Source organism: Molothrus ater, chromosome 21 (assembly GCF_012460135.2).
Source record: "Molothrus ater isolate BHLD 08-10-18 breed brown headed cowbird chromosome 21, BPBGC_Mater_1.1, whole genome shotgun sequence".
Lineage (NCBI taxonomy): Eukaryota > Metazoa > Chordata > Aves > Passeriformes > Icteridae > Molothrus > Molothrus ater.
The window spans coordinates 32,683-274,080 of NC_050498.2; the positions used below are offsets into that span (position 1 = coordinate 32,683).

A 241,398-nucleotide genomic window follows, 5' to 3' on the forward strand; every position below is an offset into this window, starting at 1 on the left:
CAGGCTTGTTTGCCTTTGAATCTGAGCACATGGACTGTAGTGGATGGTCTACAGGTTGAAAACAGTGTAGATACGTCTCCTTTTTTTCATTAGTGGCTCAGAAACTGAAAAGGCAGCTACAAAAATGGTGAATACATGCCTACAGATTCAAAAATGGTTGTTCTTAATTTGCATCTCCACCATAACAACAAATTGTTAGAACTAAAATACAGATGGGAATTTTATAGCTTCTCAGAAATGAAGCAGGAATTGGCCAATGGGCCCTAGCAGCAGCTACAAGTTTTTCAGCATGAGGCATCTCAAAAGTGTTTTAACCGTACAGAACTTTTCTGTACTTTTGGCCTTTTATCTCAAGGATGCATCAAAAATAAAAAAAAAAAGAAAAAGAAAACAAGGAAACGAAAAAAGAAAAAACCCTACCAAATATATATATTACATGACTAAGATAATAAGCACAATCAGTAACATATATAGAAACAGAACCCATGGTTTTTAACTTTCAACCTTGTCTTCTTAACACACTCTCGAAAATGGAATTGATTCCCTATCTGCCTTGAAACATTTTGGAGCAAAAAACACTCTAAGGTCCTGATAGGTGTTTTGGTCAAAAATCCCTTCTTCTGGTTTTCTGTCCATAAGCGGAGTAATGTGTCTGCGCTGGTAGCTGGCCAAAGGAGGTAGGAAGAGTAATCATCATCCACAACACTAGGGCTAAAGAAATTTCCACAGAAAATTACCTGCCTTATTACTTGTTCACGTATTGGGTTGAAAGCTCAGAATCTGTTTCCATGTTTCCCATCCCTCGAATGTTCTATTTCACAGAATTCGAGCCCCTCAAACATCAGTCCTGCCAGAACAGCCCGCCACGTGCTGTCATAGGGGATCTGCTGATGCCCACTGACTCTTACCAGCCTAGTGCTTGTCACTGTTGCAGATCAAGAACTTCTGAATAGATTTGATTAATGCTCTTAGAGTGGTTGAAAACAAGAAAAGAATGACTAACCTCTGTTTGAGGCCATTCGCTTTGGCCAACAGGGTGGCACCACATTAGAAATTGGCAACCTTTACTGAATTTCTCCAAAACTAAAGCTGCCAGCAAAGTAGAACCCTGCAAATACTTAGACCCCCAAACGTCACCTTTCAAATGATTCCCAGACCCTGGGGAAAGGATTTCTTTTTCCCACAGAAAATGGCCTCCGTTTGCAGCATCTTGCCCTGACAGACCAGGCGGAGACCAGGCTAGAAATTGGCAAATTTTACTGAATTTCTCCAAAACTAAAGCTGCCAGCATCTAGGACCCTGCAAGTCCTTAGAGCCCCAAACATCACCTTACAACTGATACCCAGACCCTGGGGAAAGGACTTCTGTTTCCATGGAGAATATGCTCCGTTTGAGGCCACTCGTCCTGGCCGACAGGGCGGCAACTGTTTAAAATTTGGCAAACTTTGCTGTATTTCTCCAAAAGTAAAACTGCCAGCAACTAGGACCCTGCAAGCCCTCTGAGCTGCAGTCATCAACCTTCATCTCATGCCAAGACTCTGGGGAAAAGACTTCATTTTCCCATGGAAAATGTGGTCTGTTTGAGGCCACTCGTCCTGACCGACATGGCGGCGACAGTTTAGAAATTGACAAACAGTTCTGTATTTCTCCAAACCTAAAGCTGCCAGCAACTAGGATCCCGCAAGGCCGAAGAGCCCCAAAGGCCACTTTTCATCTGATACACAGATTGTGTGGAAAGGACTTCGTTTTCACATGGGAAATAGCATCGATTTGCAGGCCACTCATCCTGGCTGACAGGGCAGCACCAGGTTAGAAACTGGCAAACTTGACCGGATTTCTCCTAAGCTAAAGCTGCTAGCAACTAAGACCGTGCAAGTTCTTAGAGCCCCAGTCGCCAACCTTCATCTGATGCCCTGACCCCGGGGAAAAGACTTTTTCTTTTCCATGGATTATGGGCTCTGTTTGAGGCCACTCGTCCTGACCGACAGGGAAACGCCTGGTTTGAAATCTGCAAATTTGCTGTATTTCTCCAAAACTACAGCTTCCAGCAACTAGGACCTTGCAAGTCCTCTGAGCCACAAACGGCACCTTTAAACTTATTCCCAGACCCTGGGGAAATGACTTCTTTTGTCCATGGAGAATAGGCTCTGTTTGAGGCCATTCATCCTGGCTGAAAGGGTGGAGACTGTTTAGAAATTGGTCAACTTTGCTAGATTTCTCCTAAGCTAAAGCTGCCAGCAACTAGGACCCTGCAAGTCCTCTGAGCCCCAAATGAAACTTTTCAAGTGATACCCAAACCCTGTGGAAATGACTTCTTTTAGCCCCAGAAAATGGCCTCTGTGTGCAGCATCTCACCCTGACTGACAGGGTGGTGCCGGGTTAGAAATTGGAAAACTTTGCTGGATTTCTCCAAAACTAAATCTGCCAACAACTAGGACCTGGCAAGTCCTTAGAGACTCAAAGGCCACTTTTCAACTGATACCCAGACCCTGGCGAAAAGACTTCTTATTTCCATGGATAATAGGCTCAGTTTGAAGCCATTCGTCCATGCCAACAGGGCGGTACCAAGGAAAAAATTATCAAATTTTTCTGTATTTCTCCAAAAGTAAAGCTGCCAGCAACTGAGACCGTGCAAGACTGAAGAGCCCCAAAGGCCACTTTTCATCTGATACACAAATCCTGGTGAATGGACTTCTTTTATCCATGGAAAATGGACTCGGTTTGCGGATTCACGTCCTGACTGACAGGGCAGCACTGGATTAGAAATATCAAACTTTGCTGGATTTTTCCAAAACTAAAGCTGCCAGCAATGAGGACCCATCAAGGCCGAAGACCCTCATAGGCCACCTTTCATCTGATACCCAGACAGTGGTAAATGACTACTTATTCCTATGGAAACAGGGCTCGGTTTGCAGCCACAGGCCCTTCCTGAAAGGGCAGTGCCAAGCTAGAAAGGGCACACTCTTCTGGATTTCTCCAAAACTAAAGCTGCCGCCAAGTAGGACCCTGCACGTACTTAGAGCCCCAACGCCACCTTTCATCTGATACCAGGTCCCTGGGGAGAGGACTCCTTTTCCCCCTGGAAAATGGACTCTGTTTGCAGAGACTCAATCCTTGCCAACAGGGCGCTACCGAGGTATAAATGAGGATATGCTTCCAGATTTCCCCAAAACAAAACCTGTCAGTAACTTAGGACCCTGCATGTCCATAGAGCCCCAAAGGCCACCTTTCATCTGACACCCAGACCCTGGGGAAAGGACTTCTTTTTCCCATGGGAAATGGCCTCCATTTGCAGCCACTCACCCTGGCACAAAGTGGGGAGCCAAGCTAGAATTATGCAATCTTTGCTGGATTTTTCCAAAAGTAAAGCTGGCAGCAACTAGGACCCTGTAAGTACTGAGAGCCTCAAACGCCACCTTGAACATATTACTGAGACCCTGGGTAAAGGACATTTTTCCCACGGAAATTGGCCTTCATTTGTGGCCACTTGGCCTGGCAGGCAGGGCAGTGCCAAACGAGAAATTTGCAAACTGTGCTGGATTCTTCCAAAACAAAAGCTGCCAGCAACTAGGACCCTGCAAGTCCTTAGAGCCCCAGAGGCTATCTTTCATCTGATACCCAGACCCTGGGCCAATGACTTCATTTTCCCTCCATTTGTGGCCTCTCGCCCTGACCAATGGGGAGGTGCCAGCAAGAAATTTGCAAACTTTGCTGGATTTCTCCAAATCTAAAGCTGCCAGTAAGAAGTACCCTGCAAGTCATTAGAGCCCCAAAGGCCACTTTTCATCTGACACCAGACCCTGGGGAAAGGACGTCTTTTTCCCATGGGAAATGGCCTCTCTTTGCAGCCATTTGCCCTGGCCAACAGGGCAGTGCCCAGTGAGAAATTTGCAAACTTTGCTGGATTCCTCCACAACTAAAGCTGCCGGCAGCCAAGAGCTTCCAAGTCCTTAGAGCCTCAAAGGCCACCTTTCATGATACCCAGACCCTGGGGACATGACTTCTTTTCCCCATGGAAAATGGGGTCAGTTTGAGGCCACTCGCCCTGGCCATCTGCATTGTTCCTGGTGTGAAATTTGCAAACTTTGCTGATTTTCTCCAAAAATAAAGCTGCTGGCAACGAGGAGCCTGCAACTCCTTAGGACCCCAAACATCACCTCTCTGTTGATACCCAGATCATGGGCAAATTACTTCTTTTTCCCATAGAAATGGTATCCCTGTGCAGCCACTTGCCCTGGCAGAAAGTGGGGTGCCAAGCAGGAAATTTGAAAATTCTGCTGGATTTCCCTAAAAGTAAAGCTGCCAGCAACTAGGACCCTGCAAGTCCTTAGAGCCCCAAAGGCCACCTTTCATCTGACACCCAGACCCTGGGGAAAGGACTTCTTTTTCCCATGGAAAATAGCCTCCTTTTTTGGCCTCTCGACCTGGCCAATAGGGTGGTGCCCAGAAAGACATTTGCAATCTTTGCTGGATTTCTCCAAATCTAAAGCTGCCAGTTGTTGTTGTCCTCTTTGTCTAGAGTCCCATAATGCTGTTATCAGATTTCTAAAGTCCATACATCCTCGGTGTGTTCTTATGGCTGCAGATCTTCACAGCACAGACGCTTTCTTCTGCATGCTGTTCTTTCCCAGTTCAGGGCTCCTTCAAGGCTCTCCCTGAATGGCTAACCCACCCCCTTTTATCCCAGTTCTCTTCAATGGTCACAGCTGCAGCCCATCAAGGACAACCGGGACCTCTGGGGCAAAGCCTCTGTACAGATATTCAAATACAATACATTTCCTCTACTATAGCCAGTAAGTAGTACCCTGCAAGTCCTTCGAACCCCAAAGGCCACCTTTCATCTGACACCCAGACCCTGGGGAAAGGACTTCTTTTTCCCATGGGAAATGGCCTCTCTTTGCAGCCATTTGCCCTGGCCAACAGGGCAGTGCTCAGTGAGAAATTTGCAGACTTTGCTGGATTCCTCCACAACTAAAGCTGCCGGCAACCAAGAGCTTGCAAGTCCTTAGAGCCCCAAAGGCCACCTTTCATGATACCCAGACCCTGGGGAAAGGACTTCTTTTTCCCATGGGAAATGGCCTCCGTTTGCAGCCACTCACCCTGGCAAAAGTGGGAAGCCAAGCTAGAATTACGCAATCTTTGCTGGATTTTTCCAAAAGAAAAGCTGGCAGCCCATCAAGGACCCTGGAAGTACTTAGAGCCTCAAACCCCACCGTTCATCTGACACCCAGACCCTGGGGAAAGGACTTCTTTTTCCCATGGAAAATAGCCTCCTTTTTTGGCCTCTCGACCTGGCCAATAGGGTGGTGCCCAGAAAGACATTTGCAATCTTTGCTGGATTTCTCCAAATCTAAAGCTGCCAGTAAGTAGTACCCTGCAAGTCCTTAGAGCCCCAAAGGCTATCTTTCATTGATACCCAGACCCTGGGGAAAGGACTTCTTTTTCCCATGGGAAATGGCCTCTCTTTGCAGCCATTTGCCCTGGCCAACAGGGCAGTGCCCAGTGAGAAATTTGCAAACTTTGCTGGATTCCTCCACAACTAAAGCTGCCGGCAACTAGGAGCTTGCAAGTCCTTAGAGCCCCAAAGGCCACCTTTCATCTAAAACCCAGACCCTGGGGACATGACTTCTTGTTCCCATGGAAAATGGCCTCTCTTTGCAGCCATTTGCCCTGGCCATCAGGGCAGTGCCCAATGAGAAATTTTTAAACTTTGCTGGATTCCTCCACAACTAAAGCTGCCGGCAACTAGGAGCCTGCATGTCCTTAGAGCCCCAACGGCCACCTTTCATCTGACACCCAGTCCGTGGGGAATGGACTTGCTCTAGATGAGCTTCTTGTGTTAGGTGTTCTCTTTTCAGGTCACATACCCAGGCTGCTAAGGAGGTGGTGGGTCTTCCATCCCACTTCCGCATGTCTTCTTCATGCTCCTGAAGGAAAAACCAGAGGTCATCTCGTGGAGTGTATCCTCTCTCCTTGGCTGGGTGACGCCAGCCCCTAATGGCAGAGACTCTTGTTGGTTCTGGCCAGATGTGGTAGACTTCTTCCTTAAGTTCCATTTTTAGTTTCTGATGGCCCTCTTCGATCAAGCTCTGGACTTGCTCAGCCAGCCTTGTTTCCACGGACAAGACATGGGTACGATATGAGGCGGTGACAGTGTCCTCGTAAATTCTTAGCTTATTGGCCAAGGTGCCCACCCTGTCCTCGCCTTCCCTCCATTGTAGTGGTGCCAGGTAGCGGGAGTGCATCTCTGGTCCTAGCCATGCAAATCTCAATCACATTTGCCATGTGCACTGGATACAATCTGGGCTTTTATGAAATCTCTCGTTCTGAGAAAATTATCTCTAGCACAGCCGGTACCCTCAGGCATCAGATACCTTGTTCCATTGTGCTCCATTTTCCTTGGTGTACCTGGAAGTTTTCTTTACAAAGGTATCTGTCCCTCACACTCATCAGCAGTCGCCACCAGAGGCTGAGAGTTTCTTGGGTTCTCTCGATCCCTTGGTCAATAACCACATCCCAGGACAGCGATCCCAGTTGCCTTGTCTCACTTCCATCCAGAATGGTGTCATTGGCTGCAGCATCCCAGATGGGAGCAGCCAGGTCAGGACGGACTCATTTGTCTGGCGGGTGAATTCCCTCCGCAGGTCACGCAGCTCACCCAGGGATAGAAAGTGAGTGATGTTTTCTGGCTCTGTCTCTTCCACTGGGTGCGAGGGTCCTGCCACATCCTCATAAGTCACTATGCAGACTAATTTGCTCTTTGATTTCTTCTTCTCAACAGGGGCAACTGCTACTGGTTCAGGCTGTTCTGGTTCGATGACGGTGTGTGTGAAGATGCTGACAACACTTTTGGTTCCTTCCTCCTCTGTGACAATCTGCGTAGACATGGGTGCTGTTGTTTCATGTTTGGTTCCTTCCCCCACTGTGACAGCCTGCGTAGAAACAGACGCTGTTTTGCTTTTGGTTTCTTCCTCCTCTTTGGCATTCTGTGCGGACATGGACGCTGTTGCTTTGCTTCTCCTTTCCTCTTCCTCAAGAAAACACTGCACCACACCATGTAGTGCTTTGTTTCTAAGCATGTTGCAGGCTGTGCAGAGAAGACAAAGCAGAACTAACAACACCACTATGTCGTCCTTGGCATCTAGAGAGAACTCAATATTTTCAAAAACTGCTATGTCAAGCCTGAAAGGCTGGAAAAAGTAATCCTTTACCCCTCCCCCTGGGTGGAGCACCTCGCAATGTGCTGAAATCGCTCTGAGTCATGCGGTGGGTCCTTGATTACCCGTTAAACAGAAATGGCTCCCAGAGGGAGTTATATCTGAGTCATGTGGCAAGACATTGATGGGCCCATTAACAGGAGATACGGAAAAAATGATGCCTCTCCTTGTTTCAGCAGCTCTTGAGGATGGGAACAGGATACGTTTTTATATTGTAACCTAGGACAATACAGGATGAATGTTTTTGCATTTGCAGGAAGTTTGTACAGGTTTGAAAAGTATCTCTTTAGCAGAGTAACAAAAATATTCTCATACCCTTTTTAATCATCTTCAAACCAAGCAATTCTCACAATAACCTAACGCATGAATGACTTGCAAGTGAGTTGAAGAAACACGGCAAAGATAAGTAGTGTTCAACTGTAGAGAATCTTTTAGGGACACCATACCTTTATATTTTAAATCAGGAAGCATGGATGGACTGTTTTTCCCCTTAGTTGACTACAGAACCAGCGGTCCCCTGCAGGAGGGTGTTTGGATTCAAGATGACACTGGCAACTAAGAGCATGGCTACATAGAAGGTGCTACTTTTAGACCAGAACATTCAACTACTTAAAGGCAGATAGGAGAATAGCTGACTAGTGACAGCTCCGACCAGAAGAGTCTGTGGTTTAGCTGGTGAGAACAATAGTGACACATTTCAATTTTAAAAACTCATTCATTTCCGAGGACCAAGCATCAGTAAAAATAAGCATGTTCCTTCATATGAGTGTATTTAGGAAAGGACAGTCCATTCATAAAGAAAGGTGTGCCAGTTAGAGAACCTGTGGAACAACACAAGACAAACTTACACAATATACATCCTCAAATGCAAATTGGAGAAATAATCATTCCAATCTTCCATGGAATTAATTGCATTTTATTTGTTCTTTTCATTTCAGCTGCTAAAAAGTTATTTTTAAAGACTGAATTTTATTAATTCAGCAAAGCTCTCTTTTTGAATGTCTGCATAGCCCTATTAAACACTGAGGTGACAAAGAGAACTGCAGTGGAAGGAAACCATCTCCCCCTCCTTGAAGCTTTAGGCCAGCGAGTGATTAGAATTTAGTCACTTCATTTGCTTTACCAAGAGAGAATATTATCCAGCCTTTATCTTTCCTTTTGGAGCTGATCCACTTTGTAGTCATAAATTCTTGACTCAGTTGGTGAGAAACAATGGCATTACAGCCGTGGATGTTAAAGTGCGCTGATGGGAAATGAAGTTTTCATCTTCAGGTCCTTGCTTCAGTAAATATTCCAAATTCATCAGAAAGATAGTTCTAAGACCAGTAATCCCCACTCAAATGACCTAATTCGAATAGTCTGTAGGCATAAGAGGCATCAAGCAGGTGCTCTCATCTGTTAGGGGAATACCCAGCGAGTACATGATTGTCTAGTTAGGTGGCAACAATTTTGGAAATAATTTAATTTTTTTGTATTACAAGTGAATGGTCAATACATTTTATTAGTGGATACGGGTAAAAGAATGTCTTCTGCATCCTTTCAGAGGGGAAGCTTCCCTAGATCTAAAGCTGCTCAGCTCCATGATAGGATGCTTTGTCTGAAAAGGGAACTCTAGTCTTTGTCCTTTTGGATTGCTTCCATAGCTTTTCACTCACTCTTCAGATACCTGTTAATATGTCCTGTTAATATGTCCCATGCAAACTTTTATGGGCATAATCACTGAATTGGTACGTATTCCATGAAGTCCGCAGGCCCTGTTGAGATGCAGCCACAGGTCTCAAGGGTGTTAGCAGATGTTATTCTGAGGCCACTCCTAATGATGTTTGATGGATCATAGTGACTGAGGAAAGTGCCCAAAGACTGGATGAAAGCAAATGTCACCCATCTTGAAAAAAGGCAACTAGGAGGACTTGGAAAAGTACAAGCCAGCCAGCCAGCGTCATTTTTATCCCCAGGAAGTTGATGGAGCAGCTATTGCTGGAAAGCATTGCCAGGCACAATGAGGGAGGAGGGTTATTTTGTCCTATGAAGGAGGACAAAATAACATAGTCAGCATGGATTTACCAGGGGAACTTCATGCTGAACAACTTTTTAAACTCCTCTGATGAATCAACTTGCCCAGTAGATGAAGGGAATATTGTCTGCCTGGGCTTCAGGAAGGTTTTTGACAATAATCTACATGGCAGCACACATACATACCGGAAGGAATAGTGCCAAGAGGAGGGAACCTGTGTCTTTTCAAGGATGCACAGTGAAAAGACAAGAGGCAGTGGGCACACACTGAAATACAGGAGATTGCCTCTGAACATCACAAAATGACTTTTTACTGTGAGGGTGACTGAACCACGGCACAGACTGCCCAGAAAGATTGTGGAGCCTGGATCTTTGAAGACATGAAAAGTACACCCAGATATAATCCTGGGCAAGAGGCTCTAGGTAGCCTGGTTTAAGCAGGGGGGTTGGACCTGGTGAGCCCCACTGACGCCTTCCACTCTCATTCATTCTGTGCTAGCGAATTCTCTTAGAGATGCATTTCAAGCACTGGCATGACAAAGATCTGTGCAGAGAGAGATCCAAATGGACATGGGATCTAAGTTCCTTCAGTAGTGTTCAAGAAGAATGCAAAACTCTGGGATAAGTGTCTCTTCCATAACTGAATCCCTTTCATGGGAAAATTCCCCAGCTATAGAAAGATCTTCTGATAGGCATGCTTAAGACTGACACTGGCTGAGCAAATTTCTCCCTATGTGTGTTTAAGACCAGTTAGGATCTTCACCAAAAGTGTTGTCAACATAGTCCCAGAAGGTATATTGTTAAGAAATGACAACTTACATCAGAATGGCAAATATTGGTCCACAAAATGTATTAATGTATGGGAATTATCTACTTGGGTTGAAAATAAAAAGAAAGAGTTAGTCTTTATTTATCAATTTCATCGCAATATTGATAAGGTAAGAAAAAGACCTTAGTCCTTAACCTTCTTAACTCAAACAAAGATTTTTAAAAATTCCTTGTAAAAAATGTATCCTAATTATCAGACTATGAAACAATTTTAGTTGGGAAAAAAGTTCCAAAATTGTGTAGATAATGGTAAAGAAGCCAAGAAAATAGGTAAGAAACAAAAAGAGAGCAAAAGAGTCAGCTTCAGTCTGCAAGCTCGTTCTAGAAGTAATCTGCTAGAAAAAGGAACCCCCAGTTGAATTTCCAATGTATTCATGCACTTGATTCAGTAACTAGTCAATGTAAAAACCAATCCTTTTGTACAACTTCTCCCAGCAACAAAAACTCCAACAGGTTGAAACCACCATCGTGCCTGTGCCAGACGTATTTAAAAGAGAAATGATGATTTTCTTGAAAATCTATTTGCATAAAAGTTGCAAGACATTGGAGCGATTCTCCACATTCTCATTTCTCCTTGTGGCTGGAAAGTACATTTGATAAAATATGCAACAAAGCATATGATTTATAAGGTAAAGTAAAATGGATGTTTTGGGAATTGATCTCTTGTTGATATTAAACTTCATATCCACTCTCTGTGAAGTTTCTAAAACAAATGATGGAGCTGAGGCATGAATCTGCCACAACAAGAGTTAAGCAAACACACACACTCCCCTTCGCATGCCCCCCTTCCACACACACCTAGGCACACACAGAGGTCAGCATAGCAGATGATGAACACCTTGGAAAAGACTGAAATGCTAAATACCTCTCTTTGTGGGCAAAATAGCTGGTGCAACAATTCAAATATCTGGTGTAAAAATTCTGTTTAATATCTACCTCCTACTTAAAACATGGCTTTTCATTTAATTATATTTACCGAATATTTTAATTTAATTTGTTTCTTTTAAATTACTTCGTTCTCATGTGTTGTATGTCTAGGAATAATTTCTTCTAAAGATAGAAAAAAATAGATGATATCTTTTCAGAAGAAAACATTGGTTTATACAATTTTAGACCATCATGATATGGAAGAATATTTTTGTCCCTCACTAAGGTGGAAGAAGTATTTGGATCACAGATCATTTACAATTAAATACTTTACATTTTTAAGATGCTTTCAATCAATTTTGATCCTTATTGCTTATTCATTGTAAACAGTAATTTTTCAGTGAAGGGAAAGTGTGTGTGGTATATCTACATTATGTTCAAACCCAATTCCTACTAAAGGCCAGGCTGAACTCCAGTAAATAATGTCCTGAATGATATTTTGCTGCCTTCTTTGGCACTTCATGAAATCCTAATGTGATGAAATATTGAAATACAGAGATTTTCTCTTAGACAGTGTTCCATGTAGAAACCCATCCCATGTATTTTATGCTGTAATTCTTCTCTCTTTTAAAATTTGCTATCTTCTGCCTAGTTTTCATTAACCTGTTACAGTAGTGAAAATCACAGATAAATGCAATTTTGTACAACTTTGAAATTACCCCAAGAGCTGAGAGAAAACTTGCTCTTACACTTCAAACCGAGTTTCTTCTGTATTCAAACTTTGTTTCTCTACCATCAAGAGTCTCCTTTGCTGCTGCTCAAAGCCCCATCCAACCTGACCTTGAATACCTTCAGGGATGGGACACCCACAACTTCTCTGGGCAACCTGTTCCAGGGTTCCAGCACCCCACAGTAAAAAATGTCTTCCTTTCATCTAATATGTGTCAGAAATATTAAATCTAGGCATATAAACTTTGAGGAAAGGTTTGAAATTCTTTTGATTTGATGCACATTTTATATGAATACTGACTTACAGATGACTAAAATATGTTGATGGGCATTTGAGCTGACACTTTTTGAAAAAGTGCATGGAATTTAAAATTAAAACCAGTAACATTAAAAACTTCTTGCCATTTTCTTTTTCCTCTGATATGCAAAATTGCATCTGTCAAATATCTGTGCTTCATACAAACCTCTCAGACACTCTCAGAAAAAAGCTTTTCTTTCAGACTAAGTTGCAGTTTACGTAGAACACTAGTACTAGTGAAGGTTTTTCTGGGCATAGGGGGAACACCTTCTCATTGGATTTGTGTGCAGAATGCGTTTTATGGAAACTGGAAAATTGATCATCTGATCCCCAGACCCTGTGGAAATGATTTCTTTTTCCCACAAAAAATGGCCTGCATTTGAAGCCACTTGCCCTGGCAGAACAGGGCGGTGCCGAGCGAGAAAATTGCAGGCTTTCTAGATTTCTCCAAAACTAAAGCTGCTACCAACGGAGACCCTGCAAGTCCTTAGGGCCCCGCCACTCTGTTCATACCCAGACCCTGGGGTAAAGACTTCTTTTTTCCATGCAAAATAGCACCTGTTTGTGGCCACTCGCCCTGGCCGACATTGCTGTGTCAAGCTAGAAATTTGCAAACTTTTCTGGATTTCTCCAAAACTAAAGCCTCCATCAAGGGGTCCCTGCAAGTCCTTAGGGCTACACAGGCCACCTTTCATCTGATACACAGACACTGGGGAAAGGACTTCTTTTTCTCATGGAAAATGGCCTCCGTTTGTGGCCACTCACCCTGGCCAATACAGCAGTGCCAACCTTGAAATTGTCCAACTTTGCTGTATCTCTCCAAAACTAAAGCTGACAGCAACTACAACCCTGCAAGTCCTATAAGCCTGCAAGGCCACCTTTCAATTGATACCCTGACCCTGGGGAAATTTATTCTTTTTCCCATTGAAAATGGGTTTTGTTTGCCACCAGTTACCCCGGTCCCCAGGGCAGGGCCAAGCTCAGAACTATGCTGGATTTCTCCAAAACTAAAGCTGCCAGCAAATAGGGCCATACAAGTCCTTAGACTCCAAACGTCACCTTACAACTGATCCCCAGACCCTGGGGAAAGGACTTCTTTTTCCCACAGAACATGGCCTCTGTTTGCAGCATGTTGCCCTGACAGACAGGGCAGCGCCAGGTTAGGAATCTGCAAACTTTGCTGGATTTCTCCAAAACTAAAGCTGCCAGCAACTAGGAGCCTGCAAATCCTTAGAGCCCCACACGTCACCTTTCAACTGATTCCCAGACCTTGGGGAAATGACTGCTTTTTCCCACGGAAAAATGCCTCCCTTTGCAGGAACTCACCCTTGCCGACAGGGCAGTGCCAAGGTAGAAAAGGGCAAACCTTGTTGGATTTCTCCAAAACTACATCTGCCAGAAACTAGGACCCTGGAAGGCTATAGAGTCCCAAAAGTCACCTTTCAACTGCTACCCAGACCCTGAGGAAAGACTTCTTTTCAGCATGGAAAATGGCTTCCTTTTATGGCCACTCATCCTGGCCGACAGGGCAGTGCCAGGATAGAAATCTGCAAACTTTGCTGGATTTCTCCAAAATTAAAGCTGCCAGCAACTAGGACCCTGCAAGGCCGCAGAGCCCCTAAGGCCACTGTTCATCTGATACCCAGACAGTGGGAAATGACTTCTTATTCCCACAGAAAGTAAGCTCCGTTTGCGGCCACACGCCCAGGCCAAACAGGTCAGTGCAAAGCTAGAAATAGGCAAAATTTGCTGGATTTCTCCAAAAATAAAGCTTCCAGCAACTAGGACCCTGCAAGGTTTTAGAGCCCTAAAGGTCACCTTTTAACTGATACCCAGACGCTGAGGAAATTTCTTCTTTTCCACACGGAAAATAGCCTTCGTTTAAGGCCACTCGCCCTGGCCGATACAGCAGTGCCAAGTTCGAAATCAGCAAACTTTGCTGGATTTCTCCAAAACTAATGCTGCCAGTAATTACGACCCTGCAAGTCCTTAGAGCCCCAAAGGCCACCTTTCATCTAATCCCCAGACCCTGTGGAAATTACTTCTTTTTCTCATGGAAAATGGCCTGCATTTGCGGCCACTCGTCCTGGGTCACAGGGTGGCGCTTAGTGAGAAATTTTTAAACTTTGCTGGATTTCTCCAAAATTAAAGCTGCCACCAACTAGGACTTTGACAGGATTTTGAGCCCCAAACCTCACCTTTAAACTGATCCCCAGATCCTGAGGAAAGGACTTCTCCACACGGAATATGGCCTCCGTTTGAGGACACTCGTCTTGGCCAACAGAGGGGCGCCAGATTAGAAATTGGAAAAGTTTGCTGGATTTCTCCAAAACTAAAGCTGCCAGCAACTAGGACTCTTCAAGTCCTAAGAGCCCCAAAGGCCACCTTTCATCTGATACCTAGACCCTGGGGAAAGGACTTCTTTTTCCCATGGAAAATGGCCTCGATTTGCATACATTCACACTGGTAGTCCTTGGTGTGGCAATTTTGAATTTTGCAAACGTTGCTGGATTTCTCCAAAACTAAAGCGTCCGGCAACTGGGACTCTGCAAGTCCTTAGAGCCCCAAAGGCCACCTTTCATCTGATCCCCAGACCCTGGGGAAAGGACTTCTTTTTCCCACAGAAAATTGCTCTGTTTACGGCCACTTGCGCTGGGTCACTGGGAGGCGCTTACTGAGAAATTTGCAAACTTTGTGGATTTCTCTAAAACTAAAGCTGCGAGCAACTAGGAGCCTGCAAGTCCTTAGAGCTACAAAGGCCACCTTTCATCTGATCCCCAGACCCTGGCCAGAGGACTTCTTTTTCCCATTGAAAATTGCCTGCATTTGAAGCCACTCGCCATGGCCAAACAGGGTGGTGCCAAGCGAGAAATTGGCAAGCTTTCTAGATTTCTCCAAAACTAAAGCGGCCAGCAAATAGGATTTTGACAGGCTTTTGAGCCCCAGACCTCTCCTTTAAACTCGATCCCCAGACCCCAGGGAAATTACTTCTTTTTCCCATGGAAAATGGCCTCAGTTTGGGGCCACTCACCTGGGCTGACAGGGCAGTACCAAGCTAGAAATTGGCAAACTTTGCTGGATTTCTCCAAAACTAAAGCTGCCAGCAACTAGGAGCCTGCAAGTCCTTAGAGTCCTAAGCGACACCTTTAATCTGAGCCCCAGACTCTGGGGAAATGACTCCTTTTTCCCAGGGAATATGGCCTGCATTTGCGGCCACTCGCCCTGGCCAAACAGGGCAGGGCCAAGCTCGAAATTGGCAAACTTTGCTGGATTTCTCCAAAATTGAAGCTGCCAGCAACTAGGAGCTTGCAAGTCCTTAGAGCCCCAAACGCCACCTTTCATCTGATACCCAGACCCTGGGGGATGACTTCTTTCTGTCTTGGAAAATTGCCTCCTTTGCGGCCACTTGCCCTGGCCGACAGGGCGGTACCAAGCTAGAAATTGTCCCACTTTTCTGGATCTCCCCAAAACTAAAGCTGACAGCAACTACAACCCTGCAAGTCCTACAAGCCCGCAAGGCCACCTTTCATCTCATCCCCAGACCCCAGGGAAATTACTTCTTTTTCCCATGTAAATTGCCTCCGTTTGTGGCCACTCACCTGGGGTGACAGGGTAGTGCCAAGCTCGAAATTGGCAAACTTTGCTGGATTTCTCCAAAACAAAAGCTGCCAGCAACAAGGACCAGGCAAGTCCTTATAGCCCCAAAGGTCACCTTTCATCTGATACCCTAACCCTGGGGAAATTATTTCTTTTTCCCACGGAATATGGCCTGCGTTTGCGGCCACTCGCCCTGGCCCACAGGGATCTGCCAAGAGCGAAATTGTCAAACTTTGTTGTATTTCTCCAAAACTAAAGCTGCGAGCAACTAGGACCCTGCAAGGCCACAGAGCTCCAAAGGCCACCTTTCATCTGCTACCCAGACGGTGGGAAATAACTTCTTACTCCCATGGAAAGTGGGCTCTATTTGCAGCCACTCACACTGGGTTACTGGGAGGGACTTACCGAGAAATTTGCAAACTTTTCTGGATTTGTCCAAAACTAAATCCTCCGTCAGGGGGGGCCCTGCAAGTCCTTCGGGCCACAAAGGCCACCTTTCACCTTTCACAGACCCTGGGGAAAGGACTTCTTTTTCCCATGGAAAATGGCTTCCGTGTGTGGCCACTCACCTGGGCTGACAGGGCAATGCCAAGCTAGAAATTAGCAATCTATGCTGGATTTCTCCAAAAGTAAAGCTGCCAGCAACTAGGAGCCTGCAACTCCTTAGAACCCCAAAGGCCACCTTTCATCTGACACCCAAATCTTGTGGAGAGGACTTCTTTCTCTCTTGGAAAATGGCCTCCATTTGCAGCCAGTCACCCTGGCCAAACAGGGCGCTGCCAAGCTGTCACTTGTAACACAGCACAGCCTCATGGAACACAGGTGCCCCTGGGACATTGCCACTGCTCATGAATGAATGTGTCCATTGTGAAGCAGTCGAGTCTAATGAAACACAGGAGAACATTGTTATAAAATGGACTTTCATGGAAGCAAGTGTCAACTCTTTTACAGCAGGCCCTCGTGGAACCTAGGAGACCACTGATGCAAAGGAATCATGGGGAAAAAAGTTTCAATTTTGAACAATGTGGGGTTTCGTGGAACACAGATGCCACTTGGATAATGCCAAGGCATGTGGAAGTCAGCGTCCACTGTGACAAAGTACAGCCTCAAGGAACTCAGAAGACCATTGTGACACAATGGAATCTCATGGATCCAAGGCTCTACTTTGATTGGGCTTCATGGGCCACAGGAGCCACTGGGACATTGTCAGGCTTAGTAGAAACAAGGCTCCATTATTGCACAGCAAGGCCTTATGGCACCTGGGAGGCCACTGTGATTCAAAGGAATCTGATGGAAGCAAGTGTCAATTGTGACATAGCAGGGCCTCATGGCACCCAATAGACAATTGTGACACAATGCAATCTCTGGGAACCGAGTGCCAACTGCAAACAGAGCGGGGCCTCATGGGACACAGCTGCAAGTTGGATACTGTCAGGGCAGGTGGAACTCAGTGTCCATTGTGACACAACACAGGCTCATTAATAATAGCAGAGCACAGTGACACCATGGAATCTTTGGGAACCATGGGTCACTTGTAAACACAGCCGAGCTCCATGGAACCAAGGAGACCACTGTGGTGCAATAAAATCCCAAGGAAACAAGGGTTTTATACGGTTATAAACACATCAGGCTCTCATGAAACTAAAGGGAACATTGTGATGCAGTGGAATCTCATGGATTCAAGGCTCTACTTTGAGCAAGACAGGCCTCATGGAACACAGGTGCTACTGGGACATTGCAAGGCCTAGTAGAAACAAGGTTCCATTATTGCACAAAAAGGCCTCATGGCATCTGGGTGGCTACTGTGTCACAATGGCATCTGATAGAAGTAAGTTTTCATGGAGACACCAAAGGACCTCATGGCACCCAGGAGACCACTGTGACATCATGTGATCTTGGGGAATGCAGTGTCAATTGCAAACATGGCAGGGCCTCATGGAACACAGGTGCCACTGGGATTTCCCCATTGCTCATGGAAGCAAGTGTCCATTATGACATAGACAGGTCTAATGGAACATAGGAGACCACTGTGACACAAGAAAATTTCAAGATACTAAGACTCCATTGCGACACAGAGGGCCATCATGGAACCAAGATAACCACTGTGAGGCAATAGCCTTATGGAACAAAGAGTAAGTTGTCAACACAGCAGGGCTTCATGGATCCCTAGTGCCAATGAGACATTTCCAAGACTTGTGCAAGCAAGTGTCCATTGTGACACAGCCAGGCCTAATGGAACACAGAAAAACATTGTTAGACCATGAAATCTCATAGAAGCAAGTGCCAACTCTTTCACAGCAGGGCCTCATGGAACCCAGGAGATCACTGTGATGCAATCGAGTCTTGGGGAAAAAAGTTTCAATTTTGAACAACACAGGGATTCATGGAACACAGGTTCCACTTGTGTACTGCCAGGGAAGGTGGAACTAGGCGTCCATTGGAACACAGTAGAGACTCATGGATGTCAGAAGACTATTGTGATGCAATGGAATCTCAAGGATTTACTTTGATTAAGTGGGACATCATGAGTAACAGGTGTCCCTGGGACATTGCCAGGCCTAGTAGGAACAAGGCTCCATTTTTCAAAGCATGCCCTCAGGGCATCTAGAAGGCCACTCTGTTGTAAAGGAGTATGATGGAAGCAAGTGTCCATTGCAACATAGGAACACCTCATGGCACCCAGGAGACCATGGAGACACAATGCAATCTCTGGGAACCAAGTGGCAACTGCAAACTCTAACCCCTAACCTTAACCCCTTACCCGAATCCTCTGCCCTTCTCCATCCCCACTGCCCCTCTGTTGTATTGCACTAAATAGTTATTTAGTTGTTTGCACTGGGTGTTTGGTAATTTGCACTGTTCACATGATTTGTATCCTATGACCACATGGTCTGCCCTCCCCCCCCCCTCCCCGCCAAGTGTCAGCATTGGTGGTCTCTTCCTGGGTTACCCCTCCCCTTGCCCCTCCTCACAGATATCCCATTGGCTGTGGTCCTCTTCCTCTGCCCCCACTTCCCCGGGTATAAAAACCCCCTAGAGGCAGCTGGCTGGCCTCTTTTTTCCATGTGGGGTTTTCCATCTGATGGTTCTTCTGGGAATAAAGAGAGGACATTAATTCCCACATGGAGAAGAGTGCTTCTTGTCTTTTGCCTTTGTCCACGTAAGATTGTGTGGGCTGGGGTCCATAGCTAGTCGGATTGGACCTGTACAGCCTGTCCAGACATGGATTCGTACACCCCACCACCCCTGTCCTCACACGAGGAAGCACTGCAAGCCATACTGCACTGCAAGCTGGAAGCTGAGGTCTAGGTTGTGCTCAAGAATGCTGGAAAACACCTTTCTGAGAAGAGCTGTCTTCCCAAAATGCAATTTTGCATTCTTTCCCAAAGTTCATTTTTAGCCTGCCACCATCTTGGGAAGGATATCTTGACTCACATGCCTGTGCCACCATCTTGAGTGTACCTGTAGTGACTTCTGACCATTACTGCCATCTTGAGTGTGGTGTGATGCAATTTCTGGTAAATCCCCACCATCTTGAGAGTAGCACTAGAAGTTTGTTCTGGATCCACCATGTTGACTGCTATGGCACATGACTTCCTGTCATGCTCGCCATCTTGAGAGTGGACTGATGCCAATTCCTGACTCCTCTACCATCTTGAGCACATTATCATCACAGAATCACAGAATCACTAGGTTGGAAGAGACCTTTAAGATCATCTAGTCCAACCCATGCCCTAACACCAGCTCAACTAAACCACGGCACTGAGTGCCACATCCAATCTTTTTTTAAACACATCCAGGGATGGTGACTCCACCACCTCCCTGGGCAGACGATTTCAGTTCTTTATCATTCTTTCAGTAAAAAACTTTTTCCTAACATCCCACCTAAGTTTCCCTTGGCACAGCTTAAGAATGTGTCCTCTCGTTCTGTCGGTTGTTGCCTGGAAAAATAGACTACCCCCCACCTGACGACAACCACCTTTCAAGTAGTTGTAGAGAGTGATAAAGTCACCTCTGAGTCTCCTTTCCTCCAGCCTAAACAACCCCAGCTCCCTCAGTGTTTCCTCGCAGGGCTTGTGCTCCAAGCCCTTCAAGTCATGTGACTTCCTGCAGCCAAAGCCTAACAGCACATGGCAAGAGCCCTCCTTCCTCATTTGGCTCACTACAACCCTCCTCAGCCACTGCCGAGGCAGGTGGGTCCCGCACCTGGTGCTCCCAGGCACCACATGTGCGCCAGGGCCAGCAGGAGGCAGCGGCAGGCAGGGAAAGCGCCTCAGTGACACTTCGACGAGTCACTCACTGTCCGTGTGAGGATTTCTTAGTTGCAGCACCGCTTTTTAGCTGCAGGTGGCCGCAGTGAGTCGTTTAAGTCATGGCACATATGCCCATTTCTTAGTTGCAGTACCACTTTTAGTCTGCAGGTGCCACTACTGAGTCACTAAATAGCATATATACGCAGTACCTCGTACTTATCACCAGGTGGCAGCAGCGATTTAAGTCCCAACCAAGATATCAGACTGTTTTGGAGTGACACACAAAACGCTTTTTGTTTGAATAGACAGAGCTATTTCTATTGCCTTCATAGAGATCATATTTTCTCCCATTTTCAAGCTCTTTCTTGTTTAAATTATATATACAAAAGGTACATTTTTATTTTCAAACGCTGTATATGTGTATTAAGAATTATACTCTTAAGATCCCGCATATAAAAGGGTCGCATTTGGAAATCAATTTTTATAAAAATTATATATATATATATATATATATGTATAAAACATAAGAAAAGTTACCATTTTAACTACCCTAACCATTACCCCTTACAACTGCACCTAACCCAGCAACTCAGTATCTCAGGAGCAGTTCAGAGGTAGCTCCCAGGAGCCAAAGCTAGCCAGAGCCATAACTCCTGGCAGCTTTCATCTTGCAACAATCCTCCAACGTTCACAATTTTAGGAGGCAGAATCCCACTTTTAGCCCCAGGAATGTGACTGTGAATGTTAGCTCTTTTCCATAGGAAGGAAAGCCTCACAACCCACTGTCTCAGGGATAGTGGAGACACAGCCCCCAGGAGTCCAAGGCCAGCCAAAGCCTGGCAGATTTCATCTGGAAGGAATCCTCTGATATTCACAAGTTTAGGAGGCAGAATCCCATTTTTGGATTACAGTGCCTGACCACAAACTGATGACCCTTTTCCATATGAAGGAAAGCCTGGCAACCCAGTGTCTTGTGGGCAGTTGTGTTCCAACCCAAACCACTCCATGACTCTATGATTGGGAGTGCTTCAAGAAGTCCTGCTGAATGAGTTCAGGGATAGGGGTGCCACTGCAGGCCAATAACTGCACCATCATCCCAGTGCCTGTGGCTGGGCATGGGTCAAATGGCCCTTTCTAGGTGTGGTGAGAACATCCTGAAAAGAAGTTGATCTTTCCTCCTGAATGTTTGCAGCAGAACACGGAAATGAAGTTGATGCTAACATAAATGCAGGTTTTATTTATCTGGGTCTGCAGCTGTCATGAGCTCCATCCATTTCCTGCTGCTCAGTCTTTTAGTCAGTGCCCAGTTCCCCACACTCTCCTCCCTGACAGTGCCCAGCACCATCCAGGATTCAGGGTCACCATCGAACACAGGACAGCCGGATGGCTCAATGTGCATGGCACAGGCATAGCCCTGTGAACAGCCTGCTTGGTCATAAACACCCAGGATGTGCATCTGGATCTGCACGCCAGCCCCAGAGCCACAGAAGTGACAGGCACACATTGAGCTGATGGCATCAGCTACTCTTTGTTCTAAAGCTACTTTCTCCACATTACTGTGGGTCCCAGTGACTTTACCGTTGTCATCCACACCAAAAAATAAATATCCACCCTCAGTGTTTGCAAAGGCAGAGACGTATTTAGGAAAGTTTTTTTCTGATGTATTACAAGCTACTCTTTGTACTGCATTCCTTAAATTCAATATGGGTTGCCTGTGTGAAACCCAGGACCTCCCCAACCAGCACTTCATCTTTCTTTATAAACCTGGCCACAGTATCTTGGATGTTGTGCTCTTGGATGTTCAGAGGAGTCTCTTTTGCTCCTTTGCTCCCCCATCAAAACTCAGCTGAGCTCTCTTGGCAGTCAGTCCATTCTCTTTGTGGCACTTGACACAGTTTTTCTTCCTCAGGAATTCAGGAGCTTCGCTGGAAGTCACAGGATAAACCAATATGCCAGACCTATAAAACAAACCAGTGGTTAAGCTGCAGAGGTGCAACTTTGTGGCTGCACCTCCCAGCTCCGGCCCTCCACAGCTCCATGTTTTAACAAAAAGCAGCAGGTTACTCCCCTGCTGCATCCATGCAAAGTATGGATGAGCCTTGCTTCTGCCAGTGCAATCCCTGAGGCTCGTCTCTATGTCTCCACAAATGCCATGCTCCCAGAAGAAGTAATTCTTGTCCTCACTCTCCATTCTCAAAATTCCCCCTCCTGAATTCAGCAATGCACACACTGCTATGGAAAAGACTTTTTCTGTTTTCTAATTGCTAGACTTCTTCTTTCTGGAACTCTTTCCTAAAAGTGTTTTCCCAATAACTACCAACACATCAGGATAGTTTGTGGTCAAATCAATCAGCAGCTGCCTCTCCTGGCTGGCAATCGTGATCCTGAAATGATATATTATTAAAACCACTTCATGATTATCATAGAATTGTTAGGGTTAGGAAACCTTTCTGAGACCATGGAGTCCAATTGGTCCCATAGCACTGCCAAGACTACCACTAACCCATGTCCCTCCCTTCGCACCACATTTACACATCTGTTAAATCCCTCCACAGGTGGTGATTCTACCACTGGCCTGGGCAGCCTGTGCCAGAGCTGGAGAACCCTTTCACCGAAGAAACTTTTCCCTGATGTTCAACCTAAATCTCTCCTGAGAAAACTCAAGAGTGTTTCCCCTCAAGCCTCTCCTTGTTCTGTGGGAGCAGAACCCAACCTCACCTTGCTTGCACCCTCCTGTCAGGGAGTTGTGCAGAGCAAGAAGGTCCCCCTTGAGCCTCCTTTTCTCCAGACTGAGTCTCCCAGATTCTTCAGCTGCTCCTTATCAAACGTGCTCCAGACCATTCCCCAGCTCCACTACCCTTCACTGGACATGCAGAGAAGGGCATACACGCAATATCGGGACCAAGAAAACTTGGGAAAAAGGAAACATTGGAAAATGAAAGTGAAAATTAAAATAATTTATTACAAGGGCAGTCAGGTCTGAGCGGGCTTGGTGCGGAGGCCGCGGGTTAACGATGGGAATTGCTTGGGCGCTCTGGCACTGCTCTGAAGTCACGTCGAAAGCACATCCCCGCCGCCCGAAGCCGCGGCCGATTTTTCCCGGCCCCCGCGGTCCCTGACGGCGAAGAGCCCCGCCCCGCGGCAGAGTCCCTTGGGTGGCGGGGCGGCTGCGGAGCGGCAAAGCCCCGGGCCGGGGCTGCGGTAGGAGCGGCTGCGCAGGGCTGAGGGGCCGTCCCGGGCTCGTCTTCTCTCCCCCCCGCCCCCAGCCGGCCCCTCCGGGCGCTGCTGCCGCCTCGTCTCCGGCTCGGGCCCGTCCCCCGCCGCTCCAGACAGCGTCGGCGACCGGCAGGGAGGAAAGTGTGGAGAACGGGGACCGGGCGCTGACCCAACTTCCCGAGGAATCGGGCTCCGGGCCGGCTCCGTGGGCGCCGCAGGCGGCGAGTGCCAGCACAGGGCTCCGTTTGGCAGAAACTTCCCTTCCCTTCTCTTCCCACACGGTCCCTCCCCACCCGGCCGACATCGTGCTCTGCATCTGTATTTCAAACAGTTTAATTTTAAAAATATTCTATTCAGTGCTAAAATAACTTTCCACTTCCACGCGCGGCCGCGCCTCCAGCTTCACCAGGCTCGATCACGGACTCGGCGGGACATGCAGTGGCAGCGGGGGGAGAGTGGGGCTAGGGGGGCAGCGGGTATTGGGGGGCGGCAGAGCCCCAGGGCGGGAGCGCTTCCCGGGAGCTCCAGCACCCTGCTGCTTCCTTTCCCACCTCGGAGATAGCGGGTACCTAGGCCGGGGCAAGACCCTCCAGCATAGGGCAGCGGCTCCTCCTGCTCTGCAGGCTGCCGGGGGACTGCAAATTCCACTCGGCTGGAGCTGTGCCCCGAGGCAGAGCCGAGGCCGGTCAGTACCTGCCCTCTGGGAGGGGAAAGCGCTCCCCTCTCTCCCAGCATGAATGGCTTAAACTAGCAGCTTATTGCACAGCGTCCCAGTGGGTCCCTGCCGGCCGCTCCCTCACTGCCCCCCACACCCATCATCACCTGCTCCCACAACCGAGTGAAGACATCACCCAGAGCAGGTGGAAGGTGCCTCTCCTGTTCCCAGCACCCAGGGGAAGGGCAGGCAGGGGAGCCACAAGCAGGCAAACAGCATCTGCCAGTGTCCTGGGGACCATGGAGAGCAGGGAGCCCCATGGAGAACCCCCCCACACATGCAGCCCACCCAGCAGAGAGCCCCAGCTCTAGGGCAGGGAGCAGGGAGAGAGGGAGCCAATAAATAGAGGCAATTTTGCAGGTACTGGCAGCAGCCCCATCCATTGGGCAGGGCAGGATGGGGCAGGGCAGGGCGCACTTGATGTGAGTGGTGGGAGCCCCGACACTGGGGAAGGGGCAGGCTGGAGGGAAGCGCTGGTCCTGGGGGGCCAGGTGGCTCTGCAAGGGGCTGGCAAAGGTGCCGGGCCAGGCAGGTTAGCTCTCCGAGACTGTGTGGCACACAGAGTTCTGGTCAGCACAAAATCTCTTCAGAGGTGGCGCACCAGAGTCCTCATCCTCTTCAGTTACCTGCAAGAGCCAGAGGTCACAGGCAGTGACACTGAGCTACGCACACCTAGACAAGGCTGTGTCACACTATGGGGACAGCCCAGGCTGTCACCCATGCACAGGCTCCAGGGTACCAGGAATGCGAACCCACTCCAGCCCTGCAGCCTGCCAGAATTGTCATTTTCCCACATTCCCATATCCTTCCCTCACACTCCAACACTTGATCTGAACCAAGGAATAAAGACTAAAGCTCAGGAAACCATGAGGTTCTGGGAGCTCCCGGGGGCACTTCGGGACTGCAGAGCAAGTTCATCCACCAAGATGCTTCTGCTACAAGAAGCAGCAACAATGGTCTAAGGGCCAATCTAGGTCCATGCACATTTAGAGATGGTTTGAATCCCCCTTCCCTTACCTGAGTCTCAAGGGGTACTGGCTCTTCCTTTGTGAGAGTGGGAGGCTCATCTGCCACTTCTGAGGAAGGCAGGGAGGGCTCTGGGGAGAACAGGTGGGTCAACAAAAATGCAGACCCCGCACCCAGGTCAGTGCTGACCGAGGACAGAACACCTAGCTAAAGAAGTCCCCGATGCCCTGTCAGCTTCCAGCAGTGCCATGGCCACCCACTGAACCACCATGTTCCCTGATAACACCCATCTGCCTCCTCCCTTCTTGGCCCAGCACCCACCTTCCAGGGTCTCCTGCCCCAGGGTAGGAGGCTGTGAGTCGTCTGTGCGGAAGTCAGACGTGTGGGCAGGACTCATGGACTCACTCTGCTGAGGACTGGGGCTGGAGTTGGGACTGCTGTCCACCTTGAGCTGGTATACATCAGACAGGGAGCTCTGGTTGCTGTTCTCATCTGCAGAAACAGCACCTGGTGAAAAAGAGCACCTTGACGCAGGGGCACAGGCAGCTCAGGGCGGCACTGGAAGCTGGCGTCTTGCTGAGAAGGCAGAGCACGGTCAGAGAGTTAAAGAGGGGATTCACTGTTCCACATCAGCCTAAGGGCTGTCAGGCACAGGACTGAGTCTTCCAGAACACAGTGGGAATCATATACACAACTAGCCATGGGAGAGGGAATGTTCCTGCCCTGGGAATGAGAATGAGCACTGCCAAATCCCAGTTCTGCAGCTTGGGAGGGCCCTGGGCATCCAAGAGCAGGAATCTCCTGCTGTGTACCATGGTTTTGTTCCTCCTCTGTGAAGCAATACAAGGAATAATGCTCAGCACCAGTGAAGAAGCAGACCTGGCACACACCTTGCCAAAGTGCAGACCTTGCAACATAACCCCACCACATCTCCTGGGAGCGCCAGCAAATTTTCCTTAGCCACACACAGAACAGGTGCTGGGCAGATGTGTACATTACCTCAGCAGTGAAACCTCTCCTGGCTGCACCACAGTGCCTAGACCAAGAGCAAGGCCAGGGACAGCCTTTGCCCCTTCACCCTAAGGTCCATGGAAGTAACTTTTGGAAAAGCAAGCTTGGCCGCAGGTGGCTATTGGCCTCTCCCCAGCAGAGCATGGAAAGGGGGGATCAGGAAACCCCACTTCTCCAGTTGGCTGTGAAGCTTCCCACAGAAGATACCAGAAACAGCCCATTAAGACTCTCTAACAGCAAAAATGAACAGTTTGGACAGGGACAATCCAGGAGTGGATCAGCCCAACTCCACAGCTCAACTTCATTGTTCTCCACTCCATGCCAGTGCTCAGGGGCAAGCACTGCTCTTCCCCATACTGGCAGCACACAGAACCAACAATGTCCCAGCTGCTGTACAGCCTTGGAGTCTTTCCCCACGTTGAAGGGAGCTCAGCCCAGACCCACCTTGGAACTCCAGAAGGAGGGAGGAGTTGGCAGAGGTGTCAGCTGGGAAGCCATTGGGTTCTCGGGCCGTGCTGCTACTCGATTTGGATTTCTCTTTCTTGAGGAGAGAAGGAAAAGCACAAACACAATGTCAGAGAAACACATGCTGCTCCAGAGGAGCCATTCCCCTTTCTGTCTCCAGAAGCCCAGAGGGATGTGCTCAAGCTGGCCTCTTCCCTTGGCTTTGGGGGCACATTCCTAAGTGAGAGACAAAACTCCGTCTATGAAGGGCCTGGGAATCAGGAAAGAGAGGAGGAGCTGATGCCCATCTAGGAATGACACCAAGTAAAGCAAATCCTCGGAGAAGTCAAGCAGAAGCAGGAGGGGTCTCAAGAGAGCTCAGGGGGCTCGATAGTTCAGAGGAGGCTCAGGTTTGCTGAAGGGGCTTTTTGGGGCTGGGGGGTGCCCAGGAGCTCATGGGGCTTCAGTAGGGTGGGGTTCAGGGGTCGGCTTGGGGAGGGATCAGGAGCTTGGAGGTACTCGGGGGATCTCGATAGGGCAGAAGGGGCTCGGTGGGGCCTCAAAGGTGCTCAGCAGGGCTGGGAGGGCTCAGGTGCTGGCTTGGGGAGGGCTCAGGGGTCTACCTGGACGGGACACAAGGGGGGTTTGGTGGCATCCGGAAGAACTGGGAGGCTCGGAGGTGGCTCGGGGGGCTTCGGTGGTCTGTAGGGCTGGGGGAGGCTCAGAGCTCAGCTTAAGGGGGGTTGTTAATGAGCTAGGCTGGCTGTGGGCGGTGGCTCCCGGCTCATCCCCACAAGCGGTACCCACCTCCTTACTGTCCGCCACTGGCACCCACTTGAATATCCGCAGAGACGTGTCGCCCACCGTCACCCACTTCTTCTCCCTGCGGGACACAACGCTGACGGACCGGACCGGACCGGGCCTGGGGCACCATGGCAACAAAACCCGCCATCCCGCCACGCTCTGGTTGGCCCAGAGGAGCGTCAGTTCAGCACCGCGCAGCACTCCCCCCCGTCCCCCGCACTGTGATTGGCTGGGCTAACCGCCTTTCACAGTCGCTTCCCTCCCCGCCACGCTCCCATTGGCCGCCGCCCCTCCGCCCGCACCCGCTGGTTGGGCGCGCACTCCCAAGTCGCACCTCGCGTGCGGTGATTGGCTGCGCGCGAGTGGCAAAGCCCTCCCCCCCGCGGGCCCGCCCTCACCATCTGCGGACGCGCTCGATGGCTGCCATCACCTTCTTGATGTCATCTTTGGCGCGGCTGCGGGTTTCGGCCCGCACCGAGCGCCCCGACATGGCGCGCGCAGCCCCGCAGCACCGGCCCCGCCGCACCCGCCGGCGCACCCGGCCCCGCGCACGCGCCCTGCGTGGCCCGCCCGCGCGCTGCGCTTCCTGCGTCACCACGCCCGACACGCCCCAGCTGCTGCGCCTGCGCAGGCATACACGCCCTACAGTGGGCACGGAAACGACGCGCAGGCGAGGCGACGGTGCACCGCCATCTTTTGGGGCAGGTCCCGCTGCACACTACCGTGAGATGACCCTGAGATCCCGGGCCGGGGGAATGCTGCACCGTTACCACACTGCCCCGTTCCCTGCAGCAGAGTCCCCACCATTTAGCATCAACATTGAGCTTTGGCAGCTCTCTTGAAAAAAAAAACAAAAAAAAACCAACCAACCAAAAAACCTACCCCAAATCCACACAACTCCCGTTTCTAAGCTCAGGATAACTCGGAGGCATTGGCTTAGCAATCGATTTCATGGGATACTGATGATCTAAGCCCGGGGGGAAAACAACACAAGAGTGTGGAGTATGACACTGGGAGACGCCACTGTCCCCAGCCCTGTCCCGCCCATCAAACAGCACGCAAGGAAGGACCCGGGCACTCTTTTATTACTGCTGTTCACAGTTACTAAAAAAGAAAAACAAAACATCCCCCAAGGCAGAGCACAGTTGCCTCCTGCTGTACAGGTAGCTTAGTGCTTCTTGCCATAGATGGCAGCCAACGCTTTGCGAGCACTGGAGATCTGCTGCTCCAGCCTCTCTTGCGTGGCTTTGTTCCCAGTTTTTTTCAGCATGGCCTCCATCTCCTCCACCACGGCACGGTACCCGGCAGTGTTGTGGAGGACACGGATAGCGCGGTCCCCACAGGACACGACATAGCGGCCGGTGGTGTCAAACGCAAGGTCTGTGATACAGTGGCTGTGCACGCCAAGAAAACGCTCCTCCTCCTCGCCGCGCCGTGTGTTGTACACCACAATGTCTGTGCCGCTCGCCACAGCGACCGTGCGGCCATCAGGGGACAGAGCAATGCGGCATGGCTCCAGCACTGCACACTGCCCTGTCAGAAGCAGGTGTGGGTCCTGCTGCTTCTTGTACTCCACATCTGTGTCCCAGAACTTCCATGTGCCATCCTTTGACACGGTAGCCATCCTGCAGGCAAGAGAGCACAGTGAGTGCATGGAAAAAGGGTGGCACCTCTTACCCTGCCCTGTCCATGAACCAGGAATCCTCTGTGGAGAGTGATCTCTTGGGAAGCGTGAGTCTATACACAGATACAGTCTCTGTTCTTTTTCCAAAGCAAAAAAGCCTACCACTAGACCAGGCTGCTCCAAGCCCCTTCCAACACAGCCTTGAACACTTCCTAGGATGAGGCAGCCACATCTTCTCTGGGCAACCTGTGGCAGGGCCTCACCACCCTCACAACCAAGCCTTTCTTCCTAATATCCCACCTAACCCACTCTCTATCAGTCTGAAACCATTCCCCCTTATCTTGTCACTCCAGGCCCCTGTAAATAATCTCCCTCCCATCTTTCTTGTCAGTTCCCTTCAGGTCCTAGAAAGCCACAATTACATAACCTGAAGCCTTCTGTTTTCCAGGCTGAGCAATTCCAATTCTCTCAGCCTTTCCTCACACCAGAGCTGCTCCATCCCTCTGATCATGTTGGTATCTCCACTAGACTCACTCCAGCAGCTCCAAGTCCTTTGTGTGCTGGAGAACTGGAGGCAGCTCTGCAAGTGGGGTCTCACCTGAGTGGAGCAGAGGGGCAGAATTCCATACTCCCTTGTTACCCACGCGCTGTGGGATCAACCCAGAGAAGTTTCTGGGCTGGGTCATGTCAACTTCTCACTCACAAGCACCCCCAGGCTGCTCTCAGTCTGTTCATCCCCAGCTTGGATACTGGGGGTTGCCCTGCTCTGTTTGGGCGGCCAGTCAGGAGTCTAATGGCTCAGCCTGGATGCCACAACCTTCCCAGAGAGAGATGCCGCAAGAGACAATTTTCTAGGAGTTTCAGGCAGTCCTTCAACTGCTGCGTAACCTCAGCAAGGGGCAGGCAATTCAGCTCTGAGCAGTGATTTCAGCTCTGCCTTGCTAGGTGTACCCTGGCCAACACAGGGACAAAGAGACAGGAGCATCATGTAGTTATTCTGCAGGGGTAGCCTTTATTCCAGCACCCTGCCAAGGAGGCCAGGGACAGCAACTCCCCTCTGAATGGGGCAGAAGCAGGGGTTTTTATGGGGAAAAGCGGGGGTGGTACAAAGGGGAAAAACCAATCAGTCCCAACAAATGTACATGGGCTTCCAAAGCATGCAGGGAACTCACTATGACCAAGGAGGATTTCTCAATCCAGGAAGGTTTGAGAAGATCTTATCATAACCTATTCAAGGGATACCTCTCCAAGGGAGAGGGTTGGCATGCTTATCTGTCTCCACACTGATCCAGGTACAGCATCAGCACTTGGTCTTGTTAAACCACATGAGATTCCAATGAGGAGGGTGGCACAAGCCAGATTTGGCTCCCCAGAGCAGTGTTTTACCCCTGTAGGTCAGTGGTGCAGCTGGTGAACACTGAAAGAGATGAGCTTACATGTCCTTAGAGTAACTAAGAGCAGGTAACACACACATACCTCCTTGAGTCATTGGAGAAGGAAAAGGATTGTACACCAGCAGTGTGGCCCTTCAACTCAAAAGCCCTGGTCACCTCCCTGAAGTCTCCGTTCTTGCTAAAATACACCTCCCATACCTTCACATCAGGGGTAAAGCCACAGGATGCCACAAACCTGTGTGAAGGAATAAGCAGACACACAGATTGCCTCTTAGAGAGAACCTGAGTGAGGCAGGGCCACAGCTCTGCAAACCTGTCCTGACTCCTGCATTCAAGTCTGGTCAGCTGAATTTCCATTTTTCCCTGAAACCTGGCTGGTAAAGGGAACAGTAAGGAAGGGCGCCAGAACAGCTCAGGAATGAGAAACTCTCCGGTCAAAGTAGAAGAGCTAAATGCGTTTTATCCCCAACCTCCTCATGCCAGGAGCAAGGCAAATCAAACTACAGCAGCAAGTAATTTTCCCAAAAAACATATCTCCCAGAAATAAAACCTTTATTTTTATAATTAACCTTTAAGAGATCACAGACAAGCTCAAAATGCTGTTTTCTTTGCATAAGGCATTTGCTCTGTCCCACCCCCGCTATCTGAGGCCAAAGCTGTTGTCAGGTTACCAGAACAGCAGCGCTGAGGCAGGATGGCAGAACAAGAGTGCCTGACCCCATATCAGCTCCATCTCCTGGGAGGTCAAAATACCTTTTTAAACTGTGGAACCCTGATAAAGTTGCATTACAATAGCAACTAACTGCCAATGGTCTGAACTGATGCTATGCCTGTTCGAAGGAGCAGCCTGAAATCTTGCCTGTCACTCACCTCCCACAGGGTGACACTGTGGCATAGGCATTGTTCATCTGGTTGGTGTTAATGCTGGCCAGGACTTCGCCCTTTGGGCTCCAGATCAGGATAGTGGTGTCACTGGAAGCTGTCATGATAAACTTCCCTGGGGAAAAGGCAAAGATCAGGAGAGCCCCCAGACCTAACACTACCACAGACTGAATGAAGCCCCAGGATGAACCTCTCCCTGCAGCTGGAGAAAACCAGCAGCAGCACCAAAATCCAGGGACTATCAGTCTCCTAGGACAAGGTAAAGAGCGGTGTCACAAGACTCAGCTCCTGGTTATGCCTCAGTACTCCCCTGGCTCCTGAGCAGGCAGGAGGCACTGAGTCCGTGTGTGCCCTGTACTCAGAACCCTGAGCCCCACAAGCAGAGCTGGGACCCCCACATGCAGCCCCACTGGGCTGTGCCACAAACAAGAACAAACACTCCATCTGACCTGCATGCCCAAAATCAGCTTGAGGATAAGCACCTTTCAAGCTGTGGATTGCAGGCAGGCAACTGAATCCCAGTCACAACACCATGATCCATGATTGCTGGTTGTGCCCATGCTGGACTGCTGCTTGTTCCCACTTCCCCTTTGCCACCTCAGCCCAGGCAGGGAGTTGCCTGTTTACCTTCCAGGTACTTGGTTTCAGTTTTTGCTTTCACAGCTCCAGTCTCAGTTAACATTTTCCCTGCTCTCCTATTACAGAGGTGAGCTCACATCCACCTGCTTCCAATTGCCACTGGCACATACCTGACACATTAATCCATCAAGCCCTCACCACTAAAATGTAATTTCCACCCATCCACCCCCACCTCTGTTCTAGATGATCCCAGAAGTTCAAGATAGACCATATTAACTCACTAGAGAGAGATTTCTGACTGGTTAAAGAGAGACCGGCAGCCCAGAGAACAGCAATCCTCTCAATATTGAGACCAGACCTCTTTGCAACAGCATCCCTGAAAATGTAAATTAAGAAACTATGCACATCGGGGAGCTGGTTACAGGGATATTATTGGTGTGAAAACAACACCATTTGGTTCAGTTGACAGCAAATTAAGTTAAAAAAAACGAATGAACTACAAAGTTCAGTACTGGTGCTGTCCACAGCCCTGAGAATGCCAAAAACTCTAACACTTTGAATCCAGCAGCTTCACAAGGAAATCAAAGCTGAACTGGAGAGGTGAGCAGCTCATTTCCATACCTGTCTCTGCAATCCCTATGTTAATGACAGGAGCCTTGTGCTTCTTTGGGAAGTCCCCAGAAGTCGCAGTGAAGGTGAAGCTGCCATCATCCTTTTTGGTCATCTTGTAGACACGAATGGTCTCAGCATTGGCCAGCCAGACAATAAAAGCCCTGTGGAGGGAGAGGCTCTGAGCCCCAGCTCAGCCCAGGTCACTCAGGGGCACCTGGGAAGAGGGATATGCTGCCACGTAAAAATATTTACAAGGGCACCAAGTTCTCTCCCTATGCTGGCTCAACTGCAACACTGAATGAAAAAGAACGAAATTTATTATCCACACCAGGAAACAAGATCCCTTCTTCTCTTTCTAGAAGAGACCAAAAAGCCAAAAGACATTCTTCCACCAGATTTCCCACCCAGCAAGAGCTCCCCTGACCATTGGAAAGACTCAGCAGCACATTCCAGCTGCACTGTCAGCTGGCAGTGACGTCAACAGGTACCTTCGATGGGGGCAGCAAGCTGTGCACAGGGATATTTGCCCTGAAAACCACATTAACCCACCAGGAGCTGGACTAGATGAACTCCAGAGGTCCCCTCCAACTCAAACTACTGTGATTGTGTGCCAGCTGCTCTCAGAAAAGGCCATAAGTCAATGATATCGTGATGATCCAGCGAGAGATGCTGCCTCCACCCATCCCAGAGCAACACCACTGATCCCACCGCAGCTTGGCCATGAGACTGGCGGCTCTGCAGGACATCCCGGTGCCAGTACAAGGTCCGGCCGTACCGTGAGTCGGGGCTGAGGCGGACGAGCTCGGCGTGGTCCAGCCCCATGTTGGCGCGCAGGCAGCGGTGCTCCCGCCCTGCCAGGTCCCGGGTGCTCCACAGCCGCACCGTGCGGTCCTCAGAGCATGATGCCAGGTACTTGCCGTTGCTGCTGAAATCCAGGCAGGTGACTGGGCTGCTGTGGCCCTGCAGACAGAGAGTGGTCACGAAGGACGCGGGAGGGGATGGGGAGGAGCAGTAGGACACCAGCACCGGGGGGGGAAGAGGGACACCGGCACAGGCAGGACACCAGCATCGAGAGGGACACCTGCACCGCCCCCGGCAGGACAACGGCACCGGGGGGGGGGGGGGGGGGGGGGGCGGGACACCAATATCGAGGGGGACACCGATACCAAGGAGCACACTGGCATCAGCACGGGGAAGGCACCGGCCCTGTGCACACGCGGTACCTTAAGGGTAGCCACCAGCAGCCGGTGTGCGAAGCTGTGCTGGTGCGGCTTCTCCCTGCGAGCCCTCGCCGCCGGCTTCGCCTTCCGCGGCTCCTCCGGCCTGGCGTGCCCGTTCGCCCTGGTTTCTGCGGGAACGGAGGGGTCGGTGGGTACGCTCCGCTCCGCGCTGCCCGGTGCCCCACTGTCCGCACGGTACTTACCGTCCTGCGGGGCGGTGGGGGTCTCCCGCGGAGCAGAGCGGTGCAGCGCGACCGCCAGCAGCAGGACAAGCATGAGGACGATGAGGGCGCCTGGCAGCATCGACCCGCCCAGCCCTGCCACCGCCTCCATATTCCCGCCGCCGCGTCAGCGGCCCGTACCAGGAGGGGGGGAAATTTCCGTGTGCGCATACGTGGCCCTGGTAACACGCGCAGGGCGGCCCCTGGCGGTGGTACTGCACCCCCCGCCCCGGCCGTCCCCCATTCAGCAGCGGACACCCCTCACCCCCCCTCCTAGTCCCTGTTCTCAGCCCTTGCCTCCCACAAAGCCCCGTAAACCCCCCCAGACCCTCTTCTAACACACTCCCCCAGCACCTGAGCACCCTAGCCCGTGCCTTCCACGAAGCCCGGGCTCCTCTCATCCCAGCTTCTACGTCCCCGCCCCCGGTCCCTGCCCTCGTGCTCCCCAACCCCGGCTCCCCTCCAGTCCCTGCTCCCCCAAGCCCCGGCCCTCACCCCCCGCCCGCTCTTGCCCCTGCCCGCACCTCCCTTCACCCCCCTCCCCCCAGCCCCGGACCACCCCTCTCCCCCCCCCCCCCCCCCCCCCAGCCTCTTCCTTCACTTGCCCCCAACCTCGGTTTCCCTCATTCCCCCCAGCCCCTGGCCCCACTCCCAGTCCCGGCTTTCACGGCTTCCGGTGTCACCCCCCCTCAGTCCCAGCCCTTCCCGGCCGTGCCCAAAGCGGCGCCGGGGCTGAAGAACCACGCGGACTCCGTGGCACATCAAGTCCTTTATTGCAGGGAGACAGGGCGGGACCGCCCTCGTGCAGTCCCGGCTCCCCACGCCGGTGCCCGTGGGACACCCCGGAGCCCCCGGAGCAGTCAGATGGAGGGCGTCCCAGCGCCGCCGGGGCATCCCAGCGCCGCCACTGCCCGCGCCGCCTGCTCGGGGACACGGGCCGGGTCGCTGAGGATGGAGGTGGAGATGCTCAGCTGCCGCAGGGAGCTCAAGACGGCTGCGGGGATAGGGGACAGGGTGCTAGAAGGCGTGACCCATCCTGGGGAAGACGGCGCTGCCCGGCCCTGTTCCAGCCCCCGGAATGGTGGGACTGGTCGCTTCCACAACCCCAGCAGACGCGGTGGAAGGAAACCCTCCCTGAGGGTGGGTTTGGGGAGGGCTGAGGGGCTTTGGGGAGGGCTGAGCCTGCCCTACCAGGACATGGGGTTGGGACACTTACGGCTCAGCTGGGGCTTGGGTGTGACAGGAGCACGGGAAATCACTGAGCAGGAGCCCCAGGACATCCCAGAGATCAGCCCTGCCATCCCCCAGGACACCCCTGTCCTTTTCCAGTTTGCCTTTCGAGGATGCCTTTCATAGACTCAGCAGTCCATGCCAACCCAACTTGCTCAGGGTGCCACTGCCAGGCACAGGGCCACCTACTTGGCCGAAGCGCTGGGAGGGAGCAGTGCTGGTCCAGCCAAGTGAGGGATGTTTGGGTGAGGCTCTCCATGCTGGCTGTGGACACCATGCCATTGAAAGACTCGAAGAGGGGCCGGATGATGATACTGAACTGGTGGGATCAGAGGAGTTAAGGACCACCTCTGCTATGACAAGGGTCTCACTCCTCCCAGGTGTGGGCATCACCCTCCTATGGCAGTAGGACAGACTTTCTTGTCTGGACATGGAGCAGAACTGATGGGACAGCAGGACAGGCCATGGAACAGACCTGCTGACTGCCTTCCCAGCACAGCACCACACCTGGCACTAGCCCAAACTGCTAGGGTGATGGCATAAGTGTCACCGGGTAGGCAGTGGGAGAGATGCAAAACCCCTGTCATGGCTGGGGCTACCAGAAAAGGTTGCTGAGACAGAAGACATGTCCTCCAGAGCAGGTCAGGGAACAAGCTAGCAAAGTGCTCAGGGGCAAGGCAGGACATCAGTATGTCCCATAAGCTCCCCTATGGCTTCCAGCCTGCAGGGACCAGCCTGCAGATTTTGTGCAGGCAGTAATCCACAGAGGTACCTCTACCACAAGCATATCCTAGAGCCCACGTTGGCTTTACGATACTCCGTGTCCTGAGGAAGGAGCTCCCCAGCCCTGCATCAGAAGTCACCTCTGCCTGGTCCAGATGCCGTGTGCTGGATGGGACCATGGGCAGCAGTGCCTTTCATTACTCTGCCACTTGGGATTTCACACACCTCAAAGGCTGCCAGTGAGTCCCAGTGTGCCTAAATTGTGCTCAGAGAGAAACAGATCCAGCTCTTTGCCCACAGGTTCCTTGGCCCTTGATCCTCTCCTTCCCTGTGCTTCCAGGGTATGGCATGCAACCACGAAGACCAAGCCATCACGTCCACAGCTTTGTGTCTGGACCTTTCCTAATCCATGGCTGCTGCCTCTCAGAGCCAGTTCCCATGTCATTGAGAGCAATTCCCTCCATAAGCTTAGCTCCACTTCCCTTCTCCCTGAGGACCATTTACCAACTGGTTTTGATCCTTTGGAGCAGAATATCCCTCCTAACCACAGAATATCAGCATGTTCCCACCATGCAACTTTGGCTGGGAATCATCTCCCTGTGGTCCCCAAAGCCTCCCATGCTGAGGGACCCCAAAGACCCAGTAGCAGCAGATGAACCAGAGCACCTGGTGCCTCCGAGTGCTCTGGTTTATCTGCTGGAGCAGCAGACACTGGCCCCGAAGGATACGATCCAGAACTTCCAGTTCTGCAGCGTGGAGGAGCGAACATACTCGTCAAACATTCTGCGCATGTGGTCAAAGCGCTGCCGTGTGATGGGCACCCCTGTGGCCGGCAGCTGCTCCTGGCACAGGCTGTGGGGCACAACCAGTATTGTGGGGCCATGTTCAGGAGGCTGGGAGCTATGGAAGCTCAGCAGGAGTTGCCAGCCACTGTCCCCCTCCCAGGGCAGGTGTGGGGCCTGGCCCTGCCTCTGTCCGGCCTCTTGAGCATCAGCCCTCCCACAGAGAGGGTTTGAGGAGGGACAGTTAGCTGGGAGGTGCTCCAGGGTGACCTGCCATGTCCTGCTGCTATCCTGCCATATCCTGCTGCTTGCCCTGCCTGGCTACCCCGAAGCAGGCAGTGCTCCACCATCTCCCCCAGCCACGCCCCCCTTACTTGATGGAGCCATTGAGCTCCTCGATCTGCTCCCGCAGACGCTGTGCCTCATCCTGCAGAGCTGCTCGCTCCTGCTGCAGCTTGCAGATATACTCGGCTGTCTTCTGCAGGGTGGTGGCCTTGCTGACCTGGGGGGGTGTGGGGTGAGAGGGGAAGGGGGCCCAGACCACCCTCACACAGCCGCACTGTGTGCCTGCTGTGTGCTCCAGCCTCCTGCACCACAGGCTGGGGTGTAGGAGAGGAGCTCTGTGCTATGGGTCACAGCAGGGATGCAGTGTCTCTGGGTGATGTGCCACGTCCCTCCATGCCCAGGGCTGGCCCTGGGTTCTCACCTTGATGCTGGGCTGAGCACTCAGTGTGCTCACCAAGCTGTGCAGTGTGGTGAAGCCAAGCTTGATGTTGAAGCGTCTCTTCTGCTCAGCGGAGATGTGTGTGATGCGGCGGCTCTCCAGCTGCAGGTCAGCGCCGTCAGGCACCTCCCCACAGCAGGGACAGCCATGGGCCACCAGCCCCACTGGGAACAGGCTAGCCCAAAGCTTGAAGTGAGGGTGGATGGTGTCTTGGGGGGAGGAGGAAAGGGGGGTGCATATGAAGTTGGCAGCTTCTGCCATACCTTGGTGGACTCAGGCCTTCCCGGACGGGACATGGGCTGGTGCAGGGAGATGCTAGTGCCCTGCCTTGCAGTGGGTCCTGGGGAAGCCTGGCTGGACTTGGGCCAGTCACTTCCTGAAAAAGGGAAGGTGCTGCTATGAAGAGAGGGATAGCAACAGCACTCATGACAAGGTCACATCTCAGCACCTGGGGCAGGCAGAGAGGGGCATCCCACAGTGCTGCCCCCACCTCAGGACAAGCCACCCCACTCAGCTGATGGGGATGCTCCACGTCAGCCTCCAAGCACACATTGTCACAAGTCCCTCTCATTTTACAGCTGTTCAGAAATGGGAACATCTGGGATTTGAGGTTTTAAATTCCCAGTATTTCTTGGGGTGGAAATTGCATGGAAAGAGGTGCAAGAGCAGCAAAGTTGTGGTGAGCAGCACCAAACTGAACTGGGAACAACACCAGAGCCTGGTTTCCAGCAGCCGCACTGGTTACTGTTGGTGAAAGCGGATGCTTCTTGCTCCAAAACCAAGCTCCGGGGTTTCAAAACCACAGTCCGACATTTTGCTCCATTTTTGTCTTTCCCTATTTCTGCTTTTGCTGCTGGAGAAAGAAGCAGGTGAAGGGGCACAAAAGGAAATCTCCATGCTCATCAGATTAAATAGAAATAGCCAGGATTGCAGCCAAAATGAAAATTCCCACAGTGCTTGGTCTGAGCTCTCTGCAGGAGCCCCAGTGCCCTGTGAAGCTCCTTGGGGTGCTCCAGACTCACCACAAGCTGAAGTGGGGGACAGCTGCTCTGCCTTGGGGACTTGCAGGGGGGCCAGCTGTGTGCCCACTGTGTGCAGCAACACTTGAGAAGGGCTGGAGCCAGGACCCAGTCCTGGGCTCATCTGGGCCATTCTGGAGAGGAAGGTGGCAGGGACTTTGGAGACAGTGCTCTGCTGCTGGGAGAAAACAGAGGAAGGGGAGTTGAGGGATCAGCACCTCATGCACACCAGGTTGCACTAGGATGTGCAGCCCCTGCCACTATCTGCAGGGGCAGACACAATGCCCCAGAAAAGGGGCCCTGCAAGTGGGATGTCTCTTACCTCTGCCTTGGTTGTTTTACAGAAGAAGAAACTCAGGCAACTCCTGCCATCCCCAGCCACCCAGCCACGTGCCCCCTCCTTCCCTCCATTTCTGTCCAGCCCACACCAAAATGTGGCCCCCAGAACCCATCTCCACCCCTTCCCCAGCAGTCAGGAGAAGGCAATTCCCAACCTGGGGGGTTGTTGAGTGCTTACCTCGGGGACAGGGGTCATGGGCATGAGTCCTGCACCTATCGGGCAAGGGATATCCAGCGCCAGGTCCTGCTTGGCTGAGGGGGCACGAAGCAGATGGGCGTTGCTGTGTGGGGCTCTTGGGGCTGGGGTGGTCTTTCCTGCCCCAAGAGACAGCTAGCCCCTCCCTGCACCAGAACTGCTGCAGCCCCTTCCCTGCTGGATTGCCCCAGAGAATAGGGATGCACCTCTGGAGAAGGAGTCTGTTCTCACAGGAGAGTTCTCAGGAGCTTCAGGTAGGCAGGGGGCTCCAGCCCCTCCTTAAGCAAGCAGAGGGCCATAACTGTGCCCAAGGGACCGTCCCATCACACCCACAGGCAGCAAATCAGGCAGGACAGCAGTGACCCCCCCCCCCCCCCCCAGCCTGTTGTGCCAACAGGGCCATAAAGACCAGACCAGGGACTCTAGGAACTGCTAGGAACTTCCTAGCAGTGCCTGTTGCCAAGTCCTGGGGCTGGGCCACATTTCCCTCTGAGGCCACTGAAGCCAGGGCTGATCCCTCAGGCATGGCTTCACCCCTGGGTTTGGAACTACCCCACTATGGGGACTGCCTTGTGCCCTACCCAGTATTCCCAGTGTCCCAACCCCAGGGAGAAATGGGGTTCCCACTCTGATCCCCACAACAGCATGCCCCCCGCCTCACTCCTGTGTTCCCCCACAGCCCCCCAGCCCTGTTACCTGTGGTCAGGAGCTGGCTCGGGCAGGGGTTGGGCTCAGGCAGGTGGGACAGGGGGTGTCCTGGCAGCCTCCTTGCCTTGGTGCCACTGGGCTTCACTTTGGGCCGCCCACCCTCACCCTGGGGTGGCCCCTTGGTGGGAGTAAACCTGGGGTTCCCCAGCAGGGCAGGGGGCAGGAGCTGGGAGACAGCAGGGCTGGAGTACCCCTGGGGCCCCATGCCTGTGGTATAGCCCAGCCCTGGGACGTAGGGGGCAAAGCAAGGGCTCGAGAGAGGGGAGGCAGGGTGGGTGGCAAGCGAGGGGTCAGGTGAACTGCTGTAGGGGAACTTAGAGCGGGGGGCCAAGGTGGGGGAGAAGGGGGGTTCCAGGCCCAGCAGTGGTGCCCGGGAGGATGGGATGGGGGGGACACAGTGGGGTGCTGGTGGCTCCAGGCTGAGGCACTTGCCAGGGAAGTCGTACTGGAGTGTGGGCTTGTGTCGGAGCTGGGGGCTGAGGCTGCTGGGTGCCACGTCGGGGGGTTCGGGGGGCAGGGGGGCCAGGGGCAGCTCAGAGCCCAGGAAGGCGCTGTGGAGGCTGAGCTGGGAGGCACCACTGGGCTGCAGAAGACATGGCAGGGTCAGGGTGGGTGACTGGTACACCACCAGTAAGCCAAAGGCTGCAGGCTGGGATTTCACTCACCTGGAGGAGGGTGCCAGGTACGAGTGGGGCCTCGGGGCTCACAGGCAGACCCCGAGCACCCATCAGGGACCCCCCACTGCTGAACAGGGGCTCAGCCATGGGCGAGAAGCAGGTTGGATCCTGGTAGCCCGGTTGTGTCTGAGATGGGGGTGGCCGGTGGCTGGTGAAGATTTCTGCAGAGCCAAGTAGAAACACAGTGACCGGCATAAATGGACCTGCCCGGAGAGGATGGGGATGCCCTGGGGCATGACGGGTGGAACCATACCCTGCTACTGGCACTCTGCACTTTTTGGGGCCAGGGCAGCTCCAGCACATTTTCACCCATGGCCAACAAGTTCTGCGCTCCAGTGCTGCTGTGCGTGCAGCCTGTGGCTAACCACATCCCATGGCCTTCCTGAAGCCAAGCCGCGTGACCCTGCCACGACTCCCGCTCCCTTCCTCTCTCCTTCCCACAGCCCTGGTCCTTCCGCGGGCCCAGACACCACAGCACAAAGGGTGGGCCCCACACTTTCGGCAGTTGTCTCCCTGGGCACATCAGCCCCATGAATGCCTTGGCTCAGTGCCTGTGTCAGTGCTGGCTCTGGCATCGCCACAGGGAGGGTTTATCATGGAGAGGATGACCGTGGGACACAGATGGCACTGCTGGATGCTTCCCTCTAGGATGGAGTAGGAGGGTTCACTAGGTTTGCTGCCCAGCAGCCCCTGGCACAAGTGCAGTGCCTGAGCAGCCACTGGGGACAGGCACTTGCACCTCCTCTGGGAAGCACCCAGCTATGCTCTCCAGCCCTTGGCTATCACTGGCAGTGCCAGGTCCAGGCCCTGCTGCTAGTTCTGCCCACTTGGTGTACACAACCATGCTCAGAGCTGTGGTCCAGGCTCCAGCAGCTGGGGTGCCCTGGCTGGGACCCACAAAGGCCTAAGACCCTGCTGAATCTACACCAGAGGAACAAACACGCCAGCACTGTGGGATGGCAGGAGACTGGGCATGGTGATATTTCCAGCACACCATGCGCTACCATCTGAGGGGAACACTGATGTGAGACAGGACAGAGCCACTGCTGAGATGTCCCAGTCAGCTCTCAGAGTGCCCCTTACCCCTGCAATAGCCATGGTGAATCCCTGACAGCATGTCAGGGCCATCCCTGCCTCTCCAAAGGCCAGCACTTTGTGTGTGCTGCAGTGCTGCCAGGCAGGAACTTGGTGTTCCTGGGATGCAGTCCAGCCCCACATTGTCCCCACCTCAGCCATGTTCACACCAGGATGTCCCTGCCACCAGCGCGGAAGCTCTGCAGGTATTTATAGGAATTTGTGATGCCCAGCCTGCAGATCCTTTTGTGCCTCTCACCATGCCTGTCAGACCCTCTTGTGCCTCTCACTGTGCTACAGGGATGGAAGATGCCTGGCAGTCCCTGGGAGCCTTGTCCTCCCTTTCTCCTGCTCCTTCCTCACCCCATAGCTCTTGCCCATGCTCCTCCTCACTGTTTTATCACCCTGTTACACTTGAAGCAGTGTGGCATGGCCAGGGCACAGCCTGCTCAAGGGAGAAGAGCCTGCATGGTCAGCAAACCACACCTTTGGTATCCTGCTCAAACCTGGGGATGCTCTCCAATGTGATTGGGCCTTTCCAACCCAAAGACCCTTCAGCCCTTGTCCCAGGCTTTGGGGAGAGCCCTGCAGTGCAGCAGGGCATTGCCACCCCATGGGAGGGACAGCCCAGCCCCAGTGCCCAGCACCAATCCTACCTGAAGCACAGTGCCAGCAGGGCGCAGGGCTGGACTGCTCCCTCGCCTCTGCCATCAGGACTTGTCCATCTGCCTCATACCGCACTCCAGCACCCACCGCAGACACAAGATGCTTCCTCATTTGGGGATTGGTTTGCAGGCACTGACTGACAGGCACTGAGCTCTGCCACACCACCCCACACAATGACAGCCCTGTGACCCCATCGTGCCTACCCCACATGCCTGCCCTGTGTAGCTCTGCACGAGGCTGCTGGGTGATCCTTGCTCCAAAGCTGCCTGCCCTGCTGAAAAAGTGATGTTTTGGGACATAATTGGGTTGGCTGGCACCCAGCACCCCAACCTCCTCTCCCCACTCTCCCCACAGTCCCAGGGGTGCATGGCATACACAGTGCTCAGATGTAACACCTTATCACCCAGGGAGCTGCTCCATCCAGGACAAAACTCCCATCAAAAGATCTCCAAGCACCCCAGGGGATGCTGCTCTGTCCCAGGACACACTAAGCCTGGCAGACGAGGAGCCACAGATAGACTGGGGACCCTCCCCAGCCCCAGCAGTGTCCCTGGGCTGAGGCACTGGACATGGTCAGAGCAGGAAGGGATGTTTCCTTGTAATGTTGTGGTCTGCAGTAAGACCCATCCCATTGCCAAGAAGCACCCTAAAGCAAAAGGCCTTTTCCCTGGAAAAAAGCTAACCTAACTGATATATTGGTTCAGAAAGGAACCACCGTGCTCCTGCCATCTCCTGTTGAGCTTGAGACCATGCTGGGCCCTCAGAGAGGTGCTGGAGCTGCTGTTGTGACACCATACAGGCCCTCTCAGGATAAGGAACACTTACCAAGTGTCAATTTAACCCACTTGGAGATGTCACACCTTCTTGGAACTGATGACCACTTGGGGCACCAGGAGCAGAAGGTGAAGCACCAACCATGGCAACAGACCCTCTTCCCAGCATGCCTGACTCTGATGGGATCTCTGGTTGAAATGAGTTTGAGAGGGTGGTGGCAGGAGTCTTCCCACCTCATCCATCCCAAGAGTATCCATCCCAAGGGCACCCATGCCACCACATGCCCTGGCACATGGAGTGCCTAGCCTGCTCCCTGCCAGCATCTGGTCTTGCAACACCCCAGAGCCATATGGTGCAAGTACCCTTTTTATTTCCTCCTCCAGGAAGTGGAGACGGGCCATGGAGCTCCAGGCTGCTCACACAGGGGTCTGGAGATGCTGGTGCTGCCCAAGGCCACTAGCTATAGCTGGGTAGCCAGCAGGCTCCCACCCTGCACAATGTGCATAGGCTACCAGCTCTGACATGTTAGAGGGCAAAGCTGGTCCCCAACAGTGCCTTGCCCTGGCATTTGGGGACACTGCTGCGACCAGGACATGTCCCAGCTGACTGCATGGATATTCACAGCTCAGAGCCTGCATGGCAGCATGGGGCAGTTTGCCACTGCCCACTTGGTCGTGTTCCCACAGCTGGAAACCAGGGCCAGACTTGTCTTTGGTCAGCCTGGCAGGGACAGTGACTTGTCCCCAGGGGATGTAGCACAGCCCTGTGCAGGGTCCTGGCTCCAATCCAACCACCCAGGCTGGCTGGGCAGTGGGGTGAGAAGGGGACTCAGCAGAACCTACTCTCTAGAGGTCTCCTCTTCCTCTGGGGGACAATTGTCCTTCCTCTATTTGCAGTCAAAATGAGGGCCTTTAGCACTCCTGGAAATAACCTCTTTTTGTAGAAATCCCCTCCCACACCTCATGGCCAAGCCCCTCCTGATCTTCTGTGCCTCTTTCCAGGGGCAGGCAGGCACAACAAGGCTCTGCCTTCAGCCCCTGCCCATCCATGCTGCTTTTCCCATGCCATTAGATGTCCAGTGCTTTCTGCCTGTCTCAACAATTCCCACTACCGCCAGGCCAAACCTGTGTCCCTCCATTTTAAGCAGTCAAGGTGCGCAGGACTGGGTGGGATGTAGTACTGCATCCAGGCTGCCTCTTACCTGATATGTCCATGTCATCCAGGCTGGGCTGCAGGGGTGCCAAATCCGGCTGTATCATGTCAGCATTCCCAACATAAGCTGGAAGAGGGCAGAGCTGGAACATCAAAGCCCAGATATGCACCCCCGAGACCCACCTTGAGGGCTGCTCCCACCACTGCCCTGATATCTACCTGGCTTCCACACCTCTGTGTCACCCCAGAATCACCCTGTATCACTGCGCCCTGCCCTGGGCAGGGATATAAGTGCCTACTCTGAGGAGAGCCAGGGCCATCCCATCCCATCTCACCACTGTCCATCATCCCCTCTAGGGCCTCATCCAGTTCCCAGGAACCCCAGTGAAAGGCTGATTCTTGGCACAGGACCTGGCTGGAGCTGCAGATGCCCAAGAGACATGGCCAGGTAGGGACAGCAAAGAATGGCCATGGAAGCAGGACCTGCCCTGGGGGCTGGGGCAAAGTCCTTCATGGTGCTGGTGGTCCCTGGGGAGCTCAGCCCTCAGCATGCTGGTGCATAGGGAACCACAGGAGAAGGGGATGATCCCACCCTGCCCAAACACTCCTCAAGCATCCTCTCCCCTGGTGGCTCCTGTTTGGGAAGAACAGGAACATCCCTTCCCTCTGCCCCATCAGGGCAGATGCCTGGGAACCCTGCCTGCCCAAAAGGACATGGCTGGCAGCTCTCAGGCGCTAAGCCAAGACACAACATCTGGATTCCTCCTCCACATCCTGCTGAAGCATGGTCTAGAGCACCTACCATCTTCAGGGAGTGCCTGGTGGGTGCTGGGCATCTGTGTCATGGTGAAGAGTGTGTCAGATATGTCCGAGAGGAAGGTGTCCAAATCGAAATGCTGCCTGCTCCCACGCTCTTCCTCCTCATCCCCGAGCAGCATGGGCACTACGTTGCAGAAGAGCTGGTTGCACCATTTCTCCGTTGGTCGCCAGACATCCTCGTCCTACATGAGGTAGAGCAAAGGAGCCGAGTGGACACCTTTCATGGGTGGGGTCCATGTCTGGCTCCCTGGCTGCTCCCCCGGCAGCTCCCATCCTCCCTGCAGTGTTTGCTCCTGCCAAACCTTAACTCCTGGCTACTTCCAGAGGGTCAATCCAGCATCCCACATGCTTAGCATCTCATTCCAATGGGCTTATCATGCCCTGCTTTTCTTTGCCCTTCTGCCCAGTGCAGAGGTCCAAACTGTCCTCCTCTTTCTCCCTCTTCCCATCCTTTCTCAGCAGACTCACCTGCTTTGGACTGGAGATCCCTCCCTCCCGTGTGGATTTTCGGAGCTGGAAGGAGAAGAGAGCCTAGGTCATCCCCCAGGCAGGGAGAGCTCAGGGGGTCAGCCAGCATCCCCCTCCCATGCTGGCAAAAGCCTGTCATGTTCTGCTCTGTCAAGCCATGGCTCCAGGGAGCCATGTTCCGTCCATCACACTATTTCATCCCACTGCTGGCACTGCCACAGGATGGGGAGCAGCATGGGTAGAGCCACTCACCCGCTTCTTATAGTAGATCCTCCATTTGTGATACTCCCTCATCACCACCTCAATGCGGCGTTTCCAGTAGTTGCCCTCCAGCACAACAGCCTGGGGGGCAGGACAGGGGGTTAAGGCTGAGCTCTCTGGCCCTGCACCCCATAGCCAGGGCTGCTTTCCTTGTGCCATATCAGAAACACCTTTTCCAGCAAATCTATGAAATGCAACATGTCCCCAGATCCCCGCTGTGCCACACAGACCTTGGTGCTGCCCAAGAGAGCTGCAAGGGATCCTGCCCTACCTCTGGTTTTCGGTGCTCATCAGCCTCCATGCCCTCCAGAGGGGTGATGAAGCCGCACACAGGGTTTTTCCTCCGTTCCACGTCTGCACAGGGGAGAATACAGCTGGCTGTATCCATGCCCCATCCCTATCTCTGCACCTGTACACAGTGATTCCAGTGCCAGCCCCATCCCACTGGCACAGCCTGGCATCTGGCAGACAGAGTGGGATCTGGCACCCATACTCACATTGGATGTACCATGCTCTCCAGATCACATTGTTGAGTCGAATTTTATCCCAGCAAAGCAGCCGCAGACCCTTGAAATTCTTCCACTTCGGAGATACTAGCTTCCCACTGAAACACCAAGCAAAGGGGAGGCTGAGGGGCACCACCTTGAAAGATGTACAGGGGCCACCAACCTGGTGGCAGGTCAGGAGCAGGTACAGCCACATGACTCTGCTGCAGGTACTTGCTAGGCACCTGTGGGAGCACCCACTGGAGCATTCCAAGCTCCTGCACACCCTGGGAGCAGCACCAACCTAAACCCTGAGCTTCACACCCACAGAAGGCTTCTCAAACCCCTGGATTAAAGCACTGCCCACTGAGGCATTGATTCCTTGATATTTGAACCCCAGCTTTGAGGTGGGATCCTGCTGCCCCTGACCAAGCCAACTGTGTCCTGGCCCTGGGGGACGGGGGACAGGAAGGTAAGTTTCCTGCCCAGGTGAGGTGTGTGGTAACATGACCTGTAGTGCCTCTTGCATAATCACAGTGTTTGGACAGGTAATTCTGACCCTTCCTTTAACACCAGGCGAGGCTTGAAAATGCTGCCTTCAGCTGAGGCAATCAAGGGCAGCCCTTATGGAGGGTCTGGGAAGGCAGGACAACACTGGAAGATGTTCAGGATGTTAAGGGACACTTGCCTGTGCTACAAGACAGACACATAGTGATACCAGCCAGTCAGAGCTGCCCTGGCCTCTTCTCCATACCAATTCCTGCAAACCTGCCCCCCCAGCCCGAGCTGAGCTCCCCAATTCCCGTTTCCTGGTTCCCAGAGGCAGCTGTGTTTGGTCTGCAGCTCATCGTTGCGGTGGTGGTGGTGGTGGTGATGTCCCTGATGGGACCTGCAGTGCAGGAAGCCTCATTTCACTCCTCGTCTTGTTTCCATCCAGCCAAGGAACACAACCCCTCATGTGCAGCCACCGAAAAGGTCCTGAGGGTCCTGCTGCCCCAGGAACTCTGTGGGGGAGGCCAGGGTCCCTCTGCCTTACTTTGGGATCCATTTCACATCTCCAGCTCTCCCAAGAACATGGCGTGGGCCTCGGGGCAATGCCAGGTGCTCCAGGGGTCACTTTGCGAGCTAGCTGCAGGCTGCATGGCCTTCCTGCCTGGGAAGCCATGTCCCTCTTCAGCAGACTCTTTGTACCCTAAATATCTTGGTGCTGCTTTGACTCCCACTTTTCCTTGGTACATGCTTGGAGCAGGAAAGGTGGAAGCTGAGTTGGTGTCAGGGTGCTGTATCCCCTCTTTCCAGCCCCTCCAGGCGCCACACGGCCATGTCCCCAGGGAGGTGCTGGGAATGAGAGTGGTGCATGAAGCCTCTGACTTGTTCATTAAAGCTGGTGAAACCTCTAAATGTTCTCAAATAATGATTTTGGTGGGTTCTGTTTTGACCTTCCTTGAAATCTCTCTCTGGGAGAGGGAGAAGACTGGGGACCCCTACAATTCCAGAGCCTGATGCAGGGATGTGTCTAGGAGCAGGTGCAGGAGTGGATGGGGATGGTCTCACAAGGGAGACCCAGCCTGACACATGGCCCCAGGGGCTGGAGAAGGACCTGTGACTCCAGCCTACAGAGAGTTAAGGCTGACACTGACCACTCTGCTATCACCAGGATTTTGAACTTTCCCCAGGCGCGCATGGCAAACAGCAAGATGGTGCCAAGTGGAGGAGCCAATGGAAGGGACAGGATTCCTGGGCACATGGCCAGATCATGCTGGTCAAGGCCATGTTCCTCACTCACAGCCAGCTGAAAAGAGCAGCCTGAGCCTGTGGGACACACCTTGGCCTCGTGTAAGGCCAGTGGGCCATGGCTAGGAGTTGCTGTGGGGCCTGGAGGCAGCAGATTCCTTTGAGCTTTATCACCAAATGCCTTTTTTCCCCCTTCATGATCCTTTCAGTTTTGGGGCTTAACAAGCTGATCTTTGCTCCCTGCTATGCCTTGAAAAGGACTCCACCCTTCCCTGCAATTAATCTCCCCTGGGGAGATGGATGCAAACTTCACATTGAATCTGGGAAGGTTACAGGGTGCCCCAAACAGGTTGGGGGTCCTGCTGCCCTACACTATTAGAAGGAGGGGGACACAGATCCTGCCACTGGCTACAGGGTGTTTGTGGGATAGGGTGAGGTGGCAAGAGGGCTCAGCCTGGGTCCAACACTGGCATGGATCCAGCAGTACCTTGTTTGGTCTGTGACTCATTTACCCATCCAGCAGTTTCAGGGAATGGGGAAAGGGGAAACCTTGGGGAATGACAGAAGAAAGAAGTGCAACTCCCTGCCACGAATGACAGCAGAGCCACAATGCAGTGTGGGTGTGTTTAGCCCAAGCACAAGCCTTTCCCACTCATTAGACCCCCTAGAATGGAGGTCTTATGCAAGAAAAAATAGGGTTGAATGATGAAGTCCAGTGAGTGCATTCCTGGAGTCTCTGCCTGGTGTTCGCTACCCCTGTGTGAGCATTTAAGGCACTGTGAATTAAAGAATCAACAGCAGCAGTTCCACTTCTCCCAGGGGAGACACATGCTGACAAGAGGATGAATTAGTAAGGGATTGGCCCCCCCAAAGACCTTGTTTTAAATCACAAGAAAGGCTGAGTGTATACTCCAAGAAACTTCCCAGCCTGATGTTTCTTGCTTGTCAAATCTCTCTGGAGCACAAGACAGATGTTGCCAGGTAAGACCACAAGTGACCGCAGTTCACATCTCCCAATCTGCCCCCAGTTTTCCTTCCTTCAGGAGGATGTTCCCCAGGTCAGTGATTCCCAACAGTAAGGTGCAAGAGGGGGTGTGAGCCCAGCCATGACACTGTGCAGGCCACACTGTGGTGATGGAGAGGATAAGCCTTCTCGTGCTAAGGCCAAAATGTCAGAAGTTCCTGAAGGAGCTCAGCTCCACCCTCAGCTTTTTGGGTAACGAGATGCAGCCAGGTAGGCTGTAGGGAGAAACAACATTCTAGGGAAGGATTCAAGGAATGTAGGATGTTGCAGGAGAATGAGTGGGAAAGGATCATTACACAGGAAACTGCTCTAAATGTCCTGGAATACAGGTAAAAAGGAACTGCTTCATCCTAGCCTTAGGAGGAAGACCTCAGAGAGGGGAGTTGCCTCCCTTTGGGGGATCTGGGGAAACAAATTACTGTGAGAAGCAAACTTGATGTGGAGAGAGCATTTCTTTACCAGTGAGGGGTGATGCACAGTCTTGCCTGTGGAAGGAAGATTAAGTCATATCCCCAGAATGATTGCTTAGGCTGAGACAGGACTGCTATAATGTCTGTGAAATGCAGAGGAGGGATGCTGGAGAGGGGAAGAATTTCAGCTGTAACCATTGAAAAATATTTAGGGAAAGTTTAGTGAGTTACCTTTACCTGGTGTGAGCCCAGACAGCAAAGGATGAGTGGCTGCAGCAGTCACAGTTCATGAGGAGACAGGATAGTTTTCCCCTCTGCTCCACACTGCTATGGCAAAGTCTGGACATTGTGTCCAAATGGACAAGAGAAGGAGGTTTACAAACTGGAGTGGTCCTGGAGGAGGATATCAAGGTCGTTGGGGACTAATATATGTGACAGAAGAGGACTGTCAGGGATGGGTTTGTTCAGCCTAAAGAAAGTGAAGAGAGAATTACTGCCATCAGCTGCCCTAAGGAGGAGACAGAGCCAGACAGTTCTCAAACATGCACTGAGAAAGGCCAAGGGGAAACAGACATAAGAATTGGAACAGGTAAACCCCAAACTAGAGCCATGGACAGCAATTCCTTGTGGGAGAGGGGCAATCCTGAGTAGGCTGGACAGGTGGTGGGGTCACATCGTAGGGCTCCATCTGTCAAAGTGATGGCCCTGAGCAACCTGACCTGGCTTTGGATCTAGCCCTGCCCTGCATGAGGGTTGTATGAGGAACTCCACAGGAGCCTTCCAGGTGACAGCTTACAGTGGTTTCTCCTTGATTAGGAATTTAGTCTGAGCTTAACTGTGGGTGCTCTCCTGAGGGCTGGAGGATATTGGGCTGGTGACCCCAACTGAGGCTGTGCTGCCTCTGGGAGCCTGGCTGGGAGGGGAGGTGTGAAATGGCAGATGATGCAGAGAAGTATCAAATCAGACAACACTAAATGTAGAAACACACCAGAAACACTTAACTCAATTTTCTCACCCTGATACCTTTCTCCAGCTGCTGCCTACAAGTGTATCAAAAATGTATTAGCAAAAGAAAGGCAAAGTGAGCTGAGGTTGTCCAGCCTGGAGAAGAGACGGCCCCGGGGAGACCTTAGAGCCCCTCCAGTGCTTAAAGAGGATCCAAGAGAGCTGGAGAGGGATTTTGATCAAGGGCCTAGAGTGACAAGACAAGGGGGAATGATTTCACAGTGTCAGAGGACAGGGCTAGATGGGATATTGGGAAGAAATTCTTCCCTGTGAGGGTGGTGAGGTACCCGGACGGGCTGCCCAGAGAAGCTGTGGTTGTCCCATCCCTGGACAAGGCTTAGGTGAGTGTCCCATTACATAGGAGCCGGTATCTGCACTGCCATGCTCACTGCAGGAAGGAAAGGAGCCACTGAGAGTCCAGGGAGTAAGGAGAATTGGAGCAATGGAACACTGACTGTAGTGGAATGGCCAGCTCCCAGTCACACACAGTACTCCAAGTGTCCAAGCCCTTGTACCCTGTCCATTTCCACTCTGCCTGGGAGCTCCAGAGCCCAGGGGCACACTGAAGCTGCCTTGCATCTCATGAGTCTACAGTTTGAGCACCCTGGTGTGACAGTATCTGTTTCTCCAGCCTCAAAGCTGCAGGGCTCAGGTATGGAAAGAATGGGGCTGGGAGAGGAAAAGACAGCAAGGCCACCAGTGTCTCTATGACCCCTGTTTGTGGCACTCAGGGTGGCCTGCCCAACCAGGAAGCATGATCCTTACCTGGGTCACCCCATGCTGAGGCTCCCTGTGCTCCCAGAGAGCACTGCCTTCCCCAGCCCCTTGGAGCAGAGCTGTGCTGTGCTGGCTGCTGGCAAACTGGGATGATCCCATCCACCACCTAGGATATGGTGATGGGTCAGAGGTACACAGCTATGTGGGAACTGGTACCTTTGGAGTGCTATCTCTGTGCCCAGCATCCCCAAGGATGTCCTGGCAGTGACCACATTCCCTATTGCATTGAGCATTCAAGGACTCCAAGACAAATCTGAGAGCTCAGCCATCCTGGATGAGGTAATGGACACCTCTTCAAGGCTGCTTTGCTGAAGTTTTGTTTTCACATGGTAGAACATCATCATCAAGATTTTCACATTTGGACATTTTGGGAGAGCTATACACGCAGTTTGGCACTGACTCCAGCAGAGCAAGTCACACTGATGCCATGCTGGAGAGAACTCAAAACCTTGGGGCTTGGCAAAGGAAGGGAGCTGCCTCCAAGAATGTGGACCATGGCCATAGAAGGCACATTGCAGTCTGTCCTGTTGTCACCAAAGAGCTGTTACTGGGCCTTGGCAATTTGTCAGGCAGGGGAACAATGCAGGCACCCATTTGATTTTTCAGGAGAGAAGGAGGAAAGCTTTCAGGAGACCTTGGACAAAACCCATGCAGCCATCCAGTCCCAAGTGCTACAGCATGTCATGGAATAACCTCAGGACATGGGGACAGAGTAAAGGACGGAAGGCAGGACTCCTGATCTGGGCTGGGTTGCCAAAGAACTGAGTGTTAGCTGTCCACAGGGTGACTGCTGCTCTACAGAGTGTGCTAGGTCTGGCCACAGAGGAAATACAGCTGGGCACAGTGACACCAGATCTCATGGGAAAATGGAGGAGAGTCAAGCTACACGTGGAACAGAGAAGCTTCTCACCTGGCTCCACAGCCAACAACCTGGCATCAGCTGTTTCTCCCTGAAACTTCCTAGGATGGCAATTTCTGCGCATATGACACATCACAGCCCATGAAGAAGAGGAGGTCAGATGGAAACAAATTCCTGGCTGGGGAACAGGGCTCATCTAGCCTCCTACCTTCAGCTAGCTGGGGGTCCGTAAGACACACACAAGGGCTCTGGGACTCACCTGTACTCCAGGCTCATGCACTCAAAGAGCCGGGTGAGGGTCGGGTCAATACTCCGGGGATCAGCCAGCTCAGGCTCAGCACGGTGGTGCCGTCGCCGGGGCAGTGAGTCGCTGTGCGGGCACGACACCATGAAGTGGCCACTGTGGATGACCTGGGAGTAGTTCTGTGTCGCAGCACTGGGTCCTGTGCCACCCACAGCTGCGTCCTCTGAGTCAGAGTCAGAGTCGGAGACAGGGCAAGGCCCAACCGGAGGCTCCAGGAAAGGTCCCGGCAGTCCCACCTGAGTTCCTGCCATTCCTGCTGCCTACTGGGGAACCCTTATGGATCTGACCCAGCACTGTGATCTGTGCCCCAGTTGAGCTGAAGCCCTACAGACACTGCATTGGCATCGAGCACATGCTGGACTCCCCAGTACAGAACACTGGCACCACGCCTCCTCCTAGGCACCTCCTCCAGCCAGCCCACGCCACCGTCTGTTCCTTGCTCCAGGGTTCAGTGGTTGGTTCCCCAGGGCAGATTCACTGCCAGCGCTATTTATAGTGCTGGTGGCTGATCCCGCCCATGGCAGACCATCAGCAGGACACGTCCAATGGCCACCAAGCACCAGAGCTTCAGCTCCATGCCACCATCCTGCTCTAGCAGTGTCCTGACAACCCCAGCTTTTACATCCCCCACACACCTGGGGAGGAGCACTGTGGGTCCCCTGTCCCCCCTTGCTGTGGCCAAGGGTTGGCTGGCAGTCGGCTCTGTTTACCTGGAGTTAATCACTGATCCCGGGTGCTGGTGGAGTGAACTGCAGGCGGTATTTACCCAGTGCCTCTGCTTTAATGGATCTCCCTGCACTTTCAAGGGAACAAATACAGATTAAGGGACACAAACAAGTAAAATTATAGCAACGGGCACTCAGCTCAGCACAATGCCAAGGCACTGAGCCAAGTGCCAAGCTAAGAAACAGTCCAGGAAAGCCTGCTCAAAGCTGCAATCCAGCAGGAGAGGGGATATAAACAACAAATGTGAGAGAGAACAGATATGAGTTTGGGTATGGTGGGATTTACACACCTTGTTGTCATGTAGTCCTTAAAATCAAAGAATCATCAAATCCTAGAATGATTTGTGTTGGAAGGGACCTTAAAACTCATCTCATTCCACTCCCCTTCTACTAGACCAGGGGCACCTTCCACAAGAACAAGTTGCTTAAAGCCCGTCCAACCTGGCCCAGAGTACTTCCAGGGATGAGGCAGCCACAGCTTTTCTGAGCAGCTTGTGCTCGGACCTCACCACCTCACAGGAAAATTTTTTTTCCTAATATCCACTCTAAATCCACCCTGGGTTGCCTTCACCTCTGAGGTTTCCTGAGAGATGTGGGCAGGCAGGGCTTGATGCACCAACCCCTGCTCCATGACAGTGGATCTTGGATAAATACAGGATGTGGAATGTGCCATCCCAGCCAGACTTGTGTCGCAAGCATCTGCTCACTGACCTGAGCCACAGAAGGACACAGCACATATAATTTCAGACTTAAAACATTTCTTTTCTCTCTAATTTCTGGCAACTTCTTTCCCAGCCCCACAGCCTGGAAGGAGCACACATGCCTGGAAAGCACTCAGGCAGAGATCTTAGGTACCTCTGATGGAGATACAGTATAAACTCAGAATAGACGGCTGCAGGCATTGGAACCCTAATCCAGTTTGTAGATGGAGCTGAATACTTTTCAGCTCCATCTACATATCACCCAGGTGAGACCAAGAAGGGTCAGCAGCTCTCCAGGGTATTTTCCAGATCTGGAAGAAGAATATGCACAAAAAGGTGGTTTGGACAGCTTCTACACTGGTTGGTGCAAACCTCCCTTTCACACCATTTCTTCACTTAAGAACCATGTCTTCATTTTCTATCCGGATTTCTGTGGGTCTGCAGCTTTGTTTCCCCCTCTGTGATCCATTACAACCACCTCAGCCTGTCCCAAGCTGCCTGTCAAGATGTTGAAGAGAGAAGTAATTTTAAAACTACTGTCTGTATATATTTTAAAGTAGTAATGGGCATGTGAGTGACCTGGGAAACTAAGAATTGGGCAAAGCACAAAGAAACAAACATGTCAAAGATACAGAGACTTTCTGGGCACATTCTACTCATGCTGTGCAAAAGAGACTTCCCAGGATTTTGATCAAAACCATTTGCCATCTGTTCAGCAGTCCCAGACAGACTTCAGTCCTCTGAGATAACATCTGTTTGAGGGAAACAGAGAAGTGCATCAGTGAGGCTTTTATGAACATCACAACTCCCTCATTCGTGGTCCAGCAGATCTCATGCTGCAGAGAAGGGAAATCCCACAGGCGAAGGGCATCCAGCCTGGGGGAGGAGGTGACAGATCCTTAGTCAATCAGGGAGCAGAGCAGGAGTCCTACACAGGGACAGGTAGGTTGCAGAGCTGAGGAATTTTGTAAAAGACTGTTTGGGTCCTAAAATGTGTGATGCCATTGGAAATGAGAGTCAATGTTGATAAAGTGAAGCACATCCCTCACTGTACACTAGGGGACTCTAGATTAACGCTAGTCAAGAGCTAAAGGCAACTGTAAGCAGTTCCCTAAAAACATCAGTTGAAGGTTCATGAATAATTAAAAAGAAAAAAAGGCTCCAGATATTGCAAGGAAAATATTGCTCACCCCCGTATACAGCAAGCTCACAAGTGTGTGTGGCTCTGGTGCCTGGCTCAGAAAAGATGGAGAAACACTGGAAAAGGTCACAGAGGTGAAGAAAATGGGTGGTCAGAAGTGGGAATGGCATCCTTGCAAGAAAAGGGATCAGGACTGTTAGGAAAAAGGTGAATGAGGTGACAGGCACTGACAGTGTAGACACGGATGCAGTAGGAACAGGGAATGGTTGGAGGTGGTTATTCAGCACATTTCAGAGCTGGAGGTTGGAGTGGATGATCTCCAGAGGTCCCTTTGAACTCTGACTATTCTGTGATTCTGTTTTTCTAGGGGCACCAGGCAAAGGAAGGACTGGCATGTTCATCTCAGTCTGTTGTGAAACCAAAAGTCCAATCAGGAACTGGGTAAACTGATGGAGGACTGGAACCATTAAAATTCTTTGTGTGCCCAAAGCAAAGCTGACTGATGGGAACTCAGAGCTTGTAGCAGCCTGGTCTAGTGGAGGGTGTCCCTGCCCATGGCAGAGAGATGGAACCAGATGAGCTTTAAGATCCCAAACCATTCTGTGAGTCCATGATTCGATATCTATGCAATGAAGTCCTTGGTGATTTTTTCCTTGGATGGCCTCTCTCACATTCCCTGTGTGAACAGCTGGTGCTGACAGGATCTTAACACTCGATGCAGTGGCAGGACAGAGTAAGCAACATAGAAAAGAAAATTGCAGTCTGCAGCTAGACTCCTCGTAGAATATTTCTGGGCTCTCCTTGTCTGCCAGACTTCCTTCCCTCAGGAAGCTGCCTGGCAAACCCTGGGCAAGAGCACCTTCTGGGGACCAGCAGAAATGTAAGGGTGATATTACACTTCTCAAATCCCTTCTTTTCACATTGACGTTGCATTTTAATTGGGTTTCATGATGGTGATGCATGTCAGGTTGTTTGCCCAGAATGTGGAGCCTGCTGGAGAGGGCTGGCTCACTACACCCCATCTCTGTTACTGTGGGACAAGCTGAACCTCCCTGGAGAGAGCAAGAGAGGCCTGAGGATGCACAGCAACCTTGGAGTTTCTAGGAAAAGTGAGGTATCACCTCAAAAAATCATGGAATGTTTTGGGTTGGAAGGGACTTAAACATATTTCATTCCAACCTTACTGCCATGGCCAGGAACAGCTTCCACTAGACCATGTTGCTGCAAGCCCAGTCCAAACTGGCCTGGAACACTTCCAGGGAGGGGCAATTTCTCTGGGCACCCTGTGCCAGGGCCTCACCATGCTCACAGGAAAGAATTTCTTCTCAATATTCCATCTAACCCTGCCCTCTGGCAGTGGGAAGCCATTCCCCCTTGTCCTGTTACTCCAGGGTCTTTGTTCCAAAGTTCCTCTCCATCTCTCCTGGAGCCCCTTCAGGCACTGGAAGTTCTCTTTCCCAGGCTGGACACCCCTGGCTCCCCCAGCCTATCTCCACAGTAGAGGGGCTCCAGCCCTTAGAGCATTTCAGTGGCCACCTCTGGACTGGCTTCAACAGCTTCACATCTTTCCTGTGCTAAGGACCCCAGAGGTGGAGGCAGCTCTGCAGATGGGGTCTCACAAGGGCAGATGGGGACAATATCTTCCAGACAAATGTCACACCAGTTAAAGATAACGAGGGGACATGGTGCAAAAGAGACTTTTCTGCATCTTGCTAAGGAGACTCACCAAGAGGATGGAATATCCAATGGAATTGTCTTTCCTGTCATGGAAGGGAATGTGATGCTGGGAACCCAACACAGGTGGGGAGCACTGCCCCTGAGCTGCCTCTCACCCTACCTGCATGTATAGTGAGTGTCCAGCCTGGGGGGGGAAGGCATTAGCAGAAAGTTCCTTTAATCATATATCTCCATGTGTATCTCAAAGCAAGAGAGTTAGCCAAGAAAAAAAACAAAAATATTTCTAAATGCAACAAGAAATTCCCAAGTTTGACAGCCAAGAACATTCTATGTAAGTTATTGTCTCCTGGGTTTAGTCTCCTTTCTGAGCTGGCAGATGCCTACTCCCACCTCATGACTCACTGCAGAGGAGCAGGAGGCAGTAGGAGGCAGGGAGAGAAATCCCACGTTTCAAGGCAGACACGCAGTAAAATGACAGTGTAAAAAATCACACACAAGCATGACAAAGTAATAGAAGATTTGTTATTGATGATTTTTATTTTCTAGCTCATGTCTCTATATTGATTAGGAAACAGCTCTCATCTCCCTGAGCCAAAGGCACTCCAGGACTCACATGCCACTGGAGGCAACTTTAGTACATAAATACCATGGAGGCTGGAAGCTGGAAAGGGTGGCATCTGCTGAAGGGCTCTGCCCGCAAAGATGAGGATGTATCATAGAATCATGGGGGTTGGAAAAGCCCTCTACATCAAGTCCAACTGTTCTACCAGCACTGACTCTGGGAAGTCATCATAGCCCTGGCTCAGGGAAAAGCTGAACTGCAGCAGTAGAAACCCTCTAATGCATTAACCTCTTTGAGAACTTCAAAGGTCTCACAATTCAGACAGTTCTTTGAATAAAATTTATTTGACTAATTAACATCTATTAAGCCTTACATGCAGGAGGTTTGGAGTGGGAAGTTGTCTGTGCACTTTAGTATCTTGAGCAAGATCTTCAGTAGAAATTAGGTCGTTTTCCTGAAGCTAAGGATGTAAATTAACTGACAAAGCCACAGAAGTCTACTGGGTTGAGCATTTCACATGTTGTATAAAGTGCACTACCAATCTGGAAACTTCTGAGTTTCCAAGAGACTGTTTCTATTATTAATGTAATTAAAATGGTCTGACTCTGAACTAGATGACACAGGCACAGCTGAGAAGTAGAGAAAATCTACAGGAGGAAGAAAAAATTGAAAATGTCTTATTTTATTCAGTAGCTACATATGACCAACCTCTGCAAAGACCCTGTGGCACACCCAGTTTGGTTTTGCTTTTTTCCAATTCTTTGGAGAGCCACAATTAGCCCCAGGTTGGGCAGAAAGGAAATGAAAATGCAACTAGCAGTAGGTGGTGGGTTTGATGAGGATGGCCGAGGCTCTGCAGTTCCCTGGGCACAGGTTGCTCCATGTCATGGCCCCTTTGAAGTTCAGATGTACAGAGTGACATGCCGAGTACCACCACCCACCCCCAGAGCTGGCGGCACAGTTCCCATTAGACGTGTCCTGATCTCGATCTTTAGCAGAGAACTTCATGTTGTCATGTGGTCATGCCCTTGGAGGCCATGGCATCCTCCACTCCCCAAGTGCACTCCCAGCCTCAGCTGGTAGCTCTAGAACTCATCATCCAGGCTGAACAGTTTGTAGTCTGCAACCTTCATGATATTTGAAGCATCCCAGATGACAAACCTGACCTGGTAGACCTTCTGCCTGGTGATCTGGTGGATGTATTCAGTGCCCAGCCACTCGGTGTGCACATTCCCAAAGCCATGCTTGGAGGTGCTCCAGGACTCGTCCCAGGAGATCATTGAGCTGCCAGTTCCTCTGGATGACAGTCTAGCCCCTGTCTGCCACACTCATCTCACGGTACACCACGATGTTTGCAGTCCTGTGGGTTGGATGATGTAGATGCCACTGGGGCTGCCAGCAGGGACCTTGCTGCAGTCCATGAGCCAGCCTGGGGCAGGACACAGGAGGATTGAACAAGCCCAAGGCACAGACCTGTGGCTGGTTCTGCAAGACCAAGACATTACCAGCCCTACCTGCCCAAAGAGTACAGATGAGGCAAATCCCATTGTCACGTGAGCACATTAATTCCCTTCTGGAATTAATGCCTGCCTCCTTGTCGTGCCCACAGTTGTGCTCTCCCCACCTGCGATGAGCACTCACTGAGGAGCCTCTCCATCCCGTTGCAGGTAATGTTGTCCAGACAGATAGTCCATCCCAGATCGTCTCCCAGAATAAATGCTACTCAGGCCTGCGACTGCATTCCCCCAGCCACACTGCCTACACACGACAGAGGCATTGTCGTTGTGTCTCAGGAGTCATCAGACACCATCCCCTACACACTGCGGTACCAAACCTCTATCCGTCCCAAGCACTGGTTGGAGCCATTCACCAATCCTGCAAGTCCTTGGAGAAAAAGGGCTCAAGGAGCTGTCAGTGTGCGGACAGAGACATCATGAACAGGCTTGAGCAGAGGCAGGTCTGAATATGGCTTTAGAAAGGCAGAGTCAACACCAGATTGAGTGTGACAAGAGTAGTTCAAGGAGGGTTTTAACAGGAGTTAAAAACATTAGCAGAGTTCTCTAACTCTATCCTTTTTTCTCTCTTATATCCATATTTATTGTGATGAGCTTTGTAACTTATCTTCCTGGTGTTGTCAACATCTGCACATCATTGTTCTCTACCTGCACCTGACCATGTTTGTGATGTCACCCCTTGCCACAGAAAGCACAAGGTCACTGCAGAGACACAGGGATGAAACACAAGGACATTGGAGTTTGCCACTGTTAGCAGTAAAATCAAGTTCTCCAGATGAATCCTTGTTATTCCAAACTCAAGGATGGAAAAAACAAGATGATAGAGATGTGCTCCCATCATCCTGGAGACATCTTCCAAATAGACACTTGTACCTTTTTACTGTCGGGCCAGTGAGTTTTTCATATGCACTCATGGTGAGTGCAGCCCCACAACACAGATGCCAGGACTCATCAGCTCAGCAGAATAGCATTTGCTTTGCAGTGCTACAACACTCGAAAAGAGCATCCTCTTCCCTGTGCCAATAGCTTGGAAATATTTTGAGGTCAAGGCTACTTGTCTCATGTCCCAGGTGACTTTTCTTCCTACCCCATTCTAATAATTTGTCTGTGGCTACAGGCTTGGCAGGTCACAGACAGCCATAATAGCAGCAATTACTGCCCTTTCCAGCCTCCCACACGACAGGGAAGAGCCTGCAGGTCCTCTCTAAACTTTCCTCAGGAGGAATTCAACAGTGCTGTGGTCCAGCCCTGTGGTCCTGCAGTGACAAGAAGTGATGGGTGGCCTAGGAGAGGCTCTGGTTCCTGGAGAATCTGAAGCAATTCTTCAGCAGCAGCACGGACACCACATCAGGAGGAGTGTAGTGGTTTTGGTTCACCAATTTGAGATTTCGGCAGTTTTGAGATTTCCCAGCCAATGCACCAATGCATGTGGTAGGTTCAGTGCTGGCCAATCACCATACACTCACTTCCTGCTGTGAGGTAGGATTAGGAGAAAGGCAAAGCAGGCACAAAACTTTAAAAGGGTATAAAGAAAAGTTTATTAACAGTGAATAAAAGAAAGAGTAATAAGAATCAGAACAAACCTTCAGGACGCTTCTCCTCCCCCCACAACTTTTTCTTTCCCACTGACAATGTAAAGAAACAAAACCTAAAATTTCAGTCAGTTTACCACCTCTAAAATAGTCTTTTTTCAGTTCACTTAGGGAGAGAAGTCCCTCTTGTTAATGTTATGGAGGTTTCTCCACAAGAAAACAGTTGTCTCATGGCTTTTAATTTCCATGAATAGCAGTCACTGGGGGAAATCTGCAATCATGAAATCCCTCCCATTTTCCACAAGCTTTTCCCACAGCTGTGTTTATGGGCCATGTCAACTTATGGGTTTTAAAGATGAGCTGTTCAAAGGCAAAGTTTCTCATTATCCATCTCTAAAATCATCTTCATCTTTGGGAACACAGGTCTTCTTCTCTCCCTGGGGGCACAGGGTCTTCACTCTTCTCTCTCTTTCTGTTCAAACTTCTCATAGATTACAACTACTTTATCATCTGCTTACTTTGGCATAGAGGCCTTTGCTCAATATCAATCTGAATTCTTCATATCCCCATGATTTCATGTCCTACAGGGAAACAGAGTCTTTTCTCCATAGCTTTACAAGGGAATTTCAGCCCTAAGATTAAGACATCTCCTCATCCCTCCCATTTGGGACTTAACTTCTTCACTGACCTCGATGTCTTCATATTGCTCCTTTATATTGCCTGCATTTTGTTCTTTTCTCTCACTCAAGGGAGGATTGAAGCACTAAAAATTAACGTCTAGCCCAGGGCCTGCAGATTGTCACCTGACCCTGGCCGGGCTGGGTGCTACAGATGGAGGGAACTGCGGCTGGGGGGGATGGAAGGTTGGGACCTAATCAGCCAGGCCAGAACTCAGCAGCAGCACGATGGGGATGGGGGAGGGGGAGGGGGGGGGGGTGGCTTCTCCTTCCCCCTGCCCGGTGGCTGCGGGCGAACTTCCACGGTAGTAAAATCTTGGCCGAGCCCGGCCCGGGCTGCTTCTGGGGGCTGGTGGACTCAGCTTGGCCCTGGACTAGCGGCAAGATGTTAGAAATTGGAGCCATGGCCCGGCTCACGGCACTCCCTCCCCTGCCCAGCAGCCGATGGGAGGGGACTGGCAGGTGCCCTGGGGGAAGGGGCCCAGCCCGTGGCAGGGGCCGCCCGGCCTGGCCGAAACAGAGGGCCAGGGCGTGTTACCTCTTTGCCGGCTGGAAGAGAAAGAGGAAGTTCCCAGGTTTCTTTCATCTTTAACATATTGTTCACAGAGGTGTGTACAAGTTTCGAGTGGCTAAAAGTTTTGCATCGCTTCCGTAAATGTCTCCCATGCAAAACCAGGACATTGAGGCACCATGTACCTCAGCAGGAGTCACCAAACTTCCACAAAAAGAGAAAACTGATGGAATAGCATCTTGACATTGCCTCCCCTTGGCCAGTACTGAGTGCTGCAGGGAGAGCTGTGGGATTGGGCCCTTAGATGGGTGTCTCTTGTTTCTCTCAAATTCCCCAGTCACAGAAACACAGCACATGAGAAGGAGCTTCCCTGACCATTCCCCAGCCTGAAAAAAAATGCTGGTTTTAGGCCAGAGCAATTTCTTACTATGTGGAGGACAGCAAAGAGAGGGGAGAGGTCCCTTTCCCAAAGGGATCCTTGGGTACCAAAGGGAAGGTGGTCTGGTCAGATGCAAAGGCCACCTCTAGGCTCAGAAGCCTACAGCACCCTACTTTTTGCCCATATGGGTACAAAGGAGCTCCCAGCACGTGCAAGAAGCCCCATGGCTGTGACTGACCCAAGGCAGGATTTTCCCCTTGAAGACATGCAACTGTGAGCAGGTGTTTCCTACCAGGAATTTGGAAGGATTGGAGCTGAGCTGTTGAGTAGGGTTTGGCTGTTGCACACTTTTGGTGCAACTGCCTGTGCTGCAGTGCCAGTCCAGAGCCCTCAGGAGCTACCAAAATGTGCTAACATTACTGGCTTGTCCTAGGATGACTTTATGATACTTGTATCCCCAGTCATCTGTTCTGTTTATGCTGGATATTAAGTTCTGCACCTTTAAGACTGGTTCCGAGAGAGCGAAGTCGGGGGAAAAGAAGCACAGTTTGTTTTCAGAAACTGCACTCACTTCCCTGCATTCCTTCTCATGGACTGCATTGTCTGCAGCATGGACAGACAGTGGGAGAGAGGTCTCCTTTTACTTTTTTTTTTTTAGCTAGCTAAGGCAGAGAAGTTCCCCAGACTGTGGCTTTTCTTTTTCTTGGAACTCATCAGCACTTCTCTAGACTAAAACCCCAGAAAAACACTAGGAGCTCACACCTGTGGCCCGGCCCACTAGGGCCGGGGCGTGGCATCTTCCAGTGCAGGAGGGACTGATAAGAGACTGAGTGAACGCAGCTACGCCCGAGAAGGACTTTCTGAATTTGCCATGTCTTCAGAACAGTGAGGAGTTTTAATGTTTAATCTTTTTTTATGCTTGTGAATACTTTGCTTGTTAAAGAAACAAAGAAAGTTTTTTTCCGCTTTTCTCCAAGGAAATCTTTTACCAAACCAGTAGGGGGAGGGGCCACTTGAATATGCTTTCTAGAGGGACTTCTTTGGAAGTTTCCTCCCAAATTTGCCCTAACCAGGACAGGCTCTGATAGTGAAAGATTTTGTGATCAAAAATATATAAGGATGTGTATTTGCACCTAGGACGGTCATGTACTGCATGAGCAACACCACCAGCTTGAAAACATGCTTCAGGCTCACAGGTATGGAGTAAAGCCAGAGCCTTTTGGTCCAATTCAAATGTTCACTGATGTTAGAAAGGAACAAGATTACATCCAGCATCTGGATTAACTCCAGGCTGGAGCAGGAGAGCTCAGACTCAGACACACCTGGGATGTCATCACCAGCAGCAAAGAGAAAGAACATCTGCAGGTGTCCCATGGAATCTGCATCTGTTGTGTGTTCTATGAGCCAGGAGCTGGGCAGTGTTCACTGCCTCACTGGGAGAATGTCAGTGATGCTGGGGATGTTTGGCGACATTCCCTAGAAGCCTGTTGTTTTCCCACCCCTGGGAGCCCTCAGGTGCTGCTGTGCCCACTCCACCAGGAACCTGCCTGCCTGTCAGGGACACAATGCCACCTCAGCATCAGGCAGGCAGCCAGTTCCATTGGAAGTGATTTACTGGAATCAGTCGAGGAAAATAGTGTCAGAAATTTTATCACAGTCTCCTGGGAATGTATCAAAGCAGCACTAGGCTCTTAATAGAATAAGTACTGTAAGCTGTCCCGCACATAGAAGCAGTAATGGGGTATGGCTTCATGCAGGAGATAGTTTGATGTATCTGGACCATTTCTAACAAAATCCTCCCTGAAATCCCCCCTTTGTGGCTCTTCCAGCTCCTCCAGGATTAAACAGCTCTCTCATTTTTCTCTGAAAGACACAAGGCTACTTGCAGCTCCAAATGCAAAGCCCTGTGGGAGCTCCCCTCTGGGGAGCATCAGTGGTGACAGCAGGGTGGCACCTTGGCCACCCACTCAGAGCTGTGTCCTGCTCCCAAATCCTGTGTTATTTATGGAGGCCCTTGCCAGCACAATGTCCAGACAGCTGGGACTGAGTAGTCCAGGACTATGTAGTCCAGCAGGCACTGGGGTGAGGGCAATCCCTGATTTTGGATCCTGGCAGCTACCTGGGGTGAGGGGAGAGGCATGTTATGATCCACATGGCCAAAATCACATTTAGGATCAAACTGACCTTGGAGCACTTGGGGCAGAGTTGGCTTCTGCTGGTTCACCAGCCCAGAGGAGCAGTAACTGGGAAGTCTGGATTGCCATGGGAAGGATGGGGAAATTGAGAAATTGCTTGAAGGTGTAGGAACGTAAGAGGAAACAGTTTTCAAGCAGAGATCACAAGAACAGCTGACAGATCAGCAGGACGCTGTGCCCAGAGATTAGGCACATTGACTCCTTCCTGTGTCAGTACAGAGCAAGTCCATGACCCAGAGAAGGGCTTTGCAAACCACCAGGTCAAACACCGAGTGTGCTTGGAAGCTGCTAGGAACAGCATCAATGCAGTACCTCCTCAGGTGCCCTCAGGCCAGGCAAGAGTCAGACCAGCAGCATGGCCAGTCTGGACAGACCCCTGTGTCACCTCTCCCACCACTCACCAGCTCCTTGCTCCTCTGGGTCACAAACTGTCTTGCTCTCTAAACACGCATGTACCAGACTTGCAAATCTGCTTTTGTTTCTGAAGAGGGAAAATCTGAGAACCTCCCCAGGGTCACAGCTTCACCTCCTACCTACATTCAACTCATTCAGATAAATCCACTTAGTTCCACCAGCGTTTAACAGGAGTGGAAGGTTATTTCAAGTGAGTCCAAATGCTTTTATTTCCTCCATGGCCAGTGCTCATGAAGGCGAGGGAAGATGGGGACTGAGGGGAGGGACAAGAGCAGTTAAAGGCTGTGAGGAGCAGGGGGTCCAATGGTGATTTCCATCATGTGCTCCCTGCTGGAATGCTAAAGGTACCAGCCATGGCTGAGAAGAGGCAGCCAGTGGTAAGGCTTCATGACAGCAGGCTCCATCCCCATAAGGATGCTTTCATTTGACAGTGACACCAACCCATTGCTGGAGTTTCTGCCATCAATACACACCCAGGAATGCCTGCCTGCTCAGCAGAGATTGTTCTTACAGCTCACCACTCCAGCTTTGGTATCTCCCAGAACAGGACATATCACCAGACCATGCAAATGTGGCCACTTCCCTCCCTAGCAGAACCAAACCAGTTGGGATGATGATGGAATTTTCCTCTTCAGACAACCTCTGGTGTGTCTGGAGAACAGCTGCACACACTGTCCAAATGCAGGAGTGCCACCTCCTGGGCACTGGCAGACAGTATACAACAGCCTTGGAAAACCATCCTAGAGTAACTCAGAGCTCTTGAGGCTAAGAAGCTGCTGCTACAGGCAGGTACCACCCATGAAGAGAAACCCAACCTTTGTGTGCCTCAGCAAGCAGCTGCAGGGTCAATGAACAGCTCTCAGGTCAGTGCATGTTTAACCTGTGCCAGGAACTACATACAATTTCCCAGCTTGAAAAATGACTGGGGGACACCAGACCTTGACCAGTCCTGTATCAGCACTGGAAGGTTGCCATGCCTCAGATCCCAGTGGTTTGCTATGGAGGAACAGGCACATGGCTCCACGGTGGATGTGCAGGGACAGGCACCTCACCCTCCCATCCCTCCCTGCGGTTCTGCCTCCCTCAGCTCCTTGCCCTTGCCTCCAGCTCCTCTGAGGCTGCTCCCTGTCCAAGAACTAGTCCTGTGCCTGCTGCCCCCCTCCCTACATGCTGCCATTCCCCAGGGTCAGACCTCTGATGTGTCCCCACAGTGTCAGAGCTACAGAGAGGCCATATTCACTCAACATCGCCTTTCAGCTAAGCATGTTCTTCCCACATTATACTGCTCCACAGGTCTGTATCTGCTCCCCATTCTCCCTCAGTTCATTACACTTGTTTTCCTTCTCCTCCCCACTTTGCCCTGCAGCCCAGAGAGGCAGACATATACCACGTAGAATTTCAGCTCTCTTGGGGTCTCTAGCTGGTCAGAAAGTCTCTTTTCCCAGCCCAGGGTTGAAGAAGGAGTCAGAACTCTTAATTTCTCGGTCTCAAGGTTGTTTATTGTATCTTATCTATAAAATTCTTTCTCCTGACCTGCTGAGATCTGCTCAGCAAGACAGTCAGAGGCACTCTGTCTGCCCCCGGGCGGTGTTATCTTTTTATACTAAAAACTATGTATACAATATTTACAATTACTTTCCAATACCTATCACCTATGTTAGACAGTGAACTTCTACTCTAAACCAATCTAAAAGTGCCAACATCACAGCAGAAGATGGAAGCCAAGAAGAAAGAGAAAGGCTGGATGTGCCCAGATTCCTCCATCTTGCTCCCTGAACCCCTATTCTAAAAACTCCAAAAAAATCTATTTTTTCACCCTGTGATAAATTCACTATAATTCGACTTAAACTGTCGTGGCTTGTAATTCTTCATATAAGGTTGGGAATTGTTTTTTCCAAGGGCTAAATCAAAGGCACAGGGGTCTTGGGCTCTGTGCCAAGGTCTCTAAGCCCCAGACAGGGGCTTGAGTCCTCCAGGGCAGCCAGAGGAATTTCCTGGGTTCCGACAAGCTCTAATTTCTGACAAAATAACATGGAATGAAGCCAAGCTCCATGTGAAGTCCCACAAGAACCTGTTTCACTGGCTGTGAGCTGACTGTGCTTTCAAGCAACTCTTAGAGCCCCTTACAGTGGTAATGGAAATTCTCAACAACCATTCTTACACTCACTGATGGATTTATGGCAATACATATCTGTTCTGGTACTAAATAGAATCATAGAATCATGTGAGGGGATAGGCTAGAAGGGACCTTGAAGACCATCTTGTTCCATCCAAATAATGGACAGGGACCTTTCACTAGACCAGGTTGCTCCAAGCCCTGTCCAGCCCAGCCTTGGACACTTCTAGGGATGGGGCATAACTTCACTGGGAACCTGTTCCATTGCAGAATACTACTATTAGTACCAACAACAATAAAGAAAGAGTGAACACTTATGTTACAGCATTACCCTTCTTTCCTGCCTGTTTACAATGCTGTGGAAAATACACTGGACTTCTGATCCTAGCAGACACTGTACTCTGTGTTCCATTATGCAACTGCTGTGTTCCAGGGATACTTACAGCCCAAACTTCTCCCCAGAATTACACAACACATCAAATGAGTGTGCACCCAGGGAAGTTAAATGATTTAAATACTTCACCAGCAGAAATTACAGGATCCTCATTCCTATAAAGCAATCTAGTAAACTAATAATAATCTGATTATTACATCTACAATCTGGAGAATACTGCGTGAGATCCAGTTACTCTCCTGTCTTCTAGGGAAATGAACGATACCATTAATTCTTTTGCTCCAGAGCAGAACTGGTCCCAGTTCATACACTCCCTTGGGCCAAATCACTCAGCATAAACAGCCCTTTACAGGCAGGGGGTAATCTGAGTGTCCATCTGCCTGACATAGTGCATGGTTAGATTGGGTATTGGGAAAAAATTCTTCCCTCTGAGAATGGTGAGGCCCTGGCACAAGTTGCCCAGAGAAGCTGTGGCTGCTCTATCTTTGGGAGTGTCCAAGGCAAGGTTGAACAGGACTTGGAGCAGCTCGGTCTAGTGGAAGGGATCCCTGCCCATGGCAGGAGTTGGAACAAGATGATCTTTAAGGTCCCTTCCAACACAAGCCATTGTGGGATTCTATGATTCTAAGCAGTTTTCCAGGGCTGCTGCTTCTCATCCTGAAGCAGCCACGATAGGGCTGTAAAAAGCAGACCTAGTCTTCAGTGCCATGAACAGCACAAACCCAGGATCTCTAGAATGTATTTGCACAGTAAACACAAATCTCCTTTCCAATCCCTTGGAAAGAGCTATAAGATCACAGCTTCTGCTTTGACTGCTTTAGGCAGGCAATGCTCGAGCTACTGCCCCTCCAATCCCCAGTAAATGTTCATGCCACAAAATCTCTCCACACATTTCCTATCAAGAAAAATAAAACCATAAACCCACAAAACCCAACCCACAACTCTCGAATTTTTGTCTTTCCTCCGTTCCCAGGAGCAGCATCCAAGGGGTGGCCCAGCCTCCCTCCCCACTGTCCCAACAGGCCGCAGCTCCTGCCTCTTCTTCAACCTCATCCGCTCCGGAGGCCACTGCTCCGCCTCCCCGAGGAGCGGAGGGACCCGGCGCTAAGGGGCCGCTGAGAGTCCGCACCGGCGGGCCCAGCCCGGGGCCTCCTACGAGAGCGGCTGCGCCCGCCACACAAGCCCCCACAATGCCCCGCGCCAGACGCGGAGGACAAAGCCCGGCGCGCGTCCTCGCAGGAGTACCCGGATGGGCGCGAGGCGGGGCGGTGGCCGGAACGCGCTCTGATTGGTGGTCACGGGGCTAGAGGGGGCGGAGTGCCCTGTGATTGGTCGTCGCGCGGCAGGGGGGGAGGGCGGATAACGGGGGGCTACAAAATGGAGCCGTGCGCTGCGCTGCCACTTACATAACGCGACCTCTCACCCCGCCCCGCCGGCGGGGCGGGGCGAGGCGAGGCAGCACGATCGACCGGCCGTGAGACCAATCCGCAGCTGGCGGAGCGGGAGCCTAGCCAATAGACTGTCGGCACCGCGGCGCGGGGGGTGGGTGCTGCGGGGCGGGGCGGCAGGGTCGGGGCGCGCGCGCGGGGCCGGTCCCGCCGCCCGCCGTGAGGGGGAGCGGAATCTCCCGCCATTTTTCAACCGTCCCGCCCGGGCCCCGTCGGGTCTCACCATGGCGCCGCTACTCGGCCGCAAGCCGTTCCCGCTGGCTAAGCCATTGCCGCCGGGAGAGCCGGGCGAACTGTTCGTCATCCCCCACACGCAGGAGGCCTTCCGCACCCGCGAGTATCCGCCACACCGGGGCGCGGGGGGGCCGGGGCGGGTCCCGGGGCCGTGGAACCGAACAAAGCGGTGGTGGGGTCGGGCGGGTAGCGGGACCGTGAGGAGAGCGTGGCGGGCGCTGCCCTGGGCTCGGCGGGGTCGTTGTTCCCTGAGGAGTTCAGAGCCTGTTCCAGGCGGGCGGGGGAAGTGGGACAGCAGCTCCGCGGGGCTGGAGCGGAGCTAACGGGGACCCGGGACCGTCAGAGCGGGCTATCAGAGCAATTCACGCACTCCCGCGGGCCAGGAGCACACTGGCACCGGAGGCTTCCGCACTCCTTAATTTCTAGGGAATTAAACAGCGGCAGGAGCTCTCGCTGTGTACATCCCAGGCTTTCGTTCCGAGCGTATCTCTTCCTGGGGTGCTTTTGCATAAAAACCAAATTTTTAATTATTTTTTTTCTCTGCGTGTGACAGCCTTTGATCGCAGGAAGTGGCCGTAGGCCAGACTGGTGACTGACAGAGCTGCGCGGCAGCAGAGTTACTAAGTCCGCAGCAGGGCTGAAGGGGCAGGACCTCGGCGCTCTAACGTGCAGACTTGCAGCTTCAGAAGGCTGGGTTGGTGTTTGTGTAATAAAAATCAGGATCTGAGTTGAGAACTAAGGAAGGGCTCTAAGTGAGAGGGAATGCATGGATATGGGAAGGAGGTGTTGGCAGTGTGGAAGACAAAGGGGCTCCAGAACTTCCATATCCCCTGTATGGAAGAGTGTCTTGTTTCTGCAGTGAGCAGAACAGGCAGAGGATGCCCCTAGGAAGGATTAGGTGGTCTTTGAAGAGGAAATGCATCTCTTGAGTGCAGGTAGGCATTGTTATAGTGTACTCAGTAAAATATTATAAAAAATTATAATGTAGCCCAGTAAAAGAAGTTAGGTGGAGTGTTGGAGACATGCTTTTTAACTGTGTTTCAAATTAAAACATGCAGTCTGTGATGCCAACCTGCTCTTTTGCTGTGTGCAAAGTGAAAGTAGCTCAGTCATCCACCTGACCAGGCAGTTCTATCTTTTTACCTGTGAGGAGTGATCAGTGATCAAAAAGACGACTTTAAGGTTAAATACTACTTTTATAAAAGAAGACGTGGCTTTAAGGGCCATCTGCCTTGTCGAAACAGCACAGGGGAGCTCTGGGGCTCCTTTTGAAAGCACCATTTTGTTGGGTGGCTCTTGTGGATCGAGCGAGTAGGTGGAGGACACGTTTCTGCAAACACTTGGGTGGTATTAAAATTAAGGGGGGAAAAAAGATAGTTTCTCATCCTGAGAGGGGAGGATGTTAGCTGTAGGAATAGAAGGAAAGAAGAAACCAAGGCAAGCACTGAGGTTCTGGAGAGGTGCTCTTTTCCTGGAGGAAGTATTTCATGGGGTGCTGTGGGAGGCAGCCTAGCATGTTCTAGAAAGTTCATCTTGGCAGACAGACATCATGAGGCTAAAAAGAGAAACCAAGCAATGTTGGGTTTCTGCTTTGCCTTGTTGACGGTGTATAATATATGCTAGGCCAAAAGTGGAACAGAAAATTGCAAATGAGCCAGTGAGCTGGAGGGAGATGTTACCCAAGGAAGACTTGGAGGGCTTTTTTGGTCACTTTCATTTATCCTAGATAGTGTTGAGGAGGAGTGGCTCTGGTAGATGGGAGAGCCTACTAAGAGTGTGCCAGGAGGTACCTGAGTTTTCACCCAGTGTTATTTATGCCAAGACCTGACAGAATATATTCTCCTGAATTGTTTTCTATCTTGGAAAATTATTGATCAGCTCTTCCCCTAAAGACTGTGCAAGGTCTTGTACTGCACAGCTACAAGTGAGGCGTTTGAAGGACACCAAAATTTCTTAAAGCTTTTTTTTTTGTTGTTGTTAAGATTTGCAGCTGCAGCAGATTAGGTCACACAAAAAATGGAGGCTGTGGTGGCGTGCATGAGGAGACACATCTTCCCCTTGGGTGTGTGTTATGGAAGTGTTTGGTAGCAGTGGGAGTGGAATAAGCAGGTCAGCGGAGTTGAGGTGTTTGTTTGGCCTTATTTGTAGCTTTATGTGGTTTCCTTTGACTGCCAAATGCTGCAAAAACCTTATAAGAGCAGTCCTGCTGTGTAGAGCCCTTTGCATCCTGGCAAAGCCTTGGGTCCTGCTAATTGTGTGGGTGTGGGGATGGCAGATCGTGGGGCAGCCAGGAATAAACTCATCCCTGCAGGAGCTCAGTGGGGTCTGCTCTGAGCTACCTGAAGTGTCAGGACAATGCTTTGGATGTGTACAGCGCTGTTGCCAGTGCAGTGGGTGCTGAGTATTTGCAGACTCCCAAATACCCAGTGTGTACCCTGGTGAACAGTCAGCTCAGCTGTGGGCATGTGGGTCTGCTGCAACATGGTTTGGAAAACTGCTGCCGGATCAGGAGATAAGCTGGGTTCAGAGAGCTCAGCTGGCCTGGCCTGTTCCAGCCAAAGCTTTGCCCCAGCTTCCAGTGCATGGTTTTGGGATGCTGTGTTGTCTCCTCTCTGGATAAAAGCCTGCTGTCTTTCTTTAGTTCATACTTTCATATGGTATCAGCGCAGGGAAGAAGAAGGGTTTGGCAGGTTAAAGGCTGCTGCTCTCATCTTCACATGTGATACTGGCCTGACAAACTCTACCTGGATGGTGGCAGCACAAAGACACTGTTGTGTCACGCTCTTCAATTGCAAGAAGAACTTTGCCACACATCCAGGGAGTAGCATCTTATAAATGTACCCCCATTTCTAGGAAGTTTACCTTCTTGGCTAATATAAGTGCAAACAATTCAGATGGAGTAAAACTTTTTTGAAGTTGATATTCATGCTGTCCCAGTAACTGAGGAAAAAGTAAACGTTTTATTCCTTCAGCAGTTGTTTTGTGCAGTGGTTAGCTTGGTTACTTTTAAACATCTTTCTTTAAAAAGGTCCCTTTTTTCTACTGTAATTTTGTTTGTACTTTAATTTTGACATCTTTCAGCATTGGGTGATCTGCAGTGGGATGCAAACAGATGTGATGTATTAACAGCTGCACAGTGGATAGTCAGCTGTTTAATTTAATATACATGTTATTCATAGCTTTTTGGGCAGTGTTCACAAGTAGCTTGTGTCCAGGATTTTATTTATTCCTGTGTTGGAAATTTTTGGCAGTGGAGGCTCCAGTTGTGTAGAGAGGTGGGTTGATTATGGCATACCAGGGGCAATGGTGACTTGCAGTCCTAGATCAGACCTGCTGAACAATCTGAAATTTCTTGGGTTTGTTTCCAGTCTGAGTGGAAAAGACAAATAGCATATATGTAGTGGAAAGTTTGAGCTATAGTAAACTTTGCAGAAACATCCTCCTGCATTTTGGCTTTGTGCTGGCGCCAGGAATTCAAAGCAGGACCTGACCTGGAGCTCTTGGCAGAGCACAAAGGCAGGGTCGGTACTGTGGGACAAGTCTGGAGCCCCGGATAAGGAGTGTGTCCAGCGTCAGTGTTAGATGAGCTGACCAGCTGGAGGTGGAATTAAGTTTCATGGAAGAGGCAGATCTGAGCTGAACAGGGAATGACCCTATCTGTCACTTTTAAATTCCAGGCTTGTCTGGGATATGTGAGTCCTGATATGGTGAGGTTAAGCCTTTTCTCATAGGTGTGTATAAGGAGTGGAACATTCATATGGAAAAGTCTCTTGGATCTCCCTACTGATATGGGAAATGATGTTAGGGGAAAAAATGTGTCATTCAGTTATTCCACAGATACACAGAAGGAAACCAAGGGAAGAATGCAGAGGCATTGCAGCAGGATGAAGCTGAAGATGGCTGCTGGTCCTGCATTTAAGCTCCTGTCTGCTGTGATGATTGGATTTGGTTTTAAGACTGTTCTTAGTGGGAAAGGCACAGGAATAAATAGTATTATGGTTGCAACTTAGTCATTATTAAAGTGATTATTGAATCATAGACTCTTAGAATGGTTTGGGTTGGAAGGGATCTTAAAGCTCATCTTGTTCCACTCCCTGCCGTGGGCAGGGACACCTTTCACTAGACCAGGGTGCTCCAAGACCTGTCCAACCTGGCCCCAGGGATGGGGCAGCCATAGCTGGGCAGCCTGTTCCAGTCTCAAGTTGCTGTAAATTCAAAGAGAATTCCTGGTTTCTTGTTTGATTTAATTTTTTTAATATTTTTTCTCTCCTAGCTCAGTATCACTACAACAGGCATCACAGTGGCACTCCTGGGCTGGTCAGTGGGGCTTTGCAGATGAGCTGTGATTTTTCCTTGCTCCACCACAATGATCACACTTCCTGCCCCTGAAGCACAGAATCTCTTGTTTCTGTGAAAAATTTAGCATCTTTTAAACCCCAAGGAGGGTAAGAATGGACCAGAGGGCTCGAACCATAGTAGGGTGATGAATTGTCAGGTCCTTTCTTCTGCTGAGGAGCAGGAGACTCCACAAGCAGGAGAAGCTGAGAGACCGCAGGGTTTCTGCCAGAGTTTGCAGTGTGCTTCAGGAAAAGGGAGTACTGTGGCAGACTTCTGGAGTTGACTCTCTTCCTGGTTAATATCCTTGCATAGTGCCTGGTTAATATCCTTGCATTGATCACGGGGCAAGATTGCTATGTCTGCAAGTTACCTGTACATCGACACCCATAATGCAGCTGCTGTATCTTATTATGCTTTACCTTGGGGCTGTGAGGAAACATTTAAGGAAATTTGCTTTGATGGAGTTGTAATTCCTAATAGGAATCTTAAAAAAGAAAAAGAAATAGGTTGGTCACACTACAATGTTCTTGAATGGCAAAAGGTGTGAGACACACTGAGTGCTTTTCTGTGGCTGGTGGCTCTGCCTGTGCAAGAGTGTACAGCAATCTGCTGTTCCCATAAGACTCTGCAAATCAGTGCTGGAGTGGCAGTGGGCTGAGCTGTGGCTGTACCCAGTGTGCCTTATGCTTCATGCTGGCTTTGCCACTGGAGGGCATATGCAGTAGAAGCAAAAGGTGTTTTTCTTACCTCTCTTAGAACTTCTCCTCGTAACTTCCCATTAGAAGGCATGTGGCATTGATCATGGGGCAATTGGTGTGGGTTTACACCACACTGATAATTGTGCCTGTGCATCCTCTGTCCATAGTGAGCGTGAAGTAGCTGCTCTCTGTTTACCCTGACCATTAATTACCACTCAGGCGGAGCAGGGAGAGCAGCCAAAGATGCTCACAGCAGAGTAGCTATTGCTCTCTGCACCCCAATGGCTTGCCCGGGCACCCTTTAATCATCTCATTCCACCTGGAATAACATAACTTTGAGGGAGGTTGTGACACAGGAGTGTCAGCACCTGAAACGAGCAAACAAGAAAGACAGAGAGGGACTTTTTACAAGAGCATAAAGTGACAGGACAAGTGGGAATGGTTTCAAATTAAAAGACAGTAGGTTTGGATTAGATATTAGGAAGAAGTTCTTTGCTGTGCGGATGGTGAGCTCCATAGATTGTCTAGAGAAGCTTTGGAAGTGTTCACGGCGAGATTGGACAGGGCTTGAAGCAACCTAGTCTAGTCCCTGCCCATGACAGGGGGATGGAGCAAGATCGATTTTACTGTCCCTTCTGACCCAAACCATTCTGGGATTCTGTGATTCCATGAAGGAAGTGATGTAGTTGGTGAGAGAGCTCCTCATTTTGGAATGCAGAAGGCTGATATTTTTGGAAACCAAAGGAAAAAAATGGCCTTTCTAGGGGTTTCAGTTTCAAATAGTTTCGGTTGTTTTTTTCTTTTGTCGAAAGATTGGGGGTGATGGGTAGCCTGGTACTTTGCATCTGGATTTTGTAACACCACCATAAGGCATTAGTAGTAGCAGTGCCACAACAGTTATTGCCAGGAATTTAGCAGCAATCCATGCTGTACCTCCTGCATGTGCCTGTGACATTGGTTGTGCTGTTTTCTAGTGTATCAGCCCGGAAAAGCTGAAAAGTAAGTTAGCAATGCTGTGAAACCTTCAGCCATCTGTGTTCCCCTTGTGCAGTGCAGCTGAGCTATTGGTGGTGTGGAACCTTTTGTGCCAGGATGAGCAGGACAGGCATTTTGGCCTCAGAAAGCACCAGCAGATTTGATTTAGCGCAGCATCCTCATGGTAGTCACAGGGTCAGACTGTGTTGAGGCTCTCCTTAGCCTTTGTACACTCCAGTCATAAGAATTAATTAGATTTTAGTGTTTTGTGCTATGGTGATTGTGGTTTCCAGTGCATAAATCCTGTTTTCCTGAGCTGCCCCTCGTACAGAGAGTACGAAGCACGTTTAGAGCGATACAGCGAGCGGATCTGGACGTGCAAGAGCACAGGAAGCAGCCAGCTGACACACAAAGAGGCTTGGGAAGAGGAGCAGGAGGTTGCTGAGCTGTAAGTACTGGTGGAGATGTGGGTTTGTGCCTATCTTTAGGTGTTGGGGTGTAAGAGTGAGCTTGGGAATGTGTGGCTAGTCTGTGAGGTGAGGTAAGGAGCTGTAAGGAGATCTGGGGATTCTGGAGTTAAAAGCAAATGAAGTCCAAATTTTAAACCATCACTAATACAATTTGGTAATTTACTTATTTGGTGTTGTATCTTGGTATTACTTGAACCAAAATAGTTCAGCATGGGGCACTTGGCATATTTTAAAGTCCCTGGAGTGTTGGGAATATTTTAGAGGGAAAAATAACAGATCTTGAACAATGTACAGTCAAAATAGAATAAAAGGAGTCAGTTGAAGTGTATCAGCCAGGTCTGCACCTGTAATTGCTTTCTCCAGATCTGCATTAGAGTTGCTGCACTAATTTAAAAAAAAAGTTGTAGTGAGATTTTGGGGAATCTACTCTACTTGAAGCAACGAGAGTCCTTGTTCTGTGCAAATTGTGTTCCTCTGGGCTGCTGTGGCCCTGACCTTCTCTAGCCCACAGGAATCCTTGGATGAGATCCAGCATGGCCCTTGTCATAGAAATCAATTTTCTGTAAAGGTGCAAGTCCTTGTCTCAACCAACACATATAATTTATTGTATGATTACCAAATCATAGGAATTATGCTAAACAAGTGATGTATTTCTCCATTCTGTCAACTTATGACTTGGACTTCTGTGACTTTTTTTTCCCCAGGATAAAAACTGTGGACAATGTCAGTGGTACCACCTAAGAGGTGGAATTTTCTGTTGCTTCTCTTCATGTTTCTGATCCATTGGCAGAGTTCACAGTCTTCTCCTAAGGAAAAATTCACCATCATTTGTGGGTTAATCACAATCTTAAAGCCAACAAATAAGAAGCCCATTTGCTAATAGTCCTAATTTCTTTGAAGGGTGATACACTACTGCCTTCAGGCTTTACTCCCTGGTGTTCTTGTTTGAGAGGGCAGGGAAGGTGTGAAGGCAGCTCCATAAACTTAAAATCCTGAGTCAAAACTCAATGGTCTGCTGCTACTTTCCTTTGGTTGTCCATGTTGGATTGATTGACCACTTCTGGAAACATTAAGAAATGTCAGTGAAATAGAAACAGGAGATTTCTCAAATTTCTCAATAAAATTTAGCTGTAGTCTCTCTAATATGGAGTGGGGGGGGTGGGGTGTGAGAAGATTCTGTAAAATGAGATTTTGGTCTTGTCTCTTTGAAAGTGGAAGAAAAGCTTCCCAGGTAGTTTATCTGCTTTAATACCTGACACTAAGCTGGATAAAAAAGTTCATTTAGACAGGTTGCTAAAGGGATACATTTGCTTATGGCAGTTGTAACACAGCACATACAGCTGAAGGTTCTCAGCTACGGATCCTGGAGTCTGGGAAAATGAAAGTGCTTTGGAAAAATGGAGTATTTTTTTCCTCCTTATGGTAACTTGAAACGGACTTTACTTTTTAGCCAGAAGGCTTTGTGCAACATATGCCTTAGTCCCCCTGTCAACTTCCTGAGGTCAACTTTTAGAAGGGAAAGAAGGGAAGTTAGTGTCACAGTCCTTTCATTTCTTTGAATGAAAAAGTTTAAAGGTCATGACCTGTGAAACATGCAAGATAATATGATTGTGTGAACCTGCCCCTCTCTTTACTGCACTTGCAGCCTGTTGGGGGAGAAGGAAATACTAAATCTTTATCAGAATCATGGTGTTACTGGAAACAAGCATTTTAAAGTAACAAGCCCCAGGATAATTGCGTCATCTGGATCTGTATTTAATATCTAATAGAGGAACAGTAATAACCATCATGAAAGGGTTCACACTCAGCGCTGTTCTTCCTGAGTGTTTACAGTATTCTTTCTGGGAAGAACCAGGACATTTGGGATTTTCATGCCAGATGCCAGCTAATACCTGGGGAAAGGAGGGGACCAAAAAACCCTTGAATGTTTGCATGCTAATGGAGCATCTGCCTCATTGTGGCTGTTAACATGAATTCCTGGAATTGGGAAATAGGAGGATACTTTGCATTTGGGCTTTTATTCCCCTGAATAAGGAAAACTTCTATGCTTGCTCAGCTTAAAGGAGGAGTTTCCTATCTGGTATGAGAAACTGGTCCTGGAAATAGTCCACCACAACACTGTGTCATTGGAAAAGTTGGTGGATGCAGCTTGGTTGGAGATCATGACCAAATTCGCAGTGGGTGAAGAGTGTGACTTTGAGGTAAGGATATGTTTTCTGTTTTACCTTGTGCTTCTGCATAGGGCTAATTCCAGATAGCTAAAGGTAGGAGACAGGAAGAATATGTTAGCCACTCAAGTTATTAGAAGGATGTAAGAATTTATTCTCTATAGAATCCCAGTGACAGCACCTGCTTTTGGATGGAAAATGGTTCTGTAAGCCATACTTCTGGTGGAAGGTGTCTCTGTCCATGTCAGGGACTTGGAACTGGATGATTTTTAGGGGCCCTCCAACTCAAACCATTCCAGGATCCTGGAATAATAGCAAGCAAAAAATGACTGATTATATGTGTGTGCATGGGAAACTGATAAAATTGTTATACTGCTTAAATATGTGATGATCTGTTTATATATAAATACATTATTTAATTAGAAGAAATTAAAGATTATCATCTGTCATAATCTTTTCACTTGACACATTGCCAGAAGGAGCAGTAGTCTGAAACAAATGGAGCCTGAAGTCAAAGCTTAAAAATCTCTAAAAAGACCCTAAAGATTTGAAAATTCCTCCAAAACTGGGAATGTTGATGAAAACTCCAACTTATTGAAAATGGGGAGGAGTTAATGTTGTGTGTGGGCAACGTTTAAGACATAGTCTCTAAACTGGGGCTACCCTGTACACATGCTGTGTCCTTAGGCTGAGGAAGCAGCATTGGAAAATGCTGTGAGTTGGGAGTTTTGCTTTTAGGTCTCTTAGCTGGTATTTTTCCCTTCCTCATAGTGTTAAAGCCCGTTAGCTCACCTGTCTTGTTCAAGCTCAGTCTTCACCAATATTTCTGTGCAGGTTGGTAAGGAGAAAATGTTGCCTGTAAAAGTTGTGAAAATGCATCCCCTGGAGAAAGTTGATGAAGAGGCCTCAGAAAAAAAATCTGACGGAGCTTGTGATTCTCCATCCAGTGACAAGGAGAACTCCAGCCAGACCACCCAGGACAACCAGAAGGAAGTGATGCTGAAGGAGGATGACAGCAGGAGGGATAGTATGAGTAAGTAGAGAGACAGCATGGCAGGGCAGTAGGTAGCACCTGGCAGTGAGTGTTGGAGTTTTCTCAGTGATTAAATTTACATCTCGGTGCTGGGCTGTGAATGTCCAAACAGTGTTATAGGGTGAAAATCCAGAAGTTGTACTTGTTAGTGGTGAATTTTTGGGGCATCAGTGCTGCTGGCTTTCAGCTGCTCTTGCCTGATTTAAAGCAGAAAATGTGCTGTCATTCTAAGGTGTAATATCAAAAGCAATGCATGAAATGTATAAACGTCTAAAGTATAACAAGTGTTATTTAAAAAATAAAAGAGGTGAACAGCAAAGGTTAGAATTATGAAGTTCTTCTGCAGTGTTCATCCTCAGAGGAAACCTCCCTGGTAAAGTGTGTTATTTTGGAGTCAGAGACAAGTGCTAGTTCTCTTTGTCCCTGGTTAATATAAAAAATAAGTGAGTTATATTCATTTTTAGTTTATTCTCTTTCCAATTTTCATATCTTGAGACAAAATCTTTTTTTTTTTCCTAACAGTTGGAAATGAAGCATCCTTTAAAACATTGTTCCTCTTTCATATGCTCTTCCTTGGTGCAGAGATAGCTAGTGCTGTCCAAGGCTTTCGTTGACTCTGAGGAAATATTGTTTGGGGAAAAAAAAACCATAACACCCCCCCCCACAAAAGAAAAAACCAACCAAACCCCAAACAAACAAACAAAAGAAAAAAAAACCACACAAAAAAAACCTCCCACCCAAACAAAACCACTTGAGTTTGTCCTTTGTCCTGTGCAACTTCTTAAAATGGAATTATAAGATTCTTTAAAAGAGATTACAAAAAGTGTTTTCAAACAAACCAACCCCAATCCCACAACACAGTTCTAACCTGGAGAGCTTTATTTTCAAGTCACATAAATGAATAAACTGTTGGCATTTGTAAATAGTGACTCCAGCATTCAGGAAGTTGTGTAATGTGGGGAAGAGAAAACTTTGAAAATAGCCCAGTGAGAAAATAGCAAAGTCAAGAGTGGAAAAGAAGTTCTATCAAGGTCTAGTCCTGAGTTTAAAAATTGTCAGCTCTTTTTGATGGGTATTGTTATGAGCTGTTTTGATTTCATTGCGATGTTCTGTATAATCAGGAAGCAAAAAAAGGCGCTTCAGAAACAATCTGGCCTTATACACATCATTGGAAACAAGGGTTGTACTTGGAGAGGGGCTAATTACGCTTTATTTATTTATATATGTATTTTTTTATTGAGTCATAATTCTCTCGAGATGCCACAGAAGAGGCATGGGAAGTACCTTTTACTTCAAAAATGCTCAGTGATCAAATTTACAGCAGCAATTTTGGATCTGGATGTTTAAAAAAGATTTACCATGATCCTTTGGGCATTGGGGTGTGGTATTGCAGCAGCTGTGGGCATTGCCAGTGCAGCACTCCAAGGTCAGATACTGCAGGAATGGGGTTTCCTGCTCTCGTTTCAGTCCCTGACTCAGTTGGTTCTGGCCTTTATGTAGTCACCTCTGGAAGCTGGGACTGTCCTCCCCTTTCTGGAAAAGATGAACCTCAGCATTTTCCAGCTCAAGATGCTGGCAGAGTCATAACCGAAACAGTAAACATGTATTCTTTTCTTTCTTTTCCTTGTATATATGCTGTTACTAAAAGGCTATTTTGTTGCTTTTGTAATCTGGGCTATAACAGAATATAGGCTCATAGTAACGTCATTGAGACAAATTCATCCAGAGTGTGTTAATATCATTATGTAGCAATTCTTACAGTTACACAGCAGACTACAGAAGTACAAAATGTTGAGTTGCATCCCCAGAGGCTGGGGGGGGGTTCCCAAGTGACACTGACCTGGACTTTTCCTCTCTAATAATGTTCACATGTGGCCACTTGATGTGGGTTGAAGTCACTACACTAGAGTGAGTAACTGGAAGCAGAAACAAGCTCTGTATAACTGTCATGTAGGAGCTGTGTGTGCACAAGAGGGGTCAGAGCAAACCTTGACAGTTCTATTAATACTTGTGTCAGACTTGCTGGTTTTGTAGGAGGAGAAATGGGGCAGAGAAAGATAGTTTCAGCCTCTCTGCTTAGGAGTCTACTGTCCTTCAGAAGCTAAAAATAAGGCATTATACCATGATATTTTACTTTATATTTTTAGTTGGTTAGGGAATGAACTGTGGAAAATCTGCAGGAGCAAGGAAAGGCTAGATTGTCCTGGAAATTGATGGGGAACTGCTGGAGGCTGGTTCTGTAGCTTGAGTTGGACTTGGAACCTGTACTGCTCTGGACAATCTGAAATAAAGTGAATACAGGAGACAACACAGTATAGATGCTTTAGAAACACAGAATCAGCTGTGTTGGAAGGGACCTTAAAGAAGCTCTCATTCCAACCCCCCCTGCTATGGACAGGAACATCTTCCATAGACCATTTCCCTAAAAGCATCATCTATGTGGCTTTGAACTCTTTGAGGGATACATGTATGTTTTATTTCAATAGAATGCAACAACAGATGAAGCTGGCTTTTTAAAATTAACTTCAGGATGGAATGGATAGTAATTTCTTCTTCCTCACCCAAATATCCAGGTGCTGTTTGATGGAATTCCATATAGCCATCCCTGTTTGTGGAATCTAGACAGTAAATCACAAAGGAGGAGGTCACTTGGGTTTATACTGTGTTAGGTATAATGGTGCTGGAGCTTCAGTGCTCTATTATGTGATTCTGAGGTCTATATTCTTAAGCTTTATTTAGGTTTAACATCTACTTTTATTCTCTGTATATTTAGTAGATTATTACTCTCATCCTTCATGCTTGCTTTATTGTTTTCTTTGAATCCTAGGAAGAAATTCTTCCCTTTGAGAGTGGTGAGCCCTTGGCACATGTTGCCCAGAGTAGCTGTGGCTTCCCGATTCCTAGAAGTGTCCAAGACCGGGTTGGATGGGGCTTGTAGCATGGAGGTCTAGTGGAAGGTGTCTCTGGTCTAGTGAAGGGGGCATGGAATGAGATGAGCTTTAAGGTCCCGTCCATCTCAGACTATTCCATGATTCTGTGGTAGCCACAGACATAAAAACATTTGGAGATTGCTTTCTTTTCTTAAGACAAAACCAAGTCAGTGATTCCTACCATGGAACTATTTCAAAGAAGGCATGGCGTAGGTAGTCAGGGCTGTTGGAGGAGTTCCCTTAGCAGGTTTACTGGTGGGGTTATATCTCCCTTTCATAAATCTTGCATTTTCCCCTTTTGGGTAGGTGGTTGCAGCTTACTGCAGAGAGATGGGTTTAAATGAAGATGGTCCTTTGTACTCCGTGAAGATAGGTTTTACCTCCTTAGTTCAGAGCTGGTCTGGGCCTCCATTCCTGGCCTGTATCTTCTGGCTATTTCTAAAATCCAGTTTGGGTTATATTCCTAATGTTCTAGTTTAACCAAACACTGTACAGATAGCAAGAAGTCAGATGCCCTGTCCAGTAGTGGTCTGGATTTTTTAACCTTTTTCTTTCCTTCTTTTGTTTTTTTCTTCTTTTTTTTTTTTTAATCTTTTTAACTGTAATAATAAGACCATGTCTCACCTTCTTTTATCAGATGATCGAGCACGTAGGTCTCCTCGAAAGCTTCCCACTTCGTTAAAGAAGGAAGAAAGGAAGTGGGTCCCACCTAAGTTCCTGCCGCACAAATATGATGTCAAACTGAAAAATGAAGATAAGGTGAGTTGTCTGCTTGAGTCCTTGATATTATAACATGAATATGCAAGTTTAATTAATCACTGTTGATGATTATACAGCACAATATAGTACTTTCTGCCAGAGTCATGGCATTGGAAGCAGGATAGTTGTCTGTGAGGCTGACCAGCCTGTCTGTTTCTTTCTGTAATTAGGTTTTGTGAATGGAAACACTTGGTACCACACACACTGAGTCACAGAGCTTTATTGTGGTTGCTGTTAAGTGCCTCATCTCTGGTCTTGCAGTTCATGAGACCAGTGAAATCATGAGTGGTGGTTGTTGCTGTTGTCCTGACCAAGGTGCTCTGAGTTGGAGGTGGCAGTGCTTCGGGAAGCTCTGGATAGCTGCAGCACTGCTCTGTGCTTTTTGTCTGTTTTTTGGTAATTTGACAAATGAGGAAGTGCTGACCTCAAAGAGTACCGTGTACAGAGGTGCTCCTTTGGTCTCAGGAAAAAAAATCAAACATGTATATGTAAAAGCTTAAAAGTCAGTAGCAAGCACAAGCTGCAGGAAGGCCAGAGATTAAACAGTGGGCTTTGGCAAAAAATCTGCATCATAAACTCATGGTCTCTACTATTCTAGCTATCTGATTCTCCTACCAATCTCTGTATGTCTCAGTTCTGCAAATTCTGTTTGGTTTGAGTCTTTCCAAGACAGCTTTGAATGAGCGAGGAGTTTTCGGACATGAAGCAGTACAATGATCATTGTTCCTTATAGGCATATGATCTGTATTTATAATGTGGTTAGAAGTTAATCATTAACAGTGTGTCTCTTATCTCCAAGATCATCAGCAACGTTCCAGCAGATAGCTTAGTCCGTACAGAGCGTCCTCCCAACAAGGAGATCCTGAGGTACTTCATCCGTCACAATGCGCTACGTGCTGGCACGTGTGAGAACGCTCCCTGGGTTGTGGAGGATGAGTTAGTGAAGAAGTACTCTCTCCCCAGTAAATTCAGTGACTTCTTGCTTGACCCACATAAGGTAAGAATTCCTAAAAGTACCTGCTTTGCTTTGCCACCCATTCCTTGAGTCTTGGCAGAGACCTCAGTGTGCTGGTTGGGTTTTAGAATCACAAAATCATTAGGGTTGAAAGCCCCTTAAGATCATCAAACCTCACTGTTACTCAGCATCACCGAGGCCACCACTAAACCATATCCCCAAGTGCCAATTCCACATATCTGTTAAATCCAGAGAGAAGCAGAGCAGGAAAACCTACTCTTTTGAAGGTTGACCTTTTGAGAGGTGACATGACTTGAACATCTGGAACAGTGGTCTGCTTTAAAAATGTGAGATGCAACTGCCTTTTAATTTTTCCAATGGTTTGCATTACTTGTCTACAAGTAAAGTAAATTTCCTGGTGTAAGAGAAATGGGAGAGCTGCAGTCTTTATGTGGTAGTGTCAGGTATTGGGCCCAAGACCTGGATGCATGTGACTTCATGAGGCCTGGTTCATGTACAGGGTTGCCTTGAGCGATGGCAGATAATACAAATTACTGAATACGTACATAGCATGAATGGGTTCTTCCAGCCCATAGTGCTAACCAGCCAAATATAATATTAACCAACTAAATGCCATACCATGAAATGTGCTGTTTTAAAATCCATCTTCTGGTGTAGAAAGCACTATTTTGTTCATTCAGTAAACTCACTTTTTCATAGACTGTCAAGTGTTGTTGTAAAACTAGAAGATAAATATTTGTTCGGGGCAAGGGGAAATGGCTTCAAACTCACATGGAGTAGGTTTAAATTGAATATTGGGAAAAAATTCTTCCTTGTGGGGGTGGTGAGGTCCTGGCACAGGTTGCCCAGAGAAGCTGTGGCTGCCTCATCCCTGGAAGTGTCCAAGTCCAGGTTGAACAGAGCTTGAAGCAACCTGGTCTAGTAGTAGGTGTCCGTGCCTGTGGCAGGGGTTGGAACAAGATGATCTTTATGGTCCCTCTGAACCTAGGCCATTCTCTGACTGATTATGATTGCAGAAGCCTGTTACCCTTAGAGCAATGAGCAATTTCATTAGGAAAAAAAAAAAATTAAAATGGGCAAAAATAATTGACAGAAAGAGATCTAGATAACTTTATTTACCTTTCAATATTAATACAAAATAATTCTTCCTTTAATTTTAGTATATGGCTCTCAATCCCTCAGCCAAGAGGAAGAGCTCTCGGTCACCTGAAAGAAGGCTTCCTAAGAAATCCAAAGCAGATGGATCTTCACTGGGACAGCCACTGAGTCCAACCCTGTGGTGTCACGTGCATTTGGAAAAATCTATAATTGGCTCTCCGCTGAAGGTGAAAAACTCTAAGAACTCAAATTGTCCTAAAGAGGAGCTGGAAGAGGTGATGAAAATTGTGTCACCTGCTAAACTTGGTTCTAACTTTCACATTCCAAAGAGGAGCCGACTAGGAAAGGGGAACAACAAATCCTTGGACAAAAAGCAAAGAGGCAAAAGGGTTCTGAATGGGCAGAAGTCGTCGGGGAAGGCAAAGTCTCCCAGGAAAGGTTTGAAGACCCCCAAGATGAAAATGAAGCAAATGACACTGCTGGACATGGCTAAAGGTACCACTAAAGTGTCCAGGGCTTCCAGGAACTCTGGAGGCACCCCTGGATCTTCCAGGAAACCCCAGAAACATCTGCCTCCTGCAGCACTCCATCTCATTGCCTATTACAAAGAAAACAAAGACCGGGAAGACAAAAAAAGTGCTCTGTCCTGCATCATCTCCAAAACAGCTCGGCTGCTTTCCAATGAGGACCGTGCCCGTCTCCCCGAGGATTTACGAGGGTTGGTACAGAAACGCTATGAGCTCCTGGAACACAGGAAGAGATGGGCCACCATGACTGAGGAACAGCGGAAGGAGTACATGAAGAAGAAAAGGGAAAAGCTGAAAGAGAAACTGAAGGAAAGAGCAAAGGAGCGGAAGGAGAAGGAGATGAAGGAAAAACTGGAAAAACAGAGGAGATTTGAGGACCAAGATCTGAAAGGGAAGACATTGCCTACTTTTAAGCTGGTTGATACTCCAGAGGGACTTCCTAACACACTTTTTGGGGATGTGGCCATGGTGGTGGAGTTCCTGAGCTGTTACTCAGGGTTATTGATGCCAGATGCTCAGTATCCCATCACAGCAGTGTCCCTGATGGAAGCCCTTTGTGCAGAAAAGGGAGGCTTCCTGTACTTGAACAGAGTACTGGTCATTCTCTTGCAGACCCTGCTGCAGGATGAAATTGCTGAGGATTATGCTGAGCTGGGAATGAAACTTTCTGAAATCCCACTTACTCTGCATTCCGCTTCCGAGTTGGTTCGCCTGTGCCTGCGTAAGTCAGATGTGCAAGAGGAAAGCGAGGTCTCAGATAATGTAGATGAAAGTAAGGATTCAGCAGCTTTCGAGGATAATGAGGTACAGGATGAGTTTTTGGAGAAACTGGAGACATCAGAGTTCTTTGAGCTGACTCCTGAAGAGAAATTGCGGATCCTTGGAGCGCTGTGTCACCGAATCCTAATGACATACTCAGTGCAGGACCATGTGGAGGCCAAGCAGCAGGCCTCGGCTGAGCTGTGGAAAGAGCGCCTGGCTGTCCTGAAGGAGGAGAATGACAAGAAGAGGGCAGAGAAACAGAAGCGAAAAGAAATGGTGGCTAAAACCAAGGAGAATGGGAAAGAAGAGCATGTGATGGGAAGAAATGAAAAGAAAAAACACGAAATTATGAAAATAGAGCACCGGGTGGAAATTGAAGCTGATGATATGATCAGTGCTGTGAAGAGCAGGCGCCTTCTTGCCATCCAAGCCAAGAAAGAGAGGGAGCAACAAGAAATACAAATGAGAGGTAAGAAAAATTACCTAGCGAGTAGACCGTTTGTGTGTTGTGGAATAACTTCATGGCAAAAATGAAAGCCTGTTTCTGGAAGCATTTTCTGAATTAAACCTAAATAAAACGTAGGAATATAGATCTCAGAATCACATAATAGAGCACTGAAGCTCCAGCACCATTATACCTAACACAGTATAAACCCAGGTGACCTCTTCTTTTGTGATTTACTGTCTAAATTCCACAAATAGAGATGGCTATATGGAATTTATGGGATTTGCTCACTGGAGATTTATAATTCATCTCCTGTGGTTCCTGTGGCAGCTTAAACTTTGTAAATTTAAGAAAAACCAATATCTGCTTGTAGTTTTTTATTTGTGTCTGTCTTTTGTTCAGTACCTTTCTAATTATGGCAGGCCCAGAGAAGTTGGACAGGACAGTATCTGTTTTGGGAACAGCAAATAACCAAAAATTTGTCTTATGTCCAAATATCATCTGGTTCTTGGGTACAGAGGAGAAACTTCCTGCCTAAAATCAGTTCCTACTGCTGGCCCTGCTGCTGTTCCCATGGTCAGGTTGTTGCCAGCAGCCCTTCTCTCATATCAGGATTTGGGCAATAAATCTCAGTTTAGTGTTTCTCGCTTTAATGATTTAGTTATGGAGCTGTGTAAATATAAACTGTCCACTCAAACCTCTCTAAATCATGAGTTGCAACACCAGACCTTGTCTCTGTGTAAGTAGTGCTGCTTGAGGAGTATAGGTGTAAAGAGAGAACACTTTGGAATTACAGTTTAGGGGTTTTATTGGTTGTAAATGTGGATGCTGGGTGGATGGAAGTGGACAGTGTAGCTCATCTAGGTTGTTATTTTCCTTCTGAAACAAGTGAGGGATAAGCATCCCTCATGGAGCCTGGCTTTTGCTCCTTAGCTGGAATGTGGGAGTATCTGTTCTGGGAGACCAAGAATCACAGAATGGTTTGGATTGGAAGGGACCTAAAAGTTGATCATGGTTCCCCCCCCTTCATGGGCAAAGACACCTTCTACTAGACCAGCCTGCCCCAAGTCCCATCCATCCTAGCCTGGCACAGGTTGCCCAGAGAAGCTGTGGCTGCCCTATCCTTGGAAGTGTCCAAGGCCAGGCTGGACAGGGTTTAGAGCAACCTGGTCTAGTGGAAGGTGTCCCTGACCATGGCAGGGTTGGAACAAGATGATCTTCAAGGTGTCTTCCAACCCAAACCATTCCATGATTCTGTGATATTGACTACTTCTATATATATCTATATGGGATTTTTTTTTTTTTTTTTTTTTTTTTTGTAGAATGGTGGGCAGAAAGTAAACAGAAGAGTGTATGGTTGTAAAGAATGTTTATTAAAATCCCCAATAAAACTGCTTGGTTTTACTCCCACAGTATAGTAAAATAAAAGACAATATTGATGTCCGGATACAATAAAGGAAAACTAATGCTGCTCTTTACTGATTCTAACAGTGAGGATGGAGAAAGAAGCAGAGGAAGAAAGAATCCGGAGGCATAAAGCTGCTGCTGAGAAAACTTTCCAGGATGGAATTGCCAAAGCCAAGCTGGTGATGCGCAGGACCCCAATTGGCACTGACAGGAATCACAACAGGTGGGAAAGGAGATGACCATGAACTTCCATCTCTGCCCTGAGAAGAAGGGCTGTGTCAGATACCATCCCCCAGGAAGGGATAGACAGGGAAGGTGTATGGAATTGCAGAGGAGAGAGAAGGGGAAAATATTTGTGTATATGAAGTGGCTGGTTACGTCCTCAACTTTTTGAAGCCTTCCCATGGAGGTCAGGACTAGTGGAGGTTCAAATGCTGGCATTGGCTGCTCAGGAACCTCGTTACCATCTTTTCTTTTTTTTTCATGGTTGTTGCGCAGGCATGCTCTTGGAATGGATTCTAAGCTAAGCTTTCTGTGTTTCTCAGCGGGGCTAACATAAAGATATGCATGCATTCAGCTTTTAGTGAGTTGAGCACACAGATGCTTCTTGACTCAATGCAAATAAAAGTGTGTGTGTGTGTTTAACTAGCCAGTAAAGGAGACTGGTACCTAATAACACATATTTCTTACAGGTATTGGCTGTTTTCAGATGAAGTTCCTGGCTTGTTTATTGAGAAAGGCTGGGTACATGACAGTATAAACTACAGATTTACCCTTCCCCATCAGAAAAAGGAAGATTCAAAGAAGGACTACAGCCCTGGAGGTATGGTCTCTTGAGGGTATTTCCTCTGCTCTGACTATTCAAATGGAGTCATGAGTGTGAAAGAACTGTCGAGTCCGAGTGTTTTCATGGGCATACTCTGATTTAAGCCTCCTTTAAACTCTGGAAGCCTGCATAGAGGAGGTGCTGGTGATACTTCCATTCTGCTGCTGCAGGTCTGGAGACTTGCCTGCAGTGTTCCACCTAAGGACAGTCTCCTCTCCTTCAAGTAGCAAGGTTGATGTCAGTTGGTATCATCCCTCTGGTTCACTCTGACTCTGCTGAGTTGCAGCATGCCAGACCCCTTGCACAATTAGCTAGTTGTGCTGCAGAGTGAGGATGTCTGTCACAGTGCTGATATTCCGCTGGTGCCAAGACTCCTAGATCAGCCTGTGGAATAGTAACAAGCAGGGCAGTCTGTTAGATATGCACAGCTTTGCTGATTGAGATTGTTTTGATGAACATCCCTCATGCACTTCCTCTCAACCTTCTCTTCACCTTTGCTGAATGTGCAGGTGAGGTGGAAGGGACTTGCTGAACTTCTAGTGCTTCCTCTGTGATTTTGCCTGGCTGACTTGGAGCCTGGGTCCTGGAGCCTTGCAAGCTTGAACAGGCACAGAAATCTATCTGTACAGAAGGAAACTTAACATTTCTGTGTGGAAGTAGTTCTTGAGACAGAAGATACTGCAATAATCTGACTCAACTGAGTTTCAGTCGTGATCATTTCTTGCTTTTGGAACATCACGTTCTGGCACTGAGTCCATCTAAGCAATCCTGCATGGGAGAGCTTATGGAGTTAGATCCAAGCCCTCACCTGGTAGGATTGTCTTAGACAAGGGGCAAACTAGACACCTGTAGAGGAATAGAACAGGGCAAACATACAGTGAGATCCTTCATCCAGGTGTAATTTTACAGACACCTGTGTCTTCGAGACTGACTGAGCTGGAGGTGTATCATTCCAAGCTCCTCCATGTTACAAGAGCTGTTTCAAATACTGACCAGCTGTGTTCCTGATCAACTCTTTGCTTCCAGCTGTTTTCATCTCTCAGCCGCTGCTGCAGCCAGTGGGCAGGATTTCAGCACATTCCTTTGGAAACTTAACAACCGAAGGCCTGAACGAGCAAAGATTTAAATTCATGTCGGAGTGTTACCTGAGATGCTCAGAAATAAAAATTCATGCTGCTTATACCTCCTTTGGTTTTCAAAGTGCTTCGTCACTATACAGCTAAAAAGTGAAACTAGTTTTATGTATTTGGAATAGTAGGAATGCTGCTCAGGAATCTACCTGAGCCTGTGCTTTTCTTTTGCAGAGAAGCGGAAGAGCACAGGCAGTGACAGCCGAGGGAACAAGCTGCACCGCTCCATGCCCACCACAGACCTGCCTGCTGAGACCACCACTCCCAAGCAGGGCCAGAACTTATGGTAACACACACTTCCATAGCTGCAAAGTACTCAAAATGTAAAGGTCAAGGAATCTAGACAGATTTCTTTTACTAAACCTGCTACAAACCTGTTCCTCTTTCAGTGCTGAGCAGTTGGGTTGGTTCAGCAGCTCTGCAGGCCTCTGTTGCTGATATTATTACTGCCCTGCTAACAGGGTAGCCAGTCCAAGAGCCAGTGGAGCCATGATTCAACCTAATCAATCATACAAAGGCAGTATAAATTAAGCTTTTAAAATGCTTCTTTGATGTATTGCTTTTTAAATATTTTATTCTTCCATGTTGACAGCCTCTTTTATCCCTTTAATGCTTCCCAATGCCAAGCAGTGTCTTCTAAGTGAATCAAATCTACCTTTGAGCATGGTTGATTGTAACCTGCAGCAGTAATTGGCCTTATCAGTGTCGTTAAAGAAATTCTCCTTGGTTGAATGTTGCTCTGTGTGGTAAGGAGTGCTCATCAGTTGTCCCCGTGCCAGAAAACCCTGGCTAAGCTTCATCTGTTAACTGCTGTGGAGCACTGTGTATTTTTTTAGATAACCCTGAGCATAACTGTCACAAAGTATGTGCTCCTGCAGCTCCCCTCTTAGCAGTGTCTGTCCCACACAGTTCCACTGCTGACACACAGAGTGGGGTTGCTTTGGTCTTTGATAAATAGAGCTGAACTCATCTCCAAAGAATAGTTGCCAGTCAGAGCTACTTTTTTACTAAACGTGTACCTGCTTCCCCACCAGGAACTGTAAAAGAGACTGAAATTGTGGGTGTTTTGATTTATCTGAATCACCAGCATTGGGTGCTGACTCTTGGTATTGCCCTGCTGCTTATCTGTCATGGCATCAGGTCATAGGATATCATAGAGTTCCTGTGCTTTCCTTCACTGGCCCATCCTCCCATGACAAATCCCCACCCTGTTACCCCTGGGCCTTTGCACATCTTGCCAAAATTCAGGCAGCTGGGCTTTCCAGGGAATGGGTCCTGCACAGGCAGTGTGATCCACAGGGAAGTCCTCTGCTCTTCCTGACTGCCTCCTCTAACACTTGATCTTTATTGAGCAGAGATGGCAAGGTGTGTTCCAGGAGAAGGACCAATTCCATAAGGAAAACAGTAGCTTAAACTTACAGAGCACATTGCTAACACTGAGGGCACCATAGAGCCAAATTGGGTGAGTTAATTAACACAAAATTCCTTCAGCTTTTGTGACTCCAGGCTGAACTTGAAAAAGCACAGTATTTGATCTGCTCATTCAGGTTGGCAACTCCCAACAACATTCTGAGGGAGATCAGTGTGGTGACAGAGGCAGGAGTGCTGTGTGGAGTAACCAGTCACAGCCTGGGAGGAGTAGCTCTTGGAACCAGATCCTGGACACACTCAGTGCTAAATTATATTCTGTCACTAAGAGCTGCTTTGTATGGAGTGACCATAATAGATGGTATTCTCCTTTTAGAAAAGAAAGCAACAAAAAGAATTAAGAAGCTTCTTTAAAAAAAAAAGCTTAAAGTGACAGCCAGAAGCCCAAAACACTTTCAGAAATATTTGCCTTAGAGTTTCCTACTAAATGGTCCGAGCAAGTGCTGTCTCTTACCTTTGGAAAAAAGAAAGGGTTGAGGAAGTTGGAAACAAAACTGTAGCAGCAATAACAAAACATTTTGAGTTCACATCAGGATAAGGAAGCTGTTAAAAGTAAGAAAGCCTACTTAAAACCTGTGGTGAATCTCAGTGAAAGAAATAAAAAGAATGATAAAGTGTAGTACAGACTAAGGGCAAAACAATTATTTTCCCCCTTCTGCTTCACAAAATCTATCGTTACAGGGTCTGCCTTCGGAGAAGAGGGAAGCTCTTTGCATGAGAGAATAATTGGCTAAGAAATACTAAATAAATAACAGAAACACTCTAAACTTGTATGTTCAGCAGGGAGATGGAGAGTAATGCTAGAGGAAACTGGGGAAGTCTCCTAAAGAGGTTTTCTTTGATAGAGAAAAGAGGGATCAGGAAATAAAAGTAGCAAATGGCTGTTTTGAAATGGAGAGGAAAGTGCTGCAGCTGAGGTACACAACTGGCTGCTACCAGCTGCTGTGGATCTGTGAATTGCACCTGTTCAAAGCACCAGTGGACAAACTGCTGAGAGAAGAGTTCATTGAGGAGTAGGAAGCGCAAAGGTAATTGTCCTGGCACACAGAGGAGTCCTCAAACCAGCAGATGCTGCAGTCTGGAGGAGTAGGTTGAAGAACTGTCACTGCATACCTGCTCTGCCTTTTGGCCACTCAGACATCAGACACTGATCTGGAGGTTGGCCTGGCTGTTATGCCACAGTGTCCTTAATTTCTGTTCTTTCTTGTCCCTGCTAGGAAGGACTTTTAAGTGCTGACAGTCACAGCACTTGCTGGTTTTTTACAAGGGTCTCGTGCCTCTATGCACTGTTCTGCCAGGCAGGGGCAACAGTGCAGCTGGAAATCTGAGCCAGGCATGGGCCTTGAGCAGGGGCACAGAGGCAGCTTCTCAAAGGACACATAACCCCTTCTAATTGAGTGCTGTGGTGACTGCCTCTCCCTGAGAGATAGGGCATCCAAAGCCATGCCTGCAGCTAAGCAATAAGGTCTCTGAGCTGAAAGGCTTTTCCTTAAAGATCTGGAGCTCCTTATGGTTTGTTTGCTAAGTACCTGTCTGACACCTGCCACCACTTACATGTAAGCATCCACAGAAAGCCAAGAGACAGGCTGGGAGCTGTTACTTCAGGGGATAGCCAGGAACTAGAACTTACCTCTGAGGATATCCTAGGAAATATAGGAAAATCCTAGGAAAAATAGGAAATATTCCTATTCCTGTATTTTCCTTTGGGGCCATTGCCATTGATCTCAAGGACTGCTTTGAGCATAAATGGTTATGGAAGAGTCTTTTACTTGGCTGCTTTTTGCACATTATCCTTGGACGCCATGAGGAGCCCTGAGCCCACACTGAAGTCCATGGATATCTCTGTTGTTTGGATACAAGGACTTGTCCAGCTATAACCTGTAATTTTCACATGTGCATAGGAAGTTTCATTTCTTTGTGTTCTGCTTTAGGTCATGCTATTTGTCTCTTTTCCTAGTGGTATGTGGGATGTGGGATTGAGTAGCCTCAGAGTGCATATAAAGGATCTTTAGCTTTACCCTTTTATCCTTTAGAGTGATGGGACTGTGAAATTAAACACTAAATTAACTCTGATTAGTTGTATTTTCACAGTCCCTGCCCCTTTTCCCTTTGAGGATGGGAGCTGGTAGGGCACTAATAAAGGGAGAAATAGATTTATACTTCTATCAAGAGTTACATAAATAATATCTCGTGGAAGTAGTTCTGCTGTCAGTACTTTGTCGCAGAAAAGAAAAGGGTCCAGTGTTCAAGTATTAGTTCAGTGCTGCTAAAAGTGCAGCATCATAAACACTTGGTTACTTCTGTCTTCTTCAGACAGATGGACCACTCTCTCTGTTCAACTTGTGCTCCACTTTCACAGATGTTGATCCTTATTAAAAAATCTCCTTGTTCTGGGCACATAGGCTCTGAAGAAGTCTCTGTCCATACCGTAGTGCTTGTGAGCTGTGTACTTTCCTGCAAGAACCATGGGGGAATCACAGCCTTGGCAGGATATTAGCATGCAGGAGACTTCTTGCTCATCCTGGTCAGAAAGGGGTTGAATTTGGAAACATTGGCATCTCTGCAGAGTAACTGCCGTTGTTCTTCATCTGTTAGGAATTCAGCATGGTATGGTGGGTTTCCTCAGAAGACAATTTGAGTTAACTGTGAATGGGTGCTGACAGACTCCCTTTTCTTGCCTATATTCTACAAATGGAGTTCCCCTGTTTCCAGCAACCCTCCAAAGCAGGTAGTGGTCCTGGGCTCCTCTAGTTGTTGTTCTCTCAATTTTGTTGTTCCTTAGGCCAGGTTTTAGATCTTTCTGTGGTCCCTTGCATCCTGTAGCCTGAAAACAGGTAGGAATATTCAGCCTGAGTGAATACTGAAAGCTCCTTTTGACTTGATGCTTGTGCTATTTGTGCCTTCTGTTCTGGTTGCTGACCAGTCTGTTGGCTTGTGCTGCCAGAAATGTCAGGAGAGAATCTAGGCTGTTCTTTGTGAATGCAGGAAGCCCTGATACCAGTCAGGATTTCCCCCTTGTATATAAATTTGAAGACCCCAACCTGGTCTTGACTTTCCCAAAGGGATCTTTCCCATCCCTCTGGAGTGTGTGATTAATCTGTGTCAGGCAACATGAAGGGAACCAACTGTTTTACCATCCCTTTTTGCAAGACTCACTTTTCTTCCCCATTTAAAATGCCAGCCCTGTCTTACCATGTCAATGCTCCCAGCCTGGAAGTGGTTGAGCTGCAGCTGGACGTGCAGGTAGTTCCTACAGGTAGGGCATGCCTGGAGCTAGTTTGGGAAGCAGGAGCTGTGGCTGCACAGAGCAGAAAGGGGTCACTAATAAACTAACATGCTGTCTCCAATATGTTTGTATTTTGCAGATCAGGCTTAGGTTCAGGCTTGAGTTCAGGCTTAATTAGATCAGTTCCCTGTCCCAGAAAGCCCAGTTCTTACTCTCAGGGTGAACTGGGAAGATTAAAGTACCTGTTGCAGATGTTCTTCCTTCCCTGTCCTATGTCCTTTTCATTAGGAACAAAGTTGTACCAGGGCTTAACTCTGGCTTTCTTAGAAGGGTGGGAGCTGTTTTCTGCACCTGCCCAGCAGCCTGTGTTATCTTCCCCCAAAATACTGGAGAATAGAAACCCTACATGATGACTGTTTCCAGAGCCCTTTCCTTTTTAGTGTGACAGAACAGTGCAGTAAATGCCCCCCTTTAATTTGTCTCCATGGGAGAAAACAGGGAAAGCTCAGGCATTGTCATCTTGAATATTTGTCTAGCTGGATTCCATGGTGTATCACCAGCAATGTCTGATGTTGTTTTATCATGACCTGGGTGACCCATCTCAAGGTGTCTGGGAAATACTTCTGTGCTGAGTATCTGTAGAGCAGATGGTTTGGCGTATGGATTATGCCATTCCCCAGTGGTGACAGATTCTAGTAGGTGAAGGATATCTGAAGCTGCTCTGTCCTATTCTTCAGGGAGAGGTGCAGAGAGTATGGTGCCCAAAGGTTAATCTCAGGGTATGGAGTGAGGATGCTCCATGGGGTCAGATGTACTGAAGATAACTGGTTTGAAGACATCCTGCTTCCATTGTTGAGCAATCAATCCTATGTTCTATTAGAGTAATGAATTTCCTAGCTGAATGCAAATTGTGAGGCTCTTACCCTAGTAGGACCATAGATAGAATTATGAAATACTTTCTGATATGGTATTTAGTAAGTATTTCTGCCAGAAAAATAAGCATTTTGGAGACTGGTATTCCAAGAAGAGCCACAGTGATATCTTTCTCTAGTTGTTGCTTGACTCATCTGAGCTCATGCCCAAGAAGAAAGATTAGATCTGGAATCTTCTGGTGAGGATCACAGAGTGGTCCTTTGCAGTTGTTTCCAAATGAGGTTGATTATCCTATTTCCTGTCTTCCCTCTTCTGATGAGCAATCCTCTAATAGAAGATAGGGAATTAGTCATATTTTCTGTAAAGGACCTCTGAAGCTTGAGTTGAGTCCACATCCCATCACATGAAGAGTCTCCACGGTTTCCTAGAATAGAATTAGAAAGAAAAGAAGGAAAGTGCGGAATCTCATTTAAATGTACAACCCAGCATGCAAACATGATTGTACTTTGGAATTGAAGAATATCTTGATTTAGAGAACTCTGTAAAAGTAGTTCTCCTTTTAGATTAGACTAACTGCTGATGGCCATTGCTGTCTTCAAGGATTCCTGAGCAAGAAGGTTTCAAGCTGATCAATATGCTTTTCAGATTCTGCACTTGGGCTTTCAAGTTTTGGCAAGCTTAGCAGAGGAGGACTTATGCACTTGCAGAGACAGAGCCTGCACAGGCACACATCTCCAGCAGCAGAAGTTGTGGGATCAGCCAGGACATCTCCTTTTTAATCTGGGGATTTCTGTTTAATGAAAGAAAATAATATTAAATTGCCATGCTGTCAGTGCATAGTATGTTAGTCTTTTCTAGTATATCTAACACAACATTCAGATCACTTAACTGCAGAGTAGGAATGGAATCCCTGGGACAGACAACTAAATTCAAATGTCAATGTTTTAATAAACTTAATGGGGAAAATACATCTATAAACCAGTTTAGTGTTTATTTTGATTCTGTTTTTCTTACTCTGGCATTGGCTACATTTGGGGACCTTGAAACGAAGCCAACCTGAGTCAGAATTCTTCTACGAGCATTCCTGGAATGTTTCACCTTGCTCTATGGCGTCAGGATATAGGTTACCTCTTATCCCTACCTGCTGATCCTTGGGAACTATTTAGAAGAGGAAATTGTATCGTCACAGAGATACCCTAGGTGTTCTAGGGTAGTGGTCTAGGTGCATTTTTTTATCTTTCAGGTTTCTCTGTGACAGTCAGAAGGATTTGGATGAACTGCTGGATTGCCTGCACCCCCAAGGAGTAAGGGAGAGCCAGCTCAAGGAGCGCTTGGAGAAAAAGTGAGCCTACTCTTTGTTTTTCTTATGTGAGCCTTCTCCAAGTCAGAGCAAGTCCTTGGCACAGCAATCCTTGCCCCATTCCTGGGGCAGCATCCCAGGCTGGGCTTTGATTATTCCTGTGCTGAAGAGGGGAGAACATTCAGGTTGAGCAATTGCTGGTTTTCTTGGGCAGATTCTTGATAAATAACACTCTGAGCAGTGAGGAAGTTCTGCCAGTCTTTAAATTCCTCCTTGAAACCAGGAACAAAGGCAGGGCTGGTTGCTCTGAGCCAGATTTGCCACGTGCTTTCATGTGTCTTTCAAAGAATGTTCTGCACTAGTGGAGCTCATAGCTCTCACTGAAGACCATTGTCCCAGAGCCTGCTCTGCTCCCAGGGCAGTGCTCTGCCTGTACTCAAAGGTTGTGTTTGATTTTCCAGGTATCAGGACATCACACATTCCATCCATTTGGCTCGGAAACAGAACTTGGGCCTCAAATCTTGTGATGGCAACCAGGAACTGCTGAACTACCTCCGGAGTGATCTGATTGAGGTTGCAACGCGGCTGCAGAAGGGAGGCTTGGGATATGTTGATGTGACACCAGAATATGAAGCAAAAGTGAGTGAACAGGCAAAGTACTGAACAAGACAAGTGTGAGATGATACTTTCTGTGGAAGGTCTTTGGTCTTTTGTTCTCCTCAGACAAGAGGAGCAGGAAATCAGTTTTCTCATTTGTCCTTTAAACAGTTCTTTCAAGATTACACAGCTGATGGCTTGAGGCGTAGGCAGGTCATAATGTTGGAGCTGAGTGTCCTGTTCAATTGTCCTGTTTCCATATTCTCATGACAGGTTTCTTTATGGAGCAGAACTCCATAGCTGATTTTTATCTTCTATATCAAAGCCAGCATGTCTTGTTGAGACAGCAGCAATATGCTGGTTCCATAACCAGGTGTGGCAGGTAACCACACTGCATTAGGTACCACGGGTGTCCATTTGCAGACGCACTTCAAGCAGCAGAGAGAGTAATATCCAGCTGTTATGGGGTCCTGTGCTCTTCCAACAGGTGTACTCGCTGGAGAGCCTAAAGGATTTTGGAGAGTGTGTGATTGCGCTCCAGGCTGGTGTTGTTAAGAAGTTTCTGCAAGGTTTCATGGCCCCTAAGCAGAAGAGAAGGAAACACCAAGGAGAGGATTACATTGCCAGGGCGGATGAGATAGATGAAGACAAGAAAATGGCAGAAGAAGCCAAGGTATTGTTCACCTCAGGGCTCTGTTTCAGTCTTGCAGTAGAACTCTTTGAGTAGTAGCAGTCCATTTCATGAGGTACTAAATCTTGAGCAACTTCCTCCCATTTCAGATTTGAAGTTGAGTGTATTTGGTGTTTATGGGGCCAGGTGTTGCCTGTTTATTATGGGAAAGTAAAAATAATAGTGAGGAGATGCCTATTTTTCTCTCTGTGAATAGGAAATGGGTCAAGTTCCTTCCATACAATTCTGCTTAAATAAAAGTATATTATAGAATATTTTCACAGAACTTAATAGGAGTTGTATCTGCAAGAGAGGACTGATGGTGCTTTGGTCCACAAAGAGAAGGAGAGACATGTTTGGGTTCTGGTGACTTCAGGGGGAAGAGATTCAGGTAAATACCACATTAGGCAAAGGGAGATACAAGTTGTTGGATGTGTGGGAGCACGTGGGGAGATGTCTGGGCAGGCAAGCCTCCAGGAGAAAAGTAGTATTGTGGGTCTAAATATGTATCTCTCCTAATAAAAGGGATGGAGAGGAGCTACAGAGGGTTGGGAAGGGTACTGCAGGCACTTATGCTGCACCAGTGTTTCACACTGGTGCAGCAGAGGTACTATAGGTACTAGAGTTCAGGGGTGGTTTCTGTATACTTAGTTGAACAGGACATTAATGCCCCGTGACAAGACTTTCCCCACTCAGCTCTGCCCTGACTGATCACTGACTTCAGCAGAGGCAACAATATCAGGATTGGATCAGCAGAAGTACTTGAAAGTCCCAACTTAAAACCAAATTATATTTCTTCACCTGTGTTTATCTGCAGGGAGCAGGCAAGAAAGGTGGAGAGAAACTAATTTACAAGAGCATGTAGTGACAGGACAAGGGGAAATGACTTCACACTGATAGAGAATGGGGTGAGAGTGGATATTGGAAAGAAATTATTTCCTGTAAGAGTGGTGAGGCCCTGGTACAGGTTGCCCAGAGAAGCTGTGGCTGCCCCATCCCTGGAAGTGTTCCAGGCCAGGTTGGATGGGGCTTGAAGCAACCTAATCTAGTGGTAGGTATCTTTGCCTATGGCAGGGGAGGTTGAAACGAGACGAGCTTTAAAGTCCCTTCCAACACAAACCTTTTTGGGAATCTGTGACTGAGGCTAGAGGTAGGTTTTTTGCTGTGGATCTGTGGGGCTTTTTTTAAAGCTCCTGTCACTGTATGCTGAATGCTTGTTTGAACATCAGATCTTTGCTAAGCTGTGCTATTGCTGTGTTAGCAGGATAATTGGGATAGGTGCTAGAAATTTTCACATTCCTCAGTTGTCCTGAAGTATTTAAACTTTGCTAATTTTAAATCTTCCATCCTAAGTGCAAGGGTAATGGGAGGATGCTGTCTCCTGAAAGCTCACAGCAAAATGGAGTGCTGTAAAATCGGTGAGGTGTGAGGCGCAGAAAGGACTTGGATCAGCACATTTCCTGTTTCTACAGCAGCACCATATTGTGCTTTACTCAAATTTGCCTTAGGGCTGTAACCCTGAGGGCTATACCTGTAGGGTGTACTCAGGGTAGCATCAGATTTACTACAACACAGTCCCAATATGTGATTGTGCAGGTCTCCCCCCTTGCAAGCACTGGCTTTAGTGTCATGCCAATCTCTCTGGAGCATTTATTTATGCAGTGCAGTGCTTACTATCTCGTTCAGGCTTTTCTAGACCTTTGTGGTGGTACAAGCAATGTTCAACTTTTTTTGGGGTGTTTGTTGCTTTGTTTGGTTTGGCAATTCTTTTTAACCTCAGTTTATCTGGAATAAGCTTTCTTTTCGCCAAAGCAGAAAACCTTTACAGATGACCTTGAAAGAGCAGCCTACTTCTTAGATACAGTTATCTGAGGAAAGTCCCTGACTGCCAGGCCGACTGTTCTGAAGAAAAATCTCCTGCATAGGCTAGGAATTATGAAGCCTTTTGTGCACTGAGAGCACACAGGTAAAATACAGCATAGCCACACTGGAAAACACACTCAATGTACTTCCAGACTTAGAGGAAGAATTGCAACCCTGTGGTATGGGTATGTCTCATTTTCCCTGTGAGAAACAAGTTATGGCTTAACAGGCACCTGTTTGCTGACATAATTGTCTGTATTAAGGGTTCCTGCTGGCTCAGCTGCATTGCTGGAGCTCACACTACTGAGTGGCAAAGGATTGCAGTGAGACTTGGCTTTTGTGGCTGCTCCTAAAAATCAGGCTGGTGTCACTGTTGATGAAAATATTCCCATTTCTAGTGGCAGTAGCATGCTGGACTGTCCCAGAACAGGACTTCTTTGCAGCATGACATTGCATCACTACAGCACGAGCAGAGTGAAGAACATGGATGGGTTACCCCTCCTGTGACCCACGTTCAGTAGTCTGTGCAAGGGGAGAGTCAGTCTGCACCTGCAGACAATCCCTCAAAGAGCAGCTTCACAACCAAGCAATTCCAGTTTCAGCTGTTCCAAGGGGTTTCAGCTCAGGGTGCCATGTGAGAGCCTTCGTATCTGGAGGCTTGTCTACCTTTACCAAAGAAGGTGTTTTCTGTCACTCTGAGGTTGACATGTGACTGAGGACTCGTTCTTTTATTCTGGGAGTTGCTTTTTGTTTTTTTCCTCTGCTCAGTTGCTCCTATCCAGTAAGGAGGGGATTTAAGTAACTTCCTCCAGTCTCCCACTTTGCCTTGCTGGCAGCTGGAACTCCCTTGGTACTGGTGCTGCTCAAATGCCACAGTCTCCTGATGCTTGGGAGGCAAGGCTAGAAATTTGTTAAATTCCACAGACCTGGAGAGAAACATCTCAGCAAAGCTTGCCAACAGCTTTTGCAGATTTCTCTTGGCCCAGCATGTGAACAGCAAATCCATGGAACAGTTCCGTGGAAAATGAATTATACCGTATGCAAAGCACCTCAACAATGTTCTGCAAAGAAGGAGCGCGGAGCTGTGTAGCCTCCACAGTGGGCTGAGCAGCTTTACATTTGTCTCCGGTGATTCTTCAGGATCCGCACCAGCAACGGCAGTAGGGATGTTGGCATTTCAGAACAGTTTGTGTGTTTTTCCAAGCATCTAATATGTGCTGTGCTTCCTCAGATTCAGTCAGAGGAGAATGTGCAACTCTGCAAAACTCCAAGGTTTTGTTTGGCTCCCAAATTGCTGTCAGCTGCAGAGTTTAGATTTCCCTATCTGACACTTCGCTGTTTGTTTTTTTGTTCTCCTGGGGTAGAAGAACATAAACTAAAGGCCTGTTATGTCCCTGTCATGTCTGGGCCATCACGTCACTGTTGTAGAGCACAAGATTGGATTACCATTGGAGAGGGACATGGCTCTGGATAACTTCTGTCCTGCTGCATTTTGGATTTATCAAAATGGTATTTCCAAACCTCCTGAGCTGGGTGTATGGTTCCCATTGGCCTTGCTCTGTGCTGACCCTGGCAGCTGCCGTGGTGTGAAGCTCGGTTTTGATGCTGTCATCCTCATCACCAGTTTCTGGGATTTCAGATGAACTGAGGCCAGAGTGTCTCAGGGAAGCAGCTGATTTCATATTTGGCTGTCCAAATGCCTGTGCAGTGTGATTGTAGCTGGTGGCACTGGGTTCCCTCTGCCACCTAAGCAGCTCAGGGACCGCACGGGTGTTGCTGCGGTCCAGGTGCCTGCGCGGTACCCACTGGAGGGCAGCACAGGTCACTTCAGCCCTCCTTCCACTGTGATTACCAGCTGTTCCACAATTTTCCTCCCACATTTTACAGTGCTAGATTTCTGCCTTTTATTTTCTTAGCCTGCTGATTATTTGGGTTAGACCTTCAGAGCAAGAATTTAGTGGAGTTCTCATAGATTGATTCAACCTGACTGTGAAATGCAAAGCAGTTGACTGTTAGGAACAAACTGTCTGATCCTGGGAGACTGGATATGGATAAACCACAACCAGAACTGCTGAGGTAACACAGAAGGAAAGAAATATCAGAGTTGAGCTTTGTTTATGAAGGTTCCCAGCTAAGGGATATAAAAACATCTTTAGACTGAAGGGATCTATGTCTGTGCATTGTTGTAAGATGTTAGGTCTGTCTGCAGGTTGCTTCAGCCATGGAGAAATGGAAGACAGCAATCCGTGAGGCCCAGACCTTCTCCCGTATGCATGTACTGCTGGGGATGCTGGATGCCTGTATCAAGTGGGATATGTCAGCAGAGAATGCCAGATGCAAAGTGTGTCGCAAGAAAGGTACGCATTCCTGCCCACAGAATTCCTGCCCGTGCAGCAATTGGATGCTGTCACCTCTGCTGTGCTTAGGTGATGTGTCCTTGTAGTCCGTCACTCTGACTATGGCTGTATTTTAAGTTCTGAATGTCAGGATTTACAGTCAGCAGCATTGATCTCTCAAAAACCTTTGACCCTGACTCCAGTAAACCATTCTTATGTAGCCAGTATTGCAGAGCTGCTATCCCCTGGATATTTAGGGTACTTGGACAAAAGTAATCTACAAATCCTTCTGGGAATATTTGCGCAACTGTCCATTCCCTAGTTTCCTTTTTGGAATGCTCTTTGGATCTCTGAGCCTTGTCAGTTAATCCTGTCTTTTAGAGAAGGAGCAAGCAAGGACGGGTTGGGAAGGTTATTATGGGGAAAGCGAGGTGGGATATTGCTGCTCTGATGCCAGAGTGGGAGCAGAACTACTCAATGAGCTGGGGAGGTCACCAAACAGGTGATGAGGGGATACTTTCTCTGTGTGCACTGTAGAATGAAGGACATTAGAGTCTTCCAGGTGGAGGGCGAAATAGAAGGGGTGTCAGCAGAGATTGGTTGCTGGTATTTGTTCTGCCATAACCTCTCCTGTTGGACGGGAGCCTGGAGGAAAGAGCTTGGTGGTACATTCTGCCTCTTCACTCTTATATTTGCTGAAACTGTAGTGGAAAATGAGGGCAGGCAGAGCTCGGGGGACTGCTGGGCAACTTTTGTTTACCAAAAGGCTAGCCATCCATCCCTTTAGAGAAGTAAGGGCTGAACTGGTGCAAAATCTGCCTTCACTGCAGAACCTCAAGAGTTTGCCAAACCAGTGCCAAAGCTACCCTACCTGCTATTAGAGGAGTTTCTAGGCAAAAGTAAGGGGGGGCTCACTTGAGACTAACACAGTAGTTTCACAGAAGCTAAGAACTGAGATGTTAGAGAAAGACAAGCTGGCAAGCCCTCTGCACTTTCTTTTTCCACTTCAGTAAAGGAGAGCTGGCTCAGGATTATTTCCCTGTTTCCCCTCATCAGTGGGAGGCACAAAGAGACTAGTCCTGCTGCATACTGATTTTCAGTGTAGCCTTGTCACCCCAAGTGGAAGAAGATACCATGTAGGTCAACCAGACTGAACGTAGAACAAGAATAGCTCCATTTTTAGCTTACAGCTCTGGGGCCCTGTTTGCCGCACACTTTCCCCATGTTTGCCTGAGTGGAACCTCTTCGGCAGATTTCTATCTTTGCCTTGAGTGAAATCTTTGCAGGGCGAGGGACTTTGCATTTGTTTGTTTTTAAATGGTGCTGTTCATAAATACAGTGGTGGGACAGAAAGAAGGATCCCCAAGGAAGGTCATCAGAGAAAGGGTCCCTGCCCTCAGAGGGGGACTCTGCATCTTTCTCTTGCTTAATCCTGCCCTCCAGCACTGCAGCAGCTTCTACCTCTCAGGTTGACTGAGGCTGTGGCCTTGTTACAAGTGAGCTGCACTTTCCTAGGTGAGGATGACAAGCTGATCCTGTGTGATGAGTGTAACAAGGCCTTCCACCTGTTCTGCCTGCGGCCGGCACTCTATGAGATCCCAGACGGGGAGTGGCAGTGCCCAGCGTGCCAGCCTTCGACAGCCCGGCGCAGCTCACGAAGCAGGTGAGTGACCCTTCCTGCCCATAGCCTTGTCACAGCACAGTCTTGAGCCTCTTTTCACAAGACCCAAACCAGCCTGGAGCAAAGCCCCTTTAGAAAGTTTGAAATCACCCAGTTAAAGCAGCACGGAAACAGAAAGAAAAGCAGTTTCAGGATGTAAGTTTAGCACACGTGTGTTGTACTGATGCATTACAAGTTCATGAGTTTTAATAAATAACTTGGGTTTGGAAATGAAAACATAGGCAAAACACCCACCAAAATTAGTTACACTAAGAGTTGTTGTTTCCTTTGAGCATGTGGTTGGGTTATTTCTTCATGTAGCTGGTGGCTGCAATTCTGTGGGTCCCTGGGCTGGGTTACTGCAGTGTTCTTTTAAGCTAGAGCAGACATTACTCCAGGCTGCATCTCAGTCCCCACTCTGCTACGACAAGTCAAAGTGCCGTGCTAATGGTTTTCTGTACCTGATGACCTTAGCAAAACAGGACCATCTTATAATGTGACAAAGGGAATGTGATTTGAGGAGGCGTGGCAAATACGAGTTGCTGCCTCCTGACGGCACGGGGTTAGATTGGTTTTTTGAGTTGCAAACTGGAACTTAAACATTTTACAGTGAGTGTCATTTGCTGGTGGTAACTGTGCTACATCTCCCCGTATATCAGTGAGGTGAGGCTGTCAAGTGGCACCTGATGCAGAAGCAGAGAGCAGATCCTCCCTGACAGAGGAGCAGCACAATAGAGGTGTGCCAGCCAGTACCGTGCAGGTGGTGGTATATGGCCTTAAAAGTATTACTTACTCTCTGGACAGCATTTTAAGAGTTCATCAGGCTTGTACACAAATGACAGGGCTTAAAAGCAACTCTTGTAGCCTGAGTTCATAGTTACTTGGATGTGGCAGAGTCACCTGCAAGCTGCTCAGCTCCTGGCCCAGAGCCATCAGGTGGAGAACACCTGTTTTCTGCTTTCTGCTCTTGTTGTCTTGGCTGAGATAGGAAAAGAATGTCAGCCTGGCATATTCTTCGCCCTCTGTGCTTTGGAAGTTTTATTCCTTTTATTGCTCGAGATCCTCTTTCTCCAGGGGATTTAGACTCCCATAGCAGCTTTGCCTGTGTCCCCTTTTGCTTGGGTATGTTGGTTTTTAATGGTCCAAATGAGACCCCACCAGCAGTGCTCCCTCTAGTTCTGGGATCCCCAGCTCAGGAAGGACTTCAACCTGTTGGAGCAAGTCCAGAGGAGGCCACCTAGTTGATATGAGGGATAGAGCATCTCTGCAATTAGGGAAGGCTGAGAAAGTTTGGATTGTTCAGCCTGGAAAAGCAAAGGCTTTGGGGTGACCTAATTGCAGTCTTTTAATTCCTGAAGGGAGCCTGCAAAAATGATGGAGAGAGACCGTTTACAGGGGGGAATGGCTTCCTTGACATTGTCCCTTGACAGAAGGCAGGGTTAAATTGGATATTGATTGGGAAGATATTCTTCCCTTTGAGGGTGATGAAGCCCTGGCACAGATTGCCCAAAGAAGCTGTGACTGCCCCATCTCTGGAAGTGATGGAGCTTTGAGTAACCTGCTCCAAGTGTCTGAAGTGCTGAAGTGTCCTCTGCAGGGGGACTGAAGCAAGTTGAGCTTTAAGGGCCCTTCTAACCCAAACCTTTCTATGATTCTATGAATGATTGAACAGACACAGATGAGAAGCCAGAATGTGCTGGGCAGGGAGTCTGCATGGCTTCTGACTTTTTAGCACTTGAGGAGCCTGACATTCTGTTCACCAATTTGTTTCCCATAGTGTAAAGAAACCAATCTATTTCCTTAAGTATATGGAAAATATTCCAGCAGGAAAAAGAGCCCCTCTTGAAACTCTTTAGGCCTGGTCTACAGACCTGGGCAAATAGCAAATCTTCCTCTCAGGGAAGAGTAATTACACAGCAATCACAGTCTTATAATCCCCTGCCCCATGGTCATGGTGCCTAGAATACCAAGAAATACCATGATTCAGCTCTTGGGAATTTTCAGTCCTGATTTTTAGTTGAGGAAGTGAGTCCTTTGAGCTGTAGCTATAACTTGATATTCTAGAATACAGCAAGCTGCTTTTGGCTGAGCCTGGTGTTAGTAGTACAGTCCAAACAGTACCAGGCCCCTGGGGCCACTGATGCTCTGTTGCTCAGGCTCTTGTACCACAAACACATACACCTGCCTTGTTCTAGGAACTATGCAGAGGATTCTGCTGAAGATGAAGGTGAAGAAGGTGAGGAAGCTTCTGATGAACCAGATGCTGAGGAGGAAGAAGAGGAGGAAGAAGACTATGAAGTTGCTGGACTAAAATGTAAGGCTTTGACCAAATAGGGAAGTAACAGAAAATAGTAATCCTCTCTCCTGCCTTCAGTATCTGAAATACTGATCCTCTTTGGGACTTTTCCTCATGCAGACCAGGTATAGGCCTGGGAGATGTCACAGGGAAAGGCTGTGGCTGTGCTGTGGTTACTTGGGGAGCTGGAGTAAACCCTTGGCCATTTGTGATGGGGTCAGCACTAGCAAAGATTGAAACTGCTCACTGCCCAGTCACTCCCTGGGGACACCGCTGTTCTGAGGGCTGAGAGGGGTCAGTAGAGACTGCAGTGGGCTGGGGGGTCATCAGGGCCTGCAGAGCGGTGGGATTGTCAGTCTCTGCGCCTGCCGGATTTGTTGTACACTGGAAGCTGTTTAATTGCTTATGGGAGCTCTCACCAGAGCCCCCTCTCCTTTCTTTTCTTTTTCCCACCAGTTCATAACCCCTTGAGTGCAGGACTTCTAGTGATTTGGCAAGGTGGCATTTTGAAATAGGAGGACTAGCACTTCCTCTCTTTATTCCAGTTAGAAGGCACAGTGCTCCAGGTGTAGTGTGGCCTGGACCACCAGCACCCTTTGATTGCCTACAGACACCAGTTGGGATGCTCCTGGGGCAGCTGGGAGGAATAAAAGACTGTTTTCTAGATACCTCAATGTCTGCTTCTTCACCTAAACATATTTAGTATGTGTATCCACTTTGGTTTTAGGGGAGTTTGATTCAGTCTCACTTGCTGCACTGAAAAGTTCAGTCTGGGAATGACACACTGCCTTCATTTGCTTTCTGCCAAACTGTCCTTGACTGACATAACATTAAATACAGGTTGTCTTAAACAAGGCAGATGGAATCCAGAGGCTGGGACTCAGAGGATTAGCCCATGTTCTTTTGAGGGTTTCCATCCAGGCCTGAGTCTTGATTCCCTTACTTTATTCTGGTTTCAGGGAGGCTCACTGATACCACGGCTGTGCGCACTGCTTGTTGTCCTGTGGTGTATCCATGTCCACACTTGGAGTGTGTTTAGCCTGTGTTGCACGGCCAAGGCAGGAGCTGAGCCAAGCTTTCCAAACAATGGCAAAAGAGAGTTACAGTCACTAAAAATAAAGTGCTAAATGCAACCCCTGGCTTTAGAGAGCATTAACATGGAAAGGTCACCATGGAAAACTTTTGTTTGAATAGAAAAATCACATTGATCCTTATGGCGTTTATCCTGAGGGATCTAACCTAGAATGTTGGATTGTCAGACATTTAGCACGTGCTGCACGCTTGATACACAAGCAGAGTGACAGCAGGTGGACGTCCTGCAGCCTCGCCACATGCCCAGCATGATGATTTATGGGACAGGGCTGGATCAGAGGCTGCAGCTGAGGTATCCAGTGTGCTGGATACAGCTCAAGGACTTGGGATCAGGGGGAAGGGCTTGGACTTGGGAAGGCAAACACATTCTCCTCATACAGAGGGTCATGGGAGAAATATAAGACAAGGGAGTGCGTCAACATGCTTACATTGCCACCAGTGGGGAGCTCTGAGAGGCAGACTCACACAGGCAACTGCATTTCTCTAGGAGGTAATGTGGCAACCCCAAGTCTTGGGGAATAAAATCCCATTGTTTCCCACTTGCAGCACATGGAGCAGCTCCCAGCTGCAGTAATTTGACACTTCCTCTGCACACAGTTCCCTTCTCAGGGGGCTTATCCCACTATGTGGGCCACTTGGAAAAGCACCCGTCCCCAAAACTGTGAGGAGCAAAGGGGCAGTAGGAAACTGAGGAAACTCCCGATTTCTGCTCCCAGTGCTTTCAGAGAGTATGTTGCTGTTTTGAGACAGCTGTCTGTCCTTGCATTGCTTTCCTGTCTTTCCCTCAAACCTTGATGTGTTGGGGTCTCTTGGTGCTGCAGGCAGAGAGGTTTGCTTGACCTGCAGTGGATGATCCAGGAGCTCCCAGGTTTCCCTTGGAGCTTGAGGATCTGCTGTGTGTGAGTACCCTTTTAGCAGCAGGCTGTTGCCAGCCATGGCCTCTTCAGGCAGGTGGTGATGACCCACAGATGCCCTCTGTAGAAGGTGTGAGAGTGTAGCTGAGATGAGGCTGGGTGGTCCCTGGGGTCACCAGCCTGAGTGAGGCTCAGCCTAGTGTGGGAAGCACAGGGTGGTGTCTGCTCCCAGATGCACCCAGGCCTCTAAGCCCGTGGCTTATCTGTTTCAGTGAGGCCCAGAAAGGCAGCCCGGGGCAAGCAGGGCTCCATGTACTCCTCGAGGCAGGGAAGGCACCAGAGGAAGAAGCAGACACTGCACTCTGTGCGGGGACCCCGGCAGCGCACGGCGCCTGTCAACGGTGCAGACATCGATGAGCTGGTAAGTGCCAAATTTCTCCCTGGAGACCACTCACATTGTGAGTTATAAACCAAACAGGTGGCATGCTTCCTCCTATCCCTTCACAGAGAAGTACCCTGAAGCCCGGGTTGGGCTGGGTTAACAAAGGAGACATATCCTTAAGGGCCTGCTGCAGACAGAGCACAGATATGTCAGGCATCCCTCCCCAGTCGCTTTCACACATTGTCCCCTGGAGCAGCAGGCAGCCTGCAGCTTGTTAAAGGTTTTTAAATAGTATCCATATGTCTCTGCAGAGAGGTGGGGGAACTGAGGGGGTCCCGGATGGCCAGAGAATGCCAGCAATGCTGGACCCTTGCTCCCTAGCCTTGGCCATTTTATGACAGTTGTTGTCTGTATGGTCACTCCCCAACTTCCAGGACATAATTTGGCCGGTTTAGGTTTCACTTGATATTTAAAGAATAAAACCATAGGCTCCTGCACAGAGCAGTCTGTGCGTGCTGGGTGGGGGGAGCTGCAGCGACTGTCTCTGGGGAGCTACATGCCATAGGGGATACGTGAGGATACTCCAGCCCCACAGCCACGTCACAATGCCCTGCAGATCTGCCATCTGTCCCGTGACCAGCACTAGTGGTGCTGGTGAGTCCTGTCATTCTCCTTGCTCATGGACTGTGGGCTCACTGCTGCCTATGCTAGGTCTGGGGGACTGTGCTTGTCTCTGTTATATACTGGAGGGCAAGCAAGCCCAGCATAGACAGCCACAGCCAGCACAGAGGGATATTCCAGTGGGGAAAATCTTACTGGAACAGCACAGTGGCTCAGAGAAGAGGACTTTGTCATGATTTATCACTTGTCCTGGGAAGAGACCGGAGCTGGGTCAGAATAGTGAGTACCCTCTGCTGTGAAGCCTTCCTGTCATTCAGTGTTTTCCTCAGCAGTGACATACCACAAGCTGAGCTCTGGAAGCTATGGGGATGTCCCCATGCTGGGTGTGACCTGTTCTGGGTCCCTGGGCACATGAGTGACCTTGTGCTGAGCCTGCACAGGGATGATAGTGCTCAGGGCACCAGCTGCTCCTGGGATTTGAAATGGCACAGTCAACTCTGCCAGGGCAGAACAGCAGCACAAGTGCTTCTCCATCTGCCTCGGGTTCTTCCTGCTGCAAGCTCAAGAGAAGGCAGGGAGAGGGAATTCACATTCTTCATTTGCTGGCATTTATTTTTTGGCTGCTTGTTGTGGCCATATTGTCTTTGAACTTATTTTGAAAAAGCCACCTGCTACCAGAAGAGAGCTGGGCAGTTTGTGAGCTGTTCCCACCAAGCTCCTGAATGAAGCTGCTGTCCTGAACCCAAGCGGCTGACACATGTCATAATCACAGAATGGCCTGGCTTGGAAGGGGTCCTAAATGCATCGCATTCTAACCCCTCTGCCATGCACTGGGACACTTTCCGCTAGACCAGGTTGCTCCAAGCCCTGTCCAACCTGTCATTGAACACTTGCAGGGATGGGGCAGCCACAGCTCCTCTGGGGAGCCAGTGCCAGCCCCTCGCCATGTTCAGAGGGAAGAAGTGTCCTGGCTGTGCTAAGAACTAGCTCCTTTGGCCTCAGGGCTGTTAGCTGAACTCTGAAGCCTGTAGCAGTTCCCTCTTTTTACCAACATACTTTGTGTGGGCAGGTCCTTCAGACAAAGAGGACAGCGCGTCGCCAGAACCTTGAGCTGCAGAAGTGTGAGGAAATCCTCAGCAAGCTGATCAAGTACCGCTTCAGCTGGCCCTTCAGGTGAGGGCAAATGGCATCTTCCTCCTCTGTGGGCAGGACTGGCCACAGGCTGTGTGGGGATGTGGGCTGGCTGTGGTGCAGTCCTGCCAGATCCACTTGAGAAGCTTAGGACTGGCTCCAAAAGCAAGACATATCTGGGAAGAAGCTGCTCCAGAAGAAACCACCATGTTCTCAGTCTTCTGCTGGACTGAAGACATGGTGCCCTTCTGAGGTGGTAGGCAAGAGGCTAATGCAGGAGGTAGGTGTTCTCTACTGCCCCCAGGATTTTTGGAGCACTGAGGTGCTGTGACTGAGGGAAGCTTCCCTCATGGACCTTCCCCATGCCTGAACCAGCTCCCTGGGCTCCTGTGCTTCCCATTCCCGTGCCATAGGGCTGATGTATCTGTAACATTGTAGTGGTATTGCTTGGGCTTGTTGCACCACTGTGGGGCTGCAGGTCACAGGTGCCACAGGGGCAAAGAGGTGGCAGGACCCCACTTCTCTGCAGTGGTGCCAGGGTTGGCATTCCCTTCCTATCGCTGTGGCCCTTCTTTTGGCAGGGAGCCAGTGACCACGGAGGAAGCTGAAGACTACTTTGAGGTCATCAGCAACCCCATGGACTTCCAGACTATGCAGAGCAAGTGCTCTTGTGGCAATTACCGCTCTGTGCAGGAGTTCCTCTCCGACATGAAGCAGGTGTTCTCCAATGCTGAGCGCTACAACCAGAATGGGAGTCACGTACTGTCCTGCCTGGAGAAGACAGAGCAGTGTTTGATTGACATGGTGCACAAACACCTGCCAGGCCACACGTATGCACGCAGGAAACGCAAGAAGCTCTCTGCCAGGTGCCAGGGACTGGAGGAGCAGGAAGGGGACAGTGAGTCAGAGCCCCTTGAACATTCCCGGGGGCGGAAAAGGAAGAAATGAGGGATGGGGAGGCTAGGGGGAGAGCCAGAACTGGAGCAGGCCTTCTGGTGCTGCCAGGCAGTCGGATGGGTTGTCTGGAGGGAGTTGAGAAGCAGCGGGCACTTCTCTATTAATCCAGCCTTCCCTTGGGCCCATCCTAGTTTTAATTTTTCTGCAATTTCCTCAAGTCATCCATTGAGTGGTAATGACTTAATGCTTCCTCAAAATCTACAAAGCTCTTCTTGAGTCTGTCCTGCCAGGAGGGGAAGGTGGGAGGGCAAGGGGAGGGCCTGGCCAAGCTTGGCTGGGCAGAAGAACACCAGCATGCTCCAGTTCAGGCACTGTCAGTTTCCTGGAACGATTTGCTTCCTTGCCTTTGCAAGCAGCTAGAGCGCGGTGGGGCAGTCTGCTGCCAGTCATGTGAGCACACCAGCCTCCAACTGGTGCAGGGGAGGATCGTGTTGCTCCACAGAAGGACTGGGGGCCATCAGGCCAATGGGCTACTCAGGCTTGCATGTATATATTTATATGGTGTTAATTCTGAGCCTCAGTTCCGGGCTGTGTGGGGCGAGCAAGCACTTAGGTGTACCGCGGTCTGGCTTTCACCAGCATCCCAACACCACTGCTCCAAGGTGCTCCTGCTTTCCCCTCTCCTTGGGGAGCAATCCTTGGAGGTCTCAGTCCAAGGAGGGCTCTAAGCTCAACTCCCCACCTGTACATGCCAAGAGGAGGCTCCTTGCTCCCCTGGACATGCATGTCATCATGCCAGCCCTATGGAGTGCCAGCAGTAAACTGGAGAGTGTGCGTGTCTATGCAGCCCAAGGAGAGCTCCAAGGCCAGGGGAGAAGCAGAAATGTGCTGTGTAACTTTTTAAATTAATTTTTTAGTTGAAAGTGGCTTTGTTTCTAGCTGTGATCTTGTACAAAGAACACCTGTAAGATACCCTTGTCTTGCTTTGGCACATGTACAGTTTATATAAAATCGTGTTTGCTTTATATTTCCCCCTTCTTTAAAACTCATTTTCCTACCAGTAGCAGGAGTTAGATCAGGGGACTTTGGGGGGGAGAGGGAGATCCTAGTCTCTCAGCCACACTTTCATGACATTTCATAGTAACACCCTTGTTCCTGTGCTATGGCCCAGCACCAGCTCCTGCTGCCCCAGATGCTGACTTTTCCTTAAGAAAAGGGTTTGTTTTCTCATTCTCTCTTCCTCTCCATCATGACAGGTTTGGATCATACAATCAGGGCTTGAACTTCTTATCCCAGAATGGTTTGATGTGGAATAAATGGGCCATGGGGCTGTTCGGTGCTGGTTTTGCAACAGAAAAGCAGAAGCAGCTGTTGTAGCTCCTGGGATTTGAGAAGAAAAGAATAATCAATTACAAATTTCAGCCTAGTTTTGCGAATGTTTTAGGTTTGGGGTTTTTTTTAACAGGTACTTGTTTTAAGTTCTGGACTGTCAATGACTGCACATGAGGCAAGTTTCCAGCCCCTTCCCTCTCCTCAGCCTCACTTCCCTGCCCCACAGAATAGCACTGACATTTGTATCTCGCACATCCCTTCAGAGGCTGTTTTGTCTTGTTTCCTAGAGATCATTTCCTGCAGGTCCTACATGGTAGAACCTTTGGAACTGCACGTTTTCTTAAAAATCAGTGTCATTTGGGGGGAGGGGGTTTCTGCAAAGGGCTGTACTTGTAATAAATTGGAAACTTAAGAATAAACATTATGTACTTGTGTTTGTAAACATGGCTTCTGTGAGTTCTTTGTTGGTCCCTGTGTTGATGTGGGATTGTCTGATATGGCTCTCCTCTGCCTTCCTAGAGCTACCACCGAACATCTCTGGAGCACAAATGGAGCTATGGCATAAAGGAACGGTGAGTCAGGATCAGATCAGCTTCCAGTGTGGTGCTGGTGTGTTGTCACCCTCCCCAAGGACAAGGAACAGAGCTATGCTCTCCCTGCCCCTGGAGTGGGGAGCAGTCCTTGTTCCTTGTCCCCTGCAGGGTGCCAGTGTGACACTTGTCCTCCTGTTCCATTCGGGGTGGCACTGGGCACCCCTGAAGGGACTTCCTCCAGGTGATGGGGGAGCTGGGATGTCTCTGCTCTTTTGCACTAGCATGGCCTGGCTACCAAAGCCTCTTCCCTTGTGTTGGAGTGTGTTATGCAACCTGAGCCATGCTTGCAGTAAGAATTATTGCTGCTGTGTCCCAGGCCCCCATCCTGATCTCCAGCAGGGACACTTGGAGCTCCAAGGGCAGCTGGAGCAGTGACATGCCAATGCTCATGACTACAGCTGTGACACAAAGGGTTTGGCCGAAGCTTTGCTTGTTTCTGCAGGGACAGCGAGGGTTCCTGGGTGTCTTCATCCTGCTCCTCACTCCAGATCTGTGCTGGGAGTGTTCCAGCCAGGCCCCATACTGCTGGGCAGGGAAATCCTGATGGGTTTGAGGGCTTGAAGGCTCTCGGCAGTGGGCTGATGCTGTTTTCCCTGGAGAACCCTCCTCTCTCCACAGTGGATGGTTTGGCTTGCTGGCCATGCAACAGGACCTGGGTGAATCTGAGTGACTCCAGCTGGGATATTTCGAGGCCTCAGTGTGGAGATCTTGCAGCAGTATCTGCTCCAAGACCTTTCTGGAGACTTGTTTTTTATAGCAGCCCCTCCATGGCATCACTGTCTTGTGCAGGGCTATAAATAGCTGTCCTCACACCTGGCAGGGCAATGTGGGGGCTTGGCAGGCAGCCGGAGCCCTGCTATCACCATCATCAGCCCTGCTGCACCTGCTGCCTGCAACAAACCCCCGGGGGCTCCTATGATTGCTAGAGTTCCAACGTGGCCTTGGGAAAATGAGACCCAACTTTGGCCCCCATGGGTTTTCTCATGGCTTAATTCTCAATCATTAATTAATATTCTGGGTAATGGGGGTTTTAGCAAAAAAAAGCAAGAGAACAGTGGCTTTTCTTTTGCTACTCAAACTTGGAGGGAGTGTCCATCCATGTGAGGGTGGATAAACTCCATAGCTCAGCAAATGCCAGGAGTGACAAGACTCCACTTCTCCATGCTGAGCTGGACCAAGACCTCGGGGACGTCAGGATGTCCTGGCCCCGTTCTCACCCAGCTGGCATCCCCAACTCGCCCTCCGCAGCCATCCTAGGCCAGGCACTGCCCTGTGGGGCCTTAGGCACTGCTGACCCCTACTTGTTGCTTGCTGGGGGTTTATTGGAGCAGATGTTTGGTGTCCTTGGGGCTGCTCTGAGGAGGATGGAGATGGGATGCAGGGATGAGTTTGGGTGGGGGTGTACAGAGAGAGCCTGAGCCCCACAGCACAGGGTTGAAAGAAGCTGTGACTAGGAGCCAGCAGTGTCCCTGGGCCAGTCCTTCCATGTGACAGCTCTGCTTTGCAACAGGCTCTGTGGAGCTGTGTCCTGGCCATACTCAGCTCTTGGGACTGGCAACCTCCAGTGGAGCCAGCTGGGCTGCTGGGGCTCATAGTGTGTAGTGGTGGGTGCCGACAGCCCCTCTGGGGCCCGATAGCAAGGACCCATTGGGACGGCTTATCTGGATGAGCACTCCAGAGGCAGCCGCTCCTTGGCAAGCACCGGGTGCTCAAGGGCAGCCTGTCCCCAGGGGTGCCGCCAGCCAGGCACCAGCACTGGGCTGCATGCCTGGCACACAAGGTGAACCCAACTGTCTCTGGGCGTAGCACCCAGGGCAGAACACAGGGAGAACACATGGCTCTGTGTCCCCTTCCCAGGCAGCCCCTGTCTAGAGCCATGCCCAGCTCCCCAGCTGGACTTTGGAGCCTGTCCCGCAGCCAATATTGACTCTCCTGCCCCAGGTCATGGCCCTTTGCCCAAAACAAACTTTCCTGTGGCAACCAAGGGAGCTCCAGAGGCTGCAGACCACCAGTGCTCCTTGGCAAGCACCAGGTGCTCAAGGGCAGCCTGTCCCCAGGGGTGCCGCCAGCCGGGCACCAGCACTGGGCTGCATGCCTGGCGCACAAGGTGAACCCAACTGGCTCCTTGCCCTAACACCATCATCACCACCAGCCTGGATGCCCACCAGCACAGCCAGGGGTACCCAAATCTGTTGAGAGAGCCTCAGTGTCCCCCCAGCGACACCGCATGGGCACTGGGGGCTCCTTCACACCTTGTCCACCACACCAGCTCCTGGGGGAGGAAAAAGCTTTTCTCAGCTCAGTGACCCAACTTCTCCTGCCTTCCTGGCATCCCAGGGGTGGCAGGGAACAGATTAAAGGTGCTTCACCGATCCCAGCATCACAGCAGCACAGAGCCCTGGCAAAACTCGATGGTGAGTGAGGGATCCTGACCCCAGCCCTTGCCCCCACACCAGCCATAGTGGGGAGTCTTGCCCCTGTCCTCCAGCCACAGTTTGATAATCTGAACCAGGAAGGCTTCATCAAATGGGGACCAATGGCTGCTGGGGTGAGCAGTGGATGCCAGGTTGAGTGCTGGAGAGAAGGTCCATTGCGGGATTGTTGCTCCCTGGACAAGGGTTGACCCTCCCTGGAGTCCAGATCTGCCCAGCCTGCAGGCTGGCTAATTAGATGATGGACAAGTCTAAGCATCACTAGAGCTGTGTTGCCCCTACAGATCCTGCTTGCCCCAGGTGCTGTGCTGCCTATGCCCCTGCCACAGCCCCCTGCCCACTTCTCTTCCCTAGCACTGGGAACCCCTGGCACATCCCTGGGGACAGCCAGGCAAAACAGCTCCACCAAACCCCTAGAGAGATGAGCTGGCCCCTGCCAGCCCCTCAGGATGTCTCAGGGGGGTAGGCACTTCCCCCGCTCTGAGCCCCTGCAGAGCCACACTCCTGCCCACTCTGTGCCCAACAGCCCTGGCTCCTCCTGCCAGCTTCACCAGCACCAGCTGAAGCTTGAATTTCCCTGCAGACAATGGGGAAGGCAAGCTGGGATTGTAACCAGAGCGGGAGATAAATAAAGCTGCCCAGAAGTTTCCATTACCCGCACCTCAGGCTTCTGTGGGGGGACATCAAAGCTGAGCCCTCTCTGCCCCAAGTTCCTGTGTCCCCAGCCCATCTCCCTGGCTCCCGGCCTGCCCCCTCAAAGCTCCTCAGCCTAGCACCGAGGCTCCAGCAGCCGATGGCACCGACACTAATCACCTTCAGAGCATGGAGTGGAAAAGATGATTCGTGTCATAGCATAGGAAAACCCTCCTCCTCTTCCTTCTCCTGCTTGCCAGGGGGCAGACACGGTCCCAGGGAAGCCACGGAGGGGAACTGGATGGTGTTACCTGCTGGTACCACACTCTTGCCAGCGACAGAGGCACCCCTGTGGTGGCATGGCCTGGCCTGACATGAAAGCCCCCAAACTGGGGTGGGGTCCCATGGGGGAGCTCTTGATCCCCTGGAATCCCTGCAAACAGCACCAAGCTTGGATCAAATAACACATCCAGGGTTTATTGTTTTTTCCATTCCTTGCAGCTAACGATCAAAAAAAATTTAAAATAAATTACAGAATTAAATAAACACGAATGGATTATTCCTCTCCCTGTCCCTTCCCCACCATCCCCCAAAGAAAGCGTTAGAAGGAGTCACTGGATTTGGCAACAGCAAAAACAAAACATCCTCTAGGAAAAAGCGGCTACTTGTCAGTGAGTGGTGCTGGGGGATCCTACAACCTTGCCCCCCTAAACCTGGGAGTGTCCCTCCTGCTGCACACAGCCCTTGCCCTTGCCCCTTACCCGTGAGGCCACTTCTTCCAGTGTGGGGGGCAGCCCCCGTCTCTAGACGTGAGTCGGGTTGTCCAGGTACGGGTCCGTCTTGGTCATGTGCAGCATGACTGTGGGGCCTTTGTAGTGGCAGTGTCCCCCGCCACAGCTGACCCCACTGCAGGGTTTGCTCCGCGTCCTCATGCCCAGCCGCCTGTTGCACAGGCTCTGCCAGGTCTGCAGCGTTTTAGAGCTCCACACCCACACCCCGCTGGTGATGCCCACCACCAGTGACATGAAAATCTTTAGCATGAAGACAGCCACAGTGGGCACCGAGGCCTCAAGGGAGCAGTCGGTGGCACGGCGGCCAGGCAGGTGTAGGCAGCCATGCTCCAGTGCCCGCAGCATCCAGTAATCCACATTCAGCCGCTCGTAGAAGTAGCAGACAATGACACAGGTGGCCGGGACGGTGTAGAGGATGGAGAAGACCCCAATCTTCACCATCAGCTTCTCCAGCTTCTCTGTGTTGGTGCCACCCGTCTTCATGATCTTCCGGATGTGGAAGAGGGCAACGAAGCCAGTGAGGATGAAGGAGGTGCCAATGACCAGGTAGCAGGAGAGGGGGATGAGGATAAAGCCAGTCAGGGCACTGACGTCCATGCTCCCCACATAGCACAGCCCCGTGAGCTCATCCCCTGCCACCTTCCGCATGGTGAGGATGACAATGGTCTTCATGGCTGGGATGCCCCAGGCAGCCATGTGGAAGTAGCTGCTGTGGGCCTCGATGGCCTCATGTCCCCACTTCTTCCCAGCAGCCAGGAACCAGGTGAGGGTGAGGACAACCCACCAGAGAGAGCTAGCCATGCCAAAATAGTAGAGGATGAGGAAGACAATGGTGCAGCCTGTGCTCTCCAGCCCCTCCTGTATGATGTAGAGCTCACCGTTCTCCCGGTCACAGGCAATGTTCTCAGCCCCGGCCACAGAGCGGATGATGAAGGCCACAGAGTAGACGTTGTAGCACATGGAGAGGAAAATGATGGGCCTCTCAGGATACTGGAAGCGGTGGGGGTCAAGCAGAAAAGTAAGGACGGTGAAGGCAGTGGAGACGAAGCAGAGGGTGGACCAGACAGCCATCCAAATGAAGGCAAAGTCCTTGTCCTCCCGGGACCAGTACACGTCCACCCCGGGGGAGCACCTGGGTGCACACGAGAGGCTCTTCTCCACGTACTGGAACTTCTCAGGATTGTTGCAAGCTCCCAGCCCATTGGGTCCCCGTCCCTCGGTAGCGGTACCAGGTGGCCAAGGCCGGGGGGCCACAGGCAGCATCCCCTGTCCCTTGTGCGGCTCAGCGGCTGAGGCATTTTCAGGGGCCTCCATGCAGAGGGCATTGGGGTCATTCTTGGTGGGCAACCTGCCACAGTCAAGTGACTCAGGCCAGCCGAAATTGAACTGTTCCATGATGGGTACACACTTGTGGCGGGCCTGCTCACACATGGGGCGGCAGGCAGGGATGCTGGCGCTCACCTGATCGGTGCACATGGGTGCGTAGAGGGAGCAGAGGAAGAAGCGCAGGTGAACGTGGCAGCCGTACTCCACCAGTGGGGCGAACTCGTGCAGCTTCAGGGCGGCCTCACGCTGGCTTTCGTGCCCCAGCAGGTTGGGCATGCGGGTCAGGTTGTACCCGATCCCCCGGCACATCGGGATGTCCACAGGCTGGCACCGCGCCGCGCGCCCCCGCGGGCCCTCCAGTCCCGCCAGCTCCAACCCGCGACCGCCCACTCCAAAATGCCACAGCACCCACAGGGCCACCCGCAGCCGAGCCGCCGCCATCGCCCGCCGCCCGCACCGGCCCCGCGGCTGCTACAGCTCCGCCATCGCCCGGCCACGCTGCCCCCGCCGCCACGGGGCCGATCGCTGCGGTGCTGGAGGCGCCGCGCCGGGGCAGCTCCCGGCCCCGGCCCCGGCCCGCGCCATGCGGCGGCGGCCCCGCCGAGCGCCCCGCGCCGCCCCGCGCCCGCCGACACCGGCAGCACCCGCCAAGCGCTCCCGCCCCTCCCCGCCCCGCCGGGCGTGTCTGGGAGGGGGCCGGACGGGACGGGGAGGGGCGGGGGGCGGGACCCACGCCGGGAACTGGCAGCGAGGTCCGCGCACAGTCCTGGAGCTCCCCGGCGCTGGGGACACGCGGGAGGGGGAAGCGCAGTCACACAGCGCACTTACAGACACGCAAACGTGCACAAACAGAACATTTACACAGGTATAGATACACAGATACACACGTGCGCGCTCTCGCACACACTAATGAGCACGTGTCCCTGTGCACACACACAGGTAACATGCACACTGACAGACACGCACACCCTTTCACGCATCTTCCACACGCATGTGCACACCCTAACGTGCACAGGCCCACACACACTACCACACATTATCACACGCTAAAACACACACACATGCACATGTTAACATGCACTAACACACACAGACATAGCTGCACACTAATGTGCACACGCACACACGCATTAACAAACGTGCCCATACCGTGTGCATGTCCATGTGTACACACACATACACTCACATGCACATGCCCACGCACACGTAGACAAGCACAAACAGGCTAACACATGCACACACACACGCACACACACATGCACACCTAAAAGCATACACATACACTAACATACACGTGCACATATACTCACAGACAGACACACATGCACATCCACACACTACCAGCCAGGCCCCGCACAGGGGTGTGCACTGGCACATGTATGCACACATACACCTGGGCACAGGATCACACATGACCTCATGGCTGCCCAGACCCGCCGAGTGCTGCCAGGCCCCCCGTGTGCCAGCAGGGTGTGCGTGCGCGGCTGAGCACACCCGGGCACACCCCACGGCTTGTGTCCTTGGGGGAGGGATCCTCTCCCCGCAGGGTGACATCCCTCAGTTTGGGAACACAGACTGCTGCTTTGGTGCTGCTGCTGAGAACAGAGGAACTCACAGTGCGTGGCACATGGTGCCTATGCCCCTGGGGCTGAGCACGGGGTAAGACAGTGGAGACTCGGGAAATGTCTCAGCTCCAGTGCCCACAGCACAGGCCAGGAAAGCCGTGTCCCTGGCTGAACAACAATTCAGGGCAGGCACAGGGCAGAGGACAGCAATATCACTATAAGGCCAGGGCAGCTCCTGGGAGGTGACATAAGTCAGGGTGGTCAAGCCGGGGCTGCCAGACCCCAAAGTCCAATGTCACACTCATAGGGTGACCAATTACATCCAAGGCACAGGGAGGTGTTACACTCTGGGGGTGGCAGCACCCCTGTGGACAGGCTGTGCTGCCCAGGCCACCATCACAAGGTGCAATCAGCAGCCCCCGCTCCTACGAGCTGCTGATCCCAGGTCAGCCTGGGTTGCTCTGTGCCATCTCCAGCACCCCTTTTGGAGCAGCTTGTCCACCCTGGGGTGATTCCAGCAGGGTCCCTGCAGTGTCCTGCAGGACATCTGGCATCCAGTGCCTGGCTGGCGCCAGGGGGTCCGGGCATCCAGCCATTCCTAGGCATTCCCACAGCCCTGCGATTTCTTTAGTAACAGCGTAACAACCTGTCAGCGCAGCTCCTAATCACTGACACCCACTGTGCAGGATCCAAACATCCTGGATCCGGCACTATAGGGAAATTCCATGGGAGCTGCTTATCAACCATGTAACGGAGCACGAGATAAGGCGTCACCCCGGAATTTCCCTCTAACATGGGGTGTCTGCACAATTGGCTCCGGGGCCCTGTGAAAAGGATTATTGGGGGATATTTGGGATTATTTGGGATTTTGGGATGTTTTTCACCTTGGCCACCAGCTCTGGGGTGTTTCAGAAATCACTGTCCCGTGTGCCTAGCGACACAAAGCTTCAGGGGGGCTTCATACTCTAACTGTTTGGGGGTAGTTTGTGCTGTGGTGCAGCTCTGGGGACAAATTGTCACACATGGCTGAGCAGCAAAGTGATGGGGATGGAGGTGGTACCTGCAGTGTGCTGGGACCTTTCCCTGGGTCCTTCATCTCTCCAACCCCCAGACCCAGGGCATGTGTCCTGTGTGAGGTGAGGGACGCAAGGCAATCACTGCCATCACTCCAGGACACCCCAAATATAACTGTGGCCACTAAGGCTTTCCTTCAAGAAATTGATTGCGAAGGAAAGCTGGGAAGCATCACCTGGAAAACCTGAAATGTCTCTGACCCAGCCCTGGCTGCCCAGTGAGGGTTCTGGATGGGCGGTGGGCACAGGCAGGGGCTGGATGAGACCCGGGATCCTAGCCCCAACTTCCTGGCTACCCCCCATGGGTGCCCTCCACCTGGACTATGAAAGGTTGCGGGGGGAGAGGGCACAAATAAATATATTTTAATTTCATTTTCCTTTAATATGTAAAACTGTTGCTCTTGGCTCCTGTTACGGCAGCCTGGCCAAGAGCAACACATGGATTTTTGGAATCAAGGGGCTCGTTGTAGAGGTGTGGCTGCCCCTAACCTCTGCCCTGCACCTTGAGGTGCTCCTCCCTCTTCGGTGCACCAACCCCCAGGTACTCCTCGGGGTGCCCAAGCCCTGCCTGAGCCCCAAGGACCTTCCTGGAGCTTCATCTCACCCCTCAGGTATGCAGGGGATATCAGGAGGTACCACCAGCACCCCAAGCCTTGCCCTTGCACTGCCCCACTACCTGTGCCTGATTAGAAGTGACTTGTCCCTGCCTGCTCGCACGCCTGGGTAGCGCACGGACAGCGGGGAGGGGACAGTGCAGGAGTGGGGACATCCCGGCCACGAACAGAAGCCGAGATCTCCAGCAGGTCTGGGAGCCCCACAGTGAAAATAAGTACCCCAGGTAGAGCAACACAGAGATTTACGGTCTTGGAAGTGACCCTGCGCTGTGGATCCAAGATCAATAGCAGAAAGAAAGGGCTCTCAGAACTGCTCAGGAATTCTGCCCGGGAAGCGGCCAGGCAGGCCAGCGGGACGGATCGCCGGAGCCCGGGAGCCTGTGGTTCCTGGCAGAGCTTTGCCCCATTTCCTTTCTTCCCGTCAACAGCGCCTGAAACCTGTGCGAGAGCCTCGGAAGGGGAGGGGATGAACGGAAAAAACCCACTGGCTGCCCCCCTCCCGGGTACAGGAGGCTGCAGCAGTGCCCCTCTGTCCAGCCATGGCAGCGGGGAGGGCGTCTTTCTTGGAGGAAGGGCTTGGGGGAAGCTCTTAGCACCAGAGATGGGGACAGCCCTGGTCGGAGTCAGGGAGGGGGCAGTGGAGGTGGGGTGGTAGTGCAAGGGAAGGGATGGTGGAGCTGCGGAAAGGGTGATGGAGCAAGAGAGGAGGCAATGGATGTGAGGAGAGGGAGGGGAGAAAAGTTGGGGAAATGGAACTGGGTGAGTGATGGATTAGGGAAGAGAGTTATGGAGGTGGGGAAGGAGCAGTAGAGTACAGGAGGGGGTGATGAAGCTGGAGAGGGAGGCAACAGAGCCTGGGAGAGGGTGATGGATCAGAGAAGGGAGTGGGCAAGGGAGGAGGTGATTGATCCAAGGAGGAGGTAATCAACTTGGGGAAGGGGTCAGTGGGGCAGGGGAGGGGGCAATAGGGCAGGGAGGATGTATAACGGCAGGGCATCGGAAGATGGAGTTGGGCAATGGATTTGGGAAGGGGGTGGTGTAACTGTGGCAGGACTGTGGGTGCTGCTCTGCCTAGCCTTGGCCAGGGCAGCAGGACTTGTTGCAAGGAGGTGGGGGGCTCCATGCCATCACCGCCCTTGCCTCTGACCTGACGATGCCCCAGATCCCGAGTGGTCCCAGTTCCCACCAGTGCCTGGCTCGTAGAGAGAGGCATGGGCTGGGGGCAGGGAGAGGAATCCACAAGGACAGGCCATGTCCATGTGAGCCAGGGCTCTGGGCATCCTGTGCCCTACCTGCCAGCTTGGAAGCAGGAAATGGCACAGTCCTGCAGGGATCTGGGAGGGATAATTTTCCCTTCCTGAAGAATTTCACAGGAATTGCTGTGCAAAAGGCCAGTGGCTTCAGTTTCAAAAGGATGCCAGTGCCAGGCCGGATGGGCTGGTGAGCAGGTGGAGGGGTCCATTCTGGGAGCAACCCATGGGGCTGTGGACTGGCACCCACCCAGCCAGAGAGGCAGATTACCCCTGCCCCAGCCACCATCTCCTTGGGGACACCAGGATCACCACGAGTGATCCTCAAGCCCAAGCTCCTCCTGCCCCAGGCACAATCCTGTGTGATACCAAGGCACACACATCTGCAACAGACTGTGCCCACCATAGACAACTGTTCTCTGTGCCCCTGGGCAGGTTCCATGTCATGGGCAGGTGGAGTAGTGGAGAAAGATGGGGATTTTGGGGTCTGGCCCCCAAACAAGCAGGTGGAGCACAAACAGTGTCCCCAGGCAGTGTCCCAGTCACCTCCTGGCCTCTGGTTCTCTGCAGGTATTTGTGGTTACAACTCAGCCCATGGTGCAAGGACACTGTGGCCAGGAGTCAGGGATGCAGGCTGACATGTGTGACATTACCAGGGATGCTCTCTGCAGCCTTGTCACCCCATCACCCCCCAGCTGGGGACTAGTGGGTCATGGTGCCAGCCAGCCCCCCACCTCCCCAGCCCTGGCCACAGTATCCCTGGGCCATGACATCCCCATTCACATAGCAGTGACACAAATCAGGGAGGAGACACAGGGCTCAGGGCATGACCTTAACCCCAGGATCCCTGGGAGCCTGAGGGACCGGCACAGGGATGGTGACCACATGCAGCTGTGGGATTCAGCCGATGGGGCAGGAGGACAGTGGTGTGTCCCATGGGAGCCATGGCTGGGAGAACTAGGGAGGAGAAAGACAATGTCTCTACCTCACCCACATTATTTTATCTGGTGAGTGTGGTGGCAGCACATGGAGCTGCTTTCAGCTCCTGGCAGCACTGAGAAAATTGTCCCCCGCAATGGGATCTCTCCCATCAATGGGAAATCTGGACTGAGCCACATCCCACCCTCAGCCACCTCATTTACCCCTGCAGACCCCTTCTAGGGGGACAGGAGCCAGGTGAGCCCTAGCAGCAGCCATTCACTCTGAACCCTACTGGTGGCAGCAGCTGAAGATTGGAGCAGCTGCCTGAGAGAGGCAGGTGAATGGTTGGAGCTCCCTCCCAGCTGCCTCAGCCCCGGGAAGAGCTACTCATATACCCCCCCCATGCTGGCCCATGGGGCCACCACGTGTCCCCTCAGGTGATCTTCAGTGCCCACCCCTGTTTCCCGGCAGCCCAAGGATGGGCCGAGGAGGTTCCTTGTGCTGGGAGCAGGCTCTGTGGTGCTCCCAGACAACATCCCAAGCCAGCACAGAAGCCTTTTACCCCCAGCCCTGCTTGCCCTGCAAAGTGAAGTTTCTTCCCCAGGATCCTCCATCCTGGGGGGGGTGCTGGCACCAGGTCCCACTGCTCACATACACACTCAGTCCTTTCTTCAGCCTCAGCCACAGGCTTGGTGCTGGCAGGAGGCTCCACGCTGCACAATGCGCCTCCTTGTTCACCGGCCCAGGGCTGGCTTGTGGGGAATGGCAGGGAATCGCCTCCATTTCCTGCTGGAGTTTTATTACATTCACTGTATAAATAAATAAATACAATCCAGAGAAGAAGGGGAGAAGCACGGGGCAGTCTGGAGCCAAGCAGAACATGGGCTGGGACTCAGCCCCACCGCACCAGGGCTGGGGGCACCCTGTGAGGGGGTAGGAGATGCACCATAGCAGCTGTGTCCTGGGCTGTTCATGCTCTCTGCCCCTCAATGCCTTTTCAAAGAGCAGCAAAATCCAGGAGGCAACTGCCTGGTCAGAGACTGTGGTCACCAGTCTGGACTGGAAGAGAAACCTTCTTCCAAGCAATTTGGGTAGAGTCGGAGCCCCCTCAAGCCCTGCCACCTCCTGATGAATTGCTGTGTCACACTGAATGATGCCGTGGGCCAGGAACTTCTGCACAGGTTCAGCCTTTTACAGAAAAATAGGCTGGACACAGTCAAAGCATCCCCTGGGAAGAAGGAACATTCTCAGAGAGCTGAGCCCCAGTCCCAGTATGCTGCAGGAGCAGGGAGGGCTCTTGGAACATGCTAGAAATGGTTTTATCACACCACTGACTTGGCCAAGCTGCCGACTTGGTTGCCAAGACCAACCACATGTCTCCAAGTGCAGCCTCAAGGCTCTGTCACCTGGCACTTCCTCTGGGTGTCCCACAGCCATGGAAGGCTTTCTCCAGGTCCTCACCTACTGGCAATGCCATTGGTGCTGTGGTTCTCCAGCTGCATGGACCAGGAGGAAGAATCCTGGCTTTTCCAGGGCTCTTGGGTTGAGTTGTCAGCTCCCCCACACAGCTGGGCCCAGGTGCAGGGAGAAGGCAGGAGCAGCCCCAACTGATGGTCTCCTGTCCCTGATACCTTTGGGTGAGCATATCTCCTCCCAGTTACTGGACAGAGTTATCAGTGCTGGGAAGCTCCATACTGCATTTCTCCCTTATTTCCAGGGTCACAAACACCTTCTAATAGGTGGCATCCCAGCCTATGGCAGGAAGTTGGAACAAGAGGATCTTTAAGGTCCCTTCCAATACAAACTACTCTCTGATTCCATGGAAGCAGCCCATGTTCAGGCATCATTCTGATGGTTCCTACCCAAGGTTGGGTCACTCTTTGCTCTGGACAAACCATCTGGCCCCAGCATCCTCCTCCCTGAGCTGGTTCCTCCTTGAGTACTACCTCTTCTCCTCCTCTCCATACGGAGAAGCCTAGGAGATCCTCATCTCTCACTTGGCCAGAGGAGGAAGGAGAAAGTTCCTCAGACATGTCTAACCCGATCACCAGAGAGCTGCTACAGTGCAACAATTCCATCCCCACCTTCCCTGGGCCCTCTCTGAAGAGGAGCTGCTGTGGATGACCTGCAGCTCAAGGACCTGAGTTCCCCAGAGCCTTATTTCTCAAAGAACAGAGCCTGATGTCCTGGCAGGGCCAGCTCAAGGGATGCAGAATTTTGACAAGTTTAGGGTAAAAAAATTTTCTGCTCTGCTGGAGATGGACCCAGAGCCCTTCTTCCCTTTTGCCTCCCATCACCCACAGGATTTGGGTTTGTTGCAGTGTGGTTTCCTGCCTCACCTATCCCATCCCCCTCAGGTACGCCAACCTTTCCCCCTCCCCCTTTGCCCTCCTGTCTGGGAGCTGCCCATCAATCTTAAACCTTCCAGCAAGGCGTCGTGTGATTGGCAGATGCCCCCCAGGCCTGGGCTCATTGGTTTGTCCTGGCGTCCACATCCCCTGAGCCTTCCCCTGCTCACACCTGGTTGGCCCTCACCTGTCCCTCCCCTCCCCCTGTCCCCGGGGGCTTAAAAGAACACGAGACCATGCGACCGTGTGTCTGTCTGTCTGAGAGCTGTTACCACATTCAGAGGTCTACCATGCTACAATAAACTCTGGATCTAAGCTCCACGGCAGAACCCGCTCCTTTTCTCTTCACTGTCGTCTGAACCTTTTCCACCAAAGGTAAACTGAGTTCCTACTTTGCCTGGATTTGTTCTGAGTGCCCAGCTGCAGCATCCAGCTGGCCAAAGGTATCTCTGAGGTGAAAACGCCACAGCTGCAGCCTTTGGTCCAGCAGCGAGGCCAGACGAAGCCAGGCAGGACACACCCCAGAAACATTCGGGGTCTAATATTTAATATGGGTTCATGTCCAGATGGGAGGCTCTTGATGGGTCATTCTGCTCTTCATTGTCACTAGCTGGTCAAATGGGCTGACACCTCTCAGGGATCAGAAAAGCCCTCACCTGCTTGGCCCCCTAAACACTCCACTTGGGAAGTTCAGACCTGATCCCAGTCTCCCTAGGGGAGATGGGATTTAGGCACAGGGAATCCAAACCAGCAAAGAACTACACCCCAGATGATCCAAGGGTGTTTCAGAAAAGCAATGTGACCTCTTGCTATTCCCTGAAGGTCCACCCAGTCAGGAGCATGTCAACCCTCCCAGCTCCCTGAGGTACCCATCCCTTGGGGCAGCATTGGTGCATGCAGGGAGCTGGAGGGGTGCATTCCACCAGGGAAGGACTTTGCACTGGAGCAGCACCAGCGTGATCTCCTTCTATCTCAAAAACACCCTAATATGCCAACATCTCTGAAAATATTCAAAAACCCAAAGTTTAACAACGAAAGCAAGCAGCACCATGGTGGGGGAGCCAGCTGCAACTTTTCCAAAAAATATCTTCACAAGATGGGGCAGTGCCTTGTCAGGTCTATCATCATCATCATCATGGCACCAGGAGCTCAAAACAGCAACGTGGAGTGGAAACCCTCAGGTATGTCAAACAAAAACACAATTCCTCATTTGCTGGCTAATCCTGTTCTCCTTGAGGGGAAAAAAACCACAAATCTCCCAGATTTAGTCAGCCAAACTCAGCACTTTTGAGTTTTGCTGATGGTGTCTAAATATAGTTTGTGAGAAACAAATAATCTTTCAGGGATTTCTGCTACCTCCATCTCTCCAACCACCTTGTTTAAAGGTCAGTGGCTGCAGTGAGGGCTCACAGGCATCATTGGCCAGGAGCCTGGAGATGAAGAAATGAGCTTTTTGTGTGCCACCAAGGCTGTGAGCTGGGTCATCCATCCCTGGGCTACTCCAGCAGCACTGGGGTGGGCTCTGGGGTGGCTCTACTCTGTCCCCATCCCCAACTCCAGCCTGTCTGTCTCCTGGCCCTGCTAATAGCACAAATTTCCCTGTCATGTGCTAGTCACTGGAGGAGATGGGGAGAGCAAAAGCTGTTATTGGGGAGGCCACAAGCTAGAGGTGACATCCCTATCCCTGGAAGTGTTCAAGGTGAGGCTGGATGGGGCTTGGAGCAACCTGGTCTAGTGAAAGGTGTTTGGTGAACAGAAGTGAAAGGAATTTGGAACTTGATCATCTTTAAAGTCCCTTCCAACTCAAACCATTCTGTGATTCTGATTCCATGATCTCATCCCAGAGCAGCAGCAGACAATAGATCCCGGCTCTCTGAGTGCCCTGCTGAGCCTCTTCCCTTGATGTTCAATCTGCACGCTCCTGCTTTTGCCCTGCCCCACGGTACCCTGAGTTACCTTCCTCCTCTTTCCGTCCCTAATCCTGTTCCACACAAAAAGAGCCACAGGCAAGGGAGTTGGTGCTGGCTGGCAGAGCTGAAGGTCCCGCCAGCTCTACATACTCCCAAAATCCAGGGCTGGAAAACAAACTTGTCTCCAGATCTGCAGCAGAGCCACGGGCCATGGAAATGTCATATCTGATCACCCTACTGTGGCTGTCAGAGGGTTGTGTTGGCAGGACTGAGGGCAGAATCCAGCTGCCCTCTTAGGTGAGTCCAAGTGTTTCTGCAGCCAGCTCATGGCTCCCAGTAATACAGGTTTGCTGCAAACACCCCAGGAGCAGCAGTAAGGTGTCTAAGTGGGATTTGAGATATCTGCATGCCGCAGGGGATGGCCTTGGGTGGTGGGAGGGAGCTGCAGTACTGCAGCAAACCTGTGTCCAGCCCTGTGCTCCGTGTTCTGGTGGGTCCCCTGGCACCTCTGTAGCATTCCCATCACATGTCAGCCTCAGGGATGCCAGACCATCCCATGGGAGCTGAAGTCCAGGCAGCTTGTGGAGCTGCCCTGCTTCCCAGCAAATTCCTGGCCCCAACTACCCTGAGTGGGGACACTTCTCAGATCCACTGGGCTTTGGCATGTACCATGTCCATGTCCCTGCCATGGGCTCTGCCCTGGCAGGCAGGTCACATCCCAAAGCCCCCAGCGGCCCCACACCCCTCCTCTCCCACATTTTCCACCTTCAGTGCAAACCTCCAGTGAAGGAAAATGTGAAGCCACAGAAAACCAAGCCTGTCCCTGTCAGCCAGGCCACATTCCTCCTCCTCCTCCCCCTCCTCCTCAGCCCCTTGACTCTCAAACCACAGATTGTCTAGCTCCAGGATCTCCAGTGTCCCACTGCCCACTCCCCCTGTGCAGGATCTGGAGCAGCCAGAGTTTCAAGGGTGAGAGTGCTGCTGGTGTAGCCCCAGTGGTTCCTCCATTCACCTTTCCCTGTGTTGCTCCAAGCCCAGGTCCTGCATTAGCTCCAGCCTTCCTAAGCCCACATTTGGGACTGGTCCCTCCAGCATCCAACATAGGAGGCCAGGGAGACAGCACTGTCCCTCTCCTCTGGGCTCACCAAGGGTATCAGAGCTGGGAGTCATCACATTCCTGACCCTTCCACCTGGAATGACCACAACCTTTCCCCCCACACTTCTCATTTCTGACACAGGTCAGTATTTCCACCGTCAGCTTTCAGACCCATGTGCAAAATCTGAAGTCTTCCTTTGCCTATGTAACTCCAGAACCTTCTCTACTATCTCCTCCAGAATCAGCCCCCAGAGCCTGTCAGGCACAGTTCCTGTCTGGCTTCGCACAAGAGGATGCTTTGCACTGTGGGAGAGACAGGGGAGGCACCAGGATACACTGAACACAAGATGTGCATGGGAAGGGGTGGACAAACTGCCAAAACCCCAGAGAAAACAGCTCAAATCTTATTTATTTTTTTCCCAAAAGCTGGAAAAAGAAGTGCAGGATCATCAGGGAGCTCCCACTTTCCTGCCAATGTCAGGACCAGGTGAGGGGTTGAGGATGCATAAGCTGGACCCCTTCCAAGAGCATCCTTACCTGGGAGCTGCATCATCCCTAGGGAGCTCCCTTGGGCCCTACTTGGATGGGAATGCTTCTGTCAGCTCTGGAGCCACAGCTGTATCCTGAAACAGAGGTATCCTGAAACAAATGCTAATTGTTCCCAGTTAAGGACAGAACTTGGATATTTATCAGCACATGGTACCAGCCCTAATGATTTTCCCAAGATGGCTGGGAATGGGGGCAGTGGAGCTAGGGAAGGCTCCTGCTGTTGGCATCTTCCCCGAGAGGGGAGATTTGTGTCTATATTGCTTTCAGGGAAAGGGAAAACATGCTTTGGGCTCCCCTGGGCTTTTATAACAGCTCCTCAAGGGACGGAGCAGAGGTGTGGAGGTCCCCAGGGACCCCAGTGCTCCATAGCAATAGTGCAAGAGCTGGCCCAGTGTCCCCCCCACCTCCCCCCGCTGTGATTGGCTGTCTTAGGGTATCCCAAAAGTAGCTGGGGCCAGGGCTGAGATGGCACAACCCCACAGCAGCCCCAGCATGAGATATTCCTAGCTGGGCTAGGCTGAGGACATTGAGTGAGGACACCCGGGGCTGCATGGCCCTGCAAAACCACCCAAATATGGCAAACAACTGAACCCAGAGCTTGGCTGGGCTGTGAGTACCCTTCAAGGAACTCAGACAAGAGGAAAGCAGAGATGTTTCCCCTGGATCCCCAAGGCTGAGCCAGGCTGGATGCTCTGCATGTAATACCACCCTCACTGCTTCTACAGCTCACAGAATTTTCAAAGAGATTTTCTCAAAACCGGAGGAAAAAGCCTTATGGAAGCTGCAAAGTCATGAAGAGCAGCAACACAAGAGGTCAATGCAGGGGTCCAGTTGCACCCAATGCCCTCAAACCCACCCAAGAGAGAGCAAGCTTCCAAAACCTGACAGATGCTGGAAACACACATGGGAAATGCTTTCAGCACACATGGGAATCACTGGGGCTGGGTCCCAACTCTGCTAGAGGGGTTTGCACCTGGAAACACCAGCTGAGGGCACTGGGAGCCCCTGATCTGCTTGGGGGGATCCCCTTGGTGACCACATTGCTGGGGAGGTGAGGTACCCCAAATCACCGTGTAAGCAACAGCCGCTTCCTCCATTACCCAGCCAGCAGTGCCAGCACACTGGGGAAGAAAGGAATTTCTGTGTAAATCCTATTTACTGTCGGGTTTCTCACTTCCCACCCAGTAGACAATCCCAGCCCTCAGAGTAGCACTGCATGAAGGGGCAGTTTGATGTATTTTTGGAAGGAGAGGAAAAAAAAAGCCCTGTCTGAAAAGAGCCTCTTTCAGCTAATAATGAAGTGAATATTATATTAAGAGTGAAAACATATTCAGGGGAACTTACAGAGGGAGACAGAAAACCTTTTCATAACACCCTGGCCACAAACACAACTGCCAATTAAACCGGCTTCACTCTCTGGCTGGTGCCAACACAAACGAGGGGCCAGGAGCAGAGCACGGAGTTGGCGCGTTCTGGGGCCGGCTGGGCTCGCCTGCGGCTGGCAGCACCAAGGGGTTTCTGCTTCCATGACTTCCAGGGTCGGCCACTGGAACACAAAGATCCGAGTCCCTCGTCCTTATCTGGGGGAACGGGTGCCCAGTGAGGCAAGGGACTCCGGTGCCATGGGGGGTCCTTGGTCCTTGTCCCAGCCCAGGGGCTCCAGTGCCATGGAAGTTCCTGGCTCCTGTCCCAGCCCAGAAGAACAGGGTGCCCAGTGACTCAAGGGGCTCCAGAATCCCAGGGAGTCCTCTGCCCCTATACCACCCAGGGGATCCAGTGCCACAGGGGTCCTTGGTCCCTTCCTGCAGTCTCCTCTCTGCCCTGTCAGCAGCACAGGGATGGTGGCAGGAGCCTGAGCCCGCAAGTCCCCCCCAAGATCAGCAGGATTGCTCCTGGCCCAGAGGAGGGTACTGAGCACCTACCCAGACTGAGCTGATAGGACCAGCATCCCCACGCATAGCAGGAAGGTTTGGGGAGATGCTGCATTTCCCACTGCAGCACCTTGTACCTTGGAGGAAACCTGTGACTAGCCTGCATTGTAACAGGAGGTGCCACAACGTGGAGCACCTTCCAGCACTCCTATTTCACATGCCCTGGATGTCTCAGCACAGGTTTAGCACAGCCATTTCATGTGTTTTGGTTGCTTGCCAGCAGTCTCAGCTCACCCTTGTCCCTGGCAGAGCACAGCCTACACCATAGAGGCCACAAGGAGGACACCCACCCACAGTCTCCAGGGTTTCTGCACCAGGTGCCAGTGGAGGAAACAGGCTTGGAGTGGGATCTTACTGCCTTTATGTGTTCTTGGGGGTCAGTGGTGTGCAGGGGAGGACAACCTGATGGGAGATGCTCAGGTGACACATAGGGGTTGTGATTCACACTTCAAAGAGGCTTTATCTTTGCAGCCCAAGGAGCTGCTGGATTGATGGTGTGAGGGTGCATGACATTTCAGGTTTGGATAAACAGCCATGGCAGGAAAACTTCACCTGAGATCAGATAATCTTGGAATTGAGCAAACCCAGCACAGCTGCAGAGCTGCAGGTTGACATTTGATAAACCCAAACTGGAAATACAAGTCCACGGCTGAGCTGGGACGAACCTTGTTTGTCAAAAATTATTGCATGGAGGGGGGGGAAGGGAAGCATTTTGGCAAAAATTAAAAATTCCAGTAGGAAACTTTTCTCTGATTCAGTGTTTTTTGACTACCACCCCAAAAGTGTGGCTCTCTGTAGAGATTTTTGTCTCTTTTGCTCAAGGACTAGTATTTCGGCTCTAATGCCAAGTCAGAATCCGAACACACCTCTGATTTTGCCCAGGGACTAAGAGATTGTATTTCCTCCTTTAATAATGAAAAAGAAGGAAGGAAGGGAGAAAGGAAGGGAGAAAAGAGGGGAATAAAAAGGGGGGAAAAAAGAAAAGGAAAAAAAAGAAAAAAAATAAAGTAGTTTTTCGACATAATTTGGTAAAGAAAAATGCACTTCAGCAAGATCTACCTCACCGTGGGAAGTCTCCAACAGCAACAAACTGCCTGTCAACCTGCCTGTTAACAGACTCTGGGTGAAGTACAATTAACCAGCATGGCCTGGGTGGCAGGGAAGGGTGGCTGCTGTTCCTGCTGTGTGTGCTGCTGGCAGCAGGACTGGAGTGGCTCTTCCAGAGGCTTGGAAAGCTTATCACTGCGCCACAGCAGTCACACCCCACCTACACTTCAGATTTAGCAGATGAGATGTCTTTCTCAATGGGGTCTGTCCCCACAGTTTGGGGTCCAGGAGATCCTGCCTTTCCAAGGTCATTGGTGGACGGGGATGTGCCAAGTCTCCACTCGTGGATCCAGCTGCCCACAGTCTTTTGACCCAAGGGCTGGCAGGGAAGTGCCAGCACAGCCCTTGTTAGGGAACTCCTGGGAGGCACAGCTGTCCCATTCTAGGAAACTTGCTGTGTTTATGTCTTCAGAACTATCTTATCCCAGGAAGCACAAAGTTCTCTGCTTCTTGTAGGGAAGAGGCATCAGAGTTACTACAAAATTTATGCAGAGAAAGACAGATATCCAGATTTAAAGGCCCTCAGAAAGGAGTCCGAAACACTGCTGGGAAGGAGGCATTGCCATCTAGTGTCAGGCTAGAAAAGGGCTCAGGGACACACTGGCCCTGCAGCAGGGGCTGAACTGGACAATCCCAGTGGGTCCCTTCAGCTTAGGATATTCCATGCTTCTACAATTCTCCTCTTAGTGCCAGCCCAACCTCTACTGCCTGGAGATATGGTTTTAGACCCTTCTGCGAAAGAGCAAGGCCAAGAAGATGGACAGACGAGGCCACCTGTGATACATGGATGGCTGGGAAGCCCTGGCTGATATGGCTGTGGAAGTCAGAATCATGGAATAGTTTGGGTTGGGAGGGACCTTAAAGCTCATCTTGTTCCACCCCCTGCCATGGGCAGAGACACCTTTCACTAGACCAGGGTGCTCTTAGCCCCAGCCAAACCAGCCTTGGACACTTCCAGGGATCCAGAGGCAGCCACAGCTGCTTTGGGCACCCTGTGCCAGGGCCTCAATGTTCACAGGGAAGAAATTCTTTGCACTATCCCATCTAACCCTGCCCTCTATCAGCTGGAAGCCATTCCCCCTTGTCTTGTTATTCCAGCTGCTTGTCCAAAGTCCTTCTCCAGCTCTCTTGGAGCCTCTTTACACAGAAGAATGGGCTCTAAGGTCTTCCTGGAGCCTTCTCCAGGTGAACACCCCCAGTTCCTCAGCCTGGCTCCAGAGCAGAGGGACTCCAGCTCTTAGAGCATCTCTGACTCTGCATTTATTCAATCCCAGCCACAGCCCCATGTGAGCACACAGAGTTCTGGAGTTTGCTCCAAAGCTGGTATTATTCAGCAATTTTAGATCTAGCATCAACATTCACAGGAACATTCAGCCAAAACAAAGAGTACAACAACCAGTCACCCACGAAGGGAGCCAGCTCTACAAACCCCATTCCAAATTCCAGTTCATTTCAGGCATTAATCACTCTTGCAATCACTTTTATTTGTGCAATACATTGGCACAAGTCCTGCCAGCTTTAATGTTCAGGTTGGTTTATTTCCTCAGAACAAAAATATCAAACATATTTTTTTAAGATCAACCTGTGTAAATAGAAAACTTCATGGCATCCTCCTCCCCCTTACAAATTTCCTGAAAGCAGCCTGGCATCTACCTGTAAGAGGCAGGACATCAGGAAAAAGTTTTCTTCAAACAGTGTGCATGGGAGAAGAGAAGGAATTTACACAGACCCATTCCTCTCTCCAACAGCACGGATTCAATTATTCTGGAAACTGCCTCAAAACATAGCAAACAAACCAAACTTCAGGAAAATCAGGTTGTGTATAAACACTGAACCTTCACTTCAGTCTCTTGAAGTAAGACAGTGCTCCTGCCCCTTTTCCCAAAACTTGTATGTGATGCTGAGATCTCCATGTGCCAAAAGGTGGACAGCTGCAACAGTCCTAGGATGACAAAGTATCACAGTCAGTGTTTCCCCAGCATCACCTGCACAGTTTATTGAATTTCAGCTCTCAATGATCCATGGTTACCAGCACACACCTCCAGTGACCCTGAAAGAAACACCTAGAATTCCACAGATTAGCACAAATGGAACAAACACAGTAAAATCCCCTTAAAATCCATTCAACTTCCTCATGAAAGACTTGGAGAAAACAGAGCATTAAGTGACAAGAACTAAAAACAAGTCAGGCCCCTCAGGGAAAACCCCAAAGCACTCCTTGGGCAACCTCCCTTCCTATGCAGGGTCATCCATGCTTCCCATCACTTACACTTTTCCTGTGCTGGGAAACTGAAGCCTGGATACTTACTCTGCCTTTGGGAGAAAGGTGAATTTTGTATGACAAACAGGAATTTCTCTTCAACCCAGATTTCTACTGCTTTTTCCCATATTTCCCCGCTCCCAGCCCCTTCCTGTTGCAGGACAGGAGCACTGGAAGGCTTGGCCATCTGGCTGCATCGCAACAATGGATCACAGAGCACCCCCAGCACTTTGGGCAATTGTTTACCTCACCCCATCACTTGCAAGTTGGGTCCTTGACAGTCTTGAAGCCCTGGCAAGGGAAATGACAATTTCCACATCCAGCAAAACCTCTTTATTTCATCTCAGCCTCCACCCATACCTCCCCCTTCTCTAGGGTAACCAGAAGGAAATTCATATCTTGGTGCAGCATCAGCTTGGTCTGGGTAAGAACCAGGACTGTTTTTAAGTGATGATTCCTCCCTCCTCAGCTCTAAACTTGAAAGGGGAGCCTCTCTGGTTACTGATCAGGACTTGGCTCACCTACCTCACACCTTCTAATGGCTTCACTGACATTGTTGCCAAAAGCTCATCTGCTCCTCTAGTGCCTCTCCCAGGTGGGCTTTCCCTCTGCTCCTACAGAAACAGCACCTTCCCCTCCCTGGTCCTCAGACAGAATCAGCACCTTTCCCTGTGTCTGGTGCCACAGGTCACATCCTGCTGTCCTTGATGTAGCTGCAAGTGGCTCCTCTCAAATACCAACACAGAAAAACTCCTACTGGAAGTATTTCCCCAATTTGTGAGCACAAAAGACACCAAAATACTGTTGGAACATAAGCCTTGTCCCTCTCTCATCCATAGGATTACCAGCAGAAGGAAAAACAGAATAAATGAAAACCCAAGAAAATCCTTAGAAACCTTTCCCCAGAACAACCCAGCATCTGTCACCTACAGGTGCTCTGAGTATCAAAGGATACCATCCAAAAGGTGCATGATCTGCTCACAGCTCAGGAATACCAGGAGCCCAAACCCATTTTTATACTCTTCCAGCATCTGCATGCCACCACAGCTGACCCAGCCAGCTCAGCTGCAGTGGCCATTCCAGCACATGTAAATCAAATTACTGGTAGCAAAATAGGAAAGCCTGTTCCTTAGAGGATATTGAGTTACAGGCTGCTAACCAGGAGGCAAAAAAAAAAAAAAAGAACCAAGAACTGTGAGGGAAATAGCTTCTTTACATACTAAAAGAGGAGAAGATGAAGCATCACATGATGCTCAAAATCCACACCTCATTCATTATACATCCTTGAAAGGCACCACAGGATCACTGAATAACTGGGGCTTTGAGGAACATCAAGACTCTCCAGCCCACCCCTAATGACTCATCTTCCTCTGATGACCCTGGAGCAATGGGATCATCAGTCCATGGGCTCAGAGCCACACAGAACCTATGACCAAGGGCCACCCTGCCAGAAAACTGGGCCTGAGTCAGCACAATGTGCCTCCTACAAGGGCTGTCCCCAATTTAAAGGTAAGGAGAATAAAAGCACAAATGAGTTGAGGAACTTTTAATACTGTCAGAAACACAGGAATGAGACTTCCAGCCTACCACAAATGGAGAGTTAGTGCACTCACCAAATCCCATGCTACAGCCTCGTTTAATAGGCCCCCTTGTACTGCCAAAACTTCCAAAACTTTGGGGGTACACGAGGTTCCTGACACACAAAGATATCAGTTGTCAGTCCAGGCTGGCAGCACTTTCCAGGAAAAGGGGGAAAGGAAGTCCATAAAGGACACTTCAGCTGATCTCCTCTTTGAAAATGAATCAGAAGGAGAAAAACATAAATAATTTCTCCAGTTCACAGCAGAAAGTTCTTCAACCAGGAGAAGGAAAGAAAGGCTTCAAGTGGGAAAAAGGAATCCTTATTCTTGGATGTGCTACAGTGTTCTCTGTATTGTTAAACTAAAGCACCCTTGCTCCTCCTAAAATACAACTGACTTCCACTCTGCTCCTTGTCAGTCTAATCCCAACCCGGCGCAGCAGTTCCTCCTCATGTTCCCAACAGGCATACTTCAAAGCTGATCACTTGGTGCTCCCACCAGCTGTTAGCTGGGGTTTGGAGTGTCTAATTTGGAACGAGCCTACAGCTAACTGAGGCTTCTTATACACCAGGAAAATAAAGGATCAGACCAAGAGGTTTCTGGTTTCATGGCTGCTATTTGAAGTAATAAAGTCTTTACATGCAGCTAATTAAAAAAATATTAAAACTGAAATCCTAAAGTCATTTCAGGGAGTGTTTGACCAGTTTATCTCTTTCATTTCCACCAAATGGCTCCACAATCAGAAGAGAAGTAGAGGGGAATCACAGGACCCTGTAGACAGAGCAGCTGGATAAGGTTCAATACCAGTGCTGCTCCTGGATGGAGAAGCATAGCACACTCCAACAAGAGCCCTGCTCCAAGGTTTGTTTCCTTCACTACAGCAGGTTGGCAGCAACTCAGCCATGAAATCCAGCAAGGCACATTCAGATTTCAAAGGTCACACACAAGCCTGTTGGTCTCAGCTATTTTAACTCATCCTTTGAACTACAAAGCTGATCATCAATTCATAGGGAGTAACACACCAGGTCACAGGTCATTTATAATCATAATTATATCACCTTTACTCTGCATTAAAGCCACATTTAACAGTTAATGCTTAAGTAAGGCTTTACAATTTTTTTAAGCTGCTTTTCTGCATAAAAAACTGCAGGTCCATCTTCCCCAGCTCCCCCTTTCCTGCCTCCATCTCTAGAAAGGCTGTAGGGAGGCACCAAACACAGCAGATAAAGTTCCTGTCAAAACATGAGGAAACTGGAAAACTCAGAATTGTGCACTTAACCATGGTTTCTGCCAGTTCAGCCCTCACTGTCCCCATGCCTTGAGGCAGTAGCTCCCAGAGTGCTGCACTGGGCAACCCTCAGTGAGAAGAATGCTCCTCAAGGCAAGTATCCAAGAAATCGGGTTGGTGGTGGCAGTCTGGAAAGTGTTCGCATCTCAGAAAAGTGACCTCAAACAATATTCACAGAAATGCAGCCTCCTCTCTTAGGGGAAACAGAACATCTCCTCTTCAATGCTTCGGTTCAGATCTAAATGGGATTCACAACTGAGCATGGAGAAGAAAGGAAGGGAAGTTGTGACTCAGTAGCCAGAAGGATAAAGCACATCCTAACACTGCAGCTCCACATGAGCCTGGCTGGGAAAGCAGATGTTATGTGCACACATCAGCAAAGAGCCAAAACCGTGAACAGCAACTGCCTGAGAAATGCTCTTCACTCAGAGCCTGACCAGTCCCACAGGCACTGACACTCTGGAGAAAAAACCACTGCAACCAGGAGGGAACAATCTCATGGACTCCATGAGAGGTTTCTAATGCTGCAGTGCTCTAGAGTGCTGAGATCAAATTCCAGCAGCACCAGCGTGCTCTCAGCAGCTGATAACATTAGGTGCTGGGCAATCCACCCTGACACCAGGAGAGGAACAGCTATTTACAACACCAGCCTGTCCTGATTTATCTGGGCATGAGGCACTGCCATCCCAGGGAGCTTTCTCTGAGCAGGTGACATGCCTTAGGGAGAAAATTCCCTAATTAGGGACCACTGATATGCTCTCTGTGGAAGTGGCTCTGCAGTCAGCCATGCCCTCCTCTTTTCTCTGTAAGTGCTCTTTAGGGATGTCCAGCTGTGAGGACTTCAAGCAGCCACTCCAATGGTTGAGGTGGCTGTGGATATATTCTCAGAGCATGGCAGCACACAAGCACAGACACCCGCCCTTCCCACATCCAAAGTCAGAGTCCTATCACAGATGCCCAAATCCACAGAAGAAAGTGGAAGGAACAGATATGCTGCTCCTCTTTTCTAAAGCCAAGCCACATAAACGTCAACTGTCATCTCAAGATCTGCACTTACACACATTTTTTCCTCTGGACTTTTTTTCCAAGTCAATTTACAAAGATTCTCAGCTCTGCAAAAGATCCACAGTGAGTTCCAAGAGCCGCATGTATGCTAGAGAGACACTCTGTGGCAGGAGGAATTCTCCAGAGATCTGTAACAAGTCTTGACTCCAAAGGCCCTGAATGCTGATGACATGCACTACCATCCCAAACCTAAAGTAATGGAAGGAAGGGCTGTGAAGTCTGCTTAGATCTGGGATAAGACAAGAATACATAAAGCAAAAAGAACATAAAGCAGAGCTCTTTCCCAAGCATACCTTAAAACAAACAAACCCTTAAAACAGCATTCAGCCAAAGCAACAGAAGATCTTCTTCAGAGAGCAAGAGGTCCCATAAGAGGAACGATTATGGGAAGGTGAAAGAAATGATGAACTCATCAACAGACACTTCTGACTCAGGAAGGACTTCACCCAGCAAGTGGGGGCTGAAACTGATCCTCGGAGCAGCTCCCAGTCCTTCAAGTGCTCAGATAACCTCTACGACAATAATGTTCAGCATTCTATGGAATCAACAGCCCCTGATAAAGCAGGGTGGGCTGCACAAGAGGCACATTAAGGTCATGTTCTATCCTTACTGGAAGTAACTCTTGAGCTCTGCAAACCAACTCTCAACAGTGCCAAGACACTCCCTGCATCTGAAGCAAAAAGACTTCCTAAAAGTTCATTCCCTAAATATGGAGCCCTTGGGGGGACTTCCCGGTGCTGATAGCCAAAACCATCACCTGCTTGCAAAGTGCTCCTGCCACTGTGTCAGACACACCTGCTAGTGCCCAGATGCTGTTCCAGCAGGGATGCAGCCCCCAATTCCATCAGCTGCTCTGTGCTGCTGATGATGGAAAAGACACTCCAATATGGAGCAGCTGAGGGAGCTGGGAAGGGCTCAGCTCGGGGGGCCCTTCTGGCTCTACACAGCTCCCTGAAAGGAAGGGGCCGCCAGGTGGGGGTTGGGCTTTGCCCCTAAGGAACAAGGGACAGAACAAGAAGGAAGAGCCTCAAGCTGTGCCAGGGGAGGTTTAGTTTGGATATTGACATTTTTTTCACAGGATGGTTGGTCAGGCACTGACACAACTCCCCAGGCCAGTAGAGTGTCCATCCCTGGAGGGGTTTAAGAGATGTGTGGATGTGACACTTGGAGACATGGGTTAGTGGTGGCCTTGGCAGTGCTGGAGGATCAGGTGGACTCTGTGATCTTAGAGGGCTTTTCCAACCTTAACAACTCCGTGATTCAGTGATTCCATGCACAAGTGAACAAGGGTGAACAAGGCTTAGGAGCTCACAAGCAGATGAGTGTTTCTCAAAACCACAATGAACACTTTTGAGGGCCCTCAGCACTCATCACATTAACCTCAGCTGCTCCTGTATCATCACAGCTACTGCAATGCCCAATTAGAGCATTTAAAACTCTGCTCAAGTTTGTTGGTGTTTCACTGCTCACTAAAGCAGAGCTGGCAGGTTGCAGGATTCAGACTAGCACCAACACCCTCTCATAACCAGGAGAGCACTTCCCCTGAAGGGCATCAGGACAGTAATAAGTATCCATGATCACTTAAAATCCCTGGATTAAAGACTAAGAAAAAAAGGACAAAGACATCTCTTCTGTTAGTTCAAAGGGAAGGTCTGGAGCCTTCAAAGCAGCAGGACTGGTGCCCAGACGGAGCAACTCAAGGAGAGAAAGGAGGCCTGAAAAAATTATAAGTCAGAGAAAAACTTAGGATAATCATGTGCCTCCTTGCTGCGGGAAGTGAGGGATAGTGACTCTGAGTGCTCTGCAAAGCTAAAACTTCATAAAGAAATTCCCATCTTACACATAGCCAAGTCTGTTTAAACTCCACCTGCATGATAAACCAGCTGTTATCATGGGAATGGAAAGAGCCCAGCACCTTTTTCATGTTCTACTGATTTGTAACACCACAATATTTTATATTAGAGCTGCTGGCAAAGGCTCTGAGAAGTAAAACCTCACACAGGGATATCCCTTGGGGTCTCAGCCTGGTCTTCCCAGGACCAGTGCCAGGTGACCTTTAACAGGCAGGAGCTGGAGGAGAACAGAAACACAGAAGGTTGGATAAACCCTCTAAGATCAAGTCCAACCATCAATGCAGCACCACCACGTTCACCACTAAACCGTGTCCTGAAGTCCCACATCACGCATTTTTGGAACACTTACAGGAAAGGTGACTCCACTACTGCTCTGGGCAGTCTACTCCAATGCTTTACAACCCTTTCCATGAAATTTCCCCAAATATCCAATCTAAATCTGGTACAACTTGAGGCTGTTTCCCCATGTCCTGTCACTTATCACCTGAGAGCAGAGCCCAACCCCACCTGGCCCCAGTCTCTTGTCAGCAAAGTTTCCTTTCAGCACTGTAGCCAGGAATCTGCTCCTACCCCACCTGGGAGCCTTGTGTTTGAGCACAAAAGGAAATTACAGGCTTTAGGCACTTCCTAAATCAGAGAGAACAGCAGAGGGCCCATCCTTGGATAAGGCTGGGGAACAATACTTCACCACAGCCTTGAAGGACAGGCACAGTAGGACACTGGGATATTGCACAGGTCTCTTCCTTTCCATTTCACATCACCTTGTGGCTTCTAAGTCCTGGCCAGTCCTCCCAGTCTAGGCAAAGCCAGCCCTAGTGCATCCAGACCTATGTCCAGTATGTCCCCTACAGGGATCCCTAAAACCAGGCGCCACAGTAATTTCTTCAGTTTCCAGAAGAGATCAGAGCCCAAGATCCTTCCAGAGAGGTATCGCAGGTACTACTGCAGGCAGGAACTGCAGAAATCCTCAGAAAAAAGTGCAAGATGCTAGAAGAGGAGAGAGCTGGAAGGAAAACAGAACTCAACAACCTCATTAGAACCTTTCTCCTTCCTTTGCTTAACAAGGAGAATGCTTAATTAAGTCTTCCTTCAAGCCTTCCCCTCACCTGGCAAGGCTCAGCAGAAAGCAGAGACCTAATTTCCTCTGCAGCACAGGACACCTCAGTGGGACAGGAATTTGCATATTCTAAAGGAGCAGTGAATCGCTGGTTCTCTGTTGTTCAGCCGCAGTGGGGAGGAACAAAATCAGCAGGAGGTACATTTCAGCTCTGCTCCGGAATAAGAGAGAGCAGGAGGGAAAGGAATAAACAGCAACTTGCTCCAAGTCTGGAGCTTTCCCAAGGCAGGAGTTTGATTGTGTAATACACAGACTTCTCAGTTTATTTGCAAGTCTCCTGCAGCTTAGTAGGTCAGTTCAACTGGCAACTGCTGCTGATTTTAAGCCCAATTATAGCCACTTCTACCTGGTGACACAGCCTCAGTTCTGCAGCCAGTTCTCACCAATTGATGCCTCCAGAACTGATAGAACTTGCTATTCATGGTAATCACCAGTTTGACTGCAAAGTTACTGTTTCCTGTCATAATTTCAGTCTTGTTTGTTTTCACTGGCACATCTCCCTGTGTGTTCCCAACTCCTGGGACCACTTCTCCTGTATAGGGAGCTGAGATACATATCAGACACAAGCTTTCAAAACTCTGGCTCACCTATAGCCAAAAATAAGAGCACAGAGACTCATCCTCCTGGGACAGAACTATCACCAAGGACCCTCTACTAGAATCCAGACATTCTTAGGGAAGTTGTCCCCAGTCCTCATGATTTAGTTCTCTTATGAGAGAGAGTCCACAACAACAAAACAATGGGAAAGTTCTTTTTTTTTTTTCCCTGATAGGTCTTTCAATCAAAACATAATAAAATGCTCCAAAAAGCCAGAGGCCTCAGCCCACCATTCTGCAGTTCAGGGAACACCAAGGAGGACTTAAAGCTCTGCACATCCCAGGAAACTAGGCTCTACATACCTGCACCACACAAAGTGAACAGAGACAGGTGAATAAACCAGACCCTCAGAGGGGCCAGCTTGAGAGCCAAGAGATTTAGAAGCAACTGCAGCAGGATGGATTTAAAAAGGAGTTTGTGCTTTTGTCTCCCTCTGAGTACTTCCGAATTCCCCCAAGAAGCACCACAAGCAGCCTTGCATTTAGCCAAAGGGAGATCTATTCTGACCCAAAATTCCATTGAAAAGGTAGGAAATGTGTTCTGAGGAAGATATTTGTGGCAATTGGAAGAACTGGGCTCTACAGCTGGCAGGGGCTACAGAAATCATGGAATAGTCTGGGTTGGAAAGGACCTTAAAACCCATTGGTTTCACTCCCTGCCATGGACAGGGGCACTTTCCACTAGACCAGGGTACTCAGAGCCACATCCAGCCTGGCCTTGAACACTTCCAGAGATGGCACAGCTCCAGTTTCTCTGAGCAACCTGTGCCAGGCTCTCACCAACCTCACAGGAAAGAATTTCCTCCCTATATCAAATCTGAATCTTCCCTCTTGAAGTCCTTAAAGCTTAAAGTCATTCTCCTCTGCCCTATCATTACAAAATCCCTTGCAAAAATATCAGGCAGAAGGAAGATGCTCAGGTGCATCAAACTGGGTTTAAGCATCAATGCTCAAACCCAGATTTGAGTGTAATTATACAAACCTCTGGATTATTTAGTACAGAGAAATGAACTTTGTTCCTGGAACACAGCAGGGTTCAGCAAAGGCATAGCAGTCTCAGCTTGGAAAGAGCTGTGAAGCAAGGGATGGCTGCAGCAATGTTCAGGAGGGAAGAGATACTACAACTACAGCTCTGAGCCATTCAAGAGCTGGACCACAGGTCAGCTCAGTGCTTTACAAACATCTGTCAGCTGGTATATAGGGAGGTTTTGTATAACTTTTGTGATTCCACTGGTCCATTAACCATGGACTGCAGACAGCATTTCCAGCCCATCTCCTCACTCAGTGTCTAAGAGAATGGATGAAGCTGGCCTGCCAAACTGCCCCAGTACAGCCTGTACTCTAAACTTAACTGGTACAAAGCTGTTGGAAAACACTAAAGAATGTTCTGCCTCAATTCTGACCAATTCCCAGTGTCTTTGATAGGGAGGAGGAGCTCCTGCTGGAACTGCTTTGCTCTTCTCTGAATGTATAATGAAGTTTTAAAGCAGCAGCACAACCTTCAGCTCACACAAGGCCCTGCAGGAACTTCCTCCAGCAAAGGACTTCTTTTGCCATGAATGAACAGTAGATTTTTGTTTGGGTCTCAGTGACTTATGTTCATCTGGGAGACTTAGTTTCCTTTTAATACTACAACAAAAATCAACTTCAAGGAAGCCTGGAAATATTTTTGACTGACAGCTACCCATCAGCTGTGTAAGGTGGGTGAACTCCATACACAGAAGTCAGTGGATAAATTGGCTGATAAGCAGTTCAGCCCAGCACTTAAGCTTGCCTACAGGAGAGAGTTCGCCCTTTTCCTTTGTACTTCTCAGTCTCCTCTAACCAAAATCACTGGTTTTACTTACAGCAGATGTTTGGAAATCAGCATCTTCACACGATGCTTTGTGGGAAACGAGAAGCCACACAACCTTCCTGGGGACGACCTGTCTGGTGACCCAGCAGATCACCACAATCACCCTGACTCCTACCACAAACCACGCCCAGGTAATCCCAGACCCCCACAAGAGCTTCCCAGGTCAGACACCACCAGGGATGAGACCCAAGATCCTATATGCTTCCAAACTGCAATTTCCTGAAACACAGCAAGTAGAAAATCAGGGCCTCTTGCCAACTCTAGAGCCACAGACTTTCTGCACAAGACCTCATCAGTCTTACAACCCCTTTCAGAGCTCCTCTCCAGGGGGCAGGCACCTGCTAACACACTTACTAAAGTCTCATCCCAAACCCAGGGCAGGATGACTTGTGCTCTGAGGTCACATGCCCAGCATCGACCAGAGCAAGGAGCAGCAGGAAGAGTAAAGGCAAGGAGATGTCCAGACGATGTCCAGATGTCCAAAGAGATAAGGAATCATGTCCAGTCAGGAGAAGGTTGTGTTCCTTTAGGAAGGAGCATTCAATCCAACCTCTTCCTCAAACACTGCCTTAGCTTCCTCACAAGCACAAAGAGACAACCTTAAAACACCAGAGCTGATGGAAAGGCTGCCAATATTAATTTTCTGCTAGCAAAGAGGTACTGTCTGCATTGCAGGAGAGACAACAGCAGCAAACTGATGGCCCTGAGCTCGGGATGGTTCATGACAGAAGGATTTTGTCATTTTCCAGAATTCTTTCCCTAGGGTTTCCCCCAAAGCAAGAGACCAGAAAAGATTTCTGCTCTTGCTTGCACCCCCGCTGAAGATTTTGAGGAAAAAAAGATGGATCAAAGAGCCTTTGTGCATTTATAAACCTGTCAATTTTGCTAGAAGATTTAAGGCTTTAAAGAGTCCAAAACATTTACTTGAAGTTTTCTATCCAAACAGACCTCTTTTAATACTTAAAAAACCCCCAGAAATAAAATATTTAGATTCTTCTGAAGTGAGGCATTCCAACAGCTCCAGACAGAAGTGCTGGAGAGGAGGAGGAAATCCAATTCTTAAGTTTGACAGGAACTTTTCTTTTTTTTTCCTTTTCTTTTAACTGGCAGAGAAACAAGACTACAGGGGCTGAAATAGCTCTACAAGTAGAGCTATTTCAGCCCCTGGCTCTGACCAGGAATGAGCTGGGATGAGCAGCACAGGAAACAACAAACCAAACTTACTCAGCTGCCGCCAGTTCCAGGTCCCTGTCCCACACATGCTTTGCCTCACAAGAAAGATTCTTCAAGATGATGATGTAGCAGTATTCCACCCCCCATCCTGCCCTTCCTCTCCACACACTCCCACCACTTTCCATTTTGCCTCCAAAAGCCTACCCCACAGAAGAGAAGCAAGTTCCCCACCTGAGAACACTACAGGCATGACATGTTTTGGGAGAGTTCAGCCCTTTTCAAAATCTGGTTACCTTGATTTCTTCTCAGCCATAAGAATTGAGAGGGTCAAACATCTGGCAGCACATTTCTTTCTCCATTTTCATGTACTCCTTGTAGTATCTGCAAAGTAGAGTACAGGATGGCGTCAGGGGCTGGAGACTGTCTGTGCCACCCTCAGTGTCACAACCTGAAAATAATGTTATTTTCTGGATATAAATAAATTAACATGATGGAAAATTGTGCTGGCAGCACAGACACAGCTCCTCCAAGCCCTTCTTTTTGCAATGTCAGGGAAAGAGAGCTGGAAATGTCACGTCTCATCCCCAGACCTTGGATCTCTGCTCTGCTCGGGACTAATTAGATCATTTGCCTCCTTAGACAGGTGCTCCCTACACTAGTTCTGGAAACATGGGACAGTGCAGAGGAACCCCACCTGTGTGCCGTGGGATACTTTTGTGAGTCCTTATGCAAGTTCTTTTAGCACCCAGGAGACACTGTCCAACTACCATACAGCAGGATATCTACCGTAGATATAGGATCTGGGCAGAGGATGGGAAGGAGACAGCGGGGATTTGTGTCTGGACTAAGTGGATGACAAGGAAATGTATCTTCCTCTGCTCTCTCTTCCTTGCCAGTGGACAGGATGGCAAAAGCTTTGCAGCCCGCTCCACTTGAACTTTCCCAAGCACAGTATCCTCTGCTCTCTATGCTCTCACCTCACTGGTAAGGAATCCCTGAGCTGCAGGCTGAGTCAGTTTGGGAACACTGTTCCCAGGATCAGTGGCTGCCCATGAGTTCGGCTTTCCTGCATCTGCTGCCATATAAGGCCAAAAGCGAAGGGTTTTGTGCAACACACTAGAACCAGCCCCAGTGAGAGGCTGGCTCAGGTTCTCTCAGCCCCAGCCCTCGGCACCCTTGGGGCCCGGAACCTCAAGAGAGTATGAAATCCCAGCACAACAAATCTCTCCTGGTAAGTCTCACACAGAAGCTGACCAAGGATGCCCACCCGTAGCTGGCACATTCCCACACCTATGACAGCAGGAAATCCAAGAGCCCTTGTTTGGAGGAACAGATTAATACCAGATATTGGAAGAACCTAAATTCATTCTGGTTTTGATGCAATGCAAGCCTTCCAATAGAATTCCTAGATTCAGCAGCAGAATTTGCACCAAATCCACCACAGCTGGTACCAGCCACATTCTACATACCTCTCACCTTGGATTCCACCTGTTGTTCTCCAGGAGATTTTGGCAAGAATCTGTTTCAGCCAGTAAACAGATGCATTCCAAAGCTTTGGTTTAGACAGCAAAAGGGAGCTTGCTGATTACCACACAACATTGCATTTAACAAAGTACAAATGTACTCAGTAAGGAAGTGAAAAGCCACTAAAAACAAGATTTTGAATCATATTTCATTTGTCAGATCACACTACAAGTTCTCAGGCAAGGGCAGGCTGGCAACATTACATATCTAGCCAGAGGTAAGGCCTCATTACCAACACCCGGTAGCACTTGCTTCATCTGTTTCACACTAATTCCACTCTTTGTCACAGGCAAAAGACCTCTCCTGCAGTGCTGCCTCCAGCACCGGAAACACATACAGCTGCTGGAGCAAGTCCAGAGGAGGCCATGGAGATGCTCCAAAGGCTGGAGCCCCTCTGCTCTGAAGACAGGCTGGAAGAGCAAAGGTGTTTACCTGGAAAGAATTCCAGAAAGACCTCAGAATACCTTCCTTTGCCTAAAGGGGCTCCAGGAGAGCTGGAGATGGACTTTGGACAAGGAGAAGAGGGAATGGCTTCCTGCTGCCAGAGAGCAAGGTTAGATGGGATACTGGGAAGAAATTCTTCCTTGTGAGAGTGGGGAGGCCCTGGCACAGGTTGCACAGAAAAGCTGTGGCCACCCCATCCCTGAAGTGTTAAATGCCAGGTTGGACAGGGCTTAGAGCACCCTGGTATGGTGAAAAGAGTCTTTGCCCATGACAGTGGAATGAGCTTTAGGGTCCCTTCCAACCCAAACCATTGCATGGTTAAAAGCAAAAAGTACACCAGTTTTAACAGGTAGCAAAGCAGGAACTCCGGGACAAGAGTGGTTTAAGGTGCACTCAATTCTGACACATGCACACTCACTGAACATGCTGCTCTCTACAGAGCTGGAGCTGACAAAGGCAGAAATGTCTTGTTGCTTTCCAGCCACACCACCTAAACACCATTAGCAAAATTTCCCTTTTATCTACCAAAATATTTCAAACAAATCTAAGTGAATACATGAGGCTTCTAGAATCAGGCCTTCTAGCATTATACATATACTAGCCTCCAAGAGCAGCCAGCCAGATCTAGTTTAGAACTCCCCACTCTCAGTGGACAATTTGGTAGCTCCATACCCAGTGGGAGATCAGGATGAATATAAGAGATTAATTTAAAATTTCCAGACCAGCAGCTAATACTACCACCTTCAAGCTCTTTGTGCTTTGGAAGTAACAGAACACATTTGCAGACTCAGTGTTATGACACACTATTTAAAGACAACATGAATACACAGGACAGAACAGCCCTCCACCAACATATCCCCTGGCAAAAGGCACTCAGCCAGACTGGCATTTCCAGCAGCACCAATCACTCTTTTTAGGTGTTACTGCTGCCTTTCTGCAAGTGCCTGGCACTGACATATAGAAGAGGGTTCATATTCAAGGGCTGCTTTGTGAGCTCCAGAGCTGAGGACAGCATTGCTCCTGCCTCAGTAAACAGTGCCAGGAGGACAGCACACACTTTTGGGAAAAACCTAATGCTTTTGGCAGTTTCAAAGGAAGAGCATCATGAGGCCATAGACAAGCATTAGTCATGTTTTGGTGGGGTGGGGACATGACTAAAAGCTGGCAGGATAGTCCTTAACTCAGCCTGTGGGGAAAGGGAGAGTTCATCTTCAGGGCTGTTCATTTATTATCTCCAAGATGGCAAGAAATTCACTTTCAATGAATATTAGTATTGTGCACTGAAGCACATGCAGCTTGCTGAAAATAACCAACACATCTTAAAGGGAATGAAAATCATACTTATTGAGAACATTACCAGCTGGATCATGAGTCTCATCATATTTCACTGGATTTGAGGTATTTTAGTAGCTCCCACATCCCTGTCCTTACCCTGATCTGCTCACAAGTCAGGAAACATACATCCCACCAAAGAAATACATGGTGCTCTGAGCTCCTCACTTGCAGCTTCTGGGCCAGAAAAATGTTTCAAGCTGTTTTCTCCACATGCATTTTCCCAAGTCACTTATTAACCCAATAGTTTGGGGTTTTTTTTAATATTTTAAATATTTTGGAATGGGTATTACAGCCTGTCCAAACACTCTCTCTCTTCCCCAGGTATAGAAAGGAGGGCTCTCACCTTGCTAACTTCTTCAGCTCATTGTTGATATCACGGTTGAAGGGCTGGATGCACTGAGCTCTGGCCAGGAAATCCCGGGATTTGCTGTACTCCCTCATGTAGAGACAAGCCTATCATGGAAAGAAGTTAGATGCATCACAAGATAAATACAGACCTGCTGCCCTTCTTTGGGCCTCGTGCCAAAACAAACTTTCCTGCGACAGAGAAAAGTAATTCAGGAACATTCCAGGAAAAGCTCATGTGACACATTTCCAGAGAGCCAGACTGTCCAAAAGGGCAGATGCAGACAAACCACCTTGACTACTGCAGCAGCCCAGAATTCAGAGATTCAGTTCATTCTGGGCTCCCTCTACAACCAGGCCAGGATGTTCCATAATGATTTATTTGCCCACCTGGCCACACCTGAAGAGCGCTTTGGCATTTCCTTGGTCCATCTCCAAGGCCAACTCCCCGTATTTCAAAGCTCGGTCAGCACGTTCCAGTTTCAGGTAAGTGAGTGAGAGGTTCAGGAACAGCAGCAGTTTGGAAGCGTTGATCTGGCTCTGCTCTGTCTTACTGGAAGAGCTGCGACCCAGGATGGAGAGTGCCTGAGCAGAGAGGGAAAACCAGCCAGTGCACAACAAATCCATCATGGAAAGTGAGAAATCCATCTCATTCAGCAGCTACACCCATATTTCTGTTCACCTAGGTCACTAAAAAGTAGTAACAATCAAAACTCTAAATACAGGGCATGGCATTCTCAGCATGACTAGTCATGCTGACCATATGACCACAGGTTTAGAAACTTACCATGGAAAGCAGAAGAATAAAAAAAAAAAGGACCCAGGACTCAGACTTAATATGGATATTTTACAGGGGAGAAGGCAAGTCAAATTACTTTTGTTTCAAAAATCCAAGCAAAAGCAACTTTGAATCATCTCTACCTCTGAAAAAGTAGCAGATGCCTTCCAGTTTGAGAATAACTGAGCGTTTACCCTGCCAGGAGAGGGAGCTAGAGAGGCTCAGACTAGGAAAAAGGATTAGGGGGGATCACCTTCTCACTCTCTACAATTCCTGGACAAGAAGGTGCAGCCAGATGGGGGTCAAGCTCTGCCCCCAGATAGCTGGACAAGACAAACAGCCTCAAGTTGCAGCACAGGAGGTTCAGGACGGATACTGGGGAAAAGTTTCCCACTGAAAGTGCTGTCCAGCCCTTGCACAGAGGCTATTCAGGGCAGTGGTGGAATCCCCATCCCTGGAGGGATTTAACAGCCCTGTGGATGTGGCACTTGTGGACATAGATTAGTGGTGGCCTTGGCAGCGCTGGGAAACAGTTCGACTTGTTGTCTCAGAGAACTTTTCCAGCCAAAATGATTCTGTGACTATTCCTTAATTTACCACTGCTGCTCACACAAAACCAGGTGTGCAAGCCTTGTTCTAAAGTAACAAACTATGCCTGGAAAAATACCATAAAGCTATTTGATCTCTAGCCTGTACCTGTTGTGGTGAGCTAAAATAATCCCTTCTTCCAAAGCTTTCCCAAAGCACACCCCACATCTTCCTGGTGCCATACCCTCTTGTATCTGTCCTTGGCAATCTTGAAGCGCTGCTTATAGAAGAAGTAGTTGCCAAACTCTCTCTCTGTCGCTGCCACTTTCAACACCTTTTCTAGAGGAAGTCTATCCCGCTGTTCCTGTGTGAAGAAATATCTGAATTTCAGCTCAAACTAAAGAAAACAGGCAGAGAACTCACAGGACAGTCCTGAACAGCTCCTTCCTATTCACAGAGCAGAAGCCAGGTCCTTACCAAGGCCAGGCCACCACCACGTGGTATCTCCCCAGCCAGGCTGAAACATTACAGTGTTCTTGTGCTGATTATTCCACTAAAGAGGTCAGGAAGCTCCTCAGGCCTAAAGGGGGACTGAAAAAAAGCAGGAATGTGTTCTTAAAACCTGCTCAACTCCTTCAGCACACAGCTGAGTTAACACAAATGCTGACACTGGCACAAAGCTGCTCGAAACATTCCATTGCTCTAATCGCTCTCAGGCCAGCTCTGGGACAGCCTAACACTCCCAAAGACACCAAACAGCAAAACAAAAATCCCAGTAATCATTAAAAAAAAAAAAAAAAAAAGATAAAAATGGAGGCACAGGTTTTCTTCTGGGTCTGCAAGTTGGAACCAGTTCATAGAGAGGGGTCAGTCAGCCAAAATGGGTGGGCAAGGAGGGAGCACAACAAGTCTGGTTTGCTCACAGGGCTTTGGGGAAAATTTACCTGTGCAGGGGCTAGAGGGGCTCCCCCATTAGCTTCTGCTTCCACTCACTGACCCACAACCACAGCCCAAAGCCCTTGACATGGAAAGGTTAATTAACAATAGCACTGTAACTCACCAGGAAGGAAAAAAGAGGGAGCACTTGGGAGAGGAGCCAGGAGGCAGAGACAAAGGGTGAGGGCTGGTGGGGCACTGGGACACTGCAGACTGAAGAGGATTGTAACAGTCAGCTCCTTACTGTTCCTTAAAGAAATTCCTGGAAGCTGCTGCCCTCTAGTGCAACCATGAGGTTTCTGGTAAAACTAAAAATAAATGGGAGCCATTCCAGCACAGAGGAGCAAACAAAGGCAGATCCCGCCTTCTCCCTCTGCATGGGAGGGCAAACAGAGAAAGACATGGAGGGACACAAAAGGCAGGCATGTGGATCAGAGCAGAGCTGGGAGCCCAGGGACTAGATACTTGCACCAGCATTCACATGAACACATGTAACACACAAGCCACAGCAACTGTGAGACAGGACAATGATGGTTCACCCTCCAGATTCCGGTCTCAAGCCTTATTAAAAGAACTCACGCAAGTCAACTCAAAGAAGGTGTCGCACTCCTCTGAGTCTATGAAGTCCAACACCTCCACCTTGAAGAGGACCGTGGTGTTTGGGGGGATGGAGGGAGGACAGCCCCGCTGGCCATAGGCGTATTCTGGAGTGAGGACGAACAGTGCAGCCTCTCCCTTGGTCATGGACAGCAGCCCGATCTCCAGCCCCCACAGGGTGATGTCTGTCACAACGAGGGGTGGGACATGTGAAGTTCACGAACATCAACACCCTCACACACCAAACAATGACTTCTCCTTAAGCCTGATGGAAAAAAAATCCCTGGGAGCTCCTGTCTCAGCAACTACAACAGCCAGTTGCTCCAGAAAGGATTATCAGGGGTACTGCTGCTGTGGGATTGAGCACATGGCATTGCAAATCCAGAGTGGGAATTGGAAGGGGCTTTAGTCCAAGCCAAGCATCCAGTCCAAGCCCTGCCACAGTCAGGAACACCTTTCACTAGACCAGCATACTAAAAGGCCTGTCCAGCCTGGAAATCATCTCCTCTCAAGAGATTTAAAACTACCTGAGGGCAGGTGGGAAACACCTCCCTACCATTCCCAGGCAGAGGGTGAGCAGGTCCAGATTCCATCTCCCACGTGAACCAGGAGGATTTTGGACTCCATAAACAAGTGTTAAAGGCTTCAAACAACCTAAAGACACCAAACAGCATTTAAACTGAAATGCCTTAATACAACCCCAGGGCCCAAAATGCCTTATTACAATCCCAAGCCCCAGAACAAAGTTTGTGGCTCAAACCTACCTTTTCCAAGTTTCATCAGCCTTGGATACTTGCTGTTCCCATTTGAACAGAAGAGCTTATTCCAATTTCCTAGGTACCCAGAGTACTTCACTGTACAGCCAAAGCGAGTAGTGGGTAGAAAGGAAAAGCAAGAGGTTGATTTCATATCCCATAACAGCAACATCAGGAGCACACCAAGAGTTGTAACCACCCAGTTATCCTGCTTCTCCTTTTCCGTTCTGCTATAGAACAGCAGAGGCAGCAAAACCCCTTCTGTTTTACACCAAAAACCTGGTCACATCCAAGCAGTCAACTGCTGTGTGTTTTAGCATAATTCCCAGACAAAGCAGCTGCTTCACAGTCCTAATCTATTTAAGAGATGTGATTTTGCACTTTTAAGAATTGGAAACTTCAGCCGAGCAAATTAAAATGCCCCAGTTATATGCAGAAATATTTAAAAATAATTCCCTAACCAAAGCTGGAGCTCTGGAAAGAGGAACAAGGGGAAAAATGTACTGCTACCCCAAGCTCTGCATCTGTAACTCCAGTTCTGCCTCAGAAAATACGTTGTAATGGGCCTCTCTTGACACAGCACCAGGGCCCTGCACTTCAGGAACTGCTTCCAACTTCAAACTTCTCTGTGAGCACAGGTAGGCCCTAGAAATCCTTCATTCCTCAAGGTCAAGATGCCTTTTCATTTAGTGTGTCAGCCACAAGAAGTTAAACAGGGTATCCCAAGTGTTAAAACACTGATAAGGAGAGGAGACAGTTTCTGAAACAGAGACACACCGTAGTACAATATCAGCACTTTTAAGTCCTTGTTATGGTTTTTGCCAGCCACTGGCATGTCAACATTAGCGCCTTGGGGGATCTTCCCCCACAGGCTCTGCCCTGTTTCCCTCAGCACCCACTTCAGGTCCAGCCACACAGACCAAACCTCACACAGAGACACAGGTGACAGAGATGAGCACCAGATCCTCACTCTAGCCCACACTTCCACGGATTTTCACGTTCTTAGTCCTGCTGAACACAGGCTAAAGGAAACAATTCCTATTTAAAAGCTGCTCAGGAGATGGTTACTGGTGCCTGAACTACTGTTGTGCCTGAATTCACTACCAGTGAATTCAGGCACAACATTACTGCAGAGCACCCTGAACCTCCCCGGGCAGCCAGGCCGAGCACAGGCAGCCTCACTCCAGGCACCCGCCCTGGAGAGACTGCAAGAATCGTGGAATGGTTTGGGTTGGAAAGAACCTTGAAGATCACCCAGTCCAACCTCTTGCCCATGAGCAGGGACACCTCCAAGTAGAGCAGGTTGCTTCAGCATGGCCTTTAACATTTGCAGGAATGGGGCAACCACAGCTTCCTTGGGCAACCTGTGCCAGAGAGTTGGGACATCCCTAATAGGGGTGCCCGGCCCTGGCCACGGGACCTCTCAGGGCCCACAGGAGGCTCCGGAGACACCAGACCCGGCTCTACCTGCCACGGAGGCGGATGGGGGCACGGGCTGCCCGCTGCCGGGGCGCAGCTGCTCCTTGCGCACCCCTCCATCGCCGGTCAGGTCCTGCAGGGGTTGCAGAGACTCCGAGGCCAGAGATAAAGAGGGTGTCGAGGCCGGGGTCGGTGCTGGGATCGGCGCCAGAGCCCACGTCGGAGTCGGAGTCGAAGCCGAAGCCGAAGCCGGGTCCGGGTCCGGGTCTCGCCCCCCGGCCCCGAGCCCCTCCCGGCCGGCGCCACCCGCCATCATGGCCGCGGCGCCTCTAGCCAATCACGCTCCGAGCAGCAGCGCCGGCCCAACGCGCGGCTTTAGACCACGCGGGAATGGACATGCGGCTGCGCAGCACCAACGGAAGGCGGAACGTCACGGAGCGCCGCGGTGCACGCTGGGGGATGTAGTCCGCGGTGTGCACTGCCTTCCTCATTTCTTTAGAACAAAAACCCCAAACCAACCCAAAACTCAAGACCCCAAAACCAAACCCCACAAAAACAGCCGATCAAAAAACCCAACCAAACAACTATACAAAAAAAAAAAAACAAGCAAAAAACCCCCAAAACCCAAACCACAACCCAATCAAACAAAAATCCAAACCAAAGGGAAAACAAAACCAAAACCACCCCCACCACCACCCATCCACCCACCCACCCACCCACCCAACCAACCAACCAACCAACTAACCAAAACAAAAAACCAAACCAAACCAAAACAAAAACGAACCACCCCAAAAGCCCAAAACCAACCAAACAAAAAACAAACCAAAACAACAAACAAACAAACACCCAAAAACTACCACAGGCAAAAAATCCGACTGGTTTGGAACAAGATGGTAAGTTTGGCCTTCTTCAGGCACTTGAAATGGTATAAATGCAAAACTAATGAGAATGCAAAATAGCTGCAGAAATAAGCACACATTCTTGAGAATTTTTGAGATCACTACAAAAGAACATAAACCCAAGTTTTTTCTTCACAGAAGGTGGGAGGGAGGGAGGTCCCCACAGCCTGTCCCCAGTCCCCCTTTGGAGAGAAAGTGCTTCATCCTCTGCTTTGCTGTGTCTCAAAGACCTTCAGTGTAAGGCTGGCTGACAGCCCCAGGGTGATCCTTCCACCACCACATTCCCAAAATTGGACATTCCTCAAGGAGAAGCCAGGACCATCCCCAGCTCCCCAGGAGATGGTAAGAGGGAAGCCAGGGGATGGGATCATTATGGGATTTGTATGAGGGATGCTCATAAGCCAAACACATCGATAAACCTGGAGTTATTATATGAGGAACTATATTTTTTCACAATCAGACAAAATAATTCCTTGTGCCTTGCACTACGCAGTTAGAGCACTGTTTGGTTTAATTCTGTTTTTTTTTCCAAAAGCATGACAGGTTTTCACCTCATCACAAAAACCCCACCGGTTTAACAAAAAAAAAAGAAAAGAAAAGAAATTGTAATTAATAGCAAAGTTAACCTAGTTGATAACAATATCTTAAAGTCAAGTTATCTTAAACTTAGCTGATAACAATGTGCTTTGTTGAGAAGATTCTCTCTGTTGCAGTGGGGATAGGAAGCCCCACAGGGACTTGGAGAGCCTGGCTGCTGTGGGAGGCAAACACGGCCGCTCTGCTCTTGGTGCTGCGTGTGCCCATGCCAGGCTGCAGGCAGGGACAGGACAGGGGGACAAAAGCCTGCCCAGCTTTCCCTGGGAGCAGGAACATCCTGAAGGGGCTGAGGCTGCAGGAAGGGAGCCATTGGAGTCCCCATCCTGAGGAGCTGCCTTGTCTGACAGGGTCCCATCAGCTTGGCCAGGAGAAGTCAAGGACAGTCACTCTGGTCCATGCCCCGGGAGAAGTGGAGCTGGAGAAACCCCTGCAGGCCACCTCAGTGCTTGGGTATCATTTGGGTCTCTGGGAGGTACTTCTCTGTGAGCACCTGAGGCTGGTCCCTCTGCTTGTGCTCCTGGGATATCTCGTGAACACTTGAGCTTCCCTTGGTTCAACCCACAGCAATGGTGACACCAGCCCAGCTCAGGTCACAGCCTCCCCCTTCCCTGGGGAAGCAATCAAGTTCCTGACTTCAAGTTCATTTTCTTCAGTTTCAAGGCCAAATGTTTGACTTGCCCAGGAGTCTGGCAGTTCTGTCCCAACTGCAAACAGCAGGAAAGGCAGTGCTGTGAGCCTTACAGCTTGGAAACACACTGCCCTGTGCTCCCTGGGGCTGATGGGAGAGGCTGGGATTTCAGCTCACATCTTTTGGGGCAGAGCATAGAACATGGAAACAAGTTTCAAGGGGATGAGCTGTGCCTCAGCTTCCCAAATCCAGCCCCCTGTCTCCAAGATAAACGTGCTTTTCATGTTTTCCTTCTGCTTCTTAGATGTATCACTTGAGTGATGCCAGTCTTTCTGAGGATGTCCATGGGCTGAGATAACCCCAAAGAGATCTGTGGGAATTCATACAGGGTCAAGACTGGGATTTTTCAGCGGAAAATCTCTCCTGCCTGTGTCTGAGCCCTGGCACACAGGCAGGACTCCACTGCAGTCTGACATCCCTGCCTGGGCCAAGGTGGGAACAGCTTAGGGGTGACTGCTGACACCTTGGGCAGACCCAGAACACATGGCCAGGTGTGGGCCAGGTGTAGCCACAAAATCATTATGGGTTAAAATCACCATCTGAGACTTTGTTTGGAGTTTTGAGGATGGGTTTGCAACTGTCTGTGCTGCTGATCTTGTTCTTAGAACAAGACTGATCTCCCACCAGTGTTTCCCAGCCCAGATCTGTGTGGGAAGGTGGCAGGATGGCTAAGATGAGCATTGACAAGCTGGAGGAGCAGCTGCTCTGTCCCATCTGCCTGGGGGTGTTCAAGGGGCCACTGATGCTGCAGTGTGGGCACTTGTCCTGTCAGCCTAGCATGCTGTCCCTCCCCAGGGTGCTGGAGGGGCAGCTCCTGTGCCCCGTGTGCTGCCAAGTGCACGCAGTCTGCTGGCACCCAGCATTGTGCTGGCCCGTGAGGACAGAGCCCACCTCAGAGTCTTGCCCAATGCACCCCACAGATGCACAGGCATAGAATCATGGTATGCTTTGGCTTGGAAGAGACCTTAAAGATAATCTCATTCCAACCCAATTTCATGGGCAGGGACATCTTTCACTAGACCAGGCTGCTTCAAGCTCCAGTCAACCTGGCCTTGGACACTTCCAGGGATGGGCCAGCCCCAGCTTCTCTGGGCAACCTGTACCCAGGCCTTTTCACCCTCACAGGGAAAAATCTCTTCCATTTATCTAACTTAAATTTCCTCTTTTTCAGTTTGAATGCATTTCTTCTTGATCTATCTGTAGGGAAAAGGGGGTCTGGAATCAAGAAGTGGCTCAATATGAGGTATACATCTTGTTCTCTTTATTGCTAATTGGCATGCTCTTATATACCATTGCCGGCTGTTCACGCAGCTTAAGCTTACATATTATTGGTTACAAGTGGCTGTTCAGGCACCCTAACTAGTGCTACGATTGGTACAAACCAGCTGCTCATGCTCCTGCTTATTTCTGCAATATTTCTGCCTTGCAGTTTACAGACATCCTGCTGGTACATCCTGCTATCGTGGTGCAACCAGCCAGCTTCCTCCTATCTCGTGGTCCAAGGGCAATTCAAGGACTATCTGCTAGCTTCAGGCCTGGGTTATGCACCCCCTGAAGAAGCCTGTGTCCTTTCTTCTGCAGCCAAGCCTCTACATCTATCCAGTTCCTGATGAAAAGTTCAGTTCCTGAGCTTCCTTGTAGCCCCCTTCAGATACTGAAACTTTCTCTTTTCCAGACTGAACAGTCCCACCTCTCTCAGCTTATCTCAGTTAAGGCTGTGGCAGAGTTGTCCTCTTGTGGAAACCGTGGTGCTGCACAACAAACTCCATCAGTACAGGAGGGTCCTTTCCTCTAAGGGCATAAAATGTCAGCCTTAACCTCAGTATCCCCATCCCCAGTCTACCACACTGAAACACAGCTTACCTGCCAGGATGTCCCCACGGGAAAAGTCTGTATGCCGGAAGAGGGTGAACAGTGAGTGTTCAGGGTCTTTGTGGCCCATCCTTCCAAAGAGAGTTTGAGGTGGATGGGCTGGTTGCTGGCTGACACAGGGACCCTCTCTGAGAGAACAGCACAGCCAGAGCCGAGCAGGCAGCCATGGTGAGAGGCTGCTGAAGAGGGAAATGGGAGCACAAAAAGCAGCTGAGGACCTTTGTGCAGGCAGCAAGTCAGTCCTGGTCTTTCCAGCTGCCCAGGGCTGTGAGCTGGCATGGGGGACTGTGTGCCCAGTCTGCTAGGGAGGGACACTGCCCAGGGCCATGGGCCGAGGGGAGCAAGGAACCTGAAGGGCTCAGCCACTCTGCACACAGCCCAGCAGTGGCTCCTGCAAACTGCAAAGGGTCACCAGAGACCCACTCCTTGGGCCTGTCACCGAAATGCACAACCAGCCTATGCCAATCAGAAGTCAGGGAATAAAACACCACCACCAAGGTAAATGTTTGTTCCTGTATCCCTGCCAAACTGGGGCTCCTGAATGTGCCTTTCCACATGTTCAAGTATTGTAGAATTATGGAATATCCTGAGTTGGAAGGGACCTACAGGGATCATCAAGTCCAACTCCTGGCCCTGCACAGACCCCCCCCCCCCCCCATAATCCCACCTTGTGCCTGAGAGCGTTTAACAATGCTGCTGGAGCTCTGGCAGCCCTGAGGCTATGAGCATTCCCTGAGGAGCTGTTCAGTGCCCCAGCACTCTCTGGAGGAAGAACCTTTTTCTGATATCAAACTAAACCTTCCCTGACAGTGACAGAGCTCGAGTCATTCCCCCAGATCCTGTCACTAGAATGAGGTTCTTACACCTTTTGATCGTTCAGGTACAAGATGATTGATCCCCAGTACCCACTGCTAACCCTTCAGACCCTGCAAAGCAGCTCTCGCCTGTTCCCAGATCCAGGTGTCCCTGGAGGTGGTCGTGCTGGAGCGACTGATCCATCGCACCCGATGGCTCGGGGACAGTTTCAAAGCCATGTCCAGGTTGCTGGGATACTGCCTTATGGCTGTTCTGGGCTATCCTTTACCCTCCATATACTTCTCTGAGCTTCCCGGAGCAGATCCATCTTTCTCAGAGCAGATCCCTTTCCTGGAGCAGACCCCTCTTTCCAGGGCTGGGCATTCTTTGCTCTGTTTGAGTGCAGCATGAGCACCACCAAAGTCTGCAGCAAATCCCCACCAACCCGTCACCCACAGGGTGCCACAGGGTCTAACAATCAGTAGTAATGTCAGTGTGCTTCCACACGCAGGGACCGGATGGGGAGTCCGGGGCTGGCGACCAAGGTCACTGGTAGAGGTGGCTGGCATGGCCGGGCTAACCAGGATGGTCAGGGTGATTGGTTGGTCAGGGTGGCTGGGATCACCAGGATGAACAGGGAGGGTGACGGGGGTCAATAGTGTCACTGGGCTGGCCAAAGTCACCGATGATGGGGTGGCCGGGATGATGGGGGTGACCGGGGTCATTGGCTGGCCGGGGCGACCAGAGTGGCCGAGGTCATTATGACGGGGTGGTCGGGGTGGCCAGGGTGGACAAGGTGGCTGGGATCACCGTGTGACCAGGGTGATAGGGGCGACCGGGGTGACTGGGTTGGCCGGGGTCACTGCGATGATGGTGTAGCCGGGGTGGGCCGGGTCCTTCCGCCCGCGCTGCCCGCCTAGCAGCGACCGCACGGTGCCCGCTCCGCTCCGCTCCGCCCCCTCTGCCCGCTCTGCCCCGGGCACCGAGCCCGGAGCGGGGCCGCGCTCGCCCCCTGCGGCCCCGGAGGCCCCGGCGGAAGCGGCGCGGGGCGCACATGGCGCTGTACAGCGCGGCGGCCGCGGTGCTGGCGGGGCTGGAGCGCGGCGAGGGCGGCCTGAAGAGCCTTGTGTACAACAGCGGCTTCCCGGTGCGCCCGGAGGGAACGGGGGTGCGGGGCGGCCGGGGAAGTCGCACCCGGGAGGGCGGGAGGAGCCCGGAGCCCGGCGCGGGCCCGGTAGCGCTCATCGCTGGCTGCTCCACAGCATGTCCGGCAGCTGTACGCGCTGGTGTCCGAGACCCTCCGCTACGCCTCGGTGCTGGAGAAGCTGCTGGATGGAGCCGCGCTGCTGGAGACCGAGAAGAAGCTGCCGCCGCAGCTGGCGAAGGTACGGCCGTCCGCGGAATCCCTGGGCCGTGGGACCATGTCCTACAGCCGCGCTGTCCCGGATTCGCAGAATCCCCAGGTCGTGGTGTCCCGGAGCCGCGGTGGCCTTGGGCGGCGGGGCCAGGCTCACCTCGTCCCCTCCCCGCAGGTCTTGGTGTATGACCTGCTCTTCGGCAAGGGGCTGAAGTGCGGGGGCCGTTGGAAGGCCCTGGCCCGGCGGCACCGGGCACGGCTGGAGGCCGAGCTGGCCCGCATGAAGGTGCGGCACAAGGTGAGCCGCAACGAGGACCTGCTGGCCCCGGAGAAGGCAGTAAGCACCGCAGGTGAGTGGGCTCGGGCTGGGTGGGCACCCTGTGTTGGGAGCAGTGGGGTCTGTGTCTGACCTGTCCGGCCCCTGCAGCCTCCCAGGTCCCACGCTACGTCCGGGTCAACACCCTGAAGACTTGTGTGGACGATGTGATCGAGTTCTTCAAGCGCCAGGGATATGCCTATCTGGGCAAGGCAGCCAGGTGAGTGTTTCTTTCTGCTATCCCACCTTTCCCGGAATGTCAGCAAGTGGGATGAGGTCTGGTGGGTTGAAAGGTTGCTGAGCTTGGTGCTCAGAGTGATTGGGTTGGGGTCTCTATCACTCCCCACTCTTAGATGCTGCCTATCTGGGTGCTGCCTGGAGCTGGTGAGGAGCTATGGGATGAAGGGATTTCTCAGCCTGGGAGCAGTGGGATTAGGACTTTGTATTCATACTCCCTGTGTCTCTTGGACAGTGTGGAGGAGCTGAGGGCCCTTTCTGGAAAAAAATTCATGTTGGATCTGCATCTTCCGGAGTTGTTGGTTTTCCCTTCGCAGACAGACCTCCATGACAACCTGCTGTATACTTCAGGACACATAATTCTGCAGGACAAGGTGGGGGAACTGGGGAGCAGAAAGTTGCAGGGGCAGGAAAACTACTGACAGGGATGAAGGGTGAGCTCCTTCCACAGTGGCTCAGCTTGCTGCAGCATTTAAGTTAAAGCAGAAACTGTGGGACACCCCTGGGGCTTTGCTTCTGTTCTTTGATGGTTCAAGATGAAATTCTGGGGTATAAAATCCCTGTGGGAGTTGGGAGGAGCAGGGGGCTGTGGGTTGGGCAAGGCTTTTAGTGGAGCGTGGTGGTGGCCTTGGCCCTGTGTCATGGTGGTCCTTGTGACTCCACAGCATCAGCCATGCCTGAGGAGGGGCCAGGTGTTTCTGCCCACCCCTCTGATGGTCTTTGCCCTCTTGCAGGCCAGCTGCCTCCCTGCCTTCCTCCTTGGCCCTGTTGCTGGCTCCCATGTCATTGATGCCTGTGCTGCCCCTGGAAACAAAACAAGCCACCTGGCTGCCATCCTGAAGAACAAGGGGTGAGGGCAGGGTTGTGTGCAGGGGTGGAGGGAAGAGGGGGGGTGGCCCTGGTCCCCCTCAGCCCACAAGAAGATGGCAGGAGGAGCTACAACCTGTCACCAGCTCAGGTGAGCTGGTCACTTCTGGGCCACTGGAAGGACCTGAGGGGACATGAAGTCTCATAGAGGTTCACTCCCAGCCCCCAGCCCTGGGCCCATTCCATAACCCTGCCAGAGGGGAGGCAGCTCTCAAGGTCTGCCTGCCCAGTATTTGAGTGTTCCTGGAGGCCAGGTGGTCTGTTCACGGCTTGTCTTGGGCGCTTGGCTCTGCCTTCAGACAGATCTTTGCCTTTGATGTGGACCCCAAGCGCGTGGCCACCATGAACACACTGCTGACACGGGCAGGGGTCACTGGCTGTCAGCTGGTCCAGCAGGACTTCCTGACCGTGGACCCCAGAGACCGCAAATACAGCAGGGTAACCCACATCCTTCTCGACCCATCCTGCAGTGGCTCAGGTAATGTGCGGGGGCTCCAGCTGCTCACTTGGAACCGGGCTGTGGGTGTGCAAACCCTGGGTGACAGCTCCCGTCCCACAGGAATGGTGACGCGGGGGCCAGGGGAGGAGGCGGCCCCGAGTGCTGAACGCTTGCAGGCACTGGCTGGCTTCCAGCGCCGTGTCCTCAGCCATGCCCTGAGCTTTCCAGCTCTCCAGCGCCTGGTCTACTCCACCTGCTCCCTACACCAGGAAGAGAACGAGGATGTGATGCAGGCTGTACTGCAGGAGTGGGGCTCGGCCTTCAGGTGGGTCTGGCTCAGGGAACCTGGGGGGCTGTAGGGCAGTGTTTGGTACTGACCCCTTTTCCATGTCGCAGGCTGGTGACTGCCTTCCCATCCTGGCCCTGCCGAGGACTTGCGGCCTTCTCTGGAGCAGAGAGCTGCCTCCGTGCTTCCCCTGCAGAGACCCTCACCCATGGCTTCTTCGTGGCTGTGCTGGAGCGGTGCAGGGAAGGGGCTGCTGCCCCCAGGTGAGGGGGGGCTGTGGGGGACTCCAGCTGCTTCTGGGGGGCACCATGGCCAAGGTCAGTGCTCTGGGCACCCTGGGGAGGGTGTGAGGGGGTGTTTGTGGCTCAGGCCTTTTGCTCTTGTCTACAGCTCCCTGCCTGTAGCAGCCAAGGAGAACCCACAGCCAGGAGAAGGAACAGAGCCAGGAGCAGCTCCCAAGAAGAGGAAAAAGAAAAAGCAGCGGGTGAAAGAGTGAAACAACATTTTCTGGACAAACCCCTGCACAGTTGTGGCTGTGGGGAACACATACTGGCTTGAACACAAGTCAAGCTATGTGCTAACTGCAGTCATAGCGAGAATTCTGTAACGCTGGGGACTGAGTGCCAATGCTGGGACCACCCTGGTGCCAGGAAGGGGCAACTGCTCACCCAGGGCTGCCCCTTGCAGCCAACCCCTGCCCCAGGTTTGCTCCCAAGGCAATCCCCACTCTGCACCCTGCAGGGCTGGGGTCCTCCAGCTGGATTAAGGGTAGTTTATCATGTTCCCTCCTGAAAAAAATTCACTGTAGGGATGAAGCAGATTAAAAGTTTCTCTCTTTTCACTGTTTTTTCCAGTGTGTTTGTGTAGTCCTGCCCTGAAACTGCCACTGTTCATAGTACAGGCATAGTGGGGGGAAAAAGGTGAAATAATAATCCTCTCCCTCTCTTTGAACTGGGGGAGCAAGGACACATGAGCCAGAGGGTGCTGCACCTGAACCCCACTAGCACCACCCTGCCCTGGGAATCCCAGCCCCAGGAAACATACATGGGCACAGCCAAGTGAACAGAGTAATTTTATTTTAAACCGGAGACATAAGAAGCAAGGAAACAAAAATTGCACATTCACACTAAATTCCTCATCAGCCAACACCAGGAATGATCCAAGTCTTCAGTCAGTTAAAACCCAGCCTCTCCCCAGGCGCAAGGGGCTCTCCCAGCAAGGGGCTCTCCCTGCCTGTGTGGCAGGGAAGGGACAGCCTGGCTCCTCACAGGTGCGTGGGACTACATGGGGCAGCTACTTGGGGGCAGGACCCAGAGTCAGGGTGGCCTCAACCTTGTCCCAACTCATCCCCGTCTTCTCAGAGCTGACCTGGCCAAACCCTGGCACCTCAGGGATGAGGAGCAGGTGCTCTCCTGGCCCAGGATCCTAACAGGTACAGGGAAGGACACCCAAGGTCAGTCTTGGCAGGCAATAGCCCCTTGCCCTCTGCAGTCCTCTATGTCCCATTACTGCAGGGCTGTGTCCCCTCTGTCCCACATAGAGCCCATCAACTGCCCTTTCTGCTGGGAGAGATGTCTTGACCCTGGCACTCAGCACCATAACATGAGAGCTCCTGCTCCCCACCCTCAGAGAAATAATTAAAAACTTTAAAAAACGAACAAAAAAAGGTTTAGTCACATCCACATACATCACATTTAAAAGGAAGGGGATGATGAACAGTGAGGGGAGCATGGCAGAGCCTGCAAGATGCAGCTGCCTTTCCCAGTACAGTGCATTCCCACAGGCACAGGCAGGGTGGGAATAGCTAAACACTAACGGCTTCAGGGTAGGCAACTTCACTGAACCAAGCTTGAAGGAATTTGAAGGCAATTTAGCTTAAATATAAAAATAAATTTTTATTTTGTTAAAAAATGTTTAAATATTTGTGATTTTTTTTCTTTTTTTTTTTTTTTTTTTTAATTTAGACCCCAGCAAACACACACATTCACACGGCTCGGAGAGTAAAAACCCAGCAGCAAAGCACTCCTGGGAATGGAGTGCCCATCCCTCACCAGGGACAGGGCAGGGGGTGGCTCTTTGGTGATCCCCATCTCTGGCAGTCTCTTCCCACAGAAGCTCCAAGGCAGGGAAGAGTGGGAATCCCACTCCGGGCTGGATGGGGACAAGGGAAAGCAGCACCACAGTTCCTAGGAGCTAGTAAAACCCACTGGGATGGAAATGAGCTGAAAAATGAAAAACAACTTGGATTTGGGATGGAGGGGAGAATGCATCTGCTCTGGACTCCTTCTGTGAGCAATTCCAGAGCCCCCTGAAGTGCGGATGACAGGGGAAAGAGAGAGGAAAAGGGAGTGGAGAGACTGCCATAGTTGGAATCCCCTGTCCTAGCTGCCTTTTAGTCACAACATAGAAGATACAACTCCCCAGCACGAGCAGCCACGCAGTGATGCTACTGTCAACACCCAATTAGCCGGGGCACGTCTCCCCCCAAGGACTGGTGCCCCCGAAAAAGAAACTCCAAACAGCAAATCCGGCATAACCAACATGCCGCCACACACACGGTTTAGCTCTTCCTCCAAACTCGATTCAGTGAGTGCAGGAACAGGAGCACGGATAAAGCAGAACTGGGGAGCAGGGTGGGGGCAGCCCACAGCCCCATGAAGCAGCGGAGATGGAAGAGGGGTGGGGGGACCCCCATCCTCACCCCGTGCCTCCAGCCCAGGTCCCAGGCTATGGCATGTCCTCAGCTGGAGGTAGCAGGACATTAGGTCCCAGGGGTGTCACCCAGCCACGCCCATGCCAGTCACCTGTGGCACCGAAACAGAGCCAGGCTGGAACTCACCCTGGCTGCAGGCATGGGACCATGTTCACCAGGCCATGGGATGAACAACGGGAAAGATTTTGGGACCTGGTGAAGACGGCGTCTGACAGCAACTCGGAACCACAGCATGTTGCCAGCCAAGCCCTGAGCGGGACATGGCCTTGGGGCTGGCTAAGGGCTAGGGAGGGGCATGGAAACAGCTAGAAGAAGCAAATGGGGAGAAATGTACACATTATTAAACAAGGCAAAATAAATTGAGGGAAAGAACATTGTGGATATGTACAGAGATTTGTCCAGTCTTGGGTCTGGAATTGTTCAAGTAACAAGAGTTTGGCTTATCCTGTCCCAGCATGGTATATCCAGTGGGTGTCAGGGACGGGGCCTGGTCCCACCACAGGGACAGCTCCAGTCCAGAGGCCCCCACACGTGAGCCAGTGGAGCCCAGCAGCACTAGGGCTACTTTTTGCGGGTGTGCTGCCTCCGTGCCTGCAGCCGTTGGCGAGTGCCCATCTTGGATCCTGCCCCAATGGAGAAGGCGGGAGTGGATGAACCTGGAAGCAGAAAGGTTGCTCAGGTTGCTAGCTTTGGAATCAGTGCAATCCTCACCCTGGGAGGAATGGAAGGCTTGGCAAGAGTCCAGCATGTACTCCCTGAGCCATCTCCCAGAGAACACCTGGCCCTACCACTGTCCCCAGCCTAAGGGGACACCATGACCCATGAGTTCCCCAAGGCTGGAGCACCAACTCCCTCCTTACCAAAGGAAGTGCCGACTCCTCCAAAGCTTGAGGCAGGAGTGCTGGGTGTCCTGAAGGAAAGGGTGCTGCTTCCACTGCCCACAGCTCCAGGGACAGGCGTGCCCTGCCCAAAGGTGGGCACTGAAGCTCCTGGAAAGCAACAGGTCACTGTGAGACAGGGTTGGCAAAGGAGAAAGAGCCTTTGGGAGCTGGTGGCACCCAGAGGAGGTACAGGATGCTCTATGGGGGCTGAAGCACCACAATCCATCCCCCAGAACCAGCCTCTGCTCCTGAAAAGCCCTTTAAATGCAAAGGTACACTCTCCAGATAATCCCTGGACTCTCTGAACAGCAGGGCCGCACAGAAGGATTTGTCAGAGAGGAACAAAGACCTTGGCCTTGCTAGATCAAGGAGTTGCTCACTGTGTGGGTTTCAGTTCCATGGGAACTGGGAATATCCAGCGAGGATCTCAAGTGTTAGGGAAACATAACAGTTTTGCTGTTAGGCACAATCCGTGGAGCAGTTGCTGGTTGGCAGCGTTCCAGCTCACTAAGGTTTTCCAGGTGATTCTTAAGGACTCAGACGACCTCAGCTCCTGCAGGATACTTGAATGGGCAAAGTCGGGGAGCTGGTGCCTTCAGAGGGGCCAATGAGCAGAGTTTAGGGATTCCCCTCCTCAGAGGGGCAAGATCGTTACAGGAAGTGATGGGAGTGCCTTCCCTTTGTACAGCAAGGCTCTGCATAGCAGGAGCACTGGCCTCACCAGCACTGTGGACCCTGGGCACCTTGGCAAGGTCCATCAGAAATACTCCTGCCCAACTCTAGATCCTCAAGATGGCCTGCCTGCCTCCATCCCATCCTGGAAATGTTCCAGGCCATGTTGGACAGGGCCCTGAGCAACCTGGTCTAGTGGAAGGTGTCTCTGCCAATGGCAGGGGGGGTGGATCAACATTATCTTAAAGGTCCCTTCCAACATGACCCATTCCATGGTTCCACAATGACTCACCTCCAAACGCAGGCTTGCTGTTGGGAGTGCTGGTCATGGTGAAGGCGAAGGGAGTGCTCTGGCCCTGTGCTCCCAGTGCACTCTGCGGCAGAGATGAGCCGAAGGGTGCTGCTGCTGGGGCTGCCCCACTCTGCCCAGCCCCGAAGCTGAAGGCCACAGCTGGGGACCCACTGCTGAGGCCCGGTGTACCCATCCCAAAGGCGCTGGTGGAGGGGCCCGGCTGGGTGCTGGCCCCAAAAGTGAATGGAGATGGAGTGGTGCCAAAGACACTGGCACCGGTGCTGCTGCTTGTGGTCTGGGTGGTGGCACCAAAGCTGGATGTGGTGGAGGTGGCTGTTCCAAAAGAAAACACCGAGGTGGTGGTCCCAAATGCTGCCTGGGTGCTGCTGGTGCCAAAGGAGCCCTGGGCACTGGTTGTGCCAAAGGCTGGCTGGGCACCACTGCCAAATGCTGGCTGAGCCACCGACTGTGCCGGGGAGGCTCCGAAATTGAATTGGGGGGTGAAGCTGATGGGGCCAGCAGCAGGCTTGCTGGTGGGCACCTGGCTCTCAGCAGCTCCAGCGCTGAAGGTGAGCTGGCTCCCAGTGCCAGGGTACGGTGGTGGTGGCTTTGTGCTGGCTGAAAAGCTGCCAAAAGCTGAAACTGAGGAGCCAAATGTCAGCGGCGCTTGAGCTGTGGTGGCTGGGGCAGAGGTGGTCAGTGTAGTGCTCCCAAATATGCTAAAGCCCATGGTGGTGGCAGCAACCGTTGAGTTTGAAGGTACCTGGCCAAAGGCAGGGCCTCCTGGGACACTGGCGGTGGCAGTGACTGCAGCTGGAGGTGGCTTCCCAAACTGGAACACGGGCCCTGAGGGGGTAAAGCTGGTTTCTGTGCTGGGAGCAGAGCTGGAGAGGCCTCCAAACAGGAAGGGCTGTGTTGTGCTGGTGGAGGTGGCAGCAGTGACAGTCACACTAGCAGCAGGGCCAGTGGAAGCAGGCGGGTTCTGTCCAAAGCTGAAGACAGGTTTAATGGTGGCATCCGTGGAGGAACTCTGGGAGGTGGCAGTTGTAGCTGCAGTGGTGAAGATGATGTTGGGAAGACCCGTGATTCCTGCCAGAGCAGCTGTGGAGGCAGTTGTCGGCTCTGAGGCTGGCTGTGCCGCAGATTTGAAGGCAAAAGGAGAAACTTTTGCTGGAGATGAAGCTGCAGTGATGCTGCCAAAGATGGGCTTGAATATGGAAGACGTGGAGGATGTTGAGGCAGGGCCTGAGCTTACGGGCATGGTGGCTGTGGTGGAAGTGACAGCCGTGCAGACTGCTGCATTCTCACTCTTCGGCACAGCACCGAAGATGGGTTTGAAGATGGGGGTTGTGGTGGGCATGGCAGTGGGTGGAGTGGGCACAGCAGTGGATGCAGTGGGTGTAGCAGTGGCCATGGTGGGCACAGAAGCGGCCGCCGTCACTGCTGGCTGGCTGGCTGGCGGGGTGTTCAGCATCCCGAACAGGATGCTTGGCTTTTGGAAGGAGGGAGGCTTGCTGGGCGTCTGGCCCAGCTCAGTGAACACAGGAGGGGCCAGGCTGCTGGGCGGTTGCACCACCAGGGCAGTGGGAGCACTGGGGGAAGGTGTGCTCAATACAGGCACAGGCCTGGTGTCAGCAGAGATGGCAGGAAGAGAGCTTGACTCCAAGGACACAGCAGGAGCAGGTGGCTGTGCAGCTGACAGAGGTGGCTGGGATGCTGCCACAGTTCCAGTGGAATCTGGAAAGGGGAAAGAGCTTATTTATGGACAAGGGGACACCTTCAGAAGCCCACCCTTCGGCCACGGTACTGACCTATGGCTGCAAAGGCTCCCAGAGCTCCCATCACACCTAGCCCTCCATGGTTACCATAGCTTCCAGCACGATCAGGGGCTCAGCATCCCCAAAGGTGTCCCCTCAAGCCCTGAATGCTAGCTCTGCTGCCAGCAGAGCATTTGAACAGACGTTTTTTGTCAGCTGCTTCATGCAGAGACAACGAGGAGTTCCTGCTGCACCTGCCTGACTCTGCTGGCATTCCACCGTGCCAACTCTCCTCCTCCGCCTCACCTGGTGTTGTGGACACAGCCTGGCTGCTCTGCATCTTCTTCAGACTGTCCAGAAGTGAGGAGCTGGCTGGGGCAGGAGCTGTGGAGGCAGGCATAGGCCCAGGGGAGGTCACAACAAACACCGGTGGCTTGGACACAGGCATTGTCTCTGCAGTGGTGCTGGGGACTGCATCTACAGGGAAACAGCAAGATATCAGGACCCACAACTGGCTGTGAGGAACAAACCCTTAGCAGAATTTCCCAGCAGGCAGGGGAACTGAACCTATACCCTACAGCCCTGGGCAACTTCACCCAGCACCACAAAGCATGAGATTTCTTCAGCTGGAAGGCATCAAGAGCACCCCCAGACCCAAGCTTGTTCCTACTCCTCCACATTTCCAGCCCATCCTTACCAGCCTTATCCTCCAAGACACTGTTGAACCACTGCAGCACTGCCTTCTTCTCTGCATCCAGGTCCTCTGAGGTGACGGAGTAGCCCAGCTGAGGTGGTGGGGGCTGCCAAGAGAGAGCAGCAGCAGCTTAGCTCCTTCCCAGGGAAGCGGGCAGAGCCTCTCTGAAGGTGTGCTGGCGACTGTCTGTGGTGAGCCCTGTGAAGCAGGTGGTCCTGCCGCAGCTGCTCGGGTCCCGGACACTGGTGGGCCCCCGGCGTGGCACTGAGGGCATGGCAGGCCTTCCCCAGGCCATTACCTGGTCCGGCAGCAGGCAGCACAACCACGCACAGCCCACCAGACACTGGGGCTGGGGAGAGCGTCACTTCCCACTCGACCAAGGACGGGGCCTCCTTCCTGAGGGCAGGCAGGTCAGTGTGCCCCCAGCCCTGCAGAAATTGCAGTGAGCACATTCTATTGCCAGAGCGGGACCAAAAAGCCTGTGAGACAGCAACATACCAGCACTAGCTGGTCCCCACGGAAAGATGACAGCAATGGGATCTTCCGCTTGCGCTTCCCACTGCTCCCCGAAGCAGATGGTGGGCTCAGGGAATTCTGCTTCTTCCACACTGGTGACTCCACACCTATAGAAGGAGACAAGTTAGGCTGAGGTCTGGGCAGAGAAGTGTTTGGTTGTAGTGATGGGTCTGTCCCTTCTGACCCCACTCTGGGTGGCCCCACGCAGAGGGCAGGGCCAGGGGCATGGTTTTAAGCTGAGGACAAGGTTGTGATACCCTGAAGAGCAGCTTCACATCCAGGAGGTCTGTGACATGAGGCTGGTGGGGCTCTGTGGGGCAGTGGCCCCTTCCTAGATGGGAATCCCATGGATTGTGCCAACACACTGCCTTACCCAAAATACGTGCCACAGCTGGCACTGTATTATGGGGCCCATCTGCCACGGGCACAGAGGATTTCCTCTCCGTTTTAGCTGAGGAAGCATTGGAATAAGCTCAGACTGGAATTGGGTCAGAGTACTACTCATGCCACTGCAGTTTGTGGATCAAGGCTGACACCTGACCCATGCTGGGCTGGGAGCTGGAACTCCCCCTTGCAAGCCAGTTCCCAGGCATCTGCTAGCACCCCAACACTGTCAGCACCCCCTTATCACTTGGAAATCCCACTAGGGCAGTCACTAAGGGCAGAAGTGCCACTGCCTTGGGACCAGCACATGCCAAGTTTCCAGGTGACCCCTCAAGCCAATCCCACTGCAGACCTTGGCTGCCTCCTGTCCTCCTCTCTTGCTTGCACTGGTGACCTGGGTGCAGTGTCAGAGCACACCTACACTTACCTTTCTCTGTCTGCAGCTCCTTGTCTGATTTCACTGGGGTGGAAGTGTTGGAATGCTGTGACTCTTCTTCCCTGTGTAAGCAGGAGGGACAGTTAAGGTCAACCCTGGGCCCATCCCTGTCTGCAGGGAGCAGGATGAGACTGAACAGGCTGAAGACTTGCAGGAGTATCGCTGAAGACTTGCAGGAGTATCCCTGATAATTATTTGCCTCCTGCAAACAGATCTCAAGACAAAAGCTTTGCCCAACTCCAGGGAGAGGAATTGCTTCCTCCTCCAGGCTCAGGTTGGCTGAGCCTGTGCACCCTCCACAAGATGAGTCAGCCTCAGAAGGGTAGCTGGGGGTCTCAGATGGCAGTCACTGCCCCTTGCAGGTTGGGCCCATCCAGGTGGTTGTGCCAGTTTTAGTTCTGACATAAGTTCAGGCTCCTCTGATTTCAGAAAGAGGAGAACACAGGCTGTGCTCCAAGGCAGGCACTAAAATACAGATCCTGGGATTTGACTTTGACAAGGCAAAAATCAGGGCCTGTCTCTTCCTAATGATCTGGCAATCCTGGCCAGGCCAATGCCACCAGGCACCATCACTACTGTGGCAACCTGTGCCCTTAAATCTCTGACCTTAACGGGGAGTGGGCCAGGGGTGACACAGCTCAGACACACCACAGCATGACAAGGTGACAGGGAGGCCAATTGACACAAGTGGGTCTCTACATCACTGTGTGTAGGAGAGGAGCATGGACTGTCCCAGCTCCAGTGGAAAGTGGGATTTACATGCTAAGATGGCTGGGAAAGACTGCTCTCTTGCTGGCTGGCCATCAGCTGATTACCTGGCTTTCTTGAGAGGCCACTCTGGTGTCTGGGGGCGGGAGGACGCTGGGCTGGACAGAGGGGACACACTCACACCTCTTCTCTTCCACAGCTGGAATGCAGAGAGATACCAGCAGTAACTTGGCATGGGTCTGGCAAAGAGTACAGGCCCCCTGCTCTCCCACAATAAGCCCCATTGCCCAGGGCCATGGTTGTTGAGCCCAATGAGCTCAGAGCTTCTCCTGCTTCACCACCACTTAAACTCCCCTCCACATTTTAGGGAGCACAAAATCTGGCCACCCTAAGCTGAACCCACATAAGAAACAAGCAGCCTCCAGGGCCTTTACTGCCCTGACTGAGCCCAGGGAGGAAGTACACTGCTGGGACCTTGCCTTTGTGTGACACAGGTAGAGGCCACCCAACTGCTTTGGACACCCTTGTGTGTGGGGCTGCTCTGGCAGAAGGCAGCACCTCCTTGCCAGGAGTTCAAAGCAGATGGATTCCAATGCAAGGGTGAGACTCTGCAGTCCCAGCAAACCCCTCCCTCCCACCGCCTGGAGCAAACCTTTCCCCACACAGACAAAGCTCCAGTAGCCATGGCTATCTGTCCCTGGCACATTTGCAAGCTCAGCCAGGCCACAAGCAGTGCTCCATCACCGTCAGCAGGTGGGACCTGAGTCAGAATGGGAACACACGGCTCCCACACTGCTGAGTCCTGCTGAAAAGATGTCAGCACAGCAACACCATTTTTTCCTTCACCTGGATCTATCCAGTCAAGCAGACCAAGAAGAAGGAGAGAGGAGAAAACAGTCTCTTTCTTGGTTTGGTGTAAAAGCAGTAGTGCAGCTCAGCCTGGGACTCCTCCAAAAACTAAACAATTGCTGCTTGGCCCACGGCCCACAGCTCACCTGCTCTCTGAGGTGGTGAGACTGCCAGGCTGAGCCACACTGGGTCCAGACACCATGCCACACCACTGTCTCCTCACGAGCCCAGAGCTGGGATTACAGGGGTGATCCCAAAAGAATGCCAAGATACAGTGTCCCTACCTGTGTGAGGCCCCGGCTGGAGCTGTAGGAGCTGGCAATGGCATTGCGGATGGAGCTGGGGATCCCACCAGCGTAAGTGTTGTTGAGGGAGCTCATGGAGGAGGTGCGAGACCTCTTGTTAGAGCAGTCATCTGGGCACTGTGAGATGAGGCCCCTCTTCAGAGAGCCTGGCCTGGGGGGGATGAAGGTTTGATGAGCTCCTCGCTGCTCCTGCCCATTGGTCCTTTTCATACAGAGCAGGTGGAGGAAGGAAATCCTGCTTAGAAACAACTCTCAGCAGCAGCACAGCCTTGCTGTCACAGGGTGACAGACAGAAGGCACAATCACAGTCTCTCTTGCTCTGCCCTGAAGACAGGCTCTGCAAGCAAAACCCAAGCCCCCTTTTCCAGATCCCACAGACATTTGCTCCCTCCCATTCTAGGAGCTGCTTTTGGCCGTTGGGCACTTACTTGGGTATAAGAGAAGCAGGGGCACCATTGGCTATCAGTGGCTCAAATGCTGACTGCCCACTTCCACTGCTGTCGTGGCGCCTGTGGGAAGAGAGTGTGAAAGCCTATGACAGTGTGGAAGCTTCTCCCAGCCTAGGGAAAGGCAGGCTGAGCACCCAGAGAGAGATCAAACCTTGCTTTTTTCCTGGCACCCAATACTCAGGACAGAGCTTTTCCCCACCTACACCCTGCTGCACATTTTCTCTCCCTATGGGCCTGTCCTCACTGACTCACCCCAAAACCAGGAGCTCATCCAGCTGCCTGCTTGGCACAGTAGTTTCATGTAAAAAAAAAAAAATTGCTTAAATCCATTACTCTAAGCCAAAACACTTCTAGGAACGAGCTGCTCAGTCTTTCTGAACAGGATTGAGCTCTGACCTCTTCCTAACCACTGCCCTGGACAGTTCAAGTAAAAAACTGAATTCCCCTTCCCCATATGATTTCATGAGGATCTGAAGTGTCAAAATCACAAAAGACACCCTACTGTAAAGTGGAACTGGAGGTGTAGGACAGCCCTGTCACTTGGCCAAAAGCTCCCCTCAAGCCCAGGGCAAGCTGACTCCAAGGCACAGGTGGTCCCACACTCTCCAGCTGACACAGCTCCTTTCTGTCCACCAAGTACACGAAATTTTCTATCTACAACCATTCCTTGTGCTTGCCAGACATTAATGCCTTCAAAATTGGCTTTTGTAGCAGAGCTGTGTATCGACATATTACAAAAACAGTTTAAAGAAAAATACTCTGAGCTGATTTTGTCTGCACACACATTCTGTTGTCCTGATTGGCTCTTGTGGGGCTCAGATCCAATGAGCCAAGCATTCAGAGATGGGAATTCAGCGCTGGAAGAGGATGGTGTGCCCTGCTTTACCCTGCTCTGCTCCCTGGGCCACCTACAGCAGCAGCCCCAGGGCAGGACAATGCCCCAGGCACTGCCCAAGCAGTGTCTCAGCTCCCCATCCCAGCCCAGATGGAAAAGCCTCCATGAACACAACTAGGAAGGACAAGGCAACTCTTGGAGCAAGTCCAGAAAAGAGCTACAAATTTGCTAAGGCGGACTAGAGCAGCTTCCCTGTGGAAACAGGCTGAGACATCAGGGGCTGCTCAGCCTGAAGCAGAGAAGGTTGTGTGGACATCCCAGCAGCCTTTCAGGATCTGAAGGGGTTTGCAAGGAACCTGGAGAAGGACTGCATCAAGAAGTGCTGTCATAGGACAAGGGGGAAAGGCTTCAAATTGAAAGCAGGGCAATTTAGGCTGGATATACAGAATAAATACTTCCTTCTGAGAGTGGTGAGGCCCTGGAACAGGCTGTCCAGAGAAAGTGTGGCTGCCTCATTCCTGGAAGTGTTCAAGGCCAGGTTGGACAGGGCTTGGAGCACCCTGGTCTAGTGCAGCATGTCCCTGCCTATTATAGAGGGTGGCACTGGATGACCTTTAAGGTCCCTTCCAACCCAAATCATCCTGTGATTCTAGGAAAAGCAGGAGGGTGGGATAGCAAGACAGTGCTGTGGCTGGGTGGTTGGAAAGGCTCTAGCAGAACATGGCTCTCAGGATTTGCTCCTTGTCCTTCCTATGGACACTGGCAAAAACATAGCACCCTCCCTCCTTCGAACTCAGGGATGGAAGTTGCTGACCTTGAGTAACAAAAGCAGCAGTGTCTCATTTTCTCTCTTGTTTCACCTCCCTCTGCTAGATCAGCTCACAAGGGAAGTGCTTGGAGCTCTCCAAGTGCAATGCTTCCACCTGGTAATCCCATCTCTCCTGGGAGCCTGGGGCTGACGGAAGGACAGAGCCTACAGCAGATACCAACATTTCCCACCATGCTTTCTCAGTCTTCAAACCCCTGTGAGGGCACAAGCCTGTTCCCACCTAGGCTTCCCAAAACACATCCCAGCCAGGCAGGGGAACACACTGGACCCACACCTAAACCACATTCCTTTGACTGCAAAGGAGAACTTTCAGATGCAGCACCAAGGGCTGGGTGATGGATGGGGTGTGCTTCCTCTCTGCAGTTAACTTCTCACAGTACTTTTCCAGCCCTGAATCCAGGTCTCATGGGGCCTGGTATGCCCTGGGACACATCCCATTTGTCACCTCTTGAGCAAGAATCCCATTTGTGACCTTCCCAACACACTGACTGCAACTTGAACAGCTCCCTTTTTACCTTCTTTTGGTCTCCTGATCATTCTCAAAAGTCTGGTCCTCCTCCTCCTCCACAGCCCTTTTCCTGCTCTCCCTGATGGCATTCAGCACAGTCTCCTTCGCACATGGGTCAGGGCTGCTGGTGACTGGGAAGGCCAGAGGTGAGACCAGCTGTTCTAGACTGTGGAACAGAGCACAGTGAGGTGTGAGACAGGCTGGGGTCCCGGTCTGATCCCCCCTCAGAAGGGAGGACACAGGTCTCCCCTGCAGCCCTTCCCGGAGGTTTGGACAGCACCATCCTCCCAGCCACGCGGTAGCACTCAGAATGGGATGCTGCTCCCGGGCACAGCACAGTGGACTGAGCGTTCCTCGCAGTGTGTTCTGGTTCCCACCGTGGCTGACAACCGGGCTCCTCCCCCAGGTGTGTCCCGGTCTCCCCCATACTCACGCTGGGGAGCGGGCGATGCCGACGGCCGGCGGGGCGATTCTCACGGTGACGGGGCTGCGGAGCGGCCCTGCCCGGCGGGCCCAAGGCGTGCTGCGGGGGGAGCCGCCCTCCCAGCGGGCGGCGGGCAAGCACAGAGGCACGGCCGGCAGGGCCTCAGGCAGCGGGTAGCGGCGGCGCGGGGCCTGCGGCCGGCAGCGCGGCAACCTGCGGGGACAGAGCGCGGTCAGCACCTCCGACGCGGTCTGGGGCTTCCCCACCCGCTCTACCCCAACTTCCCCTTGCTTACCCGGGCTGCGGACGACGCGGCGCGGCCCTGGCGGCCGGGCCCCCGTTGGCGGCGGCTTTGCCGGGCGGGCGCGGGGCGGGCGGGCCGGGCCGCATGGCACACCAGGCGCCCGCCGCGCCCAGCGCCGCCGCGCCCAGCAGCGCGCCCCGCAGCAGCAGCCAGGCCAAGGCGAGGACCAGCGCGGCGGCCACGGCCAGCGCGGCCCTCACGGCCCCATCCCGCCCCCCGCCCGGCCCCGCGCCCGCCATCGCCGCGCGCCCGCCACTCCCGGCGTGCTCTGCGGGGCGGGGGGGCGGGGGGGGGGGAGAGGACGAGGTGGGGCTTAACAGCAGGGCGGAAGCTTCCCGAGTGGGCGGAGCTTAGGGTGAGCGCGGCCGGCCCTCTCGGCGCGTACAGCGGAGGCGGGGCTTAGCTGGAGGGATACGCCCAGTAGGCGGGGCTTCCAGTCCCAGCCCGACGAGTCCTGCCGGCATGCACGGAGGGACCGGGGTCCCATGGGTAGGCGGGGCTTAACGAGAGAGGCGGGACGAGCGGGGCCGGCCCTCTTCCGTCAACGCGGGGGCCATGGCTTTATGGGGCGGAGCTTCTGGGGTGAGCGGCCCTTCCAGCCGCGCGGGATGGGCGGGGCCCGAAGTAGGCGGGGCTAAATGGGCGGGAGCACGGCCAGCCCTGTCTCCGCGGGCTTTCGGCATGCGCAGAGTGGGGCGGGCGAGCGGGCGGGCCGCAGCCCCGGGACCCCACATGGCGCTCCTGTCGTCCCTTCTCGTTCCCCCGCCGGGGTCTCCCCCCCCCGTCATCCATCTCCCCTGTTCCCACCGGCACCTTTGGGCTTGCCCCAGCCCCATCCCTTCCCCACCACGTCTCCCCCACCCAGCTTCCAATTTCCCCATCTCCAATCCACAGTCCTGTTTACCATCCCAATTCCCATGTAGTCCCGGTCTCTGTGTTCCTGTCTTGTCTCTAACAACCCCGCAACATCATTCCAGCCTCTGTGTTCCCCCCTCTGCCCCTCCCTATGTCTCTCTCCCCACCCTGTCCCCTACAGCCCCCCTATACCATTCCAGCCTCCGAGTCCCGCTGTCCCAGTCCCTGTCATATGTCCCCAGTCCCGACCCTATATCTGACTTTGTGTCCCACGCGCAGGAACCCAGCGGCAGGCACATTCCTGCCTCTCCCCAGTCACCACCGTGTCCAGCCTGTCCCCTTGCCCCAGCTGAAGGGTGCCATTGCCACCATCCTGCTCTGGGGACAGGGTTGGAAACTGCGGGAAATCTCTGGCTGGCTGAGCCCCTGGGTTCCTCAGGAGACATGGCTATTCCTGGGGATATCCCACCCCACTGCCAGCCAGTTGTGTTCTGCAGGGCAGGGACCATGGCAGGCAGGGACAACAGCAGGGAAAATGACAGGGACAGTGGCTGCTGTCACACGGCTTTCTGCATCCCAGGGGTCCAGGTGGCCCTGGCAAGACAGGAGGAGACTAGGTGCCACCCAGATGGGTTAACCATGCTTAGGAGGGGACGTTCCTCTGAGATCCCTCTCTGTGGACCATGTGGGCCACCCGGCTCTGCTGGGGTGACAGGGTGATCTGCATGGCCTCCCCACTACAGCATCATCCTCCCAGGAAGGGAGGACAAAGCCACCCACGCTCCTCAGGGCTGAGCTGGGACCACATCCTAGTGCCCTCCCAGCAAAAAGGTGACATGCAGGCTGGCTGTGGGGACACGCAGGTGTGGGACAGCAGGGGCAAAGGCTGGAGGTCATCACCGGAACAACACCTGGGTCACCTCGACACCAAGTGATTTTGGGGGCCGCTGAGCACACTGATGAGGGCAGAGCCCACAACCCCTTTGTGACACAGGTCCCCTGTGTCCCCCCCTCTTCAAGCTGCGGGGCTGGGCTGAAGGCTTTATTGAGAAAAATCCAAAACAAACAACATGGTCATTATCATACAATGAAAACCCAAATCGACTTGCCCTGCAGTGGGGGGGCACCCCCACCATCCCCAACACCATCTGTCATCACTGGGGACACTGCAGGGACCCTCTGCCCATGCCTGGCTGAGATACAAAAGGGACAAGTGGATTAGGCTGAAAGCAGTGCCGTTGTTCCCAAGCCCCCACTGCCACCGTGACCCCCATGCTGCTCCCGGGCCCCAAGGCCTGAGGTAGTTGGGCGTGCAGGCGAGACTCCCCCAAAAATGTGGGGAGGGTTTTGGGGCTCCCTGTGTCCTGCAGGAATGGGATGGTTGGTATTGCATCCAAGGGGAGCTAGCACAAGTTGAGGATGGGGAAGCAGCAGGAGCCCAGGTCCCTCTGGCACACGGAGCGGGTGCTCTGGCAGCAGGGTTGGGGGGGACATGGGAACAGTGGCTCCCTGCACGCTGGACGGCTGCGTGGAGGGGTGGCACCTCTGAGGCCATGGCAGTGGCAGGTCCCACTGCTCCAGGTGCCAGCTGGGTGCTGACGGGGCGGCATTGCTGGGAAAGCACACAGTGACAGCCCAGCCTCTTCCCAAAGGGGGAAAGGCCAAATCCCGTCCTCAGGACCTCGAGTGGAGGGACACTGGCCCCAGCAGGGGCACCAGGACTGTGGGGGATGGGAACATTGCTGCATGGTCTGACCTCACTGTCTCCACTGCAGCGAGATGAGCTGGGGGGCCCAGAGGTGGCTGATGCCCCCTGCCCTCTGAGCCCCCTGCTCAAGGCACAAAGGTTCCCTGGCTGGTGCCAGCTCCATGGCCACCCCTGGCCCTGGACCCCCTGCACCCAAAGAGGGTGGCGATGACGCCAGGGTGGCACCAAAGTGAGCAGGGACAGGGAGCTGCTTACTCTGGCTTTGGGGTGCTCTGGTTTTGGGGCACCCTGGCTTCCCCCTAGACCCTCTGTGTGCTGCCCTAGAGTCACCCCCTGTCCCCAGGAACTAGTGGCTTGTGTGGTGGCACTGTGGTGGCCCAAAGCCACACCCAGCACCTTGCAGAGGGTTTATTGCTGGCATGAACACAGTGAACTGTCAGGGCAGAGCAGCCCAGCTCAGGGGGGTTTGGGAGGCATTTTGGGGACCTGGAATGAGGGACAGGAGCTCATAGCAGCATCCCTCCTGCTCCTGCCCCTTTCCTAGCTGTTCCTAGCACCCTGTGTCACCAGCCAGGGTATCCTATGAGAACACCACCTCTCAGCTTGCAGTGGCCAAAGGCACTCCAGTGTCCCACTGAGGGGGAGCACACTTAGCACCAAGCCCAGCAGCACCCCAAAGGCTGTCCCCCACCTGGTGGCACTCCTGGGGCTGTCAGCATGCTCATTCCCAGGGCGGGGGGACGTTCACGTCGAGCCAGGGGCTGGATTAAGGCTGAAAAAGCAGCTAGAGGCAAGAGAAACCTGACCGCTCTCGCTCAGCCAGAGAAGGCTCTAAGAGTTCCCAGAATCTGTGCAAAAACAAAACTAAAGGGTTAAAGACCCCTGCGTGGACACCTCCCCCCACCCCCAGCAGCTCTAATAAATACAGGTGCAGTTTGCGCCCTCACCCCAGCCCTGGGGTCTTGCTGGCGGCTCGACTCTGGTTCTGGAGGCGGCTCCTGGGGGGACACAGGGAATGTGTGCTTCAGGGGGGCTTCTGTGCCACTTCCTTGGGGTTCTTCTCAACAGACTGCACCAAGTGGGGTCCCAGGGGTGTCCCCCACAGGGTTCCAGGTGTCCCCTGTGGGCTGCTTCTATCACTGGTGCTAATCTGCAGCTATAATTGGGAAGACAGGGTCAGGGGGTGCGCTGTCCACCGGCATCCCTCTGCCCCATCCCTCTGGGACCACAAGGCTGCTCTAGTAGCACCTGAACCCCCTTCCTGGGGATGATGTAGATCCCAGATGATGGGGTTTTTCCTGTGGAGAGACCCCATAGGACTTGCCCATGTGTGCCAACTATCCCCAGGCTTGTGAGGGATGCAGCAAAACCTTCTCATTGCCATGGAAGGCAGGCAGGGCTTCTCCATCCTGCCCCACCTTTTCCAGCTGCCCAGCGGGAGCAGGGCTGGCACCACTCACCATCCTCCTCCCAGCCCTCCGCCACGCCAGCCAGCTCGTAGTGCTTCTTGCGCAGCTCCCCCAGCTTCTGCCGCTCCTTCTGCAGCTGGTTCTCCAGCTCCAGCACCCGCACCTGGGGACATGGCCAGGACATGCCCACCCCAGCACAGAGCTGGGCCAAGCACTCCCCTTTCACACCCATTATGCCCCCAACATCAAGCCCAAAGACCACAGAGGTGCATCCCACAAGTTCTCCAATGACGAGTGGACCTGGGGAGGGGATGGAGCTCAGGTGGGCACTACTTATGCAGACAAGTGAAGGCACAATGATCTGTGTGGGCATCCCAGGCAGGGGAATTCCCCAGAGCTGCCCCATGGCAGGCGGAGGTGGGTGCTGCGGGCAGTACACGGGGGGCAGGGGTGGCCATGGGCTGCTATGTCACGATGCAAACAGCATTGGGGAGGGATTGAGGACCAAGAGCATGTGACTCCTGGGCAACCCATCTGTTGCCTTCACACCTTGGGCTTTGCCTTTGCTTGTGCTACCTGGGGGCAGCTGGGCATGGTGATCGCAAATTTGATGCCCCACCTCAGGCAGCCCAAGAGACACTTGACCGGCTGCGTTTCTCAAAACATGGGAATCCCCTACCTGTGAGTCCATCTCCTGACGCTTGATCTGGGTCAGTGTCATGCTGGAGAAGTCCATGCTATCTGTGGAGAAAGACACCACCAGCCCCCCTCAAGCTCTGCTCTCCCAGTCAGACTCCCCAGCAGCTCCCATGCTGCTGGCAGGGTCTGGTACCATGGGATATGCAGGGAGGAAGTGACAGGCAGCCATGGGCAGAGACCACAGGGGCACAGCCAGCCAAGAGTTGTGAGTGCCAGGAGGAGAGGTTTTGGGGAGGTTTGTGCTCCAAGCATTAAGACCAGAGATAACAGCCTCAAGAGGAGGTTTACGTTGAATAAAAAGGAAAATTTCTTCATTAAAAGGGTTGTTCAGCACTGGCAGAGGCTGCCCAGGGTATGGTGGAGTCACAATTCCTGGAGGGATTTAAAAACCATGTAGATGTGGCACTTGAGGACATGGTTAGTGGTGGGGGAACAGGTAAACTCAATTGTCTTAGAGAGCTTCTCCAAACTTAGTGATTACATGATTCTAAGATCCCTGCAGCCCAACACTTACCTTTCTCCTCCACTTGAGACTTCCCAGCCTTGGTGGAGGCCACCACACTGGCTGTGGCCTGGTTGACGCCCCGGGAGGCTTGCTGGAGCTTGCAGAGGTTGGCGCTGTCTTTGTCTGCCTTCACCTGACAGGACAGTGAGGAGGGGGTCACACCCCGCCAGGCGAGCAGAAGACCAGCCCCAGGATTTGGGGTGACCACATGGTGCCCCCGCATCTCCCTGAATCATGGGAAGGGTAGCAGCCTTGCTCCTACCTTGGAGGCTGCCACCAGCTGAGCGGTGCTGGCCGCAATCTCCCGGGAACAGACCATCAGCTCCTCAAATGTCCCCTTGCCTTGCACTACCAGGTCAGCAGCATCACTGCGGGACAGCAAAGAGGAGCTGGAGCATCATCCTGCCACCCGTGTCCCCTCCCTGGAACGATGGCAGGACTCTGCCATCCTCTCCCTGTTCTGGTGACAGTGGCACTTACACCATGACAGTGGCACCCCAGCCCACTGCCTTGGAAGCAGAGATGAGACCCTCAGTCCAGCGTGAATTCTTGGCATAGAACTCCTTGGGGGATGCTGCACCCTGCCATTGGTAAAGGCACAATTAGTTACTGATCACCCCAAACCCCTGCTCTGGGGGGAAAAAGGAGGAGGTCAGGGTGTCATTCAGGTTGTGTGTGGGAGGTGGGGACACACTGAACTTGGGGGCTGTGGGGTGCCCTGTGTGGGAAGGGAGATCAGGGATCACCACGACACCCCAGGAACTATAACCAGGGTGAGCCCCTGGGGTCAGCAAGGAGCTCCTGGCAGCTGGTGGGGAAGTCCCAGCAGGACAACGGTTGGAGCAGCATGTCCCAACAAGTGCACAATGACCCCCAGCTGGACAAGCACCCTCTTGCCCCCACCCCTGTCCCAGCTCACCCGTCCGCTCTCCACAATCTCTCTCTGGAGATCCTTGGAGGCCAGGACCAGGACACGGATGGCCTGCATGAGGCCTGTGCAGGAGCCCAGAATCCTGTGAGACAAACACCACTGAGTCCCCATTGTGGAGCAGCTGCCCTGCCTGCAGCATCTGTCCCCATCCTGCCTGCCTGGCTCCGTCCACTGCTCTGATCATCACTCACCTCTCATTAACTTCCAGTTGGACCCCAGTGTCACCAGCCCGTGCCTTGCTTAGCATCTCCTGGTTGAGGGGAGAGAGGCTGTACTGAGCCCAGTGTGTCTCCCTGGCCTCTACAGGGGCCCCAGCAGGCCCCCAGCATCGTGCCTGTGGGCACCTCTCTGCTCCTGGTGACCCTCACCTCAATACGGGCAGATGCGATTTCGATGGCCGCGGCCGTTGCTGCCATCTCCTTGTCCACTAGGTCACCCAGCTCCTCCTGCTTGACGTCCAGACCTCTGGGACGCAGCTCCTGGGGACAGGATGGGATGAAAGGGACCATCCAGGAGCACGACAGTCCCTCTGCTGGTGCCTGCCATGGCTTGATCCCATCCTACTAGCCCTCCTGGGCCACCCACCTCCCCGATAGCGCTGATCTGGCCCAGGTAGGCTGTCACCAGGCTGCAGTCAGCATTTGCGACCTTCCCTGGGTCTTGCAGGGCGCTGAGGTAGCTCACAGTCTCACTGCCACACTGCTTGCACAGCTCCAGCAGACCTGCATGGGCAGCATGGGGGGCTGAAGGGGCAACATGTTGGGGGAAGATGTCTGGTTCCTACCCTCCACAGCATCCTGCCTGTGCTGGCCTCTGCCTGCCCTGGTTTCTGCCCACTTCAGCACCTATTTGCCCCAGCATCTTGCCCACCTTATCCCAGCATCCTGCCATGACCCCTGCACACCCTGGCCTCTGCTCACCCCAGTATCCTCTTTGCCCTGGTGCTTCCCACCCTGACATCTGCTCACCCCAGCCCCTGCTCACCCTGATCTCCTGCCCATCTTGGTCCCTGCACACCCCAGCCCTTGCCCACCCTGACCCATACCCACCCACCATGTTCACCCTGATCCCCTGCCCACTCTGACCCCTGCTCAGGGGTCATCACCCCCAACCCCTGGCCTGGGGCAGCACTCACGGTCAGCAGGCTCCACAGGGGCCACATGGGAGGTCGCACTGCCCTGCAGGAGGGTGTTGCTGACCAGGTGGGCGAAGAGTGCCAGGTGGGGCAGGAGGGAGCCCACGGCTGCGGCAGGACAGTGGGCACAGGCCTCAGCCCCCATTGCGCTGGCCACCTGCCCCGTGTGGCAGGGCTGCCCCTGTGCCCAATGCCCGGGACTGCCACCTCTCACCTGCGCCATCCAAAAGGTACTTGCTGTGTGCGTCCCGCAGCCGCTCTGCGCACTCGGAGGCCGCCAGCGTCTGGGACAGGAGGCAATCTGCAGGCAGACAGGAGGCAGGGCTCAGCTGCGACCACAGGGAGCAGGCAGGCTGTGATAACACCAGATTTGGGAGCAGCAGGGGCATCACCTGCTGAGCCGGTGCAGCTGATATGAGCAGGATCCTCCATGCGAGCCAGGGCGTCCTGCACCATGCGCTCGGCCTCGCGCGTGGTGCTCTGCAGCAGGGACAGCTGCTCCTCAGCCAGGTGCTGCTGCAGCGCCCGCTCTGTGCTCTCCTGCTGGGCCAGAGCCGAGCTCAGAGCCCTTGCTGGGCCACCAGGCACTCCCTGCACCTGGCCCACCCAAACCTCTCTGGTCTGGCCAGAAGGGGGATGGCAGGACCCTTGTGGTACCTTGTCTCTCAGCTGGGTCTGCAGCATTTCCAGCTCTGTCCTGCTGCTCTCCCGCTCGCGGCTGAGTGTGTCCTGCAGCTGCCGCAGCTCAGTCTGCAGAGCTGCCATCTTGTCCCTGTGCTGCTCTGCTGCTTGGCTCAGCCTATCCCTCTCCTGCTCCAGGCTGGCAATCCGAGTGTTCTGCTCAGCTCCTGCCTGGTGGGGCATGAAACAGCAGTTGGGGCTGTGCTGAGGGTGAACCCTCCATTTGGGGACCCATTCTTCTTCCAGGCTTGTGCCACCCTGACTGTCCCTGCTTGGTGCACCATGGCCTGCACAAGAACAGCTCCCCACACTGAGAAGCACTGATGATCTTATCTGGTGAAAACCGAGGCTCCTGGGAAGCTTTTTCACTTTTATCAGTGAAAATGCATTTTTATCACAACTGTCACCATCCTGATGGAGGAGTGGATGCAGGGTGCTGCCTCTGCCCCATGCCCATCCAGCTGCTGAGTCTGCCCACCTCATAGTTGGGTGACTGCAATTTCCTGCCAGCTTCTGCCTCCTATGAGCCCAGGCACCCCTGCTGTCTTCCACAGCTCTGTGGGCATGGGTTACCCTCTGGCACATCTTGCAGTGTGATGCTACACTGCTACGTGGGCTTACAGCAGAGACAGAGCTGCTGACTGACCCTGTTCTTCCAGGCATTTTTATTCCATGATCCCTGCTGCTGGAGCCCATTACTCCACATAATACCACACTCAGGACCACGAAACTCCCCTATGTGACATCAAACCTGCTCAGATGTGGCAAAGATGATGACAGGGAGCTAGTTTTGAGGCCAGTGGTGGGTATCACCTCTAAAATGGTTAAGGCCTGGCTACCCAGCCCAGAGGGTGCTCTCACCTGTGTGCTGGACTCCAGCGTGCCCTGGAGGACCTGCAGCTCTTGTCTGCTGGCTGCCAGCTCTCGCTTCAGTGTCTCCAGCACCTCTGCCTGCTCCTGAGACTGGAGCAAGGGGAGAAGTTAGCAGCACTGGTGCCCCATGGGGAGCCCCTGCTCATCCCTGGTGTGTCCCCCACCATCCCTACTCACCTTCCTCTGTGCCTGCTCGCTCACGCGCTGGAAGGAGTCCTCCAGCTCCTTCTTCTCCCGCTCCACATCCCCCTGGGCCTGCCTGGCCACTGTAATCTGCTTGGTCACCTCCGCATTCTGGCAACATCAGAGAATGAGCTGAGCAGCCCCCGGTATCAGAGGGCACGGCTGGGAGAGGGGATGCTGGGGGGGGCGGTTTGGGGAGCCCACCTTGCGCAGCAGGTCAGCGTGGTTCTGCACCAGCTCGCTGTACTTCTCCTTCAGTTTGCTGTACCGCTGCTCATTGGCCTGTGCCCGTCCTGCCATGCACACAGGGACACAGAGCTGAGCACATGAGACCCCCCACTGCCTGGGGCTCACCCCACCCCATGCCAGTGCTGGCACTCCCTGCTCACTCTCAATTTCCGTCAGGCTCCGCTGAGCCTTCTCTGTGTCCTCCCGCTGCTTCTTCAGCTCCTCCAGCTCTGCACGCAGGAACTCACTCTCGTCCTGTGCCTGCTGCTTCAGGTGCTGCTGCTCAGCCAGCTCAGCCTCCAACTCGCTGGCATGGCCACGCAGCTGCACTGCACCCCGCGCGCTCTGCGGGGATGGGTGGGGGCTGATGGTGCTGTTCAGTGCTTGCCAGGACTAGTCAATGTCCACTGGTACCATCCAATGCCCACCAGTACTGTCCAGCAGCCCCCCCCCATGGGTACCACCCTGCTGGCCCCCAAATGCATCTGGGCAAAGCACAAGGATGCTAGGCAGTGGGCCTGAGCCCACCCCCCCGACAGGGATGCAGCCCCCTGGCACACCTGGGGACCCCTTGTACAGGGGAAGCCACTGGGAAGAGGGCAGGACAGAGATCTGGTCACTATCTTGTCCACCCACCTCAGCCTTGAAGTTCTCCAGCTCCTCCTTCAGGGCTGTGATCTCCCCATAAAGCTGCTCAATTAGCCGGTCCCTAGGAAGGAGAGACATGGGATACACTCTCAGTGCCTCAGGGACACAGCCTGCCTGTGTCACTATGGCTGTGATGCCGTCTCAGACAGGGAGCTCCTGGTACCATCTTGGCCATTCTGCAGCATCGCCAGGATTGCTTACTTGTCATCCTTGTTCATCCCGTTCTGGCTGTTAAAGTTGAAGGGGTCACAGCTGAAGGAGCTGCCAAAGATGTCATCAAACTTGTTGTCAAACAGGCTCTGTGGGAAAAACAGGACAGACCTAGAGTGACCCCACTACCACTTGGGAGCCCTTGTCCCTCTATGTCCCCAGTGTCACTGCCAAGCCAGCCTACAAGCTGCCTGGACACCGCGGCTGGTTCCCCCTGCTTCCAGGACACTGAATGTGATGAACTTGATGAACATGGGGCATCTGTGGTCCATCCCCACCTAACTGCTAGAGAGAGAAGATCCCCAAAGCCATGTCACTGCATGCTCCTTCCCCTCCCCACTCAATGCCTGAAGACAACCCTTGGTGGAGAGGAGGGTGAAGACCTAAAGGTCTCCATGGCAATGCTTGAAGACAAATCTCTCCTTTCTCACTGGAGGGCACCACACCACTGAGCAACACTGGGAGAATTCAGGCTAGTTCAGCCCCAGCAGCACCCAGACAGGACACCCAGCATCCAGATGGGATAAGCAGCACCCAGATGGGACATCCAGCACCCAGACAGCCACCCAGCATCAACCCACCTCTTTCCAGTGACACTCCCCAGCTCCCAAGGCCATCCCCACTGTCTCAGCCCTCACCGCTGCATGGATTTAGAGAAATAACCCCGGCTCAGAGGCAGAGAGCCCCCACCATCCTCACCTGCGAGGCTGCATCCATCTCCACCAGGTCTGTGATGGGCTCACTGTCAGGTGAGGACGCCTCGGCGGGGATCACCACCACAGGGCTGATGTGCTCTGACAGCGCAGAGGCACGCAGGAAATTGGGAGGGCTCTGTGGAGGGAGTGGAGCAGGGCTAAGGTGGAAAGACTGGCACTGCTGCTGGACTGAAAGCACAGTTGGTTAAAATCCTGCCCTGGAGCCGAGCTGGCCATGCCTTGACCCATGAGAATGGAGCCAGGACCCACAGGTCCTGGAGTGATGATGCGGAGGAATAGAATCAGAATTCTTAAGGATAGAACCAGGACCCGCGGGGATAGAACCAGGACCCGCGGGGTTGGATCTTATCAAGGGCTATGGATAAGTGAGAGAGGGGATCTCAGCTTCCAGTCAGAGGGCAGCTACATCCAGTTGGATGCCACCCAGTGAGGGATAAAAGAATCCTCAAGGCCCAGGAGCCCCACACTGTCACCAGACCTAAGAAGCTGGGAAAGGCAGCAATAGGTTTTTTTGGGCCTTTTGCCAGAGCCCCCACTGCTGCCCCTGGGCACAGGGACAGGGAACATGGGGACTGCAGGGTCTCACCTCTGGAAGCTGCGGGATCTGAATCAGCCGCTTGAAGTACTGGAGGTTGCTGGAGCGATAGAAAAGGTCCTTGAGCCTGCAAGGAGCAGGGAATGGTTAGAGATGATTCTTGTTCAACCTGGACAACCTCTTGCCTGACTCTGGGGCGGGGGGGGGAGGTCATCTGGCCACTGTAGTGCTCTGGAAGGGAATGTGTTTTGTGCTGCCACCAAACTTAGGACTTAAAAGTTTTGGGGAGGAGGGGAGGAGGGACGGTGGCCAGCCACACCACTTCTAGCTCCCACCTCTCCCAGTCACCTGAGCATCCCAGTCAAGATCTTGGCGCTGTTGATCACTGTCCCAAGGTAAGTCTCTGTGTGGTCAGAGCATAGTCAGCACTGCTATCTGCTCTTTGAGTTTCTGACCTTGAATCAAGCTGTCTCTCAGCACAACAACATCCTCCCCTGGCACCATGACATCCCCTCTTTGCTCTTGGTGGCCAGTTTTTGTTTTGGTTACTCTAAATAATCATGTACCAGAGACCACAGCACGTCCCTGCTCACCCATTTTTGATCTCAGTGCCTTGGGAGCACTCCCAGAGCACCAATGCTCTGGGTGTGGGCACTTACTTTCGGAACTGCTCCAGGAAGCGATCCCGGTGGCCCTGCAGTGTATCTGCTGGCAGACCTAGAAGAAGCAGAAAGTAGAAATGTCAGCGGGTGTCTTCATGGATCAGGGAACAACCCATCAGCACAGCCACATGGAGATAGCTGTTTCCCAGAGATGGCCACCCTCCTTCGGGGGTCCGACTACTCCACACAGTGTCCTGCTGCAGGACGGGACCACACCCCACACTCCTCAGAGCAGAGAGAAGTGTGGGCTGGTGGCTGCCATAATTCCCGATCCTGAAGGATGTGTGTTTTGCCATGGTGACTCCCTTCACCCCGCAAAAAGAGGTGGGGGAAGATGTGGTGGTCAACAGCCCAGGCTGAGCAGGGTGGTGGACCCAGTGCCTCCCTGTGTGTTCCCCCTGTCAAAGGCGGTGGTGCTGGGGAGACTCACAGGAGTGGAGCTTGAAGAGCAGCTTGACAGTGTAGTCATAGAGGTGGCTGCAGTCCAGGATCACCTGGATGAGCGGGGCCAGACGGCACTGCCCTGCTGCTGTCACTGACACTGAGCGTGACATGTCCAGAGAGCTGAACACTGCAGGGAAGGAGTGCAGGATCAGATCCGGGAGCAGCAGTAGCACCCGAGGGTGCCACACTGTGTCTGCCAAATCCACACATGTCATCCAGAGCAAGACACCCACTGGCCCTTAGGGACACAGCCTGCCGCCCTGCAGTTTGTGAGCTCAGTGGGAGGCAAAATTCCCACCCAGGTTTCCCACCCAGGCCTGGGAACACTATAGCCCGGCACCATAGGCCTCCAACCAGGACTGAGCCCCAGCCATATTCCTGGGCAGAGCTGACATGTGACCCTGTGCTCTGCCTGTCACTGTTGTCCCACTGGCCACTGGAGTGTGCTGGGTGTGCCAGATGGAAGATGCTCCAAAACCAGCTTGGAGCAGCTGAAGACCATCTTATTCCAACATCTTCCACTAGACCAGGGTGCTCTAAACTCTATCCAACCTGGCCTTGAACTCTTCCAGGGATGGGGCAGCCACAGCTTAACTGGACAACCTGTGCTAGGGTCTCACCACCCTCACAGCCAAGAATTTCTTCCCAATTTCCCACCTAACCCTGCTGTCTGTCAGTGGCAAGCCATTCCACCTTGTCCTGTCACTCCATCCCTTGTCTGAAGTTCCTTTCTGGTGCTCTTGGAGCCCCTTTAGGCACTGGAAGAAGCTCTAAGGTCTTCTGGACCCTTCTGTTCTCCAGCTGGCCACCCCCAGCTCTCCCAGCCTGTCTTCAGAGCAGAAGGGCTCCAACCCTCCAAGCATCTCTGTGGCCTCTTCTGGACTTGCTCCAGTAGCCCTATGTCCTTCCTGTGCTGGGACACCAGGGCTGGAGGCAGCTCTGCAGGTGGGATCTTACTTAAGTGGGGCAGAGGGGCAGAATCGCCCCCTCACCTGCTGCCCATGCTGGGGGATCAGCCCAGGGCATGGGAGGTTTTGGAGCACACATGGCTGGGGCATGTTGAACTCCTCATCCTCCAGCACCCCCACGTCTTTCCCGGCAGGGCTGCTCTCCATCCCTCCATCCTTCACCCTGGATTGATACGAGGGGTTGCCCTGACCCAGGTGCAGCACCTTCCACTTTGCCTTGAACCATAATTCAGGTGAACTGCCCATAGAAGAGCTGAGCTGTGATGGCCTCAGCCAACATCCCCGGTCAGAGCCTCATCCAGCTTGGATCAGCCCCACCAAGGGGCTGGACTCCAGCAGATCTCTCACTCCACCATGTCTCAGAGCAATGGAGACCTTTACCTGTCTGGAAGAGGTTCAGCTCACACTCCAGGTAGTCAAACATCTCCACCGTCAGCTGAAAACTAGGAAACAGGGTTGAGGATGGTTGAGGACTGTCTCCAAGGACACCCATGAGGAAGGGTCTTGTCCCTGCTTGGTCATGCTGCCAGTGGGGTTGGGCAGATCATGCCACCCACCTGCACCCACTCCCTCCCAGACCTTCCCCTGCCCTGCACTCACAAGTTATTGACGTCATTCTCCCCAGCCTCATCAAGCTGCCGGTCAGACATCTGCAGATTTCCAGGGAATCGGGGATTCTGTGGGGAAAACAGGAGTCAGGAAAGGGTTCCAGAAAATCTCGTGGTCTGGCCACAGCTCTGGGAGCACCAGAGCTGTGATCCTGCAGCCTCAAAGTCAGCTCTTGGATGAGCCAGGGGAGAGATGTGAGGGGAAAGGGAGGTAGCACAGGGTCTCTGAACCCTGGGTGACCACAGCATCCCTAATCCACAGCATCTGTTCTCTTCCCAGCAAGAAGAGCTGATTCTCCCTGGGCTGAGAAACCTGCCTAGCAGGGAGCAGACAGGGCTGCCAGCAGAGAACTGGACAGGATGGAGTGATATCTGCCCCAGGGGGTACCTGCCCTGGCCTTTTGGGGAAGGTCACATCACACTTCCAAAACAGGGTGATGGGCACAGAAAACACCTCTTTCCAGCAGTTTTCCCATCTAGGATAGCTGAGGGAGAATGGAGTGTGTGTGTGTCTCCTACTACTTGTAATCCACCAAATCCCAGCCCAGCCCAAGGAGCCCTGGGCCACCAGGAATCCTGCCACCCCTGAAGCATTGGCCCTTGGGAAATTTTTGATGGCCACTGGCAGATTCAGGAATATTTAATGGAGGCAGCAGGATAGCCATGCTGGTACCTTGCTGTCACCCCAGTGCCCACCCCTTGCTACAGCCTTGGTGACAGGGACAGGGAGGCTTACCTTGGTGTGAAATTCCATCTTGGTTCTCAGCAGTTTGAGGTAGATGCTGCAGAGCTGACCGTAGCCCTCGCTCAGGTGGCCCTGTGGGGACCCCAAAAAGCTGCTGAGATCCAGGGCAGGCTGTAGAAAAGCCTTCTGCTGCAGAATAACTGACCCCTCCCTTATGTCCCCAAAACCACAGCCAAACCCTCCTCACTAGCACCTGGATGCAGACTGGCTGAACTGAAGGAATTTGGTCAGACCTTCTCATCACCTTCTCTGCATGTTTCAATGCTTCATTTGACTGTCAGAGCCAAGTTTTTATTGGGTTTTGCCATAAAATAGGAAGGAGGCATTTGATTTTGGTGGAAGGGAACACAGAATGCAACTGAAACCCAGCCCAGGTAGGTGATAACAGCCACAGGTCAGCCATGGCTATGCTCTGCTTCCTGGGAGAGGGAATCCCCCAAGCCTACACCCCCCCAGCCTGGCCATGGCACCCCCATGGTCTCCCCACCATGGCTGGGAGGGTTGGTCACCTACCCACATCCTGCTCATGTCACTCAGCTCATTCTTGTATCGCACAGAGTCTTTCAGGACCTGGAGGAATGATGGTGACAATCACTAGGCAGAGCACCAGGACAAAGTGTTCCATACTTGAAACCAGGAACTGGGTGACACATGGGAGGTCTTGATGCATTCCCAACCCTTTATTGCCGCCACCAGCCCTGGGTGCCTCCAGTTCCCCAAGGAGGATCCTTGCTGATGGCTCCTGCACGCACGTCATTGCAGGTGCTGAGCACTTTCCTCTGGCACTGGCACTGCGGTTTGAGGCACACAAGATTTTGGGCAGGGCAGCACCAGGAGGGCTCTGGCACCCAGGATTGACCTGCAGGAGGGCACTGACCCTTTGGGAGAGCTCCAGCACTGATGCCCCCATAGGATTGATCCACAGGAGGGCACCAACCCTCCAGCTCCAGGTCCTGCTCAGGATTGACCCCTGGGAGACCAATGGCCCTCTGGGAGGACTCCAGTCCCCACCCCAGGACAGACCCCCCCAGACAGACACTGACCCTCCAGCACCTCCCATCACCCAGTGCAGCCCTGCAGGGGAAAGGACCTGGCCCCAAGCTGAGCTGTGGGCACTCACATTGGAATGTCCATCCCGGAGGAGCTTGTGGAAGACATGGCAGAACTTCCAGCAGAGCACGGCATTGCCGGACAGTGGGAGCCGGTTCACCACTGACCAGAAGGTCTGTGCTCCCTTCTCGTGGTGCGTGCCCAGGATGCATGGTGCCGGTGGTCAAGGAAGCACTCCTCTGCCCTTTGGTGACGGAGAAAGGCCACCCAAAGACAGCTGCAGCCAGAGTGGCCAGGCCACCACAGGGAGCTAATGATGCCAGTCCAGGCATTCGCTGTCCCCAGAGTGGCACAAGCCACCCTCTCCCCTGCCACCAGCCCTGCTCTGGGAACACCATGGCACATGCAAGGCTGGGGCTGTGCCTCTGATGAGCCTTCCCAGGTGCCTGGCTGGGATGCTGGGGATCCACTTTTGGTGGCAGTGTCCCAGCCTACTGTGGGCACCTTCCCCTCCTGCCTTCTCCTGGGATGGCAGTGCTGGGAGCACTAGCCTGGGCACCTACCAACATTTCAAAGGCTGTGACAGCAGTAGCAGGGACCCTGTGCCATGCTGGAAAAATATCCAATGTTGTTAATAGCCCCCAGCCTCCCCAGCACCCTGGGCACCTCTCCTCACACATCCTCTTGATGCTGCCCCTTTTCCAGGCAGCCCCAGCCTTGCTCCCACAGTCCCATGGCCAGCTTTGAGAAGGATATTCCTGGCATGTTTTTCCTTGACAGCCACTTCCTGTGCATTAATGGCCTTATTGATGCTGACGGTCTGCAAGAGAGAAGTGATGGGGGGGCGAGGGTGAGATGGAAAAGGTTGAGGCTCCTTCACGGTTCCCCCCCTTGCTCACTGAGACCCTCCGGCTCTGCAGTGGCTGGGTTCCATCCAGGTCCCCAATCCCTGCTTGTGCCAGATGAATGCTGACCTTTCCCAGATGCCTTTCTGGGATGCAGTTGGCATCCACCAGGTTCAGCTGCTGCCAGGACTCATTTACTCAGGATAATAATGAAACAATTAAAGCAGTGCCCACAAAGAACTCTCTGCTGCCCTCAGAGTGGTGAGACAGGCAGAGGGAAGGCAAATTCCTCCTCTGCCTTTGGATCGTGGGCAGCAGCTGGCAGCTCCTACCCCACTTTTGGGGTGCTCAATGGGGAGGACAATTTGGGGGGGCACAAAAAATTGGGCAGTAGGATGGCAAGACCACTGCCAGGGCAGCCTGGCAAAGGTCCTGGCTGCTCCACGGATTAGAGGGACAGGAGTGAAACCCACAGGCAGCACTTGCCATGCAGGTGTTGAGGACCCTGGGGAGTCCATGCTGAGGAGCCTTGGCACAGCCAGCCACCATTTACCCTATGGAATGCAGTGGCAGCCACTGGAAGAATTTTCCAGGCAGGATTTCTAACTCTAACTCTAGCCCTGATCCTTCACAGGGACACAAAGATGCCAGCTCAGGGTCATCCTCTCCCCAGGCTCCCACATCACCAAGTGCTTCCTTGGCACCTGCTCCAATGAATATCCTGCTGCCAAGGGAAGGAACCGCCTGGCTCAGCACTGCCAGAAGCAGCTCATTACTGATATAAACCAATTAAAGTCGTGAGATTAATTTCAGTGCCTTTCTCACTACAATCATTGCTGCAACCCTGCTTCCTGGTCCTCTCTGAGGTGGCCCGACGTGGCTTCATCTATATGGACTCCAGCGAGTCTGTGCTGAGCAGGGCTGGAGGGGCCCACAGGAGCCCCAAATGTGGTGGAGTACAGCCCAAATCCACCAGGAAGTCCCTCTGCCACCAAAACATGTGCCAGCTGGAGCAGAATGATGACAGCCTGAGACAGATGAGACCCCACCCACAGCTGCATCCCAGCCCTACACCCCCAGCCCAGAGTCAAGCACCCCCTTAGCTGAAACTGTGACCGGGTGTTCCAGTTCTGCTGCAGGGATGCCACTGCTCTATGGTGTTTGCAGCCCTATCCCTACTGGCTCTGGGTGGTGACCATGGAGGTGACCAGTAAGGACCATGGAGGTGACATAGGAGGTCAGCAGCAAGATGTAGGAGGCTCATGTTGAGGTGTCAGGGGACCCGAATTCTCAGAAGCCTCAGCCCCTTGTCAGGAAAACCATAAAATTAAATTCAGCATTAAAAACATGCCAGTCTGGATGACCATGTCCTAGAGGCCTAGAGCAGGATGCCTGCATCCCAACATCCATCTGTGACACATGTCATGGATCCACCTCCAGGGGCAGCTTGTCCTCATTCAAAATCCCAGTCTTCAGCCCCAAGACTGTCAGGACAGCTGTGATGAACCAGCTGGCACAGTGAGAAGTGCCAGGATAAATGCACATTCCACCTCAGAATGGAGTCCTGGACCACAAGGAACAAGCCAAATGCAAAGCCAGAGCTGGGGAGCAGAAGTTCATAGCCAGAAGTGGGATGTAGGCCCCACTTTCCCAACCTGCTTCTACTGTCCTTGAACGACCAGAACAGGGGTGGTCTCCGGAGGGAAGCTGTGCTGCATCCCTGGGAAAGCTAGAAATGGAGCTCCCAGTTGAACTGCTCCTTTGTGTCAGCTTTTCCCAGCAAAGCAAGGACACTTTTTCTAACTAAGGAAGCCCCAGTGACCTCCAAGAGCGAGAGGACACAGTGGGAGGGTGATGGGGGCTGGCAGCCCCTGGTTCCAGGCAGGGACCAGCTGGAGCTTCCATCCCCAAGTCCCTCAACTCCATTTGAAGCACACACATCCACCTGGAAGGCAGAAAGGTTTCCGAGGAAAAGCTGGGTCTCACTTTCTGGGTGTAGTTGTGGACAGCCCACTTTCACATTGCATTCCCAGGAGTACAGGGCGGGGGTCCCATCCCCAGAGCCACTTGGGGTCTGCCCAAATTGCCGTAATCAGTGTCTCTGGCAGTGCCCACAGCAGCAAACTGGGGGAGCATGGAGCACTAGCAGGAGACCAAGGCTAGAATTGTCACCTCTGGGGGACAAGCGGGGTCAGGGAGGGTGATTTGGCTGCAAAATTGGGTCAGAGCAGAGAGAAATTTGGGACTGCCGGGACAGCAAGCCCAGACTCCTTCCCCACAGAGGGTCTTTTACCCTGACTCAGAGATGCCGCTCCCCACCACCATCCCACACCTGCAGCTGATGGAATTTTAATTTAATTATGAGCTTCCAACCTATGGGGGTGACTTCTGACCCACCAGGACACATTTGGGCAGCACTGCCGGCCCTGCTCCGGTTTCGTGAACAGGGCAGGGGACATCGGGCAGCCCCACACCGCACCCTGCTGCTGGGACAGGAAACCCTGGAGTTTCCTCTTGTGCAATAGGCCAGGCAGGAAGCAGGAGGAGAGTCCAGAGGGGTCTGTTGCAGAAGGAGAAGTGTGAGCGTGACACTGCCATCTGGTCAGCCCTGAAGAGCCACAGGGCCAGGACTGGGCTCAGTGGGGCAGGACGTGGGGCAAGGCTGTGCACAGGGCTCTGCCAGGCTGGGGAGTGGCTCCATGGGTGCTGCAAGGGCTGGGAAAGATATTGGGGCTGGGAAGGCTGCAATGGAATGCTGGAAGCACTGTTAGCTTTCCAAGCGTCACTTGAGCAGGGTGAGGAAACCCCACTGATGTGTGCATGGAAAGGCACAGGCCATTTGGGAGAGGAGCAGTCTGGGACTATCTATCCCTGAGCAATGACATCTTTCCAATAGTCTTTTCCTCCCTCTGCAACATCAAGGGGATTCCCAGAAACCTGTGGAAGGTCTACTGCCTGACAGGCCACACCATATGGCTTGACAGGCCACCACAGCTTTATCCCACAGGAATTCCAAACCCCTGATCTAGCCCAGACCTTCTCACATGGAGATCCCACAGCAGGGCAGAGCCACCAACAGCTCCACACTAGGGTGACCCATGGACCAGGTCTCATCTCACCTCTCCAGGCATGTATCTGCAGGCTCCAGACAGAGAAGCCCAAAACTGAATGGAGGAAGAGGGTCAGGATGACAGAGGCTTTCTGAGCCCTGACACGCACTTCCCTCTGCCACACACACCCTCACTCCCCGCCAGCTCTTCCCAGATTACTCTCTGAATGCAAAATTTCCCATTTGAAGGCAAAGAGCCAAACTTGGCTCAGGAGCAGCACAACGCCTTCCTGCTTCTTTCATTTCCAGAAGGAAACGAGTGTTGATTAAAGAATCCAGAGCTACTGCAAATTATTTGGACAAACTGAGTAAGTCGCAGTGCAAATCCTCTTAGTAATGCTCCCTCATTTCTTCTTAATTCCTTTCTATAAATGGAGAGCCGGGATGGAGCGTACCTCTGGAAAACTGCTCACAAGCCCTGCAGTCACAGGAGCTTCAGAGAAGGGAGTGAGCAGGAAGACCTGACTACAACAAGCCTGGAAGAAAAATCCATGGGCTTAATTAAAATGCAAATCCCAGTAAAGCAAAGCTTGGCTCAGGCTCTGGAGGGTGTACAGAACATGGGAGCCAGGCAAGCTCTTCCAAGGGCACATCTTAAGCTGCACCAAGGGAAATGTAAGTTGGATATTAGGAAAAAGTTTTGTACGGAAAGAGTGATAAAGTTCTGGAATGGCCTGCCCAGGGAGGTGGTGGAGTCACTATCCCTGGGTGTGTTTAAAACAAGACCGGATGTGGCACTGGGTGCCAGGGTTTAGTTGAAGTGTTAGGGCATGGGTTGGACTCAATGATCTTGAAGATCTCCTCCAACCTAGTCATTCTGTGAATCTCTTTAAACATCACCCACCTTCAGCAGCTAATGTCAAATCCCAGCCTCGAGGGGCTCAAGGAAAGGTTTTGTCCAGCAAAACCCTGGAAAAAAGCCAGCTGGGTAACACCTGGGGTAGTCAATGCTCCACTGAGGACTGGCAAGAGCTCCTGGGGACAGCTGGGGTGGCTACAGTCCCCCCATGCTGGGCACCTGTGGCCTGACAGCAGCAGCAGGAGCAGGAAACAAGCCTGGTTTTGTGCCTGACAGCAGCTGGAGGGAAAGGGAGGCAGGAAGGCAGGAAAGCAATGCTGGCAGGCCTGGCTGGCCACATGGGATGTAAAACCCAGGGATATATTTCTATGTATTGGACAGGAGGATGCTCAACCTGCCTTTCCGCTCAGTCCCATAGGCTTCTTGAGAGCAGGGAGTCAGGAGATTTGAAAAATACCTTCCCACCACTTAATCCCGGCTATTTGGCTGCATCTGCTGCTGAATCCATGAGTGTGGAAAGCAAGTGCTCCTATCCTGGCTGGCTACATCCTGGACCTGCTCTGGGGATGAAGCTCTTTGTCCAGGCTGTGTGAGCATATTCCAGAATATGCTGCCGCTCTTCTTACCTCCTGCTCCCTCCAGATGAGTATAACTCCCAAAATGACACAAGTCTCAGATTTTGCAATGCTGGGGCCATAAAAACAACTATTTTCCTCAAACCAACAACATATTTCAGTGACAGAGACCCCAAAACCTCACTGCATCCACTGGGGTCACTCCCAGTCGTGGTGGCTTCAGATGTCCCTCTCCCGGAGGAGATGCTGATGGCACCAGCCCAGATGCCAGCAGGAGGAGGATGAAGGTGTCCAAAGACAGCCATGAACCCCAAGTGATACCAGTGTAGGTGTCTGGGGTCTCCTTGTCCCACAGTCTGCACTTGGAACACCCCAAAACAGAGTCACACGGAAGATGGCAACAAACTCCGTGAGTCACGCTGGAATCCAATGGCATCACCACGATGCTCTTCTTGGCAGAGACCTTGCTCTGGCATCGCTGCCTCCAGATCTGCTCTCTCTCCTGAGGCCAGGAGGATGATGACTTTAGATCAATGACACCACCAGTCCCTCCAGCACTCAGCAATGCCTGATAAAGGAGCGTTATGGAGCTCTTCCAGCACAGGTGGGGTTTCCTGGGAAAAAAACACCTAAGCCAGGAAATGCAGTGGTGGTGTGAAGTTCAGAGGTCTCTGACCACTAGCAGACATGCAAGGCTGGAAGCTGATGCCTAGCTTCTAGCATGCCTTTGCCTTGAGGGCTGTAGTGCTGCTATCCCAGCAGCAAAACCAAAGTAAAGTTGTAGGATGCCCATTATGTCCATTTGGAACGTGCCTAGACAGCCCACTCCACCAGCTCCCAGTTCCTCCTGAGGGAAGCAGAGGTTGGGATCCACAGGAGGATGCACCCATGAGCTGTGTGCAAGGACTTGACCCACCACTGGCTCTTCCAGAGCCTCCAGTGAGAATTCCAAGTTCCACACCATCAGGAGGGATGGGGTAGGATGAAACAGTGTGATGTAATTTCTCCTCCACCTTCGAGGCAAAGGAAAGAAGGAGGACAACCAGCCAACCAATCTGTGGTGGATCCCAAGGGTTCCAGTGAGACACTCAATGCCAGCAGGAGAGAGCTGGAATGATCACAGGGAGAGTTTGGCTCCCAGTAACAAGAGTTTAACACAGTGATCACATCACTGCCCACCACAAGGAACCAGCACCTGGAGTGCTGGGCAACTAGCTTCCTCCAGCCATAAATAACTTATGTAGTTTAATTACTTGGACACAGAATTTTAAAATCCAGTTTAAGGAACATGGACTTTTCTTTTACACAGATAAACCTTAGGGGAAAAATGATGGTAAGAAGAAATTTTGGGGAGAACAGCTGGCAAAAAGCAAGGCTACAAAATCCAGATCTCAGAGGGAACAACTGGGGAAGCTGACACTGGAAAGTTCAGAGCCCAGGCTGCCGCTGCCTGGCACTTCCAACCCCAGAGCACAACCAGAGCCCTTCACAGGGAGCTGGATCTGAGGAGAGGCAGAAATCCAGGGGGACCCCCAGGATCCCCATCCCTCCATTAAAACATGCATATTTATTCATTACTCTTCTCACTTAATTACTGCTCGGGGCAGTCAATCCGTGCCGAGCTGGCTCAGCTGCAGCCAGAGCCTTTCCCATAAGCTGCCCCAATAGCCAGGCTTTTAATTTTAAATGGGGATTTTATGCAAGGATAATCTCTTCCAGCAGTGGTCACTTCTGTCTGGGGAGGGAGTGTGGCCATGTCTGACAGGATCAGTCCAGGAAGGTCTACCACCACCTTCAAAAATTCCTGAAACATTCCCAGTGACGCTGACCAGAGTCTTCTGCTTCCCAGCAGATGCAAATATTTAGGCATTTTTTGGAACAGGAAGAGATAAAGGAGTGAGGATGAAGGATCTGGGGAGCAGATGCAAGGAGCTCATCCAGATATGCATTTCTGTGATCAACTACCACCCAGGACCCACCTTTCTTGAGAAGCATCACCCCAGCAGGAACATGGCAGCTCTTATTGTCCTAGCAGAATATTCTGAAATTAAGCTCAGATCTAGTGTTGGTGGAAATTGTTCCTCGCAATGCTTCTGGGTGAGCAGCAACTCCCAGGAGAAGGATGGGGCAGCCCTCTCCTGTTAGCCCCCCAGGATGTCTGGATCTTGCAGTGGTGCCAAGAGCAGCCATGACCACGTGGACTCAGTGCTGCATCTGAGGGACATGCTGGAGCACCGGGAAAAGCCAAATCCCTCTTCCCAGGAGGGCAGCACAGGGGTGAACATGCCCCCATGTTGGAACAGTCCCTAAAAACCCACTTCTTGCCCCAAATTCGTTTTCATTCCTTCTACCTGGGCAAGGCGCAGTCCCCATGGGCCAGAGGAGCTGTGACAGCAGCACTGGGCACAGGGACACAGGTGCATGGAGATACAGGTATGTGGGGGACACAGGTACTCGTGGGGCCATGGCAACATGGATGCATGGCGAGTGCTGGTGGGGACACGGATGCATGGGGACACCAACACTCGTGGGGACACGAGCGCTCGTGGGGACGCGGGTGTTCGTGGCACGGCCTGAACCCGGCCGAGCTGAGGACTGGGGGAAGACGACTCACACGGACGTGTGGTAGCGAACCCGCCCCGGCCGCAGCCGCACGGGAAGCTCCGCATTCCCACGGAGATGAACCCCCCACACCCGCCGGCGGGTCCCGCTGCCACACGAACCATCCCCGCTCCCCGTGATGTTCCTCCGGGAACCGCCGGTACCGAGGGTAAAGAACTTCCCCGGGAAGGAGTTTCCCTGGATGCGAACCCTGATTCCACGAATGAGCCCGGGAGGGGGGCGCGAGGGTCCCCGGGGGGTGGCCGTGGCCCGGTACTTACCACCTTGCCCAGCTCCATGGCGGGGGCTCGGGGCTCGGTGCGGGCTCAGCGCGGCGCGGCGGCGCCCATGGCGGCGGCCCCGCGGGGCGGCGGCGCTCGAAGGTTCTGCCGGGCAGCGGCGGCGGCGACGGAGCGGGCGGGGCGGGGGCGAGGGGGGCGCGGGGCGCGCTCCCGCGAGGGGCGGCACGACCGAGGCGGGGGGCGCGGCCGCGGCACTCGGCCGGAATAACAAAGGAGCCCTCGGGGGGCGGGGGCGGGGGGCGGCACGCTCGGGGGGCGTCCCGCAGAACCGCCCGCCCACCCCCGCCGCGCCCGCTCCGGGGCAGCGGCAGAGCGTAGGAGAGGATGACGGCCAGAGGGCTCGCGGGCAGGGAGCTTCGCATCCCTCGGCGCAGCCGCTCTAGTCCTGCTGCCCTATTACTAGATGCACAACCCCCACCCGAAGCCCTGCTCCACTGCCAGATCTGCTGCCCCATCCCTGGCCTCCTGCTCCATCCCCTGCCCCACTGCCAGACCCCTCTCTTACTCCCTGTCAGACTCCCTACCCCTTTGTCTGCCCCCTCATCCATTCATTCCCTGTCAGCCCTTCTGCTCCATCCCTTGCCCCATCTCCTGCCCCATCTCTGTGCCTGGGGGTGAAGCTACACCGGTGGGTCTGTCTGGCACCTCTGCAGAGTTCCCTTGTTCCAGAGCCTATTTGGCTGCTAGCATCTTGCTTCCAACAAGAGCAATTAAACCAGCGTAGTAACAAGCCCCTGGCTGGAGTCAGTCCCACGGGCAGGCAGGAACAGCTCGCTGACCACCATGACCATCTCGCCGGGGTCAGGAAAGTGTCCAGGCAGGAGGATTTTGGTTTTTCCCAGCTCCTCCTTGTGCTCAAGGAATATTTTCTGATGGGAAGGCACAAAAGAAACTGAAACCATTCTTCTGTTACTTAGTGAATTTCCTGAAAGCAACCCCAAAGCACTGCCAGGGCCCTTGGCTTGCCGGTGGAGATGCTTCAGGGCCCAAAGAACAAAGTGCTGCTGTGGGGCCAGCCCAACCAACACACTAATCCAACACACTAATCCCTCGGGATTACTGCAGTCTAGTCACAGCTCAGCCACTTACTCTGGGATGATGGTTTGGCCTCTCTTAATGAGATAATAGGATCCCACATCCCCAAGCAGACAGAGCCCTGCCACCCCTGCACTCTCCCAACACCCAGCTCCACAACCACCCAGTTCATCCCAGTGTAGGGTCAAATCCAGGTCATGTTTTCATCAGGTGGTTGTTAAAGCCCTGTGAGATCCCTGGGATGGACAGATGGATGGAGCACTGCTCGGCAGCACTGCTTGTCTCGCAGCACACAGCTCACAGGTTTTTTGCTGGACTAAATGTGTTTTGCTAGAGCAGATGGTTTCAAGCAGCAGCCAAGTTCCTTTGGGAGCAGAGTCTGGATGCTGCTCTGAGCCTGGGAACGAGCCCGGATCAATGCTCTGCAATCAGGGCAGGTACCTGCTCCTGTCACAGGTGCCATCATGGGGCCAGGCTTTGTGCCCTTCCCCCAGTGAAGCCCCACAGCGAGTGACTCCCAGCTGTGTTCTCAACATGAAAAGTGAGAGCTTGGATCCTCACTATGCAGCCCACCCCCCAGCACAGTGTTCCCCCAGCTTAAAGGGATCGTGGAATTAATTGATTTCCCCTTAGCTGGGTTTAGCATTACTCTGAACTCAGTGCTACGACCCCTGCTGCCCGCTGCCCCAGGATATGCTGGAGGTGCAATCCAGAATTTCCAGGGCACCATCTCCAAAGTCACCAAGAAGCCAAGCCACAGCTTCCAGAGGCCACAGTGCTGCAATTAGCACTTGGTCATTAAGTACTAATGGCTCATTTGCATGAAGAGACTTTAGGGCAGGTATGCAAAGAGCACAGCCAAAACCAAAGAGGATCTAGACTAAACCCAGTCCCTCCCACATGCACAGGATAGATGGGACTTTCTCTACAATGCCACCTGCATGAAAAATACCCTTTGAAATAATAAGTAGGATACATCAATTTTTTCATAGTTACTGGTGACATGCTGTAATGCTACTGGAACCTGCTTGCAACCATGCCAGACTGCTCACCCCCCACTCACAGGCTTTGTGCTCCCAGCACTCCTGCTCAATCCCCCAAATTAAAATCAGCTAATCATCATTAACCTTATTTTTCCAAATAAGCTTTCAGACCAGCTCCCCTCTGAACAAAGTGCTCAGCTCAGGGGGAAGGTATCCAGGGCCTCCTGCAGAGCCAGGACATCCAAGTATTTGAGGCCATAGCTGCAGTGTGGTTCCTCATGGCTGAGCTGCTCCAGCTGGCAAAGTCCAGAGTTTGGACACCACCAGGAAGCACTTTGGGCAAAGGCAGAGAGCTCCAAATCCACCTGGCTTCACAGCGTGGGAGGGGCTTCAGCCAGGGGGCAAAAATCAGAGCCAAGGCAGCTCGAGGAGAAAATCTGGAAATTAACTTAAAAGCAATTTTGGGGGGTCCTCAGAGCAAAGAGAAACCCCAGTTTCAGAGAAGCCAGGAAAGCTGGAAGCACCAACCAGGAATGACAGCACCCAACCAATCCAGGGCTCAAGAAAGGCTGGTGCAGCCTATGGGGATAGATCCCACCACTTCAGGGATCCACTGAGGTGGAAGGAATTTCATGCTCTTCCCAAGGGAGCTCCTTGCTGTAGTTCACTGCATCACCGTGAGGACACAAGGGTGAAGAGGCATTCCTGGCCCCAGGGTGCTCTTGGGTTATTCCCATGTGCTCTCATGAAGAACAGGGGATACACAGAGTATCCCAGTCAAATGTGCAAATCCACACACTTCATCCCAGGCTCCAGCAAATCTCTCCAGGGCTGCATCCTATATGAACAATTTGGGATCCACTTGCAGAGGCCCTAGCAAGTCTCTCCAGGTGGGATGGAGGGAATTAGGAGGGATGCACTGATGGGGCTGCTGCACAACTGCAGGGCATCTCAGGCACTGCCTCCACCGGGGTAGGAAGGAGCCTTTCCCACAGGGAAGAGGGAAGGCAAAGTGAGGGCTGCTTCCCTGAAGAACCAGGAGGGAAGCAGCTCCTCCTTCACCCTGTCCTCTGAGGGCCTTCATTCATCATCCTCTGGTCTGATCTGGAGAGCTGCAGATCCTTCCTCTCTCCCTGGCTGTACTGAATCTACCTGGATGCTTCACTGCCAGTCCCTTTTCCCCACCCTGGAAGTACCCCCGACCCTCCCGCAGCTCTGTGACTGTCCTGCCAGCTTCCAGGATGGGATGTGTAGCCTGGATCACGATGGACGAAAAAAGAAGAGACATTCAGCATTTCCCCCCACCTGCTGGAGGCTCTGCAAGCAATTTTTTAAACTCAATTTCAGCAATCACCTCTCATTAAAATGATGGGAATTAGGGTAAAATGTCTCAGCAAGTGTGGCCTTTTGTCATTGCAGCCTAGAGAGGCTCCTCGGAATGCTCCCTAAGGCTTTGGCTTTTACATCTCTGATTTCTGTTGGAGCAAATCTCTGCCTGAGCTGATGCTCAGGATGAGAGTGGGAAGCCTGGGCCAAGCTGCTCCAGGGAGCATTTACGTGCCTCTCAAAGGTCTCCTCCTCTCTTTTTTCCTCTCCTTCTGTTCATTTTACCAGGTCTAAAAATACTCCACTAAAAACCATCTTCCTCTGCAGCCGCCTCCCTCCTAGATGACTAATAATATCTGTTGCTCCTTCTTGATCTCTCTGTATTTCCCAAGTCTTCCCCAAGGGAAGGAACCAAATCAGGGCTCAACCAACTCCTTGGATTCAGACTCCTAAATTCATTTTCCTCAGAGAATGGTATTTTTTCCCATCTCCTCCAGTGTAGCAGCAGTTTAAACCCACCTCCCCAGCTCACAATAAACTAATCCTGCTCCATGGCTTACACCTGCCCAATGCTGCTGAAGCATTGTTGTGATATGGGAGCTCCAGGATCCTGGCATTTTCAGAGCTCTAGGGAGACTAGCAGGTTCACTGGGAAAACCACCAAGCACTTGGAAAACTATTTATTGTCTGGGTTTTTTTCAGGTTTCAGTTTTTTCCAGCAACTTTCCAGCCCTGGAGCACTCCATTGGCGAATATGCTGTGGAGGCTGGGTTAGGCTGGGTTTGGTGTCTGGCCCTTGGAGCTGGATGACCAGCACTGGCTGTGCAAGGAGCTTCCATTTTAGGAGCAGGGGGTGAATGCTGGGCACTGGGGGTATTTGGGACAGTGGGACTTAGTGGGGAAAAAAGCCATTGCCACCAATGTGGTGACAGGAAGTTGAGTTTTTCCTCTGAGTGGGATGTTAGAACACTGTAACAGGAATTGGCTTTCCTGCACTGTTCCATGTCTTTCCAAAACAGAGCCAAGACCTGCACCAGGCATGCTCCCTACTGCCAGCACCACATCATGGATTAGTCAGGATACAGGGATGGAACAGTACTGGCAGGAGCTGGAGGTGTGATGAGTTTCTCTCGACTCAGATACTGCAGTACAGCCAAATCCCTCAGGGTTCAGCCCACTGTGATTTTCCAAAGAGATCCATCAATGAACAACCTTTGGAAAACCCTCATGCTGACACTGCTGATGTAAAAAATGTCCCCAAATGGTCACAGTCCTGGTGAACCAGCTACTTCCAGCCCCAACCCTGCAGTGCATGGAGGCAGATTTAAAGGGTATTTGGCTGCTCCAACACTTCTGGAAATCCCCCTGGCCAGCTAATGCCCAAATACCTTTGCAAATCCTTATTTAGGAAAAATATCTGCTTGGGAGCAGTGCTTAAAAAGCTCAAGGCCATTTTCAAATCCATGTAATGCTGCAGTTTCCTGGACATGTGAAAGCGAGAGGAAAAAGCAGATCAGGCTGAAGCAGGCACAGGGCCAGGGCTGTTGGCTGTGCCCAGGGCTGTGCTGTCATGGAGTGCCAGGGGTTATTTCAGCACCAAGCTCCCCCAGCTGCTCACCACGACTAGACCAGCATGGAAAGCAGGGAGGAGAGCGGTCCTTTCTCATCACCCCAGCCAGGAGATCCAGAAGGGCTCCCAGGGCCATGGACAGAGAGGTGTGGGTGAAGCTGCTGCTAGCCCAGCAGAGAGGGAGCCAAGCTCCATTATCCCTCCTGCCTTTACAGGAAGCCACTTGGTTGAGCTGTCAATATAGAGATTTTCTTAAAAAAACAAACAAACAAACAAACAAAAAAACCCCAGAAAAACCAAAAACCAAACAACCAACCAACCAACCAAACAAAAAAAGCCAGGTTCATGGTGCCATTATTGATCATTTGGTATTTTTAGCTCCCTGTTCAATCCATTCTTGCTGGTGTTACAGCAATCACACAGCCCTCTGGAACATGGCTCAGTGGGGCTGCTACAAGGTAAGCAGGAGCTCAGAGAGCAGCAATACAATGCTAACAGGATTAAAAATGCAAGAGGGAAAGAGAGAGGTGGGATGGGATAAACAACATCCTCCCCCCTTGCTGCTTCCAGCTCCTGACAATGCTGCAAACCAGAGGCAGATGAAACTCCTGTTTCCTACCTGGTGTGTAGGGCTGGGAACCCATAGAAAGGATGAGACTGATCTGAATGGTGCCATCAATGGGCTGGAGGGAAGGGAGGGCCTCCAGAAGGAGCTAGACAGGCTGGAGCAGTAGGTCCATGGGAGCGTCATGAGGTTCAGTCAGGCCAAGGCCAAGATCATGGACCTGGGCCAGGGCGATCCCTAGTGCCAGCACAGACTAGGGAGGTCTGCAGGGACCTCAGAAGTCTGTGAGGATAAACACCCTCAGCATCTCTCTCCACCCACAGGGCCATTAACTCCCATCAATGGTCCTCAACATTGCCCTCTCATCTCTATTTGCAGGACTTCCATATCCTGGATCCACTGATTCCATAGTGATTCAGGGTATTCTGCCATCATTGATTTTATAAATGGATGGATGGATGGATGGATGGATGGATGGATGGATGGATGGATGGATGGATGGATGGATGGATGGATAGATGGATGGATGGATGGATGGATGGATGGATGGATGGATGGATGGATGGATGGATGGATGGATGGATGGATGGAGATGACCCTGTAGAGGACTGGGGGATTCTGGTGGGTGACAAATGGGACATGATGCAGCCATGTGTACTGACAGCCCAAAAAGCCAAGCATCTTCTGAGATCCCCCTGGAGCTGCCTGCACCTCTGGGGTCCCACACAGGACAATGATGTTAAACTGAAGAAGGGTGGGGTCAGGTTAGAGATGGGGAAGAAATGCTCAACCATGAGGCAGGTAAAGGGCTGGCACAGGTGAAACATGGCAGTGGGATATAAACCTGCACACTTCAGCTCTATGTGACAACTTGCTCATCACTGCAGATGTCTCCTGGCTCCCCTGCAGCCTCATCCCTACATGCAGGTTATCTGGGAACCCTCCTAGGAACCCCAGGCTGGATCTTCCTTTGCACACGCACATTGCTCTGCTGTGGTGTCACTTCCTTCTCGCCTCACGCTGACACCACTGAGATGAGCCAACACCCAAAAGAAGGAAGCAGGGTCAGCAAAGAAGACAACTGCAGTGGGAACTGGCTCATCCTGCCACATCTAAACCCGACGCCTCCGTGGGCTCCAGTGGACTGGAGCTCCAATATCACCCACCACCCTGCAAGCCCCAAAGTTTACAGAGGTCAATGCCCCCCAGCAGCTCTCCCCATCCACGGGGATGTTTACCCCGAGCCATGAGTCCACTGACCCACCCATCAATAACCCCCAACTTTGTCCTCCTTTCTCTAATTGCAGCCCTTCCTTGGATCAGTGTTACCAGTGACTCAGAAGATGGTTGATAAATCACAGAATCCCAGAGGGATTTGTGTTGGAAGGGACCTTAAAGCCCATTTCATTCCACCCCTGCCATGGGCAGGGACACTTTCCACTATCCCAGGCTGCTCCAAGCTGCATCCAACCTAGTCTTGGACACTTCCAGGGATGGGGCAGCCACAGCTTCTCTGGGCAACCACCCTTGCAAGGAAGAATTCCTCCCTAATACCCAATCCAAACCTACTCTCTTTCAGTTTGAAGCCATAAAACACATCTCCCACTCATTTCCTTTTAAAGTTGCCAAGTTCTGCCCTGGAGACTTCATAAATGGGGAGCTGAGGCTTCACACGAAGCACAGTGCCAAAACACATTCAGCGTCTGCCCTCAGGTGCCTTCCTCCCTCCCCCAAAGCATAGTGAGGCCCTTGTGAATCTCCAAACATTTGCCTTAGGTGATCCCTCCATTGCCTCATCAGAGGAATCACTTTAATTATCTGCTTTTGCTTGCCCCTTGAATTGAGACAGCAGAGCCTGGCAATGCCAAGTGTGGTGCTCAGCTCAGTGCCCAGCCCATAACCACTTCCCAGGAGCTTCCCCCACCTCTGCCGAGCTTAATATCCCCGTGAACCCTGACAAGGGAGCAGGAGGCTGTGTGGATGCTCCAGTACAGGCACACACACCTCAGCATCTCTCACAAGACCTAAATGTGAGCAGTTTTGTTGCAGATGCGTAGCAAAGGGGGAACAAACTTGCCTGAAGTAAAACCACTGGATGCAATAGGTTGGGAAATGCCACAGCACGTGTTTTCCCTGCACCAGATCACGTCCTACAAGGCCAGTCCCTGGCCAGCCCCTGCCTGCAGCCCCCTCAGCAGCGCTGGGGCTGTGGGGGGAAATGTGGGTGTTGTGCCTGCCTCTGGCTAATAGGCAGCAGTCGAGGTATTTATAGGAAATATGCAACATACATCTAGCCTGGGGACACTTTCCAACCCTGAGCTTGTTCCTATTTATGTGCTGTGTGGTTGCAGGGGGAGGTCAGAGCAGAGCAAGCAATGCTGGCTCACAGCAATGCTGCCTCCTCCTAGTGCTCCCACAGGTTTGGCTGCTTGCTTTGGCACCAGAGGCCACTTCCCAGCTCTCTCCCCCCACTCCAGCACCGAGACCCCATCCAACTCCCCACGTCCCAAACAGCTCCTTCCCAAAAGGCCGTGGAGCCATGCGCTCTGGAGAGCTGTGGGTTTGCAGAGGGGCCAAGAGCTGCTCTCCCTCCCAGCAGACCCAGCAGGACAGGGGTGCCCAGTTCAGGCCAAGGGGGAAATGTTGGAGCAAATAGGTGTCCAAATGACAGCTAAAAATGACACAGTAAATTCCCTGCCTGGCATCCCCTCATATGCACCAGCACCAGGATGAAACCCCATGGGTGAACCTTGAGGGCTGGAGCCCCTCTGCTCTGGAGCCAGGCTGGAATACCTTGGGCTGTTCACTTGGAGAAGGCTCTAGAGAGACCTTAGAGCCCCTTCCTCTGCCTCAAGGGGCACCAAGAGAGCTGGAGAAGGACTTTGGACAAAGGCCTGGAGTGACAGGACAAGGGGGAATGGCTTCCCACTACCAGAGGGCAGGGATAGATAGGATATTAGGAAGAAATTCTTCCCTATGAGCGTGGTGAGGCCCTGCCACTCATTGCCCAGAGAAGCTGTGTCTGCCCCATTCCAAGGCCAGGCTGGGTAGAGCTTAGAGCAACCTGGTCTAGTGGAAGATGTCCCTGCCCATGGCAAGGAGTGGAGTGAGATGGTCTTTAAGGCTCCTTTCAACCCAAACCACTCCAGGATTCTCTGCTATGCAAGTCCAAGCATTCCTTGCACTCTTTTAGTAGTCCCTGCTCCCACATCCAACACCTCTCCAGTGCCTGTGGCTACTCCTGCACAGGTGATGCTCCCGCAAGAGGCCCATAACTGAGAGCACCTGGCAAGCTGCATGCCCCTGGGTAGAAGGTTCAGAAGGGCCTGGGGAGCTGGCAGGGCTGGAGCAGGGATCTCTGCTCCAACTAGGGTGGAGCCCAAGGTGGAAAAAACCCGACACATAAAGGAAACTGTGTTTCATGTGTTATTGCTGCCTGTGTGAGATGATTGAGGAGGGAATAGCAGGCACGATTCCATGAAAAAGGCTGAAAAATCCCTTCCTGACATATAAATATTTCATTTTCCTTGTGTGGAAATAAACACCAGTGGCTGGAGCACTGCCAGCATACCCTTAGGCTCACCCAGCCCAAGGAGAAGGGTTGCACTGTTCTGCTCTGGCCAGCCCCAGTACCGAGGCTGGAGGGGCACTAAGAGCATGAAACCCAACTCTGGGTGTGGAAAACATGCCTGTGCCTACTGGAAGCATTGGGAAAACGGATGGGAGGCACTTGGAATAAGCAGAGATGACAAGAAGCAGCTCCGTCAGGAGCACAGGGATGGCCCCTGTGCTGGGAGCCACTGGTTCCCTGGGGTGCGGGGGGCATCCCGCATGTGTAATTCCACAGTGGAATGGGCTGGGCGTGGATGGCTGTGCCTGCCACTGTGTTCCCTGCCTCCTCTGGCCCTTATGAGCAGGATCTTCCACACAAGGATGAAGGTGGGAAGAGGGGTGCCTGAAGGGCTCTGCACCTCAGGGATGCCCCTGCTAGAGTTCATCAGGGCAGAGGGAAGGGCAGCCCCAGGATTTCCATGTAATTCCAGGAAAACAGGGGGTTTAATGTGGGAGGGAAATCTCTGCTCTCAAATGCAAATCACAGGAGCACACACAATACTACTGACACTGGCAGAGGGGCCTATGGGACACCCAAATACAAGGAATTGGCTCTGAGAGACACTAAACAGACCCAATTTCCATCTTTTCCAGCAATTCAGCAGCTGTCAGCCACGGCAAGGTCAGGTCAGCCCAGCCCAGGACACCCTGGTCCTCATACCCCCACTCCACTCCCCCACCCGCCCCTGGAACATCCTCCTGCTAGACAGATATTGCGCTGGGAGGTGACAGGGTTGGGTCCAGTGACACAGGGACAAGGCTCCCGGGACACAAAAGCCACAGGAATCAGAGTGGCCTCTGTGAAGGTGATGGATGGCTAAGCCAGGCACCAGCCCGAGGACCATGGGAACTGCACCCAGTAGTGCAGTAGTTTCTTCTGCGGAGAAAATCCTTCGTGCTCTGATGATGTTCAGGGAATCAGGACTTTTTTTTTTTTTTTCACATTTCAGGATAAATAAAGAAAAACGTGCAAGAAATCTGCTGTATGGTATTATCAGAAACAATTCAGAGATATCCAGGTCCTGAAACACCCAGGCTGTGGGACCAGCTGAGGATTGCTGTGGAAGGACCTGAGCACCATCATTACCCTGCAGGGCTGGGAAAGATGGAAATACCCATGGGAAGAAGAAGCAGAAGATTTCAACCATGGCTACACACCCTGTTCATGAGATGCTTGCTATTTCCCCAAGCAGAAATCACAGCACTTCCTGCTGCACCTGGAAAGAAAGAATTCCTTGGAGGTGCTGGGAATGGGTACCCAAAATTTGCTTATTATCCAATGAAAGGGTCTGACGGACTTTACCCCTCTGATAGGAATCCACAGTTCTTAGTATTCCCACTATGTGAAAATTTTCTTTTTCCTGCTGATGGGAAGAGAAGTTGGATTGCAACTACTCCCAGAGTTAGTGAATGCCACAGAAAGGGAGGGAAAAGAGTTAAAACGATAAAAGATCTAATGGGGACACTGGCTAATTGTCTTTTCCATGTGATGGCTGATTAGAAAAAAGATTCGTTTCAGATTTGATCCCAGATCTATTTTTCCCTGGCATACCCCATTCCCAGCTCACAGAGACGCTGGTGCACACACATGGCACTCTGGAGGCTGATAGACAAGGGGCAGCAGGGAACCAAAGTGGTTCTGTGCTAAAAGAACTCTCAAAGGGGAGACTGCAGCTAGGGTGTGCCCCACATTGGTATCCAGATATTAAGGGATTAATGGAAAAGTCTAGATGTGACACAGTTAATTATACCCTGCTCCTATGGGAGAGAGCAGCCGACCCCAGGATGCTGGGGATGCTGTGCCAGAACAGCTCTGTCCACATGCCCCTGCCCCAGCATAGCACCACAGCAAAAATCCCAGATAATAATGGGCTGGAAACCACAGGTTTTGTCCAACAACTTCTCCTCTTTCATTTTCTCTGGTTTATTTGTGTCTGTGTTGCTGCCAAAGCTTTGCTTCCCTCCCCATAGGCAGAAATTGCTGGATATTTAGTCTGAGCTCTTTGCTCACCACTCAGAAGCTTTGGCTGGTACCTGATTGCTCCTCCACCCCCCAGACACTACTAATTCCTCAGGGAGCTCTCCTGCCAAACCAGCTGTGTTGAAGGGTAAAATCTGGGGGTTACAGAAAACACAGACAGGGATGACAGACCCCATTTGCTGGGAAAATCATTCCGAGGGGGCTCAGTGGCTGGTGTGAGGGCACTGGAAATAAGGCAAGGGAGAAAGAGTATCCAGAGTGAATGGAAAAAATGTGGATGGTTCCCAGTTCTCTGCCTGTGGCAATGGGACTCTTCAAATTTGGACATTTCAGCTAAAAAAATAAAAAATCTGGAATGCAGGAGCAGAGAGCAGCCCTATTTCCAGCTGCGACTCCTCCCTGTGTGCTTGGCCTCCAAGACGACTCAGAAATTCAAGGCACTTCTTCTCGAGCTATAAAAAGAGCTGGAGTGGGACTGCAAGAGCCAGGACAACAAACAAGGGAGCAGTTTGCCCTCCTGTTGAGAGCATGGGTAAAGCCAGGAGAGGGTCTTGCTCAACCCGCCTCTTGAGGCACCCCCAAGGAAGGAAAGTTGTGGGGCATGGCAGAAATTCCAGGCTGGATCCCACCCACCAAAATGTTGTCTGTGCCGTGTCCCAAGGCACCCCACCACCTGTCACCCCTCCTGTGTGAGGAGAAGGTCTAGGACTGGCCCCATCCATCACCCCAACACAATTCTGGGTTCCTTGTGCTTGGGAAGGATCAAAGGTACCATGATGATCAGGGACAGAGCATGGAGTGTCCCCTGGGATCACAAGGTGGAAGGAGCTCCACCAAAACACAGTTCCCCTTTCCCCAGGCTGCTGAAAGGGTTAACAGCCTCACCTGCAGGACAGGATGGACTATGTGAGTTCCAGGTGACCATAAAATTCAGCAGACTCAGGAATACCCACCTTTGCCCTCTCCAGACAAGTATTTATCTCTGCAGAAGCAGCCAAACCTTGCAGACTGTTGGAACATTTCATTCCCATTAGTGAAGTGCACAAAACATTCCTGGCTGGAAAAACACCATCAGGTCACTGACTGGGAACAGCACCACCTGAAGAGATGAGTTCTTCAGTGGCTTCACTGACATAGTGCATAAGAAGCACCTCTTCTGGCACAGCCATTCCCAGCCTACACTGACTTCTTCAACACCCAGAAAGTCAGTCTTCCTCTGTCACTACTTCAGCATTCCCTTAAGACCTCAGAAGATGTCCTCACACCACTAATTGGTGCTGTGGGACCTTCCTCCTGAGCAGTTCCAAGGGTTGTAGAGCTGGACTGGGTAGTCCATATGGAGCAACCTAAAGCTGGCACACTTGGTAACCATGGTTCAGGATGAGAGGGACAACAGATGGGACAAGAGGGCATCACCTCAAGCTGAACCAGGGGAGGTTCAGGTTGGACATCAGAAGGAATTTCTTCACAGAAAGCACTGGCCAGCATTGGAAAGGGCTTCCCAGAGAGGTGGTGGAGTACTCATCCCTGGAGGTGTCTAAGGAATGACTGGATATGGCATGCAGAGCTCTGGGCTGGGTGACAAAGTAGGAATCAGTCACAGGCTGGACTTGATGACCTTGGAGGTGTTTCCCAATCCAAAGGATTCTGTGATGCCCATGGATCAGCAAGGTGAGGGCCAGCACCAGTGTGACCTGCTGCCAAGCCCGTGGAGATGCCAGAGTGCTGATCCATGCTTTATTCAGTGGGATGCAGAGGTTGCATTTAGTTCATTTAGAGGTAGGATGCAGAGGTTGTGGATGAACTGTGACTCCACCAGGATCAGGCTGGGGATCTAAGGGCCATATCTGGCTTGTGCAGAAGATGCCAATTGCTCTTTTCAGCAGTTAAAAAGAGCCTTCCTGTGCCCAGGTGCCTGATCCTGGAGAAAGATGTCTCTGCCCACAGCAGGGGATTGGGACCAGATGATCTTTAAAGATCTTCCAGCCTAACCCCAATGTTTTAGAACAGTCTCTTAGCACATGGAGCTGCCTTTTCAAACTGCAGAATCTCAGTCCCTTCTTTGGTGGACACTGCTCCAGCCTGCCAAGCCTCACACCAATGGAGAGCATGGCCTAAGGGTTGGTTGTTGTTGTGGTTGTTGCTGTGTGATGACAATGGGATCAGCTCTGTATCTGCTGCAGAATCAGACCCTGGCCACGGCTTCCAACAACATCTTCAGGCCAACACAGGGTGTCAGTCCCAACCATGGGCTGGGCTGGGAATGTCCATCAGCTTTGTCCTGGAGCCTGTGCCCTCCACATGCTCGGCACTCACTCATCGATCCCCTCCTGTCCCTTGGTTGTGAAAGTTTGGTGCTCCAACAAAAAGGTACATTTGTTCCCACTAATGCAGAAAGTACCAGTCCAGGGGCTGGGAACATTGTGGACTGAGGAATCAGGCAGGTCCAGAGTTGCTCTAGCTGTACTCAGCTCATAGGGAGGTTGCCGGGCTGGTTTGATGGTTTGGCCATGAAACTCAGGTTCAAGGGGACCTGGGTTGCCCCAGTGTGCCATACTCGAGTCTGGAGGCGAAGAAGATCCTTTGTTGCTTGGCAGTGGAGCAAACTAATAAAATTCTGCTGAGCTGTAGCTACTTTATTCCAAGACTTCCACAATTTTAGATGCTATTTTTACCTAGTCTGACTGGTAGCCAGCTTTGTGTGTGATATAGGGGTGTCTTCAAGCCAGGTCTTATAAGCTCTTGAAGATCTACATCACACTCAAGATAGCTCAGCTACTTCAGATGGCATAAAATTAGCAGGATGGCTTCTGTGGCAGTGTTGAAAACAAAAAAGTTTTAATAAAAAGCAAAATAACAAAACTCTTTACCAAAAAAAAAAACCAAAAAACACTAAGACAAAAAGCTCTTACTCCTAATAAAACACCTCGTAAAAACAATTATTTCTTTTTGTTATCTTCTTTTTCTAATAAATTACTTAAGTGAGACCTTTTCTGTTTCTTTCTCAGTTTCTGTCCAATTAACTATCCTTAAGTTTGAAGTAAAGACCCTAAAGCTTTATGAAGTATCTTTTTACCTAATTAAAAAGAAAAACTTTTAAACTTTTTTCCTTTTTTAAAAAACAAAAAATAATTTTAGCACTCCATCAACAAAAACCACATTCCTACATGTGTGATGACACTAAATCCCAGTTTAACACTATCAGCCTTTGCCCCTCCCCGGTGGGTGTTTAGTCCTGCTGTGCTAAGTGCTTGCAATGTAGGAAAGAGGAAACTTCCATCAGAGAAAGGGATCCTTTGGGAGAAGTGGCTTCTTTCAGCAGGGCCAGCCTGGAGACTTGCTGCTTATTTTACCATTTGTCTCTTTTATTGGAATAAAAGACAGATGTGAGCAGCTCAGCACTCTTGAGAGAGCCTGTGGCATTGTGCTTTATTTGAATTAGTAGATGCTGGTTGGAAAATAGTTTTTTCCATGTTCTCATGGAAGTGAACAAGAACACAGGGTTTCGTAAGTACAAACTGTGTTACAAGGTGCTTGTGCCAGAACCTCAGGGAAACCCAGGAATTGCCCTCTCTCCTCCTAAGAGCCCAGAAAACAGGGGATGGCATCAGTGGGGAGACCTCAGCAGTCATGGCCCACTGGGCCTAAAGAGCACAAGGAAAGCTTGAACTCACATAGCATAGAATACTGGAGTGGTTTGGGTTGGAAAGGACCTTAAAGATCACCCAGTTCTACCCCCAGCCATAGGCAGGGACACCTTCCACTAGAAATAAGACCAGGCTGCTCCAAGTGCCATCCAACCCGGCCTTAGACACTTCCAGGGATGGGGCAGACACAGCTTCTCTGGGCAACCTGTGCCAAGGCCTCACCACCCTCACAGTCAGGAATTCTTCCCAGAATCCCGTATCTATCCACTCTCTGTCTTTCTGAAGCCATTCCCCCTTGTCCTGTCACTCCAGCCCCTTCTCCAAAGTCTCTCTCCAGCTCTCCTGGAGACCCTTTAGGCACTGGAGGGGCTCTAACATCTCCCCAGAGCCTTCTTTTCCCCAGGTGAACACTCTCATCTGTCTCAGCCTGTCTCCAGAGCAGAGGGGCTCCAGGCCCCAGCACATCTTTGTGGCTTCCTCTGGACTCACTCCAACAGCTCGACTTTAATTTCTGGAATTGTCCAAAGCCAGGCTGGACAGGACTTGGAGCAACCTGGTCTCTCTCTTGGAGCACCTGGTCTAGGAAGGTGTCCCTGCCCATGGCAGGAAGTGGAACAAGCTGAACTTTAAAGGTGCCTTCCAACCCAACCCTCTCGGTGAGTCCACAATAAACTATTCAGTGTCTGTGTACACCTTTGAGAGAATAATTCACCTTTCTACTGTGGACTGGGATCATTTAGTCTGCCCTGTGATTAGCCTGGAACAGCACACCATGTATAATTAGTCCAGCCGTGGGCTGGACTTGCACATCCGGGCTAAAACACCGGCTGTGCTGCCTATTTCTGCTGTCACCCAGGGAACAGGCTGTCCCCAGAAAGTTTTCTTATTTGGTGACTGCAAAACCATCAGCCAAGCTGGTGGCAGGGATGAGGGCCAGGATCCAGCCCTTCCTCCAGCCCTCATGCTGCTGTATGACTCCCAGCTGCTGATCCTCTGTCCCAGGTTCAGAGGGTAAAGAGCCAGCAGAGGGTGATGGGATGAGGATGAGCACAGAACCCAGGTGCTGGGGCTTGTGCTGCAGTGCCATGTGCCAGACAGTGCTGGAGCAGGCAATGCTCATCCTGGCCGCATGTCATGTACATGGGATGATGCAATGGGCTGCAATGGGCACCTTTTCCCCATCCTTGGATTCTCAGTCTTTCAGCCAAAATTGTCCCTTGTGCAGCTCCAGCCCCTGTTCACAGGTTTTTTCTTCTGGGAGAGCAAAGCTGGCATGAGCCACCCCCTCCTCATGACAGATGCCCACATCCCACATGCCCTTCCTGACTGTTTTCGCTGGACTTGGGTCACGGCCAGGGGCAGCAGAGGGGACCACACTCAGTCCAGAGTCTTCTGATAGGGAATTCAGCGAAAACTCTGCTTTCCTGGCTGTTTCTCCTCAGCTCTGCAGATGATGGATTTAAACTGGATACATTTCAGAGGGCAAGAAACCCCCTGCACCCCTAGCACAGGACATCCTTGGTGGGGAAGTACATGCTGACTGAGAGGGAAAGGGGTTTTTGGGGCAGCAACATCCCCCAGCATCCCCATCTCCCAACTCAGCCTCTGCTGTAATTCAGGGCAAGGTTCCCCCTTACCACTTGGTGGTCCAAAACCATCATGTTTTCCCAGCTACAGAAGCTCCTGGACTCGGTGGCAGTACTTTCAGCACCAAATCTATTCAATCCTCCCGAGGCTGAGGCTTAGCTGCTTCTGGAGTCCATCTCCACATTAAAAAATTCAGATATTTCTGCATCTAAAATAGGTATTTCTATATCTAAAAAAAAACCTCCTAAACCCCTCCATTCCTGCATGTACTAATGAGAAAAGCAGCCCCATATCTGGTACAAGGCAAACTATTTTCTTTCCCTGGGGATGGAAATAAGTTTCTAAGAGGGACTCTCTGAAAAGAGATGAGATGACTCATTACCTCACTGCTCAAGTTGCATTCAATCCCCAGCACCTCTAGTTCCTAGTAAAAGCCAGGAGACCAAACGCATGGGGGTTCACACAGCACCAACCCCAGGAGCTCCTTTTCCTGGAGATGAAAGGGCCATGAATGAATTCCCAATACCACCCACTCCCCCAGGATGGGCTCAGCTGCCATCAGCCCTCACTCCCCACAGCCAGGAGCTATTTTTTCCTGTTCTTGCTAGTGTCAATATGTTTCTTTAAATATCTTTTCAGAGAGGCTGTATATATATATAGCCCCACTCTGGTGCTTTGAAAGGAGCCTCATTTCCTGTGTAAGAACTGAATTTCTTGGCAAAGCTGCTGGTGGTTGCAGCATCTGAACCACAAAAAATGGTTTTTTTTCAGTAGTAAATGGTATTTCCTTTGCAACTGTGAGTTGGACTGCGCTGGGTCTGATCTGAAATCAGCTGGGTTGCTGTGTTTGGAAGATGCAGGACGATATTCCCACTTAAAAGAATGATGGGAGAAAAGGATGAATTGCATTAATGGGGCTGTGATGGCGGTCCAGAGGTGGCACAGCCCATGGTAGAGACAGCATGGGCACAAAGCTGCTTTTAACCTGCATTTGGCTGTGAAAAAGTTGGGTTCACATATCAAAAGGATTTATTAACTGACACTGAGGGAGAAAAAAAAAAATCCATTTTATTTGCACCTAATACTTTTGCACCATCTCTCTGCATCTGGTTTTAGAGAAGGCTCCTCCAGCAGCAAGGTAGAAGCAAAACAGCTTTGCAGCCCCCGAGGGATGGCTCATACTAAGAACATTAAAACCTTCCTGAGGAGATGTGGCATCAGCTGCATTCAGAGTTCTGCATCTCCCTGACATGGAAATGCCTCACTTTCCTACTGGGAAATCCTTAGCAGGAGGGTCTGATATCCCCAGCACCACCCTGGGGACTCTGATGGCAGGAAAGGAGAGGCTGCCAGCAATCACCTTCTGCTGCAAATATGTCTTTGCAGGGTAATTCCTGAGTCATAAATTGCTTTTATTGTTGCACACAGTCCTAAGGACCCAGTGTGTAAGTGTGCCAGAGGTAGTGGCAGCTGTGGGCAGTCCAAGTGGTCCCTGTTCCCCTTTGCTACTCCCTGAATTTCCCAGAAAAAAACTGCAGCCAAAGAACCTAAAATGTAAGATGTTTAGATTTTCTGCAGGAATTCTAAAGAAGTGTCTCCTCCCAACCCTCACCCTTATCAGGATGGACTACCCTTGGAATTGTCCCTATAGCAGGGACCATGCTGGGCATGCAGCCTCGTTGGCTGGTATAAAGCTCCAGCAGCCAATGAGCCCTGGGAAACAAACATGGAATTTCTGTAGCTCCTCCACAGCCCCAGGCACTGTCTCCATCTCATGTCCTCATCCCTGGGGCACAGCATGGACTCAGGACAGGGCAGCCTGCAGTGGTGTGGGACATGATGGCTCCTGATGGAGCACAGCTGGGCACTGGAGCAGTGCTCAGGATGGGGTACACAAGAGAATTATTTGGTGACTTTGCAGCCCAGGAGATGACAACACACTACCACAATATGCTGCCTCCCTTCCACCCAAAACCCACAGGGCAGAGACAAGGACAAAAGCTCAGAGCATGTCCTGCTGCAACTTCAAGAGCACTTCTCTCAGTTTTGATGTCAGAGCATTTTTGCCCCATCCAGTGATGGGTTTACAAAAAGAAGGAACAGGTTGGTGCAGGAAGAGCTGAGCTGTGTAAGGATCTTCCACACCTCCAGCCTTCCAGGAGTCAGCTGCTGCTTTGCTTGGGAATGTCATGTACCACCTCTGGGAGTCTGCAGTTGCACCTGCACTGATGCCCTGCTGGCCATATCCCTGCTGGGAATGAAGGGAAATATCCTATGGCAGTCCAAAACATGAGTGAAGGAGCAGGAGAGCCTGGGACATCACCCCTGGAGCATCATCCCTGCCCCGCTGAAGTCCTGTGTCCTTCCAACTCTCATTTCACCCTCAACATTTCGGCTCATCTGACTGTTGAATATCCAGTCTTTGCCAACTAGCTAAGCACAGAAGGAATTTCAGTCCTTGGCTCCATCATGGCACAAGGATGTCTGCTGTGGACAATTACAGCGTGGAAAGAGGAAGAAGGAGGGAAGGTCCCAAGGAAGGAAGATCCCAAGCACTACCCTAAACAAAGAAGACCTTCCCTGCAGAGCTCCAGCTCCAGGACATACCCCTTAATCCAACCAGGAGAACTTGGAGGGGATGCAAACATCAGACACCATATGAAACACAAACATTTATCTTAAAATATGGCAGAATTTTCATCTTCTGTGTTTTTTCTCCTCTGTTGGTGACCTTTGCTGTGCCCAAAGATTTGTGCCAAGGTTGAGGTGATGAATGGTGAATCACCACATGAAACACCAGCAAAGGGGTAACAGTCATTGCAACACTCATACTCCCATGGCAGGGCTGCACCCAGCTCATCCTGATGGCAGCAGAACTGCAGGATTTGGTGTTCCCGTTGCTCAACTTCCTAAGAAAACTACCAGCATTAACAAAAAAGGAAGAGAGGAGTCCTTGGCTGTGTCTTATTCTCCCTGAGCTCCTCTTGCCCAGCAGGCAGCAAGGACAGTATGAAAGGAACACCACATCTGGGCATGTCCTCAGGTTTCCCACATTTGCATTCCCAGGAAAATCAAGATACTTGAGCAACTGTAGGAACAGAAGAGAGGCCACCAGGAAATTTATTCCTGTTTGTCTGCAAGCCAACAGATGGAGGTTGTCGGGGCAGAGTCGTTGTGCAATGAAATGACCATCATGGAAGCTTTCCACCACCAAAATATCCCATCACCATGGAACCACTCCAACACCTGTTTACCAACACCACAGAAACATCCTACCACCATAGGAACATCAGACCTCCCCACTACAAGGGTGTCCTACCATCACCACAGCTTCGTAGAGTGTTCTTGTTCTTCCAGACTGAGCTCAGACCACAGAAATTGGGTGCTGCCAACCCAAGCAGGTGTTCCTCAGGCTCCCCAAAGACCTATTTGGACACACTTTCCGCCTGTTTGGGCTCTTTTAGCCCAAAATAGGCTTTGCAATGCATGTGCTGCTGCCCTGAGACAGCCAGGATTGGAGGGGAGGGAAGGAGTCTGTACATGCTGAAAATAGAGGGAAATTTTTCATTTTAAAGTCATTTAACAGATGAAAGTTTTCTTAAAAGAAGTCACTTTCAAAAAGAAAAAACCCCAAACCCACAAAGTTTCTCTAAAAAAAACCTCAGAAAGAAGAAGTTGGATAACAACTGTATGACCAAGACCTAAGGGGTGCCTGGCAAGTTCTCTAAACTGCAGAGAGCGAATTATGAAGAAAAAAAAAAAAAAAGGGGGGGGTGAAAGAAAATGGAAAATGAGTTAGAAAGGGAATTGCATGGAGCTGAAGCACAGAAGAAGGAAAAGCCAGACAAGGCCATGCTGTGTCATTAGTCTGGAAATCAAATGAGGAAGATGAAATCCAGCTCGTAGCGATGTGGGGAGTGGCGCTGCCCCACCGCCCCCTCCACTGGGCCCTTCCCGGGAAACCATGAGTTCAGGGAGAGCCTGAAAGAGCTCCAGGCCCACGGGGCTGTTGCTGACACAAGGAGCCAGAAGGTTCCAGGAGCAAACCAGTTCCATTCCTACCTTTAGCAGTATGAGTAAATAATTGATGCCTGAGGTAACCTGAGCAGGAAGGTGAGCAGAGCCCTGCACATGATCCTGCATCCAACTTCAAAGCCTGGTGGGTTTTCTTCCTGCAAAACCTCCTCAGACATGATCCTTGGTGCTTATTCCATCCCTAAGCCATCACTCACGTGCTGTTCCCACTCTGGGCTCATCCAAGTCTGCTCTCACTGGTCCCACTTCTACCCTTGCTTCTGCCTCAGTTTCCCTTCCTCTCCTGCAGTAGGTCTGGACAGCTCTGCTTCACTGGTACTTTCCATCCCTGGAAATGGAGCACGGCCAAGCTGTCTCCATCTCCCTCTGCTGCCATCCTTCTTCACTTCCCCCATGCCTTGTCCAGGCATATCCCCAGCTGCTCCAAGCACATCCTTTTCCCAAATCACCAGCTTTTTCCACCAAAGCACTCCCGCCACCCCTCCAGCTTGGCTGCCACCTTTCCTCTGTGCAGGACACCAATCCATCACCTAAAACCTGAGTGAAGGGCCCCATCCAGATACTCTGGATGCTGCTGAGGAGCAAGTTCTGTCTGCTTTTCAACATATCAGTGCCTCTTCCCAGGAGCCACCTGCAGGGACAGACCCTGTCTGCACCTGGGGTCCCTGAGTGACACCAGAGCAGAACCCAGTGGGGCAACTGGCCAAAGAGCCATTCCATGTCCCCTCCAGCCAGTGAAGACACAGGCTATGTGTGCTCAGGATGGTTCCAAGAACAGGGTGGCACTGTCCTGGGCATGATGCCCGCCTGTGGCTGGGCTTGGAGACCCAGCAGCTCAGGCCAGCGGGCGAATGTTCCCTAGCCCCGCTGGCAGGGAGGCCAGGCTGAGCAGACACTGCTGGGCTGGGGCACCCCGGGTGCCACTGCACTCTGATGTCCCCGGCTGTTCCTCTAAGGCCAGGATTCAGGCCCAGCCACGGGGCCCGGAGGATCCCCATCCCTGTCCCCCCATTGCGACCCACTGCCCTCCCGGGAGGGTGGGGCCAGCCCCGCCCCGTCAATCTCCACCTACCTGGCCAGCCCTGCCCACTGGCGCCAGCCCAGCTCGCCCGGCCCGGCCGCGCCCACCCTCCCAAGCTCCGCCCCCTGTGCCAACACCCACCTGCTGGGCAACCGGAGCTGTCCCCGCCCCGGCCCACCTGGCTGACCGCGCCCACCCAAAGAACCTCGCCCACTCTGCCTAACCCCGCCCTCCCGGCACAGCCGCGCCCCGCTGTAGCCACTCCCCGTACCCGGCGGGCCGTTCCCATCGCACCGCGCCCCAGCCTGGCCCGGCCCCCTCAGCTGCCACCTTCCGTTCCTCGCCGTTCGCATTCCCCGCCCCGCCCTGTCCCGCCCGCACCTGGGCGCGCTCGAAGCTCTCCCGCTCCGCCTCCAGGCCGCCGCCGCCCGCCCGCCGGCTCAGCACCTTGGGCAGCGGGTTGGACACCTGCTTCATAGTGCTGCTCACGCGGTCCATGGCCGCCTCGGGCCCGCCACCGCCCGGCCCTGCCGTCCCGCGCAGCGCCGCCGCCGCGCGGGCCCCGCGCCATTGGCCCGCCCACCTGCCACTCACGCTGGAGCACGCCCCGCGAGCACCACCCTTCCACCCGCAGCTCACCCGCAGCTCCGCCCGCAGGTCCGACTTCTCGCTCTCATTGGTTCCCCGGTGTCGCCCCTGGGGAGGAGCGGCCGGGAGGCCCAGCCCCTGCGTGGCAACCGCCAAGTTCATTGGTTCATCTGGACGCCGGTCAACGCTAGCTCCCGTCCCCCAAGAGTCCCCTGCCCATTGCTCCACCTTAAGGGGCCGCGCCCTTAGCACCGCCCACCCAAGCTCTGCGGCCGGGCCTTCGCGCAGTCCCCTGCTGTAATTGGCTCACGACCCTGCCGCTCACACCTCGGTGTCCCGCCCCGCCCCTCACCGATGCGGGGCGCGGCGCCCCCTGGCGGCGGTGGCGATGGCGCTGATGCCGGGCCCTCGCGGGAATCGGGCCTGCGCTCGGGCCTCGCCGGGAAGTGCTCGGCCGTGTACAGGGCACCGCCGCGGGGTCCGCCGGGCCCGGGGGGCCGCTGTCCAACGGCTCTAAGCCGCGGCTGAGCCATTCGGGTCCGCAGGCCGCGGGAGTCCTTACAGGTTGTCCGTGCGGCCTGCGAGGCTGCGGCCCCTCAGCCGAGGCCAGAGTGTGACCACGGGGATGACGCGGCACCGCTGTCCCCTCCCTACTGCCCGTCTCAGGCCCAGTCCGGCCCCTCTCGGAGCTGAGCCCCCGTGGCCCACGGGGTGTTCGTGGCTCCCCAGCCCTGCCTGGGGCCGGGGGTGGGAGGCGGCTCCACCGTTTGTCAGCGCGAGCAGGGTCCCGGCAGCCTGCGGAAGGGTTGTGTGAGGCTTTGCCTTTGTGGAATCCGGACTGTGGGTGGGAGCTCTGGAGGGGGGTGCTGCCGGCACAGCTGGCAGAGGCCAGCAGGAAGGGTGTAGCATTGGCAGAGGGGCAAAATGTGGTTGCAGGTGTCTGAAAAAGAAGAGAGCAGAGCTGAGAGAAGGATTTTGCTTCCCCTGAACAGCTGGACTGTGTTTTATTATAACCTGATCTGAGCCTGTGTCTCTGGTCCTGTCACTCAGATCAGAGATTTTTGTAGAATTAGATTGGATATCGGGAAGGAGTTCTTGGCTGTAAGGGTGATTGAAGCCCTGGCACCGGTTGCCCAGAGAAGCTGTGGCTGCCCCATCCCTGGAAGTTATTCAGGCCACATTGCATGGGGCTTGGAGAAAGCTGGTCTAGTAGAAGGTATGCCCATGGCAGGGGTGGAACAGGATTGTTGGAAATGATGCAACTTCTAAATTTTTAAACTAACTTTAATCAGGGGTTTTGTTCATCTTTGCCCAGGAAGGGAATGGAAGTTTCTTTTCAAGAGACTGTTCCCTGGGCAAGGCCTGATGAGCTTAACATCTCAAGGGACTGGGAGCCGCCAGAGGATGCACCAGAGGTAAGCGACTATTAATGAACATCAACACCTGAACATCCTTCCTGGTGTGTTGGAGACACTTGGTCTGGGAAAAGATCATAAGAGAAGAAAGAGGACCTGATTAGTAGCTAAGGTAAAGGGATCAATAACCAATAGGAAACCAAATTCTAAGATCTGTGTTACTTGGGACCAATAAACATTGAACCAATTAATCTCTCTGAGTTTTGACTGTATAAGTATGTGAAAAATCTAGAAAAGAGACATGTGATGGAATTATTTTCTTTGCACAACCCAATGTGTGGATGAAATTACTTCTGTTGCACATTCTGGCCAGAACATCATCCTGGCCAGAATAAAATAATGCTTGAGTTCTCTAACATTAAAATTTGTTGGAAAGGTTGTGTTTTTCATGCTGTTTCAGTGACAGGATGAGCTTTAAGTTTCTTCCAACCCAAACCATTCTGGGATTCTCTCAACCTGGTGAATTGATGACTCCTGTAATTTTGACCAGGACTACCATCCTATTCCAGAGGTGAATTTCTCACTTGGAACATTTCTGCAATACTGGGAGAAATTACTTTTTTTTTTTTTTTGTGAAGGGACTGAAAACTGAATCCCCAGGTACAGCAAATGGGCTGTGCTGGGGTTGTGCCAGCTGGGTTCCTGCATCCTAAAAAGCAGATCATAACAAATCAATGACTTTGCTCTGGGTGGGGAGGAACAGTGCAAAGCACTGCTGGGATGATGGGTCAATCTGGAAACAGCTTTTTAGCATGTGGGCTGTCAGGAGCTCTTGTATAAGCAATTCTCCCACATATCTCTCTATTGTGGCTTTTCAGCTGAAATAATTGCCACACCAGGACCTTCCTGGAGCTGCCCAGCAGGGTGTGTGGCAGGCTGTTTGCATCACAGGCCTTCCCAGTCCCTGTGCATTGGATATCAAATCCCAGTTGATCAAATCAAATTTGATAGAGCAGCAAGGCTATTCCTCCCACTGTGGCTTGTCTCAACTGCCTGTCTGCATTGTCCTTAATGTATTTTCTGGAAACCTGCCTCCTTCCTTGGGGCTGCTCCCAGGGGAGGTTTAATGGGTTTGATTCATCCACTGTTGCAGCAAGATGATTAATAATTGAATAAATTACATCATTCCTGAATAGAGATGGAGGAAAGGAAGAGCAAAGGAGAGCACTGGACAAAGGACAGCAGTATCCTTGTGACCTCTCCCACCCTCCACCTCGCTCAGCATATCCTGCTCCTGGAGCCCATGGCAAGGGACCACTAGGCTGCGGCCTGGTGTAGCTACGCCCTCCTACTGAAGAGTAGAGCCACATCCTCTTCTTCCCTAGCCAGGGCTCAGTGCTCACTCTGGGATCTGGGCAGGAGCAGAGGATGGTGCTTGGGTATGGGACAGAATGGGCTGTTTCTACTGGCTGCTCCTGCCTCCCCCAGGAATGGGCTGTAACAGGATGGAGCTGGGATCCAGCCCATGAGTGGCTGGTCAGACCACTCTGGGCTGGCCCATTCATGCAGCATCTCTGCTGGAATGTGCTGTGGGACTTTGCAGGGATTTGAGAGGCTCCTTTCCACTGGGAGAGGATGCCTTGTTTTCAGGTAGTTGAGAGGGGAAGGCACAGAGCTGTTCTTGTTGAGCGTCTGTTCCTCTGTCTCAGGTTCCATGGGGAGATAATGGAGAAGGGCTGAAACTGAGCAGGGTGTGGAGGTAGAGCAGGTTGGGCTCTTCCTCCCCAGCAGGTCCTTTTTGGAAGCCATGGCTGGGGTTCACCTGCTCTGAATGCTCTGTCTTCACTCCTGTTCAAGAGGCTGGACTGAAGGGTGATGGCAGAGCCCTTCATAGGAGTGTCTGGCCTGTATGGGGACAGACATTGTCTGGCCATGGAGAGGACAATGTGTGCCCTCTCTTTTTTCTTGCTGAGCAGTATGTGGCACCCATCAAGTGCTGCTCAGGCCAGGCAGGTGGGACTGGAGCTCATCCTTCCCCTGTTGCAGGGCTCCATAGTTTCCTTTTCCTGCTCCATGCCCAGAGGCTCCTGTCCACAGGACCCTAAAGAGGGTCTGCTCCCATTCTGTCAGGACATCCTTAATCCAAAGGGGAAGGACAAGTGGCAGGAGAAGGGCCAGAAGAGACTGCAGGGGCTATGGGCCCTGTCCGGGGCTCAGGGATGCTCTTTTTGTGGGGGCTGGGAGCTAGAGTCTGTTTTTACAATTCCCTCCCCAGCCAGAGCTGGAGAGTCCCAGGGTGCTGCTGCAACACACATCATCCTCCCGTGGCCTGGCCTGGGCGCAGGGAGAGCACAGATTCCCCTTGTTTCACCGGGAAAACAGAATCACAGAGCTCCACAGTCCTTCCTCTGTTATCTCGCTGGCTGTGCCAGAGAGGGCTGTGCTAAGATCCTGCTCTTTCACGCTTGGAGGTGGGAAAAATGGATCCTAAATGGATCCCCTTCAGTAGTCCCTTTACACATTCCAAGGCACACCATCCTGATCGCACCCAAGCAGACAAGCAATTCCTGGGGCCACATCTTGAAAGGGCAGTGGCTATGTCAGGCCTTCCATAAACCAAATCCTGCAGCCCCAGATGCAGCTCTGCCCTGGTGATGGGGTAATTTGCTCAGACTCTGGGATAAAAACAACTTCTGAGCCAAAGTACCCAGCTGGAAAGGGCAGGGTAGTGGTCCAGACCCAGCAGGAGGGTCCTTGGAGAGCAAAGATTGTGCCAGGAGGAGCAGGCATGGGAGCATGGGGAGAATTTTCATCTTTTGATCCCATGTTTTGAACGCTTTGGGCAAACAGATGTTGCTGCTGAGTCTTTGCTTGTGCTCCCAAAGAGATCCTGGGCTGCTATGTGGGGCAGGGACAGTCTTGGTGCAGGACCTGGGAGAGTATTGGAGTCTTGGGAGAGCATTGGAGGTGAACAGCCTGGGACTGGGAGAGGGTCTTGGAGAGGACTGCTTGGCTAAGGTGCTTGAAGTGCAATGGCGCCCTCACCTCTGTCCTGTCTAGGTCTCCTACTTGCCCAGGTGTTACAAGGAGGGCTGTAACCCCAAAACATCATCTCCTGTGTTTTCTGCAAAGCCTCAGCAACTGCCTCTGCTTGCCCAAGACTTCAAAAGCAAAGCTGAAGAGGTTTCCAGATGGATTTGCAGGAGAAGACCTGAACTCCACAGGGACACTGGGCTGCATGGGCAAATGCCTAGGTGAGAAACCAGCTCATGAGCAGGACCTGGAGGTGGGAAGTGTTTTTGCCACTTGCTGGACAGTGTCCCCTTGGCATGGCCAGCAGGTCCAGATGGAGCACCCCACCAAGCCCAGCTCTCTTCCAAGGCAGGACATGGCAAGCCTGATTTCACAGAATGAATTGGTTGGAAAAGAACTCTGAGATCATCAAGTCCAGCCTATGACTGATCACCACCATGTCGATTAGACCATGGCACTAAGTGTCACATCCAGTCATCTCCAGGGATGATGACTCCACCACCTCCCTGGGCAGCCCATTCCAATGTCTAATAACCCTTTCTATGAATAAATTCTTCCTAATTCTTCCTTTATTTCTGTATTGGGAGCTTTGGCTGCCAGAGTTGGATTACTGAGGAAAGGATTTCTGTGTGAGACTTGGTGTGTGCAGAGTTGAGTGTGGGAGCTGTGTGCTCATTGCAGAGCAGTCTTGGGAGAGCACAAGGCAGGTACTGCAACAGGGCATGAGTATGAATGTAGAGAGCCAGTATATCCCTGTCTTCCCTTTATGATACAGGAAACGTTCTGGCTCTCTACAACTCCCTAGCAGGAGGGTGGAGCCAGGTGGGGGTCAGGCTCTGCTCCTAGGGAACGAGTGATATGACAAGGAGAAACGCCTCAAGTTGAACCAAGGGAGGTCCAGGTTGGATATTAAGGAAAATTTCTTCACTGAAAGAGTGGTCAAGCATTGGAATGGGCTGCCCAGGGCAGTGGTGGAGTCACCATCCCTGGAGGGATTTAACAGAAATAGAGATGTGATGCTTAGGGCTACAGTTAGTGGTGGCCTTGGCAATGCTGTACTCAATGATGTTAGAGGTCTTTTCCAACCTGAATGACTCCATGATTTCTATGTTTTCCATGATCCAACATCGACCAGTACTCTTGTCAAATGTTGTTTTCAGGATTCCTGCAACTCTATGGCCTAACTTGCAGATGTCCCCTGTACCTCCAGCTGATGACAACAGGCGGCAGAGTGTGCAAGGACAATGCAGCTGTCACTCTGGTACTCAGCAGCCTCAGGTCCTACCCGTCTCAAACCCAACACCAAATGGTTTTCTTTTCCTTTCTCTGAACTGTGGCTAAACCTGTCATGCTGTGCTGCAGCTGCTGGACAAGCCATGATCAGCTCCAGGCCAGTTGCTGCTCAGTACTGAGGACATTTTTGGGGAAACAAAGGACTTGTGGCAGAGGCATCATTTGGCTGTCCTGGGAAGTACCACCACATTTCTGTGAGGGCCACATTCCAACATGGCATCCACCCACATCCTGCTCTTTTAGACTCCTGGTCACAAAGTGAAGCTTTTATAGGTGCCCCAAATTTGTCTTGGAAAATTGTATGGACTGCAGCAATTTATTTCTGCCTTGCTGTGTGCTTAGAAACTGTTGGAGTCTTTCTGCTGACATTTACCAAAAATATTTCTCTGGAGGCACATCCTGGTGTGCCTGTGGATTTCAGTCCCGGGATTTCAATGCAATTTCATAAGCTGCTCTGTAGCCCTGATGGTTCTGTTGGATCAATTGTCCTGGAGCATCAAAGATGAACAGTCACAGAGGATGTAGACTAAGGATCCATCTACATCAGCTTTGATACCTCTAGATGTGGTCACAGCAGACCCCTTGAAGAGACAGATCAATATTTTTACTGCACCCTGGAGTGTGCTCCCAGCCTCCAACCATTCTCATTTTCCAAATCTTCTCAAGCTTATCACCCTGAAATCCATACTCAGACTCAAGAAAATTTCCTTGTCCTCACCATGTCCCTTGGAAAGGAGCTCCTCATGTGAAGAGCTGCCTCCCTCTGTTCCTTTTGAACCTTCCTCTTGCCCACTCCATTGAATAATCTGTGGCTCCTGCTCTGGGGCAGGCAGTGAGTATTCGCTTTGTCTCTCTTTCTAGGCCACTTATCATCTTGCAGACTTCAATTCAATGTGGAAAGTCTCAATTCTTCTTGAAAATACTTCTTCTCATCTGAGATCTTGCTTGGAGCTGCACCACCCTGGGATCTCTGGCCCCAGTAATTTTCTTTCTGTTTCCAACTGGTTTGCTCACAGTTAAACCCAGTTTCCCACATTAGTGATCCAGCAGCTCCCAGGAGCACTGTGATAAAGTGATCCCCCAGACATGGCTCCAGCCCAGGAGGTGGTATGATGGAGCAGGCTACCCTCAGGGCTGAGCAGAGGTTTCCTCCCACATCCCCAACCTGTCCTGGTGATGGATCCAAAGATACTGTGTTTGGTTTCTGTCTAGAGCTGAAGCACACCATAAGGCGGAGGTTTTATAGACTCCATAAATAGCCACTATTTAGAATGTATAATATGGAGGAGGTTTTAGAAATCAAAATATTTAGAGGTTTGCATTATTTGTCTTGGTAGGAAGAAGCAAGAATACAGAATCTTTAAGGAAGGAACAAAGTTGAGGAAAACAGTGAATAGGGGAAATAACAGAGGTGTCAAAACCTCCAAAAATTCCTTTTGGTTGAATGGAAGCAGGAAATACAGCAAGGTGTATCCAAAAGGAGAGAGAATTCATTGACAATGTTGAGGCACAATGTTTATATTCCTGCTATAAAATACTGATTTTTCAAAACAAATCTTGACATTTTGATCAAACCTGTAGTTGAATGTTGTGGAACATCCAGAACACTCAACTAAAGCTGCTCTGAGCTGGGCTGTGTTTGTGTGAGCCATCAGCAAGGAGGCTCCAGCTCATTCCTCAGTCTGTTCTCCTCCTCTCAGTTTTATTCTGGTCCCTGTGTGGAGATGTGTCAGAACAGTGTAGGGTTGGTCTCAATGGGAATTTGTGCAATTTTGTTTCTGAATGTATTGGCAGAAATGGAAAGAGCAGGGGATGGAAGGAGTAGATGTTGGTGACACCTGATCTTGAAGGACTTTTCCAACATTAATTATTCTGTGGTTCTGTGATTCTGTGACTCACACTGAGCAGTTTATTAGCACTGCTCAGAGAAGACTGCAACAGGTTTAGAGGTTGCCACTGACAATAAGTGACCACAAAAATGTTGGAGTCTCCTGACCTCCCTCCCCACTTCAGCCCTATTTATAATATTTTCTTGGGAAAAGATAAAGTTACAGTTAATGTCATTTACAGATTAGGTGGAATTTGATTGACTTCAGTTAGTAGCATAAATAGAGGTGAGAAAAGTAATATGTATTTCTGAATTAAGCAAAGTTCAGCTTTTGATTTCCATCTAGATCATTCCTTTGACTTAGTTTTCATTTGCTGCATTGTTTTCCATGGAGTCTATCTACAACACTGCTGTGTCACTCCATCTTTTGTTTTATATTTGCTTTGATTTCAACAGAGAATTACTGCAGTGCCTCTGTGTTGCTCCATCCTTTGTTCCATGTCTCCCTTGGAGTGGCACACCAAGCTCCATCAGCATTCCTGCTTCTAAGGTATGCAGGCAGTTTGTCCCTGTCCTTGCACTCTTTCTTGCTGAGCTTTGGCTTTCGGTCTCCTAACACCTTTCTTTGTCCCACTCTGCAGTGTGGGGGAGAGTAGATCCATGATGGTGGCAGGACTTCAGGCCCTTGGAGGTACCAGGTTTCATCCCAGTATCTGAATGGGCTTTGGAACAGAGAACAAGGCAAGTCATGGAGCAGGAAGGATCCCAGAGGAATCCTGAGCTTGTCAGCTGTTTGGAGCAGGATATTCTGAGTCTTCTTCACAAGTAAAACCTCAGCTGTGATTCTGACTGTCTCAACTGACTCTCATTCTGGGAGTTTAACCCCTTAGCAGGAGCTGGGATGAAAGCAAGCCAATCCATGGAGAAAGAGCTTCAGAGAAGAGAACAGATGTGCCAAGCTGGGGAATGGGCTGTGATGGCTGCAGAGAATCCATGGGCTGTATGGAGCCTGCCTGCCGTGGGAAGGGGCAGGTATGTCTCTGCTAAGGAAATGTCTTTCCAGAAACCCAGCAACATGCCCTGTGCTCCCAGGGCTCAGTGGGCAGGTCCTCCTCAGCTGCCCACTCCCCAGGCTTGTAGCTGCATCTCCCTAGCACCAAGGCATCATATGTGCTGTCGCCCAGGCTCAATTTTGTTCATGCTTAGTACAGGGTGTTGTAGTGAGAGAAAAAGCTTTGTGTAAAACAAACCCTGCCATGGCAGCACCCTGCAGCCTCCAATGAGTGTGCCTCACTTTTCCATGCAGTTCAGTCTCCTGAGATGTGCTGATTATCTATCACATGCCCTGGAGCACTTGGGAGCCCCAGGCCTGCAATCCACCCTTCCAGGCAATATCTTATTTCTCTTTGATTTCCTCCTCTGGCTTCCTACAAGGTAACCCACTTTGGGTGGGGGATTCTATTTTGTGATCATCCTCCTCCATAGAGGAGCAAGACCCCTTTTGTTACTGGACCATCAGGAAAGGCAGACTGCTCCTGTGGCTTTCCCATTGTGTCTGTGGTTGCCCAGCACCCAGACACATTTTCTAGCACCATGGAGACTTTGCTCTTCCTCCACTCTCTTGAGGCTTTGTCCACAAACCTTTGCCTGGAAAACAGCAGAGTCCTTCTGGAGGGATGTAACATTTCCAACAGTTTTTCTGACAGTGCAGAGACACCATTCCCATCCTAAGCAACATGTGCTAAATCAACCAGTCTTTTCTCTGTGCGTATTTGGCAGCTGGGACAATGACAGAGCAGTGTCAAGAGGGTGCTAGTGCTACATTGCTGGAACCAAATAACCATCTTTGTCAGCTTTGCTCTGCTAACATAGTTATCAGCTCCTAAAGTTCACTGTGGGCATCAGTGGCCAATTCCTGGGCATCAGTGGCCAATTCCCATGTCCATGAAGAACTGAATACTATTTTAGCTGTCACTAGTATTTGAGAAGTTGTGATGTAGCAGAACCGGTTCCCCAAAGACTTGTTGCAAGTGGGACCCAGCATGGCTGGGTGGGCACATGGGTGGTCAGCCTGACTCTCTATGGCAGAGGTGAGATCTGTTTGTCCATGATGCAGATGTTCTGGGAAACACAAGTGCATGACAACCATGGTTGGCCTTCATCCACTGCTGTGACTTCTAGGCAAGAGGTCCACCTACTGATCTTCTGAATTACTAATTCTAGGTTTTCTGCAGAACCCTTAGGTCATGGGAAATGAAATGACAGGTCATATCCTGTTCTGTGTCCACTCATGGTATCTTATGGTATCGTACCCTGTGCCATGTCAGGACGCTGCGGTCATCAGGGCTCTGGACGGTTTCCTCTGCAAGGCTGTGTGGTATCCTTGACACTGCACTTTTTCCATTGCATCATGGCTTTCAGCAATGTTTCCATCCTTGGCTGCTGTCTCCCTATATAAAGAGGGCTGAACCCAGGGATCCCACACCAGGAACAGTGAGGGACACTCTGCAACAGTCCAGCCTCACTCCTACAATTCACCTCCACCCAATAGGACCATGAAGACCTTCACGGCAGCCCTTTCTGTACTTTTTGTGGTTGTCTTCTGCCACCAGACCACCTCTTCTCCAAGTGAGTCCAATCTCTCCTCTCCAAGGAGCTGTCTCCTCTTTCTGTCTGCTGAATAAGGTCTAGTAATGCTTGGCAGCTCTCTCTTACTAGCATCTGCTGTAGGAAAGGAGAAGCCTGTCTTACCTTGGCTCCCTGATGGGGAAGATGGCTGTGGTGGGAGCCCACTGTAGGAGCAGCACTTCCTCCAGTGGGAATCTTCTCAACTTCTGACCCTACTTCTCCCCACTGGCACTTTTCCTGGTCTGATGTAACAGAAAATTTCTCTTCCAGTTTCTCTCAGATGTTGTGGTCCCTGCTGTGATAAGTACATTACCAGTCCATTGTCCTTGAGCCGTGTGGTAAAGTATCAGCCCACGGGCAGCTACTGCTCCCTACCAGCTGTGATGTAAGTAGATCTTCTGCCCGGCTTGTCCTTACAGTGTGGGGGAACCCCACATCATACTTCATCCTGACATGGAAAAGCACTGGGCAGGGCTCTCCCATGTGAGGAGAACAGCCTGGGAACATGTCAGAGGGCAATCCCACATCCCAGAGAGCGAGTTTGTGGACCTCTTTATTAGATTTGAGCCAAAAGAGCTTTTGCTGGTCACCCCCCTCACCCCAGATAGGGGGACCCAGCCAGGACGGTGTCCCAGATGTAGAGATGCTGGGGACAAAGCGGTTTAAGTGCAGAGAGCAGGACACCTGTAAGGACATGGAGCCACCCCCACCCCATTTCCCTAGGGCTGTTTTGCAGCCTGTAGAGGTGTCTGGTGGGTGTCACTGTTGGCATGGAGCAGGTGGTCTCACTATCCTCTCTGTCTTCCTTTCCTTCATCTCTCCTCACTGGATTTTGTTTTCCAGATTTACCACCATCAAGGACAAGCTGGTCTGTGCCAACCCTAATGACAAGTGGGTCAAGGACATAATGAATCAATTAGAGGACAATAAGCACAGTGGATGAGCAATACCCTGCTCTCTCCAAGCACCACTTCTGCAAGGATGTGCTCTCATGGACACCTCCAAGACATATTCTATTTTCTCATTGAATGGGAATTTGGCAGGGTATTCAACTCAGTGTTTAGCTTTTTTATGGAAGGCTGTGCAATGCCAGTCCTAATTTATTTGACATTTTCAGTGAAACTTTTCATTCTCCTTTGTACTGAAGGTGTTGAAGTTATTTTTGTATAATAAAAAGGAGCAAAACTTGCAGCTTCTCCCAGCGGTTCTTGGGATGCTCCAAGGAGACTGGGGTGTGTAGCAATGGTTGGAAGGGGGTCAGGGCTGACACCCGAGGGTCTGTGGGTGATGGGGTGACACCTGGCTGTCCCCCAGCCTCTCTGTGCATGCAAGGGAGAGCACTTCTCATCCTGCCTGTCCTGCCTGCCTCCTTGCCGCGGCACATTTCCAAACTCCTGGCTCTTTGCAGTGGGTGGGTATCACGGCGGATGTTTTGGCACAATTGTTGGTGTGGAGAGGGGTCCTTTACCTCGGCCAACATCTCTGGGCAGCGGGCAGGTGCCTCAGGGGCTCCACGGGGCTGCTGAGCTCAGCCATCACCAGACCCAACCCCATCTCCACCACCGTCCCCGCCCGGGGCTGTCTCTGGGTTAGTTCTGGTGCTTCCTAATCTGTCCCGCTCTCCCCGCCGGGTTTTTCTCTGGCTTTGCCCCGCCGGGCTGGAGGCAGTCCCAGCCTTTGGGGCTGGCTGCAGCTGTCCCGGCCGGTGCCAGCTCCTCCCCCCAGCAGCACGGAGGCTCCGGGGCCGGTACTACCCGGTAGCGAGGCCGGCTCGTCCTCCAGGCTTTCATGGCACTGCCCGTTCTTCCTCGCCGTGGGGCTGTGCCAGCCATGCCTGCCTGGGAGCCCACCTTTGCTGGCTGACGAGGGCCGAGGGAAGCGCCCGTGGAGACCCAGCGGGCCACCATGGCGCTGGCAGGTGCCCTGGAGCGGCTGCAGGAGGAGGCCATTTGCCCCATCTGCCTGGAGTACATGAGCGAGCCGGTCAGCATCGACTGCGGCCACAACTTCTGCCGAGGCTGCATCGCCAAGCACTGCCAGGACAAGGGGCTGTGGGCCGACGGGCCCTTCTCCTGCCCGCAGTGCCGGGCCTCCTGCCACCGCAGCGGCTTCCGACCCAACCGGCAGCTGGCCAACATCGTGGAGAGCATCCGCCAGCTGGGGCTGCGGGGCGGCCTGGGGCCCGAGCTGGAGCCGGGGACCCCCCTGTGCCCTCAGCACGACGAGCGGCTGAAGCTGTTCTGCGAGGAGGACGAGGAGCCCATCTGCGTGGTGTGTCGGGAGTCCCTGCAGCACCGCCCGCACACCGTGTACCCCATCGAGGAGGCGGCGCACGTCTACAAGGTACGGGAGGGTGAGGCACCGGGTCCCTGTCCTGCCCCGAGGCACTCTGGCAGGGGGTGTGCGGCCATCGGGACCCCAGCATGCTCAGTGGCATCGCTGGGAAAGCAGAAGGAGGGGTAGCGCAGACGGTGACCTCCCCCCCCCCACCCCCCCAGCCGCCCTCGCTGCAGGGATAAAGCTGGACCTGCCTTATCTTCCAAACTGTTGGTGGACCCAGGCTCACCCCGTCCATCCACCTCAGGGACGCAGCCTGGCTCCCTGCCCACTCACAACCCCTGGAGAAGCTGAGCTGGTGGGTCCCAGAGAACATTTTGCCCCGGTAGAGGAATGCTGGCACCCAAATCCCACATCCGAGCTATGATCCTGAGAGTACCACCATCCACCCTTCACCCCAGCATTGAAAGAGGGCTGTCGCTTTGGTGTCCAGAACCTCAATAGTGCGGAAAAACATAGGGGAAACCTGCGGAGCATGGGGAGGGTTAACACTGTGAGCTGAGTGAAGAGCACAGCTGCTTTGTTTGGGTGCCAGTGCCTGGCACTGCCTGGCACTGGGTCAGTGTCTCTCCCCCGGCAGAGGAGACCCAGCCAACTTGCAGTGCTCAGCGGGTCCTGTTGGGGTGAGTTGAGCCCATTTTTCCTCTTTCCAGGTCAAACTCCAGAAATCCCTGGAGAGTCTCTTAAAGGAAGTGGAGGAGGTGAAGAAGCATGAGTCAGCAGAAAGGATGAAAACCCAGGAGTGCAAGGCAGGTGCCTGTCTTAATTCTTAAAGAATGAGCTTCAGAGATATCAGGATTTCAGAAAAAACCACCCTGAATGATCTTGTCTGGGGACACAGATTTATCATTGTCTCCAGGCTGTGTTCTGCTGTCACATGTATGAGCAATGCTGGAAGCCAGGCTCAGTAGCTGTGTGCAGCTCTATAAAAAGATTTGCAAGGAGGAGCATGCCAGATTCTCTGGAATCATGAGGACTTTATGCTGGTTAAACAAGTAGACATGGGCTATTTTTTATTGCCTTTTGTTTTACAACATGTGCTTGAGTTTCAAGCCAGGCATGAGCTGTATGGTGAGCTCCACTCCACAGCAACAGGAACCAGAAGTGTTTTCATAAGAAAAAAAAAAGCTGAATTATTGCAACTCTGTCCCACTCCAGACAGTTCTGGGAAGAGCAGACACCAGCAAACAGCTGGTTTTCAAATCTCTTGGAGTGAAAGCTGGAAAGTAAAAGTAAATGCAGAAAAGGAAATGAAAGGAAATGAGTTATCCAACCCTGAATTTGAGCAGATGGTTAATCAGCTCTGGCAGGGAAGACAGGTTTCTCTGAATTCCCCTAGTTTTTCACTCAGCTCCCTTGCCTGTGGCAATCCAGACAAGTGGTGGTGGGTTTTAAGGATGTCCCTATGAGCCCTCTGTCCCCACTGGGGGAGAAGGACAGAGATTGTGAGAGCTGTGTCACTGTCCTCCCATCTGCCTGAGTCAAGGCTCAGGGTCGTGGCTCAGCTGCCTCCAGTTTCCTTTGGCTGTGCTTTTATAGCAAAAAGAGCAAAGATTCCCATGTGAATGGTGGGGGGAAGAGGCTGTCCTGGCTTATCAAGTCTTCATGACTCAGGTTCAAGTACTTGGATGGGGAAAAAAAAAAGAAGTTAAATTTCCTTTTCTTTATCTTCTTCATTCTGAGGTTTCCTGGCCCAAGCTCACTGCAGAGTGTCTTTCTGCAGCTCCAGGTTTCCAGCCAGCTTTTAGGGATGAGGTGAAAAGCCCTAAGGCACTGGCAGACCCTGCCAATTGCTGGTTCTTCACCTTGTAGTGAAACCTGGGGAGCTTCCTGGGCTCTGCCTTTCCATCCTCCACATCCCCAGGGCTTCCTTTACATGGCAGATAGAGACAGGATATGAGGGAACTGTCTTACACTAAGAGAGGAGAGATTTAGATTAGATATAAGGAAGAAATTCCTCTATGTGAGGGTGCTGAGGCCATGGCATAGGTTGCCCAAAGAAGCTTTGACTGCCCCGTTCCTGAAAGTTTCAAAGGCCAGGCTAGATTGGGCTTGGAGCAACCTGGTCTAGTGCAAGGTGTCCCTGCCCATGGCAGGGGGTGGAAGCAGATGATCTTTAAGATCCCTTCCAACTGAAACCATTCCATGATTTTATGACTTTTCTACCTCTTGCTCTTAACTGGGGATTTTTCCAGCATTGTCCACCTGCCTGAGCAGTTTATTAGCCTGGATTTGGCTGCAGGTATGACTTGTAATAAAAACCTACCCCGATACCTGTGGGCACCTCCTTGCAGCTCAACACACCCCAGACCTCTGGGGTACAGCTGAGCAGCAATGCCCCAGGCAAAGTCCTGCTGCTGGTAAACCAAGGATGCAGAGCAGGAACTACAGTGAGGTGGAAGCACAAGTTTGCCTCTGGCTGTTTTTTAAATTCATGCACTTATCATAAAAATGCAGTATTTTCCCAGGGCCTGATGCCGGGCATGGATGCCGGAGCATCTGGCTCTGTCTTGGCTGCCTGGATAACATTCAACCCATGAATCTTCTTATCCCAAGGAGACAGTAAAGAAAAAGCGGGAGAAGATTGTGAGTGAGTTTGGGAAGCTGCATCGGCTGCTGGCTGATGAGGAGAAGCTACTGCTCCAGAAGCTGGAGGAGGAAGAGAAGCAGATTCTGCTGCTGATTAATGAAAACCTGGCCAGGCTGGTGGAAGAGAAGTGCTTGCTGGAGGAGCTGATCCTGGAGATAAAAGGGAAGAGCCAGCAGCCAGCTGATGGGCTGCTCAAGGTTAGGCTTTGCCACCAGCACCACTAATTCAGCCCTGGTGCCTGTGTCACCTGGGTGGGTGGCTTGGCCCAGACAAACCCAGAGTCGTTTTTGTCTTCTTCTAGGACATGAAAAGCATCCTGAGTAGGTGGGTGATTTTTCCTGATAGGTGCCATGATTATTCCTGGTAGGTACCTACCCATGATTATTCTTGGCGGGTACCCATGGTTATTCTTGGCAGGCACCATGGCTGTTCCTCCTACTGTCCCGGATGCCTCCAGCCTTTGAGGCAGATGTTTGCATCTGTTCCACAACAGCCACCCCATCCTCCCTGCCCAGCATCTGCTTTGGTCTTCCTGGGGTAGACACAGGAGGGACTGAGACAATCCCTCAGAGGTTTTCCAGGGGCTCAGAGCCAAGGCCTTGCCTGGGTTGTGACATGTGAGCTGCATCCCCTCCTAAGGGACGTGCTGCCCAGTGGCTTTGTTCCTTCCTTCCCCAGGCCTGGCATTGCTGCTCCCTGTATCGTTTAATTCTGATCTCATTTGGATTGCCAATATGCAAGTAATTATCCCCAGTGCTCTTCCCAGCCCGAGCTCCAGGGAGACAAAGGGCACCAAAAGGGCACTGACCCCCCTCCCAGCTGGAGAGGGGCCATGGTGCTGGCTATGGATACAATCCAAGGACATCCCTCCCTTCTCAGGTGTGAAGGGGTAAAATTCCAATCTCTCAAGGCTGTGTCTGTGACCCTGAAGGAAAACTACAGCATTCCTGAGCGCTGCCTGGGCATGAGGGACATGCTGAAGAAGTTCAAAGGTGAGGGGGCAGCTCCTGGCACATTTGGGTTCTGGTTTTCTCCAGTACCCTGGGGCACAGGGAGGTTTTTCCAATAAGCTTTGTCCAGCTGCTCCAGGGTTGTGCACTGATGAGTTCAGGCTGGTTTCATGGTGGGAAGACCTTTGTTGTGGTCTTGGATGGATTGTGAGGGGACGCTGAAGCCCAGGATGTCCCTCGGGGGTTTCAAGCACCATGTTGCCCATGACGTCTTGCTTTCAGACCTCTTTCTGAAGCAAGATTTGCTTCAGAAAGCAAATTTGGCTCTGCAGCCTGACACCAAGTATTTTGATGTGGCTCATTTTCTATATTACATTTCCCCCCAGGCAGTGCTGGAAGCTGTGCAAAACCACGGGCAAATAATTGTGGGATATGGGATGGTTTGGGAGAGCCCAGCATTCAGGTCACAGGCACCTGCTTGTGTCTGTGCCTGCAGATGCCTGAAGCCTTGTCCATCCTTCCATCCTTCTCTCTGTTCAGTGGACGTGATTCTGGACCCAGAGACAGCACACCCAGACCTCTCTGTGTCTGAGGACCGCAAGAGCGTCCGGCGCGGGAGCAAGAAGCTGCTTTTGTCCCTCTTTGACAGCCCCAGGAGGTTTGGCAGCGCCCCAGCGGTGCTGGGCAGCCCCAGCTTCTTCTCGGGCCGCCACTACTGGGAGGTGCAGGTGGGAGACAAGCCTGAGTGGGGCCTGGGGCTGTGTCGAGAGGCTGCCGGCCGGAAAGGCTCTGTCCTCTTCTCCCCCAACAATGGTTACTGGGTGCTGCGGCTGCAAAATGGGGGCACCTACGAGGCCCTGACCGTACCCGTGTCCCCCGTGACCCTGAGCGTGAGGCCCCGGCGCGTCGGGATCTTCCTGGACTACGAGGCGGGAGAGATCTCCTTCTACAACGTGAGCGACCGCTCCCACATTTACACCTTCACTGACAAGTTCTCAGGCAATCTCCGGCCTCTCTTTTTCTTGGGTGCTTTTTTGGGGGGCAGAAATGCAGAACCCTTGGTGATCTCCTGGGTCAGGGACCCACAGGGGACTGGATGCATCATCTTGTGAGAGTGGCTGCCCTGGTTTGGGTAGAGACCTGGGAGCCCAACCAGCTTCTCCTGGTGAGTGGGGCAGCACTAGGGGAAAACCTCAGTGCCCCAGTGAGTGTCCTGACAGGATTCTCACATAGTTCTGGCTGCTGGAGTGACCTGCCATGTGTGACACCCACTGTGTGCCATGTGTTGGGAAGGCACTTTGCAGCAGGAATGTGCCATAACCCTCTGTGCCACTAGTGGGGACAGCGGAGTCCCCTGATCACTGATGCCCTGATACTCATCTCACAGGCTGCTGGAGCAGCGTATGTGCCCAGCCTGCCATGTAGTGCTGACTTTGATGTGAATTGTATTGGAATAAAGCAATAAAGGCTTGATTTGGGGAACCTTGTGTGGTTAATGGTACTACTGCTGCTACTCTGAAATATCTCAGAAGGCAAAGGGTGCTGCTGGACCTGATTCTCTCTAGCCCAGAGGATCCTCTAGAGATCCCACTGTGGCATCTGTGGGACGCAGCCGCACTCTCCAGGCAGGGATTTGGGAGTGGCAGATGCCTGTGTGGTGGCTTCACCCCAGCCTTGTGGTACTGGGGCCTGGGGTGAAGAGAGAGGACATCTGTTTGGATGTGGGTGGTCCCTGGGCTGCTGTCTCTGGTCCCCTGCTCAGGAGATCCCTACAGGTCTGTTAGCTCCAGCCCCTCCACCCCCCTTCAAAACCCCATGAGTGGAAAAGCTCCAAGTGTGGGGAGTTGCCCATCACAGGGCAGGGGTACTTCAGGGCTGCAAGATCCAGGGAAAGAAAAATAGCCCAAACTCTGTCTCCAGTGTTCACCTTTGGTCTGTCCATCCCCTGGTACATCCCTTCTCCTCCAGGCTGTCTTGCTGCCCCAAGGCTCTTGCCTTGAACAGGCTGCCAATGTGTTACTGGGGGAAAAGCTCATCTGAACCTGAGTGGGGCCATGGTCTCTTTGCACAGGGCCAGGAGGAGGAGACACTGCCCTGGGTGCACAAGACACTACCCCATGGCACATGGGGTGCAAGCAGTGCCACCAGCCCTGGATTACCAGCTGGAGTGGCTATGCAGTGTGTCCTTCAGACAGAAATCAAGAAGCTGCCTAATTTGAAGTCCAATTCAATGCAAATAAAATGAGATAAAAAATGAGATAAAATGAGATTTAGTAAAATACAGTCTGAAATGCTCAGCTCATAGAGTCCTGAACTGGTTTGGGTTGGAAAGGACTTTAAAGCTCATGTTGTTCCACCCCCTGCCATGGGCAGTGACACTTTCCACTAGATCAGGTTGCTCCAAGCCCTGCCCAATCTGGTCTTGGACACTTCCAGGGCTGGGGCAGCCACAGCTTCACTGGGCAACCTGTGCCAGGGCCTCCCCACCCTCAGAGGGAAGAATTCTTTCCCATAACTCATCTAACCCTGCCCTCTGGCACTGGGTAGCCATTCCCCCTTGTCCTGCCACTCCAGGCCCTTATAAATTGTCTCTCTCCAATTCTCTGAGGATGTCCTGGTTGATGCTTTAGGAGTCTTCTAGTGAATAAATTAGCTGGACTGGGAGAGCAGTTCCTCTTGACTGAGTTTTGCTGTGTTTTGGGGAGTCCCACATTCCTTCAGGATCTTTCTTTTGGTGGCTGCACAACAGAGAAAACAGACTAGTGAGACAAGCTTAGTCACAGCTTTGCCACATCCCAGGAAGGAGAAGGATGATAGATCTCAGTGGGTTCCTGCAGTGCATTGACACCCTGGAGATATTACATGGAGATTATGATCTTATATTCACTCCGTGGAGAAGTTTATGGAGCCTGAGGAAATAAGAAAGGACATAAACTTCACAGCCTTAACAAAGAGCTGAAAGCAGAGGCAGTTGGTGGAGGCAGTAGTGAGGACAGCCACAGAAACCTGTTGTGCAGGGAAGGAACCAGGGAAAATGTCACTGAACCAGGAGTGGGAGGAGGTGATGGAATAGAAACTGTCCAGAGCAACCTGATCCTGGCAGGTGACGGACAAGTGGTACTTGCTGCAGGCCTGGGTGGGTAAAGTGTTTCCAGAAGAAGCAGAAGGAAGTGCAACAATTCAGAGATCTTGCAAGCAGGGGAAGAAATGAATGAGTAGAAAGGATGTGAGCTCACCCCAATGCAGCATCCAAAGTGTTTCTAGCAATCATGAATCTGCCTCCCCCGAGAAGGACAGTGGAGGTCAAAGGTATGAGATAGTTCTGAGTAGGCTCCCAGATTTTCCGTCTGGTGGACTCTGCATCACGTGCTTCTAAGGAACTGCTTGGAGCATACCAGTCTGCCCTCTGATGCCTAGACTGGTTGGCAGCTGGAGAGCAGCTGGGAGCACTGGGACCTGGCTTTGGGAGCTCCCTGCTGCCCCGAAACTGATCCTGGGGTGATTTGCAAGCAGGATTTCTCTCTAAGCCATGGTGAGTTTGTCCCTATCCTCGAAGGCAGTGCATAGATGTCTGGCTATAGCCTCCACACAGACCCTGTCCTGCAAGGACCAGATCCTGCTCAGCCTCATCCAGAGGGAATGGCTGCACAGCACAGCAGAGAATCATAGAATCATGGAATTGTTCAGGTTAGAAAACACCTCTAAAGTCAGCAAGTCCATCTATTACCCCAGCCAAGGACTGTTCTGCTCAAGGGGTGTGGTTTGGCTGAAGGCAGGAATCCCTTGAGATACCAAATCCAGCAGAGGGACCATGGATTGGATGTTACTGTTTTTCTGAGCAATCAATAGATTAAAGTAACACTTTAGGCATTGGCTCCGGGGCAGTTTCCTCACTCCCAGGCACTGGCAGTGTCCCTTGTTATGATTCAGCACAGTTAACAGACCTGCAGATTTAGAAATGTGCTTTCTTAAAAATGTTGCACCCTTCTCTTCCAGAAGAAAATGCTTCATCATCTCAGAGGGATGTGAATCATCGTCTGTGTCTTTCTAAGAACTCAGCAGAAATGTTCTTTTGGGTCCTCCAGGCCACTTCTGCCTTTTGTTGGCCATCACAGGGAAGGGCAGCAGCCAGGCACAATTTCTTCTGTAATACTTATGTGTCTTCCTTAGCCCTGGAAGACTGGGGTATTGCACCACTTTAGGAAAACACTACTTTTGTATGCAGCTAACAAACCCATCCCCTTTTACATTATATTTTTGGATTCTTGTGCTTCAGAAGTGACACACCCCCTGCTCATGGTGTCTCTGGGAAGAGCTGTTCTGGAGACTGAGCCTCCCCTCCCTGTGGCAAACCAGGGCCCTGGGGATGGGGAGGAAGGTACAGAATTGGCACTTCTGGGTGAACAAACATTTTCCCTTCAGTGTGTCTAATTCCTCTCTGAAAAGTGGAGATGTAAAAGCTCAGACCATGAACATTGACTGGCTTCAATCCACACCCCATCTGCACAGCCCTGCTCCTCCTTCTGTGAGAATCTGGACTCCACCCTCCAATTCCTCTGGTATTTGGTGTGCCTCAAAATGCCTACAGACACAGTAGAGTGATGTAAACAGCAAATATGGAGACATATGCATATATAATAATGATATTCTTATCATAGTAATGATTGAATTTTTGTTCACAGCTAGGCTTGCTCAGGACTTCTGTCAAAAAAAAAAAACAAACAAAAAACCAAAAAACTTTACCAAACAAACCAACCCCCACAAAACCAAAAAAAAAGAGAATTTTTTTTATATACATTGTGCAAAACATTCAATAAATTCCACACTCTGATTTCAGGATGAATAATTTACAAATTCCAAACCCCTTTAACAGCATTGTTCTTGTTTTGATCTG

The 241,398-nt window shown here is 51.5% G+C and overlaps 11 protein-coding genes and 2 pseudogenes across 20 annotated transcripts; 4 read left to right on the forward strand and 9 right to left on the reverse strand.

Annotated features, from left to right (window-relative positions):
* Window positions 1-21,036: 21,036 nt before the first annotated feature.
* LOC118694350 (protein SLFN14-like) lies at window positions 21,037-22,673 on the reverse strand (annotated as a pseudogene).
* A 662-nt stretch (window positions 22,674-23,335) lies between these two features.
* BCL7B (BAF chromatin remodeling complex subunit BCL7B) lies at window positions 23,336-27,510 on the reverse strand. Of its 2 annotated transcripts, none has more exons than XM_036395329.2 (6): window positions 27,357-27,510; window positions 26,962-27,037; window positions 26,155-26,251; window positions 25,021-25,191; window positions 24,751-24,830; window positions 23,336-24,359 (listed from the first exon to the last, which is right to left on the reverse strand). In XM_036395329.2, the coding sequence occupies exons 1-6, from the start codon at window positions 27,446-27,448 to the stop codon at window positions 24,267-24,269; spliced, it is 609 nt and encodes a 202-aa protein (XP_036251222.1). In that variant the 5' UTR covers window positions 27,449-27,510; the 3' UTR covers window positions 23,336-24,266. The 2 variants fall into 2 exon arrangements, with proteins under 2 accessions (XP_036251222.1, XP_036251221.1); XM_036395328.2 differs by having other exon boundaries at window positions 25,021-25,206.
* Window positions 27,511-28,025: 515 nt separating this feature from the next.
* TBL2 (transducin beta like 2) lies at window positions 28,026-33,675 on the reverse strand. The gene is made up of 7 exons (XM_036395260.2): window positions 33,473-33,675; window positions 33,273-33,397; window positions 32,825-33,009; window positions 32,059-32,210; window positions 30,847-30,973; window positions 30,059-30,211; window positions 28,026-28,583 (listed from the first exon to the last, which is right to left on the reverse strand). The coding sequence occupies exons 1-7, from the start codon at window positions 33,600-33,602 to the stop codon at window positions 28,127-28,129; spliced, it is 1,329 nt and encodes a 442-aa protein (XP_036251153.1). The 5' UTR covers window positions 33,603-33,675; the 3' UTR covers window positions 28,026-28,126.
* A 571-nt stretch (window positions 33,676-34,246) lies between these two features.
* Window positions 34,247-51,951, reverse strand: MLXIPL (MLX interacting protein like). The gene is made up of 17 exons (XM_036395194.1): window positions 51,656-51,951; window positions 45,600-45,706; window positions 45,374-45,456; window positions 45,094-45,183; window positions 44,842-44,886; window positions 44,357-44,555; window positions 43,604-43,681; window positions 39,877-40,091; window positions 39,200-39,794; window positions 38,486-38,559; window positions 37,972-38,146; window positions 37,213-37,325; window positions 36,932-37,051; window positions 36,600-36,727; window positions 36,172-36,295; window positions 34,910-35,039; window positions 34,247-34,484 (listed from the first exon to the last, which is right to left on the reverse strand). The coding sequence occupies exons 1-17, from the start codon at window positions 51,949-51,951 to the stop codon at window positions 34,351-34,353; spliced, it is 2,706 nt and encodes a 901-aa protein (XP_036251087.1). The 3' UTR covers window positions 34,247-34,350.
* Window positions 51,952-57,319: 5,368 nt separating this feature from the next.
* LOC118694351 (fibrinogen-like protein 1-like protein) lies at window positions 57,320-57,927 on the reverse strand (annotated as a pseudogene).
* A 9,941-nt stretch (window positions 57,928-67,868) lies between these two features.
* On the forward strand, window positions 67,869-111,462 carry BAZ1B (bromodomain adjacent to zinc finger domain 1B). Its single transcript, XM_036395114.2, has 19 exons — window positions 67,869-68,023; window positions 74,263-74,379; window positions 76,458-76,602; window positions 77,404-77,602; window positions 81,170-81,291; window positions 82,091-82,288; window positions 83,428-85,123; window positions 86,591-86,729; window positions 87,199-87,329; window positions 88,637-88,748; window positions 95,233-95,331; window positions 95,751-95,928; window positions 96,374-96,559; window positions 100,629-100,776; window positions 102,271-102,418; window positions 104,611-104,729; window positions 106,930-107,078; window positions 108,730-108,833; window positions 109,373-111,462. The coding sequence occupies exons 1-19, from the start codon at window positions 67,911-67,913 to the stop codon at window positions 109,737-109,739; spliced, it is 4,470 nt and encodes a 1,489-aa protein (XP_036251007.1). The 5' UTR covers window positions 67,869-67,910; the 3' UTR covers window positions 109,740-111,462.
* On the reverse strand, window positions 86,452-117,355 carry FZD9 (frizzled class receptor 9). 4 transcript variants are annotated; one of them, XR_004981373.2, is made up of 3 exons: window positions 115,440-117,355; window positions 91,521-94,413; window positions 86,452-87,716 (listed from the first exon to the last, which is right to left on the reverse strand). XR_004981373.2 is itself a non-coding variant. In XM_036395115.2 (2 exons), exon 1 carries the CDS (start codon window positions 117,234-117,236, stop codon window positions 115,482-115,484), a length of 1,755 nt encoding a protein of 584 aa, XP_036251008.1. In that variant the 5' UTR covers window positions 117,237-117,355; the 3' UTR covers window positions 86,452-87,716; window positions 115,440-115,481. The 4 variants fall into 4 exon arrangements, 1 of the variants encoding a protein (XP_036251008.1); XR_004981372.2 differs by having other exon boundaries at window positions 88,837-94,413; XR_004981371.2 differs by having other exon boundaries at window positions 87,825-94,413.
* Window positions 117,356-132,677: 15,322 nt separating this feature from the next.
* On the reverse strand, window positions 132,678-152,920 carry FKBP6 (FKBP prolyl isomerase family member 6 (inactive)). Its single transcript, XM_036395386.1, has 8 exons — window positions 152,656-152,920; window positions 151,198-151,287; window positions 150,416-150,618; window positions 149,145-149,264; window positions 147,985-148,179; window positions 147,593-147,702; window positions 144,240-144,327; window positions 132,678-133,101 (listed from the first exon to the last, which is right to left on the reverse strand). Exons 1-7 carry the CDS (start codon window positions 152,918-152,920, stop codon window positions 144,252-144,254), a joined length of 1,059 nt encoding a protein of 352 aa, XP_036251279.1. The 3' UTR covers window positions 132,678-133,101; window positions 144,240-144,251.
* A 5,573-nt stretch (window positions 152,921-158,493) lies between these two features.
* NSUN5 (NOP2/Sun RNA methyltransferase 5) lies at window positions 158,494-161,801 on the forward strand. The gene is made up of 10 exons (XM_036395035.2): window positions 158,494-158,605; window positions 158,721-158,843; window positions 158,991-159,165; window positions 159,243-159,351; window positions 159,604-159,742; window positions 160,103-160,218; window positions 160,535-160,713; window positions 160,795-160,999; window positions 161,071-161,223; window positions 161,351-161,801. The coding sequence occupies exons 1-10, from the start codon at window positions 158,513-158,515 to the stop codon at window positions 161,454-161,456; spliced, it is 1,398 nt and encodes a 465-aa protein (XP_036250928.1). The 5' UTR covers window positions 158,494-158,512; the 3' UTR covers window positions 161,457-161,801.
* Window positions 161,802-162,019: 218 nt separating this feature from the next.
* Window positions 162,020-174,755, reverse strand: POM121 (POM121 transmembrane nucleoporin). The gene is made up of 13 exons (XM_054517052.1): window positions 174,508-174,755; window positions 174,222-174,425; window positions 173,796-173,954; window positions 171,596-171,676; window positions 171,147-171,318; window positions 170,121-170,212; window positions 169,297-169,367; window positions 168,468-168,592; window positions 167,973-168,075; window positions 167,582-167,752; window positions 165,519-167,255; window positions 164,534-164,662; window positions 162,020-164,329 (listed from the first exon to the last, which is right to left on the reverse strand). The coding sequence occupies exons 1-13, from the start codon at window positions 174,753-174,755 to the stop codon at window positions 164,235-164,237; spliced, it is 3,387 nt and encodes a 1,128-aa protein (XP_054373027.1). The 3' UTR covers window positions 162,020-164,234.
* Window positions 174,756-176,400: 1,645 nt separating this feature from the next.
* Window positions 176,401-220,422, reverse strand: HIP1 (huntingtin interacting protein 1). Of its 3 annotated transcripts, none has more exons than XM_036394989.2 (31): window positions 220,284-220,422; window positions 191,066-191,129; window positions 190,380-190,522; window positions 189,773-189,829; window positions 189,251-189,331; window positions 188,507-188,583; window positions 188,288-188,349; window positions 186,925-187,065; window positions 186,492-186,549; window positions 185,884-185,959; window positions 185,281-185,412; window positions 184,573-184,670; window positions 184,360-184,432; window positions 183,885-184,068; window positions 183,700-183,788; window positions 183,490-183,606; window positions 183,301-183,402; window positions 182,416-182,610; window positions 182,151-182,298; window positions 181,973-182,059; window positions 181,759-181,866; window positions 181,209-181,345; window positions 180,992-181,102; window positions 180,815-180,873; window positions 180,612-180,705; window positions 180,173-180,273; window positions 179,955-180,060; window positions 179,702-179,825; window positions 179,168-179,229; window positions 178,540-178,651; window positions 176,401-178,077 (listed from the first exon to the last, which is right to left on the reverse strand). In XM_036394989.2, the coding sequence occupies exons 1-31, from the start codon at window positions 220,398-220,400 to the stop codon at window positions 177,995-177,997; spliced, it is 3,198 nt and encodes a 1,065-aa protein (XP_036250882.1). In that variant the 5' UTR covers window positions 220,401-220,422; the 3' UTR covers window positions 176,401-177,994. The 3 variants fall into 3 exon arrangements, with proteins under 3 accessions (XP_036250882.1, XP_036250880.1, XP_036250881.1); XM_036394987.2 differs by having other exon boundaries at window positions 176,401-178,235; window positions 220,284-220,421; XM_036394988.2 differs by lacking the exon at window positions 220,284-220,422 and adding an exon at window positions 198,520-198,733 and having other exon boundaries at window positions 176,401-178,235.
* A 545-nt stretch (window positions 220,423-220,967) lies between these two features.
* LOC129046909 (C-C motif chemokine 5-like) lies at window positions 220,968-231,818 on the forward strand. Of its 3 annotated transcripts, none has more exons than XR_008508766.1 (4): window positions 220,968-221,905; window positions 222,306-222,416; window positions 224,906-225,099; window positions 226,039-228,042. XR_008508766.1 is itself a non-coding variant. In XM_054517046.1 (3 exons), exons 1-3 carry the CDS (start codon window positions 230,555-230,557, stop codon window positions 231,568-231,570), a joined length of 288 nt encoding a protein of 95 aa, XP_054373021.1. In that variant the 5' UTR covers window positions 229,038-230,554; the 3' UTR covers window positions 231,571-231,818. The 3 variants fall into 3 exon arrangements, 1 of the variants encoding a protein (XP_054373021.1); XR_008508765.1 differs by lacking the exons at window positions 222,306-222,416; window positions 224,906-225,099; window positions 226,039-228,042 and adding exons at window positions 228,456-228,549; window positions 228,641-229,031; window positions 231,471-231,549 and having other exon boundaries at window positions 220,977-221,905; XM_054517046.1 differs by lacking the exons at window positions 220,968-221,905; window positions 222,306-222,416; window positions 224,906-225,099; window positions 226,039-228,042 and adding exons at window positions 229,038-230,627; window positions 230,898-231,012; window positions 231,471-231,818.
* A 554-nt stretch (window positions 231,819-232,372) lies between these two features.
* On the forward strand, window positions 232,373-237,986 carry LOC118694290 (E3 ubiquitin-protein ligase TRIM39-like). Of its 2 annotated transcripts, none has more exons than XM_036395314.1 (6): window positions 232,373-232,970; window positions 233,618-233,713; window positions 235,521-235,751; window positions 235,856-235,917; window positions 236,434-236,546; window positions 237,045-237,986. In XM_036395314.1, exons 1-6 carry the CDS (start codon window positions 232,533-232,535, stop codon window positions 237,614-237,616), a joined length of 1,512 nt encoding a protein of 503 aa, XP_036251207.1. In that variant the 5' UTR covers window positions 232,373-232,532; the 3' UTR covers window positions 237,617-237,986. The 2 variants fall into 2 exon arrangements, with proteins under 2 accessions (XP_036251207.1, XP_036251208.1); XM_036395315.1 differs by having other exon boundaries at window positions 235,856-235,878.
* Window positions 237,987-241,398: the final 3,412 nt, after the last annotated feature.

What these genes read in the sequence shown, in the direction of transcription:
- BCL7B (XM_036395328.2), bottom strand. Translation starts at nt 27,448, where the DNA reads ATGTCGGGGCGCTCGGTGCGGGCCGAAACCCGCAGCCGCGCCAAAGAT. An exon ending in CCTCCTTCTGGAGTTCCAAG is followed by an intron (nt 25,207 to 26,154) that starts GTGGGTCTGGGC and finishes CTTTTTCACCAG; the next exon opens with GTGCTGTTTCTGCAGATGAG. An exon ending in GGGGCAGGAGACCCTGGAAG is followed by an intron (nt 24,831 to 25,020) that starts GTGGGTGCTGGG and finishes TGTTCTCCCCAG; the next exon opens with AGCCCTCCCTGCCTTCCTCA.
- TBL2 (XM_036395260.2), bottom strand. Translation starts at nt 33,602, where the DNA reads ATGGAGGCGGTGGCAGGGCTGGGCGGGTCGATGCTGCCAGGCGCCCTC. An exon ending in CATAGGGATTGCAGAGACAG is followed by an intron (nt 30,974 to 32,058) that starts GTATGGAAATGA and finishes CCTTTTCCCCAG; the next exon opens with GGAAGTTTATCATGACAGCT. An exon ending in TTCTCCAATGACTCAAGGAG is followed by an intron (nt 28,584 to 30,058) that starts GTATGTGTGTGT and finishes TCTTGCCTGCAG; the next exon opens with GATGGCTACCGTGTCAAAGG.
- MLXIPL (XM_036395194.1), bottom strand. Translation starts at nt 51,951, where the DNA reads ATGGCAGGAACTCAGGTGGGACTGCCGGGACCTTTCCTGGAGCCTCCG. An exon ending in GGATCTCCAGTCCAAAGCAG is followed by an intron (nt 44,556 to 44,841) that starts GTGAGTCTGCTG and finishes TACCTCATGTAG; the next exon opens with GACGAGGATGTCTGGCGACC. An exon ending in CCAGGCACTCCCTGAAGATG is followed by an intron (nt 43,682 to 44,356) that starts GTAGGTGCTCTA and finishes GCCCTCTTCCAG; the next exon opens with CTTATGTTGGGAATGCTGAC.
- BAZ1B (XM_036395114.2), top strand. Translation starts at nt 67,911, where the DNA reads ATGGCGCCGCTACTCGGCCGCAAGCCGTTCCCGCTGGCTAAGCCATTG. An exon ending in CAGCAGGAGGGATAGTATGA is followed by an intron (nt 77,603 to 81,169) that starts GTAAGTAGAGAG and finishes TTCTTTTATCAG; the next exon opens with ATGATCGAGCACGTAGGTCT. An exon ending in CAAAGTGTGTCGCAAGAAAG is followed by an intron (nt 100,777 to 102,270) that starts GTACGCATTCCT and finishes GCACTTTCCTAG; the next exon opens with GTGAGGATGACAAGCTGATC.
- FZD9 (XM_036395115.2), bottom strand. Translation starts at nt 117,236, where the DNA reads ATGGCGGCGGCTCGGCTGCGGGTGGCCCTGTGGGTGCTGTGGCATTTT.
- FKBP6 (XM_036395386.1), bottom strand. Translation starts at nt 152,920, where the DNA reads ATGGCGGGTGGCGCCGGCCGGGAGGGGCTCGGGGCCGGGGGGCGAGAC. An exon ending in CCTTCTTTGAGTTGACTTGC is followed by an intron (nt 149,265 to 150,415) that starts GTGAGTTCTTTT and finishes TTCTTCACACAG; the next exon opens with GAACAGCGGGATAGACTTCC. An exon ending in CGCTCTTCAGGTGTGGCCAG is followed by an intron (nt 147,703 to 147,984) that starts GTGGGCAAATAA and finishes TTTCCATGATAG; the next exon opens with GCTTGTCTCTACATGAGGGA.
- NSUN5 (XM_036395035.2), top strand. Translation starts at nt 158,513, where the DNA reads ATGGCGCTGTACAGCGCGGCGGCCGCGGTGCTGGCGGGGCTGGAGCGC. An exon ending in TGTACAACAGCGGCTTCCCG is followed by an intron (nt 158,606 to 158,720) that starts GTGCGCCCGGAG and finishes GCTGCTCCACAG; the next exon opens with CATGTCCGGCAGCTGTACGC. An exon ending in GAGTGGGGCTCGGCCTTCAG is followed by an intron (nt 161,000 to 161,070) that starts GTGGGTCTGGCT and finishes TCCATGTCGCAG; the next exon opens with GCTGGTGACTGCCTTCCCAT.
- POM121 (XM_054517052.1), bottom strand. Translation starts at nt 174,755, where the DNA reads ATGGCGGGCGCGGGGCCGGGCGGGGGGCGGGATGGGGCCGTGAGGGCC. An exon ending in GGAGCTGCAGACAGAGAAAG is followed by an intron (nt 168,593 to 169,296) that starts GTAAGTGTAGGT and finishes CTCCTTCTATAG; the next exon opens with GTGTGGAGTCACCAGTGTGG. An exon ending in CAGCAAGCCTGCGTTTGGAG is followed by an intron (nt 164,663 to 165,518) that starts GTGAGTCATTGT and finishes GTTGCTTTCCAG; the next exon opens with GAGCTTCAGTGCCCACCTTT.
- HIP1 (XM_036394989.2), bottom strand. Translation starts at nt 220,400, where the DNA reads ATGGACCGCGTGAGCAGCACTATGAAGCAGGTGTCCAACCCGCTGCCC. An exon ending in AGATGGAATTTCACACCAAG is followed by an intron (nt 188,584 to 189,250) that starts GTAAGCCTCCCT and finishes TTTTCCCCACAG; the next exon opens with AATCCCCGATTCCCTGGAAA. An exon ending in GCTCTTCAAGCTCCACTCCT is followed by an intron (nt 186,550 to 186,924) that starts GTGAGTCTCCCC and finishes TGCTTCTTCTAG; the next exon opens with GTCTGCCAGCAGATACACTG.
- LOC129046909 (XM_054517046.1), top strand. Translation starts at nt 230,555, where the DNA reads ATGAAGACCTTCACGGCAGCCCTTTCTGTACTTTTTGTGGTTGTCTTC. An exon ending in CCAGACCACCTCTTCTCCAA is followed by an intron (nt 230,628 to 230,897) that starts GTGAGTCCAATC and finishes TTTCTCTTCCAG; the next exon opens with TTTCTCTCAGATGTTGTGGT. An exon ending in TGCTCCCTACCAGCTGTGAT is followed by an intron (nt 231,013 to 231,470) that starts GTAAGTAGATCT and finishes TTTGTTTTCCAG; the next exon opens with ATTTACCACCATCAAGGACA.
- LOC118694290 (XM_036395314.1), top strand. Translation starts at nt 232,533, where the DNA reads ATGGCGCTGGCAGGTGCCCTGGAGCGGCTGCAGGAGGAGGCCATTTGC. An exon ending in TGAAAACCCAGGAGTGCAAG is followed by an intron (nt 233,714 to 235,520) that starts GCAGGTGCCTGT and finishes TCTTATCCCAAG; the next exon opens with GAGACAGTAAAGAAAAAGCG. An exon ending in CATGCTGAAGAAGTTCAAAG is followed by an intron (nt 236,547 to 237,044) that starts GTGAGGGGGCAG and finishes CTCTCTGTTCAG; the next exon opens with TGGACGTGATTCTGGACCCA.